The 261,392-nt window shown below is 42.1% G+C and overlaps 1 protein-coding gene across 3 annotated transcripts; it reads left to right on the top strand.

The window, feature by feature from the left end:
• The first annotated feature begins 94,518 nt into the window (after positions 1–94,518).
• On the top strand, positions 94,519–236,956 carry LOC115152269 (spondin-1). Of its 3 annotated transcripts, none has more exons than XM_029696958.1 (17): positions 94,519–94,536; positions 107,403–107,665; positions 115,471–115,577; positions 123,582–123,715; positions 158,828–158,901; positions 159,173–159,295; positions 161,215–161,363; positions 218,876–218,940; positions 220,214–220,415; positions 224,596–224,736; positions 225,672–225,747; positions 226,368–226,550; positions 228,105–228,275; positions 230,368–230,535; positions 231,447–231,608; positions 232,443–232,727; positions 235,568–235,737. In XM_029696958.1, the coding sequence occupies exons 2-17, from the start codon at positions 107,437–107,439 to the stop codon at positions 235,735–235,737; spliced, it is 2,439 nt and encodes an 812-aa protein (XP_029552818.1). In that variant the 5' UTR covers positions 94,519–94,536; positions 107,403–107,436. The 3 variants fall into 3 exon arrangements, with proteins under 3 accessions (XP_029552818.1, XP_029552817.1, XP_029552816.1); XM_029696957.1 differs by lacking the exon at positions 94,519–94,536 and adding an exon at positions 107,008–107,063 and having other exon boundaries at positions 228,108–228,275; positions 235,568–236,956; XM_029696956.1 differs by lacking the exon at positions 94,519–94,536 and adding an exon at positions 107,008–107,063 and having other exon boundaries at positions 235,568–236,956.
• The last annotated feature ends 24,436 nt before the right edge of the window (positions 236,957–261,392 follow it).

Below are 261,392 nucleotides of genomic sequence, written 5' to 3'. Positions count from 1 at the left end.
GCTAAAAAAATGCACATTCATGCTAGGTTTAGAACCTCATATTGTAGCTTATAGAGACCCCAACTGATGTATAAAATCATCTTAAAACTATCTACTTTTGGTTTAGATACAATCATCATAAAACCTATAACACAATAAATTAATTTTACTTTGTGAAAATCAGTTTTAAAAAATGACCTAACTTGTAATGTGTTTTCTTCCTTCTTCCACAGACTCCATGAAATGATGACCTCTTCCTAAATATTTGGTCACGTGATTCATTTTGTGTATGGTTTCCTAGAAACAAGGGGTGACTCAACTAATCATTTGGCTCAATTTACCCCACTCTCCCCTACGGTAGAAACCTGCATGTGAGGGAGGTGTCTGACATTTTCAGTGTTTGACATTTTCTAGTTCACTGAATAAATGTCAGGGTCTCAGTCATCGAACGTGCATTGTTCCCATTGTGTAAAGAGCAGACCTTCCCCAGTGTGAAACTCATTTGACCAGTGACATTGGAGGATTTTTACAAAGACCGCAGCTCTAGCCTTTTAAAAGGACTTTTCTTGACTGGATTTCTTGACTTTTCTATGAGCACTGAATCCCACGTCATGGACCTTGACTTTTTTAGGTGAGGGAACGCAACAGCAAAAAAAGTAAATACAGTATGTATCGTTATAGAACAGGACTCGCCAACCCTGTTCCTGGAGATCTATCCTCCTGTAGGTTTTCACTTCAACCCTCACTTCAACCCCAGTTATAACTAACATAATTCATTTTATAAACCAGCTAGTTATTAGAATCGGGTGTACTTGATGTGGGTTGGAATGAAAACCTATATGATGGTAGCTCTCCAACCCTGGAGAGCCCTGTTATAGAATATGCATAAAATGCATCCTCCAATTGCAACGTCTGCCTATGCCCACACATATTGTCTCAAGAAAAACAGATATTTATAGTACCCTCAAACACAGGCATACCTCATTTTAAAATAGGCCATCATCACTTTCAATCGCGAATGGTAATTATTTACGTTTTACCAGTGAAACTGCATCTGCATGCCAATAATTTTCAGGGGAATAGCCTGTGCATTTCGATATTCCTGAATTAGTGTTTCGTGAGCGAATTAGAACAGATGATGTTAACAAACTATTAGCCTTTCTGGTATTTTGTTTCAATCAAAGCATAAATCCTGCCTAGTGTCGAGTTCTGTTGAGTTTTGGCGCATGATATATTTTTGGGTGACTATTCGGCTTCAGCTATCCATCCTAAAATCTCATTAGAACTGAGGAGGTGTTTTGTTGCTGTATAACAGTAACATTATAGTCCTACTACTGTATGCTATGCTATTATATTCGGTTCTGATGTGTATAATACTAATGAATCGTTATGTAATCTCCCATAGACAGATTCTGGTGGACATGAAACAGCGAGTCAATCATTCAGTAACTCAGCTTTGATCGAGATGTTCGAAACGACCACCATTGCGCGAAGTGATCATCTTCTATTTGTAATAATAATATTAATACGTGATGAGGAGGACTATTAGGCGTAGGCAACAGATCTTGATGAGTGTTATTCTAAACGATAGGAGCGCCCTTCATGGTTGTGAAAGGACAGCGCCAGGATCGCACAAGGATGTTAAAGAAGTTGAACCAACTTGTTGTGCTTTAAGGATAGCTGAATGTTAGTTCAGGAAAAATATAGCATTTGCAGTAAACGCTAATAGGCTTACGACTACCTGGTGTAGCTATGTGTAGGCTATAACCTAATGTTAATACAAGCATTGCACTGTCTGCGAGGAGAGCTTTAGTTGCTATAGCCATTTCATTGTATTGTGTAGCTAACACTACGCTGTATCAAAAATAAACGTTGATTTGATTAGCTTGAACATATGGTTACACTATACCCTATTGCAGAATAAAATAAAACAGAGAGATGAACTACCAATTCATAGACTGTATTTGCATAAATTATATCATCAAATCAATTGAACAAGAAGTGAACATAAATCATTACTGCATAGAATTGCGGGAAATTCGCTGTAAAAAAACAGACATAAAATCCAGCTTTTGCTGTGGCGTATTCATGCATCTCAATAAACATGTTTACCTCCTTTCTGATTGGTTAAAGGGGTCAAGGCTTATACAGGCCTCAGCAGTGCACACGAGTAGCCTATAGTTCATCATAATTCTCGCCACTGCCAGAGACAAGACAGGGAAGAAACCACCGTTTACTTCACCTCTAGGCTGTAATGCACATTTATGGGTTTTTCATTCTATCGTTTTTAATTGATTTTCTGTGGTAATTAAATATAATCTATTTAGAATTTATCATAATTTATTGTTTACCAGCTTGGTGTATTCTCAAATTGAAAAAGGTGAAGGAGCGCCCGGCAGCACTCCACCCCTGGTTAAGATACACTTCCGTTTTAGGGACATAAATCCATATGAGATCTGAAGTAACATGGGATGAGTTTCGCTTTTAAATCCAGATTGTCAGTAAGCCTGAGAGTAAAGCAAAGAGTCTCGATCAGGTATTTTATTGTTTTACTCTCAAGGCATAAAGCCCGTAAAACATGAGGTCAAAACACTCAGCTCAAAACACACTCAGCTCGTAGTAAATGTGTGATCCTCAACTGGCAGTTCTCCTGTATTTCCATAAGGGGGAGGCAGAATTCCTCTAATGCATTAAGGTTTCATCATACTCTCCTTTTGCAAAACCTTTCTTGCATTAATGGAGGTCTAGATGCTATTTTCCTCCCATGATGCCCCTGGATTTCTTCTCAAACACGTTATAGTGTTATCCAGACATGGCTCTTGTCTAATGGGCCTGCCCAGTGGGCAACATTGGTTGGAATGACGTCATTGCTGGCTCTTTATCTTGCTGCTGCTGAGACAACCCTGTTTAACAACAACACAAAACCCAGGTAACCCATCCCCTGCGGCTCTGGATCTGATGTCCCTACCTGCCAAGGTGTCTGTCGCATCTCATCTCCCTGACCATGGAACAAGCCTCAGGCAGTGATGCAGTGACAAAAACAATCCCCTCTTCACCACAGGAAAGAAGACCCCGCCCACATTGTTTTTATCTGTTTCTTCCTCTCTCCTGCTGAGGTAGTCAACACACAGAGCACAGCCTCCAGGACCACTGCTTCTGCAAAAGCAATGGGATTATATCCAACTTTAATAACAAGGTGTCTCTCAACCAGTAGAGGCTACTGGGGGGAGGACGACTTATAATAATGGCCGGAATAGAGTCGTCCTCCCCTCAGCAGCCTCCACTGCTCTCAATCCCTGATAGTTTAGTGTTTTGCTTGATCTACATCTGGTTGTCATGATGGATCCATACTACCCCTGAACTGGACCAAACTACGCACACAGAAGGTGAAATCATTAATGAATTAACCACCATAATGGCAACATTGACCTCTAGAAACATATCTATACATATATATACTATATATATATATATATATATATATATATATATATATATATATAGAAAATGTAGCTATATATATACAGCTACATTTTCTATATATATATATATATATATATATATATATATATATAGTACCAGTCAAAAGTTTGGACACACCTACTCATTCAAGGGTTTTTCTTTAAATGTACTAATTTCTACGTTGTAGAATAATAGGGAAGACATCAAAACTATGAAATAACATATGGAATCATGTAGTAACCAAAAAAAGTGTTATTTTTCTGATTATTCAAAGTAGCCACCCTCAGGTGATTGTGGAGGCCAGGTCATCTGATGCAGCGCTCCATCACCCTGCTTGGTCAAATATACTTTACACAGCCTGGAGGTGGGTTTTGGGTCATTGTCCTGTTTAAAAACAAATAATAGTCCCACTAAGCGAAAACCAGATGGGATGGCGTATCGCTGCAGAATGCTGTGGTAGCCATGCTGGTTAAGTGTGCCTTGAATTGTAAACAATAATTTGTTCTTAACTGACTTGCCTAGTTAAATAAAGGTTAAATAAAATAATGAACTTATCTTCTGCAGCAGAGGTAACTCTGGGTCATCCTTTCTTGTGTCGGTCCTCATGATAGCCAGTTTCATCATAGCGCTTGATGGTTTTTGCGACTGCACTTGAAGAAACTTTAAAAGTTCTTGACATTTTCCGGATTGACTGACTTTCATGTCTTAAAGTAATGATGGCCTGTTGTTTCTCTTTGCTTATTTGTGACCGACTGGCTCAAATCAGTCTTATGTAGCAAAATTTGAAATTGTGTTTTTTACATTGGATAAAAGAGCTATAAAATGGTATATCATACACTACAGTTGAGGAGCAATGGGAATGTAATTCTGCTTTGAAAGTAAACTTGTAAACTTATTTTTGAGAAAATGGCCTTTGAATGTTTTGGTACTGCTACTGGAGAGCCCTTCTTTGTCTACACCCATTCAGCATCACCCATTCACACCCTCTTAAGCCTTAGCCCCACCCATCTCTTTAAGGGTTGATCCGAGCGTTCTGTACCTACAACAGCAGTCAAGAATCCAAGCCAACATGCTAACTACTTCCAGACACAAACGAGAGAACAGCTCACTGAACATTACTCACCCTAGCAGAGCTGGTTAGGCTGTTATGTTATCCAGAGCGTTGGTGACTGCAACTGTGCTGTCAGATTGTCCATTCGTAAATTCATAGCGATTCGCTCTCGGCGTATTCAGAGCTCACACTGGATGTTCTGGCCGATGAGTAGGGTTGATCCGAACGTTCTGACCTCACAACGGCAGTCAAGCATCCAAGTTAACTGGCTAACATTGGCTAGCTTGAGATGAGAGATAAATTCCTTCTTTATATCCCCAAAATGTCTATTTATTTGGCGTGTTTGATTCAGAAATACACCGGTTCCAACTTGCCCAACATGACTACAAAGTATCTAAGAAGTTTCCTGTTAACTTGGTCCAAACATTTCAAACAACATTTCTAATCCAACCTCAGGTACCCTAAAATGTAAATAATCAATAACATTTCAGACGGGATAAACTGTTTCCAATACCGGAGAAAAATAACAAGGAGCGCGCTCCTGTTCACATGCGCCAAAATACTTGAGTCCATCTGAGTGACACATGGAAAGAATAGGACTACTTCTTCATTTCTCAAAAGAAAAACATCAAACAATTTCTAAAGACCGTTGACATCTAGTGGAAGCCATAGGAACTGCAATCTGGGCCCTAATAAATCAGGTTTCCCATAGAAAAGCATTGGAAAACACAATGACCTCCCAAAAAAAATTCCCTGTATGGATTGTGCTCGGGGTTTTGCCTGGAAAATCAGTTCTGTTATACTCACAGACATTATTTTAACCTCACTAGTGTACGCTAGCGTCCCACCTGGCCAACATCCAGTGAAATTGCAGAGCGCTAAATTCAAAAACAGAAATACTCAGAAAGGCACACTCTCGGGATTGCGCATGAAAAAGCTCTGTAACACTTTAGGGTCCAGTTATTCAGACTGGTCTTACTCCCTCATTTTTCAGACTACAAGCCTGAAACAATTTCTAAAGACATCTAGTGGATACTGTAATGGCATTGAATAGAAAACTACAAAAATAAAGAAATTCTACTTCCTGGATGGATTTTTCTCAGGTTTTCGCCTGCCAAATCAGTTTTGTTATATTGACAGACATTATATTAACAGTTCTGGAAACTTTAGAGTGTTTTCTATCCAAATCTACCAATTCTATGCATATCCTAGCTTCTGGGCCTGAGTAGCAGGCAGTTTAATTTGGGCACGCTTTTCATCCAAAATTCCGAATGCTGCCCCCTACCCTAGTGAAGTTAACAGTTTTAGAAACTTTAGAGTGTTTTCTATCCAAATCTACCAATTATATGCATATCCTAGCTTCTGGGCCTGAGTAACAGGCAGTTTACTTTGGGCACGCTTTTCATCCGGACGTGAAAATACTGCCCCCTATCCCAAAGAAGTTTTAAGGCAAGGGCTGATTTCAAGGTTTTACTGCTAACCTACAAAGCATTACATGGGCTTGCTCCTACCTATCTTTCAGATTTGGTCCTGCCGTACATACCTACACGTATGCTACGGTCACAAGACGCAGGTCTCCTAACTGTCCCTAGAATGTCTAAGCAAACAGCTGGAGGCAGGGCTTTCTCCTATAGAGCTCCATTTTTATGGAATGGTCTGCCTACCCATGTGAGAGACGCAGACTCGGTCTCAACCTTTAAGTCTTTATTGAAGACTCATCTCTCCAGTAGGTCCTATGATTGAGTGTAGTCTGGCCCAGGAGTGTGAAGGTGAACGGAAAGGCACTGGAGCAATGAACCGCCTTTGCTGTCTCTGCCTGGCCGGTTCCCCTCTCTCCACTGTGATTCTCTGCCTCTAACCCTATTACAGGGGCTGAGTCACTGGCTTACTTGTGCTCTTCCATGCCGTCACTAGGAGGGGTGCGTCACTTAAGTGGGTAGAGTCACTGACGTGATCTTCCTGTCTGGGTTGGGTTGTGCCGTGGCGGAGATCTTTGTGGGCTATACTCGGCCTTGTCTCAGGATGGTAAGTTGGTGTTGAAGATATCCCTCTAGTGGTGTGGGGGCTGTGCTTTGGCAAAGTGGATGGGGTTATATCCTACCTGTTTGGCTCTGTCCGGGGGTGTCGTTGGATGGGGCCACAGTGTCTCCCGACCCCTCCTGTCTCAGCCTCCAGTATTTATGCTGCAGTAGTTTTTGTGTCGGGGGGCTAGGGTCAGTCTGTTATATCTGGAGTATTTCTCCTTTCTTATCCGGTGTCCTGTGTGAATTTAAGTATGCTCTCTCTAATTCTTTCTCTCTCTCGGAGGACCTGAGCCCTAGGACCATGCCTCAGGATGACCTGGCCTGATGACTCCTTGCTGTCCCTAGTCCACCTGGCCGTGCTGCTGCTCCAGTTTCAACTGTTCTGCCTGCGGCTATGGAATCCTGACCTGTTCACCGGATGTGCTACCTGTCCCAGACCTGCTGTTTTCAACTCTCTAGAAACAGCAGGAGTGGTAGAGATACTCTGAATAATCAGCTATGAAAAGTCAACTGACATTTACTCCTGGGGATTATTATTATTTGACCCTGCTGGTCATCTATGAACATTTGAACATCTTGGCTGTGTTCCGTTAGAATCTCCACCCGGCACAGCCAGAAGAGGACTGGCCACCCCTCATAGCCTGGTTCCTCTCTAGGTTTCTTCCTAGGTTCTGGCCTTTCTAGGGAGTTTTTCCTAGCCACTTCTACACCTGCATTGCTTGCTATTTGGGGTTTTAGGCTGGGTTTCTGTACAGCACTTTGAGATATCAGCTGATGTAAGAAGGGCTTTATAAATACATTTGATTTGATTTGAGTATCACATTTTTACATGGCAAAACAGACAGTCCAAAAATGTATCATGAAGAATAAGGTTTTGAAATGTCTTACATCTGAGATACAATTTAGACACAAGTTTGGTCCCTTTATTCATGGCACTGTTTACTCCCTATGCACGTTGTACCTCCACTCCTGTGAATCTTGTATGTGTCATTGAGCAAAACAACCAACACCCCTTTCAATATTGGTGTCTTATAGCTCAAATGTACAATGTAGAAAATAGTCAAAATAAAGAAAAACCCTGGAATGAGTAGATGTGTCCAAACTTTTGACTGGTACTGTAGATAGATAATTAGCTTATCAGAATATTACATTTTTCATCGTTCTGTCTTCCAAATGGCCCAAGGACATGTAACTTTGAATGGAAAAATCCGACAGCTCTCTTTTGTGCTTGCGAAGGACTTTGATTTGAGAATGTTCTGTTTTGTCCTTGGATGGCTTGCCTTGTCTCTTAATCCTTTCACCGCCTGCTGGAGTTTATTTTGCACTCAGCTTGGACTGTGCACTTGTCCATCAGATTTGCACAGACAGCATCTTTAGGCCAGCAGTTTGTGTGTGTAAATAAGGGCTTGGAGGCCCTTCAGGCAGTGCTGGCTCAGCTCCTCTGCCTGGGAGGCCCAGTGTAATGAGAGATGTTTAATCGCATCTCTCAGTAATTAATGAGCAATCACTGAAAGGCAAACAAATGAGAATTATGAAATTGGGGAACTCAGCAAAAGATCAGAGCACAGGGCTCAAACTGTTCAGAGGCTTTGCGTTTTGATAGAGAATGGGGAACACAGGGGAAATTGCTGCTCTAACGCAGTGTATTAAGAATGTATTTTTATGGAGAATTCCACATAGGTTAGGCCTACTTGTGTTTTTCAGTTTTAAAAATGGAAGGTAAAACTACAGAGATTCTTTAGCTACAAAAACAAAGTAAAAACACTTTTTTTTTTACTGTTGTCACAAAGCACAGTGTGCCAATCTAAAAGAGGGGAAAAAAGGGCATGGCAGCGAGCTAGCCTGGTGGAACCAGTCTGATCACTATGTTCACCACTCTATTTCACTTCATAGTAAAATCAGGCTGTGATGAACAAATATCCTTGCTATCTGGGATCCTTGGGACAGCCCTACCCCAATGAAGTTGAAATGTAAAATGGTTAGGGTTAAGGTTAGGGTTTAGGGTAGACACGTCCCAAGGATCCCGGATAGCACTAACAATGAACAAACAAACTCAAACTGCAAAATTCTGTAAACAAAATATTTGACAATTCTGAGTTATTCGTAACCATACCCAACAAATGTCACAAAATATAAAAATGTGCGAAATTGCTAATTGCTAGCTAGACATGATGGCCACTGATGATATCATTCAAAACTCCAATGTGCCGATCATATTAGGTCGTTTGCAACGGACAGGCAGAATTTAACGAGCTCCTGCAGGTTATCACTGGATTTCTTAAAACACTAATAACAGGACCAACAGTAATAAACCAACAGATCGGTTGATCTCTCGCTACCGTGTCAAGGGATTATGATACCAGACAGCTGTTGTCTACGTTCTCTACTCCCACCCCTAAAGAAATATCAACCTATCAGGAGTATCGGAAACCGCACCCTCTGTTTCATCAGCAAAAATCAGAGACAATCGGTTTTCAGGTGAAAAGGAAGAAAGCCTGTGACGCAACTTCTGCTTTTGGATGTGCACGTTGCTATTTACAGTCCCCGGTGAAACATATAGCAGCTAGCTACGGCACATTTGCTAGCTTGTAACCTAACGTAGCAGGCGTGGCTAGCTAGCTCTCTGAAGTTGATCCTATCCGGAATATTAACAAGGCGACACTCCATCTTAACTCCTCCTTCACATTTACCGAATTGACAGTGCAGAAGAGAACCTCCCCTGAATTTTATTTCTGAATATTCAGCTAACATTTTCTCCTATCTCACAATCTTTTTTAGTAATTTAGCGTAGGGTTTCCCAAGCTCGGTCCTGGCCCCCCAGGTGCACGTTTTGGTTTTTGACCTAGCACTACACAGCTGATTCAAATAATCAAAGCTTGATGATAAGTTTGTTATTGAATCAGCTGTGTAGTGCTAGGTCAAAAGCCAAAACAGGATTGGGTTCAAGAAACCCTGATTTATCCAGAGCAACTAGGGTTAAGCGCATTGCTCAAGGGCACATTGACATTTTGTCACTTAGCCCACTCAGGGATTCAAACCAGAAACCTTTTGGTTACTGGGCCAACACGCTTAACCACTAGGTTAACTATCCCTCTATGAGTAAATAGGCTATATCAGTCATTTTTGGAAAATATCTCATGTAGGGCTTACTGGTAATGTAATCGCCCAATGCTCAATTATGAGACTTATTTTAAAATGTTCAATATAATCTGAGTGAACAATTTTCAAAAAGGAATAACTACTACCAGTGTCTTTCTCAGTTTGTCATATTTTTTGAGCCGTCATTGTAAGAATAATTCATGTTTTTTAGCTCTTATCCTCCAACCCTCATTCAGCTGGGAGTCAGTAAGGCCAGAGATATGGATATAGTGATGAGATGCTTATGTCTCCGTCCTAATAACGGGAATCGTTGTCCATAGAGAGGAACTGCCGGGTGGCTAGCTCCCGCCGATTCCTCTCTTTGTTTCAACTGTGCAAAACAGAACCAATCCGGTAAAGGAACAGAAAGAATGAAACACCACTCAGGTTAGGTTAGCTTTCTAGGTACATCAATAGCTTTAGGTTGGTTGTTTTTAGGCACAACTTCCAAGATTTCCATCAAGGACGTTGCCTCTTAGATCATCACTCTCCCTCGCTTGGGCAAGCAACACTTAAGTTATACTCGGATGTGACAATGTGAAACATGTGAAACATCATTCAAGAGCTGATGGCAGAGGGCCAAGGGCTGTCTACTTTGCGTTTGGAACGCAGCCTGAGTGTCTCCTTGTAATTGGCAGGACCAAATGGAGAGATGGTGGAAAGAAGCCACTGCCTCATAGCAAATGTCATTCATTGAGAGAGAATTGGATGTCCTTGTTAGATTCAAAGCCACATGGGGAGACAGACACTGGTTCAGTTGAGCCAGGATGATGACAGGGTGCCATCCGCTCTAGATGGCTGTCTTTGTAAACTACGGGGGACAGGCCAGTAGAGGGCTGCAGTTTTCCTCTTATCTGTTCTGGGACACTGATCTCAACAGCCGTTTGTTCCAGTGTATTATGGGAGCGGTGAGAGTTAGCCAGACACCTTGTTTGGGCAGAATTAATTAGGTTTGGTTTCCCTCCCAGGGCCCATTATCAAAGTCTTATCTGCTAATAAGAAACTGAAACTGTAATTACAGTTCAATATACCTGGCAGAGGAGAGGCTCTGATTAAACAGTAATGTGAAGACCTGTAAAGTGAAGAGAGAGGGGGGAGAGGTGAAGGGCAGGGGGGGAGAGAGAGAGCAAGCGAGTGATAGAGAGAGAGAGAGACAGAGGAAGAGAGAGAGGGGGAGGGCAGACATGGCGAGCCAGGACAGTGATGAAATATGTAAGCCTTTGGCACGTAAAACTTTACAGATCTTACAAACGTTTCTGCAGTGTGTGTATGTCTCTGTGTATGTTTTGTCAGATGTAGGCCATTTTTGTTCATGTTATGAAATCGTAACAATTCATGAGTTTCGGGTACGAATGTTTTTTTGCTTTATTAAATGCAAATGATCAGGCAGTAGGGGATGCAATATCAGCACTCTAAGCACTCACACGCACGCACACACGCACGCACGCACACACACACACTGTTGTCTCCTTTCCACACTAATGACTCCTCGCAGCACCGCCACAATTACAGGTAGCAAGCACTCAGGGAGAGATGCTTGCTCTTCAGTAATGGGATAGAAAGCAAGAGCCAGGCATGCTTTTCTCTGAAAGGATGGCATTTTGTCATCTAAGTCTCCTGAATATGACATCTCATTGTCTGGTCTTGTGTATCGATTAGGGCTCTCTTCTAGTTTAGCTGGCTTTGCGAGTCTGTCCCCGAGATAATTGATTACAGAATATAACCATATCCTGCAGGCAATTTTTATTTTTATGGTAGCGGTGGACAGCAGCATCTTTCTGCACAGAATATTGTCCTCTGTTTTAAAGAAGGCAGTGACGGGGAAATAACCTTTAATACAATTTTATAGCCTGTGTGAAAGCACAGAATATTAAGCCGTTCCATGTGAAATAGTTTTCTGGGACAAAAAGTATTTATCTCAATGTACCAATGTGTTTGGGTGTACACCTACACCATGATTCCTTTTCATTGCAAGGTGTATTTAGATTATACGTCCTTATAACATTTGGTGTGTTTGACGACGGCACACCTGTTTTTTTTTTAACTCTTGAAAGAGAGATTGCAGTGATGTTACCAATAGGTGGATCTCTGTGTCATAGAGTATGAACTCTTCTGATGAACACATCTTGCTTAGGCTACGTTCCAGGGGTGGGTTGCTTCATCTCCAGACCTAAACTGAGACAAAGGGATAAAGGCAAGGCCGTGGGAAAATGTCTTGGGGGGTGGGTGCTGTCGACCAGGACTCTAACGTAGGATCGTCTCAGTGTGCCCGGACAAAGCATTTAAAGTATTTGAGGATTACTAGAGCAGTGTTTCCCAATCCTGGTCCTCGAGTACCCCCTACAGTAAACATTTTCATTGTGGCCCTGGACAAACACACCTCACTCAACTCATTGAGGGCTTGACGATTAGTTGACACGTTGAATCAGGTGTGCTTGTCTAGGGTTACAATAAAAATGTGTACTGTAGGGGGTACTGGAGGACCAGGGTTGGGAAACACTGTATACTGAGGGTGAAGAATTTCTCTCTGCTGACTAGTATTTTGTTTCCGATCATACAGGAGTAATAAAGGCCTAGTGCAATAATGTTTTTTCATTTGATTTATTATTACTATTATTATTATTTGATTTATTGTGATTTATCAGGGCTGCTGATTTATCAGCACCCCTACTTCCCACAGCTATGGATAAAAATCATAACACTCAGTGACTTGTCAGGGCTTGCACTATTGTCCCAGTGTGAATAAGTGTATTAGCTACCATTACTAGATAACACTAAGCCTAGCTTCATGTCCACATCTCTAACCATAGGTTTGTGTCCACATCTCTGGTCTACCGTTACCCTACACTCTTAGAATTTTTGTTGTTGTTGTTATCTAGAACCTAAAATGGTTCCTTGGCTGTCCCCATTGGAGAAACTTTGAAAAATCATTTTTTGTTCCAGATAGAACCCTGTTGGGTTCCATGCAGAACCCTTTCAGGAGAGGGTTCTACATGGAACAAAAAGGGTTCTACATGAAACCCAAAAGGGTTCTACCTGGAACCAAAAAGGTTTCTCCTATTGGGACAGCCAAAGAACCCTTTTGGAGTGTAAGAGTGTAGCCCTAAACCTAACCCTTGTTTGGGTGGGTTTCTAAGGCGTCCTCTGACTAGGCTCCTCTTAGACTGGTTGGTACTGTGTAATATGTTACTGTTCTGTGTCCACACTTAGCACAGTAATTGCGAACAAGGCCACAAGCAGCTCTCTCTATTGCTGCCACTGTCCAGTTTGGGATATTTTTCTTCCTCTCCATCTATCTCTCCTCTATCTATTGACTGGCACCCTCGGCGGGGGCTTTATGTGATTGTTCCTTTGTGTCCTGTTATCCCCTCTCTCACCTCCACATGGCCAGCTGTGCCCCCCCCCCATCCCCACAAACACACACAACCCATCAGCACCACCTCCTCTAATCCCAGCAGCTATTTCTGTCCCTGTGTGTCCCTCCCACATCCCCTTCACATCCTGAGACCAAACCACCTCTTTATCTCAGAGGTAGAACGACCGCAGGAGAGGTGCTCTGGAAATGTCTCTGCTGACCTGGGGGAGTTGTCCATAATGATCCACCAGTTTGTATGTTCTTAAATTCCACTGTACTTGTTGCCCTCTATCTTCTGTAATCGTCTGATGCACTGCAGTGTTTTTACACTTATCACGTAATCTCTGACTTTGTGGTATGTGAGAATGCTGTTCATCGACTACAACTCAGCCTTCAACACCATAGTGCCCTCCAAGCTCATCACTAAGCTCAGGGCCCTGGGTCTGAACCCCCTCCCGGTGCAACTGGGTCCTGGACTTCCTGACGGGCCAACCCCAGGTGGTGAAGGTAGGAAACAACACCTCCGCTACACTGATCCTCAACACTGGGGCCCCATAGTGGTGGGTGCTTAGCCCCCTCCTGTACTCCCTGTTCATCCATGACTGCGTGGCATCGCACGTCTCCAACTCAGTCCTCAAGTTTGATGGCGACACAACAGTGGTAGGCCTGGTTACCAACAATGATGAGACAGCCTACAGGGAGGAGGTAAGAGCCCTGGGGGATTGGTGCCAGGAAAATAACCTCTCCCTCAATGTTAACAAAAGGAAGGAGCTGATTGTGGACTATAGAAGATAGAAGCGAGAGCACGCCCCCATCCACATCAATAGGCCTACAGTGGAGAGGGTCAAAAGCTCAGCGACAACTTGAAACCGTCAAACAGACAGCGTGGCAACCTCAGGAGGCGGAAGAAATTCGTATTGGCCCCTAAGACCCTCACAAACTTCTACAGATGCACCATTGAGAGCATCCTGTCGGGCTGTATCACCGCATGGTATGGTATTTGCACCGTTGGCAACCATAGGGCTCTCTAGAGGATGGTGCGATCAGCCCTCCAGGACATCTATTGGACCCGGTGTCACAGGAAGGCTAAGAAGATCATCAAGGACCTCAGCCACCCGAGCCACGGCCTGTTCACCCCGCTACCATTTCGAAGGCGGTGACAGTACAGATGCATCAAAGCTGGGACCGAGACACTGAGAGACAGCGTCTATCTCCAGACCACCAGACTGTTAAACAGTCACCACTAGCCGGGCTCCTCCTAATACCCTGCCCTGAACCTTAGTCACTGTTCTAGTCTGGTACCATCCGGACTTTACCCTGCACCTTAGAGACTGCTGCCCTATGTACAAACTGTTTCACCCACTTCATACTGTATTCTAGTCATGGCTCATCCTGGTTTTATACGCTCCTGAATACAGTAATATCATCATAATTATGGTCAGAGTTCAATATTTATTCACTGTAAGCAGCGATTCAAGAAGTGTCTTCTGTTTTTCAAAACAACTCTCATTGCTGAGATGAATGTATCTGCTGTCTGTTGTCAGAGCTGACTAGAGGAGCGTTCAGGGCATCTCGAGACGGGACTTTGCATTCTAAATCATTTCAAGGGAGAAAAAAAAAAAGCTGATCAATATATGCCTTAGAACTAAATTCCGGGAAGTGTTAGTTTGAAATGGGGCGAAAAAAGAAAGTTCATATTTTACTTAATTGCCACAAGAGCCCAATGAGTAGTTATCGTTCTGGGCATACTGTCTGAGCAGCCCTTGGCAATGATCGTGAGTAAATGAACGGTATAGCCTACAGAGCCCATTATTGTAAAGTTACTTGATATATCTCTGGTTCCTGAGCCACCTCCACTCCAGACCTCCCGAACCTTTCATGACAGGATGTCATTTTCACACACTCTCCCTCTGTACACCTGTCTGGTAAACCTCTTAAATCACACTGTTTCTGTGTAATAGACGTGCTAATGAAATCTGGCTTAATTAAACAGACCAGACAAATGGCGCTGTAAATCAGCAAAGTGCTTTTTTTGGGGTCGTGAACTTTCATTAACTCATCCCTTTGATGAAAATTACAGGAAACCGTTCATACAGCAAAAACTTGGTTTTGATGGATTATCTTTATCAGAAACACATTATCTCTGTAATAGGCACTTAATAATATTAATTCTAAAGACAAAATAAAACAAATGTTGAATGGACTTGTCATTGATACATGAATGGAATAAGACTCTCTCGCTCCTGGTTCTCTGGCGCACATATTCCCCAATGAGTTCCACACTTCCTTGTTTGAGACTCTGAGCAGACTCCCACCAGATGGAAGCATGCTGCATGCACTCTTTTGTAGGCAAGTCTTTGTTTTCCCAGCCTCTTTACCAAAATTCCAATCCTCGACAGAGAGTCTGTTAGACACAAGTTGCGTGTAGGCATGTGGAAGCACTTGAGTCTGCTATGTAATGATCCACTCAGTACATGAACTGTTTCTAAACAATGAGGAGTAGGAGTAACCATCCCTCAGTGACTAAACACGCCACAATGACACAGGAGTGGTTTGTTCTGGTCTGATAAGCCTAAATCTCCTGCAGCCTGGGTGCACAGTCAGCACACTGAGGGTTGTTGTGAGCAGCTGAACACGGTTCATCTGAAAGCGTCTTTCAGGTGGTTCCAACAGGCATTACTCATGTGGTTGGTGATAACTCCACCTGGACTGATTGTTGAGTGTCTTTGCAGCACGGGGTGGGGTATATACTCTACTCTGGTAGCGCCGGCCAGCATGAGCACAGTCTGTGGCTTCAGCCAGCCGTGATAAGGCTAAATCAATACATTTCTCCAAAGTATTAATTATAAACATTTCAAGGACCTTTCCCCCCAAAAAATTGGAAAGGTAACTTTCTATGGAGGAATTGTGGTCACTTTCCAAATAAGTGCTTCTCGTAATTCTAGGGTCAATGGGAGGTTTTCAGTGAAATTATTAGTTGAGAGAGATAGAGTGCTTTGAGATTAACATTTTACATTTTAGTCATTTAGCAGACGCTCTTATCCAGAGCGACTTACAGTAGTGAATGCATACATTTCATTTCATGCATTTTTTTTCTTCTTTTTTTTCATTTTTTTTCATTTTTTTTTTTTAAGCAGCGTTGTCTGTGTTTTTGTAGTAATGCAAAATTTCAACCCTGCTATGAGTAAATTCTCATAACCTAGCAGGTTCCCATCTTAGCAACCAATAAGGCAATTCAATTAGCTCTTTTTCTTATAACTAGCTTATATTACTTGTATGGAAATCCCACAGGCTCATTTCTGGTATGTTTCATTCAATTGACCTGGACCAGGCCATGTGCAGCTGGTTTGAAAATTAATTAAAGGACAGTGTGTATTTACTGAAGACGTTAAATCCAATTGCGTGTACAGTATAAACCCGGGATGACTGACAGGGGGTGCTGTATCGAAGCCACCGCGCAACCATCTTGGTACTCCTCCTCCATTATAAAAAAAGATTTTGGAAGCTATAGAAATACATTTATTGATGTCTACATTCGTTTTTGATACATGTATTCTATTACAGACACCTTAAAGCATACTTTTAAATTATATTAAGTGAGCTAAACATTAAAAAAAAATAGTAACATTAGTACTTTCTAAAAAAAAAAATGCATTTTTTTTTTAGAAAGTAGTAATGTTACTGTCCCCATTACAACAAAAAATACTTAAATACGTGTAATTTTGTCTTTGAAACATTTATTTGAAATACTGTAGAATTCCATTCATTCCTTTGGAGGACTGCTCCTACTGGGGAGTGCTAATATGGCCGACCGGTGGCTTCAAAGCCTCTCAATGGCCAATACATAGCATCAGCAATCGAGGGTTTATATACATCATTGGTTAAATCAGGTTGTCCCACAGGGATCGATTCTTGGTCTAGTTCTTTTCACTATTTACATTAACAATTTTGCTTTATCTGCAAAATAAATGGTAACTTTCACCTGTATGCAGATGACACAGTGGTGTATGCTATTGCCCACACAGCTGACCAGGCTCTGTCAGAGCTTCAATCTGCCTTTATTACCCTGCAGAAATCCTTTGTTGAACTGAAATTGGTACTTAGTGCAGGTTAAACCAAGTATATGTTATTTTCAAAATCATATAAATATGTATTTGATGATTTACGCATACGTACCTTGAACGGTGCCCTCATTGATCGTTTGCACGATTATAAATATCTGGGCTTCTGGATTGACGAAAATCGATCTTTCAAAAAGTAATGGAGTGTGGAGTGACATAGTCATAAAACACTTACAGGCTAGAGCAACACAGGTTATTAAAGGAATACAAAAAAGCCTTATTATCTGTTAGAAAACGGAACGTACAGACAAAGAGCTAAGCAACGAGAGGGGAACGTGTACCGTACGCTGCCGGGATGAAAATGACCAGTCTTATTTTCCGTCAGTGAAATGATAAAAGATGATATCAAGATATTATAGGTACTTACTGTCAATTATAAAAGGCCGGGACCTGGTGAAGTAAATGGACATGATAGGCTACTGAGGACTAGGTATTAATCATAGCACAAAACACAGAGGAAACGAATTAGCTACTGTGGCGTATTCATTGAATAAATTACCAGAGAGCATGTGAAATAATTCATAGATAACTTATGGCACTCGCTATATATCTTAGCAGCATTTAGCAGGTTTTTACATAAAATAACACTGGGATAAAACTGGGATAGGACTATGGTCATACTCATTAGGGGATTGTTGCACGTTCATTCATCTATGTCCACAACACAGTAGCCATCTCCTCTTTCAACAGAGAACCCGTAAAAGCCTGTAGAGTGCTCTATTTAAAAAGCTGAACCAAACAACTTCACATTAGATGGGAAGCTGCAAATGAATATGGGCATAAATTACGCCACTAGATGCTCATTAGTTCAGCTACCAAAAACGACTTTTAAATTCAGGTGAGAAAGGAACAAATTCAGGTAACTTAAAATATGATCAAAAGAACGCACGCCACTTTTGGTTGGTAGGTTTGATTTGATTTGATTTATTAGGATCCCCATTAGCTGACGCCAGTGGCGACAGCTAGTCTTACTGGGGTCCGACACATAACGAAAAAGACATTACAGATCAAAAAAAGACTTACAATTTACACACATTTAAAATAAGCATTGACGAAGTGCACAGTGGAACACATACATTTCATAGTACATTTTTATCTAGAAAGTAGAATTTTCTCAACTCAGACATATGATTCAGTGTCTGTATGACGATATATATGTGTTAATGTGGAAGGGGAAATGGGTTCCATCATTCTGTAATTCCTTGTCCTAGTGTACAGTACTTCAATGTCATTGTGTAGCCTGATGTGTGTCATATCCAGCTCCATTCCTACTCCAAGAGCAGGAGACAGTGTACAGAGACACACAGAGTCAGCTGGGTGAATAGTTACCTAACAGAGGGGGTACAGGCCAGGACTCAATATCAACACTCTTTTTGAACTTGCTCCCAGTTCCCTTAGCAATGCAAAGTACTCCGGAAAAGCAATTTGAGGAAAGCATAAGCCTATTGCTGCGAATCGATACAAATTATAGAGCAGAATGTTGCATCTAATCGTTTTTCTAACGACTTCATTAAATTGATATGTATAGGTTACAGGAAACAGCCACAGATTGTAAAACAAGCTTCTTTCCTACTCAGACTTCTGACATGAGTTTTCATCTTGGCGACACCGGGCGTGTCGCGCCAAGCCTCCAACATTTTTTATTACAGGATGTAGCTATGACATCCACCGTTTTGATTTATAATCCTTGTGATGACTCTGCCATAGTTCGCTGCTCATATTATTGCCAATCTTGGTAATTTCATTCAAAAACAGACTAGGTTTTTCTCCACTTCACTGTCTTGAACATTGCCAAGGTCGATTGGGTATGATAATTCCAATCAGTAATAAATTGATTTCTTCATGCTTGCTAATACATTACCCCCCCCCAACCCCATCCTTCTGAACCCCCAATCCTAAAGCACCTACCACTTGAAGAGGGAGAATCCCAATTGAAGTGATTCAATTTAAGATCAGAAAAGCATTACTGGCTTCCTCTGTGTGAGTGAGAGTACGCCATACGGAATGGAGGATACATAGGGATAGAGGGTACACAGTCCAGAACGCCTACTGTTATCTGCCAGTCTACTGCACTCTTTGGCACCTAACATGACTGAAAAGCTGTTCATCTAATAAGAACAGCAATAAGCAAAGGTGCAAGTCTGCAAGCAAATGTCTGACAGCTCACCTGCCCAAGCCCCCCCCCAAAAAACTCTCATAACTTAGGCTTTTTTAGAACACTTTTCAAACACACGAGACTGCTTTGACAAATAGTGATGAACTCTGTTCATTTTCCAGATATCACAGCAATATTCTCACTTTTAACAGTGTCTTGAAATATTCTATATTGATCTTCAAAGTGCAGTAAAATACCATATAACCACAGAGCACTCTTAGTGAATAGAAAATCAATTGTATCCTGAAAGTTTTGCAGAGAATCTCAGAAATGTGTTAAAATATCTGTTTTTCATCCTATTCATCGTAGTCAGCTCCCCCGGCTTCAAAAGCTTATGATGTCGAGCCAGTAAATAAGAACATTTAAAAGCTGCAGGCACGAAATGATTCATCTCACTTGGAACTTATATTTTCATAGATTGTACTTTTTTTCCTCCTAATAATGAATGGTTATAAATTAATAAATGACCTGTCATAACAGTCATGCAAACATTAATAGTGTTGAGAATAAGTCTATCAGAAATAAGTAGCCTAAAAATAATGAGTATCACGGAGTTCCCTATGCGCTTTGGTGATACCTACAGTAGGGTGGTGTAGTCATAGAATGAGGGGAATAGTTAGATACTGAATGAATGTAATAGTGAATTTAATAACTAATTGGGCTTTTCGCCATCTTTCTTTCATCTATCCAAGGGGCCATTAACTTAGAGCATTTTGGAACCCAGCCCACAGTCAGCTCTTCTCATGAACCATCCCAGCGGAAAGGTCAGCCATACTGAAAAGGAACCACGGAATCTTGAGCTGCATCCAATTGGTATTAGTCTGTCACAGCCATCAGCTCTGACAGATCCAGACAGATAGGAGCCGGGAGATTTGAGGTAGTGTCTGAAACATGGGCTGAAATGTCTGGTTCCCCCCTCACAGCTTATCCACCTACGAGCCTGTCCACCGTTATTTATCTTCTTAAAGAAAAACCGTCCCACGAACAGGTGATCATAAAGTCTCACGGTCACCCAGCTGTCCAAATACTTGTTACGTCCAAAAACAGAACCATTTGGGTTCACTGTGAGGCATCATTACGGGAAATTGAATTGTCATCAGGTGGTGGTATAATTTGGCTAGTGGCTTTGTGGGCGCTTTCTGTCAGCTATTCAAGTCTGCCGACCCATGATCCCACAACCCCCCCAGATACGTCTGGGACCCTTCTCCAATATACAGGTACATCATTTTTTCTCATCCTGTAAATTGTTGGATTTGCGCTGGTTTATCTAAATGACATTCTTAGAGCCTGAAAAGTTCAAAATTAATATAAAAATACCACAGACAAGTAAATACACAGTGCCGTATTCAATAAAACCTACCATAGCAATGTTTATGCAGCCTATCTTTCTTTAGGTGAGCATAACGTCCTCCTCCATTGAAAAACATTGGCTTCCTCGGTACTTAATGCTGTACAGGTACTTGACCCAGTGAAATGGTGCCGCCACAATAAACTAGACTATACCGACAGACAAAACAACGAAGACCTGAGCGGCAGCAAAACATTGTGGCTGCCTCTCTGGGCGCCACACACTTGCTGTCAATGTAAAGCCAATTCATTGTATCTATTTTTTCAGTTCCAAAGGAAGCACAGATATGAAATTGTAGGTAGCTATTGCCTTCTGTAGTGTCTCATAAAGCACAATAGTTCACTGATTGCCGCACTGGCCATGCTATTGTGAATTCATGTGCTATTAATATGCTATTGTGAAAGAATTTGCTTGTGAGAAGATTGATTTGGTCTAAATCCACAGACTACCACAGAGGTCCACACCATGCTCAGTGCCCAGTACTATGACTTGGCGAGTCCACATCATGTATTCACAACAGCTATTTCCTGAGCCAAACCAAATCTAAACTTTCATGCACTTAAAACCGGCCTGCCTTTGATAACTTTGACATCTCGCTATGAGAGAGTGGCTCTGACTTTTGATTGAATTCCAGTCCCTGATAAAATCACCATTGTTAAAAAAAAAAAAAATTCATAAGGCATAAAATGCTGAAATGCCAGCATTTTCTCAAGTCTGTCCCAAACTCCTCCTGATAAATCGATAAAGAAATGATTACCCCCCCCCCCTCCCCCACACCCTGTGCGGACAAACCAATCTCAGAGGATTCCTTTCCTTATATTGAGCACGATTCATAAGAAGTGGAGTAGAGGGCAAATATAATCAAAGGAAAGCCGTTGTCTCTAAGAGAGCACATAGCTCCATGTCAACTCCCAGGTATATGACGAGATCAATATTTTATTAGATGAGATGAATAATCTAGGGATGCATTGACCCAGGAGAATGGCAGAGGAGTGCGGTGTCCATATTAGGACAGCCTCAGTCTCAGCAGGACATTGTTTTAGTGTCAGCTGCTTTTCAGCTGCTTTTTAAAAAAAATAAAAAATTTTACTCGCCGCATGGAGCATTGCCTATAGTGACTGCTGATGTTTGCTTGCTATACATTTTGAAACGGGGACGTTGTAATTGTACTATTGTACAGATGCAGTCTGCTCACTCTCCTTATGAGTCATTATTGCGTTAAACTTCAGAACATCCACATGCATATAATTAAGTCTCAAGCATTGCCTTATCTGAATATTGCTCATTCTAATCACCAACTGAAAGTTTTATGGCAGACACTCACTCAATAATTGCTTGGAGAATAAGGTAATTCAAATCAGGTATCTATCTTAGCATATATCTTTTACGATATCTACTGAATCATAATAGATAATGTTTTATAAAATGGCAAAAGCATGCTTTTTAATGAGAAGGGTATTGATGTAGCTCTACGCCAGCACTGTGTAAATCATGTGTGAAAGGAAGGTAGAAATGTCTCTATCTCCGTCTGAAAGTTCCGGCGGATGGACAGATTGATGAAAGGGACAGAAGGAGATGAGTATCAGTAGTCCCCTTTCACTGCCACACTGCCACAGAGCACACATAACAATCACCTCGCTACTCCAATCCATTAGCATGTGAATAGAGGCCAATGGTCCAGGAGGTGAGGGTAAGATGGCAGAAAAATAATAAATAGCGCTTGGCATTCAAACCGTCAAAGCATCACTATATGACTCATTGGCTCTATAGTCGTCAAACTCTACGGTGCAGCTTGAACAGACATACATCAGACCCAGTCTGGTCACACTTTTTCATGCTCAATGGAGTTGTGAACAGTAGGCCTTAAGCGCTTCTCTAAACATGAATATATAAAGTTGCTTTAAACACATATTATTCTTAAAAATATTTGGAAGCAGATTTTAAACAAAATGTTTAATAGCTTTTTACAACAATGCAGATTACAATGTATGCCCAAAGATTGTAAACCTACCACCAACTTTTTTTCTTAATCAATGTGAATGTTGTGAGCTCTGTCGCCTGGAAATATCTGGACTCTATTGATTGGCTGAAAAGGGAGACAGCATATTTACCCAGGGGTCAAGTTGTTGAACCCTCCCTTCTTATTTACCACAGCTGTGTGTGTTTAATTTCCATGGCAACAATTATGGCTCTTTCCAGCTCAGAACAGGCACAGGGTTATCTGCACAGCTGTAATAACACCGGGGCTCGGAAACAAATTACAACCGTCAATCAGAGCCTGTTAGGGGGCGGAGAGGTCTTAGGTCACTTATGAGGCCCCATGAGACTGGCTCAGGCAACCGCAACACAACTATGTATAATTCAACTGCTTTTCCACTTACCTTCCACATTACTTTGCACTATCAAGGAAGCAGGATTCTGTGGAACAAACTGTAGTGCCCCAGGACTATCAAACTAACGATAAACCACAAGACCCAGTGACCTGGATTCTTTGATCTCTCAGACTCTCTCTCTCCCTGTTTGCAAAGGAAGACTGACTGCTAAACATATATGGAAATTCATGGCTTAATGCCTATCAAGTTGAACATTTAATGATATTGAGAATAAGAAAATGTGAAAAATATATAATGAATTCAATTTAAGGGTTTCCCTGCATCATGTCAGTTTTATATGATCATGTTACTACTCATTATCAGGCTGAATGCCAGCCTTGTAAAAACATACACTATTACCTAGCAGGGACTAATGGGAGAGAGTGAAAGAGCTTTCCAGATTTAAGCCCACACTTCCACAAAGGGGTGAGGGCCAGAGCCTTCAGCTCACTCCACCTCACCCTCACTGGCTGTTCTCTAACTAATGACAGGCTATCCCTCCACCCACCCACCCGGCCACCATCTGACCCTGCAAGGTGACCCCATTTAGAGAGACGCATCAATTAAAGTCCATGAACTGAAACTAAATGACAGTAATGAGGGAATAGTTTCACACTCACCACACCAGTTGGCATACAGTGATACACTATGTTCTGTTCATACAGTACCTCCATAGCATACCATGCTTGCTGCACACAGCTCTTCTCCAGAGTGCTAAACTCTGGACAGACATCACTCTCAGATTGCCTAGCCCATGCATTGGTAATCAGTGGACATTATAATATAAACTTAGAACGAAATAAAATAAACCGTTTTGTTTTTGCTTCAGTCTGATTCATTTTGATGAATCGTCCCTTCCTTCTGGTGTTCTTTATCTAAACAACAAGCCCACTGAAATGTCTGACTGTGTGCAGTACAAGGATGAAGAGTTAGGCTTGAAATCAGGAGGAAATAACATAATGGAGATTGAAGAGAGAAATACATTTCTGCCCCACGCATGCACAGAAAAAATAAATTGACACAGCCAAACTTGTGTTGAATTAATTTCAAACTAAGAAGGATTACTCATAAGTTGTTCAATTGGACACACCCCACTGGGCACAGACGTCAGTTTCACGTGTAATTTTGTCAACTAACGTGAATTCAATGTCAAATCAACCAACATTTCAACCCGTCATTGGATTTAGGTTAAAGAAAATACAGAAATTCCCAGACTTTGTGCAAATCCAATCCGTTTTCCACGCTGATTCAACGTCATCACATTTCATTTGTTTGGTTCAAATGACGTGGAAACAATGTTTATTCAGACACTTTTTGCCCAGTGGGTCAAGACAATAAGCTCAGGGTAGGAAAGGAAAGAACTAAGAACTTTTCTACCTCATGCAATAGTGATGGCTAAACTTATGTGTGTTAATTTGCCTTAAAATGTGTATCTGAATATAATCAGTGCTACCGTTTGTCTGGTTTCTGTAGGCAATCACACACCACACTGCCCTTTCCCATCTGGACAAAAAGAACACCCATGTGAGAATGCTGTTCATTGACTACAGCGTTCAACACCATAGTGCCCACAAAGTTCATCACTAAGCTAAGGACCCTGGGACTAAATACCTCCCTCTGCAACTGGGGTCCGTCCCCGTTGGTAAGGGTAGGCAAGAAATGATGATCGTGGACTACAGGGCGGACGGCTCCGGCGGCACTGACCCAGGATTCACCAGGCTGGGGAGACATGAAGGAGGCCTGGCCCTGGGCGCAGGCACAGGACTCACCAGGCTGGGGAGACATGAAGGAGGCCTGGCCCTGGGCGCAGGCACAGGACTCACCGGGCTGGCGGGCGGCTCTGGTGGCTCTGGACAGGCGGGCGGCTCTGGCGGCTCCGGACAGGCGGGCGGCTCTGACGGCTCCGGACTGGCGGGCGGCTCTGACGGCTCCGGACTGGCGGGCGGCTCTGACGGCTCCGGACTGGCGGGCGGCTCTGGCGGGCGGCTCTGGCGGCTCTGGCCAGGCTGGGGAGACATGAAAGAGGCCTGGCTCTGGGCGCAGGCACAGGACTGACCAGGATGGGGAGACCCACTAGAGGCCTGGTCCGTGGAGGAGGCACAGGACTGACCAGGATGTGGAGACCCACTGGAGGCCTGGTCTGTGGAGGAGGCACAGGCTTGACCAGGATGGGGAGACCCCCTGGAGGCCTGGTCCGTGGAGGAGGCACAGGACTGACCAGGATGGGAGACCCACTGGAGGCCTGGTCCAAGGAGGAGGCACAGGATAAACCGGGCTGTGGGGGAGCACTGGAGTTCTGGTACGTAGGCTCTTTACCCACACTCCAGGCTGAATGCCCACTTTGGCCCGGCACGGGTGGAGGGCAGGCATTGGGCGAACTGGACCCTCCCAGCGCCCTGGAGACACAGTGCGCAGAGCTGGTGCAGGATAACCTGGACCGAAAAGGCGCACTGGAGACCAGACGCGCTGAGCTGGCACAATTTGTCCTGGCTCGATGCCTGCACTCGCATGGCACTTGCGGTGGGCTGGCCCATAGCGCACCGGGCTATGAACGCGCACTGGAGACACCGTGCGCTTAATCGCATAACACGGTGCCTGACCAGTACTGCGCTGCATCCAGTAAGCACGGGGAGTTGGCTCAGGTCTACCGCCTGACTCCGCCAATCTCCCCGTGTGCCCCCCAAAACATTTTTTGGGGGCTGCCTCCCGTGTCCGTCGCTCTCCCTCGGCAGGTTGTTGCAGTGGTCAAATAATTGATCCCATGTCCAGTCAACCCTTGACTCCAACACCTCCAGCAACCAGGATGCCCTGACCTCCCGAGCACGCTGCTTCATCCCCTCCTTGTGATGCTCCTTCCTCCGCTGCTTGGTCCGTTGTTGGTGGGTGATTCTGTAACCGCCGTCGTTAGAGAAAGACCAAGGTGCAGCGGAGGATGTGTTCATCTTGAAATAATCTTAATACAAAAAGAGAACACTTGACAAAATAAACAAATGACAGCCGACAGTTCTGTCAGGTACTAACAACGAAACAGAAAGCACTAAACAGAAACAATCACCCACAAAAACCCAAAGGAAAAACAGGCTACTTATGTGTGACTCCCAATCAGCAACAACGAACTACAGCTGTGCCTGATTGGGAGCCACACACGGCCCAAAACAAAGAAATACAAAAACATAGAAAAATGAACATAGAACGCCCACCCAATGTAACACCCTGGCCTAACCAAAATAAAGAACAAAAACCCCTCTCTATGGCCAGGGCGTTACATCCATGAGTGATTTGAACCAAAAATAAAAACGAATTCAACATGTTCTTTGGAGTTTAGGGACACAGAGGATAGAGAGAGAACATACATAAAAGCTGTTATTCTGAAAAACAGAAGCAAAAATTAAGGTCTGGATTCAATCCGCAGTGCCGAAGATCAGCGTTGTAGCACGGTTGAAATCTAAAAGTAATTTTCGATTGAGCCGACATATGCAGCGTTTACTTTTAATGCTGTCTCTGCGAACACAGAAGGAATGCCTTTAAATTTCAATCCCGCTTCAACACTGATCTTCGGTGCTACAGATTAAATCCAGCCCTAAATGTGTAAAACTTTCCTAAAGTTGACATTGGAGTGCATTTTAAGGGGGAAATATATTCAAATTCCTTTAAGGGGCAGGAAAGCTAGTACCAAGTTGAGTCAGGCAGATATATGTATTGAGAATGTACTGTATATAGGTCTACACCTGTCTGTGGGTGAGAGTGAAGGTGGGAACCAAAGTTTTCAGCCAGTAATTGAGGTGGGTATTTTATTCATGCATCCACTGTATTAGGTTTACAAAATAACCCCCTTTTGAAGGCCACATTGTCAACTCTGTTTCACTTAATAAGAATGATTGGTTGGTGACTGATAGAAAACTATAATGGAAAACTGTAACGAATTCCAATGCAGAGATGACGAGAATCTAATTTTGAGTAATCGCTGCCCCATTCATCCGGATGATGGTCTTCTTGGCAAAGCACATGACATTATTACTCTCGATTTCTGGAGGAGACACAGTGCCCTCCATAAATCTGTATTAGCTGGGATTTCACTTTAAAATACTTGAAGGTACAATTGCTTAAATCAATATTACATTCACATTTAGTTTCTCATAACAAGCAGTTTCGTAAGAGTGATGAATTACTGACATTGTTAAAATGTCACACGGAGAACAGGCAGTTTAAATTTTGCTCTAACATTTCGTGTTCAATTTTTGTACCATTAAACAATGGTTATGATTCAATGTTGCTAAATAATTCATGTACACTCTTACAGTAAGTTCACTGGAACCGATTGTGTTGGATTTTATGGGAATATATTGCAATATCTCTGATTCATCTTTAAATTTGAAACACTACTGTGACTGACTGTCATATTACAAATGATGCCAGATGTTGATACAGGACCATACATCATGTATGCCAATAGACTAATCACAACATCTTTTAGACCCTCTGTATGCAGCTCTATGGTTTCAGACTGGGCTAGCTGATGCTTCTCAAAGAGACCTTGAGGAGCTACCAGCCAAATCTCAATAATGCTGCAATCAGTGTCTGCCGCGGCTCCTGTGACCACATGGTTTCATCAAGGTTCTAAATGTTATCTGCTATTTGTATTTTTTTTTAGATTGAAGCGTTGACCTTCCTTAACCTTCAACGACTTCCGATAAGTTGTGCAAGGTTTAAGAATGTTATCCCTAACTCCAGCCCTATATTGAATGTTTTAGTCATTGTCTACAGCCTTGTGCAAATGTGATCCTGGCAAGACATCCAGCTAGGGACTTACAATAAAAGTTATTTTATTCTCTGCTAGTGAAATGACAGTCCCATTGTCCTCTATCCTAAGCTTTCAACACACAGCGCAGCGATTACAGCGAAAATAAAACAGGACAGCTCCAGCATTAGTCTTGGCAGACAGGACAAGCACAACCACCAGAAGTGAAGTCCTTTAAATAAAATAAGATCTTATACTATAGTTGTGCATATTAGATAAGCGGAACAGTAGATACATTAATAGGGAACTAAAATTAGCTAGGTCTAAAGTACAGCTCTAAAGTCCCCAAACTGGATAGAACTGAAGACAAACCTAAGAATGGGAGAACAGTCATTTCCCAATTAGCCTACGACAGAGGATTTTCTCCTCCTGACAGATGAGTGCGTTAACAACCAATGACACGGAGGGGGGGGGGGGCTTAACTCTGGAGGCATGAGGAGCCCAAAGAGGCTTGTTTGACATAGTTCTGATGAATGGCACACCAGGCCTGCATCTATCAGCCCAAGCAGAAATGGCTTTGCACAACGTTTGATGTGAAATGAAGGTGTAGTGAATCATATCAGCTCTTATCACTGCAGCATGGCCTCCTTGTGTAGTCTGTCAGGGGCATTAAAGCTCCTTGGTAGACGTTGCCCCGGGGTGTGTTTCTCCACACTCTATTACACATGGACGATGCATGTCACCTTCAGGCCCATGGTGATAAATGAACACAGGTCGAGACCCATTCTGCTACACAGGCTTTACAATACTGTCAAGATGTACAGGTAACTGCCAAAATAAAGGAAACACCAACATAAGTGTCTTAATAGGGTGTTGGGCCACCAGAACAGCTTCAATCCATTCTTCCATGAGAAATTCCATCATTTGGTGTTTTGTTGATGGTGGTAGAAAATGCTGTCTCAGGTGCCATTCCAGAATCTCTCATAAGTGTTTAATTGGGTTGAGATCTGGTGACTGAGACAGCCATGGCATGTGGTTTACATAGTTTTCATGCTCATCAAACCATACAGTGACCACTCCAGTTGATGGGGCATTGCCATTCTATGGAGGCATAGCCATGGTAGCCAAAATACTGGCCTGTCCAGAATTTTTATATATTTTTATCCTAAGCATGATGGGATGTTAACTACTTAATTAATTTCAGGAACCACACCTGTGTGGAAGCACCTGCTTTCAATACACTTTGTATCCCTCATTTACTCAAGTGTATCCATTATTTTGTCAGTTACCTGTATTTTAAACACTGTGCAAATGTATTCAAGTGTACAAACTCCATAACAGCCTAATAGACTATCAACTTCCCAGCTTCGATATGCCTTTCTACTACCATTGTTTATTTTTAAACGACTATCCCTTTAACAACTGAGTTCTCTCTTGTTATCTGGAGAGGTGTCAGACCAGTCCACAACATAACCTTTGACGAGAGCCCAAATTAAAACGCTACCTGAATCGGTAACACTTTACAATAAGGTTCCATTTGTAAAGGGTTTATAAAGGGTTTGTAATTACATTAGCCGGTTATTTAATAATTCGTAAATGCATTATAAACCATTAAATGGGTTATAACAAATGTATCAAATTAGTGTGATAACCAGTCAGTGCTTGCCAAATGATGATACACTATTTACCTCCAGCTGTTAACCATTTATAAATGCACTTACTGTACACATGCATATAATATTGAACCCTTATGTATCATCATGCAATCTTATTTTAAGTGGTTGCACAGTTAAACAATAGTTATTTTCTCACTTGTTGGTGTGATGCATTGTTGCTCTGTCGCAGGAACAGAAATGGTTGGTTTTCAGAACTTCCATGATGTGTCTTGCACCACGTTTGAAACCCTGATGATGCATTGGTACACTTATTCATTCCAGGAATGAAGGCCTCAACTGAAGATCTCAAGCCATATTACTGGTGTGGTTCGCTGGTTTCGGAGAAATTCCCCCGACTTTGTGAGATCTGCCCATCTGTGAAACGCGCTTGAGATAAAGCCGACCTGGAACATGCCCTGAATTTTGTGTTGACACTTACATCATGTGACAGTGCATCTTGAAAAATCAGGATGGAAGTAGCTATGAGAAGTGTGTAAAGGCCAGACAGAAGAGATTGCACGAAAGAAACATTGTTCACAAGATAAAAATGTTGAGAGGAGAGAGACGGTATATTCTCTATGGAATGTATTTCACTTTTTGATACAGAAGTTCAGCTGGACGATTTATCACACTGCTCAGTTAGCTAATTAGCTAGCTATCTAGCTAACGTTTGCTAGCACCTCTGTCAAAGACAGAACAATGAGACAGATATTTCACCGGATGTATAAAGATGAAGCATCTGTTTGGCGCTTCCACTCACTATCAAATATGGTAGTGAGAGGAAGCCCAATGGCCAGCAGTGGGAGAAGATGGGTTTTGTCCGACATTCTGATCATTTACTCATCGATTAAACATTTGATCTCAATACAGTTTTCTGTTCCCAAAACTACAATCTGTCACGAACAGAGTGGACTAAGTTTTGTAGACTTTACCCTTTGCCAAGGGTTCAAATTTTTTTGTTGTTTAGGAGTGCAAAGGCAAATTTAGTTATCGCACACGCGCACTTCACAGAGTAGGCGTTCCCTAACGTAAATATGCAAAGGTATGCTAGAATGTGCCAATTTGATCTTGCTAGCTCGTGCTTGGCTTTGCCCACCTCCTTGCTTGTTCTGCCTACTATGGCTCATTTGTTCCCATTTGAAACGACAGGCTGTGGTCTGTCTTGGTTGTAAAAAAATATTTGTCTCTGTACTTCCTAGCTAGCTATGAAACATTAGCTAGCTAGCTAGCAAGCATTAGGTAGAAATGAACATGTATTTTTGAGTGTAGAAATTCTGCTAGACGATTTAGCATGAGATAATTTTTGGCATGATATAGTTAGCTAGCAAAGTATATTGTGCTTACTGGCTAGTTATCTTAGCTAACTAGCAAAAGTTAGCTGCCAGCTAGCTAGATAACATCGACATGACCGAATTTCCATGCAATTTGTTTAGCTAGCTTTTTTTGGATTAGCACACTAGTTAGCTTGTTATCTAACCTTCGAACTCAGGTACTGTCTCTAACTAGGTAACTGGTAAGTTAGCTAGCTAGCATCCTTTGTCAGCACACTAGCGGTTTCAATTTTAAGACTAACTTAAAAGCTGTGTTCGAATACCCATACTAACATATTGTATACTACATACTGAATGAGTATATACTACATACTGTAATTTCCGGACTATTAAGCGCACCTGAATATAAGCCGCATCCACTGAATTAAATAAATAAGCTGCACATGTCTATAAGCCGCAGGTGCCTACCGGTACATTGAAACAAATAAACTTTACACATGCTTTAAGGAAACACGGCTTGTAACAAAAATAAATAGGCTTTAACGAAACACGGCTTGTAACAAAAAAAGTTTGAGAGCGCTCGATTTAATCTAAACAGTAAACAAAAAGGTTGTTTGACCTTAACCCGTTCGGCAATTTCATTGGTCTAATGAAAGCTTCATGCCGGCAAAAAACTGAGCACGTCACAGAATGTGTTTTTTTTTAGAAAAAAATTTAAAGCGGGAAAAATCCATATATTAGCCGCGTCATTGTTTAAGCCGTGAGGTTCAAAGCCTGGGAAAAAAAGTTACGGCTTATAGTCCGGAATTTACGGTACTATATACTATTAGTTCATTGTAGTATACTGTAAACAAACAGTATCCTTTCAGTTGAGTGTTCTAGCACTTTGCGTATCTACCAGATGTTGATGTTGTTGCTATGCAACTTCTGCAAGCTTGTTAGCATAGCTTGTTAGTAGAGTTTGTTAGCATAGCTTGTTAGCATACGACTTCATTAACAATGTCCATTGACAACGCACAATGACTATACCACTTAGCTAATCTAAGACTTACATGAATAATCATGTCAATAAACGTTGGGTAGATAGTTAGACAGCATATAGTTAATATACTGGCAAGTTCAATATATTAGTAGCCAATTAACGTTAGGATGGTAGCTAGCTTACATACCGGTACATACAGTGCATTCGGAATGTATTCAGACCCCTTTCCCTTTTCCACACTTTGTTACGTCACAGCCTTATTCTAAAAAGTATTACATACTTTTTCCCCTCAACAATCTACACACAATACCCCATAATGACAAAGCAAAAACAGGTTTTTATAAATTGTTGATAATTTATTACAAATAAAAACAGAAATTCCTTATTTACATAAGTATTCAGACCCTTTGCTATGAGACTCGAAATTGAGCTCAGGTGCATGCTGCTTTCATTGATCATCCTTGAGATGTTTCTAAAACTTGATTGGAGTCCACATGTGGTCAATTCAATTGATTGGGCATGATTTGGAAAGGCACACACCTATCTATATAAGGTCCCACAGTTGACAGTGCATGTCAGAGCAAAAACCAAGAAGTAATTGTCCGTAGAGCTCCGAGACAGGATTGTGTCGAGGCACAGATCTGGGGAAGGGTATCAAAACATTTCTGCAGCATTGAAGTTCCCCAAGAACACAGTGGCCTCAATCCAGAAGGACAACCATCTCTGCAGCACCCCACCAATCAGGCCTTCATGGTAGAGTGGCCAGACAAAAGCCAATCCTCAGTAAAAGGCCCGCTTGTAGTTTGGCATAAGACAACTCAACAACTTTGAGACCATGAGAAACAAGATTCTCTGGTCTCATGAAATCAAGATTAAACACTTTTGCCTGAATGCCAAGCGTCACCTCTGGAGGAAACCTGGCACCATCCCTACGGTGAAGCATGGTGGTGGCAACATCATGCTGTGGGGATGTTTTTCAGCGGCTGGGACTGGGAGACTAGTCAGGATCGAGGGAAAGATGAACAGATCAAAGTACAGAGAGATCCTTAATGAAAACCTGTCCAGAACGCTCAGGACCTGTTAACCTTCCAACAGGACAATGACCTTAAGCACACAGCCAAGACAACGCAGGAGTGGCTTCAGGACAGCCAGAGCCCAGACTTGAACCCGATCGAACATCTCTGGAGAGACCTGAAAATAGCTGTGCAGTGACACTCCCCATCCAACCTGACAGGGCTTGAGAGGATCTGCAGAGAGGAATGGGAGAAACTCACCAAATACAGGTGTGCCAAGCTTGTAGCGTCATGACCAAGTAGACTCGAGGCTGTAATCGCAGCCAAGTGCGTCAACAAAGTACTGAGTAGAGGGTCTGAATACGTTTAAAAAAAAAATACATTTGCTAAAATTGGAAAAACTTGTGTTCGCTTTGTCATTATGGGGTATTGTGTGTATATCGATAAGATGAAAAAACAATTTAACCAATTTTAGAATAAGGCTGTAACGTATCAAAATGTGGAAAAAGGTAAGGGGTCTGAATACTTTCTGAATGCACTGTAAAAGCAACTGCTGTAATGATATGCTATGTGTTCGTAAGGCTAGCGAAGCTAACAAATTGTCAGACAACATAACATGCAACATAACTTATTTGAAAAGGCATTAATTTATTACATTGCTCAACATTTTCTTAACATTTGTCATAATTAGTTAAAGCAATGAATTTGTATCCGCTCCGGTCATACTTCGGCTGCATATTTTCCGCCATTTTCTTCACATTTGAAAATGCTGTGAAGCCATGCCTATTTTCTAAAGAGTTGCATTATGGGCCGCAAAATTACAGAAATAGTGGCTCACTACTTGGCAAACACTGATGAGTTATTGCACTATTTTGACTAATACGATATAACCATTTTTTAATGGTTTATATTGCATTTACAAATGATTAAATAATCATTCATGTAATTATAACCACTTTATAAACCCTTTACAAATGGAAGGTTATTGTAAAGTGTTACCTTTATCGGTATCTTTTGTGTCATTCTTTCAGATCCACCAATATTGTTTTATTGTTGCAAAGAATAACCTTTCAGCTGACTATGCTACAACTGACAATGAATTAAATCAAGTGATTCGCCCAATAATTGACAATAAAATTCAAAATAGATTAGCACCTTTCCCAAGGAGTTATCTGACATACACTCTTAGAAAAAAAGTGTTCTACATAGAACCCTTTTTTTATCTGTGAAAAGGGTTCTACATGGAACCCAAAAGGGTTCTCCAAAGGGTTCACCTATGGGGACAGCCGAATAACCCTTTTTTTGGTTCTAGATAGCACTTTTTTTTCTAAGAGTAGCTTCCTCGCTTGTCATGGTTATCACAACATGCTGACTGGTCAGAAGCCCATCTAGATAGTTTTTTCCCGCCAACAGACACTGTATCTATTACCTTCCTCCGCTACAGAATAGCTGTGACAGCAGGAGGCCTTTCCAGGCTCCTCTATGGTAGCTAGACCTTCCAGATGAAAGAGAAGAGAGAGATAAAAAGAGGAGAGGGAGAGCTTCTGTCAGATGAATTAATGGGTGATGCTTCTCGTGTCATCTGATGTGATGCATTGCAACCAAAGTGCGAAGTCAGTCATGTATACGCTGGCTGGAACATTTAGAATTTGCTAGCACATTTTGACAGGGCGCTTTATCTTTTCTTACCCCTGACCAATGCTTGACTTGGGCAGGAGCTCACCTGAACTGAGGACTGGCACCTCAAATGTTCTACTGCTTGAGTCAGTGGCGTCATTAGGTCTGGGCTTCTGGGGCTTAAGTGCTGGATGTTTTTGGTCCAGCCCCGAATCTTTTGATGGTCATTTTTTTAAATTACATTTGTGGCTGATATGAGTTTCCATAAACACACATTTTTGTGCTATTCAGTATATGAAAAAAGTTTTACTGACACATTTTTATGACAAAAATAAACAATACAAGATACTGCACTAGGCAGTAGCAGGCACTGCAAGAAGTCCCTGGAGTGACACGGTGCCTGCTGTGATTGGTCGAGATTTCACAATGCAGTGAACCACCCACATGCCTTGACCTCTCCCCCACCGTTACAGCACCGGTTACATGTCAATGTCATCACTCAGCAAAACACCTGTCATTCAGTCAGTCTGCAGCATAGCACAGAGCAAATATGGATATTCTGAACTACTGAAAGAGAGGCAAAAAAGCGAGCAGGTTGAGCACAAGCAGGCAGAAGTGAATGAGGTGGAGAGGGCAAAACAGACAGAAAGTCAAAGTGCAGCAAGAGCAGTAGAGTTAGCCAGGGTTGGTGGTAGCTAACTAGCTAGTCTCCCTCAGCATAAGGGTTGGCTAATGCTAATACGCTATCGTTCAGCATCCTTAAGCTATTGGGTGTCAGTCAGAGTTATTTAACAGCATATTTAGTGATCAAGCTGATGTCTGTAGAAGTCATGATATTAGGAAAAGTGTTTATTTCTTACGACTGTATTTGATGCGTTTGGTTTCTGTAGCTAGCTTGGCTGGCTAGACCTTTTTGGTCGCTACTGGCTAGCTAGCTAGCTGAGGCCAAAGAGATGAGAAAACGATTTTTTAACTGAAGCACATATCTTCTGGCAGTGACACTGTGGACTGAAGCTGAACTTTACAAGAACTTGATATTTAACCCTGTTTAAAATTGGCAATGTTGAGGTGGTAGAACTGATAAAATGAAATGAATCATCGAGGTCTTATAATCATTCATTCTACAGGTAAACATGCTCATGTCTGTTATTTTCATATAGGCTATGTAACTATCTGCAAAACACTGCCTGTTATTAAATGTGTGAAATTATTTCAATGAGCTTTTATTTTGATGTCTCTTTTTATTCTCATAGCTACTTAATTTTTCTATTGTTGTTCCACTGTCGAGAGGTTAACCCGCAAGTAAGCATTTCAATGCACTGTGTACTGCATGTATAGCCTGTGTATATGACAAATAAACAAACTTCAACTTAGAAGGTAAGGGGGCAGCCAGAAAGAGAGGGGAAGAGCCCTCGTACATAGCCCCTTAAGTTATGTGTCCTCAAATGTTATGTAATCTAAAAATCTCACATTAGCTGCTAGAACTGACTAAATTAAATGAATCATAGAGGTCTTATAACTTATTCAATTTTCCATTCTACAGGTAATTTGTTTTGGCTCATGCCTCTTTATATTCATATAGCCTAGGGGCTATGGAGCTTCTTATCTGTCATGTCTGGAGTTATGGTGCTCTGTTATGCGTACACTTGAATTTTTCTTCACAGTTGAGTTGGCCTGGTCATGTCAGTACACAGTAAATTTAAAGAGCAACTGCCCCTAAAAAACAACTTCTCATTTAGAAAACAGCCTATGTGGCATCAATATGAGTTAGAAACATTTATTCTACTGTCAAAATTGACTACATATGTAAATAGGATAATTTTGGTCATAAAGTCAGTCTTGTCCAAAACAAGGATTTGTGAGACTTGTGGTTGTGCCTGCATCGCAACGGAAACTAAAGTTGGGTTACCCACATGCCCACAGCTGGCAGCACACAAGTAATCATCAATTCGGAGTGCAGCTGCAAGGGACCCGGTCGTAATGCTTGTGGTAAATCTGGGTTGACTTTGGATATCCCTATGGGGATAGTTAGGGACCATCGGAACACAATGTACACTACCGGTCAAAAGTTTTAGAACACCGACTCATTCAAGGGTTTTCTTTACTTTACTATTTTCTACATTGTAGAATAATAGTGAAAACATCAAAACTATGAGATAATACATATGGAATCACATAGTAACCAAAACAGTGTTAAACAAATCTAAATGTATTTTATATGAGATTCTTCAAATAGCCACCTTTTGCCTTGATGACAACTTTGCACACTCTTGGCATTCTCTCAACCAGCTTCACCTGGAATGCTTTTCCAACAGTCTTGAAGGAGTTCCCATATATGCTGAGCACTTGTTGGCTGCTTTTCCTTCACTCTGCAGTCCGACTCATTCCAAACCCTCTCAATTTGGTTGAGACCAGGTCCTCTGATGCAGCACTCCATCACTCTCCTTCTTGGTCAAATAGCCCTTACACAGCCTGGAGGTGTGTTGGGTCATTGTCCTGTTGAAAAACAAATGATAGTCCCACTAAAGCCAAACCAGATGGGATGGCGTATTGCTGCAGAATGCTGTGGTAGCCATGCTGGTTAAGTGTGCCTTGAATTCAAAATAAATCACAGACAATGTCACCAGCAAAGCACTCCCAGACCATAACACCTCCTGCATGCTTTACGGTGGGAAATACACATGGCGGTCTACAATTTGGACTCCAAACCAAAGGACAAATTTCCACTGGTCTAATGTCCATTGCTCGTGTTTCTTGGAAGTCTCTTCTTCTTATTGGTGTCCGTTAGTATTGGTTTCTTTGCAGACCTGATTCACACAGTCTCCTCTGAACAGTTGATGTTGAGATGTGTCTGTTACTTGAAATCTGTGAAGCATTTATTTGAGGCTGGTAACTCTAATGAACGTATCCTCTACAACTCTGGGTCTTCCATTCCTGTGGCGGTCCTCATGAGAGACAGTTTGATCATAGCGCTTGATGGTTTTTGCGACTGCACTTGAAGAAATTTTCAAAGTTTTAGCAATTTTCCGTATTGACCTTCATGTCTTAAAGTAATGATGGAGACTGTCGTTTCTCTTTGCTTACTTGAGCTGTTGTTGCCATAAAATGGACTTGGTTTTTTACCAAACAGGGCTATCTTCTGTATACCCCTTACCTTGTCACAACAGCTGATTGCCTCAAACGCACACCTGTTAATTGAAATATATTCCAGGTGACTACCTCATGAAGCTGGTTGAGAGAATGCCAAGAGTGTGCAAAGTTGTCATCAAGGCAAAGGATGGCTATTTGAAGAATCTCCAATATAAAATATATTTTGATTTGTTTAACACTTTTTTTCCCCACGTGTTATTTCATAGTTTTGATGTCTTCATTATTATTCTACAATGTAGAAAATAGTGAAAATACAGAAAACCCTTGAATGAGTAGGTGTTCTAAAACTTTTGACCGGTAGTGTACATTGGGTTCCGATGGTCCCTAACTATCCCCATAGGGATAGCTAAAGTCAACCCAAATTTACCACAAGCATTACAACCCGGTCACTTGCAGCTGCCACTCCGAATATCTCCAAATTTTAATGACTTAAAAATATCAAAGCAACTATAAATTGTAGAAATTCATACACAAATATTGAAAGAATTTAATGAGATAACTAAAAGTTGTTCAACATGACAATATTGTCTCATTTATATTCTGTAATAATGTATTGATGGTCCTTAACTAGCCCTGGAGATACATAGACTATACAGTTAGTCAGGTCTTACACCAGCCGGCTGAAGCTAATTGGCAAAATAATTAACTCTTCCCACCTGTGAACACACACACACACACACACACACACACACACACACACACACACACACACACACACACACACACACACACACACACACACACGAGGCACTCACATCAAACCACACCCCAATTCAGCCATGGCCACTAGCATTTCTTAATGAACCAAATCTAAAACGAGGCCAAATCAGGAAGTGCAGTCACCCTTTACACCTAACTAATGACATGTTGCGCATCTACCTTGCTCCCTTGCAGATAAGCCAAGGAGGAGGACAGATGAATACAGCGGGCCAATGGAGCACTTACAACAGCAGCAGCATTGGGCAACTGGTAAGGAAGATGATGTTAAAACCTGTTGGGGATAGGGGGCAGTATTGAGAATTTTGGAAAAAATATGTGCCCATTTTTAACTGCCTCCTACACCAACTCAGAAGCTAGAATATGCATATTATTGTTCAGGTTTGGATAGAAAACACTCTGAATTTTCTAAAATTGTTTGAATGGTGTCTGTGAGTATAACAGAACTCCTATGGCAGGCAAAAACCTGACAAGGTTTCAAGCAGGAAGTACCCTGTCTGACAAGGAGTCGTGCGTCTTGCATCTGTTTATTGAAAAGTAAGGATCTTAGCTGTAACGTGACAATTCCCAGGGCTCCGATAGGCTCTCAGAACCCGGGAAATACCTGAAGGTTGACGAGGGAGCCTCAGGCTGAAACACATTATCGGCTTTGGTAAGTGGCGGCTCAGAGGACCTTTGAATGAGGCGCGTGCACGATTCGCTCCTGAGGAGAAATTTAATTCGGCTGTTTAGGCTCAATGCATATTCCCGGTCGGAATATTATCCCTTTTCTACGAGATAAATGGCATAAAAATTGGTTTTAAACAGCGGTTGACATGCTTCGAAGTACGGTAATGGAATATTTAGACATTTTTTGTCACGCCAATGCGCCATGCGCGAGACCGTGATGAAGCATTCTGATAGTGTCTAGAACTCACGAACAAAACTTCGCTGTTTGGATATAACGATGGATTATTTGGGACCAAACCAACATTTGTTATTGAAGTAGAAGTCCTGGCAGTGTATTCTGACGAAGAACAAGCAAGGTAAGAACATTTTTCTTATAGGAAATGTGATTTTGGTGGAGGCTGACCTAGGTGGGTGTCTAAATAGCTAGCCCTGTGATGCCGGGCTATGTACTTAGATTATTGCAAAATGTGCTTCATCCGAAAAGCTATTTTAAAATCGGACATATCGAGTGCATAGAGGAGTAATGTATCTATAATTCTTAAAATAATTGTTATGCTTTTTGTGAACGTTTATCGTGAGTAATTTAGCAAACTGTTAGTAAATTCCCCGGAAGTTTGCGGGGGTTATGCTAGTTCTGAACGTCACATGCTAATGTAAAAAGCTTTTTTTTTAATATAAATATGAACTTGAATGAACAGACATGCATGTATTGTATAACACAATGTCCTAGGTGTGTCATCTGATGAAGATCATAAAAGGTTAGTGCTGCATTTAGCTGTGGTTTGGGTTTATGTGACATGATATGCTAGCCTGAAAAATGGGTGTCTGATTATTTCTGGCTGGGCACTCTGCTGACATAATCTAATGTTTTGCTTTCGTTGTAAAGCCTTTTTGAAATCGGACAGTGGGGTTAGATTAACGAGATTCTTGTCTTTAAATAGCTGTAAAATAGTCATATGTTTGAGAAATTGAAGTAATAGTATTTCTAACGATTCAAAAATCGCGCCACTGGATTTCAGTGGCTGTTACGTAGGTGGGACGAGTTCGTCCCACATGCGCCAGAGAGGTTAAGGTGACCCAGACACAGACCCAAAACAAGTTAAGCTACCCTAGTATCACCTTGACCATTTTGGATTGCAAAACTCAAGAGACACACCAGACAAGACACAGAGACAGCAACATAAGAATAGGTCATGGAGAGAGACACACCAGACAAGATATAGAGACAACAGCAGAATAGTAAGATATGATGGAGAGAGACACACCAGACAAGACACAGAGACAGCAGCAGAATAATAAATGAGGGAGAGAGACACCAGACAAGACACAGAGACAGCAGCAGAATAATAAATGAGGGAGAGAGACACCAGACAAGACACAGAGACAGCAGCAGAATAATAAATGAGGGAGAGAGACACCAGACAAGACACAGAGACAGCAACAGAAGAATAGGTGAGAGAGAGATAGACATACCAGATAAGACACAGAGACAGCAACAGATGAATAGGTGATGGAGAGAGACACACCAGATAAGACAGAGACAGCAGTAGAAGAATAGGATATGATGGCGAGAGACACCAGAAGGACAGAGCGGGCCATAACAGAAGAGAATAGACAAAGGAGACAATAACAAACAAGAATCTGAGACAGCAACAGACGAGACACAGATAGCAACGGACAAGACACAGAGAAAGTGACAGAAGAGGGCAGATGGAGAGAAAACAGAGGTGGGTTGAGCACACAGTAGATTTTATCACTTCAAGCTGCTCTTTAGATTTTTATAAATTGTATTTACAGGCAGTGAAAAGTAAAACATGGTTTACAAAGAATTTACATTTGAGGTGAAAAAACCTGTGAAATTACTGTTAAAACGATAGTTTACTTTTACACTTTTTACAACCAGGTCAGGAGGAGAGAGGAGGGTTGACAAAAGAGACAGCAACAGAAGAGGGCAGACAATGGAGACAGCAACAGAAGAGGGCAGACAATGGAGACAGCAACAGATGACACAGAGCACGATATTCAGAGAGGAAGAGGAGGGGTGTGCACACAGTAGACTGTATCCCTTATAGCTGCACTATGGATTCTAATTAGTGTGTGTGTGTGTGTGTGTGTGTGTGTGTGTGTGTGTGTGTGTGTGTGTGTGTGTGTGTGTGTGTGTGTGTGTGTGTGTGTGTGTGTGTGTGTGTGAGTGAGAGAGGGAGGGAGGGTGTTCGGGTACTGTAGGATTCTTTAGTCAGTGTGGCTCATTGGACGGGTCAGAGTCTAAGTTGGAAGTTGTTGAGTGGTATGGAGGTTTTTGGCAATACACTGTAGATGTATGTGTTCCAGAGTGGAGAGACTCACAGTTGCTACTGTAACTGAATACTGGCAGTGTCTACTGTGGCAGGTGGGAAGGTGCAAGTTACCTGAGAAATATCTAATCTCTGAATGTTCTAATCTCAAAGTGGGCCAAATGCATGCATTTAGCCATTGAAATTTTAAGTGGGAGGATCCCTGTAGACCCCACCTTCTGGCTTTGGGTTAAGCCCAGAATGTCTTCAAATCCTAGAAACACTCCTGGATTGAGTTCCTGTGCCTCTTATAGAATATTAGCTCAAAGGTATTACTGAGTTCCTGCACCTAAATATAAACAGTATCGACACCCAAATTGAGTAACAGCACCTACGTATTTCAGTCGACGTCAAGCAAAGCCCCTGACAGCAATGATTGGGCGGAGATCTCTTGGCCCTCCTTTCCCTATGGGAGGTCAGCTCCCACTTAGGCCAGTCAAAGTTCTTCTTTGTCCAGGCACCCCAACGTTGGAACGAGTTTCCCCCTGGTAATAGGACAGCAGAGTCCTTACCCATCTTCCAAAAACATCTGAAACCTTACCTCTCCAAAAAGTTTTTTTTTTAAATTCCCACAGCACCACTCCATCCCCCATAAAAAAAAACACTTTAGAACACAAAAAAAGGTTAAACAAATCAAAATATATTTTATATTTGAGATTCTTCAAATAGCCACCCTTTGCCTTGATGACAGCTTTGCACACTCTTGGCATTCTCTCAACCAGCTTCATGAGGTAGTCACCTGGAATGTATTTCAATTAACAGGTGTGCCTTCTTAAAAGTTAATTTGAGGAATTTCTTTCCTTCTTAATAATGCGTTTGAGTTAATCAGCTGTGTTGTGACAAGGTAAGGGGTATACAGAAGATAGCCCTATTTGGTAAAAGACCAAGACCATATTATGGCAAGAACAGGTTAAATAAGAAAAGAGAAATGACAGTCCATCATCACTTTAAGACAAAGTCAGTCAATACAGAACATTTCAAGAACTTTGAATGTGCAGTCGCAAAAACCCTCAAGCACTATGATGAAACTGGCTATCATGAGGACCGCCACAGGAATGGAAGACCCAGAGTTACCTCTGCTGCAAAGGATACGTTCATTAGAGTTACCAGCCTTAGAAATTACAGCCCAAATAAATGCTTCGAAGAGTTCAAGTAACAGACACATCTCAACATCAGCTGTTCAGAGGAGACTGTGTGAATCAGGCCTTCATGGTCGAATTGCTGCAAAGAAACCACTACTAAAGGACACCAATAAGAAGAAGAGACTTGCTTCGACCAAGAAACACTTTGTGAGACGCAGTGTGGGTGAGCGGATGATCTCCGCATGTGTGTTTCCCGCCATGAAGCATGGAGGAGGACGTGTTATTGTGTGGGGGTGCTTTGCTGTTGACACTGTCTGTGATTTAGTTAAAATTCAAGGCACACTTAACCAGCATGGCTACCACAGCATTCTGCAACGACACGCCATCCCATCTGGTTTGGGCTTAGTGGGACTATCGTTTGTTTTTCAACAGGACAATGACCCAACACACCTCCAGGCTATGTAAGGGCTATTTTACCAAGAAGGAAAGTGATGGAGTGCTGCATCAGATGACCTGGCCTCCACAATCCCCCGACTGCAACCAAAGTGAGATGGTTTGGGATGAGTTGGACCGCAGACTGAAGGTAAAGCAGCCAATAAGCAATCAGCATATGTGGGAACTTCTTCAAGACTGTTGGGAAAACATTCCAAGTGAAGCTGGTTGAGAGAATGCCAGGAGTGTGCAAAGCTGTCATCAAAGCTGTAAGGTTCTGCTTTTCTTTTCTTAGTCAAACTTGTGTTCTTTTTCTTTGTGTTCTTGAACGTAGCCCTGTTTCTTTGTGTTCTGGAACGTAGCCCTGTCTTTCATTTTTGTTCATTGATTTCACCTATGTTCGTTTCTCACCTGGTCTCATCAGCTCCCTATTTGGTTCAGTTCTTTCTGTTTTGAGGTATTGTTTGTTTTTGACTGCCTACCCGTGTTTGATCATTGCCTGCCTGTGACCACGATTCCATCGGCCGTGCTCTGCGCATGAATCTACACCTTTTTCTCCCTGAGTATTCATTGCTATTTGAAGAATCTCAAATATAAAATATTTTGATTTGTTTTACACTTTTTTTTGGTTACTACATGATTCCATATGTATTATTTCATAGTTTTGATGTCTTCACTATTATTCTACAATGTAGAAAATAGTAAAAATAAAGAACCTACTCATTCAAGGGTTTTTCTTAAACTTTTGACTGTATGTGTGTGTGTGTGTGTGTGTGTGTGTGTGTGTGTGTGTGTGTGTGTGTGTGTGTGTGTGTGTGTGTGTGTGTGTGTGTGTGTCATCCTTGCCTTTTTTGAACTGGCAATTTACTTTTTTTACTACTAGCTGTGACTTTGCTGATAGCTACTTTATTGAGGAAAATATATCTGCCCCCCCCAGATTGCATATAAACACATAAGCCGTGAACAAAATGCTCGAACCTTGCAGGGAGGTCCAGTGAAACTGCACTACGCCACTGTAGGAGCGTCTGCTAAATGACTAAAATGCTAATGTATTCAATGTTTTATATACAGTAGTAGAAAAAACAATCAATAGCCATCTTGACTGCCTTTCACAATATTGAAAGCAAAGACAAATCCTTACCACTTCTTCATCTAAACCTCAATTATCTTTCCATAGCACTTATAATGAAGTGCAATATTTCAAGACAGATCTTTCTAAAGCCTAATTTTTCATAATAGTAATTAAGCCAAATATAATGTGATACCTACAGCCTTCCTGATTCCTCATTACATGTGATTAAACAGTGGGTTGTATCGATCTGAGTTTGTTTTATTCAGATGAGCCATCACTGTGAGGAGAGAGTGCTGAGACTGCTGACTGGAGCCAATGGAGGACTGCAGAATGACTTGGGGTTATTGTTTAGACTCCTCTGCTGTGTGTGTGTGTGTGTGTGTGTGTGTGTGTGTGTGTGTGTGTGTGTGTGTCTGTGCATGTGCGTGTGTGTGTGTCTGTGCATGTGCGTGTGTGTGTGCATTCAGGGTTTGCAGCGGCAGTCCTGTGCTCCCCACCGGGCCTGGCTGGTCTTGAGAGCATTACACTCCACACAGGCGGTCACTCGACCTGCTTGACAAACTCTACAAGATGGCGCCGCACTGGATGGTCGCCGTTTTGCAAGCTCTGACCCAACTTTGTTATTTTGTGATTCTTTTGTTGTTTATTTTTACTTTATTTTCTCAATGTATCCGCTGTCATTTCTTACAACTGACAACTTCTGAACATCAGATCAGCAGTTAGTTACCAGTTCTGTCTTCAACTTCGACTCATCTTCCCTGGGCTCTTTCTGTAATTCTGACCCAATTTTAAGGCTATTCAAGAGGAAACGTCGACGTTACAGAGGCAAGAGAGGGGGGATCCTGCCGTGATTAAAGCGAAGGGAGAAATGGCCCCCTCTTCCGTCTATTCTCCTGGTCACTTGACAATAAAATGGATGACCTACGATTGCGGATTTGCTACTAATGGGACTCTCGAAATTGCAATATTCTCTGCTTTTCTGAAACATGGCTCTTGGACAAGATGGCAATCCAACTCGATGGATTCTTCATTGACCGTGCCCACAGGACAGTGGAGTCAGGGAAATCGAAGGGGGGAGGGGTTTGCCTCTTCATCAACAATAACTGGTGTGCTGATTAGAGTGATGTGGAAGTGTCGATCCATTGTTCACCCGTCTTGGAATACCTGATGGTCAAATACCTGAGGGAGTTTTCAGCTGTTATCGTGACTGTTGTACACGTTTCACCTCAGGACAAGAAAAATAACAAGCTGGCACTTAACGAACTGTAAGAGGCTATAACCAAGCAGGAAAACTTAGAGCCTGCTTTACTGGTTGCCGTCAATTTTTATTCCGTATCATTAAGACAAGCGTTGCCCAACTTCCATCAACACGTCTCCTTTGCCACTAGACCACTGTTATTTTACCCACAAGCAAGCATACAAGCCCCTCGCTCATCCGCCATTCGCCAATTCAGATCATGACTCTATACCCATGCTCCCTGTTCACAAGCAGAAGCTCAAACATGAATTACCCATAACTCGCTCTGGGAAATGGTCTCCAGAAACAGAGATTATGCTGCACGACTGCTTTGCTAGCGCTGATTGGAATATGTTTCGGGACTCCTCTGATAACATCGATGAGCAAACCCCCTCTGTCACTGGCCTCATTAGGAAATGCATAGGCAACGTCCCCACAGTCAAGGTTTGCTGCTTCCCCAATCAAAAGTCCTGGATTAACACTGAGGTTGGTACTAAACTAAAGGATCGGGCTACCGCACACAGTGGTGTGCAGACAACCCTGAGGCTATGGCTGAGGATAGGAACAAGTAGAAGAAGTCCCGCTATGACCTCTGCAGAGTCATCAAATGAGCAAAAGGACAATATAGGAGTAAGGTGGAATCATGTTACACAGGCTCTGATGCCCACACAAGCGCGCACAGTTGTGAAGAAGGCGTGACAGGGTATCTTCCCCGTCCAAGTGGTTGAAAAGTTTTGGCATATGTCATGGCTCCTCCTGGCACCAGAGGGCGGCAGAGATCACCCTAGAGACTTTTATTGGACTCAGGTGTGTCTTATTATTTCATGATTGTGTCCCTGTTAAAAGAGGTGTGTTTTCTGTGGTCCTTTGCACAAGCTTGTTTACTGTGTGCATTTGTTTCCTGAGTGAGTTTTTGAGACTTATTGTTTGCTGGTTTTTCAAGTGTACTGTGATCCTGCGGCTACCGTATTTCAGTAAAGTATTATGTTTATCCTTAACCATTGATTCCTCGTCTGGTCTCTTCTCTGCACCTGGGTCCAACCTTACCACCTCCCAGCAAGCTTCTGCCACAACATGGACTCAGCAGAGGTCACGCAGATACGGAATGTGTTAGCCCAAAAAAGAACACTGTTAGGATGGTAGCAAGAACAGCTCTCCCAAATCTCCGGGACCCTTCAGGCACTTGCCGAGTCCCTCCAACCATGGCACGCCCCCAACACAGGAGGAGCCAATGCCCAGGTCTCATCGCCCACTGCTACAGATGTCGTTGTGGTTCCTCCAGGGAACCTACACCGGGAACCCAAGATCCCAGCCCCAGAGCGGTATGACGGCCACCGGGGAGAACGCAAGGGGTTCCTCAAACAGTGTTCTCTGGTGTTCGAGCTACAGTCCTCCTCGTTCCACACCGATCGGGCATGATCGCCTACATCATCTCTCTAGTCTCGGGCAAGGCGCTGGCATGGGCAATGGCGGTTTGGGAACAGCAGCCACCATCTTGCAGATCCATAGTAGCCTTCACTGCTGAGCTATGTCAAGTCCTCGACCACCCAGTCGGCAGACGAGTAGCGGTCAGCCGACTGTTCAACCTCTGCCAAGGGGCCAGACCTTTGGCTGACTTCGCCATTGAGTTCCGCACCCTCGCCGCCGAGAGTGGGTGGAATACGTAGGCACTGGTTACCGCTTTCCACCAGGGTCAGTCTATCACCATCAAATATGAACTGGCCACTTGGGAACTGGGAGAGGACCTCGAGTCCTTGATAACACAGGTAATCAGGGTTGACAACCGGATCTGGGAACGGGTGAGACAGTGCCCTTTTGACATCACTCCAGCATTCCTGTTTCCTGAGCAACCCAAGCCCAGCATGGAGGATCCCTGGGTCGCACACGTCTGAGCCCACAGGAGCGTGACAGGCGAATGTGTGAAAGCTGCTGCCTCTACGACGTAAGTCTCGGCCATCTCTGTGCCTTCCCGGATATGATGGGAAATGCCAGGGCTCGTCAGGACAGGGGGAGACGCTGACAAGCTGTGCAGTTACCTCCCGGCTACCTAGTCACCGTCTGTTACTACCCTCCACTGGGACAACCGTCAGCACCAGATTCAAGCATTTGTGGACTCCGGGGCCGCGGATAATTTCATTGACCAAGACTTTGCCAGAGAGTTACAGATCCCCTGCGTGGAATGTCCCATCCCTCTGCAGATTTAAGCCCTCGATGGATGCCCCATTGGCTCCAGGTCAGGTGGAATATCAGATCAATCCCATTCAATCCCATAGGTTGGGGTGAACCACTGAGACTCTTAGTTTTCTGTTGATCACTGCTCCCAAGAACCCCCTTATCCTAGGGTACTCCTGGCTAGCGCTACATAACCCACTTGTTTCCTGGTCCACAGGACACCTACTAGACTGGGGTAAGGACTACCAGACTAAATGTCTAAGACCCCCACCAAGAGCCTCGCCGTGTCCTCCTACATACCTTGAAGACCAAGACTTTCCGCTCTCCCTCCTGAATACTTCGACCTCCAGGAGGCCTTCAGTAAGAGGCAGGCCACCACCCTTCCCCCTCATCATCCTTATGACTGTGTCATAGAACTCCTTCCCGGCACCACACCTCTCCGGGGTCGTTTGTACTCCCGCTTGACCCCTGAAGCAACAGTCATGGACAATTACATCCGGAAGTCGCTGGAGGCAGGTTTCATTGCCCCACTACATCCCCTACTGGTGCAGGCTTCTTCTTCATGGGTAAGAAGGATGGAGGCCTGCGTCCCTGCATCGACTACAGAGGACTGAACAAGATTACGATCAATAATTATTCCCTCCTACCACTGATGTCTTCTGCATTGGAGTTGGTCCAAGGGGCCCAATTCTTCATCAAATTGGACCTCCGCAACGCTTACAATCTGGTTGAGAGATGAATGGAAGACTGCCTTTAACACGCCTAGTGGCCACTATGAGTATTTTGTCATGCGCTTCGGATTATCGAACTCACCGGCAGTCTTTCAAGCATTGGTCAATGACACCCTGAGGGATATGTTGAATCTGTTTGTCTTTGTTTAACTCATCGAGATCTTGGTCTTCTCCAAGACCCTTCTGGAACACACATTGCATGTCCACTAGTCCTGAGAAGCCTCCTGCAGAGTCAACTATATGTGAAGATAGAGAAGTGTGAGTTCCACGTATCCCAGGTTTCCTTCCTGGGTCACATTATCTCTACCACAGGCATCCAAATGGACCCCGTAAAGATTGAGGCGGTCCCCAACTGGCCCCATCTCACCTCACTCAATCAGGTCCAGCGGTTGCTCGGGTTTGCCTATTAATACAGCCATTTTAAAAGCAACGTTGGTGCGTCGGTAGCATCTCTCATGGTCCTAACCTGCAAGTCCCAGACCCATTTTTACTGGAACCCAGGCTGACATTGCATTCATGGAGCTCAAAGGGACGTTTCACCTCTGGACCCATCCTCGTTCATCCTGATCCGACTTGTCCCTTTGTGGTGGAGGTGGACTCCTCGGACACCGGAGCAGGGGAGGTCTTTTCACAGTGGAATGAGGAGGACAAGAAACTGCACCCATGCGCCTTTCTCTATAAAATTAAATCCTATAAATTAAAATAGCCAATTTGGATGCAATCAAATAGCTTAATTTCTCAGAGATCAAATTATACTTCAACAAAATAATCTTGCAGGAATGCTAATCTTATCTGTTTCTAAGAACATAAACTATTTCAGAACAATCTGAGATGGTGGGTGTCTCTTGTGCTTTTTCAGGTGGAACTCTCCGCAGTTGACTTCCCCTTCCCTGCAGAGAATGGAGTTAGTAGGATGCTCCTGGATGACTTGGTGGATATTCCTGTTCTCGATCCTACTAACCAGCCATGGATACATGTCACTCACTGTGGAAGTCGAAAACAGAGACCTCTGGCAATGGGGGCCTCCTTGGCGAAGATAAGCCCGGACCGGACACAGACTAAAAACAACTTCGCCGACGTGGATCCAAAGGTTCCGGCACCTTCTTCACTGGGGGCTTCCAATTCCAATACAAAATGACTGTAGCTCTGCTGGATTAACTTTTATAGATTACTTTGACACCTTCTAGGAACAGATGATGCTCTACAGGAATGACATAGTCCATCCACATCATCTTGGCTCCTGGACTCTGTCCACACATTTCAAGAATGCATTGAGACAATAACTTATCAATGACTCAAGCCCAGCTCAGATAATCCCTACCATTGTGTCGCTGAGTTGTCGTAATGCTGTAGCAAATGTACATTATCCCAGGGGCTTTGGCAATCACAATATAAGTAACCTAATTTATGTCCCTCTAACTCCCCTGAGTGCCTCTGTTGATCCTTCAGCATACAGAAATCATGTGCCTATGAACCAGAGTTATACTGTTAGCACTAAAGCGGTGCGCCCTAGTAGGAAGTCCACTGTGTGCAGCTCACCCTGCGCTATCAGCTCAAACATAAATAACATTGTCATGTCTACTTCTGATAAGCTTCCCAGTAAAGCAATAAAAACAATCAAGCATCCCAGAAAAGTGCTAAAAATTTCCCACATTTACATATGTAGCCAAAGATACAAGGTACATGGAATCAGTAACTTGCTAGTAACAGATGACATTCATTTTCTGACTATCTCTAAAACTCACTTAGATAATACTTTTGATTATATAGTGGTAGCAATATATGGTTATAATATCAACAGAAAAGACAGAAATGCCAATGTGGGCGGTGTTTTGCTGTCTATATCAGAGCCAAATTCCTGTAAAACTTAGAAAGGTTCTCATGTTAAATACAGTTGAAGTAATATGGCTACAGGTTCACTTGCCTCACCTAAAGCCAATTATTGTGGGAAGCCGCTATAGACCACCAAGTGCTAATTGTGAGTATCTGGATAATATATGTAAAAGGCTTGATAATGTATGTGATACATTTTTCAAGTTACTAATAAGCATGCACCCATTAATAAAATGACTGTAAAAACGGTTAAATCACTGTGGATTGATGAGTAATTTAAAAATTGTATGGTTGAGAGAGATGAGGTAATAGGAATGACAAGTCTGGCTGCACAACCGATTGGCAAACATACTGCAAATTGAGAAATCATGTGACTAAACTGAATAAAAAGAAGAATAAACTATACTATGAAACAAAGATAAATTATATAAAGAATGATAATAAAAAGCTTTGGAGTGCCGTAAATTAAATTTTAGGCAAAAAGGCAAACTTCAGCTCCATCATTCATTGAATCAGATGGCTCATTCATCCCAAAACCCACTGATATTGCCAACTACGTCAATGATTCTTTCATTGGCAAGATTAGCAAATTTAGGCATGACATGCCAGCAATAAACACTGACACTACACATCCAAGTTTAACTGACCAAATTATGAAAGACAGGTATTGTAATTTTGAATTCCGGAAAGTGTGTGGAAGAGGTGAAAAAAATATTGTTGTCTATCAACAATGACAAGCCACCTGGGTCTGACAACTTGGATGGAAAATTACTGAAGATAATAGCGGATGATATTGCCGTTCCTATTTCCCATGTTTTCAGTCTAAGCCTACATGAAAGTGTGTGCCCTCAGGCCTGGAGGGAAGCAAAAGTCATTCCTCTACTCAAGAAAAGTAAAGCCCCCTTTACTGGCTCAAATTACTGACCAACCAGCCTGTTACCAACCCTTAGTAAACCTTTGGAAATAATGTGTGTTAGTCCAGATACAATTCTATTTTACAGTAAACAAATTGAAAACAGACTTTCAGCACGTTATAGGGAATGGTATTCAACATGCACGACACTTACACAAATTACTGATTATTGACTGAGAGAAACTGACGATAAAAAAATTGTGGGAGCTTTGTTAGACTTCAGTGTGGCTTTTGACATCATCGATAATAGTCTTCTGCTGGAAAAATATATGTGTTATGTCTTTACACCCCCTATTGTGGATAAAGAGTTACCTGTCTAATAGAATCCTCGCCAACATAATACAGGTTGAGTCAGGAATTCCACAGAGCAGCTGTCTAGGCCCCTTACTTTTTCAATCTTTACTAATGACATGCCACTGGCTTTGAGTAAAGCCAGTGTGTCTATGTATGCGGATGATTCAACACTATACATGTCAACTACTACAGAATGGTTGCAGTCTGTCAGTCTATCACTGTGCCATTCGTTTTTGTCACCAAAGCCCCATATACTACCCACCATTGCGACCTATACGCTCTCGTTGGCAGGCCCTCGCTTCATACTCACCGCCAAACCCACTGGCTCCAAGTCATCTACAAGTCTCTGCTAGGTAAAGCACCGCCTTATCTCAGCTCACTGGTCACCATAGCAGCACCCACCCGTAGCACACGCTCCAGCTAGTCACCCCCAAAGCCAATTCCTCTTTTGGCCGCCTTTCCTTCCAGTTCTATGCTGCCTGGAACGAACTGCAGAAATCACTGAAGCTGGAGACTCATATCTCCCTCACTAGCTTTAAGCACCAGCTGACAGAGCAGCTCACAGATCTCTCCACCTGTACATAGCACATCTGTAAATAGCCCATCCAACTACCTCATCCCCATACTGTATTTATTTATTTATCTTGCTCCTTTGTATCTCTACTTGCACATTCATCTTCTGCACATCAATCACTCCAGTGTTTAATTGCTATATTGTAATTACTTCGCCACCATGGCCTATTTATTGCCTTACCTCCCTTATCTTACCTCATTTGCACACACTGTATATAGACTTTTTCTACTGTATTATTGACTGTATGTTTGTTTATTCCATGTGTAACTCTGTGTTGTTGTATGTGTCGAACTGCTTTGCTTTATTCTTGGCCAGGTCGCAGCTGTAAATGAGAACTTGTTCTCAACTAGCCTACCTGGTTAAATAAAGGTGAAATAAAATAATATAAAAAAATAAGTCCTAAATATTCAAGTCATAAATAATAAACTAAAAGCATTGTATTTGGGACAAAACATTCACTCAACCCTAAACCTCAACTAAATCTTGTAATGAATAATGCAAAAATTGAGCAAGTTGAGGTGACTAAACTGCTTGGTGTGACCTTGGATTGTTAACTGCCATGGTCAAAACATGTTGATGCAATAGTAGCTAACATGGGGAAAAGTCTATCCATAATATAGCTCTGCTACGCCTTCTTCAGGATTGGACCCTTTATTCAATTTTCGACTAAAATTACATACCCAAATCTAACTGCCTGTAGCTCAGGACCTGAAGCAAGCATATGCACATTCTTTATACCATTTGAAAGGAAACACTTTGAAGTTTGTGGAAATGTCAAATTAATATAGGAGAATATAACACATTAGATCTGGTAAAAGATAATACAAACAAAAAACATGTGTTTTCTATTTTTTATAATCTTTGAAGTGCAAGAGAAAGGCCATATATCAAAATAGGAGACTAGGTCTAATTTCGATTTTGTCCACAAGATGGCAGCAGTGTGTGTGCAAAGTTTCAGACTGATCCAGTGAAGAATTACCTCACTACACCATATTTTCAATCAAGTCTGCCAGGAGTTTGCCCAAATGTGCCGAATTAGTCAATTTATACATTTTCAAGTACATAACTATAGAGAACATACAAAAATAATAAACAATTAAAGTGTACATACTCCCAGGAATGTCATACATCATTAGCTTCCCTACAGAAAAGACACTAACCTTCACACATCTAGATGGCCAGGTGGGTGTGGAGCCAGAGATCGCAGTGGGGTCAAAATGTAGAACCCAGTTCCTACATTTTAATATAAAATAGATTTTTTTCAAACAAAACTACACTACATTTTATCTCTGGGACCCTCAGGATGACAAATCAGAGCAAGATTACTGAATGTAAGTACATTATTTATCTTCAGAGGTGAATGTACCAAACCAGTTGCCGTGACAAAAGTGTTTTGTTGTTGTGCAATATCCTTAAACAATAGCATGGTATTTTTGTTCTGCAATAGCTACTGTAAATTGTACACTGTAGATTTAGATTAGATTAACAAGAATTTTAGCTTTCTGCCCATATAAGACATGTCTATGTCCCGGAAAGTTGGCTGTTGTATACGACATTTTCTAGGCACTTTATCGCATATTGAGCAACAACCATCCAAGGCAGGTCCTACAGTCCCTAGTAGTCACACCTGGACTACTGTACAGTCATGTGGTCAGGTGCCACAAAGAGGGATTTAGGAAAATTACAATTGACTCAGAACAGGGCAGCAAGGCTGGCCCTTAAATGTTCATGTAGAGCTAACATGAATATGTCAATCTCTCTTGGCTCCTGAGTGGCGCAGCGGTCTAAGGCACTACATCTCTGCGTAAGAGGTGTCACTACAGTCCCTGGCTTGAATCCAGGCTGTATCACATCTGGCTGTGATTGGGAGTCCCATAGGGCAGCGCACAATTGGCCCAGTGTCATCCGGGTTTGGCCAGGATAGGCCGTCATTGTAAATAAGAATATGTTCTTAACTGACTTGCCTAGTTAAATAAAGTTGACTTCATCACGACTTGCTTTTGTTAGAAGTATTGACATGCTGAATGCACCGAGCTGTCTGTTTGAACTACTAGCAAACAGCTCGGACACCCATGGATACCCCACAAGACATGCCACCAGAGGTCTATTCACAATCCCCATGTCCAGAACAGACTATGGGAGACACACAGTACTACATAGAACCATGGCTACATGAAACATTATTCAAATCACATTTTATTGGTCACATACACATGGTTAGCAGATGTAATTGCGGGTGTAGTGAAATGCTTGTGGTTCTACGAATCAGGTAACCGATGCAAGCTGTAGATTCAGAGTTAAAAAACATCAAAATACACCTTATGGAACTGCGGGAACTGTGAAGAGACACATGCTAACACATGTACTCTACACACAAATGGATTTTGTATTGTAGATATGTGGTCGTAGAGTAGTGGCCTGAGGGCACACATTTAATGTGTTGTGAAAAGTGTTATGAATGTAATGTCATCTAATATTTGTTATTGTATATAACTGCCTTAATGTTGCTGTATCCCATGAAGAGTACCCTGGCAGCAGCTAATGGGGATCCTTAATAAATACAAATAATACGACCCACCATATATTCTCTGAATGTTCTGAGAACATTGCTTAAGTCACACCATTTTTGAGAACATTCACAGAATGTATAACTACTGACATTCCCACAGAGAACGTTGTTTCTTAACATTCTCTGAACAATTTCAGAACATGGCTTTAAATAGGACCATGAGGAAACATGCAGGAAACGTTATGGTGAACGTTATGGTTTCTTAACGTTCTCAGAATTATTTTAGAACATTCACAATTGCAGAACGTTCCTAGAACATTACTAAAAATGTAATTAATCATGTTTGAACTTTTTGAACACGTTCTGTTGAAGGAAAGGAAATCCCAAGAAAATATGTTATTTATTGTCAAGTTCTAAGAATGTTCCAAAGCCAAGTAACTATCCTAAACCATTCCCAGAGAGTTCTGGGAAGGTTGTATACAAAATAACCATAGGGCAACCATGCTCTTACCAAGCTCTAAGAAACATATGGTTCTCAGAACATTATGTGATAGCTGGGATTAATCTGTTAAAACAGTTTCTACTTTCACGCCCTGACTTGAGAGAGTCGTTTTTCTCTGTTTGGTTAGGTCAGGGTGTGACATGGGGTGGGCATTCTATGTGTTGTATGTCTATGTTGTTTTTTCTTTATTGGCCGAGTATGGTTTCCAATCAGAGGCAGCTGTCATTCGTTGTCTCTGATTGGGAATCATACTTAGGCAGCCTTTTCCCCACCTGTGTTGTGGGTTATTATTATTTCTGTGTGTGTACACCACAGTTGCGTTACATTTCTTGCTGTTGACCTGTTTATTGTTTTGGTTCGGTTTTCTTCAAATAAAGATGTGGAATTACCGACACGCTGCGCCTTGGCTCATATATGACAGGGAATTTGAAGATAGAGAACGTGACATCTACATATATTATGTTTTTCATTTTGGCTGAAGTCGAAATATCAATATTTGTTCATTATTAGTGAAGTTGTTTTACTATAGAGAAAAATATCCTCAAGAAAGCCTGAGATCCATTTTCTTTTCACATACTGAACCATTCATTCAGATTCTTATCAAAGGCAAAGCCACTCTGAACTGCTTCTGAATCACATGACTTGACAGAGACAAGAGTACTGTATCGGTGCTGCTGTGCATCTGAATGGTCTATGTGACAGGGAGGTCAATGGGGAAATGGATACAAGATGAATGCTCTAGAGTCTTGATGGTCCTCTTTTCTGTGAGTCTGAGTCAGAGCATGTCCGTGAGTTCTTGGGTAAGAGGAGAATAAAGGTGTGAGAAGACATCCACAGCAACAGTCTCAAGGGATTTATGTGTTCAATAAGATGCACTCAGTGCATCTCTCTGTTTTTTGTAGTTGTACTCCAGGGCCCAGTTGCATAAAACACGATAAGTAAATTTTCCCCTCATCTTTTCCCTTAAAGTTTCCATAACTTTAAGTCAGTTGCACAAAACATTTTAAGGTGAATTCTCCCCTTAAATTAAGTGAAAAATTAAGAGTACCTATGAGGTCCCTTAACTGCCTCATTTGGTATGGATATCAATGTAAATAGCAGTGAGGATTGACGCTGGAGCAGGTAGAGGGAGAACATTTAATAAACAACGGCCATGAAACAGAACAGGAACAACGTCCTAACAGGAGAAAAATAAAGACATCAATGCTGACACAGGGAACAAACTGAGGAGCAGACAGATATAGATGGGGTAATCAACAAAGTAATGGAGTCCAGGTGAGTCAAATATTGTGCAGCTGTGTGTAATGATGGTGACAGGTGTGCGTAATGGAGGGCAGCCTGGCACCTTCGAGTGCAAGACAGGGGGAGTGGGAGAAGGCATAACAGTACCCCCCCCCACACACACCTGGCGTCCCACATGGGCGAGCCTGACGGGTCGGCCGAGGCATGGGTGCTGGACAAGCTGGCTGAGGCATAGAAGCCCAACGAGCCAGCAGAAGCGTGGGAGCCCGACGAGCCGGCTGAGGTGTGGGAGCCTGACGATCCGGCTGAGGCTTGAAAGCCTGATGATCCCACTGAGGCGTGGGAGCCTGACAAACTGTCTGAGGCGTGGGAGCCTCATGGGCCGACTAAAGCATGACGTTGGGTGGGCGTCTGCCGAGCCAACCGAGGCAAGAAGATCTCTAGAGCCAGCTAAGGCGTGGAATCCCGACGAGCTAGCTAAGGCACCCCCGGTTCCATCGGTGACGGCAACCGGACCCGACGTAACAAACAAAAACACAAACTCCCTGATGCTTCCTTTAGGGGTGTTAGCGTTCTGTGAGGATCAACGCAGGAGACGAGCAGGTACAGGGAGAACATTTAATAAACAATGGATATGAAACAGAACAGGAACAGTGTCTGGACAGGGGAAAAATAACGACATCAATTCTGACAGGGAACGAACTGAGGAGCAAACAGATATAGAGGGGGTAATCAACAAAGTAATGGAGTCCAGTTGAGTCCAATATTGCGCAGCTGCACACAATGATGGTGACAGGTGTGCGTAATGAAGGGCAGCCTGGTGTCCTGGAGCGCCAGAGAGGGGGAGCGGGAGCAGGCGTGACAATAGCATTTGTGGAGGTGAATGTTGCCTTCATCTGCTCTGGTTACGAAAGGAAAACATCAACCAGCTTAGCTAAACAATGGAAGGTGCACAATCCATGGCTACAAAGCTAGCTGGCTAGTTAGCTATAACTACTCTGTAAGCTACCTTGACATACTAGAAAGTAATATAAATAAGTTGAGAAAAAAGTAACTACAAGAAACATGGTTTATTATCTTACAAAGCAATTTGGTTATCCTGTCTTGATTGTAGAAGTTATATTTTGCTATCTCACAAAATTAAAGCGATCTCTTTGACGAGACATTTTGTCAGTGAATCAGGCCATCTCCATGGTAGCCAGATAGTCTTTCTGCCATACATGCCTTCAAACTACTGTAAAACCCCTTAAGTATGCCCTTACCTAAGGGCTCTATGCAACGCCCTTAAACAATTCTCTTAGGTAAGTGAAAATCATTTCTTAAGGGAAACACTTAAATGTTTTATGCAACCGGACCCTGACACCCAGGGCAGGACGGAGAGGGAGACTGTAAAAACACAGCGAGGCTAACATCAATTAACAGGAGTTCTGAACAGCTTAGGTCTAGCCATTAAAGAGGTTAGCATGCACTGCAGAACAAATGACAGCAGAAGACGGACATGCTGAGTCTGTTGTGAGAGGGACACTGTGCTAACAGTATGCACAGAGGAGACCCTTCCAAGGTCAAACACAAAGTTGTGCACTGTGATTCCATGTAATCAGTTCAGATGTTTCTGACCATTCAAAAATAGTTTCCATTAGTTCCACTAAAGGGACCTCAGCACTAACTAAACTCAGCAAAAAAAGAAACGTCCTATCACTGTCAACTGCGTTTATTTTCAGCAAACTTAACATGTGTAAATATTTGTATGAACATAGCTAGATTCAACAACTGAGACATAAACTAAACAATTTCCACAGACATGTAACTAACAGAAATGGAATAATGTCTCCCTGAACAAAGGGGGGTCAAAATCAAAAGTAACAGTCAGTATCTGGTGTGGCCACCAGCTGCATTAAGTACTGCAGTGCATCTCCTCCTCATGGACTGCACCAAATTTGCCAGTTATTGCTGTGAGATGTTACCCCCCTCTTCCACCAAGGCACCTGCAAGTTCCCGTACATTTCAGGGGGGAATGGTCCTAGCCCTCACCCTCCGATCCAACAGGTCCCAGACGTGCTCAATGGGATTGAGATCTGGGCTCTTCGCTGGCCATGGCAGAACACTGTCATTCCTGTCTTGCAGGAAATCACGCACAGAACGAGCAGTATGGCTGGTGGCATTGTCATGCTGGAAGATCATGTCAGGATGATCCTGTAGGAAGGGTACCACATGAGGGAGGAGGATGTCATCCCTGTAACGCACAGCGTTGAGATTGCCTGCAACAAGCTCAGTCCGATGATGCTGTGACACACAGCCCCAGACCATGACAGACCCTCCACCTCCAAATCAATCCCGCTCCAGAGTACAGGCCTTGGTGTAACGCTCATTCCTTCGATGATAAATGCGAATCCGACCATCACCCATGGTGAGACAAAACCGTGACTCGTCAGTGAAGAGCACTTTTTGCCAGTTTTGTCTGGTCCAGCGACGGTGGGTTTGTGCCGATAGCCTGGAGAGGACCTGCCTTACAACAGGCCTACAAGCCCTCAGTCCAGCCTCTCTCGGCCTATTGCGGACAGTCTGAGCACTGATGGAGGGATTGTGAGTTCCTGGTGTAACTCGGGCAGTTGTTGTTGCCATCCTGTACCTGTCCCGCAGGTGTGATGTTCGGATGTACTGATCCTGTGCAGGTGTTGTTACACGTGGTCTGCCACTGCAAGGACGATCAGCTGTCCGCCCTGTCTCCCTGTAGCGCTGTCTTAGGCGTCTCACAGAATGGACATTGCAATTTATTGCTCTGGCCACATTTGCAGTCCTCATGCCTCCTTGCAGCATGCCTAAGGCCCATTCATGCAGATGAGCAGGGACCCTGGTGTGACCTTAATTGCCTACCGTCTGTAAGCTGTTAGTGTCTTAACGACCGTTCCACAGGTGCATGTTCATTAATTGTTTATGGTTTATTGAACAAGCATGGAAAACAGTGTTTAAACCCTTTACAATGAAGATCTGTGAAGTTATTTGGATTTTTATTAATTATCTTTGAAAGACAGGGTCCTGAAAAAGGGACGTTTATTTTTTTGCTGAGTTTATATGGTAGGTAAAACCCACAGTGCAGTCGCTGCTTTACAATGTGCATTGCACCCAATGTGCACTGCACTGTGATTGATGGAGAGCTGCTCCTAATGTGCTCCCTGCCTCCCTTTCTCTCTGATCCAAAATAAAAGGTGGCTTTGGTTTCTGATACAAGTCCGATGTTTTCGAACAGACAACAAGGTGCATAAATGCACATTTCCTGCAGGGATAGTACTTCAGGTGGGAAAGAACTGATGGAATAGGAATGAGAGAGAGAGAGAGAGCTTAGGCTTCACTAAGCAGTCATGTAGACTCCTGGTCTGAATTCAGAATTCCACAAAAACCTTAAACGATGTGCAAAGAACTGTGAGCCCTTTTTGGCATAATCTCTAATCACCATCCTTGTGTTTGCATAAATATCTGTCTTATGACATCCTGTTTTCCTGTCTGTTCCCAGTTATCGGAAAAAGGAACAGTCCCATCTACATCCCTCCACTGATACAGAGATATCATATGCACAAACACGCGGGCACACACACACACACACACACACACACACACACACACACACACACACACACACACACACACACACACGCACGCACGCACACACACACACTCACACACACTCACACACACACACACACACACACACACACACACATATAAGCATTTATCTACTGTATTTAGTTGTTTTCCGTCTGTGTGTGTTGTTATGTCTGTCCCACCAGGACAGACATGTGCTTGGATCCATATCAGTACAACTCAGCAGCTGCTTCACAGAGATAACACATCCCCCTCACAGTAACTGGGTTATTACATACTGAAGCTATAACACAGCCCCCACCTTGTGCCTTGTCACAGAGGAATTGGTCATATTCGCAAGTTAACATTTAGAGCTTTTAGAGATGTTCGCTGCTAATGAGGCTTAGCCAAATAGTAAAATGCTTCTTTCTGGGAAGTAGGTTGAGGACATAATAGGGTGTAAGCAGTTTTGTCTTCTGAACAATAACAAGCTACACTACAGTACCTGGCAACATGGTGAGTAGAGCCGGCCAGCGTTATGGACTACACTAGAATGAAAGTAATGTCATTTAGCAGATGCTTCTCTTCTCAGATGCTGGATAATGGATCATTACGCAGATACAGTAAGTTATGCATTGTATAGCAGGTGTGACAAGAGTTTTGTTGAGCTCAGCACATTCTGCCTGATGTGATGGAAATCAGAATCTATGAAGCAAGTCTTGCAATGTGGCATATCTAGCTCAACGCAAATCAGCTATATGTTTTCAGAGTACTTTTTTTATTTTAAGAACTTAAACCCGCCTCAAGAATCATGAAGTAGGCTTGCTGTGGACATTTTTGTTGTTACAGCTACTTTTCATCCTATTGTGATTAATCATTTGTTACCATTTACATTCTATGTAATTAGCATCCTGTTATATGCTTTTATAGCGTTTACCATTTACATTCAATTTTGTCATCTCTGATTATAGGAAGCACAGTGATGTCAGTGTCTGCGGCCAATGGTGTTGTCATGTCCTGACCAGTAAAATGGGTTATTTGTTATTGTAGTTTGATCAGGGCGTGGCAGGGGGTGTTTGTTTTGTGTGGTTCGGGTTTTTTGGTTTATGTTCTACATTTTCTATTTCTATGTGTTTATCTAGTTTTTCGATTTCTACGTTGGGGTTTTGGTAGGACCTCCAATTAGAGGCAGCTGGTTGTCGTTTCCTCTAATTGGAGGTCATATTTAGTTGGGGTTCGTTTCACTTGTGTTTTGTGGGTGGTTGTTTCCAGTATAGTCTGTGCACCTTATTGGACTGTTTTCGTCGTTTGTTTTGTTTAAGTGTTTTTCCTTTAATAAATAAGAAGATGAGCACATTACCCGCTGTATTTTGGTCCACTCCTTGCGACGCCCGTGACAGAACCACCCAACAAAGAAGGACCAAACAGCGGAGGAAGGAGCAGAAGGAGAGCTATTTGGACTGGACATGGGAGGACATCCTGGACGGCAAGGGATCCTACACGTGGGAAGAGATCCTGGCCGGAAGGGATCGCCTCCCATGGGAACAGGTGGAGGCAATCAGAAGAGCAGAGGCAGCAGGAAAAAAGGACCAACGGCAAAGTTATGAGGGAACACGGCTGGCAAGGAAGCCTGAGAGGCAACCCCCCCAAAAATTGGGGGGGGGGGGCACACGGGTAGTTTGGCTGGGCCAGGGGTGAGCCCTGAGCCAACTCCCCATGCTTATTATGGGGAGTGTTTGGCGTGGAGAGCACCGTGCTATGCGGAAGTGCGCACGGTCTCGCCCATCCGCAAGCACAGTCCGGTGCGGTTGTCATGTCCTGACCAGTAAAAGGGGTTATTTGTTATTATAGTTTGGTCAGGACATGGCAGGGGGTATTTGTTTAGTGTTTCAGGGTTTGTTGGGCTATGTGTTTATGTAGAGGGGTGTTTGTTTAAGAGTGTTCCGGAGTTTTTGATTATGTTCTATGTTAGTATATTTCTATGTTCTGGTCTAGTCTTTCTAGTTCTATGTTTAGGGTTATTGGTTTGACCTTCAATTGGAGGCAGCTGTTCTTCGTTGCCTCTGATTGAAGGTCCTATATAGAGGGGTGTTTTTTGTAATGGGTTTTGTGGGAAGTTGTTTTTGCACTGCTGTGTTTAGCCTGTAATACCGTGTGTTCGTTTGTTTTCTTGCTTTGTTTTGTAAGTGTTCTAATAAAAGTTAATATGAGCAGTCAACCTGCTGCGCCTTGGTCCACTATATACGACGACCGTTACAGAACTTCCCACCACCAAAGGACCAAGCAGTGGGGGAAGGAGCAGCAGAGGAAGCAGTGGGGGAAGGAAGCAGCAGAGATGGACTATGGGGAATCATGGACATGGGAGAAAATTCTGGACGGGGCTGGGCCATGGCACCAGGCTGGTGAATACCGTCGCCCACCGGAGGAAATAGAGGCAGCCAAGGCGGAGCGACGACGTTATGAGGCATTATACGCGCCGAAGGGCAAGTACGAGAGGCACCCCCAATCATTTTTTTGGGGGGGCACACGGGTAGTTTGGCTGGGCCAACTCCCCGTGCTTATTATTACTAGGCCCAGGCTACCCTACGCCTGCTCTACGCACGGCAACCATCAGGCCTCTGCACAGCCCAGTTTGCCCTGTGTCAGCACTCCGCTCGTGCAGGGCTGCTATTACTATCCAGCCAGGACGGGTTGTGCAGGAGGTGCGCTCCAGACCTCCAGTGCTTACCCATGGCCCGGTGTATCCAGTTCCTGCTCCTCGTACTAGCCCTGAGGTGCGTGTCTCCAGTCTGGCGTGTCCAAAGCCAGCACCACGCACCAGGCCTCCAGTGCGTCAGTCCAGTCTAGTACGTCCTGTTCCCGCTCCTCACACTAGCCTTGGGGTGCGTGTCACCAGTCTGGTACCTCCACTACCAGCCCCACGCACCAGGCCTCCAGTGCGTCAGCCCAGTCCAGCTCGTCCTGCTCCTCGCACTAGCCCTGTGGTGCGTGTCCTTAGTCTGGCGCGTCCTAAGCCAGCCCCACGCATCAGGGCTACAGTGCGCAGTCCCCGTCCAGAGCTTCCGACGACAGTGCCTCGTCCAGAGCTTCCGGCGACAGTGCCTCGTCCAGAGCTTCCGGCGACAGTGCCCCGTCCAGAGCTTCCGGCGACAGTGCCCCGTCCAGCGTGTCCGGCGACAGTGCCCCGTCCAGAGTGTCCGACGACAGTGCCCAGTCCAGAGTGTCTGGCGACAGTGCCCCGTCCAGAGCTTCCGGCGACAGTGCCCCGTAGAGAGACGGTCCACAGTCCGGAGCCAGCAGAGACGGCCCACAGTCCGGAGCCGAGAGAGACGGCCCACAGTCCGGAGCCGAGAGAGACGGCCCACAGTCCGGAGCCGAGAGAGTTGCCCTACAGTCCGGAATCGGCGCAGCGAGAGTCGCCCTACAGTCCAGAATCGGCGCTGCGAGAGTCGCCCTACAGTCCGGAATCGGCGCTGCGAGAGTCGCCCTACAGTCCGGAATCGGCGCAGCGAGAGACACGCTTCAGCCTGAGGTCTACAGCAACGCGCTTCAGCCCGAGGTCTACAGCGAAGTGCTTCAGCCCGAGGTCTACAGCGACGCGCTTCAGCCCGAGGTATTCAGCGGGGGTGGACAGGTTAGGTGGGGGACTAAGGCCAGAGCCTGAGCCACCTCCACAGTAGGAGGATTGGGGAGGGGGGGGTGTAGCACAAGAACCGGGGCCACCCTCCCTTCCCTCCCTTTAGTTTGGGTTTATTTTTTATTTTGGGTTTATTTTTGTGTTTTGTGTATTTTTTTTTGGGGGGGGGGTACTGTCACGTCCTGACCAGTAAAAGGGGTTATTTGTTATTATAGTTTGGTCAGGACGTGGCAGGGGGTATTTGTTTAGAGTGTTTCGGGGTTTGTTGGGTTTATGTGTTTTTTTATTTTATTTATTTATTTTATTTCACCTTTATTTAACCAGGTAGGCAAGTTGAGAACAAGTTCTCATTTACAATTGCGACCTGGCCAAGATAAAGCAAAGCAGTTCGACAACATACAAAAACACAGAGTTACACATGGAATAAAACAACATACAATCAATGATACAGTAGACAAAAATAAGACTATATACAATGTGAGCAAATGATGTGAGATAAGGGAGGTAAAGGCAAAAAAGGCCATGGTGGCAAAGTAAATAAATTATAGCAAGTAAAACACTGGAATGGTAGATTTGTAATTTGAAGAAAGTTCAAAGTTAAAATATAAATAATATGGTGCAAAGGAGCAAAATAATAAATAAAATAAATAAATACAGTAGGGGAAGAGGTAGTAGTTTGGGCTAAATTTTAGATAGGCTATGTACAGGTGCAGTGATCTAGGAGCTGCTCTGATAGCTGGTGCTTAAAGCTAGTGAGGGAGATAAGTGTTTCCAGTTTCAGAGATTTTTGTAGTTCGTTCCAGTCATTGGCAGCAGAGAACTGGAAGGAGAGTCGACCAAAGGAGGGGTGTTTGTTTAGAGTGTTCCGGGGTTTTTGGTTATGTTCTATGTTAGTATATTTCTATGTTCTGATCTAGTCTTTCAAGTTCTATGTTTAGGGTTATTGGTTTGACCTTCAATTGGAGGCAGCTGTTCTTCGTTGCCTCTGATTGAAGGTCCTATATAGAGGGGTGATTTTTGTAATGGGTTTTGTGGGAAGTTGTTTTTGCACTGCTGTGTTTAGCCTGTAATACTGTGCGTTCGTTCGTTTTCTTGTTTTACTTTGTAAGTGTTCTAATAAAAGTTAATATGAGCACTCAACCTGCTGCGCCTTGGTCCAGTATATACGACGACCGTTACAGCGGTCGATACCAGCCCCCCGCAAGTCCCGTGCTAGAGTAGGCATCCAGCCAGGAAGGAGTATGCCTGCTCAGCACATCTGGCCACCAGTGCGTCTCCTAGGCCCAGGCTACCCTGCGCCTGCTCTACGCACGGCAGCCATCATTCCTCAGCACAGCCCAGTTTGCCCTGTGCCAGCAATCCGCCCATGCCGGGCTATACAGTAACAACTCAGCCAGGACGGGTTGTGCAGGCCGTGCGCTCTAGACCTCCAGTGCGTCTTCAAGACCCAGTGTATCCTGTTCCTGCTCCTCGCACTAGCCCTGTGGTGCGTGTTACTGTCCTGGCGCCTCCAAAGCCAGCCCCACGCATCAGGCCTCTAGTGCGCCTGCCCAGTCCAGTACGTCCTGTTCCTGCTCCTTGCACTAGCCCTGAGGTACGTATCAATAGTCTGGCGCCTCCAAAGCCAGCCCCACGCATCAGGCCTCTAGTGCGCCTGCCCAGTCCAGTACGTCCTGTTCCTGCTCCTCGCACTAGCCTTGAGGTGCGTGTCAATAGTCTGGCGCCTCCAAAGCCAGCCCCACGCATCAGGCCTTCAGTGCGCAGTCCCCGTCCAGAGCTTCCGGCGACAGTTCCCCGTCCAGAGCTTCCGGCGACAGTTCCCCGTCCAGTGCTTCCGGCGACGGCCCACAGTCCGGAGCCTGCAGAGACGGCCCACAGTCCGGAGCCTGCAGAGACGGCCCACAGTCCGGAGCCTGCAGAGAGGGCCCACAGTCCGGAGCCTGCAGAGACGGCCCACAGTCCGGAGCCTGCAGAGACGGCCCACAGTCCGGAGCCTGCAGAGACGGCCCACAGTCCGGAGCCTGCAGAGAGGGCCCACAGTCCGGAGCCTGCAGAGAGGGCCCACAGTCCGGAGCCTGCAGAGAGGGCCCACAGTCCGGAGCCTGCAGAGAGGGCCCACAGTCCAGAGCCTGCAGAGAGGGCCCACAGTCCAGAGCCTGCAGAGAGGGCCCACAGTCCGGAGCCTGCAGAGAGGGCCCACAGTCCGGAGCCTGCAGAGACGGCCCACAGTCCAGGGCCTGCAGAGACGCACCTCAGCCCTGAGTCTCCAGCGACGCACCTCAGCCCTGAGTCTCCAGCGACGCACCTCAGCCCTGAGCCTGCAGAGACGCACCTCAGCCCTGAGCCTGCAGAGACGCACCTCAGCCCTGAGCCTGCAGAGACGCACCTCAGCCCTGAGTCTCCAGCGACGCACCTCAGCCCTGAGTCTCCAGCGACGCACCTCAGCCCTGAGTCTTCAGCGACGCACCTCAGCCCTGAGTCTCCAGCGACGCACCTCAGCCCTGAGTCTCCAGCGATGCACCTCAGCCCTGAGTCTCCAGCGACGCACCTCAGCCTGAGGTCTCCAGCGACGCACCTCAGCCCGAGGTCTCCAGTGACGCACATCAGTCCAAGGTCTCCAGCGACGCACCTCAGCCCAGAGCCTTCAGCAGTGCTCTACAGCCCTGAGCCTTCAGCAGGGGTGGGCAGGTTAGAATGGGGACTAAGGCCGGAGCCAGAGCCACCTCCGTAGTTGGAGGATTGGGGGGGGGGGTGTAGCACGGGAGCCGTCATTGACGGTGGCCACCCTCCCTTCCCTCCCTTTAAGTTGGGGTTATTTTTTGTGGGGTTTTTGTTTTCAGGTGTATTCGGGGTCTGCACCTTTGGGGGGGGGGGGGGGGGGGGTACTGTCACGTCCTGACCAGTAAAAGGGGTTATTTGTTATTGTAGTTTGGTCAGGGCGTGGCAGGGCGTGTTTGTTTTGTGTAGTTCAGGTTTTTTGGTTTATGTTCAACATTTTCTATTTCTATGTGTTTATCTAGTTTTTCGATTACTATTTTGGGGTTTGGTAGGACCTCCAATTAGAGGAAGCTGGTTGTTGTTGCCTCTAATTGGAGGCCATATTTAGTTGGGGTTTGTTTCACTTGTGTTTTGTGGGTGGTTGTTTCCAGTATAGTCTGTGCACCTTATTGGACTGTTTTCGTCGTTTGTTTTGTTGAAGTGTTTTTCCTTTAATAAATAAGAAGATGAGCACTTTACCCACTGCATTTTGGTCCACTCCTTATGACGCCCATGACAGGTGTGTCACGCCAGTTCTGTCCTCCAGATGGGACAGCGTCATATCCTTCAGGAATGGATAGGTTTAAGGTTGTGTGACCCTGTGATTGTATACACATTTAGACCTTCCAGCCAGTGACATATACAGTGCATTCGGAAAGTATTCAGGCCACTTCCCTTTTTCCACATTTTGTACAGCCTTATTCTAAAATGTATTAAATAAATAAAAAGGTTTTTATAAACTTTTGGTAATTTATTAAATATAAAAAACATAACTTATTTACATAAGTATTAAAACCCTTTGCTATGAGATTCGAAATTCAGGTCAGGTGTAGCTTGTTTCCATTGATCATCATTGACATGTTTCTACAACTTGATTGAAGTCCACCTGTGGTCAATTCAATTGATTGGACATGATTTGGAAAGGCACACACCTGTCTATATAAGGTCCCACAGTTGACAGTGCATGTCAGAGCAAAAACCAAGCCATGAGGTCGAAGGAAATGTCCATAGAGCTCAGAGGCAGGATTGTTTCGAGGCACTGATCTGGGGAAGGGTACTAAAATAATTATGTAGCATTGAAGGTCCCCAACAACACAGTGGCCTCCATCATTCTTAAATGGAAGAAGTTTGGAACCACCAAGACTCTTCCAAGAGCTCACCAAACTGAGCAATCGGGGGAGAAGGGCCTTGGTCAGAAGGTGACCAAGAACCCGATGGTCACTCTTACAGAGCTGCAGATGGGAGAATCTTCTAGAAGGACAACCATCTCTGCAGCACTCCACCAATCAGACCTGTATGGTAGAGTGGCCAGACGGACGCCACTCCTCAGTAAAAGGCACATTTGGGCAGACTGGCAGACTAGTCAGGATTGAGGGAAAGATGAAAGGAGCAAAGTACAGAGAGATCCTTGATGAAAACCTGCTCCAGAGCTCTCAGGACCTCTGACTGGAGCGAAGGTTCACCTTACAACAATACAACAACCCTAAGCACACAGCCAAGACAATGCAGGAGTGGCTTTGGGACAAGTCTCTGAATGTGCTTGAGTGGCCCAGCGAGTGCGCGGACTTGAACCCGATCGAACATCTCTAGAGAGACCTGAAAATAGCTGTGCAGCAACGCTCCCCATTTAACCTGACAAAGCTTTAGAGGATCTGCAGGGACGAATGCGGCGAGTACAACAGGTAGACCTTACCTTGAAATGCTTACTTACAAGCCCTTAACCAACAATGCAGTTAAAGAAATAGAGTTAAGAAAATATTTACTAAATAAACTAAAGTAAAAAAAAGTAACACAAGAAAATTACATAATAACGAGGCTATATACAGGGGGTACCGTTACCAAGTCATTGTGTGGGGGTACAGGTTAGTTGAAGTAATTTGTAAAGATACTATGTATAGATAATAAACAGTGAGTAGCAGCAGCGTAAAAACAAAGGAGGGGGGGGGTGTCAATGTAAATAGTCCAGGTGGCCATTTGATTAATTGTTCAGCAATCTTATGGCTTGGGGGTAGAAGCTGTTAAGGAGCCTTTTAGTCCTAGACTTGGCGCTCCAGTACCGCTTGCCATGCAGTAGAAGAGAGAACAGTCTGTGACTTGGGTGACTGGAGTTTTTGACCGTTTTTGTGGCTTTCGTCTGACACCGCCAAGTATATAGGTCCTGGATGTCAGGAAGCTTGGCACCAGTGATGTACTGAGCTGTATGCACTACTCTCTGCAGCGCCTTATGGTCAGAAGACAAGCAGTTGCCATACAAGGCAGTGATGCAACTGGTCAGGATTCTCTCAATGGTGCAGCTGTAGAAATTTTTGAGGATCTGGGGACCCATGCCAAATCTTTTTTCTCCTGAGGGAAAAGGTGTTGTCGTGCCCTCTTCACAACTGACTTGGTGTGTTTAGTCCATGATAGTTCGTTGGTGATGTGGATACCAAGGAACTTGAAACTCTCGACCCGCTCCACCTCAGCCTTGTCAATGGTAATGGGGGCCTGTTCAGGCCTCCTTTTCCTATAGTCCAAGATCAGCTCCTCTGTTTTGCTCACATTGAGAGAAAGGTTGTTGTCCTGGCACCACATTGCCAGGTCTTTGACCTCCTCCCTATATACTGTCTCATAATTTTCGGTGATCAGGCCTACCACTGTTGTGTCGTCAGCAAACTTAATGATGGTGTTGGAGTCATGCTTAGCCACGCAGTCGTGGGTGAACAGGGAGTACAGGAGGGGACTGAGCACCCACCCCTGAGGGGCCCCAGTGTTGAGGATCAGCGTGGCAGATATGTTGTTGCCTACCCTTACCACCTGGGGGCAGCCTGTCAGCATTCCAGGATCCAGTTGCAGAGGGAGGTGTTTAGTCCCAGGGTCCTTAGCTTAGTGATGAGCTTTGTGGGCATTATGGTGTTGAACGCTGAGCTGTAGTCAATTAACAAAATTCTCACATAGGTGTTCCTTTTGTTCAGGTGTGATTGAGATTGCGTCATCTGTGGATCTGTTGGGGCTGTATGCGAATTGGTATAGGGTTTCGGCATGATGGTGTTGATGTGAGCCATGACCAGCCTTTCAAAGCACTTCATGGCTACATTCACTTTCTTGGGCACAGGGACTATGGTGGACTGTTTGAAACATGTAGGTATTACAGACTTGGTCAGGGAGAGGTTGAAAATGTCAGTGAAGACACTTGCCAGTTGGTCCGTGCAAGCTTTAACGTAAAGACTTAAAACTCAGGATTCTGTAAAAGTCAAGCCGAATGAGGTTGTGTGTTTACGTTCAACTTCCTGTGCCAACCGGAAGTGCCTTAAATTGGGGTCATAGGGGCTGTTTCAAAGGGTTAAAAAGGTCAGATCTTTCCAAAACGTCATATGTGTGATTAGGCAACCCTCATGAACTGTAAATCAGTCATTTCTCCCAACAGAGGTCAAAGAAAAAACTCACACACACACACACACAGCAAGGATGGAGTGACACGGTGCAGGGCTTAAAGACACACAGAGCCTGCAACGGCATTACTATAATCTCTAGGCTGTGTTGAGTTCAACGAGATGCCCCGCTTGACCGTAGCTTGCTCGGTCAGAGCGCAGCGACCGTGAGAAAAAGTAGGCCCATAATGACGCCTGGCCCTAAATTTCAAGTGCTTTTGGGTGACAGCGAGAGAACCGTTAGGGTTAGAAGCACAATTCGACCTCAGGAACGTTTCTGAGGTCCTCCCGATCTGTGCAAGCCTAACCTTGACCATGTGGCATTAACCCTTAACAGTGAAAAGAAGGTGTTTACATCAAACAGTTTGCAATGACTTCTCAACCCATAGGAATACATTGCCTGCTCCCATAAATTCAACCTGAAGCCTGTGTGGGTTATGAATGCCTTATGAACCTGTCTTCGATGACAATTAATCAGGTCACTATGAGGTCTACCTGCGTTGATTCTAAGCTTCCTGGAGCAACCGGAAGTGATTAAATTCACCCAAAAGGTGATTTGATATACCAAACCTGCAGTTTGTGATAAATCACTGCATTCAACCCTATGTAGATCAGTCAATTCTTAACGTAAAGACTTTAAACTCAGGATTCTATAAGAGCCTACCCCAATGAGGATATGTGTTTACTTTCAGCTTCCTGTGCCAACCGGAAGTCCCTTAAATTGGGGTCATAGTGGCTGTTTCGAAGGGTTAAAAAAGTCAGATCTTTCCAAAACTTCATACGTGTGATTAGGCAACCCTCATCAACTGTAAATCAATCATTTCTCCCATCAGATTTCCAAGAAAAGCTCACACACACACACAAAGCAAGGACGGAGTGACACAGTGTGGGACTTAGAGACACACAGAGTCTACAATAGTTACCTTGGTGGTCCCGTGTGGCTCAGTTGGTAGAGCATGGTGTTTGCAACGCCAGGGTTGTGGGTTCAATTCCCACAAGGGACCAGTACGGGGGAAAAAATGAAATGTATGCATTCACTACTGTATGTCGCTCTGGATAAGAACATCTGCTAAATGACTAAAATGTAATGTAAATGTAACTGTCAGACCTAGAGCTCTGAAACATTAGAAACCTGTTCTAGAGCTCAAGTTGATAGTGCACAGTGAGTTATGTGGCTCTAGAAGGTTCTCAGACTGAGAAACAGCCTCGTACATTTGCAAAAACTTCAATTCATTTTGACCGTCACGAAGATGACGACATTTGGAAAAGTCGCAGAGTCACAAGACTAGGTGCATTGAAACCGCCTCGGCCCATAGAGACGGACCCTAACGTTTCTGTCCAATTTCTCATTCAACAACCCCGTAGCAACGCCCGGAAAATGTGGATTTTTAGCACCAATTAAGGTTGCTGCTCGGCCTACAAATGACCTATCGAGCCGAAACTTGGGACACCCAGTCGCCTTGCCATGGTTAAATGCAGTGGTACGTGCTTTCAGTTTTGCGCAAATGCTGCCATCTATCCACGGTTTCTGGTTAGGGTAGGTTTAAATAGTCCCAGTGGGTATAACATCATTCACCGAATCAGCGTATACGTTGATTTTATTCTCTGAGGCTACACAGAACATATTCCAGTTCGAGTGATCAAAACAATTCGACTGGGTTTCCCTTTGTAGTCCGTAATATGTTTCAAGCCCTGCCACATCCGACGAACGTCAGAGCCAGTGTAGTGGAATTCAATCTTAGTCCTGTATTGATGCTTTGCCTGTTTCATGGTTCGTCTGAGGGTATAGCGGGATTTCTTATAAGCATCCGGATTAGTGTCCCGCTCATTGAAATCGGGAGATCTAGCCTTTAGCTCGGTGCGAATGTTGCCTGGAATCCATGGCTTCTGGTTGGGAAATGTACATACGGTCACTGTGGGGACGATGTTGTTAATGCACTTATTGATGAAGCCGGTGACTGAGGTGGTATACTCCTCAATGCTATTGGATGAATCCTGGAACATATTCCAGTCTGTGCTAGCAAGACACTCCTGTAGTGTAGCGTCCGCATCATCTGACCACTTCTGTATTGAGTGAGTCACTGGTATTTCCTGCTTTAGTTTTTGCTTGTAAGCTGGAATCAGGAGGGTAGATTTATGGTCAGATTTGCCAAATATAGGGTGAGGGAGAGTGTAGTATGTGTCTCTGTGTGTGGAGTAAAGGTCGTCTAGAGTTCCCCTTGTTGCACATGTGACATGCTGGTAGAAATTAGGTAAAACAGATTTAAATTTGTCTGCATTAAAGTCCCCGGCCACTAGCAGCGCCACTTCTGGATGAGCATTTTCTTGTTTGCTTATGGCCTTATACAGTTTGTCGAGTGTGGTCTTACTGCCAGCTTCGGTTTTTGGGGGTAAATAGATGGCTACCAATAAAATAGATAGTGTGGTCTACAGCATATCATGAGGTATTCTACTTCAGGTGAGCAATATCTTGAGACTTCTTTAATATTAGATATTTCGCTCACCAGCAGTTATTGATAAATAGACACACACCCCCACACCTCGTCTTACAAGACGTAGCTGCTCTGTCCTGCCGATGCACAGAGAAGCCAGCCACCTCTATATTATCCATGTCATCGTTCAGCCACGTCTCGGTGAAACATAAGATTTTACAGTTTTTTATGTCCCATTGGTAGGATAGTCTTAATTGTAGATCGTCCAGTTTGTTTTCCAATGATTGCACTTTGGCCAATAATATGGAGGGAAGTGGTGGATTACCTACTCGTCTGCAAATTCTTACAAAGCACCCCGCCCTTCTCCCCCTTTTCTTCACGCTGATGACGGGAATTTGGGCCTTGTCTTGACAAAGCAGTATATCCTTCCCGTCGGACACGTTCTGATGTCCAGAAGCTGTTTTCGGTCATAAGAGACGTTAGCAGTAACATTATGTACAAAATGACTTACAAACAATGCAAAAAACAAATAAATAGCACAGTTGGTTAGGAGCCTGTGAAATGGCAGCCATCCCCTCCGGCACCATTATATTAACCATTTATAAAGGTGTGCCAAGCTTGTAGCGTCATACCCAAAAAGACTCAAGGTTGTAATCACTGCCAAAGGTGCTTCAACAAATTACTTAGTAAAGGGTCTGAATACCTATGTAAATGTGATATTTCAGTTTTAAATTTTTTATACATTTGCAAAAATGTATAAAAACCTGAATTTGCTTTATCATTATGTGTATAGATTGATGAGGGATTTAAAAAAAAAAGAAGGCGGTAACGTAACAAAATGTGGAAAAAGTCAAGGTGTCTGAATACTTTCCGAATGCACTGTACTCAGTGTTTTCCATATGTGCATGGAGTAGCCAGCAAAATGGAAAAGTAGCCAGCCAGGAAGTTCCATGCTGGTCATGCGGGGTCCATGGGGTCATGCCCTCCGGGAAAACAAATAGCAGAACGAGTTCTATTTTGGTGGCCTCTGGTACATTCTAATGGCTTGATTCCATCCTAAATACACAGCTAAATAATTGAATACTTTAACGACTTTACCTCCCAGATTGCTCAAATGAGTCGTGGTATTGTGTAGAAAGACATGACTTTACAATTAAAATGACTGAAAATGTTTGAATTCAATGTGTTGTTAGTTGTTTTGGATATCGTCTAGGCCTAGGCCTATATGATTAGGACTTTTTTATTAAACCTTTTTTAACATTAAACCTGTCTCCTCTTGAAATTAAAATAATATTTATAGTTTTACTGCAATATATGAATTGCCACAATGATGTTTGTTCTTCAAATTATGTATATTATTGGCTCTGTTGCTGGGGACACTTAAGGTTAGGAAACCAATGTTTCATTTTGTGATTTGGTTATTCCTTTAACAATCACTGTGGATGGGATTCACAGAGTTGGTAGGGTTTCAGACCTGTCAATCAATCACTGTAGGTAGGATTTTGAGGGAAGATGGTAGATTAGTAATCTAGTCAGAAAAACTAGTCTAGTCCACTCTTTCAATGTAATTTACTGCGGAAAAAACAAAATCTTAAATTTAGTTTATTGAGGCAAAAACCTATGAAAAAAGGTTGTGTTCTGTCAATTAAAAATCGATTCCCTGTTGAGAAACAATATAGAATTGCAGAGGACCCCCAGACCCCCCACTAGATTACGCACCTCCACTTTTATGCAATCAGTCCATGAATAGACCTAGTATGACTGAAGAATGAAGCAACTGTTAAACATGGGCTTTGCTACACAGAATACTACTCCATTGTCAACACTTTAATCAAATCAGAAGGTCTATATCAATATATTTAATAACACCATAGTAATACCAAGTATCATGACATTAGCTTTCACAACCTTCAATCTGTTTCTTTTATCATATTTTGGACCAGAATGAGGCTCTCTCTCTTCTACGTAGACTCTAGCCACCCTAGTCATAGACTGTTCTCTCTGCTACTGCACGGCAAGCGGTACCGGAGCGCCAAATCTAGGTCCAAGAGGCTTCTAAACAGCTTCTACCCCCAAACCATAAGACTCCTGAACATCTAATCAAATGGCTACCCAGACTATTTGCATTGCCCCCCCCCTTCTACGCTGCTGATACTCTCTGTTATTACCTATGCATAGTCACTTTAATAACTCTACTTACATGTACATATCACCTCAAAATTTGATTTGATTTTTGATTTGATTTCCTGCAGTGAGAATTCAACATCTTCATTGAATGTTTTCATAATTTATCTGAAAATAATCGGCAAAAAGCAGTAGTAGCCTACCAGTATGCAAATTAGGGAGTCAAATGAGTGGCTCTCTCAGCGATGTGATTTTGGTTCTGTTCACCTAAAAGATCTGTTTATAAAGAGCTGTTCATTTGCAAACAACCCATCACTAGGCTACACTTGGTTTCCTTGTCCCGATGCGATACCATGGACATAGTTATATGTTGTATGATTTCTGAATAGCAAAGGGATATAGGAGAAATACTTCATTCAGTCAGTTCGACACCTTTTATAAACTATTCAACACTTGCTTTTCGGTTGTCAATCAAAGCACAGTAAATAGACTACGCGTCCCTACTCTGTGGCTGGCTGTGGTATGCCTATGAAACACACAAAATCTTTGTGCCACAAAACAATAATTATGTGGATTTCAACTCATTGTTACCACTTACATTACATGGGACGTGTAAATTCACTGACAGGAGATGATGCTCATGCTCTCCTTCACAACCAGGTGAAGATCAAGAAGCACCATGCTCTTCCTCCTCTGTGAAAATAAATTTGACTGCAGCCAACCAGAGTGCACAAAAATTACACAGGTACTGAGAGGCGGGACAGGCGCCAGACTGATAAATCAGCACTGTGTCCCTGTCATTCCTTGTTTTGTGACTGACAGGCACCTGTTCTATCAATAGATCACTAGAAGATGCATACTGTATAGTTCATTCTAGAGGGAGAAGGCAAAACGGACCTTTCTGACTAGCGAATTGAAACTTTTAAGTGAAAAGAAGCCTAGTTAATTAATGAAGTGGACAAGGTAGCCGGCTACAATATAGGCTATTTAGCAAACGGCAGGCACTTAATGAAAACATTGCATAGTGACAGTTGAGAGGTATGGTTTTCTTTAGTAAGTCAATGACCTGAAATGGGCCTCTCTGTCCCTCTCCAGTCTGAAGGGATGATGGGATTTGAGAATGTGGATGTGTGTGTGTGCATGTGTGGGTGTGTGTGTGTGAGAGAGAGAGAGAGTTCATCTCATCTGGTGGTGGGGACTGTGGCAGTGTGGTACTTTGATGTGATAAACTTATTCCCCTTGTGTAATTCACTTACGTTTCTCGGGTTTCCCTATTTCCTGCAATTATGGGACCTTGTTTCCTCTTTACAGCCATTTGAATGTTTATTTGTTTTTTGCTGTGGCTATAAAGCCAGTCTCCACGATCATAAATCCCTAATATCCAGCAGAAGTTGTTTTTCCCCCTGTATACTTGCGGTTCGACTTGTTTTCTCTCGCTCGACATTATTAGCTTAGTGCTGTGGAAATTCATCACTCAGATCCCCACCATTGAGCATTGGGGAGAGAGGCAGTTGGGTTTCAAAGACTGACGACAACCTGAGAAACACGAACTAGGACCAGGGTTGGTGTGTGTGTGTGTGTGTTTTTGGTTTAAAAATGCAGACAAGTGGGGACATTTAGCTGGTCCCCACAAAGAAAAAGGTTGTTTTAGGTTTAGTGGTTAGGTTTAGGGTTACAATTAGGGTTAGGATTTGGGTTTAAGGTTAGGGTTAGGTTAAGGGTTAGGGGAAATAGGATTTTGAATGTGAATCAATTGTTTGGTCCCCACAAGCATAGTAAAACAAACGTGTGTGTGTGTTTAGGATTCCTTTCCTGTCCTCTCGCTGTGTTTAATCTGTGATGTGTTTGGTAGCGTTGTCACGATATCAGAATTTTGACTTCGATACCGATACCAGGTTTAGTATCACGATACTCGATACCATCACAATACTCGATATCAAAACGATACCACAGCAAAAAAAATTGCCGTATTAGCCAGCCACAGAAAAGCACTTGATACAGACAGATCTTTTGAGTTCAATAACATTACATGACATTTTTGATGACAATTTCTCAGAGATCCATGTATGACTTTGTTTTTACTAGTCTAACTACATAATAACATAATGGCAATCATTTATTTGAATGGTAAATATAGCTTTTGATAAACTGGGTAAAGATGTAGTCTAGGCCTATTCACAATACAGGTGAATGCATTTTCAATAGGAGTGTGTGCATGCATTGAGTTATTGCACTTGTTTTGGCTGATTTCGTGGGACTACAGATGAAAAACAGTCTGTTTACCTTCTATTTGGGACTTATTTTATTGTATTGATCAACAACATTTGCATAGAAGAAGCGATCGCTTCTTTTATAAGAGTGTTTGTGGTCTCTTTAAGAGTAATGATGTCATTCACTAGGTATATGCACAGTTACACCATAGAGTTTCAAAGGGCGCGTTCCTGTGCCTAGACGTTGCTGACGCATGCCAGATCTTACAATGCCTGTGTAGGTATTTTAAGTATCAGCTCACCACATCATACGTCATTGCAATCTGTCTCTAACATGTAGGCTCAACATTTCCGAACAGTCCCATTACAAGTCAGAATGTTGAATGAACTTAATTTGGACATACCTGTGGTCCGCTTATTTCATCCTTATGTCGGAGGTAATCTGAGACAAAATATCCTCAGGGAAGCGTTATTAGCCAGACTTTTACTATGCTGTTCTGTACATGGTTCTGTCGGTATGTATTTTCAGTTTGAATTTTCAACAGTGATGCAATTCACATGCCGCGCAAACACAATACAGTACCTTCAGAAGGTATTCACGCCCCTTGACTTTTGCATTTTTTCTTGTGTTACAGCCTGAATTTAAAATTGATAAAATGTAGATTTTTTGTTAGTGGCATACAAACAATACCCCATAATGTCAAAGTGGAAGGATGTTTTTCAAAATTTTACAAATTAATGAAAAATCAAAAGCTGAAATGTCTTGAGTCAATAAATATTCAACTTCTTTGTTATGGCAAGCCTAAATAAATGTAGGAGAAAATATTTGCTTAATAAGTGTAATAATAGTGTTTAACATAATTTTTGAATGACTACCTAATCTCTGTACCCCACATATACAATTATCTATAAAGGCCCTTGGTCGAGCTGTCAATTTCAAACCACAAAGTCCAGGGAGGTTTTCCATTGCCTCGCAAAGAAGGGAACCTATTGGTAGATGGGTTAAAAAACTAACATTGAATATCCCTTTGAGCATGGTGAAGTTATTATTATTCACTTTGGATAGTGCATCAATACACCCAGTCACTTCAAAGATACAGATGTCCTTCCTAACTCAGTTGCCGGAGAGGAAGGAAACCGCTCAGGGATTTCACCATGAGGCCAAATGGTGACTTTAAAACAGTTACAGAGTACAATGGCTGTAATAGAAGAAAACAGGATGGATCAACAACATTATAGTTACTTCACAATACTAACCTAAATGACAGAGTGAAAAGAAGGAAGTCTGTACTTAATACAAATATTCCAAAATACACATCCTGTTTGCAATAAGGCACTAAAGTAAAACTGCAAAAAAGGTGGCAAAGAAATTAACTTTATGTCCTGAACACAAAGCGTTATGTTTGGGGCAAATCCAACACAACACATCGCTGAGTATCACTCTTCATATTTTCAAGCATGGTGGTGGCTGCATCATGTTATGGGTATGCTTGTCATCGGCACGGACTAAGGAGTTTTTTGGGGATAAAAAGAAACGGAATAGAGCTAGGTACTGGCAAAATCCTAGAGGAAAACCTGGTTCAGTCTGCTTTTCAACAGACCCTGGGAGACAAGTTCACCTTTCAGCAAGACAATAACCTAAAAAACAAGGCCAAATATACACTGGAGTTGCTTACCAAGATGACATTGAATGTTCCTGAGTGACCTAGTTAAAGTTTTGACAGGCTTGAACATGTGTGGCAAGACTTGAAAATGGCTATCTAGCAACAACCAACTTGAGAGAGCTTTAAGAATTTTTTAAAGAATAATGTGCAAATATTGTACAATCTAGGTGTGCAAAGCTCTTAGAGACTTACCCAGTAAGACCCACAGCTGTAATCGCTGCTAAAGGTGATTCCAAAGGGGTGTGAATACTTATTTAAATTAGATATTTCTGTCAATTTGCTGTAAGATGCAAGCACTTCCGGCTGATTGCAAGGAAAAGCTATTGTTTAAATATTGTGCATCATCTGCAATGTGAAGGAGATTGAAAATACAAACCAGAAATGCAATCCAACAGAGCCATATACAGACAGGCGCCCCAATAAGTCGGGTTAAAAATACTTTCCTGTGGACATTTTATCTCCACTTCCTACTGTCAAAAGGACCAACAGCACGGACAACCGGTAAAGTAATCGAAAATTTGATTTTATTCAACATTGTGACTTGTAGAGAATCTTGTGTCTTTTTAGGGCGACTTCTTTCAGACTGAATATCCATGCGGTAACCATGGTAACAGTCTGATGTATTAGGCAAAGGGAGAAGGAGAGAAGATTAAGTTAAATAATAACGTTTTTGGTGACAGCTTTGAAATCAGCATATTTTGCATTATGGTTTCCATATTATCACAAAGTACTAGGGTAGTGAATTGATGTTCGCATCAGCTTTAAAGTTAGCCTACAAAGCTGGAAGCTACCGTTGTAAAGCGTTCGAGCTTGTAATGGACATTGTTTCGCGAAATGTAATTAACAACTCCAACATTTCTATATTCCGTGTTACATTATTCTGTGCAGCATGAGTGGGGAGCTAAAATGATGCAGCCCAGACTCCCAGTGAGTGCAGTGGTTCCTAAGGACAGGGTAGAGCTAGTAAAGAGTGGAGCAGGCACGGAGCAGGCACAGAGCAGGCGCGGAGCAAGCACGGTGCGCTCGCGCCTGGGGACATCAGCTGTGCTGATTGACAGACTTGATCCTCTCTCAATCAGTAGACGACGTGAGACACATTTGACAGAATTGAATTGAATTTATTTTGGGTAACAGACATATACAACAAAATGTACAATGTGGACCCAGAGGATATCTTGAAAGTATTATTTAAAATGCTTGTTTCCAAAGTGGTCCTCAATGGAAAAGTAGTACCGAAAGTTTAAAAAAAAATCTAGTACGAAACCTTTTTTATATTCCAGTATCAAAAAAGTACAAAAGCTTGGTCTGGGTTCACAAACTGAACTGTACTGTAATAAACATAATTAAAGAATAACTAAAATAACATGGGACAGGAAGTCATATTTGGTGCTGTTTTTATATCCTGATAGGAGCAGCTCATTGAATTTGTTAATTACACAAAAGGCAAACCAGACGGCCCCATTTTCTAGTTTTTTATTTATTTACAGATAGGCAGATAGGCTCCAACTCTTAGACATCACTTAAAAAACAAAGCATGTGTTTAGTGAGTCAGCCTGTTCAGAGGTAAAACCAGGGATGTTCTATTGATAGGTGTGTGAATTAGACCATTTTCCTGTCCTGGTAAGCATTAAAATGTAATGAGTACTTTTGTGTGTCAGGGGAAATGTATAAAAAGTACATAAAGTAAAAAGTAAATACATTTCTTCAGGAATGTAATGAAGTAAAAATAGAAGTTGTCAAAAATATAAATAGTAAAGTAAAGTACAGATACCCCCAAAAACGACTTAGGTAGTACTTTACAGTTTTTTTTACTTAAAATAAATCCTCATAAGGATTAGCCCCTTTTTTAAATTTTAGCCTAAAATGACATGTCAAAATCTAACTGCCTGTAGCTCAGGCCCTGAAGCAAGGATATGCATATTCTTGGTACCATTTGAAAGGAAACACTTTGAAGTTTGTGGAAATGTGAAAGGAATGTAAGATAATATAACAATAGATCTGGTAAAATATAATACAAAGAAAAAAACAACTGTTCTTTTCTATTTTTTTGTACCATCATCTTTGAAGTGCAAGAGAAAGGCCAGAATGTATTATTCCAGTCCAGGTGCAATTTAGATTTTGGCCACTAGATGGAAGCAGTGTATGTGCAATGTTTTAGGCTGATCCAATGAACCATTGCATTTCTGTTCCAAATTTTGTATCAAGACTGCCCAATTATGCCTAATGTGTTTATTAATAACTTTTCATGTTTAAAATTGTGCACTCTCCTCAAACAATAGCATGGTATTATTTCACTGTAAAAGCTACTGTAAATTGGGCAGTGCAGTTCGATTAACGAATTTAAGCTTTCTGCCAATATGAGATAGGTCTATGTCCTGGGAAATGTTCTTGTTATTTACAACCTCATGCTAATCTCGTTACCCAACGTTAGCTCAACCGTCCCGTGGAAGGGACACTGATCCCGAAGTTACACCACTGACTGTTTCAGAAAAGCATGCTCTTATTCGTACTTTACTGTTTCTGAGAAATGGTCTCCATGACAAATCAGATGGACCTTTCTATAATACAGTTAGACATTCCTTTCACATTAAAGATGATTGCTAGCATATCTGGATCTAATCGCTGGGAGATGTATTGATAGCTTTTCCAAACACGCCCTCAATAAGCAGTAAAGAATAGCATATTGCATCATGCCCTACATACTGTATATAGCCAAGTTATTTTCTACTTCCTATAGCCATGTTGTTTTTACTCATTATTTTTATTTGTTATTCACTGTTGCTATTTCTATTTTTTATTAGAAAAAATATCTTATCTTTAACTCTGCATTGCTGGAAAAAGATCCGTAAGTAAGCATTTCATTGTTAGTCTAAACTTGTTGTCGACGAAGCATGTGAAAATTTTATTTTATTTGAAACAAGTTAAGAAATAAGAAGTTGTTCAACATGATTTACAAATGATTGATGAACTTCATCAATGATTTTAATTAAATAACCCTCTACACTGTAATCTATATGCACAATCGTTTTTCCAGAACCTCCTCTAACGTAACGTGTTCAAGTTGAGAAGCACTTGGCACTGTATTTATTTTTAATTTCTAATTTAATATTATCTGATGTTGTTCTTGTCTGTAACTATTCTGTACTCTGTCATGTATTTTTACATTTTATGTGGAACCCAGGAAGAGTAGCTGCTGCATGTGCAATAGCTAATGGGGATCCCAATAAACTAAACTAAACTCGACAACTTTCTTCTTTGTTATTGAACTAATTAGAATGACCTTATCTAGCGCCCACGTTGGTACCTCTATAAGTCATTATTCACTGACTGGAGTGCTATATTAATGAAAGCATTCCCGTCAGACACTTAAAAAAGAGAACCAAAATGACAAATCTATGTATCGCCCTCTCTCCTAATTGAGAGGATAACTATTTTGGAACCCTGGTGTGACCTCAACCTGTGAGGTCACACCAGCTAGGTTTAGCTCGGTTTTTCTCCTATGATGACATCGCTGTTTCCTTGTCAGAGAGTGTCAGTCGAGGCCTTTCATACAATTCAATGTGAAATAATTTGCCCTTTCTTTCACATACTGTAGGCAGAGGATTACAAGTAGGCATTCATTAATTATAGTCTCTTGTCCCTGATATCATCCATGTTCCCCTATCAATCAAAAGACTATAGTGAACATGTAGGCTTGTTGATTGACTGACTGGCTCGTCTTGATCTGTTTGTCTTTGACCTCCCTCACTGAGAGGTACAAAAATAAACAATCAGTCATCATTCTCAACAGCCAATCTGATGTCTAATTTAGCGCCGTATGAATCACTGGGGAAAACAGATGCACGTGAAAAAACATACACATAAGCGTCAGGGGTGTGGTCACAGAAATAATTATATTCTATTGAATGTTTCTCATGGCTCATAAACATCATTAATCAAGCTGTTCAAAAGTAATTTCCTGTCGCTGAGCTGGGCAAATTCCCTTGTTATGGTGTGGAGCAGTCTCCTCTCTCAAGTACAAGCACAATCATGCATTAAATGGGGTTTTCTATGTCCAATAATGAAATAGGTTCGATGGTTTTGTTTGCTTTACCTGTCAGATCTCATCACTGCTGAAGCTGTCCCATGATTCAACAGGCACTGAAGGTACATATGCGGTCAAATACTGTATATTGGTAAAGTGCAAGGGTGCAAAAATACACTCAGCAAAAAAAGAAATGTCCTTTCACTGTCAACTGCGTTTATTTTCAGCAAACTTAACATGTGTAAATATTTGCATGAACATAACAAGATTCAACAACTGAGACATAAACTGAACAAGTTCCACAGACATGTGACTAACAGTCAAAAGTAACAGTCAGCATCTGGTGTGGCCACCAGCTACATTAACCTCTCTGGGCAAGGTGGGCCTTCACCGTCCCACACTATTCAACAGCCAGTGAAATAGCATGGCGCGAAATACAAAACAGCAAAAATATCATAATTTCAATTTCTCAAACATACGACTATTTTACACCATTTTAAAGATACACTTCTCCTTAATGTAACCACATTGTCCGATTTCAAAAAGGCTTTACAGCGAAAGCAAAACATTAGATTATGTTAGGAGAGTACACAGCCATTTTCCAAGCAAAGACATGTGTCACAAAAACCCAAAACACAGCTAAATGAAGCACTAACCTTTGACGATCTTCATCAGATGACACTCCTTGGACATTATGTTACACAATACATGTATGTTTTGTTCGATAAAGTTCATATTTATATCCAAAAACAGCATTTTACATTGGCGCATGATGTTCAGAAAATGTATTCCCACCAAAACCACCGGTGAATGTGCACATCAATATACAAAAATACTCATCATAAACGTTGACAAAATATATAACAATTATTTAAAGAATTATAGATAGACTACTCCTGGATGCAACCGCTGTGTCAGATTTTAAAATAGCTTTACGGAGAAAGCACATTTTTCAATATTCTGAGTACATAGCTCACCATCACAGCAAGCTATACAGACACCCGCCAATTTCGGGGTCACCTAAACTCAGAATTAGTATTATAAATATTCTCTTACCTTTGCTGATCTTCGTCAGAATGCACTCCCAGGACTGCTACTTCCACAAGAAATGTTGTTTTTGTTTGAAATAATCCATATTTATGTCCAAATATGTCCGTTTTGTACGCGCATACAGAGCACTATCCAAAGGCATAAGGCGCGAGCGCGGTACCAGAGACGAAAAGTCTAAATGTTCCTTTACCGTTCTTATAAGCATGTCAAACGCTGTTTAAAATCAATCTTTATGGTATTTTTTACGTAAAAATGCGATAATATTCCAACCGGACAATAGCATATTCATTCAAGAAGAAAAAGAAGGAGCTCGCGGGATCGCGCATATCCAATCCCCTTGTCCCCAGGCAGTCCACTGATTGACTGAGCTACTATTCTCTGCACAGTGACAGGAGAATGCTGAAAGAACTTTCTGAAGGCTGTTCGACAGCCAATGGAAGCCTTAGGAAGTGCAACGTGACCCCACAGACACTGTAGTTTCGATAGAGATTCAAAAGAAGAACGACAATTCTCAGACTTTCCACTTCCTGGTTGGATTGTTCTCAGGTTTTTGCCTGCCATATGAGTTCTGTTATACTCACAGACACTATTCAAACAGTTTTAGAAACGTCCGAGTGTTTTCTATCCAAATCTAATAATATGCATATTCTACTTTCTGGGCCAGAGTAGTAACCAGTTTAATTTGGGTACGTTTTTCATCCGGCCATGAAAATACTGCCCCCTATACTTTAAGAAGTTAAGTACCCTCAGTGGACTTATTACCAGGATATCAAAGATTAATGAGAACATACCGATGCACCAAGTCTGGAACCAACAGGACCCTCGACAGCTTCTATCCCCAAGCCATAAGAATTCCAAATAGTTATTTAAATAGTTAAAGGGATACTTTGGGATTTTGGCAATGAGGCCCTTTATTTACTTCCCCAGAGACATAAACTTGTGGATACCATTTGGATGGCTCTGCGTGCAAATTGAAGGAAGTTGCTAACTAGCACGAGTGCAATTGCTAACTACTGTTAGCTCAATCACTGGAAGTCTATGGGTGTATGCTAGTATGCTAGTAGTATATGCCAGTATGTGCTAACACTAGTTAGCATTTGGTCACAAAACTACCTCTAACTTCCTTCATTATGGACACAGAGACATAAAAATGGTATGCACAAGTTCATCTGACTCTGGGGAAGTAGATAAAGGGCCTCAATGCCAAAATCTCGAATTATCCCTTTAACCAATAGCTACCCGGACTATCTGCATTGACGCTTTTTGCACTAACTCTTTTGACTCATTATGCTGCTGCTACTGTATATTATCGATCCCGTTGCCTAGTCACTTTATCCCTACCTATTATGTACATACAGTGCCTTCACAAAGTATTCATACCCCTTGACTTTTTCCACATCTTGTTATTGTAAAGGCCCTATGTGTAGCTGGTGTAGAGAGTCAGGCGCAGGACAGCAGATATGCGTAATCAAAGTCTTTAATAAAAAAATACAAATATACAAAGAAAATCACGAGCGCACAAAGACGGACCGAATTACAACAAACAATCACTCACAAACACAACATGGGGAACAGAGGGTTAAATAATAAACAAGTAATTAGTTGAGTGAAGCCAGGTGTGTAAGACAAAGACAGAACAAATGGAAAATGAAAAATGGATCGGCGGCGGCTAGAAAGCCGGTGACGTCAACCGCGGAACGCCGCCAGAACAAGGAGAGGGACCGAAGTGGTGACAGTTATGTTACAACCTGCATTCAAAAATGTATTACTTTTTTTCCTTCTCACCCATCTACACACAATTCCCCATAATGACAAAGTGAAAACATGTTTTTAGAAATTTTGGCAAATTAATTTAAAATTAAATACAGAAATATCTGATTTACATACACTACCGGTCAAAGGTTTTAGAACAGCTACTCATTCAAGGGGTTTCCTTTATTTTTACTATTTTCTACACTCTAGAATAATACTGAAGACATCAACACTATGAAGTAACACATATGGAGTTATGTAGTAACCAAAAACGTGTTAAATAAATCTAAATATATTTTATATTTGAGATTCTTCAAAGTAGCCAGCCTTTGCCTTGATGACAACTTTGCACGCTCTTGGCATTCTTTCAACCAGCTTCATGAGATAGTCACCTGAAATGCATTTAAATTATTCTCTCTAGGACATATGGGACGGTAGCGTCCCACCTCGCCAACAGCCAGTGAAATAGCAGAGCGCCAAATTCAAAACAACAAAAATCTCATGATTCAAATTTCTCACACATCCAAGTATTATACACCATTTTAAAGAAAACCTTCGCGTTAGTCCAACCACATTGTCCGATTTCAAAAAGGCTTTACGGCGAAAGCATAGCATTAGATTATGTTAGGACAGCACCTAGTTAATCCAACCTTATTGTCCGATTTCAAAAAGGCTTTACGGCGAAAGCATAGCATTAGATTATGTTAGGACAGCACCTAGACAAGAAAAACCACACAGCCATTTTCCAAGCAAGGAGATGCGTCACAAAAACCATAAATACAGCAAAAATTAATCACTAACCTTTGATGATCTTCATCAGATGGCACTCATAGGACTTCATGTTGCACAATACATGTATGTTTTGCTCGCTAAAGTTCATATTTATATCCAAAAACCCCATTTTACATTGGCGTGTAATGGTCAGAAGTGTTTTGCCTCCAAAACTTCCGGTGAATGAGCACATCAATTTACAGAAATACTATTCATAAACTTTGATAAAAGATACAAGTGTTATGCACAGAATTATAGATAAACTTCTCCTTAAACTTTGCAAACTTTGCAATAATCTGAGTACAGCGCTCAGATATCAAAACAAGCCATTCAGATACCCGCCATTTTGGAGTCAAAAGAAGTCACAAATAACATTATAAATATTCACTTACCTTTGATGATCTTCATCAGAACGCACTCACAGGAATCCCAGTTCCACAATAAATGTTCGTTTTGTTCGATAAAGTTCATATTTATGTCCAAATACCTCCATTTTGTTCGCACGTTTAGTCCAGCACTACAAATTCACTAAGCGTGTGAGTTTAGTCCAGACAAAAAGTCAAAATAGTTCCATTACAGTTTGTAGAAACATGTCAAACGATGTATAGAATCAATCTTTAGGATGTTTTTATCATAAATCTGCAATAATATTCCAACCGGACAATTCCATTGTCTATAGAATTGAAAGGAAAGGCAGCTCGCTCTCACGGCCGCGCGCATGATTGAGCTCATGCTAATTTTCCAGACACATGACTGAATCAGCTCTTATTCTCTTCCCATTCACAGTAGAAGCCTGAAACAAGGTTCTAAAGACTGTTGACATCTAGTGGAAGCCTTAGGAAGTGCAAAATGACCCCACAGACACTGTATACTGGAGAGGCAATCACTTGAAAAACTACAAACCTCAGATCTCCCACTTCCTGTTTGGATTTTTCTCAGATTTTTGCCTGCCATATGAGTTCTGTTATACTCACAGACATCATTCAAACAGTTTTAGAAACTTCAGAGTGTTTTCTATCCAAATCTACTAATTACATGCATATTCTAGCGTTTGTGCCTGAGTAGCAGGCATTTTACTTTGGGCATGTTTTTCATCCAAGCTACTCAATACTGCCCCACTTTCCTAGAGGAGTTAACAAGTGTGCCTTCTTAAAACTTAATTTGTGGAATTTATTTCCTTCTTAATTGAGCCAATCAGTTGCGTTGTGACAAGGTAGGGGTGGTATACAGAAGAGAGCCCTATTTGATAAAAGACCAAGTCCATTTTATGGCAAGAACAGCTCAAATAAGCAAAGAGAAATTTTAGCCCATCATTACTTTAAGACATGTCAGTCAATATGGAACATTTCAAGAATTTTGAAAGTTTCTTCAAGTGCAGTCGCAAAACCATCTAGCGCTATAATGAAACTGTCTCACATGAGGACCGCCACAGGAAAGGAAGACCCATAGCTACCTCTGCTCTAGAGGATAAGTTTGTTACAGTTTACCAGCCTCAGAAATTGCAGCCCAGATAAATGCTTCACAGAGTTCAAGTAACAGACACATCTCAACATCAACTGCTCAGAGGAGACTGTGTGAATCAGGCTTTCATGCACGAAATGCTGCAAAGAAATCACTACTAAAGGACACCAATAATAACAAGAGACTTGCTTGGCCCAAGAAACATGAGCAATGGACATTAGACCGTTGGAAATTTGTATTTTGGTCTGGAGTCCAAATTGGAGAGTTTTGGTTCCAACTGCCGTGTCTTTGTGAGACTCGGTGTCGGTGAAAGGATGATCTCCGCATGTGTATTTCCCACCGTAAAGCATGGAGGAGAGAGTGTTACGGTGAGATTTATTTAGAATTCAAGGCAAACTTAACCAGCATGGCTACCACAGCATTCTGCAGCGATACGCCATCCCATCTCGTTTTGTTTTAGGGACTATGTTTTGTTTTTCAACAGGACAATGACCCAACACACCTGCAGGCTGTGTAAGGGCAATTTGACCAAGAAGGAGAGTGATGGAGTGCTGCATCGGATGACTTGGCCTCCACAATCCCCCGACCTCAACCAAGTTGAGATGGTTTGGGATGAGTCAGACCGCAGAGTGAAGGAAAAGCAGTCAACAAGTGCTCAGCATATGTGGGAACTCCTTCACGACTGTTGGAAAAGCATTCCAGGTGAAGCTGGTTGAGAGAATGCCAAGAGTGTGCAAAGCTGTCATCAAGGCAAAGGGTGGATATTAGAAGAATCTCAAATATAAAATATATTTTGATTTGTTATAACACTGTTTTGGTTACTACATGATTCCGTATGTGTTATTTCATAGTTTTGATGTTTTCACTATTATTCTACAATGTAGAAAATAGTCAAATAAAGAAATACCCTTGAATGAGTAGGTGTTCTAAAACGTTTGGCCGGTAGTGTACTTTGTGTTCCGATGGTCCCTAACTATCCCCATGGGGATATCGAAAGTCAATCCAGATTTACCACAAGCATTACGACCGTGTCGCGTGCAGCTGCACTCTTATGCAGCTGCACTCTGAATGTATGATTACTTGTGTGCTGCCAGCTGTGGGCATGTGGGTAACCCAACTTTAATTTACTTTGCGATGCAGTCACGACCACAAGTTTCACAAATCTCTGTTTTGGACAAGACTGACTTTATTAAGACCAAAATTATCTTATTTACATTTGTAGTCAATTTTGACAGTAGAATAAATATTTCTAACCCATATTGATGCCACACAGGCTGTTTTCTAAATGAAAGTTGGTTTTTAGGGGCAGTTGCTCTTTAAATATACTGTGTACTGACATGACCAGGGCAACTCAACTGTAGAATCTCAAAAAACACTTTTCAACTCATATGATCTAAAAGTAAAATAAATAAAAGTACAAAAAAGGGCCTCCCGAGTAGTGCAGTGGTCTAAGGCACTGCAGTGCTTGAGGCGTCCTTGTCCCATCGCGCTCTAGTGACTCCTGTGGCGGCCGGGTGCATGCACACTGACACGGTCACCAGTTGTATGGTGTTTCCTCGACACATTGGTGTGGCTGGCTTCTGGGTTAAGAGATCAGTCTGTCAAGAAGCAGTGCAGCTTGGCAGGGTCGTGTTTCGGAGGACGCATGGCTCTTGACCTTCGCCTCTCCTGAGTCCGTAGGGGAGTTACAGCGATAGGACAAGATTGCAACTACCAATTGGATATCATGAAAAAGGGGTCAAACGTTTTTTTTTAAATACAAAAAATAGGTACAACAAAACATATACAAATATGATGGTATAATAAAAATAATAAAAACTGTGAATGACTAAGACTTTTCATACTTAATAATATGTCCATATATAGTTATAATCTGTGAACTTCTAAATCAGCATTTGAGCCATTTAAACAGCATGTGTCCTTCCCATAGACAAGGGCTATATTTTGTCTTTCTGAGCATATGTACTGTGTTTGTTATTTTGATCCATTCTTTTATGAGGTTATTTGACTAACACATTCACAGCAACAACCAGGGGAATAGTTACAGGGGAGAGGAGGTGAATGAGCCAATTGTAAACTGGGGATGGTTAGGTGCCAATGATGGTATGAAGACCAGGACACCAGGATTAACACCCCTAATCTTACAATAAGTGCAATGGGATCTTTAGCAACCACAGAGAGTCAGGACACCCTTTTGACATCCCATCAGAACGACAGCACCCTACACAGGGCAATGTCCCCAATCACTGCCCTGGGGAATTGGGATATTTGCTTTTGACCAGAGGAAAGGGTGCCTCCTACTGGCCCTCCAACACCACTTCCAGCAGCAACTGGTCTCTCATCCAGGGGCTAAACAGGACCAACCCTACTTAGCTCCAGAAAAAAAGCCAGCAGTGGGATGCAGGTATGCTGCTATATCTGCCTCTGACTGAAAACAAATGTACGACTTCCACACAAATTTACTTCTTTACTTATTTTAGGTTTAAGGAAGTGTTTTAGGTTGCATTCTTTTTCGTAGAACTATGAAAGTTACGTATTTAGATCCGCCTGCGACAAATTCAGCAATTGCTTACCAGGTCTGTGCAGTGAAGCAGTCGAGCTGAATAAATGTTTTTCTAAGGACGTAACGTTACAGTGAAGTTCTATAAATGGAGCTGCCTAGCAGAGGGAGGCAAATTCGACAGAGGACGTTAACATCGTCCTAGGAAGGTCTGGATGGCTGTCTTCTGACTTTCTAAAACGGTGGGAAATCAATAAAATAGGTAATGTAAATGTATACAGTTAAAGTCGAAAGTTTACATACACATTAGCCAAATACATTTAAACTCAGTTTTTCGCAATTCCTGACATTTAATCCAAGTAAGAATTCGCAGTCTTAGGTCAGTTAGGATCACCACTTTATTTTAAGAATGTGAAATGTCAGAATAATAGTAGAGAGAATGATTTCTTTCTTTCATCACATTCCCAGTGGGTCAGAAGTTTACATACACTCAATTAGTATTTGGTAGCATTGCCTTTAAATTGTTTAACTTGGGTCAAACGTTTCAGGTAGCCTTCCACAAGCTTCCCACAATAAGTCTGGTGAATATTGGCCCATTCCTCCTGACAGAGCTGGTGTAACTGAGTCAGGTTTGTAGGCCTCCTTGCTCGCACACACTTTTTCAGTTCTGCCCACAAATTTTCTACAGGATTGAGGTCAAGGCTTTGTGATGGCCACTCCAATACCTTGACTTTGTTGTCTTTAAGCCACTTTGCCACAACTTTGGAAGTATGCTTGGGGTCATTGTCCATTTGGAAGACCCATTTGCGACCAAGCTTCAACTTCCAGACTGATGTCTTGAGATGTTGCTTCAAATATATCCACATAATTTTCCATCCTCATGATGCCATCTATTTTGTGAAGTTCACCAGTCCCTCCTGCAGCAAAGCACCCCCGATGCTGCCACCCCTGTGCTTCATGGTTGGGATGGTGTTCTTCAGCTTGCAAGCCTCCCCCTTTTTCCTCCAAACATAACAATGGTCATTATGGCCAGACAGTTCTATTTTTGTTTCATCAGACCAGAGGACATTTCTCCAAAAAGTATGATCTTTGTCCCCATGTGCATTTGCAAACCGTAGTCTGGCATTTCTATGGCGATTTTGGAGCAGTGGCTTCTTCCTTGCTGAGCGGCCTTTCAGGTTATGTCGATATAGGACTCGTTTACCTGTGGATATAGATACTTTTGTACCTGTTTCTTCCAGCATCTTCACTAGGTCCTTTGCTGTTGTTCTGGGATTGATTTGCACATTTCACACCAAAGTACGTTCATCTCTCGGAGACAGAATGCGTCTCCTTCCTGAGGAGTATGACAGCTGCTTGGTCCCATTATGTTTATACTTGCATCCTATTGTTTGTACAGATGAATGTGGTACCTTCAGGAGTTTGGACATTACTCCAAAGGATGAACCTGACTTGTGGAGGTCTACAATTTTCTTTCTGAGGTGTTGGCTTATTTCTTTAGATTTTCCCATGATGTCAAGCAAAGAGGCACTGAGTTTGAAGGTAGGGCTTGAAATACATCCACAGGTACACCTCTAATTGACTCAAATTATGTAAATTAGCCTATCAGAAGCTTCTAAAGCCATGACATCATTTTCTGGAATTTTCCAATCTGTTTAAAGGCTCAGTCAACTTAGTGTATGTAAACTTCTGACCCACTGGAATTGTGATACAGTCTATTACAAGTGAAATAATCTGTCTGTAAACAATTGTTGGAAACATTACTTGTGTCATGCACAAAGTTGATGTCCTAACCGAGTTGCCAAAACTAGAGTTTGTTAGCAAGAAATTTGTGGAGTTTTAATGACTCCAACCTAAGTGTATGTAAACTTCGGACTTCAGCTGTACATATTTTTTTCAAGTAATTCTAGTGCCCAATTTCGGGGACTGTCAGCTAAGAGTTTTTAAGCACATTTATAATCTTGAACTTATTTAGGCTTGCCATAACAAAGGGGTTGAATACTTATTGACTCAAGATATTTTAGCTTTAAATGTTTTATTAACTTCAAATGTTATACAAACAAAACACCACTTCGAAATTATGGGGTATTGTGTATAGATCAGTGACACAAAATCTCTCTGTAATATATTTTACATACAGGCTGTATCACAACAAAATGTAGAAAAAGTAAACGTGTGAATACTTTCTGAAGTCACTGTATATACCTCAAGTACCTCGTACCCCTGCACATCAACTCAGTACTGCTACCCTGTGTATATAGCCAAGTTATCATTACTCACTGTGTATTTATTCCTTGTGCTATTATTTTTTATATTATTTATCTTTTTTTAATCTCTGCATTGTTGGGAAAGGCCCATAAGTAAGCATTTCACTGTAAGTCTATACTTGTTTTTTACGGAGCATGTGACAAATCAAATTTGATTTGAGGACAACACAAGAGTAAGATGCATGCCTCATCTAGTACAATGGAAAACTATTATTGCTACATGCTACAATGATAATTATACACTGCTCAAAAAAATAAAGGGAACACTTAAACAACACAATGTAACTCCAAGTCAATCACACTTCTGTGAAATCAAACTGTCCACTTAGGAAGCAACACTGATTGACAATAAATTTCACATGCTGTTGTGCAAATGGAATAGACAACAGGTGGAAATTATAGGCAATTAGCAAGACACCCCCAATAAAGGAGTGCTTCTTCAGGTGGGGACCACAGACCACTTCTCAGTTCCTATGCTTCCTGGCTGATGTTTTGGTCACTTTTGAATACTGGCAGTGCTTTCACTCTAGTGGTAGCATGAGACGGAGTCTACAACCCACACAAGTGGCTCAGGTAGTGCAGCTCATCCAGGATGGCACATCATTACGAGCTGTGGCAAGAAGGTTTGCTGTGTCTGTCAGCGTAGTGTCCAGAGCATGGAGGCGCTACCAGGAGACAGGCCAGTACATCAGGAGACGTGGAGGAGGCCGTAGGAGGGCAACAACCCAGCAGCAGGACCGCTACTTCCGCCTTTGTGCAAGGAGGAGCAGGAGAAGCACTTCCAGAGCCCTGCAAAATGACCTCCAGCAGGCCACAAATGTGCATGTGTCTGCTCAAACGGTCAGAAACAGACTACATGAGGGTGGTATGAGGGCCCGACGTCCACAGGTGGGGGTTGTGCTTACAGCCCAACACCGTGCAGGATGTTTGGCATTTGCCAGAGATCACCAAGATTGGCAAATTCGCCACTGGCGCCCTGTGCTCTTCACAGAAGAAAGCAGGTTCACACTGAGCACGCGACAGACGTGACAGAGTCTGGAGACGCCGTGGAGAACGTTCTGCTGCCTGCAACATCCTCCAGCATGACCGGTTTGGCGGTGGGTCAGTCATGGTGTGGGGTGGCATTTCTTTGGGGGGCCGCACAACCCTCCATGTGCTCGCCAGAGGTAGCCTGACTGCCATTAGGTACCAAGATGAGATCCTCAGACCCCTTGTGAGACCATATGCTGGTGCGGTTGGCCCTTGGTTCCTCCTAATGCAAAACAATGCTAGACCTCATGTGGCTGGAGTGTGTCAGCAGTTCCTGCAAGAGGAAGGCATTGATGCTATGGACTGGCCCGCCCGTTCCCCAGACCTGAATCCAATTGAGCACATCTGGGACATCATGTCTCGCTCCATCCACCAATGCCACATTGCACCACAGACTGTCCAGGAGTTGGCGGATGCTTTAGTCCAGGTCTGGGAGGAGATCCCTCAGGAGACCATCCGCCACCTCATCAGGAGCATGCCCAGGCATTGTAGGGAGGTCATACAGGCACATGGAGGCCACACACACTACTGAGCCTCATTTTGACTTGTTTTAAGGACATTACATAAAAGTTGGATCAGCCTGTAGTGTGGTTTTCCACTTCCAGACCTCCATGGGTTGATAAATTGGATTTCCATTGATTATTTTTGTGTGATTTTGTTGTCAGCACATTCAACTATGTAAAGAAAAAAGTATTTAATAAGATTATTTATTTCATTCAGATCTAGGACGTGTTGTTTAACTGTTCCCTTTATTTTTTTGAGCAGTATATAGCCATAAACGTAGCCATAAACGCTCAAACTTTTTGAGAGAGGATGGAGATGAGATGGGATGAGGGAGGGATGGAAGGAGGAAGGAGGAGGTTAGAAACTTGAAGGAGAGACTAAGAGTTGGGCAGAGAAAGGCAATTATATTAGAAGGACAAGGGACTCTTCTGTTCCTTTCTGTTTAGATTCATGAATGATCTCTCTCTCTCTCTCTTTCTCTCTCTCTCTCTCACTTTGTCAGGCCTAATTTTGTCTAGCTAGGTTTTTCTCAGAGACTCAGAATGCCTTTGTCCTCTATACAAATGGCAGCTGCGTCTACAGTAGTTCAACAGGAGAAAAGATATGCGCAGGACAGCATTTCAGGGCTAAATGAATAAACAGTTTCCCTGCTCTCTCCAGAAACTCTGAAACTTCTAGTTAACTTATGTAACTGGAGTTGCATGGCATTGAATTCGAACTTAAATGCAGCTACTGTAATTCATGCTTTGAATGATGACTTTTTGTCATATTACATATTTATCATTCTACTGCAGGCTTTAATTACCTCATGGACCTGCATCACCCATAGGACACCCGGCCTCCACCCTACTCTGTAGGGTGGAGGCCGGGTGGCTCCCCTCCCAACCATCTCATCTGGCCTCCATCCCGGGCCCCTGGGCCCTACCCTGGCAGACGGCGAGGGCCCCTCCATGGCCCTAGCCTTGAATTATAAACGAGGGATCCCCCCAGCACCCTGTGACACACCAACACCAGTTGTTTGTTAGCGGCAGAGCTGTCGTGTGGAAGCAGGAGAGTGCTTGCTGGCAGGGCTTTGGATCCAGCAGGGATTTTACAAATCACACAGAGCATTATTAGGTACAGCACAAACCCCAAGGTCCTGCAGCTTTCCCCTGCTTTATCACTTTCAAATTTGTTTCAGATTATTCCCTTTTTTGGCTGCTGTCTGTAATATACTTTGGGGCTCTGTCAGTTGAGGAGGGGTTGGGTGTCTTGTTCATTAGCTGGCAATGTTACTATAGTAATTTATTAATGGTTCTGATTTCTTTACTTTTACTGTTAAATCTCTGGTTGTTGTCTTTGGTCAGGAATGAGGAAGGCACTGTTACTGTACTTCTATAATTCTGTTTTCATCTCCCTCTGACGTCTTTCCTGTGGTGATGGTGCTCGTCAGAGAGCGTCTGCTGTTCCCTCAGGGACCTGACCCGTTGTGAACACGAACACCAGCCCAGAGCTTGGCTGAATTGACTCTCCCCAGCAGCCTGTAAGACGCATCCTGTTTGAGGCTGGACTTTCTGAAGTTCAAGTAAAGTGTCCAGTTATTCACACCCTCTCTGAATACTGAAGATAGACAGGGAACATTTCAGGTAATATTTAGCTTCTGTTCTTATGCTTTAAGCAATATGTTTTTGAAAACTGCTATCTTGCATTTAATGATTAATTCATTCTCTCGACAGTTTTTATTGCTATGCTGCAACTTATTGTTATAGAGGTTATCTGAAACATTGTCCCATCTAGATTTAATGGAATAAAAGTGGAGGAGTGAGAGGAGGATAGGGAAGTGGAGGAACGCATATGGAGTCTATTTGCATCAGCTGCCTCTCTCTCTCTCTCTCTCTCCATTAAAACCAGTGAAAGAAGTCCCTGGCACAGTACATTAGCTCCCAACCATGTTAACATTAATCAGATTAGGACAGGAAGCCACCATGCCTCTCCTGCCCCCTCTCTATCAGGCCGCCCTGGCATGCTGATCAAGCATTCAATGCTAGTTTTACGCTAGTTTTACTTAGGGGTTAACAGAGTTCACCTCATTGTTCACCCAGCAAAGCAGCATATGGTTCTGTTATACTAGTTCAGTAGACGTAGTGCAGGTTCTCATTAGAGTCAATGTAATCTCCTGTCCAGTCCAACTCCAATGACTTACAGACACGCTATCCCCTTTGTCTAACTGACCCCGCTATCAGCAATCATCATATTATTGTGAATCCTCCGAGATAATATTTTTATACATTTTCTTTATTTCACCTTTATTTAACCAGGTAGGCCAGTTGAGAACAAGTTCATTTACAACTGTGACCTGGGCAATATAAAGCAAAGCAGTGCGACAAAAAAACAACACAGAGTTACTCGTGGGATAAAAAAAAAGTACAGTCAATAACACAATAGAAAGATCTATATACAGTGTGTGCAAATGGAGTAAGGAATTAAGGCAATAAATAGGGCATAGTAGCGAAGTAATTACAATTTAGCAAATTAACACTGGAGTGATAGATGTGCAGATGATGATGTGCAAGTAGAAATACTGGTGTGCAAAAGAGCAAAAAAGTAAATAAAAACAATATGGTGATGAGGTAGGTAGTTAGGTCCTGTGTGGCTCAGTTGGTAGAGCATGGTGTTTGCAATGCCAGGGTTGTGGGTTCAATTCTCATGGGGGACCAGTATGGAAGAAAAAAAAAGTATGAAATGTATGCACTCACTACTGTAAGTTGCTCTGGATAAGAGCATCTGCTAAATGACTAAAATGTAAAAATGTAGTTGGATGGGCTATTTACAGATGGGCTGCGTACAGCTTCAGCGATCGGTAAGCTGCTCAGAAAGCTGATGCTTAAAGTTAGTGAGGGAGATATGTCTCCAACTTCAGCAATTTTTGCAATTCGTTCCAGTCATTGGCAGCAGAGAACTGGAAGGTAAGGTGGCCAAAGGAGGTGCTGGCTTTGGGGATGACCAGTGAGATTTACCTGCTGGAGCACGTGCTACGGGTGAGTGTTGCTATGGTGACCAGTGAGCTGAGATAAGGCGGAGCTTTACCTAGCAAAGACTTATAGATGACCTGTAGCCAGTGGGTTTGGCGATGAATATCGCGAGGGCCAGCCGACGAGAGCATACAGGTCGCAGTGGTGGGTGGTATATGGGGCTTTGGTGACAAAACAGATGGCACTGTGATAGACTGCATCCAATTTGCTGAGTAGAGTGTTGGAGACTATTTTGTAAATGACATCGCCAAAGCCGAGTATTGGTAGGATAGTCAGTTTTAAGAGGGTATGTTTGGGAGCGTGAGTGAAGGAGGCTTTGTTGTGAAATAGGAAGCCGATTCTAGATTTAATTTTGGATTGGAGATGCTTAATATGAGCCTGGAAGGAGAGTTTACAGTCTAGCCAGACACCTAGGTATTTGTAGTTGTCCACATATTCTAAGTCAGAACCATCCAGAGTAGTGATGCGGGCAGGTGCGGGCAGCGATCGGTTGAAAAGCATGCATTTAGTTTAACAAGCATTTAAGAGCAGTTGGAGGCCACATAAGGAGTGTTGTATGGCATTGAAGCTCGTTTGGAGGTTTGTTAACACAGTGTCCAAAGAAGGGCCAGATGTATACAGATGGTGTCGTCTGCTTAGAGGTGGATCAAGGAATCACCCGCAGCAAGAGTGACATCGTTGATATATACAGAGAAAAGAGTCGGCCTGAGAATTGAACCCTGTGGTACATAGAGACTACCAGAGGTCCGGACAACAGGCCCTCCGATTTGACACACTGAACTCTATCTGAGAAGTAGTTGGTGAAGGCAGTCATTTGAGAAACCAAGGCTGTTGAGTCTGCCGATAAGAATACGGTGATTGACAGAGTTGAAAGCCATGGCTGCACAGGACTGTCTTTTATCGATGGTGGTTATGATATGGTTTAGTACCTTGAGTGTGGCTGAGGTGCACCTGTGACCAGCTCGGAAACTGGATTGCACAGCGGAGAAGGTAAGATGGGATTCGAAATGGTCAGTGATCTGTTAGTTAACTTGGCGTTTGAAGACTTTAGAAAGGCAGGGTAGGATGGATATAGGTCTGTAACAGTTAGGGTCTAGAGTGTCACCCCCTTTGAAGAGGGGGATGACTGCGGCAGCTTTCCAATCTTTAGGAATCTTGCACGATATGAAAGAGAGGTTGAACAGACTAGTAATAGGGATTGCAACAATGGCGGCGGATCATTTTAGAAAGAGAGGGTCCAGATTGTCTAGCCCAGCTGATTTGTATGGGTCCAAGTTTTGCAGCTCTTTCAGTGTGACAGTGTTTCCTAGCCTGAGTGCAGTGGGCAGCTGGGAGGAGGTGCTCTTATTCTCCATGGACTTTACAGTGTCCCAAAACTTTTTGGAGTTAGAGCTACAGGATGCACATTTCTGTTTGAAAAAGCTAGCCTTTACTTTCCTAACTGACTGTGTGTATTTGTTCCTGACTTTCCTGAAAAGTTGCAGGTCGCGGGGACTATTCGATGCTAGTGCAGTCCACCACAGGATGTTTTTGTGCTGGTTGAGGGCAGTCAGGTCTGGAGTGAAATGAGGGCTATATCTGTTCTTCGTTCTACATTTTTTGAAAGGGGAATGCTTATTTAAGATGGTGAGGAAATTACTTTTAAAGAACAACCAGGCATCCTCTACTGACGGGATAAGGTCAATATCCTTCCAGGATACCCGGGCCAGGTCGATTAGAAAGACCTGCTCGCAGAATTGTTTTAGGGAGCATTTTATAGTGATGAGGGGTGGTCTTTTGACTGCGGAACCATAACGGATGCAGACAATGAGGCAGTGATCGCTGAGATCCTGACTGAAAAGTGCAGAGGTGTATTTGGAGGGCAAGTTGGTCAGGATAATATCTATGAGAGTGCCCATGTTTACGGATTTAGGGTTGTACCTGGTGGGTTCCTTGATAATTTGTGTGAGATTGAGGGCATCTGTCTTAAATTGTAGGGCGGCCGGGGTGTTAAGCATATCCCAGTTTAGGTCACCTAACTGAACGAACTCTGAAGATAGATGGGGGCAATCAATTCACATATGGTGTCCAGGGCACAGCTGGGAGCTGAGGGGGGTCTATAACAGGCGAGAGACTTATTTCTGGAGAGATTAATTTTTTAAATTAGAAGCTTGAACTGTTTGGGCATAGACCTGGAAAGTATGACAGAACTTTGCAGGCTAACTCCTCCCCCTTTGTCAGTTCTATCTTGACGGAAAATGTTGTGGTTGGGGATGGAAATTTCAGAATTTTTGGTGGCCTTCCTAAGCCAGGATTCAGACACGGCAAGGACATCAGGGTTGGCGGAGTGTGCTAAAGCAGTGAGTAAAACAAACTTAGGGAGGAGGCTTCTGATGTTAACATGCATGAAACCAAGGCTTTTACAGTTACAGAAGTCAACAAATGAGAGCGCCTGGGGACACACAGAGCCTGGGTTAACCTCTACATCACGAAAGGAACAGAGGAGGAGTAGAATAAGGGTACGGCTTAAGGTTATCAGAACTGGTCGTCTCGTGCGTTGGAAACAGAGAATAAAAGGAGCAGATGGGCGTGGTGTGGTGGATGGGATAGGCGTGGTGGGATAGGGCGTGGTGGGATAGATTCACAACAACTCAGTTGCAAAGTGGTAGGCCACACAAGCTCACAGAATGGGACCACCGAGTGCTGAAGAGCCTAACGTGTAAAAATCGTCTGTCCTCGGTTGCAACACTCACCACGAGTTCCAAACTGCCTCCGTAAACAATGTCAGCACAAGAACTGTTCATTGGGAGCTTCATGAAATTGGTTTCCATGGCCGAGCAGCCACACACAAGCCTAAGATCACCATGCGCAATGCCAAGCGTCGTCTGGAGTGGTGTAAAGCTCGCTGCCATTGGACTCTGGAGCAGTGGAAACATTCTCTGGAGTGATAAATAAAGCTTTACCATCTGGCAGTACAAAGGATGAATATGGGTTGGGCGGAAGCCAGGAGAATGCTAGCTGCCCGAATGCATAGTGCCAACTGTAAAGTTTGGTGGAGGAAGAATAATGGCCTGGGGCTGTTTTCATGGTTCAGTCCAGGCCCCTTAGTTGCAATATTAACGCTACAGCATAGAATTACATTCTAGATGATTATGTGGTTCCAACTTTGTGGCAACAGTTTGGGGAAAGCCTTTTCCTGTTTGAGCATGACAGTTCCCCTGTGCCTAAAGTGAGAAATGGTTTGATGAGATCGGTGTGGAAAAACTTCACTGGTCTGCACAGAGCCTTGACCTCAACCACATCAAACACCTTTAGGATTAATTGGAACGCCGACTGCGAGCCAGGCCTAATTGACCAAAAGCAGTGCCCAACCTCACTAATGCTCTTGTGGATGAATGGAAGCAAGTTCCCGCAGCAATGTTCCAACATCTAGTGGAAAGCCTTCCCAGAAGAGTGGGGGCTATTATAGTAGCAATGGGGGGACCAACTCCCTATTAATGCATGTTTTTGGAATGAGATGTTCGACAAGCAGGTGTCCACATACTTTTGCCCATGTAGTGTATCACTGCATTGTCCCCAAGTTCTCTCATGTGCTATAAATTCCAGGGCTCCAAAAGACAACCTGAAACAGCTGACCACACAATCTAAATCACAGGTGGGCAACGTGAAGCCAAACACATTGGGAATAGAGCCAAGGGAAAGGAGAGTGCCCATTCAGCTGATGGTCAGCAAACTGAGAGGGAGTGAGGCTCTGAGATTGTGTAACACACATCCTAAGGCAAGAGGGAGATGGGTTCATTTAAGTCCTCACTGCAGTGTAGTGCTTTTTAGGTACTGCTTTGTGATTCTATCTATTGTACAGCAGGGCACTGTACTGTATGTGTGGGAGCTCTTCACTGTTACTGCAACATATAATCGTGTTCAATTATAAAAAAAACATTACATAAACCTATGATTTGCTGTGTATAGCATAATTTTTTATATATATTCTTGTGAAATATAGATTATAAACTCATGACTTAGCAAAAATGATGTAACTTGGCATTCGGTTTTTAGTTGAAAGCCAGGACACAGAAATGTAAATCAGGGTGTCCAAAATGTAACTGTACTGTAGGTTTGCTGATGAGGTATAATTCCAATTTTTATGGACTTCAAGATTGCACCATTAACTTTTGTTTCAGAAGTAGCTTGAACTTCCTAATACAGTGGTGGATATGTCGACTCAGCAGTCCTCCAAGCTGTGTGGACTGATGTATAAATAGTTAAGAGTGAACTTTAGAAAGACTTCCAGCTTGTGTACCTTCGAAGAAATGACACCTCCATTGTTCTATGCTCAATTAAGTCTTAACTTGGACCCGGCAAAATTGAGTTTTCACCCCATTTAAAAGGAGACTTGTTGTTGTACCTTACAAATATATGCAGCATTTGTGTCAGTCATTATGCTTGTTCCCACTCTCAATCATGTTTAGCTAGAAGATTGGGCATCTGACAGAGGCAGATGGCCAGGGAGGAACAGGGGGCAGAGGAAAGTGTGGCTAGAATATGGTAACATTCATTACACTAGCTAGTTCTACATCCAATTGGTGACAGATTAATGCGCATTTGGTAACACTTCCTTTTAAGTGGTCCTTATTACAGTGTAATTACATGTGTAATTAAACTGACAAGTATTGTAGTGAACTGTAACGACTCATATTTACAATGTAATAACAACATGTACCTGGTTATAATTGCGTGCTGTAATTACAGAAGGGTAATAACGAATGCTTGTTACCAATGCACTGTATATATTGGGCTTGGGCTCATTAAATATCTTTAATGTAGGGCTCATCAAATGTATGTACGACTTATCAGGCTGGATTTTTCGATCAAAGCTCTAATCAAGTCCAGACATAGGCCTATTTATATGCTTTAAAATGCTTTTGAATGACATTTCCGGGTTTTGGTGGGAAATACAGGGTCACCCGGGAGAAAATGTATTTATTCTTGGGATGGAACATTTGTAAAATAGCGAGAAAATATTCAACCCTACCTCCCACTGCCATTTCCCGCATAATACATTTTATCGACACACAAAAAGATCCCACCAACAATCTGTCGGCACTTATAAAATTACACCTAAACTTCCTGTTTCCATCACAGCTGTGGTGAATTTTTGTATCAATATGACTTTACTTGCATAAAAACTGTGTATAGAAACGTGATTAGTAGCTAGGTTTCCATCCAGTTGGCAAGGGTTTTCATGCGAATATTCAAAAATCTGTACAAAAAACAATATCAGCATTTTCCCAGCAGAGATATGTTTCCATCAAATTGACTTGTTGCAGATAAAAGGCTGTGCCTGATGACGTAGTGCACATATAAATACATTTTGTTGTTAAATACCCATGTACTGAATAAAAAAATAGGGTTTGCATTGCAGTTTTAACTCTACTGATGGTTTTCTCACCAAAAATGTTGCTTTATATAGCGAGTGTGCGTTCTAGCCAACAGCACTATCTGCTTGCTGTTGGCTAGAGCGCACGTGTAGCTTACATGATAAGATTATATGGACAAAAGAGCAAGATTATTTGTATTGTTCAAACGGCAGCAAAGCATTGATTATCATGTCAGCAGAATAAGACGCTAGATATTTATTGGAAAGGAGCATCAAGCTCATCAGCTTGCACTTTCACCAGCCTGTGAAGTTCATCATAACTTATTTCATCTGTAGCTTCATAATACATCAGCATGCTTTCCGCTGACATTTCTCGCATCATTCATTTTACCAACACAAAAAGATCTCAACTTGTGTAGCATATTTAGTTTTTTTAACATTTGGAAAGTTTACCGAACTTCGACATTTTTTTATCCAACATACCTTACTCCCATAAAAAGGTTGTCTGGAAACCTTGTTAGTGATACTAAAGGCAGACGGTTGTTTGAGTGGGCTAAATTAGTAGGCTGCATTAGCTAGCTAAGTAAGTGAAAGTGAAAATGATTTTTTTTAAACAAATATAACTAGCCCCCTTTCTCTCTGTTGCTTCTCCTTAATTTTTGAAGAATTTAAATTGCTCAAACTGTTAAACTATTGTCTTTCTCTCGGAGTCAACTACTCACCACATTTTATGCACTGCAGTGCCAGCTAGCTGTAGCTTATGATTTCAGTACTAGATTCATTCTCTGATCATTTGATTGAGTGGACAACATGTCAGCTCATGCTGCAAGAGCTCTGATAGGTTGGAGGATGTCCTCTGGAAGTCATCATAATTACTGTTTGGACTAATGATTATATCCCTAGATCAGCTAGATGTAGGCAAGAGTGTGCAAGGCGGTATTGAATGTGTCTGTCTGTCACCTTGATTACTCCAATTTGACTTTCGACATGTGCACCTACGTTATAAACTTTAATTCGTAGGCTAGGCTGTAGTCAACCTCATGATGGGTATAGGAGAAATTTGTGTATTAGCCTAAACCTATCGATGTTACATTGAGCTGGGTGAATGGAATATGAATGACAGTCCTCCAACATGCTGTAATAGAAATAAGGCCATGCTCATAAAATAAAAAAAAACGTCCTCCCCAATCTTAAACGGCATCGACTGCCACTGGTATCCGCGTGAGTGACCAAGGTACAGTAATGGGCCTCAACATCACCTTCTAACCAGACAGCACTATAGTGGTCAAAACAAAAGCCAATAAGTGTACTAGCGGGTGAGGGCATTCACAGCCGACCGCTCAGACGAGCTCCAGCTAGACGGTTTTTCATGATTCTAGGTCTCACCGGATTAGCGACCAACAGTGTTTTTTCACCATATGTTGGTTGGTGATGTACAGTACCTCAGCACAATGAGTTACACATGTAGTTATATGCTCCTCATCTCCAGCAGCCCAATTGGAAGCCACCATTCTGAGGAGGAGAAAGATTCACTATGTGTGGAAGCTCAGTGAGGCGAGTCTACATCACATCAGCATGGGTGAAGAATGGTCTGCTAACCTCAGGATCACTCTAATGCTAAATAGTGTTCATTCATACAGGGAGCTGCTAAATTAAGTACCCCATATATACTTTAGTACTTCTACTAGGAAGTTACTTTATATCTCACTCAAATTAAATGAAACACTGCTTAAGAACTGTAACATAATTGGGCAATTCATAGACAGTTTCAGGCTTTTAGTGTGTTGATTATTTAGTCAATAATCAACACATTTCCTATCTTAATTCTCACCATTATCTCTGATAGACTGCGCTACTGTATCAAGACAGCTAAGCACTACCTAAACAGTGTGTTTAATTCAAATATTACTTGGGATATATGATATAGTCTCACTCAGAGAGTAATACTGCAACTACCTGAGTGTCACGACTTCCGCCGAAGTTGGTGCCTCTCCTTGTTCGGGCGGCGTTCGGCGGTCATCGTCACCGGCTTTCTAGCTGCCACCGATCCATGTTTCTTTGTCGATTGGTTATGTCTTGATTGTTCACACCTGGTTCCCATTTGGTTATGATTACTTCCCTATTTAAACCCTCTGGTCATCATGATGTTTTGTGCGTTATTGTTTCACTGTTGGTATTGTTCGTTGTGTTTGTAGTTCTTGGTTTCCCTGCGTGGATTTTGTATACTGAATTTTTATTTGAGTCAATTACTTAATTTTTACTCAGTTCGGTGTCCTGCGATTGACTCCTTTCCTCATCACCTATACACTGACACTGAGGACATGCATTTAGATTCAGTTATCTGCCTTTACTCACTGTAATTGCATCTGATGGCCTCCAAATGTTTAGAATATTTCAGAAGGGTGTAATGGACGCCTGAATCAATTACCTGCAACTCCCATCAAAGTGCAGTGTATAGCCTCAGAGAAGCAGATCAGACTGACACAGCACACAACACACTGCCTGCCGAGAGTGACCAAACACTTTATAGTCTATTACACGTTATTAATAGATTTATTTTATGAAGATACAGAACATGGTATATGATATTATTCATATCTTTATCTTAAACCCCTTTCACACTATTGTACTGACCCAAACAAAGCTGCCTCTGACGTTTTCTTTTTAAACTGTCATTTCCAGCACAGCTAAGCAACTATGGTGGATACGTATCCAGTCCAGAACAGTTTTTATTTATTTTATTTAACCTTTATTTAACTACACACTACAGCATCGTCTAGCTTGGCTTGGTCCGGCTCAGTACTGTGAAAATCCCTTGATTGTTGTTAATGTCAGGCATTATCAGTAAAACTGAGTAGGTAATAGGTTGAGGCGTACGTTGGTAGGTTGAAGCGTACACGTACACATCTGTGTCTGTGTTTATGCATGATGTCAAATAAAAATGAACCATTGCACAACAGTATTGCAAAAACAGCCACACATGCCTCTATATGGGAAACAGCCACCCCCTCATACATACACATGTTATAGAGATTGCCAGATGGGTTTCCTCAGACAGCGTCATGGCAGATGCAGAGTAAACACCTCCAGCCTCAGGCACTGTTCTCCTCTACGTGCTGTTACCACTACCTCATGGTCCCACTCACATTAGAATACATTTCCTTACCATGCATACCAAACACCCACCATTATTCAATGATGTATGTTAAGTGATGTTTATTTCACCTTGCTAGGGGATATGTTTACATAGCAACGCAGAGATTGGCTTGCCTCAAGGAGGTTTTAGTGAATGGTAGCATAGGGGAGCATTATGGCAGACATCCACACAGCCATATATGATAACGTAGGCTAAAGTAGGAAAGGAATGCGAATAAACTCCCATAGTCTTCAATACAGACCCGATCACTAATAACTCGCATTGGCAGGCACAGTATAGCCTACGTACAGTATACAAAGTGATTTGTGTGGACAGAAGACAATGGATGGAGAGTGCAACTGACAGACGGCTGGCCATTAGAGGTGTGAGGATGCTCTTGTGACACCTACTGGTCTGCGTAGTCTCAATTTCCATCCTTTTGAGCGGCTCATAGAAAAGCTGGAATAAGGGAGACACTTTGCAGATGATGAAAAGATATGACAATTGGTCTCAGATATTTGAGGAAATGTACTTAAAATGAATAAAAATGCTATGATGCCCCAGTGAAACATCACAATAGCCTATGTCTGTATCAAAAGAGAGGTTGCCTAGTTTGTAATACTGTTCTATTAATGTATTATCTAATTTCATCAGTGTTTTAATGGGTTGGACATGGACCTTATAGATAGACCTATGGTAGGCTACTATCCGTTAGTAAATATGTATTGATCTGAAATTGAACAGTCTGCCTAAATGAATTATCACATACTGTAGCTACATTTGATTCACTTCCAGATATCTCACATGTGACTGTTACACATGAGATGAATATAATTCGATTACAATAATAAGTTGTGCTGAAAACAAACAAAAGATAACTATTGTAAAATATACTTTGTCTGTAAAATGTATATAGTATGTATAAGATGGAAGTAGAAACCTATTAGTTTAGTCAAGTTAGGTGAGGGGTGGTAGGGTTAGGGGACAGTAGTAAAGGAAAATATATAAACAAATATATATACAGTACCAGTCAAAAGTCCAGGTTTTTTCTCTATTTTCTACATTGTAGAATAATAGTGAAGACATCCAACTTTGAAATAACACATATGGAATCATGTAGTAATGAAAAAAAGTGTTAAACAAATCTAAATATATTTTATATTTGAGATTCTTCAAAGTAGCCACCCTTTGCCTTGATGACAGCTTTGCACACCCTTGGCATTCTCTCAACCAGCTTCAAGAGGTATTCACCTGGAATGCATTTCAATTAACAGGTGCACCTTGTTAAAAGTTAATTTGTGGAATTTATTTCCTTCTTAATACGTTTGAGCCAATCAAAACCATCAAGCACTATGATGAAACTGGCTCTCATGAGGACCGCCACAGGAAAGGAAGACCCAGAGTTACCTCTGCTGCATAGGATAAGTTCATTAGAGTTACCAGCCTCAGAAATTGCAGCCCAAATAAATTATTCAAGTAATAGACACATCTCAATGTCAACTGTTCAGAGGAGACTGCGTGGACATTAGACCGGTGGAAATCTGTCCTTTGGTCTGATGAGTCCAAATTTGCTGTGTCTTTGTGAGATGCAGAGTAGGTGAACAGATGATCTCCGCATGTGTAGTTTCCACCGTGAAGTATGGAGGAGGAGGTGTGATGGTGTGGGGGTGCTTTGCTGGTGACACTGTCTGTGATTTATTTAGAATTCAAGGCACACTTAACCAGCATGGCTACCACAGCATTCTGCAGCGATTCACCATCCCATTTGGTTTGCGCTTAGTGGGACTATCATTTGTTTTTCAACAGGACAATGACTCAACACACCTCCAGGCTGTGTAAGGGCTATTTGACCAAGAATGAGAGTGAAGGGGTGCTGCATCAGATGACCTGGCCTCCAGAATCACACAACCTCAACCCAATTGAGATGGTTTGGGATGAGTTGGTCCGCAGAGTGAAGGAAATGCAGCCAACTCAGCATATGGGAACTCCTTCAAGACTGTTGGAAAAGCATTCCAGGTGAAGCTGGTTGAGAGAATGCCAAGAGTGTGCAAAGCTGTCATCAAGACAAAGGGTGGCTACTTTGAAGAATCTCAAATATAAAATATATTTTGATTTGTTTAACACTTTTTTGTTACTACATTCCATATGTGATTCCATATGTGTTATTTCATAGTTTTGATGTCAGCACTATTATTCTACAATGTAGAAAATTTTGAAAATAAAGAAAAATCCTTGAATGAGTAGGTGTGTCCAAACTTTTGACTGGTACTGTATATGTTTTATAAATACATTATGGGGGATTGGAAATTATGCAGACCATTACATTGATGAAGCCACAATCTATTTGCAATATTAAAGCCGATATATTCCCTAAAAATAAAATAAATAAATCATGCACTTTTAAATAAACTATAATTCTTTCATCGTCAAAAGTAAATAATTGAGACACAATCGTTTGGTATATCAAAAACGTATCTCCATTACCATTAGTAAAATGTTTTACGCAAAGAAAAGACGCACAATTGTTATGAGCGCGCTGATGTAATTAACTTGTGAGATCCACTGCTGTGCAAACATTGGCCGACAGCTTTTCTGCGTCTCATCAAGAATGTCAAACGCTCCTCGGTCACAGGCTCACAGCGGCCGCTGGTAGGAATGTCTGGGTTTTGTTTAAACTCTGCTGCTTTCATCGCTTCAATCTATTCGTTTCAATGCTGCGCTTCGCTATTTCCCGGACCCTGAGAATTAGTCTACTCCCTTAACTCGTCACTCAAGCCACCTATCACCGCTTTCCTCTCAAATCAGTGTAACTATAGGTACTGAAGCAGTGCCATCGAACTTCAAAACCCGCCCGTCTGGGATGGATTCACCGCGGTTTCTCACACAATTTATTACCAAGTGTCAGGGCTAAATAGTTTGCAGGTATTTATTTTCGTGGGGGCTGTGGTGAGAGAATTTATACTCCTATATTTTGTTTCCTTTTTATAGGTGGAATAAAGAACTTCGCACCACAACATACAATATGGGAATGTATATCCATTTGCTGCTTTTGCAGTATTTGGTTTCGAATTTTATGTGCAATGCTCTCGCTTTCGTCGAAGAACCCACAGATAAGCATGCGAAGTCGGATGGATATTGCGGCAGGATTTTACGGGCACAGACACAGGGTACACGGAGAGATGGCTACAATGAGTTTCGGCTAAGAGTCGAGGGGGACCCCGAAAACTACCAACCTGCAAGCATCTACAGAGGTATGCAACTAGAGCACAGTTTACTTACAGTTACTTGCTTGACTTTTGTTATACCCACCAAATTGAAGTGGCTTTGAAATGACAACTATCAGAAAGTAGCTTATTCCAGTAGCCTAACACCAAAGGCAAGTTTAAGTTCCGTGCACAAGTGACTTCATTTCGCAAATGTAGCCAACCAGAGTAGGCTACTTATCACACCTCATTATGTCACTTAAAATGCAAAACATGTAGGGACAGTTCGAAATTTACGGGGGGCGGGGTTGGTCCAACTCAAGGTGTCATAAAACAAATGCACCCCCCCTCCCCAATGCAGTGTTCATTTTGGTACTCTTTTTGTTGTTGTTGTTGATTTAGTCTAGTCTTAATGCTATTTTAGTAAAAATGACTAAGTCTGAATCAGGTTTGTCATTTAAATAATGATTTAGTCTTATTGTCAAAATAGCACAAACAGTGGGCCATTTTAGTCAACAAAATGCCCTTTCATTTTAGTCACTTCACATTTGTATTGCCTCATTAATTTATAGTAAACATAAATCACTGACTTCCATTTGAACAAACATACATAGCCTTGTCCTACCAACATATTCTTCTGCATAACATCATTTTCTTCCCAAGCATAACATTTTCTTCCCAACAGCAGAAATATGACAGACATGTAAATAATATATAACAATTATCTGGCCATGTAAGGGGACCAGCCTACCTAGATATTGCATATTACATACAAAACAAGCACACACACCCAAGCAGAGAGAGAGGGAGCGAAACGGAGAGTAGTACAATCACCAGATGCAAAGTAGTATGGGTTGCACCTCCGTCACTCAGTTGTCATTGTTATCAACGTTGCAGCCACATTGATGTCCAAAAGTAGAATGGGGCTAATGACTGTTTCGCCCAGTGATGTAGTCGAGTCGCTAAACCTCGAGTCAGAATCGAGTTCCAGGCCCCTTGTGTTCGAGTCTGATTAAATAATGAGTCACCAATGGTCGAATCACGAGTCAAGTCACAAGTCCCTATGGCGGAAGTCCGAGTCCTTGTGCTTGAGTCCTGGTCCAAGTGTTCAAGTCTGAGTCACTGGGTCCACATTAACTCAAAATAAAGTTATTTACCCAGTCAGATATAGTGTAGTGGGATTTAGTCAATAAATTGTTCGCTATCCATTTCCCTTTCTTTCCATGCTACCAGGGCCACGTTCAGTTGCAAAACATACTTGAACGCTGCAGATAGAAATTCTATTAACAGAGCCAACATTATTCCTTATTCAAAATGTCAGAGAGGCATGTTTGTTCTATATAGCATATTTCTATCCGAACGTTCCAAAACGTTGCTTCCTGCTGAACGAGCCCCAGGTTCTTAGCTATAGCTAGCTAATGAGGTAACATGACTGAACAAGGTGTTGCCTAAACAAATAGCTAACTGTCCAGTTTTAGAAAATCCCGGTATACACTTTATGAATGTAAAATGCACAATAGAAAGAAAAAACATAGCGCCGGTATTGTGGGTCATATCTTTTGGATGGTAATGGATAGAATCAAGTAATTTTGTCAGAGGATATGAGGGAGACTTGGTTAGTATGTTGGTTACAGAACCTGGCTATGAAATGCAGTGGGGAAAGTGTCAGGGTTGAGTGAGACTACAAATTCAACAACTTTTCTATACTCAAGGGAGTATTGTATTGTTTTTAATTTCATAAAGCAGCTTGTGCTTCTTAACTAGGCAAAGGGTAACTAACTAGAAATCTGGTGGTGACTAGTTAGCTACAGGGAAGCAAGCATTGCCTGTGCGATATGTGTATTCGGAGCCTGTCTGCCCACACTCATCGCTTGCTCCCCTGCAGCTCACCAGCTGATGTAGGCTAGTGTGATTGTGCCAGGTGTGCCACGTCCTTCCCATTGCTGAACAGAACTGTGCTGCTAATATGAATTGTGCTTAACACTGAAAATCTCTCCAAAAGCTTTTGTCCATTCCATTTAGTAGTCAGATGTTAGTCAACTGAAATTATATATATTTTTTGTTTACTTATAGTTTTTTTTCTGGGTCTATTTAGCAGTTATAGTCATGTCAATTGAAAAATCGGTGTTTGAGCAATGTTTTGTTCACTTTTTGTTGACATAAATACTGCCCCAATGTAAAAAAATGTTTTTCACATAACCCTCCCCTTGCACTTGAGCATGCTTTTGTGCCACAGTCAATGCCACGCAGGGCTATGGGCCAGAAGGTTGCGGGTTCGCCGACCACCGTGGACGAGCTCCCTCTCCCTGCCTGTTTCATTACGCTAAGATCAGAGTCGGCTGCAGACAATGATCAGCTAGGGGGAAATCAGATTTTCAACATTTTCATGCCATATTTATAATATATGCAATACATTTTCCACAAATGTTCTGCTCCAATGCACCACACAACCAATAAACAAAGCATAACGACTCCGGCACTTTTATATTTTTAAACATCACAATAAATGGACTATGTCAACCTCGAAAAACAGAAAATACCTCCTTACCTATCTTGTAGGCCTACCCAGTATCAAATGCTTTTAAATATTTTGGTGTTTTGTAACGGATGTCTCTTTCCATTCATCAAATGGCCACTGCACATTTTGGATTGATTGATATTATTTGTCAGTCATTTTTTGTTGTTGGGATATACACATTTTTTAGATATGCACTTTTTACATATTTTCTACCAGCATGTCACATGTGCAACAAGAGGAAAAAAACTCTAGATCACCTTTACTCCACACACAGAGACGCATACAAAGCTCTCCTTCGCCCTCCATTTGTCAAATCTGACTATAATTCAATCCTCCTGATTTCTGCTTACAAGCAAAAAATAAAGCAGGTAGTACCAGTGACTCGCTCAATACGGAAGTGGTCAGATGATGTGGATGCTTCGCTACAGGAGTGTTTTACTAGCGCAGATTGGAATAAGTTCTGGGATTCATCCAATGGCATTGAGGAGTATACCACCTCAGTCACCGGCTTCATCAATAAGTGCATTGACGACTTCATCCCCACTGTGACCGTACATACATTTCAGAAACAGAAGCCATGGATTACAGGCCACATCCGCTATACACTTATAAGAAATCCCGCTATGCTCTCAGATGAACCATCAAACAGGCAAAGTGTCAATACAGGACTAAGATTGAATCCTACTACACCGGCTCTGACGTTCGTCGGATGTGGCAGGGCTTGCAAACTATTACGGACTATAAAGGGAAGCACAGCCGAGAGCTGCCCAGTGATGCGAGCCTACCAGATGAGCTAAATGCCTTTTATGCTTGCTTCGAGGCAAGCAACACTGAAGCATGCATGAGAGAACCAGCTGTTCCGGACGACTGTGATCACGCACTCCGTAGCCGATGTGAGATACTTTTGAAATGTTTTTATTTTATTTAACTAGGGAAGTTTAAACAGGTCAACATTCACAAAGCCGCGGGGACAGATGGATTACCAGGACTTGTACTCAAAGCATGCGCAGCCCAACTGGCAAGTGTCTTCACTGACATTTTCAACCTGTAATACCTACATTTTTCAAACTACCACCATAGTCCCTGTGCCCAAGAAAGTGATGGTAACCTGCTTAAATGATTACCACCCCGTAGCACTCACGTCGGTAGCCATGAAGTGCTTTGATAGGCTGGTCATGGCTCACATCAACACCACCATGATGGAAACCCTAAACCCACTCCAATTTGCATACCGCCCCAACAGATCCACAGATGACGTAATCTCAATCGCATTCCACACTGCCCTTTCCCACCTGGACAAAAGGAACACCTATGTGAGAATACTGTTCATTGACTACAGCTCAGTGTTCAACACCATAATACCCACAAAGCTCTCCCCCCCCCCAGGTGGTGATTGTAGGCAACGACACATCTGCCACGCTGATCCTCAACACTGGGGCCCCTCAGGGGTGCGTGCTTAGTCCCCTCCTGTACTCCCTGTTCACCCACGACTGCATGGCCAAGCACGACTCCAACACCATCATTAAGTTTGCTGACGACACAACAGTGGTAGGCCTGATCACCGACAATGATGAGACAGCCTAAAGGGAGGAGGTCAGAGACCTGGCAGTGTGGTGCCAGGACAACAACCTCTCCCTCAATGTGAGCAAGACAAAGGAGCTGATCGTGGATTATAGGAAAAGGAGGGCAGGACAGGCCCCCATTAACATCGACGGGGCTCAAGTGGAGCGGGTTGAGAGTTTCAAGTTCCTTGGTGTCCACATCACCAATGAACTGTCATGGTCCAAATACACCAAGACAGTTGTGAAAAGGGCATGACAACACCTTTTCCCCCTCAGGACACTGAAAAGATTTGGCAGGATCCCAAGATCCTCAAAAAGTTCTACAGCTGCACCAGCGGGAGCATCCTGACTGGTTGCATCTTCGTCCGAGGGCCCAAAAAATGGTCAAAGATATATTTTTACACTGCTGCTACTCGCTGTTTATTATCCATGCATAGTCACTTTACAAATTACCTCGACTAACCTGTGCCCCTGCACATTGACTCGGCACCGATACCCCGTTTTTATTTAGTATTGTTATTGTTACATAATTTTCTTTTTACTATTGGACTTCCATTTATTTTATTTTTTTAAACTTTTAGTTTATTTAGTAAACTAAAACAATCCAACAATGCAGTTCAAGAAAATAGAGTTAAGGGCTTCTAAGTAAGCATTTCACGGTAAGGTGAAATGCGACAAATACGATTTGACACACACACACAGTGTGAAGATTTTTAAAAGTGACCGGGATTGCACTATTAAGTCGAGGACCTATTTCCATTGTGGTCCCTATTTTATTTTACATAAATACATATATACAATTTCATAGATACAGACACAAAATTATTGAGATTGAGGGGGAGTTTAAGTACAAGTTTGTCTGTAGTTTATGCTTTAGATGTTTGGGGCTGCTGGTGAACCATGATGTGGAGGCATATTCAAAGTGACACTGGACTAGCGCACTTGCCAGAGTCATAGGGATGTATATAGCTAGGTTTCTATCTAATTGGTTAAAGATTTTCATGCAAATATTCAAAAATTTGCATAATAACAATATGCGCATTTGTGAGTTGTTTCCATGCTGTTTAATTATAGCGGGCTACCGTCTTGAATGGTACGGGAAAAAAATATAAATGCAACATGTAGTATGGGTCCCATGTTTCATGAGCTGAAATAAAAGATCCTCAACATTTTGCAGACCCACAAAGCTTATTTCTCTCAAATTTAGTGCACAAATTTGTTTACATCCCTGTTAGTGAGCATTTCTCCTTTCCCAAGATAATCCTTCCACCAAACAGGTGTGGCATATTAAGAAGCTGATTAAACAGCATGATTATTACACAGGTGCACCTTGTGCTGGGTACAATAAAAGGCCAATCTAAAATGTGCAGTTTTGTCACACAACACAATGCCACAGATGTCTCAAGTTTTTAAGGAGCGTGCAACTGGCATGCTGACTGCAGGAATTTCCACTAGGGCTGTTGAAGGAGAATTTAATGTTAATTTATCTACTATAAGCCGCCTCCAATGTCGTTTTAGAGAATTTGGCAGTACGTCCAACCGGCCTCAGAACCACAGACCACGTGTAACCATGCCAGCCCAGGACCTCCACATCTGGCTTCTTCACCTGCTGGATCTTCTGAGACCAGCCACCCAGACAGCTGATGAAACTGAGGAGTAATTCTGTTTTTAATAAAGCCCCTTTTTGTGGAAAAACGTATTCTGATTGGATGGGCCTGGCTCCACAGTGGGTGGGCCTGGCTCACCCATAGCTTCAGCCCTGCCCAGTCATGTGAAATTATAGGACAAATTGGGAGAATGATGATCTTGAACTGACAGCGCATCTCAGTATCAGAACTTAAAATACAGCCAGACTGGCCTGCTAATGTGCCTTTCTAGACCTTATAAACGGTTGAGAGTAGACCCACAGCAGATCCAAATGGAATGATTTTGTACTCACTTAAAAACAATAATGCAATTATTCATTGTATTGTCCCTAAATAAGGTCAATTGACTCAATTGTTGCTCTGCTTTCTTGACATCTAAATCAACCAGGCAGGTCCTACAGGTTCTAGTTGTCGCACCTGGACTACTGCCCAATTGAATGGTCATGTGCGGCAAAAAGGACATACAGTTGAAGTCGCAAGTTTACATACAATTGTTTACAGACAGATTATTTCATTTATAATTCACTATCACAATTCCAGTGAGTCAGAAGTTTTTACATACAGTAAGTTGACTGTTCCTTTATACGGCTTGGAAAATTCCAGAAAATGATGTCATGGCTTTAGAAGCTTCTGATAGGCTAACTGACATAATTTGAGTCAATTGGAGGTGTACCTGTGGCTGTATTTCAAGGCCTACCTTCAAACTCAGTGCCTCTTTGCTTGACATCATGGGAAAATCAAAAGAATGGTGTGAAAAGTGCAAATCAATCCCAGAACAACAGCAAAGGACCTTGTGACGATGGTGGAGGAAACAAAGTATCTATATCCACAGTAAAACGAGTCCTATATCGACATAACCTGAAAGGCCGCTCAGGAAGGAAGAAGCCACTGCTCCAAAACCACCATAAAAAAGCCAGACTACGGTTTGCAACTGCACATGGGGACAAAGATCGTACTTTTTGGAGAAATGTCCTCTGGTCTGATGAACCAAAAATAGAACTGTTTGGCCATAATGACCATCGTTAAGTTTGGAGGAAAAAGGGGTCGCTTGCAAGCCGAAGAACACCATCCCAACCGTGAAGCACGGGGGTGACAGCATCATGTTGTGGGGTGCTTTGCTGCAGGAGGGACTGGTGCACTTCACAAAATAGATGGCATCATGAGGATGGAAAATTATGGGGATATATTGAAGCAACATCTCAAGACATCAGTCAGGAAGTTAAAGCTTGGTCGCAAATCGGTCTTCCAAATGGACAATGACCCCAAGCATACTTCCAAAATTGTGGCAAAATGGCTTAAGGACAACAAAGTCAAGGTATTGGAGTGGCCATCACAAAGCCCTGACCTCAATCCTATAGAACATTTGTGGGCAGAACTGAAAAATGTGTGCGAGCAATGAGGCCTACAAACCTGACTCTGTCAGGAGGAATGGGCCAAAATTCACCCAACTTATTGTGGGAAGCTTGTGGAACGCTACCCGAAATGTTTGACCCAAGTTAAACAATTTAAAGGCAATGCTACCAAATACTAATTGAGTGTATGTAAACGTCTGACCCACTGGGAATGTGATGAAAGAAATAAAAGCTGAAATAAATATTCTCTTCTTAAAATAAAAACATTCTTAAAATAAAGTGGTGATCCTAACTGACCTAAGACAGGGAATTTTTACTAGGATTAAATGTCAGGAATTGTGAAAAACTGACTTTAAATGTATTTGTCTATGTAAACTTCCGACCTTAACTGTAGGTAAATTGAGTTGGTCCCGAACAAAGCAGCACATATCGCACTTAAATGTACACAGAGGGAAAGTGTCAATCTCTTACGTTTGGTTTTGTACACCCCTTCAAACAGCTGAAAATACAATATTTTTGTCATGGAAAATATTTTTCACAGCGGTTTATTTGGTACAATGATTCTCTACACTATACTTGCTTGTTTTGTCACAAACTGAAATTAAGCGAACTATTCAAATTTTAGCAACCAGGAAATGGCCCACATACTGTAGTAGGCTCCACCGGCTGAGTTTGTTTCTCTTCTCAGTACCTGGGAGGGTCTGCACTTGGGATGGGACTACTTACTTTATCTTTGACCTATATTCTCTTAACTCCCCTCCTTTCCTGTTTCCAGTGACTCTGTACGCCTCCAGTCCCTCCTATTTTAGAGGCTTTACACTCATCGCTCTGAAGGAGGGGACGGAAGGAACCAGAGACGACCACTATGCTGGCAAATTCCAGGTAATATACTGTGCATGTTTTCTGTGCTCATATTTGAGTAATTATCTTTTGTATTACAAAATCACCACAAAAAGAGTCAATACATTCCTCCTAAAACCTCATTAAGAACAGCTCAACTTGCGATGAAAATACACCACCTACTGAGTGAGAGAGTTCTCGAACAGTGAGAACAAACATCCTTAACTACCTCATAATATAAAAAGGAACAAACGCTCCCACAACCTGCTTAGCTTCATCCCACACTGGCTCCTTCGTTTCCTTGAGTGTGTAACCTTTTTCTACTCTGAAGGTTTGAATCCCATTTTCATTGGCATCTTCAAATGTCCCTAATGCCACCCATAATAGATAATCAAATGCATTGAATATGCATTATGGTCCTGTTGAGGTCATGACATGATTATTACAATCGCATTACTACTGACTGGTTTTAGGTCTTTGTAGAAGTTGTCAATAATGTTAAATTTCATTAAATATCAAGCAATCCATCCACAGTTGGGGTGTCACGGCTGTCGAAAGGAGCAGACCAAAGTGCAGCTTGGTTGTAGTTCCACATTTGATTTAATCCGTGAAACTTTGCAATACATAAATAACTGACTTGACAAAACAACAAACCGTGACGCACAGAGAAACAAACACTACTCAAAATATAATCACCCACAAAACCCAGGAAGAAAAACCCCTACTTAACTATGATCTCCAATTAGAGACAACGAGGACCAGCTGCCTCCAATTGGAGCTCATCCCAAACAAGCCAACAGGTTTTTGTATTTCTAAGAACATAGAAAAACACAAAACACCCCCTGTCACACCCTGACCTACTCTACCATAGAAACTAACATCTTACTATGGTCAGGACGTGACAGTACCCCCCCCCCCCCAAAGGTGCAGACTCCGAATGCAACTTAAACAAAAAGGGAGGGTAGGGTGGGCAACTCCAGTTTATGGCGGCTCAAATGCAGTCCACATAACCTTAACCTCCAGCAGAGGAGGCGGCTCCAGTTCGGGGCGTAATCCCCGCGCCACCCGCTGATCCTTCTGCTTTATTACCACCGGACCGTGGATTGTCGTCGAAAGAACCGGACTGTAGATCATTGCTGGAGGCTCCGGACTGGGGAGCGTCTCTGGAGGCTCCGGACTGGGGATGCACGCTGGAGGTCTGATGCATGGGACTGGCATAGGTGGCGCCAGACTGGTAACACGCACCTCAGGTCAAGTGCGGGGAGGAGGCACAGGACGTACTGGGCTGTGGAGGCGCACTGGAGGCCTGATGCGTGGGACCAGTACAGGTGGCACCTGGCTGCTGACACGCACCTCAGGGCGAGTGCGGAGAGGAGGCACAGGACGTACTAGCCTGTGGAAGCGCACTGGAGGGAGTGTGCGAGGAGCAGGCACAGGACGTACTGGGCTGTGGAGGCGCACTGGAGGTCTGATGCGTGGGACCGGTACAGGTGGCACTGGGCTGGTGACACGCACCTCAGGGCGAGTGCGGAGAGGAGGCACAGGGTATACTGGGCAGTGGAGGCGCACTGGAGGTCTGGAGCTTATGGCTGGCACAACCCGTCTTTGCTGGATGCTCAACCCAGCTTGATAACTGCAAGGCGCGGGCACAGATCGCACCGGCTTGTGAGTGCGCCCTGACGACACAGTGCGCATCACCGCATAACACGGTGCTTGCCCCGTCACTCGCTCCCCACGGAAAGCACGGGGAGTTGGCTCAGGTCTCACCCCTGACCCCGCCAAACTACCCGTGTGCCCCCCCCCCAAAAAAATGTTTGGGGGCTGCCTCTCGTTCTTCCCCGGCAGGCTTCGATATCTGTCCAATACCTGGTCCCCTGGGAGGTGCTCTTCTCCTGCCCCTAAATCCTCCGAAGCCCTGGATATACTCCTCCTTATCTCCTCAAATGTCCAGAGGTCCATATCACGCTGCTTGGTCCCTTAGTGGTGGGTGATTCTGTCACGGCTGTTGAAAGGAGCGGACCAAAGTGCAGTGTGGTTGTAGTTCCACATTTGATTTAATCCGTGAAACTTTGCAACACATAACTGACTTGACAAAACAACAAACCGTGACGCAGAGAGAAACAAACACTACTCAAACTATAATCACCCACAAAACCCAGGAAGAAAAACCCCTACTTAAATATGATCTCCAATTAGAGACAACAAGGATCAGCTGCCTCCAATTGGAGCTCATCCCAAACAAGCCAACACAGATTCTAGTTTTGTATTTCACGCCCTGACCTACTCTACCATAGAAAATAACATCTTACTATGGTCAGGACGTGACATGGGGGGCAAGCCCGCAGCCCGCCCAATGCATTTACGGTATCTCTCAATAGTAACCACCATTTATTTGTATATTTGAGTGATATAAAATAAAAGTGTACTATTTATTGCCTCATAAGTATGTATGGTTTAGGTTCATTTTCCATCCATTGTGGGCTCTGCCCGTCAAACAGAAGAAGGGCAAATTTGCCTGTGTATCGCTAAGCTAGAAATTTGATAACAACCTATTGTGAAGTGGGACTGATTGTCATCATTTAATTGCACAAATAATTGACAAATTATTCAATGAGATCAGCATGACACAGCAAATTTTATTTCCCATCCTATTGAACATCTGCTGGGAGATGTGCAAACAACAGCCTCAATCAATTTAAATAAAACTAAAGTATGTGTAGATAAAGTTAGTAAAATACTCCACTTGTGCCTTAGACCTCAGAGAAACAAAAACAGATTTCCTAACCCTCCTCGCTCTTATTTATCTAGGCCAGAGAAGTTATTACCCAGGGAAGCAAGGGAAGCAAACTAAGTTTGTTTGGAGAGCGATGAGCCCAGATTAGATATAACCTTGTGTTTACAGAGATTAAAAGCATCACTTTGTTTCTACGTTGCTATGGATAGACGGACAAGCTGACTCAGTTGGATATCTGCTCGTTAGGTCAAAGGGTGCGAGTGCATTACATGTAGCAGGGAAAATACATATTAGTGGTGGATGATCTACAGTGGCAGACTCCTTAGTGAAGGAATATTATACCACAGCAGGATATGACATAGTGAGGGGGAGTTGGTCAACAGGTTAGGGGAAATATATGGTCACCTTGACCAAGTTTCAATAGGCCCCTGTGTCATAATGACCATGGCGTCTGTTCTTGCTGTGTCTATTCTGATAAAGGTATAGTTGTACCACTCATTTCTCACATTTTTAAGAAGCAGAACTCAACTTCACACCTTTTTCGAAGGCAAAACATTTGCTTTCTTTACAGAATCGTACTGTTAGATTTGGGTATGATTGAGGAACTATCTGTCTGTAGCTCAGGACCTGAAACAAGGATATGCATATTCTTGATACTATTTGAAAGGAAACACTTTGAAGTTTGGAGATGTGAAATTAATGTAGGAGAATATAACACAATAGATCGGGGTAAAGATAAAACAAACAAAAAAACGTGTTTTTTAATTTTTGTTGCATCATCTTTTAAATGCAAAATAAAGGCCAAACATTGAAGTAGGAAGCTGGGAATAATTTAGATGTTGTCCACAACAGGGCGACAGTGTGTGTGCAAAGTTTCAGACTGATACATTCAAGAATGAGAGAGCTACATAATATATAATATAAAGTCTCCCAAATGGCGCAGTGATCTAAGGCACTGCATCTCAGCGCTAGAAGCGTCGCTACAGACACCCTGGTTCGAATCCAGGCTGTATCACAACCGGCCGTTATTGAGAGTCCCATAGGGCTGCGCACAATTGGCCGGGTTTGGCCTGTGTAGGCCGTCATTGCAAACAATATTTTTTTCTTAACTGACTTGCTATGTTAAATAAAGGTTAAAGTTTTTTTTTTTTTCTTTTGTTTTTTTTAAGTCTGCCAGGTGTCCCTTACGAGTTTGCCCAAATGTGGCCGACTTGGTCAATTTACTATTTTGTACATTGTAGAATAATAGTGAAGACATCAAAACTATGAAATAACACATATGGAATCATGTAGTAACCAAAAAAGTGTTAACCTCTATGGGACCGGCGGGACGAATTAGTCCCAACTACGTAACAGCCAGTTGAATCCTGTGGCGCGATTTTTAAAACGTTTGAAATACTATTACTTAAATTTCTCAAACATATGACTATTTTACAGCTATTTAAAGACAAGACTCTCGTTAATCTAACCACACTGTCCGATTTCAAAAAGGCTTTACAACGAAAGCAAAACATTATATTATATTATGTCAGGAGAGTGCCCAGCCAGAAATAATCAGACACCCATTTTTCAAGCTAGCATATAATGTCACATAAACCCAAACCACAGCTAAATGCAGCACTAACCTTTTATGATCTTCATCAGATGACACACCTAGGACATTATGTTATACAATACATGCATGTCTGTTCAATCAAGTTCATATTTATATCAAAAAACAGCTTTTTACATTAGCATGTGACGTTCAGAAAAAGCATACCCCCCGCAAACTTCCAGGGAATTTACTAACAATTTGCTAAATTACTCACGATAAACGTTCACAAAAAGCATAACAATTATTTTAAGAATTATAGATACATTACTCCTCTATGCACTCGATGTCCGATTTTAAAATAGCTTTTCGGATGAAGCACATTTTGCAATATTCTAAGTACATAGCCCAGCCATCACGGGCTAGCTATTTAGACACCCACCCAGTTTAGCCTTCACCAAAATCACATTTCCTATAAGAAAAATGTTCTTACCTTTCCTGTTCTTCGTCAGAATGCACTCCCAGGACTTCTACTTCAATAACAAATGTAGGTTTGGTCCCAAATAATCCATCGTTATATCCAAACAGCGGTGTTTTGTTCGTGCGTTCTAGACACTATCAGAATGGCAAATCACGGTCGTGCGCATAGCACAGAACGTGACAAAAAAAATTCTAAATATTCCATTACCGTACTTCGAAGCATGTCAACCGCTGTTTAAAACCAATTTTTATGCAATTTATCTCGTAGAAAAGCGATAATATTCCGACCGGGAATCTGCAATTAGCTAAACAGCCGAAGGAAAATACTGCACTGGGTCGAATCGCGCACGCGCCTAATTCTATTGTCCTCTGATGGGACACTTAGAAAAGGGGATTCTGTGTTTCAGCCTGAGGCTGCCTCGTCATCGTTCAGGTTTTTCCCGGGTTCTGAGAGCCTATTGGAGCCCTAGGAATTGTCACGTTACAGCTAAGATCCTGACTCTTCAATAAACAGAAGCAAGAACAACAACACCTTGTCAGACAGGGTACTTCCTGCATGAAACCTTCTCAGGTTTTTGCCTGCCATAGGAGTTCTGTTATACTCACAGACACCATTCAAACAGTTTTAGAAACTTTAGGGTGTTTTCTATCCAAACCTGAACAATAATATGCATATTCTAGCTTCTGAGTTGGTGTAGGAGGCAGTTAAAAATGGGCACACACTCAATACTGCCCCCTAGCCCGTAGAGGTTAAACAAATCTAAATATATTTGAGATTCTTCAAAGTAGCCACCCTTAGCCTTGAGGACAGCTTTGCACACTCTTGGCATTCTCTCAACCAGCTTCATGAGATAGTCACCTGGAATGCATTTCAATTAACGTGTGCATTGTTAAAGTTAATTTGTGGAATTTCTTTCCTTCTTAATGCGTTTGAGCCAGTCAGTTGTGTTGTGACAAGGTAGGGGTGGTATACAGAAGAAGGCCCTATTTGGTAAAAGACCAAGTCCATATTATGGCAAGAACGGCTCAAATACGCAAAGAGAAACAACAGTCCATCATTACTTTAAGAGTGTGTTTTCTGTCCAAGTGACCTCCTCCTTTTTAAAAGCTTTTCACACAAACCCAGCCAGCATCAAAGGTTTTAATGGAAGGGAACAGCAGTAGTGTTACCATTACCATCTCAGCCGCTGTATTTGTATAAAGCACAGTTCATCATTGTTTTTATTTGGGCCAGAGATTGCACGCAACTGTTTAGTAGCATTCTTGAGCTAGCTCTCAAGGCTGAAGCTCACTGCAGCATGACATTGATGTTCTGTTTTATTTTTTTTACATTTAAAGTCAATCTGCTAATAAAGTATACAGTAATATGAGGTATAACTCTATATATTGATTCTCTAATACTGTAGCAAACATGTTCAGACATTTGTACTGTTTGAAAAATATTACATAATAAGATTTGATATCAGAGATTGCTTGAACATCTCTACGGGTTTCCGTAGTAATATAAGTGTTTGTTTGATAGGAGGCTCAAGGCAAATGTTTAGTGCTCTCGAGTCTGGAGATTTCCATCGAGATCGGAAGAAACATGCTACTTTTAAATCACATGTTGTGACATTCTCTTGCCAAGCTATCATTTATTCTATGTCTTGATTTTCTCCCATCTGCATCTCCTTGAAAAGACACATACTTTAGCAGGCGCTGCAAAGCATCTGTGTTTGCTGTGTCACCCGGGATGGAATGACTATGAAAACAGCAGTGTTCAGCTGCTCCTCCAGACCCCCCCCCCCCCCTCCCCCCTACAAGACAATGGAATCATTCCCTCCTCCTTCCCACAGGGTAACAAATAGATATAGGCTGGGTGTTCTGTAAGAAAAGCACAGTTTCCGAAGTAACTCGACTCCAAGTTCAGCTTTCTCCTATAAATGTGTTGTTTTCCTCAGCACTGTCAGTTGTTTTGTAGCTGCCTGTGACTGACAGGACCTCAATTGTGAAGAGGCACAAAAATACATTTCAGTATGAGTATAATGTGGCCTAAGGAATACTATGGAGGAATCCTGGTGGAGCTTATGTGAGTCGGAGAGAAAAAAAGAGAGCGCCACAGAGAGAAAGAGACAAAGACAGCGAGAGTGAGAGATACTAGTTATAGTGAGGGAAGACTGGGCTCACGGGTGCCTAGACAGGATGCAAATTGAAACAATTGTCAGTATCAATGAAGACTTTTTTTTTTTTCTTATTCTAAAAGACCTCCTGTAGGAATTCTTCCTCTTACACAAATTTATCAAGGAAAATTGCTTCCCTCCCTTACTTTCTGTCATGTGTAAAGCATCTGGCTGTTAGATCAATATGATTGTGGAGTCAGGGCAGCTGGCGAACATTCAACGGGGCCCCAGAGGTCATCTCTGTGTGAGTCTGCTGCTCGTCACGCCTGGCTTTTATTACTCTCTCATGGCCGTGGCATAGAGGGGGACTGGGCTGGACACGCCATGGACTCACAACACTGTTTTACCACTGTTTCATTGCGTAATTTGGAGTATAAATAAATAAAATAAATAGTATTTTTATTACTGTCCTACTTTCAAGGACAGGATGCCTAGAATGTTATGCACTCAACTGTCAATCAACCAGTCACATTTGTAGAGAGATGAGATGAAACAACATACCTACAGTGGAATTCAATGTCATAATGTATTACGACAACTCTGTTATCTATCATTTTGAAGTGAAGACATCTTAGTTTTCATCAGTTTTAAGAGAAGTTGTTCGCATATCAAACTACACAAAACAGATTGTTACAGTACGTGTAATGCCAGTGTTGGCGTCTGAAAAGGATTCCATTTGAAAACATTCAGCCACGTGTGACTGTGAAATACACTATTGATCCTAGTATGAGGGCGTAGTGGAGTGTGACGCAAGAGCGAGGTGACTACAGATTACAGCCTGTCTCAAACGCTAAACCATTGGTTTATTACAAGGAGCCCTGAATTATAGCATAGATCAATAATGAAAATTAGTCATAAGTCTGAGTTGTGATAATTAAAACATTAAACTTTTTCGGCACAGATGTAGTGAGCAGAGCTCCATGGGTGAAAGTTAAAATACATTTCTCAAAGGTTCTTGATCTATTTTTGAAAATGGAAAATGTTATTGACTCAATGACTCACTTTTTTTGCATCCATAACTTTGTTTCTTGGAAAAACGTGTGTGTGGGGGGGGGGGTAATTTTTTTTATTCTTTTGCTTTTTGTCCAAAAAGGGATTTTGGTGAGAAGTGTTGTAATTCTGACTGGTTTCCTGTTCCCTAGATCATAGATGAGGAGGACACCCAGTTCATGACCAACTGTCCCCCGGCTGTGACGGAGAGCACCCCCCGCAGGAGGACCCGGATCCAAGTGTTCTGGACAGCACCACCTTCTGGCAGCGGCTGTGTCATCCTCAAGTGGGTACCTTTTTTTAATACTGATATGATTACAACAGTTATTACACTACTACCATTAACAGGTCTTGTCCCATCTTGATTACTGTCCGGTAATATAGTCAAGTGAAGCCAAGAAAGACTTGGCAAAGCTGTAGCTGTTTTTATTAAATGTGTTTGAGTGTCCCCTCACAGTAATATTTCTCATTTAAATCTAGAAGAGAAGCAGTTAGTCTCTCGTCAACCCTCAACCAGGAAAGACTGGCATGCATGTTGTTGATGTAAGTTCTGTATGTGCAAGGCGCAATGCTCTGTTTTGAGCCAGCTACAGCTTTGCCAAGTCTTTCTTTGCTTCACTTGACTATATTGACTATATTACCGGACAGTAATCAAGATGGAACAAGACCTGTTAATGCTAACAATTATTTGTTTCAGAATACTATTTCTCAATATTGATACAGATGGGGTCAAATATATTGGCACCTTAGCACAATTCACAATTTCTTCTAAAATAAGAACAAATTCTTATTTACAATGACAGCCTGGCAAGAGGCAGAATGCCTCCTGTGGAGATGGGGACTGGGATAAAAAAACAATGTAAGACAAAACGGACAACACAGACATACGACACTGTCAACAGCACAAATACAACAGCAAACAAAGTGTGTGTGTGTGGAGGCGTGTGTGTGTGTGTGTGTGTGTGTTTGAAGTTCAACAACATGCTTCCATACTTATGGCAACACAAACTAGTGACATCAGGTGACAACTACATGTCTGCGTGTTGCTAGTGATGTCCACCCGACAACCCTGTAGAGATCACGATGGTGAGTTAGACATCTCAGATTGGTGACCAAACGAGGGGCTGCATGATACAGAGTCAAGAGCCTTCAGTATAGAGCTTGAGGCTTGCACATACATAGTATCACCGTAGTCCAACACAGAAAGAAGTTTGACGAATCAACTATTTCCTGGCGGCAAAGAAAAAACAAGCTTTGCAATGCCACAACCCTGGCATTGCAAACACCATGCTCTACCAACTGAGCTACAGGGAAGGCTGTGTCTCCCAATGTTGTTGGTTTAAATAATAAACAACAGGGGACCTAAAATGTATCCTTGAGGCACACCCGAGCACAACTCTATGGTGTCCGACTTACAACCATCTGTCTTAACACACTGGATTCGATTTGACATGTAGTTCACAATTCACTGCAGAGCATGACCAGTAATCCCAATACACTTCAATCTCTGCATCAAGACAGTATGGTCCACAGTGTCAAATGCCTTTGACAAGTCTATGAATACAGATGCACAATGACTATCATTCAAAACCCTCAAAGTGTGTTGTGACAGTGCTGTGGCTAGACCTGAAACCTGATTGCGTACCACTCAAAATATTGTTTTCCTGGAGTGGAGGTAGGCCTTAAGCTGCTTATTGACTAGGGACTCCAATACCTTTGCCAGGACAGGCAATTTAGATATGGGCTGATAGTTATTAGGAAATGCTTGTTGCATACATCCTGGAATACTTTATGGAAATAAGGAAAGGCTAATTCAACATTGGGGATGAATTCAACTCTATTCCAGGCAATTTAAAAAACCCTGAGTATCAAACTGCTTCCAGTTTCTTTTCATGACGATACGTGGGGGGTAGTTTAGGAACCATCCCTTACATAGACAGTAGCACAGTGATAACTTTTATACCATTTGCAAAACACCAGAAGCATTAAAACAATGGAGTGTTGTTTGAAATAAGATCAATCAAAGACCATTTTAGAGGACAATTTTGCATTCAACCTTGTTACATTGTTAACAATCAGAGTTTATCAGAGTTGGATGTCAACCAATCTAGGTTCAGGTCACCCATTAGCACAAATTCAGATTGGACATTCTGTGAGTATAATAAAAAAATACAATCCAGGAGCAATCAATAGCAGATGGGGGTCTATAACAACAGGAGACAACAAGATTCAAGGATGCGCAGGGATTTGTATTGAAAGACAGATATTCACATTGCGTGGGTTTGGTAGAAGAAGTCAGAATGATCGCTGAAAACTTCTCTATGTATATAGCAACACCATCACCCTTAGATTTGCGTTCAGAATGAAAAACGTAACTATCAATGCTGTCGGGCTGTAACACCGCCTGGTACGGGAACTGCACCGCCCGCAACCACAGGGATCCCCAGGGAGGGGTGCAGCCTTCCCAATGCATCACCGGGGGCAAACTACCTGCCCTCCAGGACACCTACAGCACCTGATGTCACAGGAAGTTCAAAAAGATCATCAAGGACATCAACCACCCGAGCCACAGCCTGTTCAAATCGCTATCATCCAGAAGACGAGGTCAGTAGAGGGGACCGAGAGACTGAAAAACAGCTTCTATCTCAAGGCCATCCGACTGTTAAATCGTCATCACTAGCCGGCATCCACCCAGTTATGCAAACCCTGCACCTTAGAGGCTGCTGCCCTATATACATAGACTTGGAATCACTGGCCACTTTAATAATGGAACACTAGTCACATTAATAATGTTTAAATAATGTTTACATACTGCTTTACTCATCTCATATGTATATACTGTATTCTATTCTGTATTCTATTCTGCCACTCCGACATTGCTCGAGCTAATATTTAGAGACCCAGTCAAAAGTTTGGACACACGTAGTCATTCCCGGGTTTTTCTTTATTTGGCCTTTTTTCTACATTGTAGAATAATAGTGAAGACATCAAAATTATGAAATAACACATGGAATCATGTAGTAACCAAAAAAAGTGTTAAACAAATCAAAATATATTTGAGATTATTCAAAGTTGACAGCTTTGCAAACTCTTGGCATTCTCTCAACTAGCTTCATGAGGTAGTGACCTGGAATGCATTTCAATTAACAGGTGTGCCTGAATTTGTGGAATTTCTTTCCTTCTTAATGCGTTTGAGCCAATCAGTTGTGTTGTGACAAGGTAGGGGTGGTATACAGAAGATGGCCCTATTTGGTAAAAGACCAAGTCCATATTATGGCAAGAACAGCTCAAATAAGCAAAGAGAAATGACAGTCCGTCATTCATTTAAGACATGAAGGTCAATCAATCTGGAAAATGCCAAGAACTTTGAAAGTTTCTTCAAGTACAGTCATAAAAACCAAGCACTATGATGAAACTGACTCAGAGTTACCTCTGCTACGGAGGATAAGTTCATTAGAGTGAAATTCACCTCAGATTGCAGCCTAAATAAATGCTTCAGAGTTCCAGTAAGACAAAACATCAACTGTTCAGAGGAGACTGCGTAAATCAGGCCTTCATTGTCGAATTGCTGCCAAGAAACCACTACTAAAAGACACCGATAAGAAGAAGATACTTGCTTGTTCCAAGAAACATGAGCAATTGACATTAGACCCGTGGAAATCTGTCCTTTGGTCTAATGAGTCCAAACTGGAGATTGTTGGTTCCAAACACTGTGTGTTTGGGAAACGTAGAGTAGGTGAATGGATGATCTCCGCCTGTGTGGTTCCCACCGCGAAGCATGGAGAAGGTGTGATGGTGTGGGGGTGCTTTGCTGGTGACACTGTCTGTGATTTTATTTAGAATTCAAGGCACACTTAACCAGCATGGCTACCACAGCATTCTGCAGCAATACTCCATCCCATCTGTTTTGGGCTTAGTGGGACTATCATTTGTTTTTCAAGAGGACAATGACCCAATACACCTCCAGGCTGTGTAAGGGCTATTTGACCGAGGAGAGTGATGGAGTACTGCATCAGAATACCTGGCCTCCACAATCACCCAACCTCAACCCAATTGAGATGGTTTGGGATGAGTTGGACCACAGAGGAAATGGAAAAGCAGCCAACAAGTGCTCAGCGCATGTAGGAAATCCTTCAAGGCTGTTGGAAAAGCATGCCTCATGAAGCTGGTTGAGAGAATGCCAAGAGTGTGCAAAGCTGTCATCAAGGCAGAGGGTGGCTACTTTGAAGACTCTTTTTGAATACTTTTTTTTGGTTACTACATGATTCTATATGTGTTAAATCATAGTTTTGATATCGTCACTGTTATTCTACAGTGTGGAAAATGATAAAAATAAAGAAACTCTGGAATGAGTAGGTGTGTCCAAACTTTTGACTGGTACGGTATATATTTCTTAATTCCATTATTTTACTTTTAGATTTGTGTATATTGTTGTGAATTGTTAGATTCTACTGCCCTGTTGGAGCAAGGAAGACAAGCATTTCGCTACACCCACAGTTACATTTGCTAAATATGTGTATGTGACCAATAAAGTGATTTGATTTGCCAGTGTATTTGTCAGTGATATATATTTTTTTGAGCCAGGTTTCAGAAAGCTTACAGTACATTTGGAAAGTATTCCGACCTCTTGATTTTTCCCACATTTTGTTACATTACAGCCTTATTTAATCTACACACAATACCCCGTAATGACAAAGCAAAAACAGGGTTTTAGAAATGTTTGCAAATTTATAAAAAGGGAAATATCACATTTACATAAGTATTCAGACCCTTTACTCAGTACTTTGTTGAAGCACCTTTGGCAGCGTTTACAGCCTCAAGTCTTCTTGGGTATGACACTACTAGCTTGGCACACCTGTATTTGGAGAGTTTCTCCCATTCTTCTGCAGATCCTCTCAAGCTCTGTCAGATTCGATGGGGAGCGTTGCTGCACAGCTATTTTCCAGTCTCTCCAGAAATGTTCGATTGGGCTCTGGCTGGGCCGCTCAAGAACGTTCAGAGACTTGTCCCGAAGCCACTCCTGCTTTGTCTTGGCTGTGTGCTTAGGGTCATTGTCCTGTTGGAAGGTGAACCTTTGCCCCAGTCAGAGGTCCTGAGCACTCTGGTGCAGGTTTTCATCAAGGATCTCTCTCTTTGTACTCTGCTCCGTACATCTTTGCCTCAATCTTTACTAGTCTCCCAGTCCCTGCCGCTAAAAAACATTCCCACAGCATGATGCTGCCACCACCATGCTTCACCGTAGGGATGGTGCTACAGTGGTTCTTCCTTTTGAAAGTTGTGAGCTTGCACTGCGGGACTTAGAGGTACCCAGCGTCATGGATTCATTGCTCCAGACCACCACAAGGGGGAGTTAGAGCACTCATTATGCATTTGGGTCCCAAGGTTTTTATATAACCAATCATATCGAGTGATTCCAATGACAAGTTTCGACGCGAGCCACCCGTGCCTGGTGGCGTTTTTCAACAAAGATGGCTGCCAAAACATTACGGTGGAACCAAATGTAAGTAGTTATAACGTTCATGCAAGAAATGTACAATTGAGAGGAATATGTTAGTTCAAACAAATATGTAGAGACAAACGTTTCTGGCAATTTTTTTTGTGGTTTTCTAAATAGCGACATTATCTGACTAGCTAACATTAACCAGCAAGCTAGTGTTAGGAGAATGAATTTGTGTTTGTTTTAGGGACTCCTGAGAACACAAGCAACCAGGCTGTCGTCTTGTGAAACAATGGATGTAAACAGTCTAGCTAGCTAAAGCACTTACAGCAAATTGAATGTACAATTGTGTAAACGTGCCTTGCAATGCAGCTGAAGTAACATAGCTAGCTAACTATTTATTTGCTTATTGTGTAGTGGAGGATATCAGTAACTGTATGCCTATGGATGTGTAGCTAGCTACAGTATGTAGCTGATCTGTGTATGGACCCTAAAACGTTTGGTATGAATATTAGTTCAGAATCTATGAGCCTCAGCTATCATAGTTGTTATAGCAACTTCAAGACTGAATGGCATTAATGAAGCCTATGGATAGAGTAGAATATAGTAACTTTATTGTGCCAAGGATACAAGTCCTATATACAGTTGAATTCAGAAGTTTACAAACACTTAGGTTGGCCGAGGGACGAGGGAGATTGAGGCCGAGGGAGATTGACAGTTCTTTTGTGTTTCTTCCATTTGCGAATGGAACTCTGTCCTTACGAACCACATAGCATATCATTACAGCAGTATGTACCGGTATGTTAGCTAGCTACCTAAAGTTAGTAGTTATACATCAAACTTGCCAGTATATTAACTATAGGCTATCTAACTACCCAACGTTTATTGACTTGATTATTCCAGTCATTCTTAGCTGAGCAAAATGGTATAGTCGTTGTGCGTTCTCAATGGACATTCGGGTGCTTTCGTAAATTCGCTCTGGCTATCCATAGGCTGGACAATAGAACGAGTCAAAATTCACCCAAGGCTGAAAATGGCTGAAGAACGTTGGCTAAGCTGGAACACTAGCGCGAGCCCATAGCAAATTAATGTAATTCAACGTTCGCAGAGCCTGTTTTGACTGGAATGATTCTTAGAATTCCATTTCGCCTAAATGGCACAAAAAATGTATCCCTTTTATTTTAGCACTACAATCTGTTTGTAGGATGAAACTGGAAAAAAACAACTTGTGTAGAAAGTGCTTATGTGTGCTTATGTCTGCGTAATGAGAAGGTAGGGAAAAAATTAAAACTGACTATTTCTGGTCTAGCAATCGATGACAAAGGAGCTCATTGCCCAGACTTACATAATTCCAAAGAGGAGATTCTCCTGGTTTAAAATGGTGCCTGACTTGAAAAAAACTAAATATACACAGCGAGATATTTGGCGAAATAGACCAGCATGCCTCTCCATAGGAAAATAACGGGGGTAGCTCAGCGTTCCAAGGGCAAAAAGCATTTTGGGGCTAGCATGTGATGACAACCGAGCTAGCTTCCCAGGCTCACATAATTAGAAAGAGGAGATTCTTATGATTAAAATGGCATCTGACTTGAAAAAAATCCAAATATACACATTGCGAGATATTTGGCGAAATAGACAGATATGCCTATATTTCCCCCATAGGAAACAATGGGAAGACCACAGAGTTCCAATATTATTCTTTTTTTTTTTTTTACATTTTAACTATAACACAACGTGAGCAGGTCTCATTGCCAACAATAGCGAAGCAGGCATTGTGACGTTGAAAAATAAGCTGGGAATAGAATGTTCGAAAGGCGAGTTGGTGCCACGGTGCTCAGTATGAGTTGGCAGGGTGAAAAATGCACTAAAATAAGGCTTGTTTTTCTGCGATTACTTCAAAACGACGGCAAGCAGCTTGGAAATATGGTCATATTATGAAACTGGGCTCCACGGCAGATACAATGAACTAGTTTTTATCAGAAAAGAACATTGTTAAGAATTTCATGTGTCCAGCCTACTATCTTCACGGATTTCAGAGCACTCTCGTCTGAGTGTACCAGAGCACAGAATAATTAATTTACAAGCGCTCAACACCCGTTGAATACGGCCGGTGTCAGTAAACGTCGGGAAAAAAGTGGAATTAAATTGTTTCCAGCAGCACATTTACAGTCACCAACGCTCTGGTTAACACGAAAACTACCTTACCAGCTCAGCTAGGGTGAGTAAAATGGTCAGAGTGGTCTCATTTGTGTCTGGAAGTAGCTAGCAAGCTAGCCAACGTTAGCTTGGGTGCTTGACTGCCGTTGTAAGACCAGAACGCTCAAATGAACCCTACTCCTCGGCCCGAACGTCCAGTGTGTGTGCTCTGAGAGCGAAACGGTCTGAATTTACAATCTGACAATGGTCTGAATTTATGAGTGTCACGTTGTGCAGCGCCATATTTTCTGTTTCATCCTAATGGAAACCCAGAGGGTTTGATGGTGCTAGGTTTCCTCCAGACGTGCAGCTTGGCATTCAGGCCAAAGACTTCAATCTTGGTTTCAAGCATCATACTTAAGAAGTCTCGAGGCTGTAGACGCTGCCAAAGGTGCTTCAGAAAAGTACTGAGTAAAGGGTCTGAATACTTATGTAAATGTCATTTTTCTTTTTTTTTTATAAATTAAGGAACGTTTTTAAACTATTTTTTGCTTTGTCATTATGTGGTATTGTGTGTAGATTGATGAGGGGGAAAAACATTTTAATACATTTTAGAATAAGGCTGTAACGTAACAAAGTGTGTAAAAAGTCAAGGGATCTGAATACTTTCCTAAGGCACTGTATGTAGAAATTGCTTCTCCAATAAAAATCCCTGGTCACACTTGTTAGCTAGCATAGCTTATGCGCAGAAACACGTCATCGGGTCTAATGGTTGTGTCGCGCCCATCTGTGCACGTGCAGCCGTAAAATTAAATGAATGTTTCTGGCAATTTTATAATTTGAGATGGAGCTGAATTTGTCTATGATCTTCAGAGCTTTTGGGAGGGATTGAGATACATAATCTAGATAAAGTAATATATCGTCGGCGTGTAATTAGATGATGTGATCCGTAGAACTGAGAGCTATTGGTGTACTTTCTTTACGTTGTCGAAATGCCTTGGCCAGGGGCTCCATAGACAATACAAATTGCAGAGTAGAGATGGAATCCTCTTGCCTGCTACTTCTAGTTATACTAAATGGAACAGAGCAGGTATTGCATGTTATTACTATGGCTGAGGGATTGGCATATCGTTTTTTTTAATCATATTAAATAAATTGAAGCCAAGTCTCAAATGTTTCAAAACTGACCAAAGATATTACCATTTTAGTCTATCAAAAGCTTTTTCTGCGTCAAGATATATAATTGCCCAAGGAGCTTTAGTTTTTGATGAAGAATGTTAGATCTGTAATAAACGATAGAGGTTATCTGAGGATAATCGTTCTTTAACAGACCTGCTTTGGTCCAGATGTACCATTTTGGGTAAGTACTTTTCGAGATGGGACAACATAATTTTAGAAAATTGTTAAATATCTGTTTTTAATCAAAGGTAGAGGGCAATAGTGAGAACACTGGATGACGTCCTTAACTTTTTCTTAACAAAGGTAAATTACTGCTGTATTTACATCCCTTCCAAATGAACCTTTTTGTGAACGGCTCTGCTAATCATTTCAAGTAACAGTGGACCTAATTGGTTCCACATTTTTAAATAGACTTCAGATGAAATACTCGTGATTTGCCTTTGTTCATGTTATCCAATGTGGGCTCCCAGCAATCTGGCTTCCTCAGTTGAGAGAAGAGGAGTTCTTTATATCTTTAAAAAAAATAACTGGCTTGGTGTGAATATACAATCAGAGGGGTGTACAATTCTTTATAGAAATGGGAGAATCTTTGGTTAGTTAATGTTGGTTCTGATTAGTAATTCACCTGATTCAAATAAAATAGTTGCAATATCTGCTAATTGATCATTACTGAGAAGCTTGTTAACCAGATTTTTGTCCCGCATGTCCAGAATGGCATTCAAATCTGTCCAGATAACCAGTTGTAATTTTAATATTGCAGATAGATTGTTGCGTCTATCAATGCAATTGTCTGTATCATTTCCAATCCCCCATAGATTATTTTTGAAAAAAAATATATATATATATATATACATCCATAAACATTCATACATATATACATACATACACAAACTTTATTATTCCCCGCAAACCCTACCACCCCTCCCCCAATTGGAGTAAACTAATAAACAATAACACTTAGGCTTCTACCTTCAGTTTATATATCTTATACACATTTTACAGACACAATCTATTTTACAATAGTTATATTTTGTTTGTTTTTAGTCCTGGCCTTCCTCTGTTTCTGATGTCCATCCAGTTTGATTTCTATTTGTAACAATGCTATTTCACAAAAGTTCTGAACCTATATACATTTTACAGACCCGGTATATTTTACATTTGTTATCTTATTGTTATTAGTCCCACCCTTCAATTACATTCAACCCCTCCCATCTATCTCTTAACACCATCCATTTTGGATTTCTATTTGCCATTTATTTTTCAACTGTGCTGTGATGCGTCACAAAAGTACCTTTCTATTCTCATAGTTTCTACAGATTGTAAATGAAAGATAATAATTTTTGCTAAAATAATTATTATATTATTGATCAATTGACTATGACGTTTCAAATCACCCATTATTGCTATCTGCAGCGTTAGTTCTAGGCAAATGTTGCAATTCTTCAGCCATTTCTGGACCTGTGACCAAAAACGAGCTACATATGGACAATACCAAAATAAATGATCTAATGACTCTGCCTCCTCACAGCAGAATCTGCAGAGCTGGGAAGATTGTATCCCCCATATATATAACATTCTATTGGTTGCAAGAAATTTTTAGAATTTCAATTGAAAAATTTGAAGTTTTGAATCCGGCGTCGTTTTGTGTGTCAATTCATAAACCATGTGCCATAGAATCGGTATATCGAAAATCTCTTCCCAACTATTTAGAAATGTATATGGCACAGCTGTCAACTTTTTGGTCCTTAAATGAAACTGGTATATATTTTTTATTTATAACAATTTTCTTTAACCATTTTTGGTCTTTAATCCAGGGCCGACAGACACGTTCCTTACTTTTTCCCTCTTCAACTTGCCTTTACCATTTTTGTGGTAATGTTGCAATAAGTTGGTTGTAATTTTGTGTAGAGCAGACATTTCCATATGTCTGTGTTAGCTGCATATGTGACAACTTCACCAGTCTTACTTATGATATAATTTACAGACTATACTTTTTTTTTTTTTCGAGAAAAATAAGTTTAAAAAAAATCTATTAGTATATTAAGTTTAACCACAATATTTGTTGTCTTTTCAGGTGGATTAAACTGAAAGTGCAACCAACTTTCTAAGGCTTGTTTAAAAAAATAACGGTATCTTGTTGCGTTTCCGATAATCTACCGTTTATATAGGAGTGGTTAAAACATGTTAAAACAACCAGTTGTAATTCATTTAATTTTAACAATATGTTGTTCAGAGAATAAAAAAAAAACAGGATCATATGAATTTTGAACATGCACATTATTAAAGGGCATTTTCTTTCCATTATGCATACATTTAAGGAAAGTGATTCTGCTTTCTTGGTCTTCGCCTTTAACCAAGATGGTAATTTTGAGTTTCTTATCTATCATTATGATTACACCTTTAGTCTTGTTTGGGGCTTATGAAAAAGCAGCCAGTTTGTACAAATGGTTCTCTATGCTTGTCCTTTTGCAGCAGGTGTGTTTCTTGGAACATTGCTACATCAATATGGTTTCTTGCTAGGATTTCAAGACAGCTGGAAGTTTTAATTGGTGAGTTTAGGCCTAACGTATAGCTAGCATTACCATTATTATTATTTTAAAGTTGCATTAATGATGTAATTATTATCTTTAGTGTTAATAAGCCAAGCCAATGGATGTAAAACAAAAACATGACCCATAGAAGCTAGAGATGGGATCAAGTTTACAGTGCTAATGCAGATACAAAAAAAGAGTAATGGAGAGTACTGTATAACATGGCGAACTTAGCAAATTAGGCATTTGTGGTAAGTACATAGGGGCCTCCATCTTTTGTGCATGTCCGCTATTGAGTAAACAACACATTTTGCAGTTATCACAAATTCATCACTGTTTCGATTATATATTAATGTCTTCGTTAACATGTCATTTGTGGGGGATACTTGCTGATACAGACCTGAAATGAATTGACAGGAAAGCACTATCTGATTTAGTGTCTTTTACTGCATTGGAATTGTGAAGCCAGGAGGCGTTGCCTCAGTGTATTCCGGGAGAAGCTGTGACACTAGGTGAACCTAGCCAGACTAGTCAATTTACACTTTGTAACATACTCCCTCTCTTAATTCAAATGTCTCCTGGCATTTGAGCCACTTGAACTGTCTTGTACAATCATTGTTCCATTGCCCAATGGGAATATACTGTAAGATATCAGTCCACAGGGGAAGTTCTTGATTGGCCATTATTCCCATGCTGTTCCCAATTGAAGGCCAATAGAAATAGGAGGGTCGACCTAGCTCCGAGTAGGTGAGCACTTCCCTGGGCCGACGATCACAAGTTGAACGTCTGAATTCATGTTGATCATCATGGCACTCTACTGGTATCATTGAGTCGGTCCCATAATTGCGGTTGTCAGGTGTCTCCACTGGATATGCATTATCTGTGTCCTCTGAGTATTTATCTTGCAAATCCAGAGCCCCATTATGATCACTTGTGTTGCCATCAATGGCTGTAGTAGTCTTTGTCACACCATTTACTTTTTTGATTGTTGCTTCATTGGATGGGAGGAACTCTGCTGCAATAGGGTTCAGGTTACTGTCTTCCACTCTCTCTGGAACTGTATTTTGAGGGACCTTTGACACAGCGGTCTGTCATTTAGCAATTCTGGACACAAAGACAAAACCATCTCATTGTCATCAGAGAGGTCAGTGTCACTCAGATTGTTCTCTGTTCTGACTTGTGCTGATTCCTATTGAGTCCTCCTTGTCTGTCGTTTATTTGGATCATGGCCTAGTGTCTTTCCCTCTGTCTCGAGGCAAGTCATCGACAAGTTGTAACAAATTGCGGTGAAGGATTCTATGCGATTTCTGTCCACAAAGGTCGAACTTTGTAGACAGGGTTTTCACCCACCTGTTCCACAACCATGTAGGTATCCTTCTCCCAGCAGGCTCTGTTTTCCTGGCCCTCCTCTTTCCCATAGGTTTCTGACAAGCACACGGTCCCCAGGTTGAAGAGGTATGCTTATTTTTTTAGACTTTCCCTGTGCAAATGAGTGTTGGCTGTTCTGTAATCTGATAGCAAGTCATCTGAACAGGTAATTTTAAACTCATGGCCCAGGTTGTGGTGAAGTTTGGCTGGATATCCAAAGCGTGGAATATAGTCATTGAAGATCTTTTAAGAGGTCTCACGTGACCAACAGGCATTATGGTCGCTCTAATCACCAGAGCTCCGCAAACCCAATACCTCTTTTTTTCATATTTTAAACCCATTATTTCTATAATTAACTCTTAAAAAATGAACCAAAGACTGACTAACAATGCCAATGACCCAAGGAGGAAAGAAACATGGCGCTTCTCTGAGTTCTTTGCCTATAGTTAAGTGTCAGAAGAAAGCCCTCAGCACTGAAACTGAGGCCTTCATAGCTGGCTACATTTCTGAGGCGTTAGCTTCAAAAGAGTTCTGTTGCTTGGCTATGTCACGATGGGTGTTAGCTGAGGCGGTGGAACCACTCAACCAAAAAACATCAAGAGACTTTAGCGGCTTTTGAAGCCCTTACAATTTACATTGAGAGATGGATGAAAGTGGTTGACAACCTGCCTACTAAAGTGGACAATCAGCAAGGTGGAATTAGGGAAAGCAAACAGAAAATCAACAACTGTTCTTCACAACTGCAGATGATGCAGCTCAAGATGGCTGAAATGGAGGACCGTTCAGGTTGCTCAAATTTAAGATTAATGAATTTAAAATATGGAGAAGAGACTGACGATCCCATCTAATTTCTACAGGGAATGATCCCATCCATATCTCACAAGGTTGAGATAGAAAGAGCCCACTACATTTACTCGGAACCTGCGACTGGTAATGCTACCGACAGACCAAGGACGCTGATCTTCAAGGTCCTCTGGTACAATGACCACCAAGCCATTCTACAAGGAGCCAGAGCAACAGAGCTCATTCACCATGCCGGCAAGGTACTGTGGTTTTTCCCTGACTACAGCACCTACACCTCCCAACGCCCCAAAGCCTTCAACGATGTCCGTAGCAAACTCCGACTGAGGGTCATCCAGTCATTCCTCTCCTATCCAGCAACGCACCAGACCACACACAGTGGAGAGCACCTGTCAATCACCACAGCACAAGACGCAGAGGAGTTTGGCATCACTGGGAGAGAAGCTTGCTCAATTTATCGGATTCTAAGCTTATTATTAGAACTGACATGGATGCCATTATTGATTTGGGGAACAGTGGGTTAACTGCCTTGCTCAGTTGCAGAACGACAGATTTTTACCTTGTCAATCCAGCAACCTTTTGGTCAGCCCCCTGCACCTCTCTGATTCAGAGGGGTTGCGTTAAATGCAGGAAAACACATTTCAGTTGAATGCATTCAGTTGGACAACTGAATCTGTAGGTATCTGCCTTTCCCTTTCCCTGATTCTAAGCTAGATAGATCTGGACCTTCTCATAGCTCATCACAAGTGAATGCTTCCAAACAATTTCTTAAAGATCTTAATCTTGATGACTGTTGGCGATTTCATAATCCCACAACTAAGGACTATACATGCTTTTCTGCTAGATGTAAGTCAATTCTCGAGAAAGTCTATGCTTTAACATTTACTGATATTGCATATTACATGGAATTTATTAAAACATTACCGGCCATTCTATCTGGTCATAATCCCATTCTTTGTCAATTTTCAAATCTTCCCAATGAAAAGCGTAGACTGAGATGGAGATTTAATACTTTAATACATAACTGTTTAGATGAAATGTAAAATACTTTTTTGAAATAAATTATCTCTCAGTGGAGGACTCAATTACTCCCGAGTGGCGCAGCGGTCTAAAATACTGCATCTGTGCTAGAGGCGTCACTACAGACCCTGGTTCGATTCCAGGCTGTATCACAACCGGCCGTGATTGGGAGTCCCATAGGGCGGCGCACAATTGGCCCAGCGTAGCCCGGGTTAGCATTTGGCCAGGGTAGGCCGTCATTATAAATAAGAATTTGTTCTCATCTGACTTGCCTAGTTAAATAAATAAAATTATGGTATGGTTAACTGCAAAAGGTTTCATAAAAGGTAACACTAAACATTTTTCCTCTCATTTACAGAAATTAAGATTTCAGAAGATCAGTGAATTAGAAAATAATTGTAAAATGCTGGAAGACTTTAAAAACAACTATTCAACAGAGAGAAATTGAGCTAAAAACAAGTAGACTGGAACTTAATGATCTGTTGCAACGTAGAACAGAATTCATTATGCTGAGGGTGTGACAAATATAACATTTTCAAGGGAGTAGGCCTAGCCAGTTACTGGCACTGTAACTTAAACATGCTGAAACAATAAATGCAACTTTTAGAGCATATTATTTTGATTTATACAGTTCCTCACATAGCTTTGATACTTGCAGACTGCTTGTCGGCAGTTCCTGGAGAACCTTATGTTGCCCAAACTTTCTCAGGAAGGAACCTGTCACTTTATGTGAACTGAAAGCTGCTCTTTTAAATATGAAGAAAGGGAAAGTGCCTGCTTTTGATGGAATACCTCCTTAACTCATTCTCAATGTTTGGGATGAGTGCAGCTATTATATCCCTAAGAAAGGAAAAGACCTCACAGATTGTGCTAATTATCGGCCAATCAGTTTAATCGTAACAGAACATAAAGATGTATGCCAAAGTTCTAGCCATACGCCTAGAGAAAGTTATGAACAAGCTCATGCATCCTGACCTAACAGGGTTTATTAAAAGTTAAATGTAATCGAAAATGTAATCTACGTAAACCCCAAAAGTAGTTATTTGTCATGAGGGCCATTAACAATAACTAGTAATGCTGCATACTCAAAGGTTAAAATATTACCTTTCTTGTAAAAATAGTTATAAGTTGCTGAGTTGTAGTCACTTTTGAGGATGCAAGCTCAAGTAACAGTACAAATAGGAAGAAAATTTGAAATATTTATTATGTATTATGAATAAGGCTTGAAATGACTTACAGTATATGCTTTCTAAATGTAGTAACGGCTAACTAAGATTTCACCTTCCTTATAACTGTAAAATGCATATATTTGTATGTTTATTTTCTAAAAGTCTCTCTTGATCAAAACGTCTACCCCCATCACTGTGAACGTCTCACAGAGCTCATTAGGAACTCACCTTTCATCTCATATTGAGCTTGTCCTTCTATGACAGTATTTTTTGTTTAAACTTGCATGATAAACATCTTAATCGATCTCTGAATGTGCTACCGTGATGAAACCACTCTCTCCTGCTGCGCTACATGTAACAATTGCATGCATGTGCTTTGTCAGTGGCAGTGATGTAGGGTTCAGCCCGGAGATTGACATTTGGAAGAGCGAATTAAATGGTAGGAGGGACATCCCAGCTTCAAGTGGTTTCAGATTTCACATCCTACGTCATACAGGCTCAGAAAATATACCGGTACCAGAACCACGCAGGTCCCCTAAACAGGGGACTTTACATCTTAGAGGTTCGTCAGACAGCCGATAATATGCTCTGCCTGTTTCATGTGATTGCTGAGGCTTCCAACCTGGATACCCCATATGCAGTGTTATCATTAGATGCAGAAAAGACCTTTGACTGCTTAGAGTGGGAATATTTATGGCTTGTTCTTGAACATTTTAGTTTTGGGGCTAGATTTATACATATGATCCACACCATGTATGTGAATCTTTTTTCTATTGTATCTACTGGCACTACCCTTTAGGTATTACAATGGTTCTTCCTGTAAAAGTTGCGTCTTACTGCAGCACACCTTGCGGGCTGCTGCAGAATTCTATGGCACGTTATTTAATTGTCAGCCATTGTTACCATTAATGCTAGTTAGTGCTAGTTTGACCACCAGAGGGCATCTTTGAGAAGCATTTGATAGCCTTCAATAGTGGCTGTACTAGAGAATTTAAAACCTTTTTTGTAAGAACATAGTATGGAATTGATTTTAAGAAATTTTGCTTAATTAATTTGATTTATTATAGTGTTTCTATTCCAAGAAAAGCGAAAAAGAAAACCCTCAGGGTTTCGGTTAGGAAAATATGGCACTGTACAACGGGTCGGGAGTAGGCTACAGTACTAAGAGCATAACATTTCCACACCCTAATTGTCGTCTAACCAATACCCAAACTGAGATTCAGTGAAAATTAAAATCTCACTGATTTATCAAGACCAGTCCCCATGCTTGTCTCAGAGCAGCGTGAAACAGTGACGAAATACTGTAGTTGACCACAGTGGGAAGGCTATTTCTTCAAATCCTATTGCTTCTAACTTCAATATGGTTTTTAAATAAATAAGACCTACACCACTTTTAACAGCACATTACTGAACACTAGTGAGACTCATGTCACCTACGGTAGGCCTACAGTATATCTAAAAATATTTTTTTCAATGACTTGACTCTCCGCCAATAATTTGATTTACAGGATTGGAGGATTCTAAATTAATTTCTAAGGGGCATTTTTTGTTAGGGAAAATCTGATCTGTGAGAATATCTAAGGGACTTTTATATAATTCCAAATTAATAATAATAATAATCGCTTTGTTTAAAAAAATAACGATATTTTGGAGATTATTTTGTTTTCAAATAACCTAATGTGAGCGAGAATAAGGCCATTGAACAAGGGGTGAGACATTCTTACTAATTTGTAAATTAAGCCAGTTTGTTAGTAAGAATTATTTATTTCTGTTTTTAGAGGGAGACAAACCAAAAGCCCACCGTCACCCACCGAACCAGAATCTGTAGCAACGCAGTTTTCACTGCTGCACCACTCGGGAGGCCCCATCCACCAAGTTTAATGCTGGTCAATTGCCTTGCACAAAGAATCAAAATACAGAGAGGTGTTGTCAAGAGTCTATTGTCCTGCTAATAGTCCATAATGGGCTATTATAATACGTTGTTTCCAGGTCAGGATAACCAAAACATTTCTTTATTAAAGACTATCAGAAAGAATGTTGGTACTTATTTATTTTTATCCAAAGCCATGAATGAGTGAGTCACTCAGCTTTATGTAGGTGCCGAGGCTATATGACTGCGCCATCAACTTGATTATTTAGCAGACATCACTTGCTTATATTCAATCAACACATAGCTTAAGAATTTAAGAATATCATGTAATATAATTGAACATTTTCGTTTCTCTTAGAATAAAACCCTAGTGTAAAAACAGTTTTAGGAAGTAATACTGATAAGTAGAAACAAAAAAATAAGTGCTTTTTTTCAGGGTGTGCACGTGCAGGACAGAGGAATAGTAATTCTTACACTATTGTTCTAAATTCAGTCACCTTCTTCATCCTCATCATTCAGTTCATTGAAATTCAATTTTGAAGTTGTGCACCATTATCAGTTTCTATTTGGTTTATGTCGCCCATTCATTGTCAGTTAGAGACACCTGTCATTCCAAATGAATTTCCTGAAGACGTGGTTAAACCCAGAGGTGTCAGCTCCTTGGCTTACTATAGAAGAGTCTATCATTTATCCGATTAGATTAGAAGATTTATTTTCTGTGTTGACTCCTAAAAATGATGCATTATTGTTTGGACCTATTATAGCATACTGAGTAAATGTGTGGAAAGCTACAGAGAAACATGAGTTTTAATCTTAAATGGCATTCATACTTTCCAGTATGGCATAATAAAGAATTCTTAGAATGTAATAAACCATTTACAGTGCATTCAGAAAGTATTCAGGCCCCTTGATTTTTTTCCCCCCCCACATTTTGTTACGTTACAGCCTTATACTAAAATGGAGGAAAAAACAAACATTTATATCCATCGACACACAATACCCCATAATGACGAAGCAAAAAAGGTTTTTAGAAATTTTTGTAAATGTATTACAAATAAAAAAACGGACGTATAACATAAGTATTCAGACCCTTTACTCAGTACTTTTGTTGATGCATCATTGGTAGCGATAACAGCCTCTAGTCTTCTTGGGTATGACGCTACAAGCTTGGCACACCTGTATTTGGGGAGTTTCTCCCATTCTTCTCTGTAGATCCTTTCACGCTATCTATCTCCAATGCCAAAATAACATGCAAAACAGGCAACCCCAACTGCCCTGAATGATGAGTCACCACTGGTCGCTGCACAGCTATTTTTAGGTCTCTCTAGAGATGTTAGATCGGGTTCAAGTCCGGGCTCTGGCTGGGCCACTCAAGGACATTCAGAGACTTGCCTCAAAGCCACTCCTGCGTTGTCTTGGCTGTGTGCTTAGGGTCGTTATCCTGTTGGAAAGTGAACCTTCGCCCATGTCTGAGGTCCAGAGCGTTCTGGAGAACGTTTTCCCTCGATCCTGACTAGTCTCACAGTCCCTACCGCTGAAAAACATCCCCACAGCATGATGCTGCCATCACCATACTTCACCGTAGGGATGGTGCCAGGTTTTCTCCAGATGTGATGCTTGGCATTCAGGCCAAAGAGTTGTTTCTCATGGTCTGAGAGTCCTTTATGCACCTTTTGGGCAAACTCCAAGTTGGCTGTCATGTGCCTTTTACTAAGGAGTGGCCTCCGTCTGGCCACTCTACCATAAAGGCCTGATTGGTGGAGTGCTGCAGAGATGGTTGTTCTTCCATCTCCACAGAGGAAATCTAGATTTCTGTTCAGAGTGACCATCGCATTCTTGGTCATCTCCCTGACCAAGGCCCTTCTCCCCTGATTGCTCAGTTTGGCTGGGCAGCCAGCTCTAGGAAGAGTCTTGGTGGTTCCAAACTTCTTCCATTTAAAAATGATAGAGTCCACTGTGTTCTTCGGGACCTTCAATGCCGCAGAATTGTTCTGGTATCCTTCCCCAGATCTGTGCCTCGACACAATCCGGTCTCGGCGCTCTACGGACAATTCCTTCAACCTCATGGCTTGGTTTTTGCTCTGACATGCATTGTCAACTGTGGGACCTTATAAAGACAGGTGTGTGCCTTTCCAAATCATGTTCAGTCAATTGAATTTACCACAGGTGGACTACCAAGTTGTAGAAACATCTGAAGGATGATCAATTTAAACAGGATGCACCTGAGCTCAATCTCAAGTCTCATAGCTAAGGGTCTGAATATTTATGTAAATAAGGTATTTCTGTGTTTTTATTTTGAATACATTTGCTAAAACCTGTTTTCGCTCTTTCATTATGCGGTATTGTGTGTAGATTGATGAGGACAAACATGTATTTAATACATTTTAGAATAAGGCTGTAACGTAACAAAATGTGGGAAAAGTCAAGGGCTCTGAATACCTTCCAAATGCACTGTATATCAGATTCTTGGTCTAAGGGTATTTATACTTTCAAAGACATATTCAATGTGAATGGACTCCTCAGTTTCTAGGAAATTCGCCAGTGTTTTAATGTCCCAGGTTCATCCTTTTGTGTTTACCTTCAACTCCACCTACCTGTTTGAGCCTATGGGGTCCTCTGTGGAGCAGAATTACAGATTTACCGGTACACCCATTGGTCAAACTTCTAACGAACAGATGATCCTCAGAATAAGTTGTTTCTCATGTCTATAGTCAATTAATTCTAGCAGCACAAAAACAATGAATTTTATCCACTGTATGGGAAAAAGATTTTACACTTTCTGACAGACAGACAAATTGGGAGACAGTATGGAAAAATGTATTTGGATCATCTAAAAACCCCAATCACCGATTTTAGTTAATTTTAAAATCTTTGTTTGGCGAGCATGAGTCCTGTTTCTCTGTTTTGTCTTACGTTTAAATGCACACTTGAGTGTACATAGATGTACCTGGCTTGCGTGCCAGAATAAGTGGGGCTTCTTGTATATACAGTGCCCGTTTGGGTATGTTTTGACTGTTCACTTTTGGTTAACTCAAGGGCAGGCTGAATCTGAGCCTGGTAACCTGTGCGTTATGGGTTAAGTCAGGTTTTGCCAGACGAGGGTTTTGAATGCTGACATTTTAAAGTCATACGTTTTGTAAATATTTGTAAATATCAAAATCATATTGAAACACAAGCGCTGTGAAAATAATAAATTCAACATCCATTTTCACCTCTAGCTGCCTCCTGCTGAATCTATGTCCTTATGACTGCTAGAAGGTACCTATTTTACGGCAGGATATACCCATGCCCTCCAGTACTTTTCTCAAGGTACCTAGTCAATAGAGGTCAGTTCAAGAGGAGAGTAAGAGGTGATACTCATACTGCCCATTGGGGCCCTTTCTGGGGTAGTTTTCTGCTTGATGGTAACGTTATCCTCAATTTCTCTTTGCATAAAAGGCCAAAAAAAGGACTGTTCATCTGTAGCCCTCCGGTAGAACCAGTTGTTTATTTGAACCTGCTCCCCTGAACAGTACACCTCATTCCAGATACAGTTTGTTCCATTCATGGAGGTATTTTCTCAGAGCAGTCCTCTAGTTTGTCCATTGCTGACCAAGTGGTTGATTGTTCTCTCTGAGGAGCTTGAGCAGTGGGCCTATAGTGGGATCTTCCTCTTGAGCTCTCCGGATCTCGTTGTTGGTCACAGCCGGCAGCAGCATTTCAGTCTTTTCTCCAACAGGACAGAACTGGATGTTCAAGGAAGCCAGCCAAGAGGACTCATTTTCTGCCATCCTACTTCCCTGCCAAATGGCTGAGATTGTCTCCTGTGACAATTCCTTGTCAACCACCTACAAATGCCCCTCCAGAGTCACAGGCAGTTGTGACAGTGTCTGCATCAGCATTAGTTTGTCCTGGCCTATACTTTGTTAAATAAAAAATCTGCCAGCTCTCCCACCCATCTATGCCCATTGGCATTCAGCTTAGCAGTGCTCATAACATAAATCAAGGGGTTATTGTCTGTTTACACTGTAAAATGGGGGAGTGTAAAACAGTCTTCGAATTTTTCGCAGACAGCCCATTTCAAAGCCATCAACTCAAGCTTTCTTGAATGCAAATGATAGTCTTTCTCTGCTGTGGTGAGAGTTCTTGAGCCATAGCCTATCACTCTTAACTTCCCTTCCAGCTCTTGGTAGAACACAGCTCCCAAACATTCACCTGACGCATCTGTGTGAAGGACAAATGGAAGTTCAAATTCTGAACAGGTAATTGGTGGGCTGCTGAGTAGGTCTATGAGCCGCTTTATGGTTTGTAGATGTTCGGCTGTCCAGTTCACCATTGCTGTTGATGGGAGTTGGCCTGTGTCTGAATGTTTCGTTTTGGATTTCTTCTTGACAGCTGGGAGTGGCAGGCCACCTGTTTTTTGGTGGTTTTGGTGCAATTCATACAACACTTTGGCAATTCTGGAAAAGTCCTGTTGGATGTATTTGCAGTTTGTTTTCCTTGTTTCAGATTATTTTGTGCCCAATAGAAATTATGGTAAATAATGTATTGTGTCATTTTGGAGTCACTTTTATTGTAAATAAGAATAAATTATGTTCCAAAATACTTCTACATTTAATATGGATGCTACCATGATTACAGATAATCCTGAATGAATATAATGATTTGTGAGAAAGTTAGAGGATGAAAGATCATACCCCCAAGACATGCTAATTTATTGGTTGGAACCCTGTGGTCCTAGACACCTCCTTAATTTCCTTTGACTGTCTCTCCTTTTGTGTTTTCTCTCCAACGTTAACCATTGCATCAATATCATCTTTCAAGTTAAGCGGTATTGAGAAGCCTTGATTCTCTGATTCCATCAATGCAGAGAAGCTTAACCGTATGTTGATATACTCAAACACTTCATCACAGTCATTTGTCTCTGGAATGCTGTCTCCCTTTCAACTAAAGGTGCCACTGCTTGCAGCTCCAGTTCATTTAACTGTGGTAATTGTTTGTTTTTTTCCCCCCAAACAAGTGTCTTATATGCAGAAACTATTGTGGACAACTACTTGAAACTTCACACCGTAGGTCTAGACTAGTTCTGTCCTGCTGTTGATCGCTGTGCTGAAGTTGTAGCAGGCTGGTTGTCTCCTCACTCCACTGTAGCAATCCCGGTTGAGCCCCCACGTTGTCTGGGGCCTGAAATGAATTGACAGGAAGCAGGATCTGATGTAGTGTATTTTACTGCATCAGCTTCATGAGTTGTCCATACAGATTCATTTCATAGGGTTTCATAGGGTTCAACAACTCATTAGAACAAATAACACAACAGAGCAAAGAGCCAACTGAATAAATAGACAAACTGGAATACAGGTAACTAGGCTAGCTAGCCCTAATGATAAACAACTTCAGTTGCTATGGTAGCTAGGGAGCTAAAAGATTTGCTAAATGTAGCAACAAACTCCAAAATACAGATCTGCCACCTCTCACACAGTGGTGATTTTAGCATGTAAATCTTGGTGGGGCAAACTTAATTATGTTTTTAGATGTATGCCAGTAAAGCTACTACACAGCACTAAACAATACATTAATTGCACTATAACAGTGACAAACAGTGTGCACAAAGGGCCTACATAAAGCTGTCCTAACAGCAACGTTTGTTTTTTAGCACCATGGAGTAAATACTTACCACTGCTTCACCTGGCTATCAGCGGAGACTTGTCTGGCAGAGAAACAGTTCATTCAGCCTCATTTACTGCATTTAAAAAAACCATAGCTGATATGGCTGACTTGCTTTAAACAAATGTGGTCTCTACTGACAATTGAGATGTGCAAACTATGGCATAAGGGGAGGACGAGCTGATAAGAGGCAATCCGTAATTTTGATTAAGACATTAATGAGCGAGCTAGGACAGACTTTAAATATTTGTTGAGCACTTGTTTAAAACCTCTTATGGCTAGGGGGCAGTATTTTCACGGCTGGATAAAAAACGTACCCGATTTAATCTGATTATTAGTCCTGCCCAGAAACTAGAATATGCATATAATTATTAGCTTTGGAGAGAAAACACTCCACAGTTTCTGAAACTGTTTGAATGGTGTCTGTGAGTATAACAGAACTCCTATGGCAGGCAAAAACCTGAGATGCTTCTGTTCAGGAAGTACCCTGTCAGAACTTTTATTTTCTTTCTTTGACATCTCTTCCAAAAACTAAGGATCTCTGCTGTTACGTGACACTTCCCACGTCTCCAATGGAGTCTCAGAGCCCGGGAAAAACAGGAATGACGTAATTCAAAGCCCTGGCTGAAACAAAGGAGAGCAAAAGCTAAGTGGTCACTCAGTGGACTAAGCCTTACGCTAGCGACCCGCCCCGCCCCCGGCTTTCGGTTTTTCCCTCAGTATACAGACAGGCAGATTCCCGGTCGGAATATTATCGCTTTTCTACGAGATAAATTGCATAAAAATTGGTTTTAAACAGCGGTTGACATGCTTCGAAGTACGGTAATGGAATATTTAGAAATTTTTTGTCACATTCTGCGCCATGCTCGTGGCCGAGATTTAGCGTTGGGATAGTGTCTAGAACGCACGAACAAAACGTCTTGATGGAACATAACGATGGATTATTTGGGACCAAACCTACATTTGTTATTGAAGTAGAAGTCCTGGGACTGCATTCTGACGAAGAACAGGAAAGGTAAGAACATTTTTCTTATAGGAAATGTGATTTTGGTGAAGGCTAAACTGGTTGGGTGTCTAAATAGCTAGCCCGTGATGGCTGGGCTATGTACTTAGATTATTGCAAAATGTGCTTCATCCGAAAAGCTATTTTAAAATCGGACATATCGAGTGCATAGAGGAGTTCTGTATCTATAATTCTTAAAATAATTTATGTTTTTTGTGAACGTTTATCGTGAGTAATTTAGTAAAATCACCGGAAGTGTTCGGTGGGAATGCTAGTTCTGAACGTCACATGCTAATGTAAAAAGCTGGTTTTTGATATAAATATGAACTTGATTGAACAGACATGCATGTATTGTATAACATAATGTCCTAGGTGTGTCATCTGATGAAGATCATAAAAGGTTAGTGCTGCATTTAGCTGTGGTTTGGGTTTATGTGACATGATATGCTAGCTTGAAAAATGGGTGTCTGATTATTTCTGGCTGGGTACTCTGCTGACATAATCTAATGTTTTGCTTTCGCTGTAAAGCCTTTTTGAAATCGGACAGAGGAGAACATAGATAGATAAAGGAGAGTCTTGTCTTTAAATAGCTGTAAAATAGTCATATGTTTGAAAAGTGGAAGTTTTCGGATTTTAGAGGAGTTTGTATTTCGCGCCCCGCCCATCATTGGATATTGGAGCAGACGTTCCGCTAGCGGAACGTGTAGATGTAAGAGGATAATGTACAGCAACAGAATTCAGAACATGGGCCATTCTTACAGTATTCTCCCTCTACACCAAGTCAGAACTGTAGGATAAATAAACAAGTCATATAAGCACACAATGAAAGCTCTTACAATATTTGATGATGACATTTCTCTAAAACAGGCTATAGGCTAAATGTGCACCACCAAGTCAGAACAGTAGGCTAATTTATGAGGGGAAAGGGAGCAAATTATTAAGGTGAGGCACATGGGCTACTAACGGCTTGCTACACAACATACATTTAGTATTACTTTCTTAACTAAAGTATACATATCTTCCTGGCATATTACGTCATGTATGCAGCAGCATACAATACATTTTTGGACTCACCTTGTTTTGCTGTGCTCACTTGAACAGGAAGGTGGTGCGTTGGTCCTTCGTGGAAAATGTTATCAAACTTTATCAAACTGTCATCAAAGTCTGGCATTCTCTGGATTTATGGTGCTTTCAAGACAACTGGGAACTCAGAAAAAAACAAGGTTGAATCATGACGTCAGTGATCTTCAGGTCGGAGCTCTAGAAAGAGGCCAGAGTTCCCGACTTGGAATTCCAAGTTGGATAACCATTCAAAACGTATTTTCCCAGTCGGACCTCATTTTCTTCCGTTTTCCCAGTTGTCTTGAATTCACTAAAGTCTGAGATTTCCGAGTTACCAGTTGTTTCGAACACAGCAGAAGTCATGCTGGATTGACAGCATGGCCAATGTGAATGTTTATCCTTTTAAGCTTGGAAAAGAGACCCTTAAACCTAGACTTGGACCACACAATCACTAGTCTGAATAGTAGGCTAGTGATTGCTTTGAATGCTTGCAGTTAGTCAGAGATTCCTTCCAAACCACTCATTGTTGAATGTGCAATTTCCAACTTGTTGTGTAATGTTTCTGTCCAGTGGCCGATGAGCACCGAAACATTTTATCTAGAATTTCCTTCCATAATTTCTCTTCATATGACAAGGATTGAAAATAATTTGCCAGTAGATTGTCGACTTGATTCATGATGACGACTGCTAGCTAAAATTTTGAAAGTATGGTATTGCTATAGTAAATAACATAATTAGCTGTAATTTTCTGTGGCCAATTTATCTGAGCCTTCTTGGATGGGCACATCTAATGTAATTCTATGGCAGTACCCAAGAGACTTGAATTTTCGAGCTCTATCCGTATTGTCCTCATGAGTGACGGAACACTGAGCCAATTACGGCACAGCTAGAGAACATTACCAACCCCGTATTTTCCACTGACTGCCCCACCACCACAGAAAGCACTGAGCTAGGCTGAAAAACCTGAATGTTTTGGAGCTGCCTTACTCAAGAAAGCAAAAAAAGAGACCATGATTGTAAGCAGCTTTATTAACTGAATGATTAAAACAATTTTTTTTTACATTGTTTGCAAACTGATATGTGACACGAATAAATGCCAAAATAACATGCAAACATGCAACAAAAAAAATATATATATTTTTTTACTCTAAACAGGTGGGGCTCAAAACAGGTGTGGCTCTGCCTCACCTTCCCTGAATGACGGGTCACCTCTGCTTCACGTATTGGGCGTGAGACACGTATTTGACCCTCATCTCACGCTCACATACCACACCTCATGCTTTAAAAAGTGCTGCTTTTTGGCCTCCCCAGTGGCGCAGTGGTCTAAGGCACTGCATCGCACTACAGCCTGGGGTTCGATCCATGACTGGAAGTCCCATAGGACGGCGCACAATTGGCCCAGCGTCGTCTGGGTTAGGGGAGGGTTTGGCCGGGGGGGCTTTACTTGGCTCATCGCACTCTAGCGACACCTTGTGGTGGACCGGGCTCCTGCAGGCTGACTTTGGTTGTCAGTTGAGCAGTGTTTCCTCCGACACATTGGTACAGCTGGCCTCCGGGTTAAGCGGGTGGGTGTTAAGAAGCACGGCTTGGCGGGTCATGTTTCGGGGGGTGCATGACTCAAACTTCACCTCTCCCGAGCCTGTTGGGGAGTTGCAGTGACGAGACAAGATCGGAATCATGAAATTGGGGAGAAAAAGCTGGTTAAAAAAAGTACTGCTCTTATTTTTCGAATTAGTCCAATTGTATAGTCAGTGCGTTAACTTTTCAACTGTGCCTCACGAGTTAAACATGCATCTCTCTCATGTAGAATAAGTAATCACGTCGGCTTTGTGGTATTTGTGGTATTTTGTGGTATTTCTATCTGCAACTTTCGAGAATATTTTCATACTAAACATGGCCATGTCCTGCCACAGAACTGTGAACCGCGGCACATTGAAGCAAATTATTTGTCTAGGTATGTAAGGTCATCAAAAGGATTGGATGCACTTTTTAAAGAAACAGCCCTCAAGGTTAGAGTGGAGCAGACGCAGCTGAATGGAGAGAGAGAATGTTCTCCTCTGAGTTTATAAAACTGTAGAAAGAGCAGCATGGTAGCACTGTTGTCTTGTATAATGTTGTCAACAAATTAGGTTGCTGTTACTCCCGTCCCATATACAGAATGTTGCCTTTTGACATCATGTGCTGAAGTCGATTTAATCCACACTTGAATTAGCCTGGTCCCCTCGTTTCATGTTTGTTATTGAGCCTAAACTCTATGGGGCTGTGACAACGAAAAGGCAACAGACAGTCCTACAGTGGGGTTTGAAATGATTGACACCCTTGATAAAAATGAGGAAAAATTACTCTCTCTCTCTATATATATATATATATATATATATATATATATATATATATATATATATATATATATATATATATATATATATATATATATATATATATATGATTCAAATACTGAGCTACTGTATATTGTATGCTAACAAAAATAAGGAATTTATATTCAATTGCTCAGAGAAAGAAAGTACTATATTTCTCAAAAAGGTTAAAATGTATAGCTCTGTTTTCAATACCTCACCTTCCGAGGATAATGGCACTGAGCCTTTTTCTAAAATGTTTTATAAATCGGAGAACACATTGGGAGGAATCTTAGACAATTCCTCCATACAGAATCCTTCCAGATCCTTAATATAATTTGTTTGCTCTTATGGACTGCAAGCACCGCTTGACTCTCTTCCCAGACTTGTTGATGAAGGGTCCGGTCCCACCTCGATGATCCTGTCCTACGTGAACCTTTCGAGAGGCAAGCTAAACGAACGCTACATAGCGTGCTAGCCAGGTTGGCTAACTCTCTGAGGTGAGCTAGCTATTACTAGCTATTTCTGCATCCCCACGGTAGAGTTGCTGGGGTAGCTATCTTGTTTAGTATACGTATCTTTAAGTCGCTCGGCGAGCCGACGTAAATCTTTGCGCAACGCGAGAAAACACGGTGTCATCTATTTTTCTCAATGAGGTACCTGAGTGCCCCGCTGGGAACAGACGCTCTGGCGTACCAGTGGCCTCAAACACTCCTTTACGTGATTCCGCCAGTGGTTCTGATTCAGCCCACGTTGAATTGGGTGCGCCGGGAGGGCTTACCATTGATTCTTGTGGCTCCCCGTTGGCCCAGGCAGCCTTGGTTCGTGGTGATCATCTGCCTTTTAAGCGGGGACCCGTGGAAACTCCCATTGCGACTTGCCACTTACAAAACCTCCCTGCTCATGGCTTTGGTCTCAACTAAATGTGTTGGGGACTTCTGTACACTCTTCTTGTACTCTAAGGTGACGTTGCGTCCAAATGTGGCCTTTGCCCCGAAAGTCATGGCTATGTCCTACAGGTCCTTAGCTTTTTGAGCTATTCGGTTTTTTGACCAACTTTTTTTGTCTGTTTTGCTAATCCAGGTCACGGCAGGGCGCTCTCTAAGCAGCGTCTCTCCCACTGGATTGTAAAGGGTATGTCTCTGGCATATAGCAGCAAGGGGCAAAGGTTACCTAGCGGTGTACGCACCCACTCCACTAGGGGTCTGGCAGTGTCTTGGGCGTTGTTTTAAAGGGTTGACTGTAGGAGATATTTGTGCTGCGTCGAGTTGGGCATCACCACACACTTTTGAGGTTTTATCTCTTGGATGTCACTGCTCCCAGTGTAACACACAGTGTAGGGGGAAAGGGGAAAGTCACTAGGCAACACATTGTGTGCATAATACCCAGGCTGCTACATCTGGTGGGGTCAGGTCTGGGTGGTCTTCCATTGTCCAGTTCATTTAGTACCCATTGGGATCGGCTTGGTGCGTGATTATATTTCCCCATAGCATGTGTACCGAAGTTGACTGACAAAGGGAAAGTAACGTTATGACTATAACTAATGTTCCCTGAAGGAGGGAAACAAGGTACAACACCTGTCTGGCCCCACTCCGCCCATACCTGGGCTCTGTGAAGTGCGGTATTAAATTGAAGGAATGAATCCGAGCCTCACGCTTATCGTACAGCGAGCCATGGATTTCATTTGTAGATCCTTCAACCTAAGTCGCAAGAGCGCAACTCCCAATAGTATGTTTTGCCTTGTTTCCCTCCTTCAGGGAACAAAAGTTAGTCATAATGTTACTTTTTCAATGGGTTTCAAGTCCGGAGACTGAGATGGCCATTCAGCGTCCTGGCAGAGGCAACCAGGTTTATGGCTAAAATATCCTGGTAGTGAAGTTCATGTTTCCGTTGAAGGGCCCCAGGACGCAAAATAACCCCATAACATCAAAGACCTGATATGCCGATTGTGTCTTTGAAAATGAATATGAGGCTATGTATTTTTGCAGCCATTCATGGACAGTGTTGGATATTAAATGCTCCAGGCCTCAAATATCATTTTATGACATTTTTGTATTGTGTACTTCCTAGGCAGAGATGGTAGGGGGACTCACAACTCATAAACACATTACATTTTGTCTATATAGAATAAGATGATGGCAAGGATCTTCAACTAATACTAGTACTTTGTTGAAGCACCTTTGGCAGCGATTACAGCCTCAAGTCTTTTTGGGTATGATGCTACAAGCTTGGCACAACTGTATTTGGGGAGTTTCTCCCATTCTTCCCTGCAGATCCTCTCAAGCTCTGTCAGGTTGGATGGGGAGCGTTCCTGCACTCTACAGAGATGTTCGATCGGGTTCAGGTCCAGGCTCTGGCTGGGCCACTCAAGGACATTCAGAGACTTGTCCCGAAGCAACTCCTGCATTGTCTTGCCTGTGTACTTAGGGTTGTTGTTGTGTTGGAAGGTGAACTTTTGCCCCAGTCTGAGGTCCTGAGTGCTCTGGAGCAGGTTTACATCAAGGATCTCTCTGTACATTGCTCCATTCATCTTTGCCTCCATCCTGATTAGTCTCCCAGTCCCTGCCACTGAAAAACATCCCCACAGCATGATGCTGCCACCACCGTGCTTCACCGTAGGGATGGTGCCGGGTTTCCTCCAGATGTGACACTAGGCATTCAGGCCTTTAGAATCTTGGTTTCATCAGACCAGAGAATCTTGTTTCTTGTCCTTTTACTGAGGAGTGGCTTCCGTCTGGCCATTCTACCATAAAGGCCTGATTGGTGAAGTGCTGCAGAGATGGTTGTCCTTCTGGACGGTTCTCCCGTTTCAACAGAGGAACTCTGGACCTTTGTCAGAGTGACCATCGGGTACCTGGTCACCTCCCTTACCAAGGCCCTTCTCCCCCGTTTTCTCAGTTTGGCCACGCTGCCAGCTCTAGAAAGAATCTTGGTGGTTCTAAAATTATTCCATTTAAGAATGATGGAGGCCACGGTGTTCTTGGGTACCTTCAATGCTTCAGAAAATGTTTGGTACCCTTCCCCAGATCTGTGCCTCGGCACAATCCTGTCTCAGAGTTCTACGGACAAATTCTTCGACCGCATTGCTTGTTTTTTTGCTCTGACATTCTCTGTCAACTGTGGGATGTTATATAGACAGGTGTGTGCCTTTCCAAATCATGCCCAATCAATTGAATTTACCACAGCTGGACTCCAAGTTGTAGAAACATTTCAAGGATGGTCAATGAAAACAGGATGCACCTGAGCTAATAGCATAGCAAAGGGTCTGAATATTTATGTAAATAAGTTATTTCTGTTTTAAATTTGTAATAAATTTGCTAACATTTCTAAAAACCTGTTCACTTTGTCATTATAGGGTATTGTGTGTAGATTGAGGGGAAATAAGTCTGTAACGTAACAATGTGGAAAAAGTCAAGGGGTCTGAATACTTTCCGAGTGTGTGTGTGTGTGTGTGTGTGTGTGTGTGTGTGTGTGTGTTTTATTTCTTTATTTATTTATTGGTCATAGGCCGAAGCCATGTCAAAATATGTAGAATTTAGCATTAAATTAGCTTTAAAACTGTAACATTTTCCTGGGGGAGGACCCCCAAACCCACATCTAGGGGTTGTGTCAGGGGGCAATGATTTTCAAGATAGAAAATCTCACTCCAAGCTTTCTTTGAAAGTTGGCAGCCAAGAAAATAGCACTTACATATAAAACTGCATTTGGATATGAATTTCATAACCTGTTAGGTATGTTATGAACTTGTTATCAATAAGCCTCTTAACTGTAAACATGTTATACAGGCTAAAAATGAAAAATGTACTGTCACAACAGCTAGTGAGCTAGCAGTCCGAATGCCCTTTAGCTGACCAATTCAACATTAGCTGACGAATTCTTGAGTAAACAACACATTTTGCAACGGTCAAAAGGTCATCACTGTTTCGACTATATCTTCAATTGTTTATGTCTTCGTGAACATGTCATTTGTGGGGGATACTTGCTGGTACAGACCTAAAATGAATCGGCAGGAAAATCACGATCAGATATAGTGTCTTTTTATTGCATCGGCTTCATGAGTTGTGAAGCCAGGCGGCTAGGCGTTGCCTCAGTGGATTCCTAGAGTAGCTGCGCTACCCACGCACACACAAACTTGCATGATTAGCATAAAGGGAGAATAGGCAGCCTAGCCCTAATAATTCTCAAAAACGGTTGAAATTGGGTGTTAAATAACTATTACCATGGCATATTGCTTGCTCACCTGAAAGCTCTTTCTTATGTTAAGAAATGTGAAATTGAGGTGAGATCGAATTGGTGCTTGAATACTGAACAATTAAGCTCTGCTGTATAGATATTTAAGAGATATTTTTCCCTAACACATCCTGTCTCTCCATCCCCTGCCCTGTATTTACAGTGCAAATAGTGCTTTGCTTCACTGACTTAGTGCTAGATGTAACTCACTCCTCTCTGCCTAGCTTTTTGAAGCTATATCCACAATAGTTACTTTTAATATATCTTCCCGTCCCATACGACAGATGGCTTATTGCAGCCCTGGTATTATTCCAATAAATGTTGCACTGAGAAACATCTGCTATGCAAATCCCGCCGTCTTGCTGTCACTTTGTCTTTGCCTGTCAAAGTAGAGATACAGCTCTCTACCTCGTACCGGAGCGTTGGGCTGCCTGCCAGACAAAGGCCATGAAACACAGCTGCCAACTCTATCCACTGAACATCAAATAGAACTCAAATTACTGCTAGAAGAGGATCCAATACTTCTCCCACTGAATATCACATTTAACAGCTGAGATCCCAAAACGATGCTCCTCCTTCTACACTACAGAGTCCTGCCATTAGTGCTAGTTTATCTTGTATACTGAAATGTCAACGGCTATTATGTCATAGGGCACTGCATATAAAGCCCTTAGAGGTTTGACCTGAATAGTGTCTTAGAGTTGACGAAGAAGAAAGACAGACTCTCTTTTTGAGGGTGAGGTTAAGAAAAAACTGTGTTTGAGAGTCAGATGAAGAAGAACGAGAGATGAAGGTCTACATGGAGCTTCCGCTCTCTATAGCCACCCTCTCCCCAGTGACACAGAGATTGCAGGCAGGCAGCAGCACTGGAGACATGCGGAGCCAGGGCCCACAGGCCTGTGTGTGGGACCACAACTAAAGGATCCTAAACACTCCCGCAGGAACTAATGTTGTGGACAGAAGCCCAGCCCAAACCGTTGGCGTGAAGAACATAACCATGGCGAGAGCCATGGAAGTCAGGGATATATTAACCAAAGATTTCCCAACTGCATCCCACTGATGCCAGCAAATGTTAAGATATTTACATTGGGTTATTTATTTTACCAGGCAAGTCAGTTAAGAACAAATTCTTATTTTCAATGACGGCCTAGGAACAGTGGGTTAACTGCCTTGTTCAGGGGCAGAACGACAGATTTTTACCTTGTCAGCTCGGGGATTCGATCTCGCAACCTTTCAGTTACTAGTCCAACACTCTAACCACTAGGCTACCTGCCGCCCCATTTTAAAGTGAAATGATGGTGAAAATGATGTATTATAACATGCAAAGTCCCCGCTGAGCTCCATACAATGTAACTATGGCCTTTAGAACAGCTGTATGGCTGAGGATATATATCAAAAGATTCAGTTGTGGAGAAAAGTTTGGTCTTGAGTTTGTCTGTTTGGAGAAACACATGTACAGTGAGGGGGGAAAAGTATTTGATCCCCTACTGATTTTGTACGTTTGCCCCTGACAAAGAAATTATCCGTCTATAATTTTAATGGTAGGTTTATTTGAACAGTGAGAGACAGAATAACAACAAAACAATCCAGAAAAACGCATGTCAAAAATGTTATAAAAGGATTTGCATTTTAATGAGGGAAGTAAGTATTTGACCCTTCTGCAAAACATGACTTAGTACTTGGTGGCAAAACCTTTGTTGGCAATCACAGATGTCAGACGTTTCTTGTAGTTGGCCACCAGGTTTGCACACATCTCAGGAGGGATTTTCTCCCACTCCTCTTTGCAGATCTTCTCCAAGTCATTAAGGTTTCGAGGCTGACGTTTGGCATCTCGAACCTTCAGCTCCCTCCACAGATTTTCTATGGGATTAAGGTCTGGAGGCTGGCTAGGCCACTCCAGGGCCTTAATGTGCTTCTTCTTGAGCCACTCCTTTGTTGGCTCAATACCCATCCACGACCCATTTTCAATGCCCTGGCTGAGGGATGGAGGTTCTCACCCATGATTTGACGGTACATGGCCCCGTCCATCGTCCCTTTGATGCGGTGAAGTTGTCCTGCCCCCTTAGCAGAAAAACACCCCCAAACCATGTTGTTTCCACCTCCATGTTTGACGGTGAGGATGGTGTCCTTGGGGTCATAGGCAGCATTCCTCCTCCTCCAAACACGGCGAGTTGAGTTGATGCCAAAGAGCTCCATTTTGGTCTCATCTGACCGCAACACTTTCACCCAGTTGTCCTCTGAATCATTCAGATGTTCATTGGCAAACTTCAGACGGGCATGGATATGTGCTTTCTTGAGCAGGGGGACCTTGCGGGCGCTGCAGGATTTCAGTCCTTCACGGCGTAGTGTGTTACCAATTGTTTTCTTGGTGACTATGGTCCCAGCTGCCTTGAGATCATTGACAAGATCCTCCTGTGTAGTTCTGGGCTGATTCCTCACCCTTCTCATGATCATTGCAACTCCACGAGGTGAGATCTTGCATGGAGCCCCAGGCCGAAGGAGATTGACAGTTCTTTTGTGTTTCTTCCATTTGCGAATAATCGCACCAACTGTTGTCACCTTCTCACCAAGCTGCTTGGCGATGGTCTTGTAGCCCATTCCAGCCTTGTGTAGGTCTACAATCTTGTCCCTGACATCCTTGGAGAGCTCTTTGGTCTTGGCCATGGTGGAGAGTTTGGAATCTGAGTGATTGCTTCTGTGGACAGGTGTCTTTTATACAGGTAACAAGCTGAGATTAGGAGCACTCCCTTTAAGAGTGTGCTCCTAATCTCAGCTCGTTACCTGTATAAAAGACACCTGGGAGCCATAAATCTTTCTGATTGACAGGGGGTCAAATACTTACTTATTTCCCTCATTAAAATGCAAATCATTTTATATCATTTTTTACATGCGTTTTTCTGGATTTTGTTGTTATTCTGTCTCTCCCTGTTCAAATAAACCTACCATTAAAATTATAGACTGATCATTTCTTTGTCAGTGGGCAAACGTACAAAAATCAGCAGGGGATCAAATACTTTTTTCCCCCACTGTACGTGTCGTGGCCTCAGATCCTGTGGTTTGATGAGACTATCACAATTTTATCTTTTAGCCCCCAAAAGGTTTCTGTCTGCTGAGAATAGTCTCTCCTGAGAGACGAGCTGTAGAGAGTGTGAGACAGAGTAGTCATACAGTATCTGTCAGAGATTTGATGGACTGTCCTGAGGATCAGCCTCAGTCTGGCTCTCTGCACATTGGTATTCTGCTGAGGTTGATGGGGAGCAGGTCTGGCAGTGCCTCTGGCGTGCGCTCTGATGGGGGGGATTTTACCACCTCTCCTCAGAGGAAACAGACAGTCAGTCTCTTACACTCCTCACGTAACCTTGTAAAACCATCCGGAAGTCTCGCAAGCTTACATTCTTTTTCGCTACAGCGCATCGGTAATCAGCATGGTAATTACGAGGCTCCTTCTCATGCACTGCGTGTGTGTGTGTGTGTGTGTGTGTGTGTGTGTCCGTCCGTCCGTCCGTCCGTCCCTGGGAGTTGTGAGCTAACATGAGCGCTGTATTGCATTGTGCTGTCATAGAATAGAAGGAATGCTATTCTTTCTCCTCTGCAGGGCCAGCATTGTGCAGAAGAGGATCATTTACTTTCAGGATGAAGGTTCCCTCACTGTCAGACTGTGTGAGAAAGGTACAGCATATCTGTCCTATACGAATATTACTTCTCACGGAACAGCCCAATGCTTTTATATGATCTGTTACTGTAGTAGATTATAATGGAGATATTGTATGTAGTCATATTCAAAAATGATATTCGGTCAAGCAAGATCACCATTCTTATCTTCACTTTGTGTGGGTGTGTGCGTGGGGGGGTTGAGGGGTCATGCGTACGTGTGTGTGTGGGTGGGGGTGTGTGTGTGTGTGTGTGTGTGTGTGTGTGTGGGTGGGTGGGTGTGTTTCAGAGGCTGTGTTTGGGGAGACCACAGAGAAGCCCCCTCCGGAATGCTGTGCCTGTGGGACGGCCAAGTACAGAGTCACCTTCTATGGGAACTGGTCGGAGAAGATTCACCCTAAAGACTACCCCAGTAAGTCCTTCACTGCAGTCATACATGTACACCCACGCACACTGCACATTGCTGTACAACTTCCTACCTGTTGCTCAACTGTCCATTTGCTCTGGAGTGTGAAAGGATTTGCACCATTTATAGTCATTAAGCAAGATATTGTGGGTTTGGAAGAAACACAAAAAGGTTACATTTTACCCTAGACATATTTAGACTATCTGTTGACTTTAGTAACATACTGCACGAAAGAACAGCACACTGTAGTTTAGAGCAGTGGTTCCCAACCTTTTTTGAACTGTGGCACACCTTGATGGGATATTAAATTCTGTGGCACACCTAAAATGTCCCTTCTAATTTATTTAGTGGTAATGACCTCATCTGATCCATACTGCAAATCATCTATTGTCTGTGTGGTTTTTATAAAGGTTTGTTTTCATAGTTTCTTACTCATGATGGTTCATTTGTGCGTACCCTTTTAAGAGCTTCCTGTCAATTTGAGCCAGAAAGAAAAACATGTAGCTCTGATAAAATAGGTCTTTAGTTTTGAACGGTTTGGGCTAAAGATGCCTTTTGCATTGTAAAGGTGCAACCACAGACGCAAAGCCATGCTCTGTTTCGTTATATGGCAGAGGCTGTAGTATAGCTAGTATAGCTAAACCCAGAGTATAGCTAAACCCTGAGTATAGCTAAGCCCAAGTGACTAATCAGACTTGCCTGTTCTAATTGTTTTCACAGACAAAGTAAAATCATACAAATGAGTTTGCTCGTGTTGGGCACCCCTCAAAATGATACGAACATAACAGCAGCCTGAGTGCACTGGACTTGAAACAACGATACAGATGTAATCATGTGCCATTTCATGTTTTATCAGACCGGCACTGCATTCCACAGGTCATGTTTATAACGGTTAAAAAAAAACAAGATTAGGAAAGGTTTTCCTAGACTCCTGAGAGTTCCTCACGGCAAACCACTTTGGAACCACTGGTTTCGAGGATTTCTCTCAAATTATTTGTGTGTTGTTGGGATTTAAACAAATACTTTTCAGTAAGCCTAAGTCAGTAAAACAGTATGATATTGTATCATAACAGTTATCCAGTCTCCTCTTTTGGAGCTGATGATCCGAACCACACACATATTCCCTGCAGTCAGTGTTATGTAGTCACAGCTTACAAAGGGAATCGCCATAAATAATTTGAGATGGGAAGAGACTCTTTTGGCAGGAAACAAGAAAAAAGTGTTGGAACATTAAAGCACATCACATGGATTCTCTATAGGCCTGATGGGCTTAAAGAGATGAACTGTATAGTTTACCTTTCCCTCCAGATTTATATCTAATCTTTCACGGAGGGAAGCGTATCATGGGAAAACGTAATTACATTCAAGGGTAAGTAAAAAAAATGATATGTACAAATTGGTTGGTGTGTGTGTGTGTGTGTGGGGTCTGACTGGGTCTATTCCAGCCTCAACTCTTTCAGTAATGATGAGGGCTCCACCAGTGGAAGTGCGGGCCTGTCACAGTATATCTAACAGTGGCCTTCCAGCCACATGCATGGCTAATGAACACTGTCTCCACCACTCTGCTGTTAGCTTCACACGCCCAGCAGACACAGTTAAAGCCAGGGGCGATCTGTCAGCCTCTACACCTACACATGTAGGATCGTAATTTTGCTACAGCAGGAAAGTAGTCCTGCAGCAACAGAAAATGAGTTCTAATTCATCCACATTTTTGTAGGGGGTTGATACATTTTTCATAAGGGAAAATCAAGTCTTAAATTTCAAAGTGGAAATTGCAAACTTCATTAGCCTTTTTAAACCTCAAATGCACTATGAGTTTAACATTTCCTGCAAGTTCTCCTGCGACATGGTGATCAAATTAAGATCCTACATCTGTACACAGACACACGCAGACGACTTTGTTTCTTTGTCACCACCCTATACAGGACGTGCCAATCATTGGTCAGCCCTCATCGGGGCGTCCCACTCCAGGAGCTATGTCCTGTGGGAGTACGGTGGCTTGGCCAGCGAAGGGGTGAAACAGGTGGCAGAGCTGGGGTCTCCAGTTAAGATGGAGGAGGAGATAAGACAGAAGGTAGGTCCTAAAAAACATCATGGGTTCCGAACTGTTCATGTTTGCTGATCCGCAATATCTGATCTTCAGACAAAAAGTGGCTTGGATCTGACTTTCTGATGTCTTAATGTGTCTGTCTCCGCTTCTGAAACAGCATGTCAAAGGTTGATCAGTTAATGGAAGGCCCTCTCTGGCATATTAATGAAACACACAAGTCTGAATATTGGCTGATCTGCACCGCTCTGCTATTTAGTGCTAATTCCCTGCTCTCGGGTGACATGGCAACAATAGTGTTGAGGCCAGGGACAGATGAGATGCAGAGGGGCATTGTGGGATGGCTGTGGAGGAGCGGTGGCATGGCTAATGGAGGGAGAGGTGAGTAAGGATGGCCGCCTCACAGAGAATCTTAAAGGTCACACAGGAAAGGCTCGTAACCCATGTGATCCTTTCTTTACCACAATGCTGTGAGGGCTGACTAATAATGGGAATGTTGACAAGTGTCAGATGGAGGATAGTGTTCTGTTTGACTTCCTGTCACAAGCAAATATGATTGGTTGTCACGGATTCTGGATGTGGGCCACAATCACCAATATCCGCTTTCAACTTTTCTGTTTATAATTCAATTACTCAATTGTTGTTGTTGTAAAATAAATTACTGTGATATCAATCAAAGTAGAATTAAACCCATAGGAATGTGCTCAATATACATTTGAAACACCTATTACTGATTGAAATTGGTAATAAAATAGGGATAGAATTACACAGGAAACATATTAGTTAATGGTCCATATAAAATACACATTCTTTCAGAATTCAAAGAGCAGTCTTTAGGTCGTGTTATGACTTTGTTTGTGGATGTGGCAGTGACAAGTGTTCTCAAATCCATAGAATTAGGAATTCAAATACTTGAATGGACATGAACCTTCTTATGACAGTGTAAAAGGTCAGCCATTTTGGTAAGGGAGTTGGTAAGCCAGTAGTCAGCCAGTGCTGTCATAAGATATTGTGTAAAACAATGAATTTGAAGATTATTTGCACAGTGGGCTCTAGTTTAACAAACCTAACGCAATGGTAAATCTAAGCGCTGGCTGTAGGTCTATTGGTCCGGGGGTGTGTGAGAAATATTTTTTAGAATTTCACAGCCAGAATTATGAGCACAATAGCTGGCGGTGGCTCAAAAGGGCTGGGTTTTGATGTATAAACAAGTTGTAAGTGTGACGAGGGCTTGGCCACTGGCCAATCAACGCATTCCATGGCTTATTTGAAAAAGCAAAAAAAACATTTAACCTTTATTTAACTAGGCAAGTCAGTTAAGAACAAATTCTTATTTACAATGACAGCCAAACCCTAACCCAGATGACACTGGGCCAATTGTGTGCCGTCCTATGGGACTCCCAATCACGGCCGGTTGTGATACAGCCTGGAATTGAACCAGGGTCTGTAGTGACGCCTCTAGCACTGAGATGCAGTGCCTTGGACCGCTAAGCCAATCGGCATTATTACTGCATGCTTTTGTCTCAAGTTCTTTAGGTTATTTGTTTTATTATATTTAACCTTTATTTATCCAGGTTAGTCTCATTGAGATCAAATACATTTTTCAAGAGAGACCTGGTCCAACCAAGACAGCAGCAGGGGGGAACAATATTTCAGACAAATATCAGACATAACAATTTACAGACATAGACACACCATCAACAGAATTTTGACGTAGACGCACATAAATTACAATTACAGAACATACAAGCGTTCTAGATAAAAATCTCTCATATATATATATATATATATATACCCCCGCATGAAGTCCTAATGACAATCACATTCCTCAGTAACATGTGTCAACCAACCTTTTTAACACTTCTGATCTGTTCTGACTTTAACAACCGTTTAAAGTAAGTAGGAGTGAGACCTTAACTGCTATTTATTTCCTGACCTTATCGAAAAAGAACAGAAATAAAGAGGCAGTTTTCCCAAAATGGCCTTAAAGGTCATGGTATGCCAATGTTTAAGCCTACCTAGAGTCAGTGAAAACCAGCCAACAGCACTATAGAGATCACAGTGATGTCAGACGCTTTCAGTTAATACCTGGTCTGCAGCTAATAGTAGTAGGCGGAGGTTTAGATAATTGCTTTCATGACTCTATGCACCTCTGAGACAAAGGTTAGAAAGAGAACCTGGAGCAGGAGTGCTCGGGAGTGCACAGGGTGCTCATTTTGACCTTTTAACCCTATTAAATCATTTGCCTGCATCAAGAAAATGCTGATTTAAAAGAGTTCAGAATAGAGGTTTTCTCAGTTACCACCTGTGAGTCTACCAGCAGTTGTTTAGGAAGCTGTGCATCTTTTTTGCACTCCAAACCTTTCACTACTTGCCAACCTTTGTAAGGATTATTCAGATTCTCAACACTAGATTTGAGGTAGTCTGCTTTCAGTTTTCGGGTCCTAGCTACACCCTGATTCATTCTGAATGCGTTTAAAAGCCATCCGACCATCAGCTGAATAAGTCCCTCTTATTGACGGTCTTTGCGTTATCGTCAAGTACTGGCAACAGTAAAAAATTTTAATGACATGTTTGCTCACTAGTCTATGTTTGGAGTGTTGGCAGTCAACATTGTTGTAAATTGCTTCAAGGAGCCTAGCCTATATGTCTTTACGCATCACACGTCTCCTAAAATGGAAAACACTTAGCTCTTGTGAATGTTATATTATGTTTGAGGCATGTTCTCAAAAAGCAAAATATAGCCTAGGCCTGCCATTGATACTATATTATAGAACTGAATCATTTAAATACGTTTGGAGGAGCGCAGCTTTGGTAACCGGACGAGATGCGCTCTTTGGAGATGTCATGAATACTTGAGCAAGCGATATATAGTATGCCGGTAGGTAGGTGTATGGATGTTTTAGGATGCGCGGTATATTTCAATTCAAGGCACTCTGAAGAATTGACCATTTTAAACACCTTTTATGGATAGGCTACTTTGCAAGGTCAGGATAAAAAAATACATGACGCATTGCTGTTAAACTAGCCTTAGTAGCCGAGGCCTAGGGCAAGGGTACCCTATGGAGGGCTCGATATGAAACGAAAAACAAGCAATCCGTTTTTTTAAAACAACAATATTCATAAATAAGATGGGGTCAGAAGCATGATATCGTAAATTGCTTTATGCGTAACATTCGCACGTCTATACAAAATACTAGGCTCCTGTCAATTGTAGCGTCGCCTACGTGCGAGGCAGATTCTCAAAAAACGGACGAGGTGTGCTTATTGAAAATGGGGATGGATAGCCTACTTGAACAAGCAAAATGCAAGTATGTATAATGTGAATTATGAAAATGAATGAGGGCAAAAACCTCTAAAATATTTCAAGGCACTCTCAGTAGATCATTTCAAACCCCTTTATTCATAGGCTACTTGGCTAATGGCCAGAATAAAATATGCATCTCTGCAATGCTGCTAAACCAGCCCTGATTAAGGGAAGGGTAGGCTATCCTTGGTTTATAATCAAATTAAACAAAATGGGGGGAACCAATCACCGGCACAAAGGGCACATCTCTTTTCCATGAGCATTGTGCGCCATGGCTGGATAGGCTGTGCTTCCACCGTCAAAGTCCATGCCATTATCAACTGCGTTACCATTGAGACCTGCTTTTTGTGGGTCTTAACTTCCCATTAGCACTGCATAAAATTTGAACTTTTGCACTTGTTTTTGACACACCTCAATATTGCCACACCTCCCATCTCAGCACAAGAGAGCTGCCGAACCTAGCCGAAATTGCCGAACCTAGCGTTAGAGCTGGAAAGTGTGCCAGTTTTTACATGGAAAAATTGCAATCTAATGTGCGTTTGACACTTGCTTCTCCTTAGTGCCAGATGTAAATAGAGTCCAGTGTGTTTTTTTTAGCTAGCTAGCCTGCCAGTTTAAGCGGAATGATTACAATATTGTTTTTATTAACTTCCAACATTCCATACAAACAATGCAGGAAATCCACAGCCATACACTGGCTGAAAACAGTTGATGATTGGATTTAGACAAGTTGTAAATGCAACAAGTACAGAAACTGTATAATATTAGAACACACACATCATTCCAAGAAAACAAACATTGAGACAGTTATGGTCTGTTTAAATACACTACCGTTCAAAAGTTTGGGGTCATTTAGAAATGTCCTTGTTTTCCATGAAAACATACATGGAATGAGTTGCAAAATGAATAGGAAATATAGTCAAAATGTTGACAAGGTCATAAATAATGATTTTGAATTGAAATAATAGTTTCCTTCAACCTTTGCTTACTTAAAAGAATACTCAATTTGCAGCAATTACAGCCTTGCAGACCTTTGGAATTCTAGTTGTCAATTTGTTGAGGTAATCTGAAGAGATTTCACCCCATGCTTCCTGAAGCACCTCCCACAAGTTGGATTGGCTTGATGGTCACTTCTTATGTACCATACAATCAAGCTGCTCCCACAACAACTCAAAAGGGTTGAGATCCAGTGACTGTGCTGGCCACTCCATTATAGACAGAATCCCAGCTGACTGCTTTGGGTCATTGTCCTGTTGTAGGAGGAAATTGGCTTCAATTAAGCTCTGTCCACAGGGTATGGCATGGCGTTGCAAAATGGAGTGATAGCCTTCCTTCTTCAAGATCCCTTTTACCCTGTACAAATCTCCCACTTTACCACCACCAAAGCACCCCCAGACCATCACATTGCCTCAACCATGCTTGACAGATGGCGTCACGCACTCCTCCAGCATCTTTTCATGTTTTCTGCATCTCACGAATGTTCTTCTTTCTGATCCGAACACCTGAAACTTAGATTCGTCTGTCCATAACACTTTTTTCCCAATCTTCCTTTGTCCAGTGTCTGTGTTATATTGCCCATCTTAATATTTTATTTTTATTGGCCAATCTGAGATATGGCATTTCTTTGCAACTCTGCCTAGAAGGCCAGCATCCCGGAGTCGCCTCTTCACTGTTGACGTTGAGACTGGTGTCTTGCGGGTACTATTTAATGAAGCTGCCAGTTGAGGACTTGTGAGGTGTCTGTTTCTCAAACTAGACACTAATGTGCTTGTCCAGTTGCTCAGTTCTGCACCGGGGCCTCCCACTCCTCTTTCTATTCTGGTTAGAGACAGTTTGCGCTGTTCTGTGAAGGGAGTAGTACACAGCATTGTAAGAGATCTTCAGTTTCTTGGAAATGTCTCGCATGGAATAGCCTTGCTTTCTCCGCACAAGGATAGACTGATGAGTTTCAGAAGAAAGTCATTTGTTTCTGGCCATTTTGAGCCTGTAATCAAACCCACAAATGCTGATGCTCCAGATACAGATCAATTAGCCTTTTAAAATGATAAACTTGGATTAGCTAACACAACGTGCCATTGGAACACATGAGTCATGGTTGCTGATAATGGGCCTCTGTACGCCTACTGTACGCCTGCAAGTGCCTTGCAAAAGTATTCATCCCCCTTGGCGTTTTTCCTATTTTGTTGCATTACAAACTATAATTTAAATTGATTTTTATTTGGATTTCATGTAATGGACATACACACACAAAATAGTCCAAATTGGTGAAGTGAAATTAAAAAAATTACTTGTTTCAAAAAAAGTAATGCGTGCATATGTATTCACCTTCTTTGCTATGAAGCCCCTAAATCAGATCTGGTGCAACCAATTACCTTCAGAAGTCACATAATTAGTTAAATAAACTGCAATATAAGTGTCACATGATCTGTCACATGATCTCAGTATATATACACCTGTTCTGAAAGGCCCCAGAGTCTGCAATACCACTAAGCAAGGGGCAGAATGAAGACCAAGGAGCTCTCCAAACAGGTCAGGAACAAAGTTGTGGAGAAGTACGGATCAGGGTTGGGTTATAAAAACAAATATCAGAAACTTTGAACATCCAACGGAGCACCATTAAATCCATTATAAAAAAATGGAAAGAATATGGCACCACAACAAACCTGCCAAGAGAGGGCCACCCACCAAAACTCACGGACCAGGCAAGGAGGGCATTAATCAGAGAGGCAACAAAGAGACCAAAGATAACCCTGAAGGAGCTGCAAAGCTCCACAGCGGAGATTGGAGTATCTGTCCGTAGGACCACTTTAAGCTGTACGCTCCATAGAGCTGGGCTTTACGGACGATTGGCCAGCAAAAAGCCATTGCTTAAAGAAAAAATAAGCACATTTGGTGTTTGCCAAAAGGCATGTGGGAGACTCCCCAAACATATGAAAGAAGGTACTTTTGGCCATCAAGGAAAACGCTATGTCTGGCGCAAACCCAACACATCTCATTACCCCGAGAACACCATCCCCTTTGCTTTGCTGCAGGAGGGACTGGTACACTTCACAAAATAGATGGCATCATGATGGAGGAAAATTTGGTGGATATTTTGAAGCAACATCTCAAGACATCAGTCAGGAAGTTAAAGCTTGGTCGCAAATAGGTCTTCCAAATGGACAATGACCCAAGAATACTTCCAAAGTTGTGGCAAAATGGCTTAAGGACAACAAAGTCAAGGTATTGGAGTGGCCATCACAAAGCCCTGACCTCAATCCTATAGAACATTTGTGGGCAGAACTGAAAAATGTGTGCGAGCAAGGAGGCCTACAAACCTGACTCAGTTACACCAGCTCTGTCAGGAGGATAGGGCCAAAATTTACCCAACTTATTGTGAGAAGCTTGTGGAAGGCTACCCGAAACGTTTGACCCAAGTTAAACACTTTAATGGCAATGCTACCAAATACTAATTGAGTGTATGTAAACTTCTGACCCACTGGGAATGTGATGAAAGAAATAAAAGCTGAAATGAATCATTCTCTCTACTATTATTCTGACATTTCACATTCTTAAAATAAAGTGGTGATCCTAACTGACCCGAGACAGGGAAATTTTACTAGAATTAAATGTCAGGAATTGTGAAAAACTGAGTTTAAATGTATTTGGCTAAGGTGTATGTAAACATCCGACTTCAACTGTATGTGTTCCCTTGTCTTGACAGTCCCAAATCTATTTGCTCCCAATTAGATAAGAGACTCTTTAACTTTATATGGAAAAGGAACCCTCACAAAGTAAAAAGAATAAACCATATGACCAAAAGTATGTGGACACAAGCATTACAGTGAGGGGAAAAAAGTATTTGATCCCCTGCTGATTTTGTACATTTGCCCACTGACAAAGAAATGATCAGTCTATAATTTTAATGGTATGTTTATTTGAACAGTGAGAGACAGAATAACAATAAAAAAATCCAGAAAAACTCATGTCAAAAATGTTATACATTTATTTGCATTTTAATGAGGGAAATAAGTATTTGATCCCCTCTCAATCAGAAAGATTTCTGGCTCCCAGGTGTCTTTTATACAGGTAACGAGCTGAGATTAGGAGCACACTCCTAAAGGGAGTGCTCCTAATCTCAGCTTGTTACCTGTATAAAAGACACCTGTCCACAGAAGCAATCAATCAATCAGATTCCAAACTCTCCATCATTGCCAAGACCAAAGAGCTCTCCAAGGATGTCAGGGACAAGATTGTAGACCTACACAAGGCTGGAATGGGCTACAAGACCATCGCCAAGCAGCTTGGTGAGAAGGTGACAACAGTTGGTGCAATAATTCGCAAATGTAAGAAACACAAAAGAACTGTCAATCTCCCTCGGCCTGGGGCTCCATGCAAGATCTCACCTCGTGGAGTTGCAATGATCATGAGAAGGGTGAGAAATCAGCTCAGAACTACGCGGGAAGATCTTGTCAATGATCTCAAGGCAGCTGGGACCATAGTCACCAAGAAAACAATTGGTAACACACTACGCCATGAAGGACTGAAATCCTGCAGCACCTGCAAGGTCCCCCTGCTCAAGAAAGCACATATACATGCCCGTCTGAAGTTTGCCAATGAACATCTGAATGATTCAGAGGACAACTGGGTGAAAGTGTTGTGGTCAGATGAGACCAAAATGGAGCTCTTTGACATTAACTCAACTCGCCGTGTTTGGAGGAGGAGGAATGCTGCCTATGACCCCAAGAACACCATCCCCACTGTCAAAAATGGAGGTGGAAACATTATGCTTTGGGGGTGTTTTTCTGCTAAGGGGACAGCACAACTTCACCGCATCAAAGGGACGATGGACGGGACCATGTACCGTCAATTCTTGGGTGAGAACCTCCTTCCATCAACCAGGGCATTGAAAATGGGTCGTGGATTGGCATTCCAGCATGACAATGACCCAAAACACATGGCCAAGGCAACAATGGAGTGGCTCAAGAAGAAGCACATTAAGGTCCTGGAGTGGCCTAGCCAGTCTCCAGACCTTAATCCCATAGAACATCTGTGGAGGGAGCTGAAGGTTCGAGTTGCCAAACGTCAGCCTCAACCTTAATGACTTGGAGAAAATCTGCAAAGAGGAGTGTGACAAAATCCCTCCTGAAGTGTGCAAACCTGGTGGCCAACTACAAGAAACGTTTGACCTCTGTGATTGCCAACAAGGGTTTTGCCACCAAGTACTAAGTCATGTTTTGCAGAGGGGTCAAATACTTATTTCCCTCATTAAAATGCAAATCATTTTATAACATTTTTGACATGCGTTTTTCTGTTGTTGTTATTCTGTCTCTCACTGTTGAAATAAACCTACCATTAAAATGATGGACTGATCATTTCTTTATCAGTGTGCAAACGTACAAAATCAGGGGATCAAATACTTTTTTCCCTCACTGTAGTAAGGTCGGGCACTGATGTTGGTCGGTTAGGCCTTGTGATTAGGCCTCACAGTCGGCGTTCCTATTCATCCCAAAGGTTTTCGATGAGTTTGAGGTCAGGGCTCTGTGCAGGACAGTCAAGTTGATACACACCGATCTCGACAAACTATTTCTGTATGGACCTCCCTTTGTGCACTGGAGAGGATCTTCCCCAAACTGTTGCCATGAAGTTGGGAGCACCATTATTCTTCCTCCACCAAATGTTACAGTGGGCACTATGCATTACGGCAGGTAGCATCCACCAAACCCAGTTTCGTCAGTTGGACTGCCAGATGGTGAAGCGTTTCCACTGCTCCCGAGTCCAATGATGGTGAGCTTTACACCACTCCAGACGATGCTTGGCGTTGCGCATGATGATCTTTGGCTTGTGTGCGGCTGCTCGGACATGGAAACCCATTTCATTAAGTTCCCGATGGACAGTTCTTGTGCTGATGTTGTTTTCAGAGGCAGTTTGGAACTTGGTAGTGAGTGTTGCAACCAAGAACAGACGATTTTTATGCGCTACGTGCTTCAGTACTCTGTGGTCCCATTCTGTGAGCTTGTGAGGCCTACCACGGCTGAGCCGTTGTTGCTCCTAGACATTTTCACTTTTTTACATTTTAGTCATTTTCACAATAACAGCACTTACAGTTGACTGGGGCAGCTCTAGCAGTGCCGAAATTTGACGAACTGACTTGCTGGAAAGGTGGTATTGTTTGCCACGTTCAAAGTCAAGAGCTCTTAAGTAAGGCCATTCTACTGCTAATGTTTGTCTGTGTGTGCTCGATTTTTATACACCTGTCAGCAGTGGGTGTGACTGAAATAGCTGAACCCACTAATTTCAAGGAGTGTCCACGTACTTTTGTGTATATATAGTGTGTGTTCTTAATGTGTTGGACTTTACTACTTTTAACCAAGTCGAAAATATATATTGGACAAATCATTACTTTAAAGGACCCAAACCTTTTGGTTTACAATACCAAATCTTATTTTCAGTAAGTTTAGTGGTTTAAGTTTCCTTTTGCAGTGTCCTTATGCAGTTGAAAAATGTGCTTAATTGTTGGTCCCTTCTATGCAAACATATTTTCCCCCTCATAAGTATGTTATATGGAATAATCTTGTCATAAAATATAAAAACAAGCCACTATTTTTAGGACATTGGTTTAGAACGGACATTTTACTTGTGGGTCAGCTTCTCATTTCGGACGGACATCTTTATACATAAAAGGATTTTTTTAGAATGTATGAGCTCACTGTCTCACTAAAGGAATATGAAATAGTGTGTTACCAGATGGTGTTCTAGCCCTTTTGAAACAAATTGTGGTCAATACAGATCCATCACTTCTAAATTCAGCCATAGTAATTGTCTCAATTATTATTTTTTTAATCAATAATTCATTAATTATAGAAACTTTGTTGTAAATTAGTTAAAGGTATGGACTTTATCATACAAATATGTGATCACAAACAAAGTCAGATAAACACTCTTTAAAATAACTAAGGTGTTACCTGTTCAACGAAAGTATTTGTAAATATATTAGAAAGGTCGATGAGAGATGTACATTTTGTCAATCTGGGACAATCTCTTGAGCATTTGTTTTCCTAATGTGTGTATGTGACTGTGTTGTGGCTGGGTTTTCAGCTGGAATATTTTGGCTACAGTAGGGACATCCATCTGCAAGCTTCTGATGTTCTTTTTGTTTTTGATAGTCCAAGATTCTCCACTAACTAAAGTATGTGATGAATTTGATTATAAAATGCATTAAAAAAAACATTCAATATTTTTAATTGTAGATTTAAAACCTCTTACATCTACACGTTCCGCTAGCGGAACGTCTGCTCCAATATCCAATGATGGGCGGGGCGCGAAATTCAAACTCCTCTAAATCCGAAAACTTACACTTTTCAAACATATGACTATGTTACAGCTATTTAAAGACAAGACTCTCCTTTATCTAACCAAACTGTCCGATTTCAAAAAGGCTTTACAGCGAAAGCAAAACATTAGATTATGTCAGCAGAGTACCCAGCCAGGAATAATCACACAGCCATTTTTCAAGCTAGCATATCATGTCACATAAACCCAAACCATATCTAAATGCAGCACTAACCTTTGATGATCTTCATCAGATGACACACCTAGGACATTGTGTTATACAATACATGCATGTCTGTTCAATCAAGTTCATATTTATATCAAAAACCAGCTTTTTACATTAGCATGTGACGTTCAGAACTAGCATTCCCACCGAACACTTCCGGTGATTTTACTAAATTACTCACGATAAACGTTCACAAAAAGCATAACAATTATTTTAAGAATTATAGATACAGAACTCCTCTATGCACTCGATATGTCCGATTTTAAAATAGCTTTTCGGATGAAGCACATTTTGCAATAATGTAAGTACATAGCCCGGCGTTACAGGGCTAGCTATTTAGACACCCACCCAGTGTAGCCTTCACCAAAATCACATTTCCTATAAGAAAAATGTTCTTACCTTGCTTGTTCTTCATCAGAATACACTGCCAGGACTTCTACTTCAATAACAAATGTAGGTTTGGTCCCAAATAATCCATCGTTATATCCAAACAGCGACGTTTTGTTCGTGCGTTCTAGACACTATCCCAACGCTAAATCTCGGCCACGAGCATGACGCAAAATATGACAAAAAATTTCGAAATATTCCATTACCGTACTTCGAAGCATGTCAACCGCTGTTTAAAACCAATATTTATGCAATTTATCTCGTAGAGAAGCGATAATATTCCGACCGGGAATCTGCCTGTCTGTAAACTGAGGAAAAAACCAAAAGCCGGGGGCGGGGCGTGTCACGCGCCTAAGGCTTAGTCCATTGACTGACCACTCAGCATTTGCTCTCGTGTGCTTCAGCCAGGGCTTTGAATGACATCATTCCTGTTTTTCCCGGGCTGTGAGACTCCATTGTTGACGTGAGAAGTGTCACGTAAGAGCAGAGATCCTTTGTAAACGATAGAGAGATTCAAGAAGGGCAAGAAATGTTCAGACAGGGTACTTCCTGAACAGAAGCATCTCAGGTTTTTGCCTGCCATAGGAGTTCTGTTATACTCACAGACACCATTCAAACAGTTTCAGAAACTTTGGAGTGTTTTCTCTCCAAAGCTAATAATTATATGCATATTCCAGTTTCTGGGCAGGACTAATAATCAGATTAAATCGGGTACGTTTTTTATCCAGCCGTGAAATTACTGCCCCCTAGATGTAGGAGGTTAATTAAACAATTACTTTGCCACATTGAATACTATGATCTGTAAGAAAAAGACGGTAATGAAACCAATTGATACTCTTAAGCTTTTCAAATTTCTTTGAATGTAAAAACCCTGTGTTTTTGTGTTTGTTTGTTTGTTTGTTTGTATGTTTTGTGTTACAAAAATCTATACTCTACATCCTTAAAATGTGTAACACATTTTATTGCGTATCCTTCACAATGAATGGAATTTTTTTTTTTAAACTATGGCTGACATTTTTAAAACATTCTAGAACTTTGAGTGTTTGCCATAGCCACTCTAGAAATTCCATAGGATCTCTATGCTCATTCCTTCTGTCATCCATCCACTGCTGTGCCCTGGCCTGTTAAGTCTACATCATTCATCATACCTGTCATCTGTTTGCTTTGGAATGGCATCTCCTTGATCATATATCAATGTGGCCATCAGAGTTCTTGTTTTTTTTTATATGATTCTATGTAGGCCATTCATATAATGGCTTACATACTGTAAACATTTCTCTCTAAAGATGAAGCCATAAGAGGAAGATATTTAGAGTGAAATCATAGATATGACAGCAGGGTTAGATAATCAGTGTTTTGGCATCTGTGAGTGTCTCTCTGACAACATGGCTGTGTCTGGGAGAGTGTGTTTGAGGTTTCTGCTATCTGGTCTATGGAGTGTTTTTCTTAGAGATCGTCAGTCTGTTCCATCTGTGTATTGTTTTATTTGCTGAGTACGTAACAATGTGATCTTTATTTAGATTACTGTGATTTCTCAGTCATTGCTAATCCAAAAGAGAGAATAAAGTTGCTGCACACACACAGATCCAGAGATAAACTCATGCTTCATTTGTCAAAGCTTACACAATAAATTCTAAATGTCCTGATGTTTGTGACAGTGACGAATGTTTTCATGCTGTATAGGGTTAAATGCAACTACATACAGTGGCAAGAAACAGCATGTGAACCCTTTGTTAATACCTGGATTTCTGCATAAATTGGTCATAAAATTTGATCTGATCTTCATTTTGGTCACAACAATGGACAAACACAGTCTGCTTAAACTAATAGCACAGAAACAATGATACGTTTTCATGTCTTTATTGAACACACCGTGTAAACATTCACAGTGCAGGGTAGAAAAAGTATGTGAACCCTTGGATGAAAAAACTGGTTGGACTTCCTTTGGCAGCAATAACCTCAACCAAACATTTTCTGTAGTTGCGGATCAGACCTGCACAACGGTCAGGAGAAATTTTAGACCATTCCTCTTTATAAAACTGTTTAAGTTCAGCAATATTCTTGGGATGTCTGGTGTGAACTGCTCTATTGAGGTCATGCCATAGCATCTCAATCGAGTTGAGGTCAGGACTGACTGGGCCACTCCAGAAGGCGTATTTTCTTCTGTTGAAGCCATTGTTGTTGATTTACTTCTGTGTTTTGGGTTGTTGTCCTGTTGCGTCACTGAACTTCTGTTGCGCTTCAATTGGCGGACCGATAGCATAACATTCTCCTGCAAAATGTCTTGATAAACTTCGGAATTCATTTTTTCCATCTGATACCAAGCTGGCCATGCCCTGAGGCTGCACAGCAACCCCAAACTATGATGTTCCCTCCACCATACTTTACAGTTGGGATGAGGTTTTGATGTTGGTGTGCTGTGCCTTTTTTTTCTCTCCACACATAGTGTTGTGTGTTCCTTCCAAACAACTCAACTGTAGTTTCATCTGTCCACAGAATATTTTTCCAGTAGCGCTGTTGAACATCCAGGTGCACTTTTGCAAACTTCAGACATGCAGCAATGTTTTTTTTTGGACAGCAGTGGCTTTTTCCGTGTAGAATGCCCTTTCTTTCTCACACGATAAGGGTAGATTATAACATTCCGTGCTCATCATTTGACAATGCCCCGGGAAGTGACATTGTCCAGTTATGGGGTGATTACATTTTCTAATTCTGCTACTGACCTTGGGGAAATGCTACTGAAGGAGCTCAGCATTCATTTCTTGCCAGGGAAGGGACATAGTTTCTTCTTAACACCGACACGTAACAGTAGCATCAAGATAAGGCAGGGCAAAACATGGATTAATCTGAATATACTTCAAATAGACACCATAGGACAAGAGCTGGAAGTGATGCTCAGAATGTAAATCTCCATGTTCTGAACACTTTATTACAATGTTTTGTTGGATATTCTTGTAAATAATGAATGAAGATTAAAGCTAGAATCTGCAGTTAAAAAAATAACAAAGTTGACACCCTGCCTCTGTTTTGGTAAAATGATGATGGATGGGTTTGGAGAAATATATCCACACTCAAATTTATAGACAGAGCTATTGATGCAAGGACTGACCATCCATGAAATCAAAATGACAGTTTTAACCCCTGGTCGGGCTCGGACGGACATCCAGTGAAAAATCCTATCGCCATTAGCATAACAAAATGTAATAATATTTTTTTTTCAAATATAGGACTGTTATATCGTTTTATAGATACACCTCTCCTGAATCGAACCACGTTGTCCGATTTCAAAAAGGCTTTACAGCAAAAGCAAAACATTAGATTATGTTAGAGTATATCGTAAAAGTAGCCACATAGCCATTTTCCGACCAACCACATGCATCACAAATAACCAAAAAACAGCTAAATGCAGCACTAACCTTTGACAATCTTCATCAGATGACACTCCTAGGACATCATGTTACACAATACATGCATTCTTTTGTTCGATAAAGTTCATATTTATATATAAAAACAGCACTTTACATCGGCGCGTAACGTTGACTAACTATTTTCCCTCATTATATATTTACATTATAGTCATTTAGCAGACGCTCTTATCCAGAGCGACTTACAGTAGTGAATGCATACATTTTTTTTCTTTTTTTTCTCTGTGCTGGCCCCCCGTGGGAATCGTACCCACAACCCTGGCGTTGCAAACACCATGCTCTACCAACTGAGCTACAGGGAAGGCCCCTCAAATGTGTCCGGTGAAACAGCGCTACAATTTAGTAAATTGCTATTCGAAAACATTTTTAAAATGTAATATTGTCATTCTAAGATTTATAGATTAGCATCTCTTGAAAGCACCTGCAATGCCAGATTTAAAAATAACTTTACTGGGTAATCACACTTTGCGATAAAAGGGGATGCGATACTCAGAATAATAGGCTACCGTTACAGGTCAGCGCCATCTTGGAACAATCGCATATCAAATCTACTCTTGTATACTATTGTCAATAATCCCTTACCTTTGATTATCTTCATCAGAAAGCACTTCCAGGAATCCCAGGTCCACGTTCGAAAAAGTTAATCCTTTATGTCCCAATAGCTTGTTCTTGTTAGCACGTTCTGAAGGCCGCACCAAAAGTTCCGTCGGCCGAGGGACTCCTCTTTCAATAAAAAGCATTTTTGTTTTATTTAGGTTAGTTCAAACATGTCAAACGTTGTATAACATAAATCTTTAGGGCCTTTTTTAACCAGAGCTCCAATAAGATTCAAGGGGGACGATTGCATTGTCTTTCTAAACGTTTTGAAAGGGGAGGGTAGCCAGGGGCGCCGGCGTCATAATGGTGATGGCCCTCCTCATGTGACCACTTTCCACAGCGTCTCATTCAGTCAGTTTTCACAGTAGGAGACTCGAACCACTTTGTAAAGACTGGGGACATCTAGTGGAAGCAATAGGAAGTGCTCAATGAACCATTGCTTACGGTGTGATTTATAGGCAAAGTGATGAAGTTGAGTCTGCAATTCAGAATTCCACATCCTGTTACGATCGGTCTCGGGGTTTTGACTGCCATATGAGTTCTGTTATACTCACAGACACCATTCAAACAGTTTTAGAAACTTTAGGGTGTTTTCTATCCACAAGTACTAATTATATGCATATCCTAGCTTCTGAGTTTGAGTAGGAGGCCGTTTAAAATGGGCACGATTTTTTTTCTAAAATCGCTGTAGCGCCCCCTATCCTAGGCGACCGTCAAGAGGTTAACCGTATTTTGAGGCTATAGACCTTTTTTAATTGTCAAAACAATAATACGTTCTATATGCATGTGCAACCAAGAGGTACCCCAGTAAACATCAGGTGCTGCAGTGTGCCATAATTGCTAGCTAGCTAGCCATCTAGCTAGTTAGCTGTCTAGCTAGCACAAAATTACAAGTTCGTATTTCTTGATCCAACCAAAAAACAGATCACACAATTTATATACACACATTGACTTGATGCTACCAGATCCACTAAACAAAACATTTATCAGATGCCATGACCTCTGCAGACCCTTACATAAGTGTGCTGATGGGCCTATTTCCCGTTTATTATTAGTTTGCTCTAGTGGTGTTAGCTAAATACATTTGGCTAGCACAGCAAATAACCAAAGAGCTAGTGTAATGTGAAGGTAGAGAATTTTCAGCTTACTTTGTTAGCCAGCTAGATAGAGAGAAATTAATCTTGTGACAGCCAACAATATAATTCAACTAATGTATGCATGTCAAAAGTGAGCTAGCAGCAAAATAAATTAGACAGAGATCAAACTGCTGAGTTGGCCCGCATACGATCCCAGCTTCATCCCTGCAACTCAGGACAGCAGATTTAAACAATGGATGCAGAAAGGCATCACATCATTCAGTACAATTATAAGGAATGGGGACCTAGATAACTTCCAGGACCTAAGTAAAAAAACATGGCTTGGATAAACACGATTTTTACAGATACCAACAAGTTCGACATTATTTCTTAAGGGAGATAAAAGTGACTGACCCTCGAGCACCTCCAAAATTAATCCAAGTATTCACTAACGCATACAACTTGGGGAGTAACAAATAAACTATCTCAAATCTCTACTTGGGTATTCAATCCTCAAAGAAACATTCTACAAACTATATTAAAAAGAAATGGGAGGAGGAACTTAACATTGAAATAACTGATGAAACATGTTTGAACATATTAGAGACACAACAAAGCGCCACCAACTCAAGGTCATGGAGAGAATTTTGTACGTTTCTTCATAACACCTAAACTGAAATCAAAACAGACTGGCTCCCTACATCCTTGTTGGAGAGAATGCGGCCTATCGAGGGTGGATCACTCTCATATCTTTTGGACTTGCCCTGCAATCGAAACCTACTGGGGAGAAATAAGATCTAACATTGGAAAAATAATGGGAGTTGACATAGAACATTTCTTTGTACTTGGGTGAAATACCTGATAACTTACACAATAGAGAAAAGTACCTCTTGAAGGTCCTACTGGCAGCCAGTAAAAAGGCTATCACTAGGAAATGGCTACTAAAAGACCCTCCCACAGTGACACAATGGATTGACATTATAAAAGAAATACAGCACATGACCTTTGCTTTAAGAACACAAGAGGAGAGAGGTCAGGAATACTGGGAAAAATCGGTTTCGTACTTGGAAAAGTTCTAATTCAAAGATGTCAGTGTAACTAATATGATGAAGGTATGACGTGCACTATAACTGCCAGATCTTTTTTGTTGTTCTTTTATTTGACTTTATTTGTAATTTCTTTGTGTTCCTACAATAAAAACAAAGTATAAAAAAAGTGAGCTAGCAGCAGTAATTACCCCACTATCAACCCCTCTCTCGCCCTCACAAATCTGTCTCTACTAGCTTTAATTTTCTTTCTTCAAAACACAACTATATTTTACCCAGCTGTATTGCCTACTTAGTTTCAATTAAGAAACATAATAATGAACCGCTAGCTCGTGCTAGGCATGTAATATTGACCTCCGGTTATGAGACCTAGCTAGTGGTTTGTTTACATGTAGTAAAGCTAGACTATAACACAAATGCTAGTGCTCACACCTTGTGGTGATGATGTTGAACTGCATATAATTACACCAGGATGATACATAAAATGAAGCAAACGAATTGCAACTTTATGTCAAGCAACATTTTATTTTAAAATGAAATCAAATGATCCTTAATATATTCCTTTCTGCACAACCTCATTATAGTGATATTTGCTAATAGTGTCCCTCTCCTGAACATGACATCCTTAAAGGGGCATTCAGGCAGTTGTTACATACAATTTTGGAGTCATTAATTAATGATATGCACCCATTGATTCTTGAAGAATGGAAAGGTCAAATGCTTTATTATCTAAATGTTAAAAGTGTGTGGGTGACGGAGGGAAACAAAATGGTGCAGTTTGAGGCTATGTGGCGGAGAGTGATGCGGGCGCTGGAGATGTAAGCAGGTAGGTCTGGGTAGGACTGATGTTGTGGATATTTGTGTGGGTCTGTATGTTGTCGCTTGTATATGTATGTATGTTTTGTATTGTGCAAAAAATATATGATTCGTGAAGAATATAACCTCAAGCTGAACCTCGGCAAGACGGAGCTGCTCTTCCTCCCGGGGAAGGACTGCCCGTTCCATGATCTCGCCATCACGGTTGACAACTCCCTTGTGTCCTCCTCCCAGAGTGCTAAGAACCTTGGCGTGATCCTGGACAACACCCTGTCGTTCTCCACTAACATCAAGGCAGTGACCCGATCCTGTAGGTTCATGCTCTACAACATTCGCAGAGTACGACCCTGCCTCACACAGGAAGCGGCGCAGGTCCTAATCCAGGCACTTGTCATCTCCCGTCTGGATTACTGCAACTCGCTGTTGGCTGGGCTCCCTGCCTGTGCCATTAAACCCCTACAACTCATCCAGAACGCCGCAGCCCGTCTGGTGTCCAACCTTCCCAAGTTCTCTCACGTCACCCCGCTCCTCCGCTCTCTCCACTGGCTTCCAGTTGAAGCTCGCATCCGCTACAAGACCATGGTGCTTGCCTACGGAGCTGTGAGGGGAACGGCACCTCCGTACCTTCAGGCTCATATCAGGCCCTACACCCAAACAAGGGCACTGCGTTCATCCACCTCTGGCCTGCTCGCCTCCCTACCTCTGAGGAAGCACAGTTCCCGCTCAGCCCAGTCAAAACTGTTCGCTGCTCTGGCACCCCAATGGTGGAACAAGCTCCCTCACGATGCCAGGACAGCGGAGTCAATTACCACCTTCCGGAGACACCTGAAACCCCACCTCTTTAAGGAATACCTGGGATAGGATAATGTAATCCTTCTAACCCCCCCCCCTTAAAAGATTTAGATGCACTATTGTAAAGTGGTTGTTCTACTGGATATTATAGGTGAATGCACCAATTTGTAAGTCGCTCTGGATAAGAGCGTCTGCTAAATGACTTAAATGTAAAAAAAAATGTAAATGAAAGACTTCTCAGCCGTCTGATTTCCTACTCACTTCTCCCTAAACTATTATAAGGGGCCATGGTCTTAGAAATGCCTCATGAGCTTAGTTAAACTGTCATACCCCATCAGAACCCAAAGTATAAGCTTGTTTTACTCCAATGTTTGCAAACAAAGTACATGTAAACAAATATTATATAGCCTAAAAACCTGTTTAAGTTTATAATTTTGATATCATGGGTGGTCAGTCATAGCATCCATGTGTCTAATGAATTTGAGAGTGGTTACATTTATCCAGCCCCATCTGTCAGCTTTTTACCGAAACCGGAGCGGGAAGTATGCTTTGTTATTGTTTCAACTGCTGATGGCTGCTTTAAGGCCAGGGCCGGCGCCAGATCGAATCAGTTGGACGGGCATTTGATTTCCATAGGCGGACACATTTCTTTTTTCACGGTACCACGTGTGCACATGCACACTTTTTTTTTTTAGAACACCATAACCACTGGGCCTCGGGTGACTGCAGCATTCTAACAGAATAATTAATACATTTTATATATGCTATCACATGTAGAAAATAGGCAGAATCTACCACACATCCAAAGCTGATTTGTGAAGGTGCTGGAGGCAAAACTGGAGAAACACTTCTATCACAAAAATGATAATTTGGCTGTGTTTATGAAGGTCTTAGGTAACATTTGACTGGTACTGTATATATATTCTAAAGCTCAGACACACCTACTAATTCCAGGGTTTTTCTTTATTTTTACTATTTTCTACATTGTAGAATAATAGTGAAGACATCAACACTATGAAATAACACATATGGAATCATGTAGTAACCAAAAAAGTATTAAACAAATTCTTCAAAGTAGCCACCCTTTGCCTTGATGAGAACTTTGCACACTCTTGGCATTCTCTCAACCAGCTTCATGAGATAGTCACCGGGAATGCATTTAAATTAACAGGTGTGTCTTGTTAGAAGTTAATTTGTGAAATGTCTTTCCTTAATGCGTTTGAACCAATCAGTTGTGTTGTGACAAGGTAGGGGTGATATACAGAGAGAAGGCCAGATTTGGTAAAAGACCAAGTCCATATTATGGCAAGAACAGCTCAAATAAGTAAAGAGAAATGACAGTTTGACTGAGCTTCATGTCTTAAATTAATGACAATCTGGAGAATTTCAAGAACTTTGTGAAAGTTTCTTCAAGTGCAGTTGCAAAAACCATGAAGCACTATGATGAAACTGGCTCTCATGAGGACCGCCAGAGGAAAGGAAGACCCAGAGTTACCTCTGCTGCAGAGGATAAGTTCATTAGAGTTACCAGCCTCAGACTGCAGCCCAAATAAATGCTCATCTCAACATCAATTGCTCAGAGGAGACTGTGTGAATCAGGCCTTCATGGTCAGATTCCTGCAAAGAAACCACTACTAAAGGACACCAATAATAAGAAGAGACTTGCTTGGGCCAAGAAACACGAGCAATGGACATTAGACCGGTGGAAATCTGTCCTTTGGTCTGATGTGTCCAAATTAGAGAATTTTGGTTCCAACCGCCGTGTCTTTGTGAGACGCAGAGTAGGTGAACAGATGATCTCCGCATGTGTGGTTCCCACCGTGAAGCATGGAGGAGGAGGTGTGATGGTACGGGGGTGCTTTGCTGCTAACACTGTCTGTGATTTATTTAGAACTCAAGGCACACTTAACCAGCATGGCTACCACAGCATTCGGCAGCGATACACCATCCCATCTGGTTTGCGCTTAGTGGGACTATACATTTTTTTCTCAACAGGACAATGACCCAAAACACACCTCCAGGCTGTGTAAAGGCCATTTGACCAAAAAGGAGAGTAATGGTGTGCTGCACCAGATGACCTAGCCTCCACAATCACCCAACCTCCACCCAATTGTGTCACACCTTGACCTGTTTCACTTGTCTTTGTGCTTGTCTCCACCCTTCTCCAGGTGTCGCCCATCTGCTCCATGATCCCCTGTGTATTTATACCTGTGTTCTCTATTTGTCTGTTGCCAGTTCGTCTTGTCTTACCAGTGTGCTTTCCCGTCTTCCTGTTTCTCAAGTTCTGTTTCCTAGTTTTTCTTGCTTCTGACCATTCTGCCTGCCCTGACCCCAAGCCTACCTGCCGTCCTGTACCTGCCTGACTCTGACCTGATCACGAACCTCTGCCTGTCCTTGACCTGCCCTTTACCTTCCCCATGTTCATAATAAATGATCTGAGAACTATGCCAAGAGTGTGCAAAGCTGTCATCAAGACAAAGGGTGGCTAATTTGAAGAATCTCAAATATAAAATATATTTTGATTTGTTTAACACTTTTTTGGTTACTACATGATTCCATATGTTATGTCATAGTGTTGATGCCTAAACTATTATTCTACAATGTAGAAAATAGTAATTATAAAGAAAAACCCTTGAAGGAGTAGGTGTGTCCAATTTTGACTGGTACTGTATATCTTTTTTTAAATAACACAATCGTTTTAATTACTTTTACTGTAAAATATGTGAAAACAAAAAACACTTTAAGTTTTCAATCACTTATTCGTGGACTGGCTTTGTTATAACTATTAAACAGAAAGCATTGTGTTGGAACGTGGTAACAGCAAAAGCAATAATAGCTTTATAATGAATATACTGTAAGTGTCGATATGATAGCAGTCAAAAATCGTCAATTATCAGTTGGCGCATGTCTATGTCACATATATAACGAAAGCTGGTGAGTGCGTTGCTGATTTAGTTTTTTCTTGATATGACATTTTGTGCTGATAATCAGCCCGTAGCATTGTCTTGTTCTATCCAAACGCCGCCGTCCCTTCCTTTCTCCTGTCTCACTGTTTCATTTTGTGTTGACACGAGCATCTGGCTTTTTTTGCGCTTAGTCCTTGGAGGTGTAGGTTCATGCTGAGGCTCAGAATTAGAATAATAATTATCAGGGATGTCATCAGGATTCATTTCTTCCCCACCATCGAAGTCGTTTTCATTCAAATCTTGTAGCATTTGTCTTTGTCTTCTTGCCACTGTAAATTACGGACGCTCTCACTGTGTTCTCCAAATAGTGGATTTATAGAGGGTACCTGCCATTTTAAGATTATAATTAGAATAGATCAATACAATAGAATGGCCCACCCTTTTCTTCATTCACAATTGGTGATTAGAACATGATGCAAGGTTGGCTTCCCCTCGCTCATCAACTCACCCATTCTCCCCAATTCTCCACACCATGCTTTACTTCATTTACTTAATCTCTTGTTATACAGTATGTGTGAAATTTAGTTTAGGTTCAGTTTCGGGGTGATTATCAACTGGGCATGGCACCGTCAACTATAGGAAGGAGGAGGGGAGCAGGCCCAACTATAGGAAGGAGGAGGGGAGCAGGCCCAACTATAGGAAGGAGGAGGGGAGCAGGCCCAACTGTTGGGAGAAGGAGGGGCAATGGGGGAAAACATTCAAAAAAGTAAACTTAAACTGGTTATAACGCCAGTTCTGTTTGTGATATTACGATTATAACAATGACAGTGCGTTTTATAGACTTAATTTGTAAAAGTCAAGGACGGAGGGTGGGCATGACTTAAATCAAATCAAATTGTATTTGTCACATGCGCCGAATACAACAGGTGTAGACCTTACAGTGAAATGCTTACTTACAAGCTTACTTACAAGCCCTTAACCAACAATGCTTTAAGGACACTGGTTAGTTGAGGTAATATGTACATGTAGGTAGAGTTAAAGTGACTATGCTGTTACTCTCTGTTTATAATCTATGCAGTGTAAAAGAGGGGTCTGGGTAGCCTTTTGATGAGCTTTTCAGGAGTCTTATGGCTTGGGGGTAGAAGCTGTTAAGAAGCCTTTTGGACCTCGACTTGGCGCTCCGGAAACGCTTGCCGTGCGGTAGCAGAGAGAACAGTCTATGACTAGGATGGCTGCAGTCTTTGACAATTTTTAGGGCCTTCCTCTGACACTGCCTGATATAGAGGTCCTGGATGGCAGGAAGCTTGGCCCCAGTAATGTACTGGGCATACTACCTTCTGTAGTGCCTTGCGGTTGGAGGCCAAGCAGTTGCCACACCAGGCAGTGATGCAACCAGTCAGGATGCTCTCGATGGTGCAGCTGTAGAACCTTTTGAGGATCTGAGGACCCATTTCAAATCTTCTCAGTCTCCTGAGGGGGAATAGGCTTTGTCGTACCCTCTTCACGACTGTCTTAGTGTGTTTGGGCCATGATAGTTTGTTGGTGACGTGGACACCAAAGAACTTGAAGCTCTCAACCTGCTCCATTACAGCCCCGTCGATGAGAATGGGTGCGTGCTCAGTCCTCCTTTTCCTGTAAATGTCAGAGTAATAAACAAATCTATTAATGAGCAGTCCACATGACTGCTTTAGCAGTTCTAGTGTGGGTTTTATAGTAAAGGCAAGTCAGTTAAGAAGAAATACTTCTTTACAATGACGGCCTACCAAAAGGCAAAAGGCCTCCCGTGGCGATGGGGGCTGGGATAAAAAAATAAAACTACATAAAGAGAGACCTAAGACAATAGCATGGCAGCAACACATTACAACACAGGATGGTGGCAACACATGGCAGCAGCGTAACATCGTAGCAGCACAAAGCATGGTACAAACGTTATTGGGCACAGACATCAGCACAAAGGGCAAGAAGGAAGAGACAACGATACATCACATGAAGCAGACAAAACTGTCAGTAAGAGTGTCCAGGATTGAGTCTTTGAATGAAGAGATGGAGATAAAATGGTCCAGTTTGAGTGTTTTTTTTTTTGCAGCTCATTCCAGTCGCTAGCTGCAGCGAACTGAAAAGACGAGCAACCCAGGGATGTGTGTGCTTTGGGGACCTTTAACAGAATGTGATTGGCAGAACGGTGTTGTATGTGGAGGATGAGGGCTGCAGTAGGTATTTCAGATAGGGGGGAGTGAGACCTAAGAGGGTTTTATAAATAAGCATCAACCAGTGGGTCTTGCGACGGGTATACAGAGATGACCAGTTTACAGAGGAGTATAGAGTGCAGTGATGTGTCCTATAATGAGCATTGGTGGCAAAATTGGATGGCCGAATGGTAAAGAACATCTAGCCGTTCGAGAGCACCCTTACCTGAAGATCTAGAAATTATGTCTCCATAATCTAGCATGGGTAGTATGGTCATCTGAATCAGAGTTAGTTTGGCAGCTGGGGTGAAAGAGGAGCGATTATGATAGAGGAAACCAAGTCTAGATTTAACCTTAGCCTGCAGCTTTGATATGTGTTGATATGTGCTGAGAGAAGGACAGTCTACCGTCTAACCAAGTACTTGAATGAGGTGACTACCTCAAGTTCCAAACCCTCAGAGGTAGTAATCACATGGGTGGGGTTAGGGGCATTCTTCTTACCAAACCACATGACCTTTGTTTTGGAGGTTTTCAGAAGAAGGTTAAGGGCAGAGAAACCTTGTTGGACATGAACATAGCTTTGTTGTAGAGCATTTAACACAACATATGGATAGAGGCCCGCTGAGTATAAGACCATCATCTGCATATAAATGGATGAGAGAGATCCTACTTCCTGAGTTATGTTGTTGACGTAAATTGAGAAAAACATGGGGCCTAGGATCAAGCCTTGGGTTACTCCCTTGGTGACAGGCAGTGGCTGAGACAGCAGATGTTCTGACTTTATACACTGCACTCTTTGAGAGAGGTAGTTAGCAAACCAGGCCATAGACCCCTCAGAGACACCAATACTCCTTAGCTGGCCCAAAATAATGGAATGGTCTACCGTATCAAAACCTTAGGCCAAGTCAATAAAAATAGCAGCACAACATTGCTTAGAATCAAGGGCAATAGTGACATAATTTAGGACCTTTTAAGGTTGCAGTGACACATCTCTAGCCTGAGTGGAAACCAGATTGCATACCAGAGAGAATATTAAAGACATCAGGAAAGCCAGTAATTTTTTCCAACACTTTTTGATTGGACATGATTTGGAAAGGCACACACCTGTTTATATAAGGTCCCACAGTTGACAGTGCATGTCAGAGCAAAAACCAAGCCACGAGTCCCCAAGAACACAGTGGCCTCCATCATTCTGAAATGGAAGAATTTTTTAACCACCAAGACTCTTCCTAGAGCTGGCCGCCCGGCCAAACAGACATCGGGGGGAGAAGGGCCTTGGTCAGGGAGGTGACCAAGAACCTTATGGTCACTCTGACAGAGTTCCTCTGTGGAGATGGGAAAACCTTCCAGAAGGACAACCATGTCTGCAGCACTCCTGCAATCAGGTCCTTTATGATAGAGTGGGCAGACGGAAGCCAATCCTCAGTAAAAGGCACATGACAGCCTGTTTGGAGTTTGCCAAAATGCACCTAAAGACTCTCAGACCATGTGAAACAAGATTCTCTGGTCTGATGGAACCAAGATTAAACTATTTGGCCAGAATACCAAGTGTCACGTCTGGAGGAAACCTGGCACCATCCCTACGTTGAAGCATGGTGGTGGCAGCATCATGGTGTGGGGATGTTTTTCAGCGGCAGGGACTGGGAGACTAGTCAGGATCAAGGCAAAGATGAACAAAGCAAAATACAGAGAGATCCTTGATGAACACCTTCTCCAGAGCGCTCAGGACCTTGGAAGGCAAAGGTTCACCTTCCAACAGAACAATGACCCTAAGCACACAGCCAAGACAACGCAGGAGTGGCTTTGGGACAAGTCTCTGAATGTGAAGTCTCTGAATGTCCTTGAGTGGCCCAGCCAGAGCACGGACTTGAACCCGATCAAACATCTCTGTAGAGACCTGAAAGTAGCTGTGCAGCAACGCTCCCCATTCAACCTGACAGAGCTTGAGTGGATCTGCAGAGAAGAATGGGAGAAACTCCCCAAATACAGGTGTGCCAAGCTTATAGCTTCATACCCAAGAAGACTCGAGTCGGTAATCGCTGCCAAAGGTGCTTCAACAAAGTTCTGAGTAAAGGGTCTGAATACTTATGTAAATGTGATCTTTTGACTTTTCTTTTATAAATTATTTTAAAAAACTGTTTTTACTTAGTCAATATGGGTATTGTGTGTAGATTGAGGAAAACCCCAGATTTTAATCAATTTTAGAATAAGGCTGTAACCTTACAAATTATAGAAAAAGTTAAGGGGTCTGAACACTTACCCAAAGCACTGTAGGTGTGTGTGTGTGTGGGGGGGGGGGGGGGGGGGGGGGGGGGAGGAGTATAGGCATTATGGACAGTATTTGGATAGAATATGCAGTATATATGAAGAATATGTAGGATAGAATAGTATATTTACAACAACAGTTTAATAGGATGGCCTTGACGAAAATACAGTGTATATATATATATATATATATATATATACGTATGAAATGGGTAAAACAATATGTAAACATTATTAAAGTGACCATTCTATGTACATAGGGTAGCAGCCTCTAAGGTGCATGGTTGAGTAACCGGGTGGTAGCTGGCTAGTGACAGTGACTAAGTTCAGGGCAGGGTACTGGGTGGAGGCCGGCTAGTGATGGTTATTTAAGAGTCTGATGGCCTTGAGATAGAATTTGTTTTTCAGTCTCTCGGTTCCATCTTTGATGCACCTGTACTGACCTCACTTTCTGGATGATAGTGGGGTGAACAGGCCGTGTCTCGGATGGCTGAGGTCATTGAAGATCTTCTTGGCCTTCCTGTGACATCGGGTGCTGTAGATGTCCTGGAGGGCTGGCAGTGTGCCCCCGGTGATGCGTTGGGCAGAGCGCACCACTCTCTGGAGAGCCCTGCGGTTGCGGATGCTGCAGTTTCCATACTAGGCGGTGATACAGCCCAACAGGATGCTCTCAATGGTGCATCTGTAAAAGTTGGTGAGGGTCTTAGGGGCCAAACAAAATGTCTCGTTGTTGTTTGTAATCAGGGCTACCGCTGTTGTGTCATCTGCAAACTTGATGATTCCGTGGAAGGCGTGCGTGGCCACGCAGTCATGGGTGAACAGGGAGTACTGGAGTGGGCTGAGAACCTACACAGACGCAGCAAATTGCAACTATGAAAATGCTCATCCCATTTCCAGACTTGAAAATGCAAGTAAAGATTCCTGTGGAGTATGTGGTCTCTAATTGTGTTGCTTGTTGCAAAAAAAGCAGGAAAACCTAAAGAATGTGCCTTGCAACGTCTGAATCCGACTCTAATTAAACATTTGGCAGCACATCACTTTTATACAGAAGGCATAGAGTATGTCCCCCTCTATATCCCCCTCACAAGGCTTGGATTAGCTCAGTCTAGAGCTGGGGCAATTTAGAGTAAATAAGATCTCTGGGGAGCTCTCTCTGTCAGCCCGGCCTTTCCACCACGCCTGCTAGCCCGTCCAGTCCACAGTACATGATGGGAAATATTGGCCAATACTTTTTACAGACAGTCTTAAGCTATCTCCGTTTGGACGGCCGCCACAGAATTCTTCCCCGTGTGAATCTTCTGCTCGCTGGGCCCTTTGTTCAGGCAGGATTCAGTAGAGTAGACCGCTGCATTGTTTGACAGGAGTTCCAGTAGTTTACCAAGGAACAATTGTCTAATTTCAACCAACTGGCAATTTCCTGGCTGCCTGTCAGCTTAGCTTTGCGATGTTGCATGGAGACATCAGTATTTGAAAGACAGGCCTAACCCCTCTCTTGGCTTGTGAGGCTGTTTTTACAATGGACTTGAAACTGAATTGAATTTTACTGAGGTAGAAGTTTCTGTACTTTTATTTTTTTGTTATATCAACATTTCCTCAACCAGCAACGATTGTCACTTGAAAACGATATTGCTTGGTAATCATATCCCAACCATCTGGTGTTCATTGTTTGAGCTTCTCTCATGACTGTTATTAGATTTCTGACTTCACTCACCATTGTCACTTCAGAACTATGTGATATGCTCGTGAATACTTTGTCTGGTTTCTACAGAACTGTGGATCCCACTCATCTTTTTACAGTCTGGCCAGTGGCCATACACATTCCACTACGGCTGGTCAAACGTGTGTGTGTTTGTTCGTGCCCACCACCCACTTTAAATGCTTTCCCAGGGGACGAGAGAGGCTTTTCCTCCGTAGATAGGATGTATCCTAAGCACCCATGTTTGACTCTGTCCAGTCTGCCAGTGTACTCTGTTCAGGTCTGGTGGACACAACTCCACCAGGGGAGAAAGTCTGGTCCAAAGGTGCACAGTTCATAGATTCCAGTAAGCCCGGGATTACAGAGGAATCTCAAACATCCAGCTGGGAATTAGCTCTGATAATATGAAGACAAAGCCCAAGATCTCTTAACAAATCTTTAATCCTGGGCCTGGAGGAGCGATATGCCTCACAGAACCCACAGGTGTGCACAGGTAAACAATATTGCTGGGGTTAATTTGACTTTCTGTTTACCTGGAAGAGTAATCACTTGAATATTTGATAGAAATGTTACTTTGGTTGGAGATTGTGCTCTGCAGAACTATACAAACAAAACAAAGACTTCCTGTAGTAGTAGAGCAGCATGGTATCAGTGACATGCAATATAGCTCTATACTGGAGGTTATATGTAAACGTCATAGGCAACATGCGCTAGCTATGCACAGGGTCTTTATCTGGACAGAGACATCGAAATTAGTACACAAACATGTCCGACTATTTCCTGGAGTATTCCGTTTCAGCTGTAAACAAAGTTAGAAGTTTGTTGTCAGTTATCGTCGGTCTGGAAGTTGACAAAGCGCATCTATATCTTATCCTCTCACCAGACACTTCACAGAATGTATTTTGACTGGAATGTCTTTTCCTCCGTCTCATAAACAAATCCTAAGTGTTTCGGTCTGTCTTTTTACTTTACTTTTTTTCCCCCCCGAAGGCTTCATTTCACTGAGATTGTCAGAGGGTTGGGATGAAATCAGCGGGCATGCCAGCTTGCATAGCTGTCCTTCACTTTCATCTGAATACTTGACTTCTTCAGAGGAAATTGCTGCAAACCTATCTGAAAGCCAAACTCAGCCTTTATTGCCTGCCATATACATCCCGGTAAGCGGGTAAAAACCTGAAGCATCCAGGCAGCTCTTGACAGCATCTCTTCCGATCCCCTCCAATCTTGACATTTCTAAAGCACAATAAAATAATGAATTTCTGCTTAGTAAAGCTATCTTCAAATGGAATCTCAAATGTTTGGAAGTACTTTGTCACCTCGTGGCAACATCAGTATACCGAAGTCCCGAAAGCTCTGGGAACTTTAGCAGGAGCTGTGAACAACTAACTGTTGTGACTGACAGTGTGTACTGAGGGTCAGTGTCCTAGGCTTTTGAAGGGCAGGTCCTACGCTTTTGTAGTGAAGGTTCCCTTGGTGGGTTTTTGTTGTTGTTGGAAACATTCAACATGGTTCTTGGCTTGTTCCCCAGAGGGATTGTACTGAATGTCTCTGTCTCTATTAGTAGGAGTGTTCCCATGTTAAGATTCAGGCGATATGGCCCGATCCCTCCAGCTCCTAAAGTCCTCATAACACAGAACCCTGTAAACACAATAAAGCCACATTATGCACAGAGCTTCTTTAATTCATGAGGGTCCCCTCATAAATGTGTTTTCAATTAACGGCATTTGGCAGCCATGGTTTTCCTATGTAAATGAACCCATAGGTCCAAAGGCCTTTCTGACAGTAATCTACCCATAATTTGCTCTGTGGATTCCTCCCTCCTGTACCGCAGTGAGAGGCCTGAGAGCATGCACTTACACACACACACACACACACACTGGTCTGAGTGACAGTCTGGACTTTCTCCCCTAAACACACGTCACAGTCTCTCCAAGGCAGCTATTGTCTTGTGGTAGGAATGTGATATTCCTTAAGAAAATGATTTCCAGGACCGTCTCAGTGTCGGCATGTCAAACATTTCACTCCTCTGTACAGTTCCCCACTGCTGCAATGTGGTCACTCTCATACTGCTGCTCTATTATCTTTATCTAAGAGTAACATTGAGAGCGAACACTGCCTATTATACAATTCATACACATTACCATATCATTATTTGATAATAATCAGTGGGAGGAATTATAGTGTATCTGCCAAGATGTAAACCTAGAGTACATTATCCTGTAGCTATACACCTACACAAGCCTGGAGGCATTCCATTCATTTTCATAGTAAATATACTGAAATAAATATAAATGCAACATGTCAAGTGTTCGTCCCATGTTTCATGAGCTGAAATAAGAGCCCAGAAGTTTTCCTTATGCTCAAGAAGCTTATTTTTCTAAAATGTGTTGCACAAATTTGTTTACTTCACCGTTAGTGAGTATTTCTCCTTTGCCAAGATAATCCATCCACCTGACAGGTGTGGCATATCAAGAAGCTGATTAAACAGCATGATCATGACACAGGTGCACCTTGTGCTGGGAACAATTAAAGGCCACTCTAAAATGTTCTGTTTTGTCACACAACACAATGCTACAGATGTCTCAAGTTTTGAGGGAGTATGCAGTTAGCATGCTGACTGCAGGAATGTCCACCAGAGCTGTTGCCAGATAAATTAACATTAAATTATCTACCATAAGCCGCCTCCAACATCATTTTAGAGAATTTGGCAGTACGTCTGATCTTATAACCGCAGACCATGTGTAACCGCCAGCCCAGGACCTCCACATCTGGCTTCTTCACCTGCGGGATCATCTGAGACCAGTCACCCAGACAGCTGATGAAAAGGTGGGTTTGCAAAACCAAAGAAATTCTGCACAAACTGTCAGAAACCGTCTCAGGGAAGCTCATGTGCGTTTTCGTTGTCCTCACCAGGGTCTTGACTTAACTGCAGTTGGGCATCGTAACTGACTTCAGTGGGCAAATTATCACCACCGATGGTCACTGGCACGCTGGAGAAGTGTGCTCTTCAGGGATGAATCGCGGTTTCAACTGTACCAGGCAGATGGCAGACAGCGTGTATGATGTCGTGTGGGCGAGCAATTTCTGATGTCAACATTGTGAACAGAGTGCCCCATGGTGGCGTTGGGGTTATGGTATCGGCAGGCATAAGCTACTGGCATCGAACACAATTACATTTATTAATGGGAATTTGAATGCACAGAGATACCGTGACGAGATCCTGAGGCCCATTATCATGCCATTCATCTGCCGCCATCACCTCATGTTTCAGTGTGATAATGCACAGCCACATATCGCAAGGATCTGTACACAATTCCTGGAAGCTGAAAATGGCCCAGTTCTTCTACAGTAGGGCCTGCATACTCACCAGATATCTCACCCATTGAGCATGTTTGGAATGCTCTGGATCGACATGCATGACAGCGTGTTCCAGTTCCCGCCAATATCCAGCAACATTGCACAGCCATTGAAGAGGAGTTGGACAACATTCTACAGGACACAATCAACAGCCTGATCAACTCTATGCGAAGGAGATGTGTCACACTGCTTGAGGCAAATTGTGGTCACACCAGTTACTGACTGGTTTTCTGATCCACGCCCCTACCTTTTTTATCTGTATCTGTGACCAACATATGCATATCTGTATTCCTAGTCATGTGAAATCCATAGATTAGGGCCTAATTAATGTATTGCAATTGACTGATTTCCTATTTTTGTTCAGTGTAGGTGCAGTGCATTCAGAAAGAATTCAGATCCCTTGACTTTTCCCACATTTTGTTACGTTACAGCATTATTCTAAAATGAATTAAATAAAACATTTTCCTCATCAATCTACACACAATAACCCATAATGACAAAGAGAAAACAGGTTTTTAGACATTTTTGCACATTCTTAGAAAATATAAACAGATACCTTATTTACATAAGTATTCAGACCCTTTGCTATGAGACTCGAAGTTGAGCTCAGGTGCATCATGTTTCTACAACTTGATTGGAGTTCACCTGTACTCAATTAAATTGATTGGACATGATTTGGAAAGGCAAACACCTGTCTATATAAGGTCCCACAGTTGACAGTGCAAAAACCAAGCCATGAGGTTGAAGGAATTGTCTGTAGAGCTCCGAGACAAGATTGCGTCGAGGCACAGATCTGGGGAAGGGTACCAAAACATTTCTGCAGCATTGAAGGCCCTCAAGAACACAGTGGCCTCCATCTTTCTTAAATGGAAGAAGTTTGTAACCAACAAGACTCTTCCTTGAGCTGGCCCCCCGGCCAAACTGAGCAATCAGGGGAGAAAGGCCTTGGTCAGGGAGGTGACTCTGCCAGAGCTCCAGAGTTCCTCTGTGGACAACCATCTCTGCAGCACTCAACCAGTCAGGACTTTATTGTAGAGTGGCCAGACGGAAGCCACTCCTCGGTAAAAGGCACATGACAGCCCAGTTGGAGTTTGCCAAAAGAGCACCTAAAGACTCTCAGACCATGAGAAACAAGATTCTCTGGTCTGATGAAGCCAAGATTGAACTCTCTGGTCTGAATGCCAAGCATCACGTCTGGAGGAAACCTGGCACCATCCCTACAGTGAAGCATGGTGGTCGCAGCATCATGCTATGGTGACGTTTTTCAGCGGCAGGGACCTTGAGAGTAGTCAAGATTGAGGCAAAGATGAATGGAGCAAAGTACAGAGAGATCCTTGACAAAAATCTGCTCCAGAGCACTCAGAACATCAGACTGGGGTGAAGGTTCACCTTCCAACAGGACAATGACCCTAAGCACACAGCCAAGACCACACAGGAGTGGCTTCAGGACAAGTCTCTGAATGTCCTTGAGTGGCCCAACCAGAGCCCAGACTTGAACATCTCTGGAGAGACCTGAAAATAGCTGTGCAGCAACGCTCCCCATCCAACCTGACAGAGCTTGACAGGATCTGCAGAGAAGCTTGGGAGAAACTCCCCAAGTACAGGTGTGCCAACCTTGTTGCGTCATACCCAAGAAGACTCGAGTCTGTAATCGCTGCCAAAGGTGCTTCAACAAAGTTCTGAGAAACAGGTCTGAATACTTATGTAAATGTGATATTTCTGTTTTTTTATACATTTAAGGGAGCTTTGAAAAAGTCAAGGGGTCTGAATACTTCCTGAATGCACTGTATCCTCTCAGCAGAAAATAACATCATTTGTTTCCTCATATACAATGATTCAGAACTTAAGTGTATTTTCATATTGTCTTCCAAACCTTACAAGTACAAACCTGTACTGCCAAGTCTAATTTTAGAATACTTCTTACTTCTGCTTGTATCCCTTGGCCAACCTCCGACTGTTTTGTGAAAGGGATATGTTGACGGATGAGGACACTTGTCTCAGAGAGCACTGGTGAAGTGAGCTGGCGTAAGATAGCACTGAGTAGAGACATGGGAAAGTGGTTGTCAGTTATTTGTGGGAGAAGAAGAGGGAAGGAGGTGTATAGAGAGTGGAGGTTGTGTAGTGAGCTTTGGCCGCTGACAGACAAACTCACCAAGCTGACCTAATTGGTGCCGAGCAGTGACGCCAAACGGAAGGAGCTGATTGGACACAATGAGCTGAGGATAGTGATGGTGATGGTGGCTGGGTAGAGAGACATGGTTGAGCTCTCTGTGTGTGTGTGTGTGTGTGTGTGTGTAGGGATGTTGACGGGGAGGATTTAAGAGAAGCACACACTGCTTGGAAACATGTCTCAGTGCTGTCTGGGTAATGAATAGAGTGGGGATATGAGAGAGAGGAGAAAGGGAGCACTGGCCTTCATACGGACCCCTAGGCTACTGTCTCACTAATAATATATGATGAGTTTCCAAAATGGCAAGAAATTAGTTGTGCATTTTGATGAGGTTAAATTGACACCTGTTGGGGATTTTGGTGACTTGCATCTGCTGCAATTCTTGCACATCTTTCTTAGGATGTCTAAAACTGTTACCTGAAGTTACTCGAGCCATATTCAGGACACCCTCACGCTGAAATTAGAACGTTTGCAGAGACCACTATCTCTTAACACACTCTGTCACGTTTGATGTCCGATGCCTTTGATAGCACACTTTGTAGTGGGATACTACATCAAGGCTCAGAGACTCATACAGTCAGTCGATGGCCTTATTTCTCTCTTATTCCTTTGTTATAGTAGCTCACTGTCATATTTAATCCATACTACTCTACTTTAGTTAACTGCTCTTCTACTACTTTTTAAGGAGGCCTGTATATTATTTGCTAATATCAACAGGACTTCCAACCAATCAAGTGTGTATTATTCATAGGTGTAGCTTCTCTCTTTGATAAAGCACTGGTGAATTGCTTATTTGGATGTTTTTGTAGTCATCTGATTTTGATGTTGGAAGAGAAGGTCATTTTATTGATAATCAGAATTTAGTCACTCAAATCAGTCATCCGAATTGACGACAACTAATGCATTTATCCTATTCAAGACATCAAGGCTTCCTGAATTTGAAATGAAAGATTGTTGCTGCACACGGTACCTGTCCGTTGGCCTCACTGAAGGTGAAGCTGAAATCCTCTGTCAGCAAATCAATTGTAAAGATCGGATCAGGAGGAAGCTCTCTCTATATGTTAACCGACAGAATGTCCAAATAGGATTGTCTTGTTTCTCTTTTCTTTTCGTACTAGGGTGTTATTGGAATCCACAAATCGTTTGTTATAAGATATGAGAAGTTGAAAGGAAAACTTTAGGAGGCTTGCAATATCAAAACTCTTTTTGCTAGTAGCTGAAGCTCTCTCCCCCTTTCAACTATCCATAAAAGCCCCTGATCTCTAATGTTTACAAGGAAACATTTTCTAGCCTGAAAAAGTGGTAATGCTATGGTGGAGAAGCAGATCCACAATTTTATTAGATATCTAAACTGGGCGGTAATTACAAGCCTGAGGGATTGCCTTTGCAACCAGATTAACATTCTGAATATGTATCACACAGCCCAGAAGGTGATTAATATGATTGCTTTGGTATGTTAAGAATTTATTATAATATCCTCTTCCCTGAACACTGGCTGAATGGTAAGATGCCCACCACACCTGGTGTAGGTTCTCTTAACTGTGACACTGGCTTAGAATTATTAGCCAGACAGAACACAGTCAGTTTCGTCAAAAACAAGAATGAGCTTATGAATCAGCAATTACATGTGAAACCCTAAGTCAGAATGGATGGTTGGGCATTTCAACAAAACAAAAAGATTAAAGGATTTTTTTATATAGATTGTGTTCTGTCCTAATTGTTCTCTTGTATAATTGTTGTCATGTAATTGAAAGAAGGGACTAAGGTTTTGACGGAGAGGGATTTGATTCAGTTCAGGTTGAAGAACTTTCTGTTAAGATGAAAGAGGAGGTAGCGAAGCCCTCATGCTTGATGTCAGAGATACTAATGAGCAGCCCAACAACAAAATACCAAAAGATTTCTCTTAGTGCTGTAGCATGTTTTTAAATGTATTAACCACTCCACCACCCACCCTCTTCGGATTCCATATATCTTAGTTTTTTTTACAGCTTTTTTGCTACATATACATAAAGTTGAAGTCGGAAGGTTACATACGCCTTTAGCCAAATACATTTAAACTCAGTTTTTCACAATTTCTGACATTTAAACGAAATGCGCCATGCTCGTAACCCTTATTTACCCTTCGGATAGTGTCTTGAACGCACGAACAAAACGCTGCTGTTTGAACATAACTATGGATTATTTGGGACCAAACCAACATTTGTTATTGAAGTAGAAGTCCTGGGAGTGCATTCTGATGAAGAACACCAAAGGTAATAACATTTTTCTTATAGTAAATCTGACTTTGGTGAATGCTAAACTTGCTGGGTGTCTAAATAGCTAGCCCTGTGATGCCGGGCTATCTACTTAGAATATTGCAAAATGTGCTTTCACCAAAAAGCTATTTTCAAATCGGACATATCGAGTGCATAGAGGAGTTCTGTATCTATAATTCTTAAAATAATTGTTATGTTTTTTGTGAACGTTTATCATGAGTAATTTAGTAAAGTCACCGGAAGTGTTCGGTGGGAATGCTAGTCACATGCTAGTCACCTGCTAATGTAAAAAGCTGGTTTTTGATATAAATATGAACTTGATTGAACAGACATGCATGTATTGTATAACATAATGTCCTACGATTGTCATCTGATGAAGATCATCAAAGGTTAGTGCTGCATTTAGCTGTGGTTTGGGTTTATGTGACATTATATGCTAGCTTGAAAAATGGGTGTCTGATTATTTCTGGCTGGGTACTCTGCTGACATAATCTAATGTTTTGCTTTCGTTGTAAAGCCTTTTTGAAATCGGACAGTGTGGTTAGATTAACGAGAGTCTTGTCTTTAAAATGCTGTAAAATAGTCATATGTTTGAGAAATTGAAGTAATAGCATTTTTAAGGTATTTGAATAACGCGCCACGGGATTCAACTGGCTGTTGAGTAGGTGGGTTAACCTCTCTAGGGCCGGCGGGACGAAATCGTCCCACCTACGTAACAGCCAGTGGAATCCTGTGGCGCGTTATTAAATGCACCCATTTTTCAAGCTAGCATATAATGTCACATAAACCCAGAAGACAGCTAAATGCAGCACTAACCTTTGATGATCTTCATCAGATGACAACCCTAGGACATTATGTTATACAATACATGCATGTTTTGTTCAATCAAGTTCATATTTATATCAAAAAACAGCTTTTTACATTAGCATGTGACGTTCAGAACTAGCATACCCCCCGCAAACTTCCGGCGAATTTACTAACAATTTACTAAATTACTCACGATAAACGTTCACAAAAAGCATAACAATTATTTTAAGAATTATAGATACAGAACTCCTCTATGCACTCGATATGTCCGATTTGAAAATAGCTTTTTGGTGAAAGCACATTTTGCAATATTCTAAGTAGATAGCCCGGCATCACAGGGCTAGCTATTTAGACACCCAGCAAGTTTAGCCTTCACCAAACTTCGATTTACTATTAGAAATATTACAATCGACTCCGACACAGCCACGGCACGACAGCCAAGGACACATGCAGTACTGACAATCCAGAGCGAGTAAACTTTTTAAATGTAAAAGGGTAATAACACCAATTATTTTAGGATCATATAGGCCTTTTCCAATAGAGAACCTAGGCAGGTTTTTAATTATATAATCGTTTATCCTAGCCCTATAATAAATCTATTCATATTCATTAAGTTTTAACTTAAAAGCTAATCGTTCCGATTCACATCGGCGAACAAGGGCCGCACCATATAACAGCTTTTAAGTCATAATATACCCCGACCTCTACAATATGGCCATATCATATTAAACTTTAAAAAACTACCATGGTATTTCTAATGTACAATCTTCAACTTAAATAAAGAAAAAATCATAAAGAAAAAAGTCAGCCTTACCTATTTTTCCCTTCCACTAAATCAAAACCTGATATTATGTCCATATAGTCCAAAGTTCCATAATGCCTAAATAGAAAAAGGATAAGTTCATCATACACATTCTGCATTACCATAAGTCCAACCTTATTTTAAGTTCACATAGTGTAACGCGGGTTGTATAAAGGGGACCAAGGCGCAGAGTATATAGTGCTCATATTTACTTTTAATGAATACACTTTAACAAAACGACAAAAACGACCGATAACAGTTCCGTCAGGTGACATGCACTAAACAGAAAACAACTACCCACAAAACCCAGGAAGAAAAACCCCTACTTAAATATTATCTCTAATCAGAGGCAACGAGGATCAGCTGCCTCCAATTAGAGCTCAACCCAAACAATCCCAACATAGAAATAGAAAAACTAGAACTTAAACATAGAAATATAAAACATAGAAAAACCCAAAACACCCCCTCTCACGCCCTGACCTACTCTACTATAGAAAATGACATCGTAATAGGGTCAGGACGTGACACATAGTCCTCGGTTCCATACTGCATGAATATAAAAAAAATCTACAAATATATATAAAAAATCGTTCATGCAACAAAGATTTTTTTTTGTAAAAAACAAATGAATCCGTATTTGTACTGTGTAATGCGGTGCAAATATGTGTCGGGGACTACTTCAACAGGAGGTAGCTATCACTCACAGCCACGTTGTAATCTTCGAGTCCTTGAACATTTGGTTGTTTACTTACAATTTATCCACCACTAGACGAGCATTCTGCTTCTCTGATCAGAGCCTTTTGAAAGTGGGGTACAGGGCATGCCATCTGTCCACTATTTCATGAGGAAATTGCTCATTAATAGAGAATGGGGTGTTCTTCATTTCCCTACCCTGTTGTAACAAGGCAATTTTCATTCTGAGTGGGTTAGCATAGCTACGATCAGACGGGGCCTTCCCTCTGCTCTGCCACCGAAACGGTGAGCTCTTTGAAAATCAATTGTTTCCACTTGTTTGTCTGTCATCATGAGATTATGTTTTATGAACACCTTGACTTTTTCCTCCGTTGACTGATCATTTTCATTTTCATCATCCTTTATTCCCATTATAACAATATTATTTTTCAAACTTCTGCACTTTAGAGCAAGTAATTCGGCTTTGTGTGTTTTATTATCATACCGTAGCCTCTCTGTAGTAGTGTCTTTATAGGAGTCCACTGTAGTTTTAATATCTTATTTTCCGCTCGTATTTCTTCCATCATTTTATTAGTGTAATCCATTCCTGTTTTTAAGGCCTCAACCTCCCCAAGTAGCCCAGGCAATAGATCCAGTTTTTTTAACTGCTCGCTCATGCTTGAAAGCAATGTTCAATCTTCTGGATACATAGTTATAAAAATGTCCCCCTCCAATGTTAAATTAGGAATTTTAGACTTTCCTCCTGTTTCGCTCGCAGAACTCGAGAAAAGGTCTTCTCTTGTTCGTTTCGATGTATCCGTTTCTTTTTCGAGCATATCAAAATGCTGATCAATAAATAGTTCCAGATTCTCTATATTATCCAGAATGTTTGTTTCGTAGTTATCAGCTAATACTCAATTTCTGTGATTAGTTCATGGGACAAGCTGTGCCTTCCATGCTGCCACCGGCCACATCATCAAAATCCAGAGTGCATTTTTTACTGTAGCATGTTAGCAATTAACAAACTACGCGTGTCTTAGCTACAAGGAACGTTCTGCTCAAGCCTTTGTAATGTACCATTTAGCAATGCTAGTGGAAACGGATTGTATCAGTTAGCCGTGCATTGAAAAACATGGGGAAAGAGCGGTGAACAATCCCTTCAAACCCACAATCATAGTAGGCCTGGCTGTTGATTCCTTTGTTTCATTAAACATTTGGCAGGCTGGTTTATTGATGATGAGACATTCAAAGGCCTTGGATATGACCCTGTTACCTTTGTTAGGGATGATTTGTGAATTATATTTTCTGTGTGACAAGTAGATGACTTTGGTTCTCGTCCCTCTTCATTATAATTGTTTGACTCAGTTATCTCCACCGTCACTTTCCATTAATGTAGTTCAGAGTTACTAGAAGAGACAAGATAATTGCAATTGCGTGGCTTATGTGGTTATTGCTATCCTAACAGCCTGAATCACACATTTACATTTTACATTTAGTCATCTCCATAGAGCTTCGGTGGGGGTATCTACAGCGCCTCAGACCTGAATGTACGTGGATGGTATAGTAATACTTTTATCAGCAGTTTGACGCTGGGGAAAATAGTGTTTTTTAAAAGCATATCTCTACAGTTAGGCTACATGTATTTTACATGTTTATATAGATAAAAGCATGTGACTATAGAATAGAGTTCTACAAAAAAAGTGGTACAAAAAACGACAAAAAAAAGTGTCTATCAGATGGGCCTACGAACAAGACAAGATAGAATATTTAGTGCGTAACTCCCTACATTTCTATAAAAGACAGATCCAAGCTTGGCTTATACCTGCATGCATATACAGTGCCTTCAGAAAATATTCACACCCCTTGACTTTTTCCACATTTTGTTGTGTTACAGCCTAAATTTAAAATTGGTCACTGGCCTACACACAATGCTTCATAATGTCAAAGTAGAATTATGTTTTTAGAAATTTGTACAAATTAATAAAAAATGTAAAGCTGAAATGTCTTGAGTCAATAAATATTCAAAGCCTAAATAAGTTCAGGAGTAAAAATTAGTTCCATGGACTCGCTCTGTTTGCAATAATAGTGTTTAATGACTACCTCATCTCTGTACCCCTCACATACAGTTATCTGTAAGGTCCCTCAGTGGAGGAGTGAATTTCAAACAGATTTAACCGCAAAGACCAGGGTGGTTTTGCAATGCTTCGCAAAGAAGGGCACCTATTGCTAGTAAAAAAAAGCAAGACATTGAATATCCCTTTGAGCATGGTGAAGTTATTAATTACACTTTGGATGGTGTATCAATAAACCCAGTCATGACAATGATACATGCGTTCTTCCTAATTCAGTTCCCGGAGAGGAACTCAGTGATTTAACTATGGTGACGTTATAAAAAATATATAAATAAATTGTTGTTGTCATTTTACCCCCTTTTTCTCCCCAATTTTGTGATATCCAATTGCGATCTAGTTCCAAAGGCTGGGCCTAATATAGTGTATAAGAGGTCATACAATAAGTTTTGGAGTGATTCTTATGTTAATGATGTAAATAATATTTGCTGGTGTGTAATGAGGATCAATCAGATGCTGCACTTTACACGTTTATGAAATTGCTTATTCCAGTTACAAATAAGCATGCACCCATTAATGTCTGTAAAAACAGTTAAATCCCCTTAGATTGAGGAGGAATTGAAAAATTGTATGGTTGAGAGAGATGAGACAAATAAGTCTGGTAACAGAACCGATTTGGCAAACGTAATGCAAATTGAGAAATCATGTGACTAAACTGAATAAAAATAAGAAGAAACTATACTATGAAACAAAAATAAATTATATAAAGAATGATACTAAAAAGCTTTGGAGCACCTTAAATGAACTCTTCGTCAAAAAGACAAACTCAGCTCCATCATTCATTGAATCAGAGGGCACATTCATCACAAAACCCACAAATATTTCCAACTACTTTAATGATTTTTTCATTGGCAAGATTAGCAGATTTAAGCATGACATGCCAGCAACAAACGCCAACACTACACATCCAAGTATAACTGACCAAATTATGAAAGACAAGCATTGTATTATGAATTTCGTAAAGTGAGTGTGGAAGAGGTGAAAAAATGATAGTTGTCTATCAACAATGACAAGCCACTGGGGTCTGACAACTTGGATGGAAAATTACTGAGGATAATAGCAAACGATATTGCCACTCCTGTTTGCCATATCTTCAATTTATGCCTGCCTGAAAGTGTGTACCCTCAGGCCTTAAGGGAAGCTAAAGTCATTCCGCTACCTAAGAAAGTAAAGCTCCCTTTAATGACTCAACTAGCTGACCAATCAACCTGTTTCCAAACCTTACTAAACATTTGAAAATAATTATGTTTGACCAGATACAATGCTATTTTACAGTAAACAAATTGACAACAGACTTTCAGAACGCTTATAGGGAAGGACATTCAGCAAGCACAGCACTTACACAAATGACTGATGATTGACTGAGAGAAATTGATGATAAAAAGATTGAGGGCTGTTTTGTTAGACTTCAGTGCGGCTTTTGGTATTATCGATCATAGTCTGCTGCTGGAAAAACATATGTATTATGGATTTACCTCCCATGCTTATTGTGGATAAAGAGTTACCTGTCTAACAGAACACAGAGGGTGTTCTTTAATGGAAGCCTCTCCAACATAATCCAGGAATTCAGGAAATCAGAAATTCCCCAGGGCAGCTGTCTAGGTCCCTTACTTTTTTCAATCTTTACTAACGACATGCCACCAGCTTTGAGTAAAGCCAGTGTGTCTATGTATGTGGATGACTCAACACTATACACGTCAGCTACTACACCGACTGAAATGACTGCAACACTTAACAAAGAGCTTGCAGTCCGTTTCAGAATAGGTGGCAAGAAATAAGTTAGTCCTAAATATTTCCAAAACCAAAAGCATTGTATTTGGGACAAATCATTCACTAAACCCCAACTAAATCTTGTAATGAATAACGTGGAGCAAGTTGAGTTGACTAAATTGTAAACTGTCATGGTCAAAACATATTGATACAACAGTAGCTAAGATGGGGCGAAGTATGTCTTAATAACAACACTATCAACAAGGCAGGTCCCACAGGCCCTAGTCAGGTGCCACAAAGAGGTACTTAGGAAAATTACAATTGGCTCAGAACCGGGCAGCACGGCTGGCCCTTAAATGTACACAGGGAGCTAACATTAATTATATGCATGTCAATCTCTCATGGCCCAAAGTGGAGGAGAGATTGACTTCATCACTACTTGTTTTTGTAAGAATGATTGATTTCAGATGATTTCTTGGTTGGGCAGGGGGCCAGAAACTCATTTGGAAGCCTGCCTACCTGGCCGGACTGAGTAAAGTCAACTCAGCTGAAGGTCTTTTTTTAAAAATTGTATTTATTATTTTACCAGATAAGTTGACTGAGAACACATTCTCATTTACAGCAACAACCTGGGGAATAGTTACAGGGGATGAATGAGCCAATTGTAAGCTGGGGATGATTAGGTGACTGTATGAGGACCAAATTGGGAATTTAGCCAGGACACTGGGGTTAACACCCCTACTTTTACGATAAGTGCCATGGGATCTTTAGTGACCAGAGAGAGTCAGGACACCCGTTTAACATCCCATCTGAAAGACGGCACCCTACCCAGGGCAATGTCCCCAATCACTGCCCTGGGGCATTGGATTATTTTTTTAAACCAGAGGAAAGGGGGCCTCCTACTGGACCTCCAACACCACTTCCAGAAGCATCTGGTCTCCCATCCAGAGACCAACCAGGACCAACCCAGCTTAGCTTTAGAAACAAGCCAGCAGTGGGATGCAGGGTGGTATGCTGCTGGCAAAGCAGTCAAAGCAGTTACCGCTAGTGATTCGTGGGTTGACTCTATGGGGCGGGCAGGTTTAGGGTCATGAAATATTGTGTGGATGAAGGGCAGGTAGGTTGAATAAAGAAAAAACAAATAAGTGCATAGGGCTATAAGCTGTAGGGCCCAACTGTACGCACACCAAATAGCCTACACGCCAATCGCCAAATACTTTTGGGAACGGGCAGAAAAAGTAAATGTAGAGCCACTGAGGCAAAAAGGACAATGTCTGAGTTTAATTCAATAAGAGAAAAGCTGCGAAGTGAAGAGTTAAAAATAATGAGAAGGGAGGGTCAGAAAAGTAATGTTTGGGAAAGATTTGGTGAAGTGGTCAAAGAGGATGATAGCAGTGTTACAAGACGGGGACATCAACCAGGCCTATGGCACGTCAAGGGAACTGTAGCCTACTGTTCAGATGGGTTAAATGGAAACTGAAATCTGGACACTGACTTTAGGTCTACAGCCTCTCACATAGCCTTAATATTAACTCCTGCGGAATTAAGCATTTCTTGCAGTTGAAGTGCTATGTTTATCAGCTTCATAAAAGCTGATATTCAACCACATAAAATGCATCGAAGCCGAATTGAAATATTATCAGAAACATGTTGGGTCATTTTGCACAGAAAGAAAGTTATTGCATTTTCTCTCCGGTGCCTAAACGTCTTTGCTCCGTGAAAGAAGCAGAGATGACAAAGAGAAGTTTATTCTGGTGACCAAGGGTTTATTTAGTCTTCTAAGGCAACGTATAATGACAGCAGAGAAGCTGTATGTATATAATTATAAACAGTTGACTAACACATTGAGAACTTGGGACTATAAGGTTCTATCCACAAAAAGATGATTGAGATAATTGGCTTTAAAGTTTTAAATCCTCCTTGGTTTGAAATGGGCACCCCTACATTTTATCCCCTGAAACACAATCCTCTAGCAGCTAGCTCATGCCCTCCTGCACACTTCCCACATTTTGGAATCTCCCTCCTACAAAGTGCTGCGACATGACCATAAACATTGCAACACTGCAGTGGATTCGGCACAAACGTTCTAAGAGGAGAACTCATACATCCTAACATGACCTTGTCGGGTCAAGACTCAAAACTCAAAAGGACTGACAGTGACTGCTCTGTTTCACCACGCTCACCACTGGGTTTGCGTCTCATCAAAACGTCGGGAATCAAAAACACCAGGAATCTTTAACTTCAATTGCTCCAAATTCACCCTTTAAAGCTATCCCATAAATCACTCCTTTCAATGTTGCCCTGTTCCTAAGAGCAAAGCAAGAAACAGATCTTGACCCAAGTTGCGTGACACGGAGTGCCCGCTCCCTCTGGTCAGAAGAAACACAAACAAATATCACAAGTCCTCTACAGGTTCCCTTCACTGATTCAACTTCACCCAACTCCTTTCCCACCCACCCTGAAACCACAAATGGAACCGCCAAAAGGCAAGGATCCATTTTCTTAAAAAATGTCACTCCTACTACCAGATTCTTAATCAGATTCTTTATCATTCTTTATCGTGTTCATTGGTGCCAGGGTCGTGTTCCAAGCTCTTCATCGCACCTTCCACCTCATTTAACTCGCCCTCATTCACTTCCATTTCACCTCCAGAACTCGGTCTGGCACACGGCACACTCTGTTTGCACTTGACACCACTCTTCTTCGACACACCATCTGAATTTTTATCGCCATCTTCCTCAAATTCAAATCCAAACTCTGCTTTCCTCATTCTCCTCGACTTCTTCTTCTTTTTTCCCTTCCATTCCTCCTCAGAAATACACCTTTCTGTGTCCCTGTCCCAATATTCTTCTTCTCCCGACTTTGTGGCATCCCGATGTAACGCCATGCATTATCGTCCTGCTCACCTCGGTCATGCATTGTTAATGGATCATGATGTGATATGGTTATTCATATTGGCTGATGCATTATGGTTAGTGGTATTTAAACACTGTAATTTCCTTGTTTGTCAGACAGGACGGGAAACAGGTTGGCATGCTGCCGGTTACAGTTATATTTGAAGCATGTTTTTTTCTTTGCTAGAGCTCTACTTATTTTGATTCAGATTGTCTTTGAATAACGGCCTGTTTGGTATTTTTGTTTGTACACATTGTACAGTAGCCGGCTATTTGTCACATTTGCTAATAAACGTGTAACTCTGGGCAACAAGAACTATCTTCATTGTCAGCCTCCTCACTGTTAAATTGAATCTTTATTTAACTAGGTAAGTCAGTTAATTAAGAACAAGTTCTTATTTACAATGACGGCCTACCCCAACCAACCCGGGCGATGCTGGGCCAATTATGCCCTATCAGACTCCCAATCACAGCCAGATGTGATTCAGCCTGGATTCGAACCATGGACTATGGTGACACCGCTTGCAGTGAGATGCAGTGCCTTAGACCGCTGCGCCACTCGGTGTGACCAATAGCATATGGATGGACCATGCTAGTTGGAAATTAGAATTGTCAAATTACACTCGAATGAAAGTTTGAAATGCCCATGGCAGGGTTGAAAAACTGCTTTGAAAACTGACTTTGAAATGTTTACAACTTTAAAGGCAAATGTGGGGACACCATTTGTGTACTTCTATTCATCTTCATGTTAAATTGTTTGAGGTATGTTGAAAAAATTTCAAAGTTTTAAGAAACCAAACATCTTAAGTGTCTTTCTTCTGCAAACTTTCTTCTCATCATTATGTGCAAATGTGTTTTCAGTCATGTCTCACGTCAAAGCACTATGATACCGTGTCTGCAGTATTATTTCATTTTGGCTGGGTTAATTAAATTGAGTCATAGCCTAAACTAATTAATGCTGGTCTGATGACAACAGAACACTGACAACAGAACAATTCATGCGTCGGTCTAAACATTGTCTAGAAAAATACCATGTAACGAAGCAGGAAAGACAGACAGAAAGACACAAAGTTTGTCTTTAAGTGTCAATTAAAAACTTTATTTAAACAGGGAAATCTTATGAAATCCTCTTTTACAAGGGAGCCCTGCACACAATCATACAAATTCACAATATTTACAATTCCAAAGCAATAAAACATACAATATTTACAAGCAATTCAAGAACAGTAACTTATAAAACACAATAATGGAAAACAAACACAATCCTCAGTAAAAAGGTTATCAACCAGCTGTCTGAACTGCCCTAGCGGCACCAAAACCTCAAATGTTAGAGATTACTGGAGATCATTTCACAAGTAAGGTGCAAAAAACCTAAACACAGATCTACCTAACTCAGTAGAGACCGAAGGGATGGAGTTAGCCATCTCTGAGACCAGATCTGGTAGCTCGTATGTCTGTAGGTTTACAATAAAGTATGTTTTTGCAAGAGGGCTTTAACCATCTGTATAGCCGCTTCGTGCTAATTAGACTTACACTACATGGGCAAAAGTATGTGGACACCTGCTCGTCTAATATCTCATTCCAAAATCATGGACATTATTATGGAGTTGGTCCACCCTTTGCTGCTAAAATAAATCCCACTCTTCTGGGAAGGCTTTCCACTAGATGTTGGAACATTGCTGTGGGGACTTGCTTCCATTCAGCCACGAGCATTAGTGTGGTCGGGAACTGATGTTGGGCAATTAGGCCTGGCTGGCAGTCGGCATTCCAATTCATCCCAAAAGTGTTTGATGGGGTTGAGGTCAGGGCTCCGACCTCGACAAACCATTTTCTGTATGGACCTCGCTTTATGCACGTGGGCATTGTCATGCTGAAACAGTAAAGAGCCTTCCCCACACTGTTGCCACAAAGTTGGAAGCACAGAATTGTCTAGTATGTCATTGTATGCTGTAGCGTTAAAATGTCCCTTCACTGGAACTAAGGGGCCTAGCCCGAACCATGAAAAACAGCCCAGAACATTATTCCTCCTCCACCAAACTTTACAGTTGGAACTATGCTTTGGGGCAGGTAGCGTTTTCCTGGCACCTGGTAAGCCCAGATTTGTCCGTCGGACTGCCAGATGGTGAAGCGTAACTGATCAGTCCCGAGAACGCATTTCCACTGCTCTACAGTCCATTGGTGGCGAGCTTTACACCACTCCAGCCGGTGCTTGTCATTGCACATTGTGATCTTAGGATTGTGTTCGGCTGCTCGGCCATGGAAACCCATTTCATAAAACTCCCGACGAACAGTTCTTATGCTGACGTTGCTTCCAGAGGCAGTTTGGAACTCGGTAGTGAGTGTTGCAACCGAGGACAGATGATTTTTACGCGCTTCAGCACTTGGCAGTCACGTTCTGTTAGTTTGTATGGCCTACCACTTCGCGGCTGAGTTGTTGTTGCTCCTAGATGTTTCCATTTCACATTAACAGCACTTACAGTTGACCGGGGCAGCTGTAGCAGGGCACAAATTTGACGAACTGACTTGTTGAATAGGTGGCATCCTATGACGGTGCCATATTGAAAGTCACTGAACTCTTCAGTAAGGCAATTCTACTGCCAATGTTTGTCTATGGAGATTGCGAGGCTGTGTGAGCGATTTTATAGACCTGTCAGCAACAGGTGTGGCTGAAATAGCCAAATCCACTCATTTGAAGGGGTGGCCACATACTTTTGTATATACAGTGGGGCAAAAAAAGTATTTAGTCAGCCACCAATTGTGCAAGTCCTCCCACTTAAAAAGATGAGAGAGGCCTGTAATTTTCATCATAGGTACACTTCAACTATGACAGACAAAATGAGAAAAAAAATCCAGAAAATCACATTGTAGGATTTTTAATGAAAACAAATGTTTATCTCAATACTTTGTTATATACCCTTTGTTGGCAATGACACAGGTCAAACGTTTTCTGTAAGTCTTCACAAGGTTTTCACACACTGTTGCTGGTATTTTGGCCCATTCCTCCATGCAGATCTCCTCTAGAGCAGTGATGTTTTGGGGCTGTCGCTGGGCAACACAGACTTTCAACTCCCTCCAAAGATTTTCTATGGGGTTGAGATCTAGAGACTGGTTAGGCCACTCCAGGACCTTGAAATGCTTCTTACGAAGCCACTCCTTCGTTGCCCGGGCAGTGTGTTTGGGATCATTGTCATGCTGAAAGACCCAGCCACGTTTCATCTTCAATGCCCTTGCTGATGGAAGAAGGTTTTCACTCAAAATCTTACGATACATGGCCCCATTCATTCTTTCCTTTACACGGATCAGTCGTCCTGGTCCCTTTGCAGAAAAACAGCCCCAAAGCATGATGTTTCCACCCCCATGCTTCACAGTAGGTATGGTGTTCTTTGGATGCAACTGAGCATTCTTTGTCCTCCAAACACGACGAGTTGAGTTTTTACCAAAAAGTTCTACTTTGGTTTCATCTGACCATATGACATTCTCCCAATCCTCTTCTGGATCATCCAAATGCTCTCTAGCAAACTTCAGATGGGCCTGGACATGTACTGGCTTAAGCAGGGGGACACGTCTGGCACTGCAGGATTTGAGTCCCTGGCGGCGTAGTGTGTTACTGATGGTAGGCTTTGTTACTTTGGTCCCAGCTCTCTGCAGGTCATTCACTAGGTCCCCCCGTGTGCTTCTGGGATTTTTGCTCACCGTTTTTGTGATCATTTTGACCCCAGGGGGTGAGATCTTGTGTGGCGCCCCAGATCGAGGGAGATTATCAGTGGTCTTGTATGTCTTCCATTTCCTAATAATTGCTCCCACAGTTGATTTCTTCAAACCAAGCTGCTTACCTATTGCAGATTCAGTCTTCCCAGCCTGGTGCAGGTCTACAATTTTGTTTCTGGTGTCCTTTGACAGCTCTTTGGTCTTGGCCATAGTGGAGTTTGGAGTGTGACTGTTTGAGGTTGTGGACAGGTGACTTTTATACTGATAACAAGTTCAAACAGGTGCCATTAATACAGGTAACGAGTGGAGGACAGAGGAGCCTCTTAAAGAAGAAGTTACAGGTCTGTGAGAGCCAGAAATCTTGCTTGTTTGTAGGTGACCAAATACTTATATTCCACCATAATTTTCAAATAAATTCATTACAAATCCTACAATGTGATTTTCTGGAATTTTTTTCTCATTTTGTCTGTCATAGTTGACGTGTACCTATGATGAAAATTACAGGCCTCTCTCATCTTTTTAAGTGGGAGAACTTGCACAATTGGTGTCTGACTAAATACTTTTTTGCCCCACTGTATAGTTTAAGTCCAACTAATTTAGAGTGTCACAGAAATGTGGTTTTTCCTTTAGTCACATCAACCACGCTCAGTATCCACGACTAGCTTTGTTAAAGGCTATTATGTAGTTTGGAATGTAGTTTGGAACCAATAGAGAATGTTTGGAATGTTTGAATGCGCTGGAGTTTTGACGTAACATGCACACTGTAAATCTCATGATTGATTGAGTTCTTTTTTCATTAGACAGGCACTGATATTATTTATAATGTGCGTAGCTTTGCTTAGCCTCAGACGTCACTGGTATACAGTATCTACTATGGCTTGAGTAGCCTCAGACAACATTATACCACGATGTCCTTTTACCTGCAGATCTGCTGTTACAAATGTATTCCCCTGGTTGATAAAACAGAGCCTATACCCTGACATGATTAAATAGTCTGTGATTTATGTTTGACTAATGTAATCTCTTGTCAAGTAATATCTAACATAAATTCTGAATTATGGATGATTTATCACTTGGCACCGCAGAAAACATCCTCCAGCACCCAAACATGACAAATTACCCTTATCTGATGAGCCAGAGTAAACTTACGCTAGATGCTTTTGCTGTTGCCGCAGTGATGTTATTAAAAGGAAATATTTAATCACACAGTATTTTTCCAGGCCTGAGGCAGAGAAAGAAAGACACGTCTTGTTGGTCATATGGCTCCTGTCTCATTTTGCGAGACATTGATTAATAAAATACAGTACAGAGCTGCATGTGTATAAATGCTAGCCTCCGAAACGATTAAAGACCGGCCCAATTGACGAGGCAAATCACTAAATGGCAGCAGACAGTTTGATCATGACATCTTTTCCACATATGATTTTTCCATAGAGACCGGTGAGAGGCATTGAGATGTACTTATTAACAAACGTGAAATTAAATGGAGAAAAGCTGGTCACAGTTAGCGGTCTAGGTCAGACAGAAGACCGATTACAGTCAAAAGGATGTTTATGCTTAAGAACTAACCTTGCACTCAGTCTCAAATGAAAAAAACATAACAACCTAAACCAATGTTATGTAATAGTCCCATTTTCCTATTTTTGAAATACAAAAATAAGACAACCCACACGCATGCAAGCACAGTCACATAGTCTGAATATCTTGCATCCCAGGGATTACGTAAAATCGCGTACATCCTATAAGAGATGTCATTATAATTCCACAGTGAATTGAAAATACATCACACAATATCCAGACCCACCCACTGGGGAGCAAGGCCCACCCAATAATTATATGTCTTTTTACCTAAACATGCAAACACCATCAGATAGAATTCATAGCAAGCAGTGCACTGGAATGACATTCAGATGAACTGGAATGACAATTCACTCTCATGGGATGGGTGGCCAAAAATAACTAAATGAAAGTCACATCCCCAACAAGCCACGAATATGACATGGCATTGTGTGATCAATAGCATGAGATTAGCTATAAAACTGCAAATGTTCCTCTCTACCCTATAGCAAAATGTGTAGAATTGCAGGAAGTTAGCAGTTCCCACCAACAGATTTGGGCTACGCTACTGGCTCAAGGAGTCTGGAATCATATATGTCATATTGATTGTGTTTATAAAGGGTGGCAGGTAGCATAGCGGTTAAGAGTGTTGGGCCAGTAACCAAAATATTGCTGGTTCAAATCCCCGAGCCGACTAGGTGAAGAGTCTGTCTGTGCCCTTGAGCAAGACACTTAACGCTAATTGCTCAGAGTGTCTGCTAACTGACTAAAATGTTTAATGTAAATATATATTTCCTGACTTTCTGTGCCTTATTTAGTCAATGTCATTTAACCTGGTTTAGTACTCCCATGCACTCCTCCATTTTCCAATTTGCACTCCCTCATTTGACTTACCGCACAGTAGTAATGTGTAAATGATGCCAAGCACTGTAGATGAGAGACACAGATGAATGTCATTGTTGATATCAAAGAAATCTATTTTCCATGTGGTATCAGTTCTTATTTTTTGGAATATGCCAAGTAACAGGAGATACTTTTTAACCTAACTTGGAAAGTCAGTGATATGTAATGCTTTTCAACCAGCTCCTATACTGTAATGTTACATACATATCTTATTAATTTGTGTGAAATCAAGCAGCCTCTATCAACCCATACATAGGATTAGGGGGAGGTATAGTACACTGGTAATCTGTCTATAATGAAATAGGCAGGACACGGGATCGCCAGGAAATTTGACCAATTAAGAACAATGACCTTTTGCCAAAGTATAATTTAAGGATTAAAGTTATAAAAATTCAAAACAAGTATCTACCATGATTTGCATTGAAATAATCATTGTAAGGGCAGTTTATTTGAACATCAGGATGTAAAGGATTGAACTATTAGAAGGTAGGATTAGTTCTCATATAAAGGCTATATTCATGCAAATGCATAAGGCTTATTTCTCTTATACAGTGCCTTCAGAAAGTATTCATACCCCTTGACTTATTCCACATTTGTGTCTCGTTTCAGGTAACTAGACATATTTCGCACTTCACTACTTCACAGGAGAGGAATTTCATCGTAATTTAAAAACAATCAAAATGCATTTTCTGCCAGAAATGCCTTCTGGAATAAACTTGTGTGCCATCTGTAAATACGAATAAAACAATACAATTACGAGCCTAATTGGTTTAGCCACGAAAAAAGCCAGTAACCTTCCCGCTAGCCATAATTGGCTGGGATAATGGATGTGCTGGACATGCGAGGAGATGAGTTCTGATTGGTCTGCCATGTAGCATGCTTCTGTCTATTCCACAAGCTGCTCAGTATGTGTAGGTAATCCTTTCTAACATGGCCTTTTTTTAAAGATATCTCAAACTTCAACAAAGTTTTTATTTTTTTTAACCTTTGTTTAACTAGGCAAGTCAGTTAAGAACAAATTCTTATTTACAATGACACCCTTGGAACAGTGGGTTAACTGTCTTGTTCAGGGGCAGAACAACAGATTTATACCTTGTCAGCTCAGGGATTCGATCTTGCAACCTCTCGGTTACTGGCCCAACGCTCTAACCACTAGGCTACCTGCCGCCCCTCAGTGGAATCAGTGGAATGCCCGGTAGAAGCAGAGTTCGATAGCTAAGGATATGGAGAAAATGATCTCGTTTGATTGCAAATATTATACGGAGGGAGTCAAAAAGAGAACACCTGTCTCCAGATTACATCTTCAAACTAAGGGCAACCATAGCGTCCGTGACAGGGAGGGAGAAGCGTTAATCCATGTATACAGGTAAGAGGGTCTAGCTAGCTACATTTTCAGATATTATATATTTCTCATTTTGTCAAAGTCGTTTTCATTGCAAGTTAAAGCATACTGTTAGCTAGCTAGCTAACATTATGTGTATGATCTGTGTAGTAATACTATTCGTATCTCAGAAATCGATTTTGCAATTCTAGTTAAAGCCTAATGTTAACTAGCTAGCTAACATTGAACCTAGTTGGATAAATTGAGTTACCTGCAGATTCGGTATGAGTTGGGATTATGGTTCATTGTTTAGCTAGCTAGCTACATGTCTAAACAAACGACTCCAGTATGCAAGTAATCATTTCACTGTATCGTTTACACTTTCTGTATCCTGTGCATTTGACAAATAAACGTTGGTTTTATTTGATATAGTGTGTGTTCACCAGAGACGGTAATGCAAAGAACAACATGACCTGCACCAAAGTCAAATTAGGATATAACGTTATGCCAACGAGACAGTGTCCAAGTTCTAAAATTCTCCGGTAGAATGCCCTGCTTTTATTTTCGTCACACTCACAACCGCTATTTTCTGTAATTAGCTCGCCATTAACTTGTAAATAATGATCTTGTTGTGAATTCATTTTCCTGTGATAATTGTAAAGAATTAGCTGAAGTTAAGACGTTGTCAGCTATGATATGGTCATTATTTGAACTGACTATCGAGCTAACTTAACATTAGCTGGCTAGCTAACAAGCTAGAAACGAACCAAAACATTGTTTAGAAAGTTTCTTTCAGTTGCCTGGCTTAGTAGATTGACATATCCTTAATTCATTTTTAAACGGTTGGGTTTGTTGGTGTCAAATTACACCAGTTATGCTATTTTTGACCACCAGGCTGCTGATATCATGCAGATTGTCGTTTTTGTGCTTTGTTGTCTGCACCATGCACAGTATATAGTGTACTTCATTCCACACTGTTTGAACTAAGAGATTAAAAAGGTCCGCCACAAGGTTATGTGGGTAATTGTTTCCTGTAATGATTGTATAATACACCCTCCGAACTGCACGGTTGCAGCACAACAGAAGACCACACCATCATCTCCCAGAGCCCAGTTTCATTCTCCAGACAGTCACCCAGAATTGCTTTTAAACTCCAATATGACAGCGTTTATTCTTTATTACACACTCTCCCAGAGGCTCCCAGCTCATTTAACATTATTACGATTTGACAATATTTCTCCCGCTGCCGTGCAACAGATCCCTTGGCAAAGTCACTAGGTTTTGATTGTGCTTGGGCATCAGATGGGAGCGGCAATGGCGAAGGCAGAAGTATGCTGGGTACGTTGGGTCCTCGGAGTGCCACACGCTGGCAAGACGGCTGAGTCAGGGGAGCTGCTCTGCCTGCCTGCCTCTGAGCATGATGTGATGGGGGAGAGCAGTGTGGTTATGGGGGCTCATGGCCCTGCCTCTCAGTTCCTCTCCGCTTGCGGGAGTGACTGGCCTGACTGGCACCTCACTGAAATCAAATCAATTACGGCCCAGACTTCTCTGTAGGTGGATATAGACAAACAGACAGGGCTTCACATGAGGTCAGCCTAGGGTCAACATGACAAATAATTAAAAGATCAACTTTTTAGGGAAAAAGATAAGAGTGCCTTGATTCTGGGGCGGTAAGAGCAAAGATAAAAGTGAAGACAAAGTCTAAGATATATTCTTTGTCAGAGTGCTATTTATTAGAGAAACTTTAGGTAGGCTACTTACTACAAAAACAAAGTATGTTAAAAAAAACTAGCTACTGTTTATCTTTCTCTAAAAATGGCGACACGCTGTGTGTCATTGAGCTCACATTCAGCAATAATGAGTAAAAAGTAAAGGCTGTGTAAGGACTATTTTACCAAGAAGGAGAGTGATGGAGTGCTGCATCAGATGACCTGGCCTCCACATTCCTCCGACCTCAACCAAATTGAGATGGTTTGAGATGAGTCGGACCGCAGAGTGAAGGAAAAGCAGCCAACAAGTGCTCAGCATATGTGGGAACTCCTTCAAGACTGTTGGAAAAGCATTCCAGGTGAAGCTGGTGGAGAGAATGCCAAGAGTGTGCAAAGCTGTCATCAAGGCAAAGGGTGGCTATTTTAAGAGTCTCAAATATAAAATATATTTTGATTTGTTGGTTACTACATGATTCAATGTGTGTTATTTCATAGTTTTGATGTCTTCACTATTATTCTACAATGTAGAAAATAGTAAAAATAAAGAAAAACTCTTGAATGAGTAGGTGTTCTAAAACTTTTGACTGGTAGTGTAAGTATTTAGACTCTTTGCCATGAGACTCAAAATTGAGCTCAGGTGCATCCTGTTTCCATTGATCATCCTTGAGATGTTACTACAGCTTGATTGGAGTCCACCTGTGGTAAATTCAATTGATTGGACATGATTTGTAAAGGCACATACCTGTCTATATAAAGGCCCCACAGTTGACAGTGCATGTCAGAGCAAAAAACCAAGCCATGAGGTCAAAGGAATTGTCCGTAGAGCTCTGAGACAGGATTGTGTTGAAGCACAGATCTGGGGAAGGGTACCGAAATGTTTCTGCAGCATTGAAGGTCCGCAAGAACACAGTGGTCTCCATCATTCTTAAATGGAAGAGGTTTGGAACCACCAAGACTCTTCCTAGAGCTGGCTGCCCGGCCAAAGTAAGCAATCGGGGGAGAAGGGCCTTGGTCATGGAGGTGACCAAGAACCCGATGGTCACTCTGACAAAGCTCCAGAGTTTCTCTGTGGAGATGGGAGAACCTTCCAGAAGGACAACCATCTCTGCAGCCATCCACCAATCAGGCCTTTATGGTAGAGTGGCCAGACGGAAGCCACTCCTCAATAAAAGGCACGTGACAGCCCGCTTGGAGTTTGCCAAAAGGCACCTAAAGACTCTCAGATTGTGAGAAACAAGATTCTCTGGTCTGATGAAACCAAGATTGAACTCTTTGGCCTGAATGCCAAGCGTCACGTCTGGAGGAAACCTGGCACCGTCCCTATGGTGAAGCATGGTGGTGGCAGCATCATGCTGTGGGGATGTTTTTCAGAGGCAGGGACTGGGAAACTAGTCAGGATCAAGGCAAAGTTGAACAGAGCAAAATACAGAGAGATCCTTGATGAAAACCTGCTCCAGAGCACCCAGGACATCAGACTGGACCTCAGTCCAACAGGACAACGACCCTAAGCACACAGTCAAGACAACGCAGGAGTGGCTTCTGGACAAGTCTCTGAATGTCCTTGAGTGGCCCAGCCAACTCTCAACGGAAATGTTGTTCATGAAAACAACCTTAGTTAAATCCTTACAGATTTGCTAAATAGACCCGGCTGTGATCTAGTCTTCCCTACAGTCTTGTATGTAATTGAAGTGGTAATGTGTATATGTTGAAGGAGAGAGAGTGTTATTAAAGGGGGGGGGGGGGTGAAAAGCCAGTGGGAGGCCAGAAGGATAATCTGAAAACAAAACAAATATTTATTTAATGGTTGCCAAATACAGTCAGCTCAAAGTATTGGGACAGTGACACATTTTTTGTTGTTTTGGCTCTGTATAACAGCAATTTAGTGACCCCTTTTTGTTGTTTTGGCTCTGTATAACAGCAATTTGGATTTGAAATGATACAATGACGATGAGGTTAAAGTGCAGAATGTCAGCTTTATTTGAGAGTATTTTCATTGATATCGCATGGACCGTTTAGAAATTACAGCACTTTTTGTTCGTGGTCCCCCCATTTTAGGGGACCAAAAGTATTGGCACAAATTCACTTTAAAGTAGTGAAAAGTTTAGTATTTGGTCCCTTATTCCTAGCACATAATGATTACATCAAGCTTATAACTCTACAAACTTGTTGGATGCATTTGCTGCTTGTTTTGGTTGTGTTTCAGATTACTTTGTGCCTAATAGAAATGAATGGTAAATAATGTATTGTGTCATTTTGGAGTCAGTTTTATTCTAAATAATAATATAATATGTTTCAAAAATGTCTACATTAATATGGATGCTCCCATGATTACAGATAATTTTGAATGAATCGTGAGTAATGATGAGTAAGAAAGTTACAGACTCACAAATATCATACCTCCCAAATAATGCTAAAAATAACCTCCCCTGTTATTGTAATGGTGAGAGGTTAGTATGTCATAGGGGTATGATATGTGTGCTTGTATTTCACAGCCGGTTTGGGTTTGCACCACGCACCCTTTTTTCTGTCTCGCTTCATCTCGCCATCAGTCATCTTCATCGCCCGGTCCTCCGACATGAATTCCATCTCTGTGTGGGACTTCAGGAAACTCAGTATCGATCCGCCAGCCGCTGCCATGCCACACGTCCGCTAGCTCCGAAGCCCTCGCTCGACTGCCGTTCGGTTCAATCACTGTTGAACTGGATTGGCTCATTTACTTTTTAAAACAAGATTGAAGCTTACAAATCTGTGTAGGGTGTGTGACAAACGATAGCCTGTGGTGTTCCCATCAATCTGCTCTTTGAGCTTGTTTGTTTTCGGGAAAGGGATTTACAAAAGTAAACCTTCAACAGTGAACGTAAAAGCAATATGCTGGCTACTGTTGATAGTCTCAACAACAAAACGCTACAAAGAGACCCTGTAGCCACATCAGTATCTCTTTTCTCAAAATGACTTGTTTTCCATAGAAATCCACAAAGAGAAGGAGGCTTTCTGGGTTTTGCGGAACCATCAGTCAACCATAAATAATGTATTTTTTTATGCAAGCACGCGGGGCGCGTCCCAAAAAGATAATAATAGGCTACATGTAACACCACAGATCTCTCGCACCCTGTTTTTCCTTTGATTTCAGACACCGCACTGTCTCACAGAGCAGCATCAGCCCCTGCTTAGTTGTACATCAAACGGGTGTGTTTGCTACTGGGCCTTTTCAGCAGCAGGTGACAATGCAGCTATGTTAGCCTCCTGCTCCCCCAAACTGGCCAGCTGAGCTGAGCTACTGTGTATGATTCACAAGAGGGATCCTCTTGTGGAAAAAAACAGCCGTTATAAAATAACAGACACATCTGGTCCCAAGATGCCCACTTTCACAGCTCTCAACTTTGGAAAGTGTTTTAGATTTCATAAGAGAGGAATTAACCCGGTTGGGTATCTTTCTGTGTTCTCCATGCAGTTTTCTCTAATTTGACCAAACGAATGCATCTTTCTCTCTGTGTGTTTGTCATCCACAGGGTGATGAAGTTCTGACAGTGATAAAAACCAAGGCGCAGTGGCCAGCATGGCAGCCCCTGAATGTGTGAGTACACTGTGATGTACAAGAGTACCCTCACTTTTCACAGGATTTAAAATGTTAGTTGTCTGTCTAAAAACGATGAAATTACTTGTGGAGATTATCATTTGATAATCATTCATTGAGAATTTAGATGAAAACAGAATTTCTCATAGAAAACAGGCTAAGGAGGAGATAATCACCCAGCGTTAATTCAATAGCTACCTGCCTGGCCTGCGGGTGTTTTCATTTTTCATGAGGTATTTTGTTTGCAAAAGGAAGACTCCTGTTTTGATGAGAGATGTGTTTCCTCTGGGTGTTTCTGTGATTAGGGTTATAGACTCCCTCCAGTGCCAATATGCTAAGACGTTACATTTACCTATTTTAACATCAGCCAAGGCAATTTTCTCTCTTTAGATGAGGCTGTTTGGAGTCATATACATTTGTTTTATGTAAAGGGGGATCAGAACAACATAGATGTCTCAAAGGGAAGGAGATTGTTTAAAAAGACTGATGTGCATGTGGAATAAGTTCTCTAAATAAGGCACAGCGAAATGTAGGTTGTTGTTTCCATACTTGTTTAATCATCTCACAGGAACTGCTTGAATTAGATCAGTTGTATCTAATTGAGCAGTATGACACTCCCACATCGTGCTATATTACAGAAATGTACAGAGTTGTGTTGTTTATCACCTAATTAACATGACAAGGAGAAATATGATATAAGTATCGCTTCACACGTCAGTAACTATTCAGATGTTACTGGATGTTATTCTCCTCTTAGTATTTGTGTTGTGGCAATTAACACATAAATAGAGTCCCAAAAAAGCACCCCTATCCCTAAATAGTGCACTACTTTTCACCGGGGCCTATAGGGCTCTGGTTAAAAGAAGTGCACTATATAGGGAATAGGGGGCCATTTGGGACAGAAATGGTCTATTTGCCTCCACGCACATTCACCAGCCTTAACATTTCCAACATAACATCTATTTCATTAACACATATTTTTTGTGTTCTAGTGATACAACATTATTCTCTCTAAGTTCTAAATAGAAACAAGTCATTATTTATTAATATGTTGAGCTGTTATGAACGAAACGTGTTATACATTTTTGTTTAGACAGTATGTAGCTCATTTAAACACTTAAAGCAGATAATTGGTGTGGTATGTGATGCATTAAAATGAAACCCAAGCTGCCTTCACCAGTCTTTAACATCATGTCATTGTGTGTTGGTCAATCAGATCAGTCGGCACATTGAGGAGCATACGATGCATGTCTGTATCTGTTTGTCTATTCAGGCGGGCAGCTCCCTCGGCTGAGTTCTCAGTGGACCGTACCCGTCACCTCATGTCCTTTCTGAGCATGCTGGGGCCCAGCCCTGACTGGAACGTGGGGCTGTCTGCAGAGGACCTCTGCACCAAGGAGTGTGGCTGGGTCCAGAGGCTGGACCAAGACCTCATCCCTTGGGACGCAGGCACCGACAACGGGTTCACCTACGAGGTGAGGCCCTGGGGCCCCCAGACATGGGGGTCAATATGTAGTAAATGGCTCTGGTTTCAGTTATCAAGTAAAAATACTTCTGCCATTCTAACTTTCATAACCAGGCCTCTGTATTTTGCCATAAATCTGTAACGAAAGCAGTTGATCTACTTTCATTAATAGTGCAGGAGCGTTGCTTTTTTATTTTTGACTTATGAATATACAAATCATCCAGCCTCGGCTGAAAAACGCATAAACAGATTCAGCGAAAAACACACTGCAAACATAAAACAGCACATCCACTGTGTTGTCGTTTTATTGAGGCGGACATATTTACCCAAGTGGCTGCCTCACTGACTAGTCTTGTGTCGCTACACTGTAAATATGTACCCAACAAATCCTGCGCTGGAATTTATAGTTCATTTTCTGCTGGCTTGAAAGATACTGGGAAAAGTAAAGGAAAGACACTGCCATCTATAGGCCAGAAAAGACACTGAAGATACAGTATATCCAGACTTCAATGCATACCCACACACATAGCATAATCATACACACTCTGTAAATAGCCTTTATACTTTCTATGCGAAGAAAGCGGAGGAATCATGCATTCATATACCCCAGTTGTGATTTAGTTATTTCCTTTTTGGCTCCATATGTTGGCTGCCAAAAGTCAACTAAAACTAGATTCCCTGGAGTTAAAGTAGAAAGGGACTCAATAGCTTTTGTAGTTTTCTCTTCGACTGTTTTGGAACGGCAGCATGAAAGGTGATTCACAAAGCACCTAGCAGGAAACAACGTCATAAATCACTCATAAAAGGAATATTACACAGCCGATCAATTATGCATATTAAGATCAAACACAGAAGCCCCTAACAGATGGCAGCTGAACATGACGAGGTGCTCGCTCTCAGCCTTGTGCCCATACTGTTTCACTAGCTCCCTTCCCTGTGCCCATACTACATATTACATTACATTTGAGTCAGTTACCAGACACTCTTATCCAGAGCGACTTACAGTTAGTGCATTCATCTTCACCCTAAAAGCACCAACATACAGTATTTCAACCCCTAAAAGCAACAACAGGGGTCATTTTTGGATGTGATGGAAAAATACACTTTCTGTCAAACAGTAACCCTTTTTGATTTTATTAACCTTTTGTAACACAAGTAAATTCTTTAAATTCCACATATTCAAAATACACCGTTTTTAAAATGTTTTGAAAATATATTTTGATACATCTCATCCATAGCCACTTGTTATGAACATTTGTCTGTTATTCAAAGTGTTGTGTTTCTGTCGTACTCAGAGGCTGATAATTTGACGATTGAGCTAATCTGACATACCGGTATGACCTAAAATGGCCACAGATAAGGTCGATTTAGGCGATATGGGTGCCGTTGACATCAGACTTTTAGCTCTAGTTCAAATTTCATCTAAAAGATGAGACTCTGGACTTGGTGTAGAGACATTGACTGGAACCTAAATATGTATTTACATTTTTTAGATATTTTTGAGTTACCGGGGATGCCACGCCCCCCAGAGGCCAAATCTGGGGTTGATCCATATCAATCTATTTTCAGGGTACATACCGTACATCTACCTCTGTACCAAATGTTGTGATTTCATTGCAAAGTTTACTATTGATTTCGCATTTACATCTTAGGTTTGCTCAACAAGTATACAAAAGAGATATTTCAGGCTTTTTAAGACTGAGAGGTCTTATTTAAGACACTATACCCCGTGTTACAGTTACTGCCAGCCCTGTGCACATACTGCCCTGTGTTACACTTAAAAGTCCAATAAAGCCGGGGGTTTTTTAAATCTCAATATCAAATTATTTCTGGATAACAATGAAGTACCTTAAAATGGTAAAAAAGATAAACAAAAATAGCTTCTTAGGAAAAGGCAATTTCTCAAGCAAGAGTTTGACTGTCTGGGAGTAGTCCAAGTGGGGAGTGGGAAACTGAAAATGTGCTGTTATTGGCAGAGAGGTTTGAAACTCTCTTATTGTTCTTAACTAATTTGCTGCTAGGTGATGTCACCATGGAAGACCAAAACTCCAAAACTTTTCAAACAGTTTTTGCACTAAAAGGGCATGATCAGTTTTCACAATTTTACAGTATTATTAGTGTGGATATACAGTGGGGAGAACAAGTATTTGATACACTGCCGATTTTGCAGGTTTTCCTACTTACAAAGCATGTAGAGGTCTGTAATTTTTATCATAGGTACACTTCAACACTTCAACTGTGAGAGACGGAATCTAAAACAAAAATACAGAAAATCACATTGTATGATTTTTAAGTAATTAATTTGCATTTTAGTAGGTGTGTCCAAACTTTTGACTGGTACTATGTGTGTATGTATATATACACTGCTCAAAAAAATAAAGGGAACACTTAAACAACACATCCTAGATCTGAATGAAAGAAATAATCTTATTAAATACTTTTTTCTATACAAAGTTGAATGTGCTGACAACAAAATCACACAAAAATAATCAATGGAAATCCAATTTATCAACCCATGGAGGTCTGGATTTGGAGTCTTACTCAAAATTAAAGTGGAAAACCACACTACAGGCTGATCCAACTTTGATGTAATGTCCTTAAAACAAGTCAAAATGAGGCTCAGTAGTGTGTGTGGCCTCCACGTGCCTGTATGACCTCCCTACAACGCCTGGGCATGCTCCTGATGAGGTGGCGGATGGTCTCCTGAGGGATCTCCTCCCAGACCTGGACTAAAGCATCCGTCAACTCCTGGACAGTCTGTGGTGCAACGTGGTGTTGGTGGATGGAGCGAGACATGATGTCCCAGATGTGCTCAATTGGATTCCGGTCTGGGGAACGGGTGGGCCAGTCCATAGCATCAATGCCTTCCTCTTGCAGGAACTGCTGACACACTCCAGCCACATGAGGTCTAGCATTGTCTTGCATTAGGAGGAACCCAGGGCCAACCGCACCAGCATATGGTCTCACAAGGGGTCTGAGGATCTCATCTCGGTACCTAATGGCAGTCAGGCTACCTCTGGCGAGCACATGGAGGGCTGTGCGGCCCCTCAAAGAAATGCCACCCCACACCATGACTGACCCACCACCAAACCGGTCATGCTGGAGGATGTTGCAGGCAGCAGAACGTTCTCCACGGCGTCTCCAGACTCTGTCACGTCTGTCACGTGCTCAGTGTGAACCTGCTTTCATCTGTGAAGAGCACAGGGCGCCAGTGGCGAATTTGCCAATCTTGGTGTTCTCTGGCAAATGCCAAACGTCCTGCACGGTGTTGGGCTGTAAGCACAACCCCCACCTGTGGATGTCGGGCCCTCATACCACCCTCATGGAGTCTGTTCCTGACCGTTTGAGCAGACACATGCACATTTGTGGCCTGCTGGAGGTCATTTTGCAGGGCTCTGGCAGTGCTTCTCCTGCTCCTCCTTGCACAAAGGCGGAGGTAGCGGTCCTGCTGCTGGGTTGTTGCCCTCCTACGGCCTCCTCCACGTCTCCTGATGTACTGGCCTGTCTCCTGGTAGCGCCTCCATGCACTGGACCCTACGCTGACAGACACAGCAAACCTTCTTGCCACAGCTCGCATTGATGTGCCATCCTGGATGAGCTGCACTACCTGAGCCACTTGTGTGGGTTGTAGACTCCGTCTCATGCTACCACTAGAGTGAAAGCACCACCAGTATTCAAAAGTGACCAAAACATCAGCCAGGAAGCATAGGAACTGAGAAGTGGTCTGTGGTCCCCACCTGAAGAAGCACTCCTTTATTGGGGGTGTCTTGCTAATTGCCTATAATTTCCACCTGTTGTCTATTCCATTTGCACAACAGCATGTGAAATTTATTGTCAATCAGTGTTGCTTCCTAAGTGGACAGTTTGATTTCACAGAAGTGTGATTGACTTGGAGTTACATTGTGTTGTTTAAGTGTTCCCTTTATTTTTTGGAGCAGTGTATATATATATATATATATATATATACACACACACACACATTTACACAGTTTAACACAGGAAATCATATTTTTGACTGCACTGGGCCTTTAATACCAACTCTGCACCTATACTAACTCCTATTAGAATTACTGTTAGTACTGTTGTACTCACTCCCTTCCGTGGACCTATATTACCCTATCTACCACTTACTCCTAGCCCAATGTCCATATTGTGTCACTCATAGTCCACCCTGTCTCGTACCATTCCAGTCTCCCAACAAGCCAACGATACCCCAGGAGAGGATCCGGCCCCTGACCAGCCTGGACCACCCCCAGAGTCCCTTCTACGACACTGAGGGAGGCCCTATCACAGCCTTGGCCCGGGTGGTGGTGGAAAGGATAGCCAGAAAGGTACCTTCAGCACCTGGCTCATTCATTCCGCTATCTTTGTCTGTGTCTGCTCCCTCTCTCTGAAGATATGTGAATGTTCATGCAACATAACTCTCCTCACAGTCACTATACATGTAATGTTGCTTTGGATACATAGCTCTTTGAATGGGCAGTAGACTGACCAGGTGGATCCAGGTGAAAGCTATGATCCCTTATTGATGTAACTTGTTAAATCCACTTAAATCAGTGTAGTTGAAGGGGAGGAGACAGGTTAAAGAAGGATTTTTAAGCCTCGAGACAATTGAGACATGATTTGTGTATGTGTGCTTTTCAAAGGGTGAATGGTCAAGACAAAATATTTAAGTGCCTTTGAACGGGGTATGGTCGTAGGTGCCAGGAGCACCGGTTTGAGTGTGTCAAGAACTGCAACGCTGTTTCACGCTCAACAGTTTCCCGTGTGTATCAAGAATGGTCCACCACCCAAAGGACATCCAGACAACTTGACACAGCTGTGGGAAGCATTGGAGTCAATACGGCCAGCATCCCTGTGGAACGCTTTCGACACCTTGTATAGCCTGTGCCCCAATGACTTGAGGCTGTTCTGAGAGCAAAAGGAGGTGCAACTCAATATTAAGAAGGTGTTCCTAATGTTTTGTACACTCAGCCTATATTGCCATAGTGATCATAGCAAGTCTTTGGAAAACAACATAGAAAAATGACAATGTGTTTGTCTCCTGACAATTGAAGCAAAGAATTTAAAAAAAAAGTCTATCTATCTTTTAAACCGACAACCAGATGTCATATTGACCTAACCTCCATTTTACAGAAGATTGCCAAGAAAATAAATGACACATATTCGGGTGTTTACCCTTGTCTCCGATGAGAATGTGATATTAAATGGTAAATTGAGAATCTTATCAGTGTTTGTGATGTTGAATCATGTTTCTTGTCCACAGGGAGAGCAGTGCAATATTGTCCCGGACACTGTGGACGATATTGTGGCAGATATTGGCCAGGAGGAGAAGGAGGAAGGTGTGGAAGCACTTTATCTCAACCAATTTGGGATGTTCAATTTAAAAGCCACACACTCTAGCTGCTGGACTTGCTTTGCCTGAATCCATGTTTAAACTTCCAGATGTCTGTCTGCTGAACACCATCAACATGGCAAGCAGGAGAAATGAACCTGTGGAGTTTGTTTCTAACCACACTGCAATTAACGTCCAATTCTACCTTTGAACCGGGTTCTCTCTAACCTCTTTCTGTTGAGGGCAACACTGTCTGTTTCCTTAACAGGAAGGTCTCTAGTACATTACAATACACGTACTGTGGGTACTGTACAGTAACTATACACTGTGGTTAGAGCAAGACCTGAACTGTATGAACTTGCATTTACTTTTTTAGGCAGTTAGGCGCATTAGTCCATACCTATACAGCTCCAGCACATTCTAAAGCAGTGAAAATATAGGGTTATAAACAACAAAATTTAGTTTGAATACTCCCCTCCCTATTTACATGATATCATTAGAATATGACAAGATAGTGACATTTAACCAATGCCGTTATTGTCACCAAGATGCATTGTCACCAATGCAGTTATTGTCAACCAAGATGACTTGTCAATGCATTGTCTAATAGAGTATTTCTTCCTCCAGATGACACTCCAGAGACGTGTATCTACTCCAACTGGTCTCCGTGGTCAGCCTGCAGCTCAGCCAGCTGTGACAAGGGCCGGAGGATGAGACAGAGGATGCTGAAGGCCCAGCTGGACCTCAGTGTTCCCTGCCCTCACACCCAGGACTTCAAGCCCTGCATGGGGCCTGGCTGCAGCGAGGAGGGTGAGGACTAAGGACAGTGTCACAGGCCTGTTTCTCATTTAGCGCTAATGCATGGAACTTGAATAGAACCGTTCAATCACTGCTATGAGTCAGCTGACAAAGTTGCCTCAGCTTAGACATGAATACAGTTGTTTGCCTGCCTGGTAAATGGCTGTCTTTTTAGACTATATTGGGTGAAACGTCTATGAATTTTTGTGAGAATTGAAATCCAACAGTTTTGTCTCATTCAGAACATGTTGTTCCATCTCCAATGGCTGTAAAATAGCTTTCAGAAATTGGGAAAAGACAGTGAATTATATGTTATTGTTTACAACAAAGCAGGTCATAAAGAAGAGGTTGTTGGCTAAAGGTTTGTCTGCTGCTCTGCAGGCTGAGCTGGTGATCCCTGTGTAATCGTGTACATGTCATATTGACAAAAGACAGTCAGCATATTCATGTATGAGAACAGGGATTAGGGTTGAAATGGTGTCACGCTCCTCCTCCAATTTACTAGCCAAGCACGTGAAAATACATTGTTGCCATTGTTTTCCCTTTCCCGGTTTACATGCTACGTAAGATGCACAATTAATACCGTTTTGTTGCTGGCATTCAAATGCAACATGTAAAGATGGGACTTTGGAGTCTCATCAAGTCCCACAACCAGGTAAAGATCCAAAGACAAGAATATGATATTCCACAAACGCTTCTTCTTCCAGTAAACAAGACGGATCTGAAGGCTGATCTATTCAGTCAGATTGACGTCAACTTTGTTTCTCAGGAACTAACTGGTCCTTTGTCCAATTCTCATCAAAGTTGTCAATTTAATCCACTATGCCAAAAGGCACATGATCAGTCATGCAGAGGTGTTTGTCATTCCTCCCTTTATCGCTACTCGTGCCCCAAATCTCAGCTTTGTCAGGGCTTGATAAGTGTGTTTGAATTGTTCAAGGCTATTGTTTCCCTCCAACACACACTATCGATTAATAGGACCGGCATCGTATGCTTTTCTTGCTGCACGTCACTCCTTTCCTTCCTTGTATTGCACCGTTAACGTCTGTGGTTGATTGATATTCCTGAAGCTGGACGTGGCCCCTGGGGGCCTCATCAGGGCCACATTTATTTACAGCTCTTATTAATGATCCACTTAGTTCTGCTTTATTAAACTACGCTCACAGCTGCTTCCAATCTGCAGGCAGGCAGTGTGATGGACCAGACGAGAGAGAAATCCATGGAAAGTTCCCCAAAGTTTATCCATCCTCTATGAAAACAAATCTATTTACATGCTCTGTTCCCAGATAATTGGAGAGAGTGGAGTAAGCTTAGGTAGGACTAAATCAATTATTTTAGGGTGTGTTACTTGTTACCAGAAGAAGGTGCAGGTGTAATTCAGAGGTGTCAGCTAGTATTGATGGAATGAATGGACAGAGCTGTTGCATGTATGGCGTTTTTAATTACCCTGCTCGTTTTCTCTAGCCTGGTTAAACCAGACTGAACCCTGCACTCACCATTACACAATGGTGACCACAGCCTCCAGTGTGGTTTAACCAGGCTTTGTCTTTGCCTCGTCATTCCCAGAAGCGTCTACCTGTATGATGTCAGAGTGGATCAGCTGGTCTCCGTGCAGTGTGTCCTGTGGGATGGGGATGAGGTCTCGGGAGCGCTACATCAAACAGTTCCCCGAGGATGGATCCATCTGCTCTCTGAACACTGAGGAGACGGAGAAGTGTGTGGTCAACGATGACTGCTGTGAGTCTCACTGAAACATGGGGGTACTAGTTGCTCTGAGTCTTTGTGACATTAGGATCATATTGTGAGTTCAGGCCTTTTGTGTTAAAGCTAGAATCCTTAGTTGCTACACCATTTAGTGGTTAGAGCGTTGGGCCAGTAACTGAAAGGTTGTTGGATCGAATCCCCGAGCTGACAAGGTAAAAATCTGTCGTTCTTCCCCTGAGCAAGGCAGTTAATCAACTGTTCCCTGGGCGCCGAAGACGTGGATGTCGATTAAGGCAGCCCCCCGCACCTCTCTGATTCAGAGGGGTTGGGTTAAATGCGGAAGACACATTTCAGTTGAAGGCATTCAGTTGTACAACTGACTAGGTATCCCCCTTTCCCATTTTTGGACTTATAATTCATGATATACTGCATACACATTGATTCTTAAAGAATATATCTTATTTCCAGGATTGGGTAGGTTACTTTCTAAATATAATCCGTTGCTCGTTACCTGTCCAAAATTCGAATCAGTAATGTAACTTTTGGATTACCCAAACTCAGTAACGTAATCTGATTACATTCGGTTACTTTTAGATTACTTCCCTCTTAAGAGGCATTAGAAGAACACAAAAATGTAGGTTACCAATTGAACCACAGGATAAATCAATGTTAAAGTTTACATAGCTGGCCATATATGGATGTTCAATTTACTTTATTTGTTGGTTATGTAGACTTCTTGTAACCCATCGCTTTCTACTACATACAATAATAGGAATAAATTATATCTTTACATTAATATATATAATTTATAGGCAAAAATGAATGTAGCAACTACAGATTGCCCCTTTTAAGTCTATCAAAAGTGTGCGAGTTTGAGCATGTGTCCATTAGGCCTATGGATTTTTTTGTTTTATCAGCATGAATTAAATTGAGCAATAAAAGCCTCACTTTTATTCCATATGCTGGGATCCACACTATGCAGCTGTTGCAAGAGTGCATTTTTCACTGGCTGTCCACTGGTTTAAAAAAAAATATTGATAGGCAGGCAGTTTAAACTTCTTGAATTCAACCATTATTGGGTTGAAATACACACTTAGATTTGTGAACAGCCATCCACAACAACCACTATCCGCAAATAGCTAAATGAGAGAGCAGCAATGTGATTCACATCAATGCGCTGTGTAGATATCAGTGGAGGCATGTAATCTGTTACTCCCCAACCCTGCTTATTTGTCTCATGAGCTTAGTTCAACTGTCATACCCCATCAGAACCCAAAATATAAGCTAGTTTTACTCCAATGTTTGTAAACAACGTAACTGTAAACAAACACTGAATAGCCTAAAAACATGCTTAAAGCTATAATTTTTATATTATGGATGGTCAGTCCTTGCATCAATTGGTCTGTCGATCAACTTGAGAGTGGTTACATTTCTCCAGGCCCACCCTCAGCTTTTTACCAAAACAGAGGCGGGGTGTTCATTTGTTTTTGTTTCAACATAGGATTGTAGCTTTAAAGACTACGATAGGATGTTTAGTCTATAATATGATGGCGTGATGATGTATAGTCAAAGCAATCTAGAACAGGACATGAAAACAACCACAAATCCTATGTTGATCATCTTCTACCTATGTGTAATAGATATACCTGCGCATTATGGTCACGTGGGCCGGCATTCTAACAGCTTCCAACATAATCTTTTTTACTGTTGCCTAGGTTTTAACTCGGCCCTATTTGTATGAACCTGATCCTTTATCACCGTATGTACCTCTGTGATGAATGGTTAGTGCCCTTTGTATAGCCATGTGCATAATGGTCATGTGAGGTGAAATGTGTAAATATTTTTGGATGTGAGCGCTCACTCCGTTTGACCTGATAAAGATCCTTCTGAATCGAAACATTGTCAATAAAGGTGGTAACTGTGAGCATATTCAGTGTGCGGGCCTTTCTGTTCTTTTGAGGTACACTTCCTTTGAGCAGCTGCTATATGCCAACAGGCTTATTCAGTCAGTGTGTTAATGAAACCAAGTTTCTCAAGTAATGTTAATAACAGTAATCGCAAGCTACCATAACAAAAGAACCATCCCATTGTATGAGCGTTTATCTGTCCCTGTCCCTTCCGTTAGCCCCCAGTAGCTGTGTGGTGACGGAGTGGGGTGAGTGGGTTCCCTGCAGCGCCACCTGTGGGCTGGGCATGAAGCAGCGTGAGCGCATGTTGAAGATGCCCCCCTCGGATGGTTCCATGTGCAAAGTGGAGGTGGCAGAGGTGGAGAAATGCATGATGCCCGAGTGCCGTGAGTAACGCCCCCCCACACCCACTCAACACCTGCCTCATCCCCCAGGTCCCGGGCTGCAGGCCAGAGACACTCCATCTAAAAGCACTGTGACAGGCAGCCTTGTTCAGCCATCTGCCAAGGGGCATCTGTAGTTTTTATGTATCTAGATCCAACAGGCTAGGTACACACTAAAATTGACAGAATATCTCAGAGGAGAGAATGCATGAGAATACACTCAGTGTACAAAACGTTAAGGACACCTGCTCTTTTCATGACATACACTGACCAGGTGAATCCAGGTGAAAGCCACAGTATGATCCCTTATTGATGTCACTTGTTAAAACCACTTCAATCAGTGTCGATGAAGAGGTGGAGACCGGTTAACAAAATATTTTTAAGCCTTGAGACAATAGAGAGATTGTGTATGTGTGCCATTCAGAGGGTGAATGGGCAAGACAAAAGATGGAAGTGCCTTTAAGCCGGCTATGGTAGTAGCTGCCAGGCGCACCGGTTTGTGTCAAGAACTGCAACGCTGCTGGGTTTTTCACGCTCAAAAGTTTCCCCGTGTGTATCAAGAATGGTCCACCACCTAAAGGACATCCAGTGAAGCATTGGCGTGAAAATGGGCCAGCATCCCTGTGGAACGCTTGTAGAGTCCATTCCCTGAAGAATTGAGGCTGTTCTGAGGGCAAAAGGGGGAGGGGAGACTCAATATTAGGAAGGTGTCCTTAATGTTTTGTACACTCTGTATATTCACCCAATGAGATCATTTTAAGTCCCACGTATGAAAAAACAGCAGTTGAAGGTAGCGTAAATGAATGTTGTATGTTGAAACTACCGAACAGCAGTTGATCTGAAGAGCAGGGGACATTATTATGTATTATGTGTGCAGACTGACAGTCCCATGCTTGGTCTATCTATCCCTGCAGACTCTATTCCGTGTATGCTGTCTCCGTGGTCCGACTGGAGCGACTGCAGTGTGACATGCGGGAAGGGAGTGCGTACACGCCAGCGCATGCTCAAGTCTCCAGACTTGGGGGAGTGTACTGAGGAGCTGGAACAGGTGGAGCGGTGTATGCAGCCCGAGTGTCGTAAGTGTCACCATCAGATGTTGCCATGCTGTTTACCACTACCATCAACGCCAAAACACAGTGTGACCACTAGAAACTAGTGCCCAACTTTGTGCGTAATATTTTACATTAATATGTTTTTTTTTTAGCACTGTCAGAGCCTGGTCCCAGATCTTTCTGTGTTTTATAGCTGACTCCTATGGTTTGTTTTGCATAATAATAGCCTGTGTGTTGCCAAAAAGGTGTTGAGACTTAGGCTCACAGACAGACATAGTGGAAATCAGACACCAGGCAGATTTCCGTCATGGAGGATTTGACATCTTCCGTCTCCTTGTACTTTGACATTTAAACTGGAGGTCCATGATTTATATTCTAATCGGGTTCCTTGCAAAGTAAAAAACAAATGTTCTGCAACGAATACACAATTGTTCCCTGCAAAGTAATAACAAATGTTCCGCAAAAATACACAATCGTATTATTCCATGAATGATGCAGTCAAATGTGAAAATGGATTATGGAAAGAATTATTGAAACGAGAAATAGTTTTCTGGTTTTCAGGCAGACTGATATAACATGAAAAGATGACAATTTAGTCAATTTCTTTGTGTTCCGCTGGTTGAAATGAAAACCATACCAGTCCCCTACTGGACAATATAAGCCCTCAGCGTCTTTTAGCAAGGGTTGACTTGCAATAATAACACACAGCTAAGTTTGTCGCTTAAATTAAGGAGTTTTCATCATTGTCAGGTAAGTAAGTAGTTGTCCAATGAGCATGAATAGAGACATTAGCAAGTAACTTTTCACTCAACCTTTCAATACCCCCCCCCCCCCAAACCATTTCATATCTCTCCCCAGCTACGGACTGCATGGTATCAGAGTGGACGGAGTGGTCTGAGTGTAATAAGTCCTGCGGTAAAGGACACACCATCAGGACGCGCATGGTGAAGCTGGAGCCCCAGTTTGGAGGGGAGCCTTGCCCCGAGACGGTCCAGAGGAAGAAGTGTAAGATCAGGAAGTGCAAAAGGGGCTCCAGGGCCAGTGAGGAGAGGAAGAGACGGCGGGGGGGAGAGGTGGGCGGAGGGAAAGAGAAGAGAAGGGGCAAACAGCAAGAACGAGATGCAGCAGTGGAGGAACAGCCAGGTCAGTTATCATCGTCACCTTTATGGCATATATACTGTATACAGTGCCTTGCAAATGTATTCATCCCCCTTGGCGTTTTTCCTGTTTTGTTGCATTACAAGCTGTAATTTAAATTGATTTTTATTTGGATTTCATGTAATGGACATACACAAGATAGTCAAAATTGGTGAAGTGAAATGAAAAAAATAACTTGTTTCAAAAAAGTCTAAGAAATTAAGTGGTGTGTGTATTTGTATTCACCGGCTTTGCTATGAAGCCCCTAAATAAGATCTGGTGCAACCAATTACCTTCATAAGTCACATAATTAGTTAAATAAAGTCCACCTGTGCGCAATCTAAGTGTCACATGATCTGTCACATGATCTCAGTATATATACACCTGTTCTGAAAGGCCCCAGAGTCTGGAACACCACTAAGCAAGGGGCACCACCAAGCAAGTGGCACCATGAAGACCAAGGAGCTTGGAGTATCTGTCCATAGGACCACTTTAAGCTGTACACTCCATAGAGCTGGGCTTTACGGAAGAGTGGCCAGCAAAAAGCCATTGCTTAAAGAAAAAATAAGCAAACACATTTGGTGTTTGCCAAAAGGCATGTGGGAGACTCCCCAAACATATGAAAGAAGGTACTTTTGGCCATCAAGGAAAACGCTATGTCTGGCGCAAACCCAACACCTCTCATCACCCCGAGAGCATCTTCCCCACAGTGAAGCATGGTGGTGGCAGCATCATGCTGTGGGGATGTTTTTCATCAGCAGGGACTTAGAAACTGGTCAGAATTAAAGGAATGATGGATGGCGCTAAATACAGAAAAATTATTGAGGGAAATCTGTTTGTCTTCCAGAGATTTGAGACTGGGACGGAGCTTCACCTTCCAGCAGGACAATGACCCTAAGCATACTGCTAAAGCAACAATTGAGTGGTTTAAGGGGAAACATTTAAATGTCTTGGAATGGCCTAGTCAAAGCCAAGACCTCAATCCAATTGAGAATCTGTGGTATGACTTAAAGATTGCTGTACACCAGCAGGAACCCATCCAACTTGAAGGAGCTGGAGCAGTTTTGCCTTGAAGAATGGGCAAAAATCCAAGTGACCAGATGTGCCAAGCTTATAGAGACATACCCCAAGAGACTTGCAGCTGAAAAAGGTGAAAAAGGTGTCTCTACAAAGTGTTGACTTTGGGGGGGGATTGGGTGAATAGTTGTGCTCGCTCAAGTTTTCAGTTTTTTTGTCAAATTTCTTGTTTGTTTCACAAAAAAATAAAAATATTTTGCATCTTCAAAGTGGTAGGCATGTTGTGTAAATCAAATGATACAAACCCCCCAAAAATCTATTTAAATTCCAGATTGTAATGCAACAAAATAGGAAAAATGCCAAGGAGGGTGAATGCATTCGCAAGCCACTGTATATACCTTTGTTATTATCATCTTCATCACTGTCTTCATCATTATCATCATCTTCATCAAGACCATCTTCATCAAGACCATCTTCATCACCTCTATTATTGTCATTAACTCTTTCAGCCGTGTTCCACATTTTGATTAATGTCATTGTCAAGCCATGCTTGATTCATGATTTATACACCACCTTGATGTATCCTTTATATCCCAAATATAAAGGGCAAAACATTTATAGGACAAGTCATTGACGATGATTTCACAGTGACTCATTAATTCTCCATGAGTCCCGCTGAGGTATCTGTTGTCCCTCGAATGTAAATAGACATTTCTCAGTCAAGGGTCAAGGGGCCCATGCAGCCCACTCTCAATCGCCCCGCCCAAGGCTTGAGAGGATCAACTCTGCCCCCTCCTCCCTCCCTCTCTGCCTTGCCAGCCGGGCGCAGAGCAATGGCTTTGTTAGAGTGGCTACACTCAATGCTGATCAGCCCTGTCAGGGTGATACAGTGACTGGTCCAGCTCACAGATGGTCGTCCTGATGATCCAAGCAGGTAGAGGCCGAATAGTCAGGGTGGGCTTTGGACTGCTGCCTCCCAACAGAGACAGGCCTCTTTAACCTGGGGCCAATGAGCTGTAGACAGTGACAAATACCCCCACCGTGGTATATCCTCTAGGGTTGCTAGGCAGCATTACCCCCCCACCACTTACCATGCATAATCAGTAATAATGGAAATGGAGGCTGGACAGGGACTCCTTGTTTTTACACTGTCAATTTATGACAGATCAATCTGTTACGAGTGATGATGATGATTGGTCATGCAATGGAGGCTTGAACATTGCACATTTGATAGGTCTCACTTGTGATCACTCACATTGAAGTTGTAGTTCACTTTATTTGAATCAAGTCTGTATTGTGGATGTAAATTGCATGTTTTAGAGTTCAGACACTTTTTTGGCGATTTCACTTGGTTTGGAGCAACTTACCCCAACCAGCGATACACTTCCTCATGCTTGTTCTGCAGTGCCAGGGCTTGGATCAAATATGAACAAAAGCAAAAAGAAAACACCCACATTTTTTTTAAACGTCAACACTCTCAGTGTAGTGCTGCAGGTCTTCAGACTTTATCTGCAACATTACTTTCCATTTTGGACCGACTTTTGGAAACCCTGCTGTACACTATATTTGCTTGTTTTTTCACATAAACATTTAACATTTACATTTAAGTAATTTAGCAGACGCTCTTATCCAGAGCGACTTACATAAACTGAAATTAGGCGAACTATTCGAATTTTAGCAACCAGGAAATGGCGGAATGATTTCTGCGTAGTGCATCTTTAACTGATATGTCATATTCAATTAGGATATTACTAAATGGGATGGATTTGGCAAACTAAAGAATGTAATCTGAAACCCTCCTCTCTTATGTCATTGACTTGTTCCCACAGGTTGCAAGATGAGGCCCTGGTCCAGTTGGACAGACTGTACCAAACACTGCGGCGGGGGGATCCAGGAGCGCTTCATGATGGTGAAGAAGAGAGCCAAGAACACCCCGGCACAGGTCACCAGCTGCAAGGACAGGAAGGAGATCCGCGCCTGTAAAGTCCATCCCTGCTAGGGGGCGCTGCTGTTTATCTGTGTTTCTCTGTGATATTATACGATGCACTCTGTTAGGGTTGGGGGGAGGAAGGAGAAGCAGACTCAGTCAGTGTTGATTTAGCCAAGGTTGGCAGTCAGTGTGGTGGAGACAATCCACTTGTGTGTTTGATGGAGATAAGAGATTCTCCAGAGACGCCATTACTGTAAGCATTTAGTGGATCACTGGGCTGAGGACGAGACCAGCGTCAGTCATTAGTCTTCTAGTAGCCTCATCACTCAGCAGGCCTATGTATTACTATGTAACCAACACTATACAGTACACCACAACTTCACAACCACACACAATACAACACGTTTTTTTACAATGTTATTTTTGTCTTTATACTACCGTTGTATTGGCTTCACTAGCTAGCAGTGATGACACTCTTGCATGTCTAATGTTTCTTAGTCAGAAGACCTCACTTCACTGGTTGTGGCCCTAGACTTCAAACTGTGGCCAGATTATGATGATCACCATGTTTAAAAGGGCAGTTGCAAATCTTAGAAAGAGCCGCATTAGTCCAGGCCCCTAGCCTAGGGCATCACAAGGAATTAGCTTTTGGCATTTTTTTTCCTGCCCCAAATGTTTTTATCCGGGTCACTCCAGCATTCCTGTATCATTAAGGCAGGTCTCCAAACATCACTGCCCTGTTGATTTGGGCATAACAACCCCATTGGTTGAACCACAATACTCCATACAGTTTGTACAAAGTAGCTCTGTATACACAGTAAGACTTTTTCGAAAATAAGTGTTTGATTGTAATGAAACATTATTAAATGAAAATACCAACCAAGTAATTTATAAAAAATATTGTATCCTGTGGTTAGTTTGTTAATTTGACAATTATGTTCCAGAACAAAGCACAGGTGAACGATCATTCCAGGTTTTTGTATGCCTCAAATAGATTATTCTTTTCAAGACAAGAATCTGTAGTGACTTTTTATTCCATTGTAAAACATGTAGAGGCTTAAACATAGAGATGCCTCATTGAGAGGACAGCGATTGTGTGCATCATTAGATATTGTGTTCTTTTTGTTGTGTATTTTGATAAAAATGTCAGCCAAGACTTGTCAAACTCATATTTAGATGTTCTCATTCTTATTTTTTCTGTCCTCTCTATCTTTTTTTGCCTCTACACCATATCACACCATATTTTGGAATAAATCACCTTTACAATAAAAGTACATGTGAGAAATAATTCTGAATGTCTTTTTGCTCATCACACTTTCTTTTGACAGAGCATGTACTGTACTTTCAATGTCTGCCTTGACTGTAGGCACAGTATGAATCCACTAGGTGGAGACCGTGAAAAGGAAATTGAGAGAGGAAGAAGGACCTTGCAGCTTAGCCACTTGTCTGAAATGACCTAGCTCAATCATACAGCGCTTGTATGTTATTGTAAAAGCCATTGTTTCATATTGCTCTCAATGAGATAGTCATTGACTTTGACAGTGAGTACCCAGCTCCAGGGTTCGAGAGATGAGCTACCTCCCAGCTGCACTGTATGAGATCAACCAACAGGGAGAGAAAGAGCACAATTTATTTATAAATGTTCTTCTGCCACTGTCAAATCAGCCCTGTGCCTCAGTTACTGCTCAACCACAGGTTTAACCAGGGCTGTGATAGATTTAAGAGAACCAATAGCAGATGGACTTTAAAAAACAATCTCTCATTTGACTTTCTTCATCACAAAAGGTTTATTTTTCATTTCCATTCAATGTCAAACCATAGAGAGAAATTAACAGTTGCATTCCTTTCTTGAATTTCAAAAGGGGAAGAACACACTTGTTTTTCAATAAGGTAAGCATACAATGTGTCTTTCTAAATTGGTCTTAGCCGTAATGGCCACTGAGTTGATTGATTGGGTAGTGTTAAAGCCAGCCACTGTAGCCATGGTAACAAATACAGAGGCCTACATTGTACACTCATGAAAGATTTACTATGAATTGTGGGAGAGACACTTGCTGACACAGATATTAAATATCTATGGTGGGGGGGTGAGGCATCCGCCGAGATGAATTGCCGAGCACCAAAAATCTCATTTTACTTGTCAGATGCGTCGTAAACAACAGGTGTAGACTAACAGTGAAATGCTTACTTGCGGGTCCCTTTCCAACAATGCAGAGTTAAAGATAAAAAATTAAATATAGAATATAAATAGTGACACAAGGAACACAGTGAATAACTAATAATAAAGAGTCAAAATAACATGGCTATATATAGAGAGTACCAGTACTGAGTCGATGTGCAGGGGTACAAGGTAGTCGAGGTACTATAGCAATGTACATATAGGTAGGGGTAAAGTGACTATGCAACAGGATAGATAATAGACAGCAGCAGCAGCATGTGTGTGTGGTGTCAGAATGCATGTGTGCGCATGTTATGTGTGTGTGGGCGTATGTGTGTGTGTGATTGTGTAGGTAGAGTCCAGTTTGTGTGTCAGTGCAAGAGATTTAGTGCAAAAAAGGGTCAATGCAGGTAGTCCGGGTAGCCATTTGATTAACTATTTCGCAATCCTGTTTAGCAGTCTCATGGCTTGGGGGTAGGAGCTGTTCAGAATCCTATTGGTTCCACACTTGGTGCACTGGTACCGCTTGCCGTGCGATAACAGAGAGAACAGTCTATGGCTTGGATGGCTGGACTCTGAACATTTTCTGGGCCTTCCTCTGACACCGTCTGGTACAGAGGTCCTGAATCGCAAGGAGCTCAGCCCCAGTGATGTACTGGGCCATACTCACCACCCTCTGTAGCACCTTGCGGTCGGGTGCCTTGCAGTTGCCGTACAAAGCGGTGATGGAGCCAGTCAGGATGCTCTCAATGGTGCAGCTGTAGACATTTTTTAGGATCTGAAGGCCCATGAAAAATCTTTTCAACCCCCTGAAAGGGTAGAGGTGCTGTCGTGCCCTCTTCACAACTGTGTGGGTGTGTGTATGAACCATGTTATTTCCTAGTGATGTGGACCAGTGGAGGTTCCTTTTGTGAGAACAGCTCATAATAATGGCTGGAATGGAATGGATGGAATGGTAGAAAACCCATGAAAACTATGTTTTTGATACTATTCCATTCACTCCATTCCAGACATTATTATGAGCCGTTCTCCCCCAGGAGCTTCCAATGATGTGGACACTGAGGAACTTGAATCTCTCGACCTGCTCCACTACAGCCCCATCAATGTGGATGGGGGTGTGCTTGCCCTTTAATTTCCTGCAGTCCACAATCAGCTCCTTTGTCTTGATGACGTTGAGGGAGAGGTTGTTGTCCTGGCACCACACTGCCAGATCTCTGACCTCCTCCCTATAGGCTCATCCTACCACCGTTGTGTTTACAGCAAACTTAATGATGGCATTGGAGTCATGCATGGGGGAGAACAGGGAGTATAGGAAGGGACTAAGCACACATCCATGAGGGGCCCCCGTGTTGATGATCAGTGTGGAGGATGTGTTGTTGCCTACTCTCACTGTCTGGGGATGGCCGTCAGGAAGTCCATGATCCAGTTGCAGAGGGAAGTGTTCAGTATCACGGTCTTAAGCTTGGTAATGAGCTTAGAGAGGACTATGGTGTTGAATGCTGAGCTCTAGTCAATGAATAGCATTCTTACATAGGTATTCCTTTTTGTTCAGGTGGATGAGGGCAGTGTGGAGTGCAATAGAGATTGCGTCATCTGTGGATCTGTTGGGGCGTTGGAGTGGTTCCAGGGTTTCTGGGATGATAGTGTAGATGTGAGCCATAAACCAGCTTTTCAAAACATTTCTGGCTATAGATGTGAGTGCTCTGGGGTGATAGTCATTTAGACAGATTACCTTGGTGTTCTTGGGCACGGGGACAATGTTGGCCTGCTTGAAACAAGATGGTATTACATTTCTGGTCAGCGATAGGTTGAAAATATCAGCGAAGACACTTGGTCAGCGAATGCTCGGAGTACGCGTCCTGGTATTCTGTCTGGCTCTGCGGCCTTGCGAATGTTAACCTCTTTAATAGTCTTACTCACATTGGCTACGGAGAGCAAGATCACACAGTCGTCGGGAACAGCTTGTGCTCTCATACATGGTGACAGATTATTTCATTTACAATTCAATGTATCACAATTCCAGTGGGTCAGATGTTTACATACACTAAGTTGACTGTGCCTTAAACAGCTTGGAAAATTCCAGAAAATTATGTCATGCTTTCGAAGCTTCTGATAGGCTAATTGACATCATTTGAGTCAATTGGAGGTGTACCTGTGGATGTATTTCAAGGCCTACCTTCAAACTCAGTGCCTCTTTGCTTGACATAATGGGAAAATCAAAAGAAATCAGCCAAGACCTCAGAAAAAATATTGTAGACCTCCACAAGTCTGGTTCATCCTTGGGAGCAATTTCCAAATGCCTGAAGGTACCACGTTCATCTGTACAAACAATAGTATGCAAGTATAAACACCATGGGACCACGCAGCCGTCATACCGCTCAGGAAGGAGACGCGTTCTATCTCCTAGAGATGACCGTACTTTGGTGCGAAAAGTGAAAATCAATCCCAGAACAACAGCAAAGGACCTTGTGAAGATGCTGGAGGAAACAGGTACAAAAGTATCTATTTCCGCAGTAAAATGAGTCCTTTATCAACATAACCTGAAAGGCCGCTCAGCAAGGAAGAAGCCACTGCTCCAAAACCGCCATAAAAAAGCCAGACTATGGTTTGCAACTGCACACGGGGACAAAGATCATACTTTTTGGAGAAATGTCCTCTGGTCTGATGAAACAAAAATGTAACTGTTTGGCCATAATGACCATTGTTATGTTCAGAGGATAAAGGGGGAGGCTTGCAAGCCGAAGAACACCATCCCAACCGTGAAGCACGGGGGTGGCAACATCATGTTGTGGGGATGCTTTGCTGCAGGAGGGACTGGTGCACTTCACAAAATAGATGCCATCATGAGGAAGGAATATTATGTGGATATGTTGAAGCAACATCTCAAGACATCAGTCAGGAAGTTAAAGCTTGGTCACAAATGGGTCTTCCAAATGGACAATGACCCCAAGCATACTTCCAAAGTTGTGGCAAAATGGCTTAAGGACAACAAAGTCAAGGTATTGGAGTGGCTAGCACAAAGCCCTGACCTCAATCCTATAGAAACTTTGTGGGCAGAACTGAAAAATGTGTGCAAGCAAGGAGGCCTACAAACCTGACTCAGTTACACCAGCTCTGTCAGCAGGAATGGGCCAAAATTCACCCAACTTATTGTGGGAAGCTTGTGGAACGCTACCCGAAATGTTTCACCGAAGTTAAACAATTTAAAGGCAATGCTACCAAATACTAATTGAGCGTATGTAAACTTCTGACCCACTGGAAATGTGATGAAAGAAATAAAAGCTGAAATAAATCATTCTCTTTACTATTATCTATACATTGACTATTAACTATTATACATTTAACATTCTTAAAATAAAGTGGTGATCCTAACTGACCTAAGACAGGGAATTTTTACTAGGATTAAATATCAGGAATTGTGAAAAACTGAGTTTAAGTGTATTTGGCTAAGGTGTATGTAAACTTTCGACTTCAACTGTAAGTATTCAGACCCTTTGCTATAAGACTCGAAATTGAGCTCAGGTGCATCCTGTTTCCATTGATCATCCTTGAGATGTTGCTATAACTTGATTGGAGTCCACCTGTGCTAAATTCAATTGATTGGACATGATTTGGAATGGCACACACCTGTCTATAGTAGACAGTGCATGTCAGAGCAAAAACCAAGCCATGAGGTTGAAGGAATTATCTGTAGAGCTCAGAGACAGGATTGTGTCGAGGCACAGATCTGGGGGAACTGGGGGTGCCAAGCTGGGGCCAGTTGTACTGTTAGAGGGGCCAGTGATATTAGACGTTATTGTTGTCATATCGTTTTCTTCACTGCATTGCAGGCATTAGCAGGCAAAAGACCATGTTCATAATCATTAGTGTTCCGCGTTGCCACTGTCTAATAACGGATGTAAAAAAAGAACGATAGCAAAAATTTGTTATGTAAAAATTATTTCATACTCCACATTTAGGGGGGCCACAAGGGGGTCCAAAATTGTTGTCACAGGGGCAATGGCCCCCCCTGCCCCCCCCCCCCCCCCCCCCTAGAACTGCCCCTGCTGGGGAAGCGTACCAAAACATTTCTGCAGCATTGAAGATCCCACAGAACACAGTGGCCTCAGTAATTCTTAAATGGAAGAAGTTTGGAACCACCAAGACTCTTCCTAGAGCTTGCTGACCGGCCAAACTGAGGAATCGGGGGAGAAAGGCCTCGGTCAGGGAGGTGACCAAGAACCCGATGGTCACTCTGACAGAGCTCCAGAGTTCCTCTTGACCATTATGGTAGAGTGGCCAGATGGAAGCCACTCCTCAGTAAAAGGCACATGACAGCCCACTTGGAGTTTGCCAAAAGGCACCTAAAGACTCTCAGACCATGAAAAACAAGATTCTCTGGTCTGATGAAACCAAGTTTGAACTCTTTGGCCTGAATGCCAAGCGTCACCTTTGGAGGTAACCTGGCACCATCTCTACGGTGAAGCATGGTGGTGGCAGCATCATGATGTGGGCATGTTTTTTAGCGGAAGGTACTTTGAGACTAGTCAGGATTGAGAGAAAGATGAATGGAGCAAAGTACAGAGAGATCCTTGATGAAAACTTGCTCCAGAGCACTCAGGACATCAGACCTTCCAACATGACAACAACCCTAAGCATTTACATTTAGTCATTTTTTAAGCACACAGCCAAGACAACGCAGGAGTGGCTTCAGGACAAGTCTCTGAATGTCCTTGAGTGGCCCAGCCAGAACCCGGATTTGAACCAGATTGAACATCTCTGGAGAGACCTGAAAATAGCTGTGCAGCGACACTCCCCATCCAACCTGACAGAGCTTGAGAGGATCTGCAGAGAAGAATGGGAGAAACTCTCCAAATACAGGTGTGCCAAGCTTGTTGCGTCATACCCAAGCAGACTCGAGGCTGTAATCGCTGCCAATGGTGCTTTAACAATGTACTGAGTAAAGGGTCTGAATACTTATGTAAATGTGATGTTTCTGGGTTTTTTGTATTATACATTTGCAAACATTTCTAAAAACCTGTTTTTCCTTTGTCATTATGGGGTATTGTGTGTAGATTAATGAGGGGGAAAAACAATATAATCCATTTTACTATAAGGCAGTAAAGTAACAAAATGTGGAAAAAGTCAAGGGGTCTGAATACTTTCCGAATGCACTGTAGATGAGCTTCAACTCTGGTGTTGTTGTGGTTCCCGTTTACATTCTGACCTGACTTCATATGTTTTGTTAACAACTAAAGTGGTTCTATATTTTCTTTCAGCATTTCGAAAGGTCCATGCAAAAGAAAAAGTCCTAACAACCGGCCAACTCATTAGTTTTCGTAGTGTTAGTGTTAGTTTAGGAAATTTCTAAACAAAGCCAATTCATTCATAAAATCCCCTGTTTTTGGAACTTTCAATAAGTCATAAGCAGGTTTTTTTACTTCAGAAATTCACTAAGGGGTCGATTCCAACTTAGGAATGAATGCCTTTCCTAAGCACTTCTCAGTATTTGGTATTTAGACTTACCTTATTCAGTCGTGTAACACACTCTGCGGGTGTGGCAACTTTGCACGCTCTGAATAAATTGAATTCAACCGCTGTAAACCCTCCCACTCACTGGCCAACAGATTTTCTTGTGGAGTTTTCATTCAATAGTGTTTTCAGTGCACTTATCATAAGCCATCCTTTTAAATACATTGTACCTTTTAGTTAGAATTGTGTCTACAAATACATCGAGAAAACAGGTTAAGAATATCAGGGGTTAATGAAAGAAAGACACTTAAATGTATGCATATTCCTCACTGTTTCAGCACCAATTGGTAGATTTAAAAATCTCTGATCTTGTAGATTATTTAGGTTTTGCAAAGTATTCATGAATAATTAAAAAAAACAGGCCTTTATGCACGCAGAAAGAAAACAGTGGTTTGATTCATTCTGAAACTTGGCACATTCCGTTCTTCAACCCATGGTGATGTTGGAAGACTAGTGTACATATAATTATATTCGGAAGAATAGTGTATAATAGTTTTCTATACCCTCATCTATTGCCTGCACCAACCATGTAACTGTTTGATGACACGACCAAGTATTGCTCCATGCGTTAGGTTCAAACTGTTACGGCTTGGTCTGCGCTCCATAGTGATTTATTTAGCCTACATGCCTACATATATATATGCAGTGGCGATTTTAGCATGTAAAACTCCCCACATTATTTTTAGATGCATGCCAGCAAAGCCACTACACAACTCAACACTAAACAATACATTCACTGCATTATAATGGTGACAAATGGTGCCCACAAACTGCTAGGGCCTATATAAAGCTGTGCCAACAGCAGAGCTTTCTTTTCAGCACCATGGAGTGAAACCTTACCACTGCTACACCTGGCTTTCAGCGGAGCCTTGTCTGGCATAAAAACAGTTCATTCAGCCTCATTTACATGCCTTTTTAAAAACATAGCTGATATGGCTATTGCTTAAACAAATGTGGTTTCTACTGACAATTAAAATGTAGAAATTATGGCATAAGGGAACGACGAGCGTATAAGTGGCAATCCGTCATTTCGATTAAGACATTAATGAGTGAGCTAGGATGGAAGTAGTCAATATAAATATTTGTTCAGCACTTTTGAAATGTACAGAACATGGGCCGTTCTTACAGTATTCTCCCAGCACACCAAGTCAGAACTGTAGAATAAATAAAGGGGGCATATAAGCAGACAATGAAAGCTCTTACAATATTCGATTATTATATTTCTCTAAAACAGGCTATATATGTGCACCACCAAGTCAGAACAGTATGGATAAATTATGAAGGGAAAAGGTACCAAAGTATTAGGGTGAGGCACATGGGCTACTAACAGCTTGCTACACAACATACTGTACACTTAGTATTACTTTCTTAGCTACAGTATACAAATATCCCTGGCATATTACATCATTCATGTAGCAGCATACAATACATTTTTGGACTCCCTTTGTTGTGCTGGTCTCACTTGGAACAGGAAGGTGGCGGGGCGGTCCTTCTTGTGGGCTCTAGAAAAGAGGCCCAAAATCCAGACTTGGAATTCAGAGTTGGAAGTCCTTTCAAAATTATTTTCCATATTTTCCAGTTGGAGCTAGTTTAATCCGAGTTCCCAGTTGTCTTGAACTCACTGAAGTCTGAGATTTCCCAGATCCAAGTTTCCAGTTCTTTTGTACACAGCAGAAGTCATGCTGGATTGACACCATGGCCAATGTATTCAAACTTTTCTGGTCCATGGCGTTACCCCATTTTTAGTGATTTCCAATTGGTAGTTAAGATCTTGTCTCATCGCTGCAATTCCCCTACGGACTCAGCCAAGGTCGAGAGCCAAACCGCACTGCTTCTTGACACACTGCTCGCTTAACCCGGAAGCCAGCCACACCAATGTGTCGGAGGAAACACTGCCAGCCGGAAGGAGTCACTTGAGTACGATGAGACAAGGACATCCCCTAACCGGGACGATGCTGGGCAAATTGTGTGCAGTCTCATGGGTCTCCCGGTCACGGCCGGCTGTGACACAGCCTGGGATCGAACCCGGGGCTGCAGTGGCACCTTAGCACTCATTGTTGAATTTGTGCTTTCTAGCTTGTTGTGTAATGTTTATGTCCATTGCCTGATGAGCACCAATACGTTTTATCTATCATTTCTATTCATATGACAAGGATTGAAAAGGATTTGCCAGTAGATTGCCGACTTGATGCATGATGATGACTGCTTGTCTAGCTTGCTAAGATTTTGAAAGTATGATGTTGACATGATCAGTCCAATCAAAGCTAAGGTAGATATAACGTGATTTGATGTCATTTTATCTGTGGCCAATGACCTTGAGCCTTCTTGGATGGCAGCACGCAAGGGGCTTGAATTTTCAAGCTCTACCCTTAGATTTTAAGATTCCAAGATGGCGTAGCAGTTCAGACGTCCTGTCGTGTCCCGTGTATATATATATATATATATTTACATATTTTTTTCTTCACTTATCTTTTTACATTTTTTTTATTCTAAATACTCAACCTCAAAGCACTCTCCTGCAACCCGCCTCATCAATTTAAAAAAAAAAAGAAAGTATTATTTACCTCATCTGAATTCCACGACAGAAGCTAGCCAGAGGTTAGCCATTTTCACTGGCTAACGTTGAAGTTCAGCTAGCTACGGTTAGCTGTCCTCAGCTATCCATTAGCTCGAAAAGCTATCGCCAGTTTTTGTACAGCGCGACTCAGACCAGAGCATATCGGACCTATTCTCTCTCCTTTCCTCGATTTCTACCGCAGGCTCTGGACATTTACACCTGGATCTTGTAGCTAACTAGCTGCTACCTGAGTGACTGTTGGCAACGTCGGTCACGGAAATAACACACACTATTACGGAGCTAGCTAGCTAGCCAGCTGAAGAGTTCCGTCAGCCACTCGTGGGCTATTCCTGAGCTAGCCAGCTGAAGTGTCTCCTGGGCTACAACTCACCTATCCTGACCCGTTTTACTGCCGATGCGGAGCCCCATTGGGTCTTCACGACTGGATCACCGACGTTATCTGCCCGAGGGAGTTGTCCAACTGGCCCCTCCGTCGGGACGTAACCTGATCGCCCATCTGCGGCCAGCTAATCGTTAGCTGTCTTTTCGGCTGCGATCTGAATAGGTCTGTCGGACACTTTTCTTGGGCCACTATAACTAACTATTTTGCCAACTTGGACAGGTCCCCCCTTCCACACGGAACCCCACTAACCCACAGACGGAAACGCACGAGGCGGCTAAAAACAGACCTCCCTCCCATCTTCCACCAGCTTGCTACCTATGGCCCGGCTAGCTGTCTGAATCTCACTAGACCCTCTGATCACTCGGCTAAGCATGCCTCTCCTTAATGTCAATATGCCTTGTCCATTGCTGTTCTGGTTAGTGTTTATTGGCTTATTTCACTGTAGAGCCTCTAGCCCTGCTCATTATACCTTATCCAACCTCTCAGTTCCTCCACCCACACATGCTATGACATCTTCTGGTTTCAATGATGTTTCTAGAGACAATATCTCTCTCATAATCACTAAATGCCTAGGTTTACCTCCTCTGTACTCACATCCCACCATACCTTTGTCTGTACATTATACCTTGAAGCTATTTTATCGCCCCCAGATACCTGCTCCTTTTTCTCTCTATTCTGGACGTCACAGACGACCAATTCTTATAGCTTTTAGCCGTACCCTCATACTTATTCTTCTCTGCTCCGCTGGGGATGTAGAGGTGAATCCAGGCCCTGCAGTGCCTGGCTCCACACCTACTCCCCAGGCGCTCTCTTTTGATGACTTCTGTAACAGTAATAGCCTTGGTTTCATGCATGTTAACATTAGAAGCCTCCTCCCTAAGTTTGTTTTATTCACTGCTTTAGCACACTCTGCCAACCCGGATGTCCTAGCTGTGTCTGAATCTTGGCTTAGGAAGTCCACCAAAAACTGTGAAATCTTCATCCCTAACTACAACGTTTTCAGACAAGATAGAACGACCAAAGGGGGCGGTGTTGCAATCTACTGCAGAGATAGCTTGCAGAGTTCTGTCCTGCTATCCAGGTCTGTACCCAAACAATTTGAACTTCTACTTTTAAAAATCCACCTCTCCAAAAACAAGTCTCTCACCGTTGCCGCCTGCTATAGACCCCCCTCGGCCCCTAGCTGTGCTCTGGACACCATATGTGAACTGATTGCCCCCCATCTATCTTCAGAGCTCGTGCTACTAGGCGACCTAAACTGGGACATGCTTAACACCCCAGCCATTCTACAATCCAAGCTTGATGCCCTCAATCTCACACAAATTATTAATGAACCCACCAGGTACAACCCCAAAGCCGCAAACACTGGCACCCTCATAGATATCATCCTAACCAATGTGCCCTCTAATTACACCTCTGCTGTTTTCAACCAAGATCTCAGCGATCACTGCCTCATTGCCTGCACCCGTAATGGGTCAGCGGTCAAACGACCTCCACTCATCACTGTCAAACGCTCCCTGAAACATTTCAACGAGCAAGCCTTTCTAATCGACCTGGCCCTGGTATCCTGGAAGGATATTGACCTCATCCCGTCAGTAGAGGATGCCTGGTTATTTTTTAAAAATGCCTTCCTCTCCATCTTAAATAAGCATGCCCCTTTCAAGAAATTTAGAACCAGGAACAGATATAGCCCTTGGTTCTCCCCAGATCTGACTGCCCTTAACCAACACAAAAATATCCTGTGGCGTTCTGCATTAGCATCGAACTGCCCCCGCGATATGCAACTTTTTAGGGAAGTTAGAAACCAATACACACAGGCAGTTAGAAACGCCAAGGCTAGCTTTTTCAAACAGAAATTTGCTTCGTGCAACTCCAACTCTAAAAAGTTCTGGGACATTGTAAAGTCCATGGAGAATAAGAACACCTCCTCCCAACTGCCCACTGCACTGAGGATAGGAAACTCTGTCACCACCGATAAGCCCACTATAATTGAGAATTTCAATAAGCATTTTTCTACGGCTGGCCATGCTTTCCACCTAACTACCCCTACTGCATTCAACAGCACTGCACCCCCCACAGCTACTCGCCCAAGCCTCCCCCATTTCTCCTTCTCCCAAATCCATTCAGCTGATGTTCTGAAAGAGCTGCAAAATCTGGACCCCTACAAATCAGCTGGGCTTGACAATCTGGACCCTTTCTTTCTAAAATTATCTGCCGAAATTATTGCAACCCCTATTACTAGCCTGTTCAACCTCTCTTTCGTGTCGTCTGAGATTCCCATAGATTGGAAAGCAGCTGCTGTCATCCCCCTCTTCAAAGGAGGTGACACTCTTGACCCAAATTGCTACAGACCTATATCCATCCTACCCTGCCTTTCTAAGGTCTTCGAAAGCCAAGTCAACAAACAGATTACCGACTATTTCGAATCCCACCGCACCCTCTCCGCTATGCAATCTGGTTTCAGAGCTGGTCATGGGTGCACCTCAGCCACGCTCAAGGTCCTAAACGACATCGTAACCGCCATCGATAAGAAACAATACTGTGCTGCCGTATTCATTGACCTGGCCAAAGCTTTTGACTCTGTTAATCACCACATCCTCATCGGCAGACTTAGTAGCCTTGGTTTCTCAAACGATTGCGTCGCCTGGTTCACCAACTACTTCTCTGACAGAGTTCAGTGTGTCAAATCGGAGGGCCTACTGTCTGGACCTCTGGCAGTCTCTATGGGGGTACCACAGGGTTCAATTCTTGGGCCAACTCTTTTCTCTGTATACATAAATGATGTCGCTCTTGCTGCTGGTGAATCTCTGATCCACCTCTACGCAGACGACACCATTCTGTATACTTCTGGCCCTTCTTTGGACACTGTGTTAACAACCCTCCAGACGAGCTTCAATGCCATTCAACTCTCCTTCCGTGGTCTCCAACTGCTCCTAAACACAAGTAAAACTAAATGCATGCTCTTCAACCGATCGCTGCCTGCACCTGCCCGCCCATCCAGCATAACTTCTCTGGACGGTTCTAACTTAGAATTTGTGGACAACTACAAATACCTAGGTGTCTGGTTAGACTGTAAACTCTCCTTCCAGACTCACATCAATCATCTCCAATCCAAAGTGAAATCTAGAATTGGCTTCCTATTTCGCAACAAAGCATCCTTCACTCATGCTGCCAAACATACCCTCGTAAAACTGACCATCCTACCAATCCTCGACTTCGGCGATGTCATTTACAAAATAGCCTCCAATACCCTACTCAACAAGCTGGATGCAGTCTATCACAGTGCCATCCGTTTTGTCACCAAAGCCCCATATACAACCCACCACTGCGACCTGTATGCTCTCGTTGGCTGGCCTTCACTTCATAATCGTCGCCAAACACATTGGCTCCAGGTCATCTACAAGACCCTGCTAGGTAAAGTCCCCCCTTATCTCCGCTCACTGGTCACCATAGCAGCACCCACCTGTAGGACGCGCTCCAGCAGGTATATCTCTCTGGTCACCCCTAAAGCCAACTCCTCCTTTGGTCGTCTCTCCTTCCAGTTCTCAGCTGCCAATGATTGGAACGAACTACAAAAATCTCTAAAACTGGAAACACTTATCTCCCTCACTAGCTTTAAGCACCAGCTGTCAGAGCAGCTCACAGATCTCTGCACCTGTACATAGCCCATCTTTAATTTAGCCCAAACTACTACCTCTTCCCCTAGTGTATTTATTTATTTTATTTATTTTGCTCCTTTGCACCATGTTATTTATATTTTAACTTTTAACTTTCTTCAAACTACAAATCTACCATTCCAGTGTTTTTCTTGCCATACTTTATTTACTTTGCCACCATGGCATTTTTTTGCCTTTACCTCCCTTATCTCACATCATTTGCTCACATTGTATATAGTCTTATTTTTTTCTACTGCATCATTGATTGTATGTTGTTTTACTCCATGTGTAACTCTGTGTTTTTGTATGTTGTCGAACTGCTTTGCTTTATCTTGGCCAGGTCGCAATTGTAAATGAGAACTTGTTCTCAACTTGCCTACCTGGTTAAATAAAGGTGAAATAAAAAATAAAATAAATAAAATTTTGCGGTGACTTAGTGTCCCCATGAATGACAGACCACTGAGCCAATCACGGCACGACTAGAGAACATTACCAGCCCCTACACTCCGTATTTTCCTCTGGCTGACTCACCACCACAGAGAGCACTGAGCTAGGCTGAAACACCTACATTTTGGAGCTGCCTTAACTCTAGAACGCAAAAATACTTTTTTTTTACATTGTTTGCAAACTGATATGTGACACATATTAATGTCAAAATAACATGCAAAACTAAAAATGTTAATGTTTTATTATGCTAAATATGATGCGTTGCCACTGGTTGATATGCTTCAGTTTGCTGCCATATGACTGGTTTTAAATTTGTCTCCAGTGATTATAAGGTATAATAGATCTAAAACAAGTGTAATTTATATTTACAATTCCCTTGATCAAACGGATTACTCATTTACCTAACTCTTATCAATAGCTCTTATTAAGTTGTAAATTATAGTGCATGGAGAATGGTGTTAAAGTAGATGCTTTTTCCACTTGGAACCGGTAGGTTTGCTAGACCTTATTCACGGTTTCCTTGCGTGTAAAGGTGGTGAAATATTAGGGAATTAAGTCAAGGTCAGAATACAGTGTATCTGTAGACACACCTCCGCCACATCTTTATTTATTTGATCTCCACCCCAAACGAATAGCGGGTGAATAGCATTTTCAAGGTCAGAATACGCATTGAGAGAAAAGTGCATAAAAAGGGATTTACTTTCTATTTACGCACGCTTAAATCGGCCCCTATGTGCTCGACATTCTCCAGTTGTCACGCCCTGATCTGTTTCACTAGTCCTTGTGATTGTCTCCACCCCCTCCAGGTGTTACTTATTTTCCCCAGTGTATTTATCCCTGTGTTTCCTGTCTCTCTGTGCCAGTTCGTCTTGTATGTTCAAGTCAACCAGCGTGTCTTTCCCGTGCTTCTGCTTTTCTATTCTCTTTTACTAGTCCTCCCGGTTTTGACCTTTGCCTGTTTTTCTGGACTCCATTCACGCCTGCCTGACAATTCTGCCTGCCCTGACCTCGAGCCTGCCTGCCGTTCTGTACCTCTGAACTGGTTTTGACCTTTTGCCTGTCCACGACCATTCTCTTGCCTACCCCTTTTGGATTGTTAGTAAACATCTTGGACTCTAACCATCTGCCTCCTGTGTCTGCATCTGGGTCTCGCCTTGTGCCCTTATACCAGTAATCTTCAAACACTCAGCCTTTGGAGCGATAATGGCTGCATTATGGGTAGGCTGCCAGACCCCATACCTCATGGACATGTAGATGAGCTTCAACTCTGGTGTTGTTGGAGTTCCTGTTAACGTTCTGACCTGACTTCAACTAAAGTGTTTCTATATTTTCTTTATGCATTTCAAAAGGTCCATGCTAAAATAAAGTCCTAACAATCAGCTAACTCTTTAGTGTTAGTAGTGTTAGTTTAGCAACTCACTAAACTAAGCCCATTCAGGCACAAAATTCCCTGTTTTTGAAACAGTTAATAAGTCATAAGTAGGTGGTTGATTACTTCATAGATTCACTAAAATAACAATAAGCTAAGAGAAATGGCTGTTTCTGACCATGATTTGAGTAGTCACGGTTAAAAATAACTTTAAGCATTTCAGTTGAATATTGTCTGATGGTAATCATTTTTTTAATATGCTAATTATTCAGCATACATAGTTTAATAATACAGAAGAGGAAAGAGAAAAGCCGCGTGGTTCATTTATACTTTAAATGTGTAATGTAGACGTTTTATATCAATATCCAATTATTTGAGGATATCCAATAAAATGAAAAAAAATTGCTTTTTACCCCAAAAATATTTTTCAAGCTATAATTTTGCTAGGACTGTCTGGGAGGGGTCTGAGTGGAGAGGAGAAAACGGGAAAACTAGCTGTTATTGGCAGAGCGGTTTGGAACTCTCTTTGTTATTGGTCCTTTAACCATGTGAAGTCAGTGGCAACAGGTAGCCTTGAGGTTAGAGCGTTGGGCCAATAACTGAAAGGTTGCTGGTTTGAATACCTAATCGCTCAATTCTGCCTCCAGGACAAGACTCATCCCAATAAACATCGACCTTCGATTAAAGCTGCAGATGTTGTTTGCTGCGTTCCGTGCACTGGGCCTTTAAGAAATATTGTTCTTAAACCATTTCTCACAGTCAGGCATTATTCCCCTGCAACCATCCATTTCTTCAGGCACAGGGCACGGAATGCAGCAAACAACATCTACAGCTTTAATCAAAGGTTGATATTTATTGGGATGAGTCTTGTCCTGGGGGCAGAATTTAGCAATTTCCCCTAGAAAGGACAGATGCAAAGTCAGCATTTTCCATATTGTAAAAATTCATAAAAACAAAAATGAGCTTTTGGGTCTTAATTATAAGTTTAGGGTTATGCATCAGGGTTAGCATGATGATTAAGGTTTGGGTCAGATTTTATGACTTTGTGGATGTGGCAGCTAGAGACCATTCTGCAGAGCTGCCTCCAGAACAAGATTTATGACAAAAAACGCTAACCTGCGCTATAACCATGGTCACTATGGTCATTATTATTCACCCCACATACACTATATATACACAAAGTATGTGGACACCCTTTCAAATGAGTGGATTCAGCTATTTCAGCCACACCCGTTGCTGACAGGTGTATACAATTGAGCACACAGACATGCAATCTCCGTAGACAAATATTGGCAGTAGAATGGCCTTACTTAGGAGCTCACTGACTTTCAAAAACATGAAACATGACATAATACATAACATTGATAGACAAAAACAGCTCAAGAATATAACTAGGATGCCACCTTCCAACAAGTCAATACGTCAAATTTCGGCCCTGCTAGAGCTGCCCCGTGCAACAATAGCTCAGCCATGAAGTGGTAGGCCACTCAAGCTAACTGCCGAGTGCTGAAGCGCGTAGTGTGTAAAAATCGTCTGTCCTCTGTTGCAGCACTCCTTACCGAGTTCCAGACTGCTTCTGGAAGCAACGTCAGCACCAGAACTGTTTGTCGGGAGCTTCATGAAATGGGTTTCCATATCCGAGCAGCCGCACACAAGCCTAAGATCACCATGCGCAATGCCAAGCGCCGGCTGGAGTGGTGTAAAGCTCGCCGCCATTGGACTCTGGAGCAGTGGAAACGCGTTCTCTGGAGTGATGAATCACGCTTCACTATCTGGCAGTCCGATGGACGAATCTGGCTTTGGCGGATGCCAGGAAAACGCTACCTGCCCCAATGCAGAGTGCCAACTGTAAAGTTTGGTGGAGGAGGAATAATGGTCTAGGGCTGTTTTCATGGTTCGGGCTAGGCCCCTTAGTTCCAGTGCCCCCGTGCACAAAGCGAGGTCCAAACAGAAATAGTTTTTCAAGATCGGTGTGGAAGAACTTGACTGGCCTGCACAGAGCCCTGACATCAACCCCATCAAACACCTTTGGGATTAATTGGAACGCCGACTGTGAGCCAGGCATAATCGCCCAACAGGCTGAATGGAAGCAAGTCCCTGCAGCAATGTTCCACTCAGGCTGTTATAGCAGCAAGGGGGACCAACTCCATATTAATGCCCATGATTTTGGAATGAGATGTTCAACGAGCAGGTGTCCACATACAGTACTTTTGATCATGTAGTGTATGATAAGCAGGTCCACTTTTCTATTGAGATCCTGTTTGGTGTAGGAACTGTAGATAGTGGAAGGATACAGCAGTACAGTATCTCAGAGTTGTGGACTGGTGACTTGGACTCAAGTCTAACTTCAATCACAAATTTGAATAACTTGAGATTTGACTTGGACTTGGAGCCTCAAGACTCGGGACTCGACTTTGACTTGAGACTGAGAACTAGAAATTATCTGTCCAGGTTTTGTAATGTTTTATCATTCGTTTTGTGCCACAGAGTCTAAGAGGATTAAGCTACATGCAGCCGAGACAGTAGCCGCAGCATCGCCTTTGCAAAATATAAACTGCAACAGATAGACTACTGAAACGCACACTCGGGACACTCTGATTGGACCAGCAAACTGTCAATCAACACAGGTCGGGTGAGCTAACGAACAGATTGCTGATTTGCTGTACACCTATAGGATCTGGTGTAGCGCAAACGTGAAATTGTAGGGAAAGAGGATTGCCATGATAAATAAATATGCAGCTCCCCAAAAATTTGGTGATCAAGAATATTAACTGTTTTCTTTGCAAGCTCACCAGTAATGGGGCAACAATTGCTTGATATTGACCATTTACTTATGAAGCTTTCATTTGGAATTTGTTGTTAAAATCAAATATTACTGTGACGAAGACACACCAAGAGCACTTCACTTGCGCTCTCCAAACTCCCGCCAGCGGAGACTGCTTTTTTTTCTCCTTGAAATATTTGCTGTTGCTTTCACACATTTAAAAGTATTGGTCCTATGTGGTAAATCTATATTCCATCTAATACTACAATAATTGCTAGCGTTTCATCATTCCATTACCTTACTTTTTATTGGAACACGTAGACATTTCTGTTTCATGTTTGATAGGCCTACAGTACATTTTCATTTTAAAGCCAACCATTTCTTACCGTGCTCTGAGTGGGAGCGATGTTTATAATGCATATGAACATTCGCATGAGTCACGAGGTAGACGTTATGTTTATTTAAGTCAATGGTTTCCTTTGTTCATATTTCCCGCGTTATGTCGGAGTTCCGTTGTCTCTGCCATTTTTGCTGTGCGTAATAGGAGCGTGTGCGCCTTACTTCGCATAGAAATAGGCTAAGTGGCCTGCGCTCCACGCTTTGGAGTCAGAATGTTGAATAATATAAAATGATTGTTCCATGTATACGTGGTGTTGGAATATCATTAATAATCATTAAGTCTGATTAAGAACAATGTACCAATGTAACAATGGAGGTTGAAATTGCCTTTTATATTGTCGAACCAGTTTATTGGATGATGTAATTGCCAATAGGGTAATTGTATGGTCCTGGGGGCCCAAGTGCTTATTATGTAGACCTGCCTGTTTGTTAGACAGATTTGATTTGGTTTTTCCGATTGGACAGGTAAGACCTGATACAGAGGCTATTTCCTTTTGGGCTATTGCTTGTGTATATTTGGTAAATCTAAATATTATTTTGTATGATATGGTGCTTTTACCATTGGATCACCAATACCTGTAAATCTACACTCTGAGCACGTCAACCTGCCTTGCCTTCTGCTGATTTGATGCCCTTATGACTGCTACAAGGTCCTTATTTTACAGTTACATAGGCGGATATAAATTAAGTTGTAAACAAAATAATGAAAAGGGCTGTCCTGTAGCCTCGATAAGTAGACAAAGATTTCTGGATGAACAAGTCGTTGCATGTATAGATATTTTGTTTTGCTTAACTTGTGACTCGACTCGACTTGCTCTTAGAATGCCCTACTTGGACTTGACTCGAGTCTTCACCCCGTTCTACTTGGGACTCTACTTGAGACTTGGACCTTGTGACTTTGAATAATAGTGACTTGGTCCCACCTCTGCAGTATGTCGTGATCATGTTTTAGAGGTTAGGTCTGAATCTGGTCACCATGGGTTCATTCAATCAACTACCACCACAACATCTGACATGTCTCTGCTGTGTGTCCCATCCCCCTCCAACCTCACTTCCCTCCCACCATACCACCCCGTGATTGCTTCAGCGCTATTGTATCCTGGTGGGTAGTAATTGTGTTGAGCTAACCCATACAGTGCATGTCCTCTGAGCTCCATATATAGAGCTGTGTTCTCAATCATCGTAAACAGAAGCACATCAGCTTGCACTTTGAAGAAGGAATGGAAACTGATGCTGCTGAGGGAGCTGGTCTTTCTCTATCTTGACTAGCTGTGAAGTGTAGACTAGTGATGGGCCGTTCGCGAGCGTCGTGGTGAATGTTGGGAAACGAACCGCATCGACTCCATGCTTTGTATACTGCCGCTATTGCTTTTTGAACTTCAATCAATGATTATCTGCAAATAAGTTACAAAATAATTCTCTGAAGATGGTGAATCTGCACTGCAGAAACAATAAATAGTGGGAAGAGAACTTCATTCTGCTCCACGCTCATTTTTTGCAGTTCATAAAAAAATAGGTATTTTTTTCACAGGTGATCTAATAATTTGGAAAGGTAAAAATGTATTTGAACATGCGCATCACGATCTGGCATTATGGTAGCCTACTTTTTGGGGGGGGGGGCGGGGGGGGGCTTTACATTAGAGATATACAAAACAAAATACATACATTTCTCCAATGCAACTTCAAGAGCTGGAGGCTGATCATTTATCTGGCATATTGATACAAATCTATTTAGTGAATTGATGGGAGACAAAAACTTATGTGACATTTATCCTCATTTTCCAATCGCCCTTTCACATATCTTTCCTACTGTACCATGTTAAAATTTGTTGAGCCTATAGGTCAGGGCTTCATTGCTGCCGTGTTGGATGGAAAATCTAGCAAATCAATACCAAGTCCAGACATAGAAAGGGCCATAGTACAAATTGGTAAACATGTCATGTACACACAGGGAAAGTCAGGAAATGCCTTATACTAACTCTGTGAAACCATCTGAGAAATGTCAGAATCAAGGATGACCAGCTAATTTCTTTACTTCAAGACATCAATGCTGAAAGCTAATAATTATGAAGAATGTCATGACCAGTCAATTAGTTTAGTTCTAAACAGCAACTTAGCACAATAGGGGAGTAGGGGAGAGTGGGGTAAGTTGAGCCATTTGTTACATTCAGCATCACTACATAAAGGGAAAAATAGTATTATTTCTAACTGATTGCTTCTACACGTTCTAACAAAGATACCTAAATATATTTCAGGATGTTGTGTATCCCTGGAACTAATCAGAATTCATGTAAACATAACAGTTCTGAAAACATAGCTTGTCCAAAAAAAAAGTGGTCTCGGCACAACTTAACCCGGGTATGGGGTAAATTGAGCGTAGGGACAGGATATGTTTTTACACCTTGGAGTAAGTGGGTGATGGTGCTCGAAAGTAAAAGTTGAATTCATGGAATGGGGAGTTGTAACGGTTGTCAGATATAGACCAAAATGCAGCGGGTAAATGCGCACTCATCTTCTTTATTATAATCGGACAAGAAGGAGAACCAAAATAAACACATACACAAAGAAAACACACCGACTATTCACAGGCTTGTAAGGCACAAGGCTATACACAGAACAATCTCCCACAAAACACAAACAAAACACATACCTATATATAGGACTCTCAATCAAAGGCAACTACAAACACCTGCCTCCAATTGAGAGTCTAACACCCAATACCTAACATAGAAATATTAAACTAGAGAGAACATAGAAATACAAAAAACATAGAACATAACCCAAAACCCGGAAATAATAAATCAAACACCCTTCTAAGCAAACCACCACCCCGAACTACATAAAACAAATACCCTCTGCCACATCCTGACCAAACTACAATACAAATAACCCCTATTACTGGTCCGGACGTGACAGGAGTGTGGTATGTTGTAAACGCAGAAAAAATAAATGGCCCTTTTTCAGGACCCTGTCTTTCAAAGATAATTTGTAAAAATCCAAATAATTTCACAGATCTTCATTGTAAAGGGCTTAAACACTGTTTCCCATGCTTGTTCAATGAACCATGAACAATTAATGAACATGCACCTGTGGAACGGTCGATAAGACACTAAAAGCTTACAGACGGTAGGAATGAGCGTTACACCGAGTCCTGTACCCTGGAGAGGGATCGATTTGGAGGTGGAGGGTCTGTCATGGCCTGGGGCGATGTGTAACAGCATCATCGGACTGAGCTTGTTGTCATTGCAGGCAATCTCAACGCTGTGCGTTACAGAGAAGACATTCTCCTCCCTCATGTGTTACCCTTCCTGCAGGCTCATCCTGACATGACCCTCCAACATGACAATGCCACCAGCCATACTGCTCGTTCTGTGTGTGATTTCCTGCAACACAGGAATGTCAGTGTTCTGCCATGGCCAGCGAAGAGGCCCGAACTCAATCCCATTGAGCACGTCTGGGACCTGTTGGATCGGAGGGTGAGGGCTAGGGCCATTCCCCCCAGAAATGTCTGGGAACTTGCAGGTGCCTTGGTGGAAGAGTGGGGTAACATCTCACAGTAAGAACTGCCAAATCTGGTGCAGTCCATGAGGAGATGCACTGCAGTACTTAATGCAGCTGGTGGCCACACCAGATACTGACTGTTATTTTAGATTTTGCCCCCCCCCCCCTTTTTTCAGGGACACATTGTTAAATTTCTGTTAGTCACATGTCTGTGGCACTTGTTCAGTTCATGTCTCAGTTGTTGAATCTTGTTATGTTCATACAAATATTTGGATTGTGTATGTGTGCCAGTCAGTAGATTGTGGGTGAATAAAAGTTCAAATTGTTGGATATCCTCAATCAGGCTAGATTCCAGTAGTAATAGACATGACTTTGCAAGCCAGCATAATGTGACTTGATGCTGGTTTTGCAGGTGACAAGCATATGCTGCTTATGCTTATACTGGTCAACAGTGTGCAAAACACAATGAAGGCTGGTCACAAGCAAAAACACAGCGAAGGCTGGTCACCTGCGAAAACACAACGTATGCTGGTCTATGCAGGTTTTTCTCAGCAGGGTCTTCAGTGTCCTTCAGTATTTTCTTTGTCCCTTGCTGATGCTCGAATTGACTTCTTCCCTTTTTTCACTTCCTTGGCTGCTCTCTCAAGAACCACAAGGGGGGATAGACCACTGCTTGTATTATGTTTCTATACACAGGGAATGATGATGTCTGCTCTATAACAATAAAAATGCACTATCTTGAGTTCATATGCATGACACATTGCAAAAATACTATGCATATTATGCATAAAACGGACTAAATGTCATCATAATTTGTCTGGGGTATGGTGGCCATTGGCTCAACTTACCCCATGGCCATCAGCTGGGAGATGACAGATGTTTGTGTTCCCAAAATGTTCTCCTTTTTATAATTGCCAATATACTCCAATGTCCATAATTAGCCTACAGTCTCAGAGACATGACGCCTGTTGCTAAAGAGATATTAAGCAGTCTGCCTCAGTTGGTTGTACACGTGCACATTATAAATAGAAACTGAGAAAACACAGATTCCCAAAGCTCAGTGAATGTATCACCTCACAACACAGCACAGCACAGTGGAGTGCTGCTCTGATACCATACATTGCGGTTTAGGTAGGAGACACAGGTAAGAGGAGGAAACGGCACACTACAAATGAACCTCAGGTCTAAGTTAGTCAATTACCATGTTAAACAAAGCAAACCAACAAGAGTATCCACATTTTTGATGTGCAAATTGCCCAAAGAAACAACAATCTAGCAAATTACAGTGATCAAATGACTCTATAAGAAACAATCTAGCAAATTACAGTGATCAAATGACTCTATAAGAAGTGGATTTTAAACTAATAAGGGAAATATGTAGCGTTGCTCTTTTTCACCCACTAAGGCCTCAGCGTGTAGTGAAATTTGTAGAACTCAGATCCTAGGTTCAGATTTCATTGCACCAGTTGACAACCAATACGTGTCATTAATGGTAGAACGGTGGATGAAAAGGAAAGATCTACTGCAGCATGTGATGCTCTGGTGGGCTGGTGAGGAGCTGTAGACAGACAGGGGCTGACAATATCTTCACCAGACCTTTGTTAATATTACACACATCTCTCAAAACAGACACAGAAGCAGAGGCAGACGCGCATGCGCACACACACCACGTAATAAGAGGTGGACTAGGAACAGAGTAACAACCCTGACCAACACTATTTGGAAATCAGCTCAAGCACGGGAGATGAGTGCTGCTCTCTGCTACCGCAGGGCAAGCGGTACCAGTGCACCAAGTCTGGAACCAACAGGACTCTGAACAGCTTCTACCCCCAAGCCATAAGATTTCTAAACAAGACTGCTAAATAGCTAATCAAATGGCTACCCGGACAACCTGCATTGACCTTTTTTTGCGCTAACTCTTTTGCAGTTAGTATGTACTCATACTGGACTCTACCCACACACTCACACATACTTACAGTGACTCCCCAACACCCAAACACACACACGCACACACACACATATCAGTGGAGGTTGCTGAGGGGAGGGTGGCTCATAATAATGGCTGGAATGGAACGAATTCTCCCTATATTTCGCCAAGATATTTTCTACTCCCTATATATAGCCATGTTATTTTCCACTTCCGATATATAGCCATGTTATTTTCTACTTCCTGTATATAGCCATGTTATTTTCTACTTCCGATATATAGCCATGTTATTTTCTACTTCCTATATATAGCCATTTTATTTTCTACTCCCTGTATATAGCCAAGTTATTTTCTTCTCACTGTATATAGCCATGTTATTTTCCACTCCCTATATAAAGCCATGTTATTTTCCACTCCCTAAATATACCCATGTTGTCACGTCCTGACCATAATAAGATGTTCTTTTCTATGGTAGAGTAGGTCAGGGCGTGATGGGGTGTTTTTCTATGTTTTGTATTTCTATGTTCATGTTCTAGTTTTGTATTTCTATGTTGGTTTTGTTTGGGATGATCTCCAATTAGAGGCAGCTGGTCCTCGTTGTCTCTAATTGGAGATCATACTTAAGTAGGTTTTTTTTTTTTCCCCACCTGGGTTTGTGGGAGATTAGTTTTGAGTAGTGTCTGTTTCATCTCTGCATCACGGTTTTTTTTTGTCATTCAAGTTTATTTATGTATTGCATAGTTTCACAGTATAAATAAAATGTGGGACGACACACACGCTGCACATTCCTACGACAACCGTGACACGTTATTTTCCACTCCCTATATATTGCCATGTTGTGTTCTAATCCCTATACATAGCCATGTTATTTTCCACTCCCTAAATGTAGCCATGTTATTTTCTGCTCCCTGTATATAGCCATGTTATTTTCCGCTCCCTAAATATAGCCATGTTATTTTCCACTTCCGATATATAGCCATGTTATTTTCCACTCCCCATATATAGCCATGTTATTTTCCACTCCCGATATAT

Source organism: Salmo trutta, chromosome 17 (assembly GCF_901001165.1).
Source record: "Salmo trutta chromosome 17, fSalTru1.1, whole genome shotgun sequence".
In the NCBI taxonomy this organism is placed as follows: Eukaryota; Metazoa; Chordata; class Actinopteri; order Salmoniformes; family Salmonidae; genus Salmo; species Salmo trutta.
This window is presented reverse-complemented; position numbering and strand designations above follow the sequence as displayed.

Excerpts from the sequence above, each read along its gene's own strand:
- LOC115152269 (XM_029696956.1), top strand. The coding sequence starts at position 107,023 with ATGTCAAACGCTCCTCGGTCACAGGCTCACAGCGGCCGCTG. Across the intron at positions 161,364-218,875 it reads AGGAGGAGATAAGACAGAAG|GGTGATGAAGTTCTGACAGT; the intron begins GTAGGTCCTAAA and ends TGTCATCCACAG. Across the intron at positions 232,728-235,567 it reads AGCAGTGGAGGAACAGCCAG|GTTGCAAGATGAGGCCCTGG; the intron begins GTCAGTTATCAT and ends TTGTTCCCACAG.